Source organism: Balaenoptera physalus, assembly GCF_965194825.1.
Source record: "Balaenoptera physalus genome assembly, chromosome: 7".
Taxonomy (NCBI): Eukaryota; Metazoa; Chordata; class Mammalia; order Artiodactyla; family Balaenopteridae; genus Balaenoptera; species Balaenoptera physalus.
In genome coordinates, this window is record NC_138886.1 from 6,277,559 (window position 1) to 6,540,444 (window position 262,886).

Sequence of the window (262,886 nt, forward strand, 5' to 3'; positions counted from 1 at the left end):
ACTTCTTTCTCCAACCTCATATCCTTAGCCATCTATTGTGAATATGCAACCTTACTTCTTTGAACAGAATTCTCATCTGATCTTACTACCCCATCTTACAGGAAACTGAGAAGAAGAAACTTTATTGTTTTGGAAATCCACAAAGGAGATAATAGTTAATCTATTTATTGAGCAATTAAGTTTGCCATATATTCTGCTAAGTACTTTATATGTACATTTTCTAATTTAAGACCAAAATCTTTATAAGATCTATATTTCTGTTCCTTTTTTAAAGATAAGACTTGGTTAGATAAATTAATTTATTCAGGGTGGTCTGATCATTTATAAATGACTCTCATCCAGGCCTCTCCCATAAAGCCCGGCACTTAATCCCTGTCCTGCTATTGTTGTAAAAAATTCATTTCATGTGAGGCTGGAAGGGTCCTTTGATAATCAACAGATCCTTCCACCTTATTTAACAGATGTGAAAACAAATCCAAGGAACTCAAGTGACTTGCTCAAGATCACACAATGAGTTGGGTAATTTTGGGCAAGCATCTTTAGAACCAAGACTGGAACTGCATCTGCTTCAGAACAGAATCTGCGCTTCTTGCGCTATACCGTACATGGCTTTCTAATTCTTATAATTTTATTATTATTTTCTTTTAATTCTTATAATTTTAAATTTTCAAAAAATAAAATCCCAGAATCTGAGTAACCAGCGTGTTATCAAGTGAAATGCAAGAGAAATTTTCAGAAAGTATTTTAACAATCAGCAGTATGAAAGAACATAAAAGAAATGTAAAATAGTTGATAACTTTCTTTTAGGTATCTAGAGGAAATACCAAAGGCAGTTAGCTGATTCTCACTTCAGTATGAAACTAATTGTTAAAAGAAATGGGGATTTTCAAGTGCAGTTTCATTTTTAAAGGCAATTTACAGTGTTTTGGAGTATTATTATAGTTTACTTTTTAAAGTGAGGTACCATTTTTGAGAATCTCTGGTTTTAAATTTGAATATAATAGGCTTCTAAAAATGGATTGATCAGGAAGAATATTAATTTTATTTAATATTGTAATAACTAGTTTATAAAGTAGAAGACGTTTGTCTTTTAGTCTCTGGGAAACAGTTTTACAAGGGCTCAAAGCTGGGTTCTTATTCCTTGCTTCTTTTCACTTGGGAATTATTATGTGACCTTCACAGGGTCACATACCAATGGCATCTGTCCAGACGTTTATGAGGAATAGCTTCTTCAGGTATTTGAGGACTATATTGTGCCAGTCATTAGCTTGGAATTGAGAGAAGTAAGAAAGGGAACACAAATTACAAAGACTTAAAGTGAAGTATTGATTAGACAGTTGCTTCTCAAATTCTGTGAAAACTGCTATCTTGGCAATTTTATATTTATTTATATATTTTTATATTTAAGCACATGATTTCAGAGTTTCAAGAACAGATTATTTGCATAATCATGGTACTGTAACCGGAAACAGACCTGTTGAGTAACAGAACAAGTTAGGCCTGCCTCTCCCTGGCAGCATTTTCAAAGGGGCATTAAACTTTGAGGTACTGACTGAAAAGGCCTGGAGGGGCGGGAAATACTATCTCCTAAACCTGACTTTCGGCCTTATCCTCTTAGTCAAGTGGATTTTATTTTTCTATTTCCTCTAACTTTGCAAGATCCGCTGAAGTTTGCCACTAGTAGCAGAATTGGTAGTTTGAACCTAGTGTGATTCATAATGTTTAGCATCAATTTAGAAATTTCCAGAGATGATTAATGTAATTATTGGGTTAATATTCTCCACTTATGATTGCCATTTGTCTTTCTTATCAAAAGGGATGACATTTCAGACCAAAACCCTCTATAAACACAGTATAGGGAAGCAAAAGTCAAATTGGGGTCTGGCAACACACTCAGAAGTCAAATGTCGCTTTCGTTCTTTGACTTGAAATGTCATTTCTTGGGGCATGGGGGAAGCCCACGGCCTCTCCTTGCAGAGGGTGATCTTCTTGGAGAAGCTAGGCCCTGACACATCTTGAGTCCTGCAGGCTGGAGAAAAATTTCCAGTTCATTACTCCTCAGTTTGGTGGCACAGTGTGTAACTGGCTCAGCCATATACAGCTGGTTTTTCCTGATTTTAGGCACATCTTTTTTTTTTTTTTTTTTTTTTTTAAATATTTATTTATTTATTTTATTTTTGGCTGTGTTGGGTTTTCTGTGCGAGTTGGGTTTCTGTGCGAGGGCTTTCTCTAGTTGTGGCAAGCGGGGGCCACTCTTCATCGCGGTGCGCGGGCCTCTCACTATCGCGGCCTCTCGTTGCGGAGGACAGGCTCCAGACGCGCAGGCTCAGCAGTCGTGGCTCACGGACCCAGTTGCTCCGCGGCATGTGGGATCTTCCCAGACCAGGGCTCGAACCCGTGTCCTCCGCATTGGCAGGCGGACTCTCAACCACTGCGCCACCAGGGAAGCCCTAGGCACATCTTTATAGAACTTCAGGGGAATTCCACTGTCAGGTACAAAAATTGGTTGCAGTTTTAAGATTCTACTCACCACAGAATTCCTACTTTTATCCCACTTCAGTTTTTTCCCCTAGAGTTTGAATGATAAGCAAATGGAGAATTAAAAGCTAGAAACTGATGGAAGCTATTTTAAAGGAAAAAAAAAAAAAATCTTGAGAATTTCATTAGGAAGAGTACTTCACCAATAGACAACCACCAATCAATTGCAGTTCAGGCAATCTGTCTTGCTGCATCAGAAGTGCTTTAAAGGATTGCTTTACTTGATAGAGGAAGTAAAAATCCTCCAGAAAACAAGAGGAAAGGAAAGGGAACCAATACTTGTGCCCTCACGTGCTAAGCATTTTACATGTATTCTTTCTTTTAATCTTTGCAGTAACCTTTGGAGCAAAGTAGCATTATTTCCATTTTATGGAGGAGGAGACTGAGGCTTAGAGAAGGAAAATAATTCAACCAACGCTCTAGAGCTTTCTGTGCAGGGCTATCCACTCTGGCTAACACCAAAGCCTGTGCTCACCGCCAGCGCCCTCCTTCCAGCCTCACAACAACCTGTGAGGTCCCTGTTTTAAGTGAAATTCTGAGAGTTTAAGTAACTTGCAGAAGGCCACGTACCTAATAAGTAGTGGAACACTAGGATCCCAATTGAACAATTACAAAACCTAGCTTCTTTAAAATAGATTAGATAGAGATATCTGTACATCTAAGCCCCTGAATTAGATGTTTATTACTTGTAAGCAGCATTAGAGTTGCCAAACGACCCTGTTAGAATTGTTTACCTCTAACTACATGGCAACTACACAGGGTCTCTGTCTAGATACATTATTTCAGTGCTAATAATGTCCATGTGATCAGATTATTCAGTGGAAATTTATATAGTCACCTGCCAAGATCATAACTTTGTAAATCAGTGTTCTCTAGATGTTCCTGAAAGGGAAAACAGGTGTATATAACCCAGACTGACCACCTAGGTAATTCCAGCATTTACATAGACAGGGTTTACAATACCTCTTGTGAAAATTGATTCCTAAGTAGGTCAGTCACAGTAATGTTAATAGAATTTTTAAAACTCACTCCCTTTTATTATAAGGGAAACTGAAGTGGATTTAGTTCACCCTAAAAAATACTGTGCTGTATTTATGTTTTTCTCTGCTGGCTTATTTCTCTTTATCCTGAATCCTGTTGGCTTCCATTGTTTTAAAATCAGTGGTGTTTTTTTCTTTTATTTCTTGGAGATTCTGATACTTTCAAACCTTTTTCAGTTACCAGCAGTCTTTTTTTTTTTTAATATAAATTTATTTATTTATTTGTTTTTGGCTGTGTTGGGTCTTTGTTGCTGCGCGCAGGCTTTCTCTAGTTGTGGCGAGCGGGGGCTACTCTTCATTGCGATGCACGGGCTTCTCATTGTGGTGGCTTCTCTTGTTGTGGAGCATGGGCTCTAGGCGCGCAGGTGTCAGTAGTGGCACACGGGCTCAGTAGTTGTAGCTCGTGGGCTCTAGAGCACAGGCTCAGTAGTTGTAGCGCACGGGCTCAGTTGCTCCGCGGCATGTGGGATCTTCCCGGACCAGGGCTCGAACCCGTGTTCCCTGCATTGGCAGGCAGATCCTTAACCACTGCGCGACCAGGGAAGCCCACCACCAGTCTTAATGAAGTTAAAGATATTTGCAGTGTGGTCTAATTAACCCAGTTCCATATAGTTCTGCTGCTGTGGCTTTTTATGGGCTCCTATAACTATTTCCTGCTTACTCATCTTAAAAGGTTTCCTTTTAATGTGGTCTCTCTCTCTTTTTTTTTTTCTGCTGCCCCTTCCTCTTTGTCCCCTCTTCTTTCTCTTCTTTAGAGCAGCAGGTTGTTTTTCCTCCTGAGTAGCATCTTTTCACACGTGGTCACTGTTTTTGAGAAGTCTCCTAGAAGGCAGTCAAGTGTACTTGAAAAAATATTAAACCTTGGTAGGAAGGGAAATTGAGGTGAATACTGAGGCAGGGTCTTGTTAGATGATCTGCATTTCACTTACCATTTCCAAATAGCCAACTAAACTGTGCAGTATTGTTTGAATTTCTAACCCCTCCAACTCACTCTGGCTATTAATCTACCTTGGGAGATAAGTGGATGGCAGTTCTGATTGTTACACATCTAGCAGGCTTGGGTAAAGAGTTCCCAGACCTGGTAACCGAGAACAAAATATTTAAACACACACACTAAAAACAAGGGGATGGAGGGAACTTGTAACTGAAGAAAGACCAAAACAGTTTTGACTGTTTAAATTTATTGTAATTCTGTCCAACAAAGGAAGTAGAACTTGGTTTATCTGCAAGAGTAAAACACCACCCTTGCTCCGCCCTCTCGTGGAGAATGATAAGCTGGTTGAGGCTGGGTGTAGTGGGATTGGAGAGATGCATCACTGTGAAATATTTCTAAAATGGGGCCCATTTTAGGAGTCCACAGTTATTCAGAAAAGTCAGTAGCATTAGCTGAGGAAGAAAGAAAAGTTGGGGAGAAAAGGCCTAGCGATTCAGAGGAAGGAGTTGGAACTCAAGCAATTCTCCATTCCTGGAATGTTATTTGTGTAGACCCTCCAAATACAGAGAAAAAGGAGTCCGTATCTACTGAAAAATGAGCTCTCAGTTTACCACCAACAGGCCAGGTAACAGGTGCTCATTTCCTTGATCCTCGCCAGCACACGGCAAGATGGCTACATTATTAAATAACTCCATTTGTCAGGCGAGGGCTCTGAGCTTCTAGAGGTGGAGGCATTGTCGGAGGCCACCCAGCTAGTAAGTGCGGGAGGCTGGATTGGAACCAAACGCGTTATCTGTGGACCCAGCGCCTTTGCTTTTACCCACTAAGCGGCAACGTGATTTCACGTCTGAGAGTTTCTTGGCCGAACAAGTTGGAAATCACTGTTGGAAAGCTGTTTGGCCGCTCTTCGCCTCGACGTCCCTCTGTGTGCAGTACACACACAGCACCGTACCAGGCCCCACTCCCACCGCGCAAGGCTGCAAGGCTCCTCGGGCCTCCACGGTTCCCGGGCGGTGGGGAAAGACCATCCGAGCGAACTCCGGTCGGTGTGAATGGCTGCCAGGGAAAAGTATGGTCCTGAAATTCAAAGCGGCGCTCGGCGCAGGGGAGCAACCTCAGGCCTCTGCAGAGCACCCGTAATAACCGGGGCCGGCTATGTTCAAAGGCGAGTGGTTGTCCTAAGAGCAGAGAGTGTGGTTGCTAATAAGTAATAAAAAAAAATCGGTAGTGGGGTGCGGGGGAAAGGTCCGGGCCTCCAAGTCCCGGCGGTGCCCCCTCCTCCCTCCGGGTCCTTCCGGACCCCCGGACCACGCGGGCGGGGCGGAGGGCGCCTAGGGGGAGGTGGGGCCGGGGCCGGGGGCGGGGCGCGCGCGTGCGCGAGCTGTCAGGCCGACCCCGCCCCCGGCGTGCAGTCCCGCCCCCTCCCGCCCCTCCCCCTCCCCTCGCTCTCCGGCTGTGGGGCGGGCTGGCGGGCGCTGCGGCGACCGCGGCTGCTGCTTCCTCGGGCCATTTTGCTGAGGAGCGAAGGGGAGGAGGAGCCGCCGAGGAGACTCAAGGCGAGGAGCGGCGAGCCGGAGGAGGCGGCGACCGCGCGGGCACGGGCTTTCCTCGGTCGCGGGGATCTCGAGGGGCGAAGGGATCGCCTGGGAGGGGGACCGGAGAGCCGCGCCTGCCGCGCGGCGCGCCCCTTCCCGCCCCCTGCACCATGAGCTGGGGCACCGAGCTCTGGGTGAGTGAGGGGCTGGGCCCGCCGGGATGCGGGGGAAGGTGCCTGGCGCGCCTGGGCTGGGGGCGCGGGCCGGGCTGCCCGGGTGGAGGCGACCGCGCGCTGGTCGGGGTCCCGGCGGCCTGGGGGTAGGCGCAGGTCCGGGAGCCTCTCGTCGGCCTTGGTTTGAGTAGGAGGTGCGAGCCTGATTCGCCCTTCGGAGGTGAGGGGCGCTGGGGTGGGTCCCCGGCGGCCCGAGCAGGGGGCGCGGATCTGGGTCCCCCCGCGGCCTGAGCCGGAGGCGCGGGCGGGACTCCCTCTCCTCGGCGCCCCGAGGCCAGCGGTGTGTGTTGGGAAGAGCCTTAATCCCCCGGAGCGAGTAACCGATGCGCCGCGGGCCGACCCATGGGGGCGTGGAGGCCCGGGGATTTTCAGGGCTGCGTTCGGTGTTCGGCGCCCAGACCCGAGGTCCTAGGCTGCTTTCTCTTCGTGGAGGTGCGGGCGGGTCAGGCGCTCCTCCGGGGGGCGGGGCGGCCCTGGAGGGGCCGGCCCCGGGTCTTGGGTTTTGGGGCGCAGGGGCGAGAACTGGTGTCTTCCTCCTAGTGGCGAGGACGTTTGCCCTGTGGTGGTTTAGGGGTGCACTTGTGATTCTTTGAGGGGCAGCTCAGATCCTCGATTTGATGTGGGGACTGCGGCGTTTGGCCTGGAGGGGAAAGTAGTCGGAGTTAGAGGGAGATCTGGTGTTATCACCTTCAGGAAGAGGCATTCGCGGGGTAGATTTTATATTTTTTAACTGCTCAGAGGAAAGAGGCTAAACTGAGGTAGGGAGCGCCCCGCCGGGATTCTTAACCTGGGGCGCGGATGGATAAACAAGTAGCGTGCTGTCTGGAAGCTCCTCTCCCCGGACCAGGGCGAAAGGAGGATGCCAAGGCGGTGCACAGGCCGTCCTCGGGGAGGAGAGGCTGTGGCTTGTGGACCGGAGCTCGTTTCCCTGCCTTCCTCTGGATTCCTGAGGCAATCACCGGGCAAGGGATGTGCAGAGCAGTGTCCAGAGGGAGGAGTAGATGAAATCTCAACTATCGCCCTGAAATGTTCTCAAGATGAGACATTTCCCATGGTGAACTCGAAAGTGCCTCCCTTCGGAATTCCATTTGTAAAGGGTGTGGAGGAGAAAGTGTGGGGTGGTGGTGGCTCTCTGAGCTGAGGCGAAGAAATCTCACGTCAAAATAAAACAAGGTTAGAGCAGCTATAGAAACAGCGCGCATCCTCCCTTGATTTTTTTTTTTTTTTTTGCTTTAATTGTTTTTACATAACCACTTCTTAGGCTCAGAAGCAGCCACTGGTATTAATACCGAAATCCTGAAGGCAAATAGCTCCCTTACATTAAGATAACTCATTTTATAAACATCCTCTATCAAAAGGGACTCCAATTTTCGACCGATGTTTACAAATATTCATTTAAAAAATAAAGTAACAGATGGTTTTAAGTATTTACACACGGCCAGTTAGGCAGAATCTACCATTTTAAGTGTTGAATTTCTTTCTTCTTCTATTCCTTCTCCACTCCCTTTGGCTCTTTTTACCTTTTCTGGGATGAGGGGAACAAATCAGAAGTAATTTTTAATCAAGAGAATAGAAAATTTGGCACGATTTTGTTTCACTTGTTCAAACTAGAGAAGGCGATTATTGGGGTGGGGGGAATGCAATATATTTCTAAGTGAAATAGGCTGTAGTTAAAGGGACTGAACACAATGGTCGGCACTTCACGGTGATGTTGGTGAACGTCATAGAAGGTGATCCAGAAGAGGGGGGGTAGCTAAGAGAAGAAAACCGGTAAAATAGCTACAATCACCTGCATTATTCTGTACACTTATTTTTGGAGGTAGAGGGTGGGAAGGAAGGCAAAGACAGGGAGTTGTTGAAAATCAGTGGGAACTGGAATATATATGAATGAAAGGAAATCTTGGATTTGCTTCAAAAGAATTTGGGGTGGTAGTGGATGGGGATGTCAATGAAGGGAACGTGCTTGGGAGTTGGTCATTGTTGAAGCTGGTTGATGGGTACAGGAGGACTTGTGATACTATGCTTTCCACTGTCTATGCTTGAAATTTTCTACAGTGAAAATAATTGGAAAAGATTCTTAAGGGAGAAGGTGTGTAAACTAATTGAGAATTTTTTTCACTTGTTTTTAAGTTTATGAGGAAGAATGAGTCATCCGTTGTCTCTATACAAGTATATGTCAGTGAAGAGTTAAAAAAAAGAAAAAGGCATTCCAGTAGAGTATTGCCCTTTGCCCTTGAGTGGCTTAGAGGTTAATAGAGGGAAAAGAATGATCACGTAATTTGTGCTAAGAGGAGTGCAAAATCTGAGTTTAAATTCCAAGAAGTAGAAGGGGAACGAAATGTCTGTTTCCAGTTGCCTTGTTTTATTAATGTTTGAGATTTTTTAAAAATTAGAATAATGAAGGATTCTGAAAAATAAACCTCCAGTTCTCTGGTGGTGAGAGACTCAGTGTTGTGCGGTGCATTGGGCAGCCCTGGGCAGCCTGGCAGGGCCGTGATTGAGGGTTTTCCTTGAATGGTGGCTGTGGGGATCATGCACATAGGTAATGAGATAATGATGGGGCGCTCAAGCCTAACATGGCAGAATGATGCTTCTGTATGGAGAGAGATGGAGCTCTGGTTCGGGTAGCCACGAGCTCTTTGTAATAGGTGTTCGCAGCTTTCATAGGCCTCCACAAATGCCATCCAGTTTCACACACATTTTAGGATGCCAGTCAACATCCAGGCAGGCTTTTCAAAACGACAGGTTTCTAACATGCACTTTACATTCAAGGCCTGTTCTTAGCCACATCCTGCTTTGTAGACAGAGTAAAACCGTTCTCTTTTCTCCTTTTTTTTTTTTAACCTCTCCATAGGCGTAAACTTTGATATTCTAGGACATTTTTGAGAAATCATGAAATGTCAGGAAGTTATCAGGCAATCATAAAAATGGATTCAAAACCCATAATTTGTAATAACTTTATTGGATTAAATTGTATTAAAATAGGGGCCTTCTATTTTATATCAGGAGCTATAACAAAGTATAAACGGCTGATTTAAAGTGACTAGGGTAAAATTGTTTCTGTACCAAAATTAACCAAAATGCATTTACTCACGACTTTGTTTAAAAAGTCATGTTAATAGGCTAAATAGTTTTCACTGACTTGTTGAAATTGTGACTGGTCATTGGAGAAATGGCAAAGCAAGAATTTCTTACATTTGAATTTTTTTTTTGGTTTTGTACCTACGTGTTAGAAAGAAGTGAGAAGTTATTGAAGTGTCAGCTCAACTTTTTGTAAGCTTGATCATTAATGTGAAGTAAGAAAAAGTCCATTGGAAATTTTAGCTTTCCTTATAACTGTTCTACTCTTTGTGGCTAAAAATTTACTCAGTGACAGAATCTACCTTTATCTCCTAGTGTCCTCTCTGCCATCTTTCTTTTGGTGCTAATAAGAAATGGAGTAGCCCAAAATAATAACAGCAAGAAAGCAAACAGAGAGACCCGAATAATACATATTGGTTAACATATTACTATGTTAAGCCACCTGTGTTGATTGTACTTAATTTTTTTTCTTAAACCTATGTTTTTAGGACAGTGCCAGGCATATAATGTGCATTCCACAATTTGTTGAATATAGTGACATTGATTGTGGTGTGCACCTTTAAGAGGCAGCAGTGAAAGAGTTGTCTACCAACTGGACCAGGAACAATGCCTGCCTCACAGTTGGGAGTTAAAGAAATATTTATTGAGGGACTTCCCTGGTGGGGCAGTGGTTAAGAATCTGCCTGCCAATGCAGGGGACACGGGTTCCAGCCCTGGTCCGGGAAGATCCCACATGCCGTGGAGCAACTAAGCCCGTGCGCCACAACTACTGAGCCTGCAAGCCACAACTACTGAGCCCGCGTGCCACAACTACTGAAGCCCGCCTGCCACAACTACTGAAGCCTGTGTGCCTAGAGCCCGTGCTCCGCAATAAGAGAAGCCACCGCAATGAGAAGCCCGCGCACCACAACAAAGAGTAGCCCCCGCTCACTGCAACTAGAGAAAGCCCGCGCACAGCAACGAAGACCCAGCACAGCCAAAAATAAATAAATATATTAAAAAGAAAGAAAGAAATATTTATTGAATAAATGAATGAATCCTTTTTTTCCTTTTGTTTTAACATTTGCTGTTTTAAAGTAATGGGAGGGTAGTTTTAATGCCTTTCTGCACTTTGGCAGTTGTAAACATTTAAAAAAAAATAATTCTAGGCACCATTTTTTTTTAAATAGACATATTTTTTAGAGCAGTTATAGTTTCACAGCAAAATTGAGCAGAAGGTCCAGAGATTTATACTGCTTCCTCACAAATACACAGTCTAGATCTCCGTTTTGTGCGGGGGACACACTGCACGGCCTGTGGGATTTTTTTTTTTTTTTTTAAGAATTTCACTTTTATTTATTTTTTTATTTTTGGCTGTGTTGGGTCTTTGTTTCTGTGCGAGGGCTTTCTCTAGTCGCGGCAAGCGGGGGCCACTCTTCATCGCGGTGCGCGGGCCTCTCACTATCGCGGCCTCTCTTGTTACAGAGCACAGGCTCCAGACGCGCAGGCTCAGTAGTTGTGGCGCACGGGCCTAGTTGCTCCGCGGCATGTGGGATCTTCCCAGACCAGGGCTCGAACCCGTGTCCCCTGCATTGGCAGGCAGATTCTCAACCACTGCGCCACCAGGGAAGCCCGGCCTGTGGGATTTTAGTTCAGAAGTGAGGAGTCGTAACCACTGGACCGCCAGGGAAGTCCCTCTAGACATTTTTGTTAAATAATTTTTTAAATTAATTAATTAATCTATTTATTTTTGGCTGCGTTGGGTCTTCGTTGCCCAGTTGCGGCGAGCAGGGGCTACTCTTCGTTGCGGTGCGCGGGCTTCTCATTGTGGTGGCTTCTCTCATTGCGGAGCACAGGCTCTAGGCGCACAGGCTTCAGTAGTTGTGGCAGGCGGGCTTCAGTAGTTGTGGCACACGGGCTCAGTAGTTGTGGCTTGCAGGCTCAGTAGTTGTGGCGCACGGGCTTAGTTGCTCCACGGCATGTGGGATCGTCCTGGACCAGGGCTCGAACCCATGTCCCCTGCATTGGCAGGCGGATTCCCGCCATTAGGGAAGCCCTAATGGACTGTTAATAGTTGCAGGATTTGGAGAATTAGTACCTATTCTTACTTGCCAGTACTAAATGGAGTAGAGTACTAACAACAGTTCATAGCTCTTCTCCTGCTCTTTCTTCTTTAATCCTTCAGAGATTTCTGTTTGGGATAAACATGGCAAGACCAACAGGGGAGACATCACTCTTGGAACTTCGGTGAGCAGAGCAGAACTGCCTCGAAAGATAGACCAAATCAAGTTTAATTCTGTCATCCCTACCTCTCTATTAAAACAGGGTTTACACAGTCTTTTCTGGTTAGTAGATTTTTTAAAAAATTAGTTTACTTTTTATCTTTATTTTTTGTAATCAAAGTGTAGTTGATTTATAATGTTTCAGGTGTACAGCAAAGTGATTCAGTCATATATATATATATTCTTTTTCACATTTTTTCATTATAAGTTATTACAAGATATTGAATATAGTTCCCTGTGCTATACAGTAGGTCCTTCTTGTTTATCTTTTTTACTGATATATAGTAGTTTGTATCTGCTAATCCCAAACTCCTAATTTATCCCTCCCCTCCCCCCCTTTCCCTTTTGGTAACCAGAAGTTTGTCTTCTATGTCTGTGAGTCTGTTTTTGTTTGTCTTTATTTATTTATTGTGCCGTGCAGCTCGGGACATGTGTGATCTTAGTTCCCCGACCAGGGATTGAACCCGGGCCCACAGTATTGAAAGCACCAAGTCCTAACCACTGGACCACCAGGGAATCCCCAGTCTATTTCTGTTTTGTAAATAAGTTCATTTGTATCATTTTTTTAGATTCCACATGTAAGCGATATGATATTTGTCTCTCTGGTTAGTAGATATTAAACAAAACAGGGGAGGTCAGGTGATTCTGTGGTTGGAAATTTACCCATCAGCTTGTTGCCTTCACTTTATACATTAGATATCATCCTGAACATTGCATTTTTGGTAAGTAAAACTGTGTTTCAAGCACCGTAAGGGGTTTTGTCTGTGCTTACTGTGTGATCACATTAGAACTCTTGCTTTACATTGGTGCGACATGGAAAGTGCCTCTTTGAAGGACTATTCAAGTATCACCCACTTCCTTGCTAAAGCTAATATTGTGTTTCCTGCAAGTATTACTCATACTTGTTTCATCAACACCACCCACATTTAAAAATAAGGCTTTATTTTGACACTTAAAAATTGCAAGCTACCAAGAATACACGTATGCCCTGGGAAATTAATCTAATTAGATTTTGGAATGTGGGTGTGAAGTCTTCTGGAATTAGTGTTTGTAATGCAATATTTGTTTCCTGATTTAATAATATATAGTCATACTAGCTTGAGTCTAGTGATGTGTCTAGGTAAAAAAAATTTAAAAAGTCATAAAGGGCCAAATATGTATATTATCTTAAAGAGTTAGTTGGGAATATACAAGTTTTTAATATTGATTCTTTTAACTCATAAGCCTCATCTGTAAAATTCTATGCTAAATTTATGTAACTCGGGACTTCCTTGGTGGCGCAGTGGTTAAGAATCTGCCTGTCAATGCAGGAGACACAGATTTGAGCCCTGGTCCGGGAAGATCCCACATGCCATGGAGCAGGTAAGCCCATGTGCCACAACTACTGAGCCTGCGCTCTAGAGCCTGTATGCCACAACTACTGAAACCCTTGTGCCTAGAGCCCATGCTCCACAACAAGAGAAGCCACTGCAATGGGAAGCCCACGCGCAGCAACGAAGACCCAACACAGCCAAAAAAAAAAAGAAAAAAAAATTTATGTAATTCTTTTTAAATTTGTATTTTATTTATTTATTTATTTTTATACAGCAGGTTCTTATTAGTTATCTATTTTATACATATTAGTGTATATATGTCAATCCCAATCTCCCAATTCATCCCACCACCAGCCCCCCGCCTTCCCCCCTTGGTGTCTATACGTTTGTTCTCTACATTTGTGTCTCTATTTCTGCCTTGCAAACCGGTTCGTCTGTACCATTTTTCTAGATTCCACATATATGCGTTAATATACGATATTTGTTTTCCTCTTTCTGACTTACTTCATTCTCTATGACAGTCTCTAGGTCCATCCACGTCTCTACCAATGACCCAATTTCATTCCTTTTTATGGCTGAGTAATATTCCATTGTATACATGTACCACATCTTCTTTATCCATTCGTCTGTCGATGGGCTGTGTAAATCTTAACAACCTCAGTTGTTTAATACTAGCACTGTATTCATACCACCACTGCCAACAGCAAAATAGATGAAACTTCCAATCTCTTGCTGCAAAAGTTATTAAAACCTGTTCACATTTAAACTATAATATCACATTAACTATATCGTGGTTTCTTTTTAAAACTTTGAACACACCATTCTAATCATTGGCATGAAGTTTTTAATAAGAATTATTTCTTAGGACTTCCCTGGTGGCACAGTGGTTAAGAATCTGCCTGCCAGTGCAGGGGACTGCACTGGGTTCGATCCCCAGTCTGGGAAGATCCCACATGCCGTGGAGCAACTGAGCCCGTGCACCACAACTACTGAGTCTGCATGCCACAACTATGAAACCCGTGCACCCTAGAACCCGTGCTCCACAACAGGAGAAGCCACTGCAATGAGAAGCCCGCACACCACAATGAAGAGTAGCCCCTGCTTGCCGCAACTAGAGAAAGCCTGTGCACAGCAATGAAAACCCAATGCAGCCAAAAATAAATAAATAAAATAAATAGCAGACCGTACCCTAAAGGAGGCTGTCCGCTAACCAGCTGGGCAGGGAGGTCTTTCTGGAAGAAGGATCTGAGCGACACATCTCTGCACTGGCCACATCCTCATTATCCCCTTTTACAAGAAAGGAAATCGAAGCACAGAACGGTAAACTAACTTATCAGGTTCACAGAGTAGAAAGCAGAGATTCAATCCCAGGTCTGGGACTCTAGAGCTCTCCTTCTCGTCCTTTTTTTTTTAATTTTTATTTATTTATTTATTTATTTATGGCTGTGTTGGGTCTTCGTTTCTGTGCGAGGGCTTTCTCCAGTTGCGGCAAGTGGGGGCCACTCTTCATCGCGGTGCGCGGGCCTCTCACTATCGCGGCCTCTCTTGTTGCGGAGCACAGGCTCCAGACGCGCAGGCTCAGTAATTGTGGCTCACGGGCCTAGTTGCTCCACGCATGTGGGATCTTCCCAGACCAGGGTTCGAACCCGTGTCCCCTGCATTGGCAGGCAGATTCTGAACCACTGCGCCACCAGGGAAGCCCTCGTCCTTTTTTTTTTAAGTTAATACCATCAAAATGTATTTTTATTGCTTGTACTTTTTATTATAGGAATTTTCAAACATACTTAGAATATGATGACCCCCATGTACTCATCACCCAACTTGAAGATTATCAATATCTTTGGCATTCTTGTTTCATCTTTTTGCCGCCACATGGTTTTTTAGAGCCCTCAGTCTTCCCCGCCACACACTGTAATAAATACTACTCTGCTCCCTCCCTTTCTGAGGAATCATGCATAGAACCCAAATTCTCCCTCCATCTTTTAAAGTATGAAAACGGAAGAGAACCAACTTGTTAAGTGCTTGACACACCTTGATTAGGGTATTTAAATGCATCCTTTCATAACCTAACAAGGACCCTGTGAGTTTATTTCCATTTTATAGACCAGACCCACCCAAACAATGAATGCTAGTGCTAGAATTTAAATATTTGTTTCCGAACTCTAAACAAATATAGTTTTAAAAAAATTCATCTTCTGTATTAGTAACTCACAATCCCTCTTTTCCCCATTACTCATATTTCCCCTATCACTGATGGAGGTTTTGCTTTCTAAAACGTTTCATGTTACTCAACGTTGAGAATCATTAAGAACCAATGACTCACAGTACCGTGTTGTAAACGCAACAGAAACTATTATGAATGAAGCTTCTGTTCTAGCAGGTGTTTCATATATGTCTAGTGATTCCCTCCCATTCCTTTAAGTCCGAAGTTTTTTTTTCTTTTTAATTTAAAGAAATTAATTTGTAAAGGTATTAAATAGTAAGAGTAATATCAATTTTCTGATTTGGGGGGGTCTAACAAAATTATGTCTTGTTGAAAAGTATTTTTAATGCAATTGAGACGAAACAAAGAGAATTCAATATTGACCACTTTGGGGGTGCTCTGGCTGTCCCATGCAGGGCTTCAAAGTTTTGGTTCTTGAGGAACAGGAAACTAAATATTTCCTTTCATATCAATAGCAAAAGAAAACTTGGCACCTTCACAGGAAGCTATTCCCCTTGTACTTCTATTTGCACAACCAAAACTGAGAGTGGGTTCCTGAAATGCATTAAAATACCCGACGGGTGCTTGGGAGAAATGGCGTGGGCCCACCCAGGTGGATGAGACAGCCTGGAAGGGCTAAGCCAGGGCCGTATGGCTTGCCTCTTCCAGCATTTATTCGTGTCCAGCAAGTCTTCATCTCTGCTCCTCGTTTTCCCCATCTATAAAGTGGTGTGGCGATGCTTGCCTTCGGCTCCACAGAAAGCATAAAGATCAGTGCTTGTTTGTGAAGTGCTTTGAGACTGTTGGATGAGAGGTGATGGGAAAGTACTTAGGAGAGTCTAGGGGAGGGTTAAAGGAAAAAAAAATCCTGTTCCTTGAGAACAAGTTGCAGAGCTCTCCTGCTGGAACTGGGACTTGTGAAAAATGAGCAATTCTAGTTTGCACAGTGCAGTCTGTCCTTTGATTTAAAATTCTGTTTTCATGTTAACCATAAAATAAAATAACCTAATAGTAGGAAAGTGCCTGGAAATCAGTGCTTTGGAAAGGAAATCTGGATTATAGGAGACTATGCATGTTTATCTCTTTTCTTTTTCCTTTTTTTAAAAATATAAAATGCACTGCAAAACTCTAACCATGCTAATTTTTTAGCAATATACTTGGGTCTACTTAAGGGATAATTTAAATGTTATCCCTCAGAGGGAGATAGTTCTCTTTGGCTATTAATACCACTTAAAAAAAAAAAACTACCGAAGTCACATTATTTCCCCCCAAAAGCTGGATATTTGCTGCTTGAGACAGCTAATGAATTATTCTACATATCAGCTTAGTTTGAGATTGTTTTCTTCTTAGCAAAGAGAACTAAGAAGTTTTAAAATATTTGTGTTAGGACAGATATATATGGAAATGCCTGGCAATGTTTGGGCAAAGAAATTTGTATTTCATGAGTGTGTATATGTATGTAAACTGTATTTTTCAGCATGACTGAATTTTTTTTTTTAATTTTTATTTTATTTATTTTATTTTTGGCTGCGTTGGGTCTTCACTGCTGCACGTGGGCTTCCTCTAGTTGCGGTGAGCGGAGGCTACTCTTCATTGTGGTGCGTGGGCTTCTCATTGCGGTGGCTTCTCGTGTTGTGGAGCACGGCCTCTAAGCACGTGGGCTTCAGTAGTTGTGGCACACGGGCTCAGTAGTTGTGGCTCGTGGACTCTAGAGCACAGGCTCAGTAGTTGTGGCGCACGAGCCTATTTGCTCTGCAGCATGTGGGATCCTCCCGGACCAGGGATCGAACCATTGCGCCACCAGGGAAGCCCAGCATGACTGAATTTTTAAATTTAAAATTTACTTATCTTTGGTGGTGCAGTGGTTAAGAATCCGCCTGCCAATACAGGAGACACAGGTTCGAGCCCTGGTCCGGGAAGATCCCACAAGCCGCAGAGCAACTAAGCCCGTGCGCCACAACTACTGTGCCTGCGCTCCAGAGCCTGCGAGCCACAACTACTGAGCCCTCGTGCCTAGAGCCCGTGCTCCACAACAAAGAGAAGCCACCGCAATGAGAAGCCCACACACCGCAATGAAGAGTAGCCCTAGCTCACCACAACTAGAGAAAAGCCCAGGCACAGCAGCAAAGACCCAGTGCAGCAATAAATAAATAAATAAATAAATAAATAAATAAATAAATAAATAAATAAATAAATTTACTTATCTTTAAAACTAGCAAAGCAATCTGTTTGCATTGTTCAATTTTCAAACAATACTAAAATGTACCTGAAGAGTCTCCCTATCATCTTAGGATAGATGTAATTCTTTTTGTTTTGTTTTGTTTTTTTGCCTGCTCTGCTCAGCTTGTGGGATCTTAGTTCCCCGACCAGGAACTGAACCCCAGCCATGGCAGTGAAAGCGTAGAGTCCTAACCACTGGACTGCAGGGAATTCCCAGGATACATGTAATTCTTAATTGCCATTACCGTTTTTGGCAGAGAGATAGGTGATGGTTGGTGGCAAGTAATGTGACTTTAGTATGTAAAAGAAGAGACCAAAATTATAAAAATTATATCAGACAAGAGAGATGAGGATGATTGAGACGTCCATATTTTGTCCAAAGTATCTATTTATTCTTTGAGCATCTACTAAGTGCCCAGACATGGTTCTTGCCTACAAGTAGCTTAGTCTAGTTGGGGAGGGGCAGAAACATAGATAGGAAACTGCAGTACAGTGTGACAAGGACTCAGGTAGGGTAACCACATGGAAACTTGTACACAGGAGTATAACTCAGTTGGGGAGGAAATGACATCTGTATGGTGTCCTGAAGGACTGGTAAGTTACACAGGTGAAGGGAGGTGGTCAGGTTGGGAGGGTGATCTAGACAGTCTTTCTGGAGGAGGGAGTAGATGCCATGTCCAAAGACTCATAAGTATAACAGGACGCAGAGCTCCAGAATGAGCCAAGCATGTGAAGAGGAGCCTGGAAACGTAGACTGTAGCTGAAACCAGGTGACTATGGCTTTACCTTGAGGACATACAAGGCACCCACGCTTGAACTGCTGAAAGCAGTTGCTATGGAGCTAATTGTCAGTCTCCTTACTGCAGTGTGGAGAGGACTGGAAAGGAGGGAGATAGCTTTGGGCTAGACTAGGCTAATTGGCTGATTGGATTAATCCTGTGAGTTGGAGCAGAGAGTACCCCTCCACATTTTTATAAGGGTAGAATTGATGAAAATGAATTGCTAAGGAGTCTTGGATGCCGAGAGAAGACCTGGCAGTGTACATCGGGAGTGGTGAGCCAGGGCATCAGGAGGATGAGGTCAATTCACTGCTTTGGCTAGTGGGTTAAGTAGTAAGTATATCAGCCTCGGGTTTTTTTGGGTTTTTTTCTCCAGTTGGATACAAAACCAAAACCTACAGTCACTTCTTTCTTTCTTGCCCTCTCTTTGTTTCTGCTCAGTTAGTACAACCTTGATAGGGCTACCAGGGTCTGTTCCTCAGCTCTTTTAAGCTAACAGAGTTGGTATTTTCAGTATGCCTTGGAGGTGACTCACATTAACCGAACTCCCAAGACTGATGCACAAACCAGAATGCAAATTTCAAATTTATAATGAGAAGTATATCCATAAGGAGAATAGCTATTCATATTTGCTGAAGTGTACATTTTCTCCCTGAAGGCTAATCTATGTGGAAGGCTAAATTCTATACACAGTTTCTTGGAGAGCATAAAATCAAAATCGAGTTGGAGGAATTTAATGGATTGTGACACCAAGCTGTGGAAGCTTGAGGCATCTATCTCTTCTAGAGGGATAGATCTACATTAAGGGTAGAATAGAGTCTGTTTTTACAGATGCTATGTGGGTGATTCCCTTTCCTTTTAACCTGTCCTTTCTTTAGACAGACTACAGGGTATTCGGTTATACAGATAGATAGATAGACAGACAGACAGACAGACAGATAGATAGTTTGGCTGCACTGGGTCTTCGTTGCTGCGCACAGGCTTTCTCTAGTTGAGGCGAGTGGGGGCTACTCCCCTTGCGGTGTGGAGCTTCTCATTGTGGTGGCTTCTCTTGTTGTGGAGCATGGGCTCTAGGTGCACAGGCTTCAGTAGTTGCGGCACACGGGCTCGGTAGTTGTGGCTCGCAGGCTCTAGAGTGCAGGCTCAGTAGTTGTGGTGCACGGACTTCGTTGCTCTGCAGCATGTGGGATCTTCCCAGACCAGGGATCAAACCTGTGTCCCCTGCAGGCGGATTCTTAACCACTGCACCACCAGGGAGGTCCCTTTGGTTATGTTTAGACCTTCTAAATTCTAATCTCTATTCCATCTTTCGTCCCTGAGATTCCATCCAACATTTCCCAAACTGGCAAGAATGAGCATCTATAAATTTAAAAGCTCTCCTTGGTAATTCTGATGTGGCTTAGGTAGCATGATTTAATAGTAAGATTCCTACGCATACAGTCTCAGTTTTTGCTCATTTTTATTCTTTACAAAAAATTTTAAATCTAGCAATATTTTGGAGCTACTTTCTTACCCTGTCAGCCACTTACAAGCATAATCGTTCTAAGGTACCCTTTATTCCTTTATCCCTTTATTCCTTGGTTCTCTCCTTGTGATTTACTCAGGGACCCAGATAAGTCATAATTCATTCAACAATATTATTGACCACCTGCTATATGCCAGGCATATTTCCCTTTGTTCTAGACGAAGGGAAAATGGCAGTAAACCACAGAATAAAAAATTTTGCCTTAATATATGTGACCTAAAGGCAAGTATAAGGGTATAGCTAATGTATCCAATAATGATAAATGCTATGGAGAAAAATAAGGCTTTGAGAGACTGAAAACAGTAGGATTAAGGTTGATGGGGAAAAGAACAGAATTTTAGTGCTGGACATTTTGCAAGATGCCTATTAGATATCTAAGTATCTTGTATCTAGTAGCTAGTTAAATGTACGCATCTGGAGCTCCGGGAACAGATCCAAGCTGTTTGGGTCTGTTTGGATCTGATTACCCAATGTAAGTAGGAAAAGCTAGAATTATAATGGTAAAATTCTAAGCTCTTGACATAGTTATATTCCTGCAAGCACTCTTATTTAACTTTAGAACTCTGTCACTTGGAAAAACTGTCATAATATGTTGCCCTTTTGGACAGTGGCTGTGCTCCCTGTTTGCTGGACTGTTTGCCTTACTGAGAATCATTATGTGAAACTTGGTTTAGGTTAGGAAGGGCATAGACTATTAAGAGTTGATTGGTTTTATAAATTGTTATATGAGCATAATAAACAGATCTTGAAGCTTCGATAGGTGTAGAAATAAAACTAATGTACCAACTTGTAAATGAAAAAATAAAAATAAATGGCCACTGATGGGTAGTGAGTTTTTGGTAATAATTAGAAATTAATGTCACACATGCATCATTTTAATAGGTTCTTGCAGACAGTCTAAGATTTTCAATTTTACTTCTTTGAAAGCTGCCTATTTGCTTTGGAGATGATTAGCAAATGTTTAGAATTATTCAGTTTACACTGTGCTGACTTAGATCTCTGTCATACCTGATATATTGCTTACTTTTCCTCTTTACATTTCTCGGAGATAGTTTAAAATCGGCAATACTAGATCACCAAATTGATCAGATTTTGGGGGGAGCTCTACTTCATATGTGTGACAGATTCTGTTTTGTAAGGATGGACACAGCAGTATCTCCAATTCCATGTGCTCTTCTAGTGTGACGTTGAGACTCCTCCCACTGAGGGGAAGAGGGGGGCTTACATCCCTTCCCCTTGAACCTAGGCAGATCTTTGTGACTTCCTTGATGGGTAGAATATGGTGAAATGGTGCCATATGATGCCATATGATCCTTTCTGAAGCAGGATCATAAATATGCCATGCACTTTTGCCTTGCTCTTTTGGGATGCTTACGCTTAGAACTCAAGCACCATATTGTTAGGAAGCCCAAGCAGCCCACATAGAGAATCCATATGGAGAAGTCAACTGTAGGGGTTCTAGCTGACAACCCAATTGAGGTTTCGGGGAACAGATGTAATCAGCGGCCAGCCTGAGTGAAGGGTGTCCAGATGATTGTACCGCCTCGTAATCAAGTCCCCGCAGCCTTCAAGCCTTCCCAGCTGGGGCCCCAGCCACGGAGGAGCAGAGACAAATTGTCCCTGTCAAATTGCTGACCTATAATTAAATGGTTCTCTCCAACTAAGTTTTGGGGCTGATTTCTTATACAATAACAACTAGAACAATATCCTTGAATGTCAGGCTAGATAATAATACTACTATCCTTGTTTATTTATTTAAGAATAGGGCTACCATGTGTCCTTTTCTTAAAAATAAAATAAAATCACTTTCTCTCTGAAGAAATCCCTTCAAATAAGAAATTGAAAAGTTGGGGAACATTCAAGAAGTATTTATATTTACTTTCTCTGAAGATGATGGAATAGGAAAGTGAGAACCTCTGACATGAAGACTTACAGGAGAAAGTAAACTCCTCAAACTAAGTTTGTCCTAAGGTTCTTGTCACCAGATTGTACACTTTGACTATGATGATGCTGTGTCATTCTTTACAAAATCTCAAGAATTTTTACATTATTGTCATAGCCATTGACCCACAGAAGAGGACATTTCATTGCCCATCCTTTTTGTAAGAAATGGTTTTTCTAGTTTTCTCCCCCTAAAATTCATCTTCTCTCCTTTGAAATGTAAGCCATGCTGATCCACTAAAGAAGTGTTTTTTAAGAAATATCAAATAAAACGCAATAATTTCTGTAGCTTTAGTTGTGAAATAGAATCAATATTCTGGAGGCAGTGAATCTGTCAGACTAAAGCTAAGCATATGGATCGCGTTGTCTCTCTGCTACTCACTCTGTCTTCACTCTGTGAGTGGAACACTTGGGCTTCTAGTCTCTAATGGCTGCTTATTTTTAAATTCTTTTGTTCTATTCTTAGAAGATTTCTACAGTTTAGTCAGTGCCGTATTGTTCAAGAGCATGGGTTTGGATGGCAACTGCGTGGTTCATAGTCTGATGAACCTAGCTGAGTAATTTGGGACAAGTCATCTAACCTCAGTTCCTTCATCTGTAAAATGGGGATAATAATAGTGCCTGCTTTATGGGATTATTGAGAACATTAAATGAGTTAATGAATACTTAGAGCACTAAATGTCCGACACAATAAGCTTTATGAGCATTGGCTATTGTTATTCACCTTCGTATGTTGCTGGTTGTGGTGATATTTGGGTTCACGTCTTGGGTTCCATGTTGAGAAGAAACTGAATGAATACTTCTTTGTTGGGGGTTTTGTAGACGTGACCAGTGAATTGGGTGTAGATTAGACTGCATGACCTCAAGTCTCTTCAACTCAAGTGTTCTAGGGTAATCCCAGTTCCAGGATCAACTGACACTGGAAGTGGTTGTCCCAGGAGTACTGATTCATAATACACGGAGAATACATCAAGGTCAGTTATGGTAGAGTAACTACTTCCAAGGCTAGAAACTCTTTAGAAATTTTATGTATAGTTCCCACAGTGTAGCCCAAAGAAATGCCAGTAATGTTAATAGGAGGTTTGTAAAAGTTTCAGCAATTCAAAAAGTGACACAGAAATAGAATCATTAGGCACATTCCTTAAGTTGTCAGGCACTCTGTACATGGATTGAATGTCTTGGGTATGACACTATAAGCAGAAATATCAGGGACTGTTTTGCTGAACAAAAGCTTTTTGGCTGAGAAACCTGAAAGGCTTGGTGTTTAATTTATTTTGTCACTTTGGTAGATCAGTAGGTAAATAAGGTAGATAAATAAGACCATTCCAGAAAAACTTTAGGCAAGTGCTTCATTTCTAGATAAAAATATTCAAGCACCTGATGGAAATGAAATGCAGGTTAATGACTTCTTTCTTCTTTACTTTCTGGATTATTTTTGGATTATGAAGTGCTGGTAATTGAGAAAGTGGAAGGAAAAGCTAATTAGATGAGAAGGAAACCCTCAGTTAGATGAAAGACATTGGAAACAGTTGGCTGGGATAAAGAATGTTTCTGTTAATTTCAAGCAGATCTATACATTCTTTGATTATTACCAAAGAAGAAGAAGAAGAAGAAGGAGAGAAGAAGATGATTAAAAACTTTAATCAATTGCAGAGTCAGTTGCAGAATTGGGCAAAGGATTATCTCTATCAGCAGTGCTCAGTTAGGTGTTACCCATGTCTGGTAGTCTGTAAAAAGATCTGTTTGTTTAAAAATAAATTGTGTTTCTTTGAGGTATAGACCACACCCAGGTCACATGCTTGGAGTGTGGGGCTGGCTGTTAAATGATTGCAAATGTAGGCCAAGCTGAAGATTATACTTAACTTGGTTTTTCAATGTGGCAGAGACTAGGGTATCTCAAAGGGAGATTAAAGGATTTTCTACACTATTTGCTTGGTCATCTTTGAATTGTGGGCCCGTCCTAGGGACCAGGCAATGTCATATGGGATGAAAGTAAAGAAAGAAAGGGAGAAAAGAGAGACTAGCTAGAGGGAATGTAAGGTTTGCTGATGTCAATAGAAGGTTGAGCTCAGAGAAACTGAGTAAATGCTAAATGCCCAGATTTAAAAAGATGACCCATCCTTTGGATCCTGTAGGCAGCTCCAAGGGGTACTGTGGGGAGAACATGTCCTGGGTAACCTGGGTTACCTCCTATGCAGTGGGTGAGGGGCGGACCTGAGCCCAAACCTAAGGAGGCCTTTACCATCTCAGAGTAAAAGCTGAATTTAGACAGTCCTTTACCTTGTCTGCCTACCCAGTGCCCCCAGACACTCTCTTCCAGCCACATCTGCCTTTTCAATCCATCCTGCGCACCAGCCTGCTTCTCCCCCAGGGCTCTGTACTGCTTTGTCCCAGCTTTGCCCTCCACCAGGAATACCCTTGCCCGGGGTAGCTTCGTGCCCCTTCACCTCCCCCCGCCAACCCTACTTGTGTGTTATTTTGTCCCCATAATATACTTCATGCATTTCCACACTTAAATGAACTCTGAGAGCTCAGCCATGATAGAAGACTCTATTAAAGCAGCCAAATTGGGGAAAAGTCATGATTTCAAAAGAATGATTTATTTCTTATTTACGTCTTGAATTTATTTATGTATTTGAATAGACGATATACCTCTTTTCCTCCCTGGGGGCAACCACTGTTACTAGGTTTTTGTGAATTCTTCCAGAGAGCTATCAAGCATTTATAAACAGATGCCCCTCCCCCCATACAAATGTTAGTATACTGTTTGCACTTTTTTTTAACCTTACTTTTATCGCTTATACTATCTTGGTGTTTTGTTTTGTTTTGTTTTCCTTAGCTGCCTCATTCTTCTTCTTTTTTTACCCTTTTTTCCTTTTTTTTTTTTTTAAATTCAAGTATAGTTAATTTTCAATGTTGTGTTAGTTTCAGGTGTATAGCAAAGTGATGTAGTTATACATATATGTATATAATATATATTTTTTCAGATTCTTTTCCCTTATAGGTTATTACAAAATATTGAGTATAATTTCCTGTGCTATACATGCCTTATTCTTCTTAATGTAACTTAATTCTTATTTAATAAATAAAATTCTATCCTATGGATATATTGAAATTTGCTGTGGTCACTAAGTTGTCTTCAATATATTTTCCTATTAAACATAGTACAGATTAATAGTCTTATATGTGTTATTTTACATCCGTGTAAGTATATTTGGAGGATAAATACCAAGAACTTAGATAAGTATCACCAAACCACCCTCCAAAGAGGGTCTAACAATTGTGCTGTCACCAGCCATGTGTTAGAGTTTTCCCCAACTGTGTGTAATCAAACGTTTTGATATCCACTCAACAATCGAGTGCTGTTAATTTTATGTTATGTGAATTTCACCTCAATTTAAAAGAAAAAAAGATAAAAAATCAGACTGGTACTGGGCATATTTGTTATCTCTAAGATGGCAAACTGATCATCTGGGAAGCTCCTTGGTCTTTGGAAATTTAAAAGCCATTGTAAACACTGTATAAAACAATTGAGTTTAAGCTTCTCAGAAGGGTTCTAGAAATGTTTTCCCAAATAATTAAAGGATTGCTGTGTCGTGTTTGAAGTCTCCTTAGTGACTGTCTAAGAACTCTTGTTGCAAAAAAGGTTCTAAGGGTATATTAGGCGCTATTTAAAAATACACCCACAACGTTAGACTGAACTCAAAAAATTAATTGGTAACTGTTCTCTCTGCAAAATTAATTTTTCACCAAATCAGTTGTTAAGCTATCTACCCAAACCAGTATTTAGTGGCTTTCAGTTAAGTTGGCTAATGGTAGTGTTCTGAAGTAGAAGAGAATGGAACTGAGAGTGAGCGGTCAAGGTTGACTTTTTTACACCTTACTGTAATTGCAGCGTGGGACCGAAAATAACTCTTTGGTTCTTTCTTTTTCTAAAGCCACTATAGCTAGATTGACTATAAACATCATTCAGTTTACCTGTGTTATAACTCACTTCCACAAACATGCATTGTGCAAGGCACCGAGCGAGGTGCCAAGGGGGTGGGTATGAAAAGACCTGACAGCCGTCCTTAAGTTGAATAGGTATGAGATTTCTAGAAATTGCTATCATAATTTTTCAACACCTAAAAACCCATCTGTTCTGAATGACCAGTTTTATGTTAGGTCAGAAGCACTTTGGAAAAGTAGCCAGCAATTTGAGATTATTTTGGAGAAGTCTTTTTTTTTTTTTTTTTTTAAACAGAGGTGGGAATCTATGGGTATCTACTTAACAGTGATTTTAATTCATCTCAGTAATAGAGGATGTTAGAACTAACTCTGGCTGTATGCTGACGCCCACGATCTACAGGGCCCAGTGGGTTTTATACTCTCTGTTGTTCCTGCAGTGGGAATGAAGGGCTGAAGGCTGCCTGCCACTTGAGAAGATGGCAGCTTTTCAAAGTTCTGGAGTGCTAACCTCCCTTGAATCTGTTAAGGCATTCAGAGCAGAGTACAAGAAACTTAAGGTTTGAATTGGACTCTATCTCTGCTGAGTTGGCATAGCATAGTAATGCTCTCTTCCTATTGGTAATTTTTGGTGTTGTTACTAAATTCTTAGTACCCTTTGGTTTTATGTTGACATGAGGTAGTTTGTGTTACAGAAACAGTCTTTTTAAAGTTATTATTGCACTAATAGTCTCAAATAGACAACACTTAGTAAACCAAAAAGAGGGAAAAAATGCCTAACACAAGAAAAGTTAGAGGGCATTTCTAAAGTACCCCCGATTAAATGAGAAAATCTATGTTCATGTATATTGCTGATGTGAAAATAAGCACATATGACATTGTCTCCTAGGCAGAATCACTGCTGTTCGTGGCATGTGTGTCATGCTAGGGTTTTGACAGCCAACGGGGATTTCCCCTTTAGTATCCACATGGAGAAATATGATTAAAACATAGTTCTGTTGCCTAAAAGGCAAATCATCAGAACAGCTTTATAAGGGACTTGTAGTGGTTACTTTCAAGTTCTGTAGTCTTTTTTGTTTTGTTTTTAATCTAGTGGGGTCCTGTTAAAAGAGTGCAGTGTTTATAGAGATAAAATCAGCATTATGCATTTGACCACTTGAAAAATTTGAGGTTCCTTCCTGGCCAGCCATCATTCAGAAAACCAAAACAAACAACAAAACAAGCAGGGGTGGTATTGTTTATTTCTTTCCAGTTAATTACTGTCAGATTTGAATTTGTGTGGCAGTTTGGGCTCCAGATGGCGCAGTCATAATGATCTCTTTTGGAGCTTTACTCATTGATTTTAGTAAACATCAGAGCAAATTACAAAATTGGTATTCCAAAATGTTTTCTTAAATCACTCCATGGGTGTATCTTTCATCCAAAATCACTATTAAACCCATAAAGACTTTTTATGAAACCAATGCAATCTGATTGTCAGTTCAATCCAAAAAATCAGCTTGGCTGGTGTATGTTGGCTTTTGTCTGGGGAAAAATATAATGATTTGATTGTCTTTTTAATGTATTATTTTACTATTTCTAGCTAGCAAAAGATGATTCTTACTTGCTTGAAATAAAGTTCGTACTTCAGATTTTCAGGGGGCAGAATTTTCAGAGTTAGTAGAAATTCTTCTGGTACAATTCAGCTACATTATATTCTTCTTTACCTGAGCTATATTGAAATATAATTGACGTATAACATTGTATATGTTTAAGATGTACAACTTGTTGATTTGATACACATATATTACAGAGTGATTACCACCTTAGTGTTACCTAACACCTCCATCATGTCACATAATTACCATCTCTTATTTTGTGGTGAGAACATTTAAGATCTACTCTCTTAGCGACTTTTAAGTATATAATATAGCATTATTAACTATAATCACCATGCTGTACATTAGAACTTGTTCATCTTCTAACTGGAAGGTTGTACCCTTTCACCATCATCTTCCCATTTCCATATTCTCCGCTGGTCCTTTTTAACCACCATTCTACTCTGTTTCTCTGAGTTTGGCTTTTTTAGATTCCACATATAAGTGATACCATACAGTATCTGTCTTTCTCTGTCTGACTTCTTTCACTTAGCATAATACCCTCCAGGTCTATCCATGTGTCACAAATGGTGGTATTTCCTTCTTTCTCTTGATGAATAATATTCCATTGTTTATATAGACCACATTTCTTTATTCATATATTCTTATTTTACTAAGTGGTAACTGTATATAAAAGTGGACTCTTTTGACTACACTTAAAATAATCCGGGTATTCTCTATATGCTATATGGCAGGTCTAAAAACAAAATTTTGAGATAGTGAAAATTGCAGTGAACCTTAGTAATTCTTTTGTCTTTTCTTTCTACAATAATTTTTAATTAGCCATGAATGTGATGCCATTTAAATCTTCTCAAAACCAGAAATACGTTTTTAAGTTTAAGAAACTTCTCACTAACACTGGCTCTTTTGATATTATTAAAATAGTACTTTTGCCAAGATATTCATTCTGTTATGTCCTGCGGGAATACAGGGGTGAGCACGCAGAGGGTGTCTGCCCTCATAGAGCTTACTAATTAAATAACTTCCCAGGTAGATGCGGATTTATACTCTGATCAATGTCGCAAGAGAAAGGTACATAATATTATGAGACTATGATTGGGGAGCCAGCTAAGTCCAGGTAATTTCAAGAGGCTTCTCTGGAGAAGTAAATATTGTCTTGCTAGTTTATGCTATCTTTACAAATACTGCCTGAAAATAAAAATTGCACAACATTCTTACAATTTGCCCCACCTTAAATTATTCATAGTTCTTAAAGGCGCCATGTCCTTTTTTGTTCATTAGAATTTCTTATAAATGCCTAATAGTGCTGAGAGAACCATCCAAGAGAAAGTTTTCTTAATTTGAGGAAATTCTGACTTTTCTGTGCAGTGTGATTTTTAAATAATACTGTCATTCTTTTGTTATCCATGTCGCTTTTTAAAATAAAGAAATAAAGAGAACAACTCCAGAACAAAAAAGAATTTTTTTTGGAAGGGAAAATATCAGTCAGATCGGCACACTGATGTTTATAGCTTTATTCATAATTGCCAAAACTCAGAAAGAACTGTGATGTCTTTCAGTAGGTGAATGGTGTAAAGCAAACTGGTACATCCAGACAATGGAATATTATTCAGCAATAAAGAGAAATGAACTATCAAGTCACAGAAAGACATGGAGGAACTTTTTTAAAAAAATCTTTTAATTGAAGTATAGTTGATTTCCAAATTGTGTAAGTTTCAGGTGTACAGCACAGGGATTCAGTTATACATATCCCATATATATATACATATATATATATGTATATATATCCTTTTTCAGATTCTTTTCTCTTATAGGTTATTATATAATATTGAGTATAGTTCCCTGTGCTATACAGTAGGTCCTTGTAAGACATGGAGAAACTTTAAATGCACATTGCTAAGTGAAAGAGCCGGTCTGAAAAAGCTACCCACTGTCTGATTCTAACTGTATTACATTCTGGAAAAGGCAAAACTATGCAGATAGTAAAAAAATCACAGGTTGCCAGGGTTTAGGATGGAGGGAGGGATGAATAGGTAGAGCATAGGGGATTCTTAGGGCAGTGAAACGACTCTGTATGATACTGTAATGGTGGATACATGCCATTATTCATTTGGTGAAACCCATAAAATGTACAACACCAAGAGTGAACCATGATGTAAACTATGGACTTTAGTTAATAATAATGCATCAATATTGGCTAATGATTTATAGCAAGTGTACCACACTGATGCAAGATGTTAATAATAGCAGAAACTGGGATGGGGAGAGCAGTATATGGGAACTTTGTACATTCTGCTCAATTTTCCTGTAAACCTGAAACTGCTGGGGAAAAAAAAGTCTGTTAATTAAAAATTAAAAAAATAAATCATTGCAGTAAACCAAGATCATTAAGTAACCTGTTAACCTATTAGTTCTTGTGAAGGAAAAAAATTGTCTATCGATTTTTATTTTAAACTTAAAAGAATCTGCATTGGTTCTTTCCTTTCCTTTTTTTTTTAATTAATTTTTATTGGAGTATGGTTGCTTTACAATGGTGTTCCTTTCTTTTAAAAAGACATTTTCCACCCCCAGAGGCTAATGTTTTACTTTTTTTTTAAAGTAAATTTATTTATTTATGTATTTATTTTTGGCTGTGTTGGGTCTTTGTTGCTGCACGCGGGCTTTCTCTCTAGTTGCAGCGAGAGGGGGCTACTCTTCGTTGCGGTGCGCGGGCTTCTCATTGTGGAGGCTTCTCTTGTTGGGGAGCACAGGCTCTAGGAGCACGGGCTTCAGTAGTTGTGGCACACGGGCTTAGTTGTTGTGGCTCATGGGCTTAGTTGCTCCACGGCATGTGGGATCTTCCTGGACCAGGGATCGAACCTGTGTCCCCTGCATTGTCAGGCGGATTCTTAACCACTGCGCCACCAGGGAAGTCCCCTAAGGTTTTATTGATGTATGATTTCATAAAATGTTTCTGAAGATTCCATTTTTTAAAAAATTTATTTTATTGAAGTATAGTTGATTTACAGTGTTGTGTTAATTTCTGCTGTACAGAAAAGTGATTCAGTTTTATATTTGTATGTACATATATATACATATATATGTACATATATATGTACATGTATATGTACATATATATACATATATATATTCTTTTTCATACTCTTTTCCATTATGGTTTATCACAGGATATTGAGTATAGTTCCCTGTGCTATGCAGTAGGATCTTGTTGTTTATCCATCTTGCATATAATAGTTTGCATCTGCTAGTCCCAAACTCCCAACCCATCCCTCCCCCATCTTCCTCCCCCTTGGCAACCACAAGTCTGTTCTCTATGTCTGTGAGTCTGTTTCTATTTCGTAGATAAGTTCAGTTGTGTCATATTTTAGATTCCACACATAAGTGATATTATATGGTATTTGTCTTTCTCTTTCTGACTTACTTCAATTAGTATGATAATCTCTAGGTCCATCCACGTTGCTGCAAATGGCATTATTTCATTCTTTTTTATGGCTGAATGGTATTCCACTGTATGTATGTATCGTATCTTCTTTATGCATTCATCGGTCGATGGATGACCATGCAGATTATCTTGAGTTGTTAACATCTTCTGCACCCTTGTGTTTGCATAATTCTTTGAAGAATTCCTGAAATATGGGCACTTCCCACTGAATTAGAGGTTGCCTACAGTCCTACCCCAAATCCCTGGAACACTGGGATTTCTGCTCTTAGACTCAGGATTATGGTCATAACCACTAGCAATGTTGGATTCCTTACTAGCTCACACTGTGAGTAACCCATGTGCAGAAAGTGGGAATGGAATCTAGTGTTAAAGATGGTTTTACCTAGTCTTTCAATTTTTTATTTTAATTTTTTAGTTTTTGGCCACAACACTTGGCATGCGGTATCTTAGTTCCCTGACCGGGGATCGAACCCGTGCCCCCTGCAGTGGAAGCATGGATTCTTAAACACTGGATGGCCAGGGAAGTCCCTTACCTGTCTTTTAGGGTACAGAATTTAACCATTTGACCTGTGTTATGATATCGCTATGATATGATGTTTAATTTGTCAGTAAGCTATTATTTAGCTACTTAATTACTTGGTGCCAATTCTCAGCACTTTACTCCATATTCACTCATTTTATGTCCCAACCACTTTACCAGGTTGGTACTTTTTTTCCCCCACTGCCTCATTTTCGCTTTTCAGATCTCATGAGCATTATCTCGCTTGTGAAACCTAAACACAGATCCCTACGTACAAGAGAGTCTGAGAAATGTAGTTTTTTTTTTTTAATTATTATTATTATTTTTTTTAAGTAATCTTTTATTTATTTATTTATTTTTATATTTTATTCTTGACTATGTTGGGTCTTCGTTTCTGTGCAAGGGCCTTCTCCAGTTGCGGCAGGCGGGGGCCACTCTTCATCGCGGTGCGCGGGCCTCTCACCATCGCGGCCTCACTTGTTGCGGAGCACAGGCTCCAGACGCGCAGGCTCAGTAATTGTGGCTCACGGGCCCAGTTGCTCTGCGGCATGTGGGATCTTCCCAGACCAGGGCCCGAACCCGTGTCCCCTGCATTAGCAGGCAGATTCTCAACCACTGCGCCACCAAGGAAGCCCAGAAATGTAGTTTTTAGCCTTCTAGTCTTCATGGTAAAGTAGAAACTTTGAAGGGGTGAAAAATGAATACTGAAAGTCAGTAAGCGATATCAGAACAATTCGCTATTCTCAAAGTATTTCAGTGACTCCCCAACCTACTCTAAAATTCCTTCCAATGGCCAGCGTGGCCCTATATTGTCTAGTCTAATGTGATCTTTCTGACTTCTCTTAATAGTCTTTTTCATAAACTTTTTTTATTGTAAAATATACATAATATAAAATTTGCCATTTTAGCCACTTTTAAGTATACAGTTCAATGGCTTTAAGTGTGGTATTATTATTTTCACTTACAGATGAGGAAACTGTAACACAGAAGTTATGCAACTTCACACTGCTAGTGCAGTGAGGCACTGAGACTGGAGTCTCATGCCACAGAGTCCACAAACCTCCCCCTGCCCTGCAATAAAACACTTAGCCTGACCAACAGCGCTGTATGTTTTTAGTTTACTCATTTTAGTTTGTTTTTAAAGCATTAGTATAGTGTATTGGTTATATTAGCATTTGCCCAAAATAAATCTGTAACACAGAAATAGCTCAAAAGAATGAAATAAGATGCAGCTAGAAATAATTTACAACCACTCAAAAATAGAGCCAAACATGCGGGTTTTCTTTGAACTATCTATTCATGTTTATTTTTAAAACCTGAATAGCTTTTACTTATTAAGAAAACTGACTATCCGTGTATAATTAATGAACAGAAAACACTTGTGCCAGGATTATAGGTATCTAAACATTTAGCTGTCTCACATTCTTTGGCAACAGCTTAGGGAAAGCAGTCATGTACTAGAATTCTTTTTTTAAGCTTTTTTTTGCACCCGAGCTGAGGGCCTTAAGTGCTCCTAATGGTATGATTGGAGGTTTAAGAAACAAGGCAAAAAAAACAAAGCAACCCTATATATGTAAAATCTCATGTTACTGCAGGCTCTTCGAAAGTAACATTTTTAATAGCTTCATGAGAACAGGGTACTTTTCTGTTCACAGTTGCATCCCTAGCTCTTGGCAGAGAGGCTGGCACATGTTATCCTGAAATCCAGGAAAATAAACGACGTATGTGAACTAAACTGACTCTGATAATGGGCTTGAAGAAATTAAATAGCAGAAGAATTACAGTAATGGCTGAAGGAGTTTCCATTGACTCATTCATTCATTCCACAAATATTTAACAAGGGCCCCCAGGTGGTATGTGCCATGTAGTCTTGACTGATGGTGCAAGATGTAGTGAGTCAGGCTCAGATGAGGTCGTGCTCAGTGAAAGAGGTAACTAGCGTTGGGATTACAGGTAAGAGTACCTGGTGCACCTTCGGTAAACTGATTAGTATGAAGGTGGCAGCACTTGGCAGTAGATTTAGAAATTTAGAGGAAAAGACATTTGAAAGTGAACCCTGGATTTCTGTTTAATGTTACATGATATGTCAGTAGAGATGTTTTTCCTTTTAGTAAAAGCATCAAACTTGAGTAAAATGGCAACATTTATGTTATTTTATCATGAATTACTACCTGGAAGGAAGTGGTAATACAATAAAGTGAAGGTAAAAGTTACTTCCAGAATAGATATTTCCTTATGTTATTTCCTTGGGTGTCTTTAAAATAATAACTTGTTAATTAAATTAGCATTGTACTATATTGATAATCAGGAAAAATGCTCATTGAAGAAAATTTGGAACACACAGAGAAGTGGAAAATAGTCACAGTTCTAACCCCCTAGGTAAACGTACATTTATATTTCTCTGTGTCAAAAATACATATCAAATTTTAAATCCAACGTTTATACCAAATATGACACTCTAAGATATGATGAGCTTATGCAGAACAATAAGATAATTTCAAAATTTCTAACAGAGAAGTGAATAAGGATTAAGAAGAGAACCATTATAAGAGGAAATTCCAAATGCTAATGAACATGTCTAAAAAAGGTTAATTCCACGAATAATCAAAGAAATTCATAATAAAGCACTTTCCTTACCCAGTAAGCAAAATGGGTTTTTTGGTTTTGTTTTTGTTCATTTGTTCTTTGTTTTACAAATGGTAATATTCAGTTCTGGTCAGGGTTCAGTAAGATAGGGACCCTTGTTCTCTGTTGGTGGGGTGTAATTGGTTCACCTTTTTTGGAAGAGACTTGGGCAGCAGACAAGGCTGGTTTTCAGTCAGGATGCTACAACACAGCTGGCCTCTGTTCTGATTGGATGGGGAGTCAGTTGATAAGTGGTTGTTAAATATTTTGACTGTCACTTCTGCTAATAGGTATCAGTGGGTGTTAAGATGTTCCTATCTGGAGACCCAGTAGTTCTTCTCATGGGAATGTAAACTAATTTTGAATTAATATTTCTGAGATTTCTTTATAGCATTGTACAGTAAAGATCTAGTAGTATGTAAGCTCCATGAGAACAGAAAATTTATGTTTCTCTTTGCTGCCGTGCCCTCAGTTCCTAGTATAGTGTTTAACACATAGTAGGTGCTCAATAAAATATCGCTGGATGAATGAATGGATGAATGTGATTTTGGCATAGGGAAGAAACAGCATATGTTGTTGACTGTAATATTTTGTGTTCTCTTAACCTTCATCAACATTTTATTTGAGAGAAATGATTATATTCCTGTGATAGTATGTGAAAAATATTTTTGGCTTTTAGACAATAATAGTCTTGGATTTTTAAAAAGTTTTTTCTTTCTAAGTCTGAAGTCTTTTTTTGCAATCAATAATCAATCCATACTTGGGTATTAAATGATGCCCATCTTCTGAAGAATGTTTTATATTTTTTATGGGGACAAAATAAGCACATCAATCAAGGAAAAAGTAATAGTTCAATACTTTATGTAAGATGTTTCTGTTGACTTCATTTTTTTTCTTTCATAAATGTATCTTCATTTTTGATCTCCAGTTGGCAGAGGTTCAAGTGATCTTAAGTCCCTCTTATACTGAAGATTTCCCTATCAATCCAACTGTAAACTAGCAATTAAATATTAATTATGGTATATTACAAATGAATGTATGAAACTGTACGGATAGAATGATGTGTACAGAAATAGCAGTGAGATGAACATCCATGTGCATTTCACCCAGGGAAAGAAATAGAACTTCACTCTAGAAGCCCCCTATGAGCCTGACCACATCTCCACCTTCATACTCTCCTGCCCTAATTGAGTATTATTCAAAATTTTGTGTTAAAAATATTATTTTGTTTTTCTTTGTAGTTTTTCATCACTTGTGAATATATCGGTAAACAATACATTGTTTAGTTTTGTCTCTTTTTGGACTTTATATAAATGGAATCAGATGGACAGTTGGGTTGTTTGTATTTTGCTGCTGTGAATTATGCTGCTATAAACATTCCTGTGCATGTCCCTTGGTACACATGAGCAAGAGTTTATTGTTTTGGTCCTAGACCTTAAGATACATCTCCAGCAGAAGAATTGCTGGGTTATACAGGGGCAAATGCTCACCTTTACGAGGTAAACCAATCTGTGTTCCAAGGTCCCCAGCGGTATATTAGCATTCACCTAGCAACACATCCTTGTTAACACTTGGTGTTTTCTGAGTTAAAATTTTGCCAGGTGGGTGGGTATAATTTTAATATGCATGTTCTTGATTACTAATAAAGGTTAAGTGTCATTTCATTCTTAAAATTATTATGATTTTTGCCCCGTTTCCTATTGGGTTATTTCCTCTTTTTTTTTTTTTAAATTATTTATTTATTTTTGGCTGTGTTGGGTCTTCGTTTCTGTGCGAGGGCTTTCTCCAGTTGCGGCAAGTGGGAGCCACTCTTCATCGCGGTGCGCGGGCCTCTCACTATCGCGGCCTCTCTTGTTGCGGAGCACAGGCTCCAGACGTGCAGGCTCAGTAGTTGTGGCTCACGGGCCCAGTTGCTCCGCGGCATGTGGGATTTTCCCAGACCAGGGCTCGAACCCGTGTCCCCTGCATTGGCAGGCAGATTCCCAACCACTGCGCCACCAGGGAAGCCCGTTATTTCCTCTTTTTGAGAAATGATTTAGTTCTCATCACAAGAAAAACATTTTTTTGTAACTGTGTATGGTGACTGATGTTAACTAGACTTACTGTGGCAATCATTTCACAATATAAATATCAAATAATTATTTTGTACACCTGAAACTAATATAATGTTATATGTCAGTTATACCTCAATTAAAAAAAGAAAATTGGGGGCTTCCCTGGTGGCGCAGTGGTTGAGAATCTGCCTGCCAATGCAGGGGACACGGGTTCGAGCCCTGGTCTGGGAGGATCCCACATGCCACGGAGCAGCTGGGCCCGTGAGCCACAATTGCTGAGCCTGCGTGTCTGGAGCCTGTGCTCCGCAACAAGAGAGGCCACGATAGTGAGAGGCCCGCGCACCGCGATGAAGAGTGGCCCCCACTTGCCGCAACTGGAGAAAGCCCTTGCACAGAAACGAAGACCCAACACAGCCATAAATAAATAAAACATAAATAAATAAATAAAAATTTAAAAAAAAAAAAAAGAAAATTGATTTGAAGGAGTTCCTTCTATATTCTAGATACTTACTAGCCCTTTGTTGATCATGTGTTACAAATATCTTCTCCCAGTTTGTCCTGTATCGTTTCACTTTCCTCCTGGTATCTTTTCATGAACAGAAGTTTTTAGTTTTTATACAGTCAGGTTTATCAATCTATTTTTCATTACAGTGAATGCTTTTTTGTATCTTGTTTAAAAATCCTTTCCTACCTCAAGGTCAGAAAAGCATTCTCCTATATTGTCTCCTGAAAATGTTATAGTCTTGCCCTTTCCATTTAGGTCCTTAATCTACCTGGAATTAGTTTGTGTATGTATTGTAAGAGAGTTTTGATTTCATTTTTTTCAATAGATATATGATTATCCCAGCACCTTTTATTTTATTTTATCTTTTTTGAATTTTTGAATTTTATTTTATTTTTTTATACAGCAGGTTCTTATTCGTTATCCATTTTTTTTTTATTTATTTATTTTTGGCTGTGTTGGGTCTTCATTTCTGTGCGAGGGCTTTCTCTAGTTGCGGCGAGTGGGGGCCACTCTTCATCGCGGTGCGCGGGCCTCTCACTTTTGCGGCCTCTCTTGTTGCGGAGCACAAGCTCCAGATGCGCAGGCTCAGTAGTTGTGGCTCACGGACCTAGTTGCTCCGTGGCATGTGGGATCTTCCCAGACCAGGGCTCGAACCAGTGTCCCCTGCATTGGCAGGCAGATTCTCAACCACTGCGCCTCCAGGGAAGCCCCGTTATCCATTTTATACATATTAGTGTATATATGTCAATCCCAATCTCCCAATTCATCACACCACCACCACCCACCCCCCCGCCGCTTCCAGCACCTTTTATTGAACAGCTTGTTTTTTCCCCATTGGCCTTTGATGATGATGATGATGGTGATGGTGGTGGTGGTGGTGGTGATGCTAGTATTCACACTTACTGAGGGCTTACCATGTACCAAGCAGTGCTCTAAGCATGAGATAAGTTATTTAAACCTTACAGTAACCCTACAAATAGATCCTGCTATCATGCCTATTTTTTAGACAAGAAGCAGAAACACAGAGAAGTTAAGTAACTTGCTCCATGTGACATAGCTGGTATGTCAAAGAGCCAGAGTTCAAACCAATTCATTCTAGCTCCAGACCCCAGGTCCTGCCATCAGGTTCTCTATACAAAGTCTTTTTTGACATGGGTCTGTTCCTGGCCTTTCTGTTCTTTGCATTCACCTATTTTTCTGTCCCTGGCCAATACCACACAGCCTCTTAATTAACTTCATAATAAGTCAGTATCCGGTGTGGCTAGTACCCACCCCTGTCTTGTTCTTCAAGCGTGTTTTTGGCTATTGATTTACCTTTTCAACTCCTTTTTTTTTCAATTTATTTATTTTTTATCTTTGGCTGCATTGGGTCTTCGTTGCTGCACGTGGGCTTTCTCTAGTTGCGGGCGAGCGGGGTCTACTCTTTGTTGCGGCGCGCGGGCTTCTCACTGCAGTAGCTTCTCTTTATTGTGGAACACAGGCTCTAGGCGCGTGGACTTCAGTAGTTGTGGCACTCGGGCTCCATAGTTGTGGCTCACGGGCTCTAGAGCACAGGCTCAGTAGTTGTGGCACGCGGGCTTAGTTGCTCCGTGGCATGTGGGATCCTCCAGGACCAGGGCTCAAACGTGTGTCCCCTGCGTTGGCAGGCGGATTCTTAACTGTGCCACCAGGGAAGTCCCTCAACTCCTTTTAATCTTTGAGTTATATTCTCCAAAAACTTGTTGAGATTTTAATTGAAACTGCATTGGATCTATAGATAATTTGGGGGAGATTTGATACATTTACAGTATAGAGCCTTCCAATCCATGAACATGGCTTGTATCTCTCCACTTATTCTGGTTTTCTTTAATGTCTCTTAAGAAAATTTTATCATTTTCTCCATGACGATCTCACACATTTTTTATTAAGTTCATTTCTATCTACTTGCAACTTTTCATGCTATTGTAAATGAAATTGTTTCTAAAATTTCATGTTCTGTTTGTTGCTGGTTTATAGAAAAGCAATTGTGTCCTGTACGTTGATTTTATATCCAGCAATCATGTTAAACTCTTAATTCTAAAAAATTATCACTGGATTCTTTTGTCTATGCTACATAGTTAATCATATAATCTGTGAGTGACATATTTCTTCTGTGAGTGACATATTTCTTCCTTTCCAATCCTTGTACCTTTTATTTTTCCTATCTTGTCTTATTGAGCAACTGATTTCCCCAAATTACGTTCAACATCTATTGATATTATCCAAAACCTTTGGAGCCAGATGTGTTTGGAATTTCAGATTTTTTAGAATTTAGAAAGGGGACTTCCTGTAACCAGGAGGAGGAAACATCACTGATGTGCTGGGAATGGCAGAAACAAGAGATGAAAAACATCTGGCTCTTTAATGAAATTACTGACCATCAACACCAATCCTGGAACATCCCTGCCTGTGTCCTTATCATCTAAGCCTCTTTTCTTTGTGTCTTTTGTTACTTTCAATCTAACCCACACCCCCTTGTTTCTTTTCCAAAATTGCAAGCATTCAACCATTTCTTACTGAGTGCTGACCATAGGCACTGGAATTATAGTGGAAACACTGGAGTTGTAGTGGGGGTTAAAATAAAAAGGCAGTGGGAGCCTGGAAGTATGGGACTCAATCTAGATGTGGGATTAGAGAAAGCCTTTCAGAGGAAGTGATGTTTAAACTGAAACAAGAAGGAGCAGTAAAAGGCAGCTGGGCAAATCGGGGAGAGAGGGTGCAGTTCCAAGCACCACAGGCAGCTATGACCAAGTCAAGTTAAGAAGAGGAGGAGTTTAATAAACTTTTGTTTGTTTGTTTGTTTTTAAAGCTTTGGGTTTGTTTATTTATTTATTTATTTATTTATTTATGGCTGTGTTGGGTCTTCGTTTCTGTGCGAGGGCTTTCTCTAGTTGTGGCAAGCGGGGGCCACTCTTCATCGCGGTGCGCGGGCCTCTCACTATCGCGGCCTCTCTTGTTGCGGAGCACAGGCTCCAGACGCGCAGGCTCAGTAGTTGTGGCTCACGGGCCCAGCTGCTCCGCGGCATGTGGGATCCCCCCAGACCAGGGCTCGAACCCGTGTCCCCTGCATCGGCAGGCAGAATCTCAACCACTGCGCCACCAGGGAAGCCCAGAGGAGGAGTTTAATAGGGAGGATAATCTTTCTCAGGAGCCACCTGTAGAAATCCCATACACCTGACTAGCCAGGGTGATGTCACATGTTCATGTCCTAGTTGCAAGGGAGATGGGAAAAGAGACCTTGTATCAGGAGAGGTGCTCGACCCACAGAATGGGGGGCAGGCAACTGCTTCGTTGCCAGCCAAGAGGGTCTGTTCCAAGGGATATCTTACAGAACCAGGGGCTGGAAGAACAGGCCAGTCTCCCAAAGGACTTGAGTCAGCCAGTGGAAAGCTCGCCATACACCCATTTTGAATGCCCAGAGTAATGTTGTCTGGCATCTCTGCTTTATTCTCCATCTCTGCAGGCTCACGTTTTTTTTTCTCTAACTTAGCATGCACAGGGACAATTTTCACCTCTTACCTCCAGCACCTGTGTTCAGAGACTTTCTGATGGGTCCAATCTTGCCTGTCATGTGGGTTCTTTGGGTCAGACACTGGGTTGTGGCAGTGGGATTGAGACTCGGTATCCCCTGTTTTGGAAAGGGACAGCCTGTTTTTGCTTAACCTTCTTTACTTAAAATTGGAAGTGAGTAAATTGCTAAATGTTTAGATAATCTTTTTCATTGACGTTAACTAAGTTTCAGGTGCCAGGGCTTAACAAAATTTTTCCCTGTGATATTTCTATAATATTTTGCCCAACGCCCCACACACACCTGGAAATATTTTTATAGAGTTTAGAAATAAGTCAGACTTTTAAAATCTGGCTTTTCCTTTTCACTAAAAATTTAGCTTATATACTTTGCTCTTCATTAGTCTTTGGACTGCCTTCAAAGTTCTTCCTGGTATTTAGAGTGTGGTTTCCTCCTCTTTCCCTCCCTCTTTTCTTCTGCCCTTGTGTTGGTCTTGAACATGCTTCCTGGAGGAAAGAATCACCCGTGGAGGACAGTGTGGGATGTTTGAGAGGTACAGTGAGTTCTCCAGGGCACAGAGGAATGCTGGACAGCTGGAGGAGGGGAAGGGCACTGAACTCTTGCACCTGCTGATGGAGTGGGCTCGGGAAAGGAACCAGTTCATATTTAGACAACCTTCAATGTTCCAAGCTGATGCACAGAAACCAGGAAATGAATGAGGAGATTCCGTGCCAGGTCGAAGCCAGACAGTAACGATTCTGGGTGTTTGTGTTACAGATGTTCATCTTACAGTCATGAGTTGACTAAGCAAAGCCCCTCTTGTGTGCTGTCACAATGAGACAGAGCGTTTTTTCTTATAAAGAACAAGATTTTGTTCTCTGACTAGTTTCTATCTTCAATTAGCATTGATTCAGCCCACTACTTACAAGCTAGACCCAGCTTTCTGAACCTAGTTTTTATAGCTTCATCGTCCTTTTTCTTTCTTCCTTCCTTCCTTCCTTTCTTTCTTTCTTTGAAGTATAGTTGATTTACAGTGTTGTGTTTCAGGTGTACAGCAAAGTGAATCAGTTGTACATGTACATATATCCACTCTTTCTTATATTCTTTTCCCATATACATCATTATGGAGTATTGAGTAGAGTTCCCTGTGCTATACAGTAGGTCCTTGTTGTTTATCTGCTTTATATACATTAGTGTGTATCTGTTAATCCAAAACTCCCTAATTTATCCCTCCCCCCTGCACCCATCATCCTTAATTCTTTGCCTCCTCTGCTTAAGATATTTGATAATGCCTATCTGGAAAAATACTGTTAAAAATATCATTTACAAAGTTAGTCGGTTGGCTTGTTTTTTTTTTTAATGAAAGAAAGTAAGCGCTATTTGAAATGTGTTTTCCTTAAAATCTTATCCTTTGCAGTCTCTTTCACTCAGTCTGTTTGGGGGAGTTACAGATGTTTGTTTGTTGCTTTTACTGTATCCAAAGGAACAGAGATGGGGGTGGAAAGTGACTAAGGTGTTCTAAGAACATTGAAATAGGCCAGAAGCTCATTGTGGCTTCTTTTTTTTTTTTTTTTAAATAAATTTATTTATTTATTTATTTTTGGATGTGTTGGGTCTTAGTTTCTGTGCAAGGGCTTTCTCCAGTTGCGGCGAGCGGGGGCCACTCTTCATTGCGGTGCGCGGGCCTCTCACTGTCGCGGCCTCTCCCGTTGCGGAGCACAGGCTACAGACGCGGAGGCTCAGTAGTTGTGGCTCACGGGCCTAGCTGCTCCGCGGCATGTGGGATCTTCCCGGACCGGGGCACGAACCCGTGTCCCCCGCATTGGCAGGCGGATTCCTAACCACTGCGCCACCAGGGAAGCCCCTCATTGTGGCTTCTTAAAGGAATACGTTCCATAGCAATTTCCCCTCCAAATCTCATCTGCTTGGACTCTGGTAGAGTCAAAATTCTGGTGCTTTTTCTCCATGTTATAGTTGTCACCGTCTCTTTTCACTTCAGGATGCAACGTGAAATCGCATCACATTTGGCTGAGGGCACCCCACATTCATTAGCCCCAAGTCTTCTGCTTTCTGGGGCCTCTCATTTATTGTACATCCAACATTAGCCTCTTTATTGCCCTTTTTACACAATATAATTATCGTTAGAAAAATTCCAAAATGCAGCTTTTCATGTTCTGTGCGCCTTTCCACATTCTTCATGTCGCTAACTTCATCCATATGCTGTTGCCTCAAACTTCAGCTAAAGTTTTTTTTTTTTTGACTCATACATGTATTTTCATCTTGTGTTTGTTTATGTTCTTACCTCTCATGTTTCCAATGCAATGGCTGGAAAGAACCGTGAACATGGACTAATTCTTTAGTCTTTTCATTTTCACAGCAGAAAGAGTGTTCAATGGTGACTCGTTACAGCAAATATACCTAAATTTGTATACCTATTTTTATGACATGTTGTAGACTTGCTTTTTAAAGAGATTCTGAGTTCAGGAAAACCTTTCATTTTGCGTGCATTCCCTTCCTAATTAAAATCCATTGTACTAACTTGACTGTCCAGCCATGACCCTATGATATCAGAGCCCCTATTTTGTCAATTATGTCACAGGCTCTTGCTTGAGTAGGCATTTTCAACCCATGGAGCATACCACACTAATTCACAGGACCCGTTTCAGAATCAGCAGATGTATTGTGTATATGGTTTGACAGAATCTGCCTCTACTTGTATTGCCAAAACACAAGGGTTTCTGGCTGCTTGAAAGAAACACTCTAATGCTGCCTTTCACATTTTATCTACTGTGGTCAAACATTGAAGTCACTTTGGGTAATGGTTTTTCATCACTTTTAAGGTTTGACAACTTTTATGTTGAACCTATATTTGGGGGTATTTCTGCTTTTAATTTAATGTACGAGAACAAGTCTTCTTTTGTTCATGAAAATGAATTGAAATCTTTGTTAAACATTCAAGAAATAGAATTGCAGGTGGTATTTTGGATGACACATTTTTGTTATTAAGTTTTTAAAAATTAATTAATTAATTAATTTGGCTGCGTCAGGTCTTAGTTGCAGCACATGGGATCTTCACTGCGACGCACGGACTTCTTGCTAGTTGTGGTGTGCGGGCTCCAGAGTGTGCAGGCTCAGTAGTTGCGGCGTGAGGGCTTAGTTGCCCCACGGCATGTGGGATCTTCGTTCCCCTACCAGGGATGGGACCATGTCCCTTGCATTGGAAGGTGGATTCTTAACCACTGGACCACCAGGGAGGTCCCTTGTTTATAAAGTTTTATAAAACTTTTTTTGTTCCTGTAGATGCAGCCACTTGACTATTCAGACTCAAATGGATTTTTTTAAAACATTTTTTTAAATTGATTTATTTGGTTGCACCAGGTCTTAGTTGCAGCACGTGGGCTCCTTAGTTGTGGCATGCGAACTCTTAGTTGCGGCATGCATATGGGATCTCGTTCCCTGACCAGGGATTGAACCTGAGGCCCCTGCATTGGGAGTGTGGAGTCTTATCCACTGACTGCACCACCACGGAAGTCCCTAAAAACACTTTAAATGGAGGTTTTGTTACATTTACTGAGGATAAATCTATACCTTCTGACACTCTTATTTTTTAATTTTTATTTTATATTGAAGTATAGTTGATTAACAATGTTGTGTTAGTTTCAGGTGTACAGCAAAGTGATTCAGTTATACATATACCTGTATCTATTCTTTTTCAAATTCCTTCCGACACTCTTCCCTCAAAGAGAAGAGGAAGCCAACACCAGTAATGGCATTCCAAGCGATTCTGTTGAAATGGAGCCATTTAAGGTCTGCCGCTTTATAAAGTGCCCACGTCCTTAGGAAAGTGGATTTTTACAGAATTAGAGTATCCTAACATGGTGGTTTGATAGCACAGATGGAACTGCCCCAGTGATATGGTGGGGATAATTCCCTTCCCTGAGTAAGTAACTTGCTGCAGAGGGACGGATTTAAGTGGAGGAGAGCTACCCTCAGTATACCCTTCCTCTGAGTCTGAGCCATTTACACAGAGGCAACTTTAGCAACTTAGTTTCTTACTAGATTGGCTTTTTCCAGGGATTTTGAATGTATCTGTTTAGCATACTTTATTTATTTGGTTGTGCTGGGTCTTAGTTGCAGCAGGCGGGCTCCTTAGTTGTGGCAGGCGGGCTCCTTAGTTGTGGCATGCATGTGGGATCCAGTTCCCTGACCAGGGATCGAACCCGGGCCCCCTGCATTGGGAGCGCAGAGTCTTAACCACTGCGCCACCAGGGAAGTCCCTAGAATACTTTTTGATTACAGGAAGTATCATGTTAAAAATTGACCTACACTTTGGAGAAAACTTCCTTGTGGCTGATTTGGGTCTCCTCATCTTAAAGTAAATAGCTTTTGTGCATGTAGTTCCTGTGTTAATTCTTTTGCATCATTTGAAAAAGAAAAAATCAGATTTCAGAAGTCTTCCTAAATAACCAAGAATAATCATTGTATGCTGACCTAGAGAGACCAGTCTCAACCCTGACTGATGGGTTTATATTGTAGGTATATGGGAAGGCAAAATTTGTTTGTATTCAGCTTCATGATTTTTTAAAAAAATAAATTTATTTATTTTTTTATTTTGGCTGCATTGGGTCTTCATTGCTGCACGTGGGCTTTCTCTAGTTGCGGTGAGCGGGAGCTACTCTTCATTGCAGTGCAAGGGCTTCTCTTTGTGGTGGTTCCCTTGTTGCTGAGCACGGGCTCTAGGCGCGTGGGCTTCAGTAGTTGTGGCACGCGGGCTCAGTAGTTGTGGTGCATGGGCTTAGTTGCTCTGTGGCATGTGGGATCTTCCTGGACCAGGGATCTAACCGGTGTTCCCTGCACTGGCAGGCGGATTCTTAACCACTGCGCCACCAGGGAAGTCCCAGCTTCATGATTTTTTAGAAACTGATGAAGATACAATGAGCCAAACAAATGCCAGAGTTCATGCTTTTTTCGGTTCAATCTTCAGTGTATAAAGGAGCTTAATCACAGTCTAGGACAGAAAACCACACCTGAAAAATAATTGTAAAATACAGCAATTGTATATTGATTAATACAATTGCAACTTTCCTCATTTGTCTCTTCAGCTTACTCAGTCCCTTATAGCTGAAAGCTCCTGGCAGGAGCCTTTGGCTGGTTGGAATTCAGGGAGCAATGAGAATTCAAGAGGAGGCTCTGGGGGAGCGGGAAGATTCTGGAAAGGTACCTGTCAGGTTGTAACCAGCTACTTGGACGCATCCATTTGCAGTCTTTTTGGCAATTTTGGAGTTATTTGTTGAGTGTATATATAGTATGCTCTTATAAATTAAACATTTTCCATTAGGTCATACATTATCTGACTTTCTTCATCTTTGGCAATATGAAGCTTTCAAGTAGAAATTTTAAAGTATGTGTCATATGACAGTGGTTCCTAAAGTGTGGTCCCTGGACCTCTGGAGGTTCCAGAAACCCTCTCATGGAGTCCATGCAGTCAAAACTATTTTCATAATGATACTAAGACATTGTCTTTTTCACTGTGTTGGCATTTGTACTGATGGTGCAAAAGCAGTGTTGGTAAGATGGCTGGTGCCTTAGCAGGAATCAGGGTGGCTCCAAACTGTAGTAGAAGTTAACTGAATTCTTCACCATTAGTTGTTAAAAAAAAAATCGGTTTTATTTTTAAATGTCTTTGATGAAACAGTAAAGATTATTAATTTTATTAAATCTCAACCTTTGAATATACATCATACATCTTTTTAATAGTGTGTGTGACAAGACAGACAGGAAGTATGCTTAAACCAAAATACTTAAGTGATTGTTTTGAGCTGGTCTAGCTGCTTTTATCATAGGACACCGTTTTTACTTCAAAGAACGATCGACAGACAAACTCTTGGGCATTTGGCAGACATTTTCTCAAAAATGAATGAAGTGAGCCTGTCACCTCAAGGAAACAACTGACAACATTTGTTGCCAATGATAAAATTCCAGCTTTTAAGTGGAAATTAGAATTTTGGAAAATGTGTACATGGCACTGTGAGCTTGACAGTTTCCAAATATTTAAAGACTCATCAGATAAGATAGGTAGTGAAATAAACATGGAATTTTAAAATATTTTATACTGAAATGTGTCAACACTTGGAAGATCTGCATATATCAGTGAAATAATATTTTCCAAATGACCAATGCATAATGCAGTCATGCGTAGGTAAAAGATCCATTCAAAGTGCAAGATAGACTAGTGCATTTTATTGTAACCAGTATGAAAAACTCATTGCCATGGTTTCAGATTTCACATTGCAGCTAGCCTTTAAGAAACTACTATTTGTTGAGTTTGGGTGTGGTGTCAAATAAGAACATCTGCAATTACCTAGGAAAGGCATTGAAATACTCCTCCATTTTCTAACTACATATCTGTGTGAAGTTGTATATATTTTTTTAATTATTTATTTATTTATTTTATTTATGGCTGTGTTGGGTCTTCGTTTCTGTGCGAGGGCTTTCTCTAGTTGTGGCAAGCGGGGGCCACTCTTCATCGCGATGTGCGGGCCTCTCACTATCGCGGAGCACAGGCTCCAGACGCGCAGGCTCAGTGATTGTGGCTCACGGGCCCAGTTGCTCCGCGGCATGTGGGATCTTCCCAGACCAGGGCTCGAACCCGTGTCCCCTGCATTGGCAGGCAGATTCTCAACCACTGCGCCACCAGGGAAGCCCCGAAGTTGTATTTTTTGATGTACTTCCACCAAAGTAAAGACTCATAACAGACTAAATGTAAAAGAATATGAGAATCCAGCTGTCTTCTATTAAACCAGACATTAAAGAGATTTACAGAAATGTAAAACAGTGCCATTCTTCTCATTTTGTTTTGTTTTGTTTTGGAAAGTAAAGTTCCTAAAAATAAAAAAAAAATTAAAAAAAAATATATGCTAGTTACATTAATATGTAATGGATTTATTATTGTCTTTTTAAGTGAATTGATAGGTATTTTAAAAATCTTTTAGTTTTTAATTTCTGATAGAGTAAATATTGATAGCTATAAACCATGTAAACAAAAGCTCTTTGGGGTCCTCAACGATTTTTTAAAAAATTTATTTATTTATTTATTTATGTCTGTGTTGGGTCTTCGTTGCTGTGCGCGGTCTCTAGTTGCGGCGAGTGAGGGCTACTCTTTGTTGTGTTGCGCGGGCTTCTCATTGTGGTGGCCTCTCTTGTTGCGGAGCACAGGCTCTAGACACACGGGCTTCAGTAGTTGTGGCTTGTGGGCTCAGTAGTTGTGGTATATGGGCTCTAGAGCACAGGCTCACTAGTTGTGGCGCACGGGCTTAGTTGCCCTGCGGCATGTGGGATCTTCCTGGACCAGGGCTCGAACCCGTGTCCCCTGCATTGGCAGGCGAATTCTTAACCACTGCGCCACCAGGGAAGCCCTCCTCAACGATTTTTAAGAGGGCAAAGGGGTCTTCAAAACTGTCATCATGTGACATTAAACAGGAAGGGATGCATTTCTCTCTATCTCTTTCTCTCCCTCTCCATCCCTCCCTCCCTCCCTGTCTTTAATTGAGGTATAATTCACAGATAATGGAAAGGACTCATTTTTGATAATGGTACCATCCCCAAAGTAGCAAAGGCTATTTTTAAAAACACCACCTAAAATATTTGCTTACAAAAGAGTCTTTTTAAGATTTGGAGTTTTTTTTCCATTAAGTTTTCCACATTTTAGTCAAGAATGTAAGTGGGTTGATTAGTTTTTCATCTGTTTTGAATTTTCTCGTAGCTGCTGTCAAGAAAGTCCATGTTGTGGCCATCCATGTGACAGCAGCAGTAGAGCCTGGCGTCACTGGAGATGTTTTAATGTAGCATAAAAAAGAACTATGCTATATTCACAAGCAAGTACTAGTTTATTTGTTACTGAGTCAGGTTTTTTATTATTAAGATCTTCTATCTCACTTGGACCCTGTTATTTTAGTAAGTGCTTTATTATAGCTTGCAGAATGTTCTTGAATACAGATAACTTTATTGAAAACATATTGTTGGTTTGAGGCCCGTAATTTTTAAGGTGGACTCAATTCAAATGTAGATTTTTTAAAAAAGTGTTTTGATCTCAAAAGCTGTTGCTTTATATTATACATATTAGGGCTAAAAAGAATTGCAAAGTAATATAATAAGGAAAAATATGAACTTAGGTTGTTAGCAGGACAAGGGTGAAATCTAAGAGCAGACTATCTTAGTAAGTCTTCAAGGAAACATCTATAAACATCTATAGATGTTTATAACATCTATAAACATCTATAACTGCTAAAAACAGTAAGGCTCTGGAGATAGGAAATTATACAGAGAGAGGGCTCTCAAATGGAGGGAGGTGTGTGAAAAGGACTTTTAAATAAATAAGGTCAATATGAAACTATATTAACAAAGGGTTACCGATTAGCAGAGAGCTTTAAAGAAGCCTTCTCTAAATAACTAGGAATGATTGTAATCATTACTTGAACTGTTTGTATATTTGCCCTCTCAAGTAGTTTAAAGAGATCTACAGTCTTGTTTACACTATAAATTTGCCTGACAACCCTTGACCTTATAGGTAACATAAATAAATAACATTCTTGAGCAGTGTTTCTTGAAATGAAATCTCAGAGTTTGTGGAATATGTTATTGAGGACCAAGAATCAATGAAAATCTTAAATATTGGTCTCTGATTTTTTATGATAATATTAGAAATTATTAGGTATAAAGGTAAACATTGTACAGTGATTACTTTCAATTAGAAAATGTTCTTGTAAAAGAAAGCCTGAACTTCTTAAGCTGAGGTTTCTCAAACTGTTCTGTGGGCCTGGGTGGGAGTAAGGTTGAGGAAATTATTTTTCTTCAGAAGAGGGTTTCTCTTGTGGATCTTGCTTGCAGAATCTTGGTTCCCCGACCAGGGATGGAACCCATGCCCCCTGCAGTGGAAGCGCAGAGTCCTAAGCAGTGGACCGCCAGGGAATTCCCAGGGTTTCTCAAGTTTGAGAAAAAAGTGTCTTGACTCTGCCACCCTCCTGCTCCAGGTCAAGTATATGGAACGTTTTCTCATGTTACAGTTTGCACTGCTTTGAATGGAAAATAGAATCAAAGCACAATGATAGATTTAAAATTGAAGATGCTGGATCTAAAAAATAAGCTGAAGGACAAGGCTGAGTGTATATTGTAAGATTGTACACGCCTGGGATAGGGTTACATGGTGGCTTTATGTGTTTGTATTTGACTTGGCACTTTTCCATTTTACATGATCCTCACGACCGATTTCTCAAATTAGGCGGGGATTCTATCTTCATCTTGTAGGCGGATGACTAAAACCTTGAGATGTTCCGTGGCCTTTCTCTGCGAAGTCCCAGAGCTGGGGCTAGAACCTCATCCGCTATTGCTGTTACCTCTTATGAGCAGACTTTCACCTTTGCAAATTCCTCTTGTGTTGTGCTAACACCCTCTTCACCTTCGTAGGTCTTTCCGGGCTCTCCTCCCTGGGCTTGGCCCTCTTTATGAATTCAGTGCAGAGCTGCAGCCGACTCTGGGGTTCTGATCCTTGGCTATTGTTTCAGATCTACCAGCTCCCTGGCCTCCGTCCTTGAGCCCTGAATACATCTGTGTTTCCAACTCTCTTCTGGACATGTCAGTCCCTGACTCCACATGTCACTTCACCCCAAACTGCTGCCCCTCCGCCTGTGTACTCACAGGAAGCAGAACCAAGGAGTCGCCCTAGAATCCTCCCCTCTCCTGCACATCCCTTCCAGCCTCCCCATCCGATCAGTCACGAAGACTAGCTGATTCTTTGTTCATGGTCTATAAAATCCTCCCCTCTGCTCCCAGTTTCTCTGCTTTGGACTACTGAACAGTCCCCTGACATCCAGCTCCTGGTGATGCTAAACATATCTCTGGTTGTGCCACTCCGTTTGCGAGCCCTTCAGTGGCTCACTTGTGCCCACCAGGGAGTCTAGACACCTTAACTCAGCATTCAAGGCCCTGGGTGATCAGGCCGGGACCCTGTAGTTCCGTCACCCACCACTGCTCATTCCCTTGCGCCCTACCCCCACCTTGAGCTCCAGCAGGACCGGTCCCCCTGATTCCTGGGCCTCTCCCTGCCTTTGCATTACGGGTGGCTGGAATACCTACCCGCTCTCTTCCGGACTAGGAATCTTGAGGCAGCCTGTACATCGTGGCTATAATTCTCTTCTTTCTTGTTCCCCAGCCCCAAGCACCATTCCTGGCAAATAGAGTAGGCTTGATGCATGGTTGAATGTTGGAATGAAGTCCGCATGAGTCATTTGTTTGAAGAAAGCAGTATTTTGTAACTCTTCTCCCTGCCATTTCCTTGTCCCAAATTTCAGTGAGCTTATCCTGAATGCTAACTCAGAGATAACAGTTAAGGTGCTAATAGTGTGACTGAGTTGACACGGGAGTGTGTTTCATCTCTCAGTTTTTGGTATCTGCAGAAGACACTTTGCTTTGCACTAGGACATTAAATACATCCAAACACCATGTTTCTAACAGGAATAGGGGACGTGAACAGAGAGGTCAGAGTTCAATATCTCAGGCAGTTTTCAAACCAAATTTGGTAATGTTGATTTAAAATTGCTCAGCGAAAAAGCACCCGAGTACAATCATGGAAAATGTTAGAACTGCTTTCTACGTACTGATTTATTGTTGAGAGAATTGTTCACTGAAGTTACGTTAATCACAGAGAAAGATTACAAGCTCTCCCTTTCTTTTTTATTAACAGGATCAATTTGACAACTTAGAAAAACACACACAGTGGGGAATTGATATTCTTGAGAAATACATCAAATTTGTAAAGGAAAGGACAGAGATTGAACTCAGCTATGCAAAGCAACTCAGGTAAGTTGATATTGAGAAAGTTTGTTAACTGCAGAATGGATGTAAAGATAATTTATATCCTCATTTTATACTGTAAATGTATAATCCTTTAAATATTTATTTTCCCCTTTCATGTAAGCTTATATTTCAGTAGAAACAATTTTTTTTTAATATTGAAAATTATTTTTTAGAGGACAGTAAACATAAAAACCAAGTTATTGCTTTTAGGCTCTGTTTCTTTTTTTTTTTAATGTTTAAATTTAATTTTATTTATTTTTTTATACAGCAGGTTCTTATTAGTCATCAATTTTATACACAGCAGTGTATACATGTCAATCCCAATCGCCCAATTCAGCACACCACCATCCCCACCCCCCCCGTGGCTTTCCCCCCTTGGTGTCCATACATTTGTTCTCTACATCTGTGTCTCAGTTTCTGTGCTGCAAACCGGTTCATCTGTACCATTTTTCTAGGTTCCACATACATGCGTTAATATATGATATTTGTTTTTCGCTTTCTGACTTCACTCTGTATGACAGTCTCTAGATCCACCCACATTTCAACAAATGACTCAATTTCGTTCCTTTTTATGGCTGAGTAATATTCCATTGTATATATGTACCACATCTTCTTTATCCATTCATCTGTCGATGGGCATTTAGGTTGCTTCCATGACCTGGCTATTGTAAATAGTGCTGCAGTGAACATTGGGGTGCATGTGTCTCTTTGAATTACAGTTTTCTCTGGGTATATGCCCAGTAGTGGGATTGCTGGATCATATGGTAATTCTATTTTTAGTTTTTTAAGGAACCTCCATACTTTTCTCCATAGGGGCTGTATCAATTTATATTCCCACCAACAGTGCAAGAGGGTTCCCTTTTCTCCACACCCTCTCCAGCGTTTGTTGTTTGTAGATTTTCTGATGATGCCCATTCTAACTGGTATGAGGTGATACCTCATTGTAGTTTTGATTTGCATTTCTCTAATAATTAGTGATGTTGAGCAGCTTTTCATGTGCTTCTTGGCCATCTGTATGTCTTCTTTGGAGAAATGTCCATTTAGGTTTTCTGCCCATTTTTGGATTGGGTTGTTTGTTTCTTTAATATTGAGCTGCATGAGCTGTTTATATATTTTGGAGATTAATCCGTTGTCCGTTGATTCGTTTGCAAATACTTTCTCCCATTCTGAGGGTTGTCTTTTCATCTTGTTTATGGTTTCCTTTGCTGTGCAAAAGCTTTGAAGTTTCATTAGGTCTCATTTGTTTATTTTTGTTTTTATTTCCATTACTCTAGGAGGTGGATCAAAAAAGATCTTGTTGTGATTTATGTCAAGAGTGTTCTTCCTATGTTTTCCTCTAAGAGTTTTATAGTGTCTGGTCTTACATTTAGGTCTCAAATCCATTTTGAGTTTATTTTTGTGTATGGTGTTAGGGAGTGTTCTAATTTCATTCTTTTACATGTAGCTGTCCAGTTTTCCCAGCACCACTTATTGAAGAGACTGTCTTGTCTCCATTGTATATCCTTGCCTCCTTTGTCATAGATTAGTTGACCGTAGGTGTGTGGGTTTATCTCTGGGCTTTCTATCTTGTTCCATTGATCTATGTTTCTGTTTTTGTGCCAGTACCATATTGTCTTGATTACTGTAGCTTTGTAGTATAATCTGAAGTCAGGGAGTCTGATTCTTCCAGCTCCGTTTTTTTCCCTCAAGACTGCTTTCGCTATTCGGGGTCTTTTGTGTCTCCATACACATTTTAAGATTTTTTGTTCTAGTTCTGTAAAAAATGCCATTGGTAATTTGATAGGGGTTGCCTTGAATCTGTAGATTGCTTTGGGTAGTATAGTCATTTTCACAGTATTGATTCTTCCAATCCATCCAATCCAAGAACATGGTATATCTCTCCATCTGTTGGTATCATCTTTAATTTCTTTCATCAGTATATTATAGTTTTCTGCATACAGGTCTTTTGTCTCCCTAGGTAGGTTTATTCCTAGGTATTTTATTCTTTTTGTTGCAATAGTAAATGGGAGTGTTTCCTTAATTTCTCTTTCAGATTTTTCATCATTAGTGGATAGGAATGCAAAAGATTTCTGTGCATTAATTTTGTACCCTACAACTTTACCAAATTCATTGATTAGCTCTAGTAGTTTTCTGGTGGCATTTTTAGGATTCTCTATGTATAGTATCATGTCATCTGCAAACAGTGACAGTTTTACTTCTTCTTTTCCAATTTGTATTCCTTTTATTTCTTTTTCTTCTCTGATTGCCGTGGCTAGGAGTTCCAAAACTATGTTGAATAATAGTGGTGAGAGTGGACAGACATCCTTGTCTCGTTCCTGATCTTAGAGGAAATGCTTTCAGTTTTTCACCATTGAGAATGTTGTTTGCTGTGGGTTTGTCGTCTATGGCCTTTATTATGTTGAGGTAGGTTCCCTCTATGCTCACTTTCTGGAGAGTTTTTATCAGAAATGGGTGTTGAATTTTGTCAAAAGCTTTTTCTGCATCTATTGAGATGATCATATGGTTTTTATTCTTCAATTTGTTAATATGGTGTATCACATTGATTGATTTGCCTATATTGAAGAATCCTTGCATCCCTGGGATAAATCCCACTTGATCATGGTATATGATCCTTTTAATGTGTTGTTGGATTCTGTTTGCTAGTATTTTGTTGAGGATTTTTGCATCTATATTCATGAGTGATATTGGTCTGTAATTTTCTTTTTTTGTAGTATCTTTGTCTGGTTTTGGTATCAGGGTGATGGTGACCTCATAGAATGAGTTTGGGAGTGTTCCTTCCTCTGCAATTTTTTGGAAGAGTTTGAGAAGGATCGATGTTAGCTCTTCTCTAAATGTTTGATAGAATTCACCTGTGAAGCCATCTGGTCCTGGACTTTTGTTTGTTGGAAGATGTTTAATCACAGGTTCAATTTCATTCCTTGTGATTGGTCTGTTCATATTTTCTATTTCTTCCTGGTTTAGTCTTGGAAGGTTATACCTTTCTAAGAATTTGTCCATTTCTTCCAGGTTGTCCATTTTATTGGCATAGAGTTGCTTGTAGTAGTCTCTTAGGATGCTTTGTATTTCTGCGGTGTCTGCTGTAACTTCTCCTTTTTCATTTCTAATTTTATTGATTTGAGTCCTCTTCCTCTTTTTCTTTTTTTTTTTTGATACTTACACTGTCATTTTAAATCTTTAATCAGATTCCATCCATGATTATCAGTCATATTACATGCCATGATTAGCTTTCTATAAACAATTTTGCTTTCTGTGTACAAATCAGTATCAATGAAATAAAATATAAAACCGTATACTAAGCAAAGAACTTTATTAATCTTTGTTTCAAACTTTATTCCCAGGCTTCCTCAGCTTAATTAGCTGCAAAGAATGAATTGTATATAAGCAAAAACTGAAAAGAGCTGCAGTGTCCAGGGGCTTGGGCTTAAAAATATTAGAGATCTAGATTTTATCAGATCCATAAACAAAATTTTAAAAAGCAGTCATAATATAAAATAGCAGCTCCCAGTAACTTCTTCAAGATTTATCTTCTTCAGAAGTTGACTCAAAAAAAAAAAAAAAAAAAGAAGTTGACTCAATTCAGTTTGCTTCATTCTTGGAAGCCTCATCAAAATTCTCCACAAGATCTGGAACTTCATCATCATCATCCTCTCCAGTAGCAAGTGGTGCTTTTCCATCCACAGATTGTTTGGGCAGAGCTTCAGCCAGTCTCCTTAAACTGGTCAGACTGTCTGCGCCAAGCTGGTTTAAGATGCTGGGCAGCATTTCTGTCAGCTGCTTTGTCTCAGCATGGCCTGTAATGGTGAAAGTGTTTGCTGCCAGAAATGCCTGAACTTTAGGGTTGTTAAAGTGGATCACTGTTCCTTGGTTTGTGAACATATTCACCTCTTCAATACCAGAGATATTGTTTACCCCTAACTTCTTTAAAGAGAACTGAAGTTTTTTGTCGTCTGCTGTGGCTGTTCTATGAACCACCTTCTTCTTTCTGCGAGCAGTTCCTTTCCCACCAATGCGCACTTGTGCCTGCAGTTTGGCGAGTTTCTCCTGGTTCATGATAGTTTCTTTCATCTTGTTGGAGCGGAAATGGGGCCGCGCGGGGGACTAGGGTTGGCGCTCGGGGGGGTCTCGGGCAGACCAGCTGAGATAAGGCGCACACACGCGGGGACGCAGGATGGCAGCTAGAGCTCCCTCTTTTTCTTGATGAGTCTGGCTAATGGTTTATCAATTTTGTTTATCTTCTCAAAGAATGAGCTTTTAGTTTTATTGATCTTTGCTGTTGTTTTCTTTGTTTCTATTTCATTTATTTCTGCTCTGATCTTTATGATTTCTTTCCTTCTGCTAACTTTGGGTTTTGTTTGTTCTTCTTTCTCCAGTTCCTTTAGGTGTAAGGTTAGATTGTTTATTTGAGATTTTTCTTGTTTCTTGAGGTAGGCTTGTATAGCTATACACTTCCCCCTTAGAACTGCTTTTGCTGCATCCCACAGGTTTTGGATCGTCGTGTTTTCATTGTCATTTGTCTCTAGGTATTTTTTGATTTCTTCAGTGATCTCTTGATTATTTAGTAACGTATTGTTTAGCCTCCATGTGTTTGTGTTTTTTACGTTTTTTCCCCTGCAATTCATTTCTAATCTCATAGAGTTGTGGTCAGAAAAGATGCTTGATATGATTTCAATTTTCTTAAATTTACTGAGGCTTGATTTGTGACCCAAGATGTGATCTATCCTGGAGAATATTCCGTGCGCACTTGAGAAGAAAGTGTAATCTGCTGTTTTTGGATGGAATGTCCTATAAATATCCATTAAATCTATCTGGTCTATTGTGTCATTTAAAGCTTCTGTTTCCTTATTTATTTTCATTTTGGATGATCTGTCCATTGGTGTAAGTGAGGTGTTAAAGTCCCCCACTATTATTGTGTTACTGTCGATTTCCTCTTTTATAGCTGTTAGCAGTTGCCTTATGTATTGAGGTGCTCCTATGTTGGGTGCATATATATTTATAATTGTTATATCTTCTTCTTGGATTGATCCCTTGATCATTATGTAGTGTCCTTCCTTGTCTCTTGTAACATTCTTTATTTTAAAGTCTATTTTATCTGATATGAGTATAGCTACTCCAGCTTTCTTTTGATTTCCATTTGCATGGAATATCTTTTTCTATCCCCTCACTTTCAGTCTGTATGTGTCCCTAGGTCTGAAGTGGGTCTCTTGTAGACAGCATATATATGGGTCTTGTTTTTGTATCCATTCAGCAAGCCTGTGTCTTTTGGTTGGAGCATTTAATCCATTCACATTTAAGGTAATTATCGATATGTATGTTCCTATGACCATTTTCTTAACTGTTTTGGGTTTGTTTTTGTAGGTCCTTTTCTTCTCTTGTGTTTCCCACTTAGAGAAGTTCCTTTAGCATTTGTTTTAGAGCTGGTTTGGTGGTGCTGAATTCTCTTAGCTTTTGCTTGTCTGTAAAGCTTTTGATTTCTCCATCGAATCTGAATGAGATCCTTGCTGGATAGAGTAATCTTGGTTGTAGTTTCTTCCCTTTCATCACTTTAAGTATGTCGTGCCATTCCCTTCTGGCTTGTAGAGTTTCTGCTGAGAAATCAGTTGTTAACCTTATGGGAGTTCCCTTGTATGTTATTTGTCGTTTTTCCCTTGCTGCTTTCAATAATTTTTCTTTGTCTTTAATTTTTGCCATTTTGATTACTGTGTGTCTTGGCGTGTTTCTCCTTGGGTTTATCCTGCCTGGGACTCTCTGCGCTTCCTGGACTTGGGTGGCTATTTCCTTTCCCATGTTAGGGAAGTTTTCGACTATAATCTCCTCAAATATTTTGTCGGGTCCTTTCTCTCTCTCTTCTCCTTCTGGGACCACTATAATGCGAATATTGGTGCATTTAATGTTGTCCCAGAGGTCTCTTAGGCTGTCTTCATTTCTTTTCATTCTTTTTTCTTTATTCTGTTCCGCAGCAGTGAATTCCACCATTCTGTCTTCCAGGTCACTTATCCGTTCTTCTGCCTCAGTTATTCTGCTATTAATCCCTTCTAGTGTATTTTCATTTCAGTTATTGTATAGTTCATCTCTGTGTGTTTGTTCTTTAATTCTTCTAGGTCTTTGTTAAACATTTCTTGCATCTTCTCGATCTTTGCCTCCATTCTTTTTCCAAGGTCCTGGATCATCTTCACTATCATTATTCTGAATTCTTTTTCTGGAAGGTTGCCTATGTCCACTTCATTTAGTTGTTTTTCTGGGATTTTATCTTGTTCCTTCATCTGGTACATAGCCCTCTGCCTTTTCATCTTGTCTGTCTTTCTGTGAATGTGGTTTTTGTTTCACAGGCTGCAGGATTGTAGTTCTTCTTGCTTCTGCTGTCTGCCCTCTAGGCTCTGTTTCTTAAAAGGATTCTGCTGAATTTTGGAGCACCTTTTTTTTTTTTCCCAGAATACTTTTTTGAGATATAATATATATACAGAAAAGTGCACAGATCATAAATGTAAAGCCCCAGAAATTTTCATAGTGAATACCACTATGTGACCAGCACCCAGGCCAAGAAACAGGAAATTACCAGCCTCAGAGGCCCTCCATCGCCCCAGCCCTTTCCAGTTCATCCCCCTCCCCTCATGGTTGACCACTTTCCTGATCTCTGACAGCTTGGATTAGTCTTGCTTACTTTTGAACCTTATGCAAATGTAATCATTTATTATGCACTGTTTGTTTTTGGCTTCCTTTGTTCCTCATTATGTCTATGAGATTCATTTGTGTTGTTGCATGTGGTGGTGATTTTCTTTTGATTGCTGTTTAGTATTTTGGTATATGGATGTATCACAGTTTGTCCAGTCTACTGTCACTAGGCTATTGCTTGTTTCCAATTTGGGGATATAAAGTATATACCCAGGAGTGGAATTCCTGGGTCATAGGCTTTGTGTATGTTTAGCTTTCGTAGATGGAGTCAAACAATTTTCCAGACAGTTTGTCTGATTCACGATCCCTCCAGCAGTGTGTGAGAGGTCCTGTGGAGGCCTTTCTTATAACAATTCAACAATGATGAAATTATCCAAGAAAGTTGTGTTTTCATATAAAATGTTTAAAAGTGGCTGGTAGAACTAAGCTTGAACTTGAAGTGGCAAAATCTTTAATGATTTCTTTTGTTAAAAAATTTAATTATTTAATTATTTATTTATTTTTGGCTGCGTTGGGTCTTTGTTGCGGTGTGCGGGCTTCTCATTGCAGTGTCTTCTCTTGTTGAGGAGCACAGGCTATAGGCACACGGGCTCTAGAGCACAGTTGCTCTGTGGCATGTGGGATCTTCCCAGACCAGGGCTCGAACCTGTGTCCCCTGCATTGGCAGGTGGATTCTTAACCACTGTGCTACCAGGGAAGTCCCTTTAATGATTTCTTGTTTGGCTGGTTTGCACAGACTGTGAAATGTCTAGATGACTTTTGGTTTAGAAATATTTCATTTTAATCCAAAGAGCATCTGGATGAGGTGTATGTCATGTATCTTTGAAAGAATGTGGCTTCACAGAGGGCTGTTGTTGTGGTTTGTAAATAAGCACCTAAGTGGTAGTACATATGGTATACTTTTATGGATGATAAGTTTTGTTTCCGTTGAGTAAATAAAATGTAAAACAGATTGCTCAATGAAATAATTTGTATAAATAATTTTATTTAATGTATTTAATAATAAATTTATTTAAGAATAATTTAATAATAAATAAATTATTCTTAAATTTGCTTAATAAGAATTTAATAAGTAAATTTGTTTTTATAAATAACTTTTATTCCAGATGAATTTCTGGTGCCCTGTATGTGTATCAGCCTCATTAGCACTTCAAGGCTTTTAAAACTGAAAGTGTGAATGGAGAATGAGCTGCTTTGCTGATTATTTAAACATTGCGCTGTCATAAAATGTTGTCTTTCATGTGGAAATGGGTTACCTAACAGCTTTAGGCAAAGTAAGGTCTCACCTAATGGATTTCCCTATATTTGTTGTATTCTTTTAATCTTAGCCTAGTCTCTTCTTTCCTGGTGCCTTATCCACTGTCTTGTTTTGCTTTGGAGGTTTGTCATGGGATGTCATTAAGTCGGTTCTCAGCAAATTTCTCCATCAGTTCTATGTCATGAAGGGAAGGTGCTTTCTTTGTTTCCCTCTGGGAAGTACCTGGCTCCCTGCCCTTTCTCATCCCCCTCTATGAGGGAAGTGATGATTTAGGTAACAAAATTGGAGGCTATTGGAAAAGACTCCAAATCCCAATAATAGGTTTGGGATAATATTTAATAGCTCTCCATCGACCATTTTACCCTGTTCTGGATCATGTTTCATGACTTGAAATAGAGTAGCAGTATTACTGCTCTGATGGTAATCTCTTAGGAAGTCCTTTTCCTGAGATTTAAATGTTAACATCTGTTTCATCACATCCCTGCAAAGTATCTAAATTTGTGCTTATTGGGAGAAGTTGATAAAAAAAGATTATGAGTAATTGAAGACAATTCAAGACAATTACTAATCCTTTGGAGGTGTCTTCTAATTCTTTGGACTGAGATCTGGGCAGGGCCCTTGGTGCTGATGAGTAATCATACTATCTGCCCTTTGTTGATTTGCTTTCCCACTTGCCTGCGTCTTTCATAGCTTCTCTTTCCACAAACCCCCACACCTCCCTTCCCATCCTCACCACTTGCTTCCTACTTCACTGAGAAAATTGAAGCAGATAGAGGAAAACACCCTCAGCCTCTCAGGCCCTGTGACCCATCTGTCAGCATCTGTTCCCACACCTCGATGCCCCCTCCTCTGATGCTCCTGGCTGAATCCAAGCCCTCCTCTTGCACACTACATCTTCCCCCATCTCTCCGACTCCGGAGCTCTGTTCCCATTAGTTTTCCTCTGTCTCCTATGTTATCAAGGCTTTACTTTCTACTGGATTATTCCCATGGTCACAAGAATGTACCACTGTCTCCCATCATTAAAAAACAAACAAGAAGACAAAACTTTTCTTGAGCTCACTTCCCCCACCAGCTGCCACCATTTCTTTGCCTTCCTTTGCAGCAAACCTTCCCAACAATGTCTCTCCAGTTCCCCTCCTCTCTCTGTTAAGCTCACCTGCACCTCTGCACCAGAATGGCTTCTCGGGGCACCAGTGACCTTCATCCTGTCCCACCCAGTCGCCCGTCTTCAGTCCTCACCACCCTTGACCCCTCAGCATCTTTGAAGGGGTGGATGCTCCCTCCTCGAAACACTTTCCTCTCTTGGCGTCTGAAACCCCAGTCTCTTGGCTTCCTTCCTGTCTCACCAGAAGCTCTTCGGAAGCTCTGCTCAACCCCCTTTGCGGTTCCTCCTCTCCTTCTGCCACTTCACTCCGATGTGCCCCGGCACCCAGTTCTCTGTCACCTTCCCTTCTCTATTTATACTCTCCTGGTGATGGCTTGAAGTACGATCTTTACGGCAACAGATATGTCTCCAAGCTTGACCTCTGTCCTGAACTCCAGAAACAGGTTACTCAGAATCTCCATGTGGATGTCTGAAACAGAATATCCACTCAAAATCTGCATTTCCGGGGCTTCCCTGGTGGTGCAGTGGTTGGGAGCCCGCCTGCCAATGCAGGGGACATGGGTTCGAGCCCTGGTCCAGGAAGATCCCACATGCCGTGGAGCAGTTGGGCCCGTGCGCCACAGCTACTGAGCCTGCGTGCCACAATTACTGAAGCCCACGCGCCTAGAGCCTGTGATCCACAACAAGAGAAGCCACCGCAATGAGAAGCCCGCGCACCGCAACGAAGAGTAGCCCCCACTCACCGCAACTAGAGAAAGCCCACACGCAGCAACAAAGACCCAACGCAGCCAAAAACAAACAAAAAAACCCCAGCAAAATCTGCATCTCCGCAGCCCGGCTCCCCCCAACTCCCCGGCTCGGCTGGAGGGCAGCTGCATCCTTCCTTGCTTGGGTCAAAAACTCCAGAGTCATCTTTGGCTTTTGTCTTTCTCCCACACTCCCCCGCCCCCATCGGGAAGTCCTGGTACCTCTGCTTTCCAGATTGATCCAGGATCCCTGCCCTTCTCAGCACCTCCACTGCTGGCATTGTGGTCCAAGTCCCCATCACCTCTTACCTGGCTTATTATGAGTCTTGTAGCTGGTTTCTTATTCCTCCCTTGTTTCCTACTGTCCGTCTTTTCCACAAGACAGCCAGATCACAGTACTCCTCATTCAAAACACCAGCGTCTCCCCATTTCCCTCGAAGTAAATCGAAAATCCTTACGGTGGATGTCCTACAAAGCCCTACATGAACGGGTCTCTCTACCTCTCAGACATTATCTCTTTCTCTCTCTCCCTTCGTATCTCTGCTCTAACAGAATTGGCCTCCTTGCTGTATCTTGTACGTGCCAGGCATGCTCTCACCCCGGGATGCTGCATTAGCCTTTCATATAGATGTCACCTAGAGGTTCATCCCCCAGGATCCACGTGGCCAACTCCCTCACCTCCTTCAAGTCTTTGCTCAAATGTCACCTGCTCAGTAAGGGCCTCCCTGCCTCCCTGCTGGACTTTTTGGTTTTTCCAAAGCGCTGATAACTTTCTAACATTATGTAATTTTCTTACATATTGTGTTGTTCATTGTCTTCTGCTCCCTCCCTGCTAGAATTTAAGCCTCTCAAGGGCAGGGCTCTTTGCGTTGTGTTCACTAATGAATCCCTGTAGTATGGAACAGTGCATAAAATAGGTGCTTAGTAAATAGTTGTAGAAAGAGTGAATCAACAGGGAACAGGTCTACAATATTTGGTCAGCACTGCTTCAAGGAGAATTATGTGTTTGCACAGGCCTATGGGAGCTGATGAGGGTTTAAAAACAAACAGAACAACTAATAATGTGTCAACAGAGTTAGGGGGTGGGGGGTCTCTAGTGAACGAGACACAGGAAGTGCCTGAGCCTGAGGGACTCACCTTCTCACTATGGAAAAAAGACTGCATGCAAATAAGCAAGGCAGTAAATCACTTAAAGATAGCATTTATCACCCCGAATAAGTAAAACCAGTGATGCATTAGAGCATGATGGCGGGCAAGGCTTACTTAGCCTGACTGGCCAGGGAAATCCATTGCTTGAGAACTGACAGACAAGGAGAAAGCAGGCCTGCAAAGATCTAAGAGCAGTTCTTCCAGGCCAAGGAATCAGCGAGTGCAAAGCTCCTGAGGTGGGGACATGTTCAAGGAATGGAAAGACCAGTGTGACTGGAGCATATTCAACAAAGACTTGCTTAAAACATCAATATGATGTTGAAAAACCATCATGATCTCTTTGGGGCGTTGTCTGTCGTTAAATAATTTCTTGTCTGCATTAGAGGAAAAAAAACTCTTAACAACTTATTTTAGACATGGAAGATGATAATTAGGGCTTTGATTTCTGTAGGTCAGTGGTTAACAAACTACTGGCCATGGCCATGGCCAAACCCATCACTGCCTGGTTTTATAAATAAAGTTTTATTGGAATACAGGTGCATCCATTCATTTATGTATTGTCCATGGCTGCTTTTGCAGCCCCATGACCATGAGGCTGCAAGTCTAAAATATTTACAAGTCTAAAATATTTACTCTCTGGCCCTTTATAAATTTGCTTTTATATATAAGCATATACACATATATGTACTTATATATAAGTTTGCTGACCCCTGCTATAGTTAATATCCATTCAAGGCAGCGTAGGGTCAAATTCTTAATATAATCTTTTTTTTAAAAAAAAGATTTATTTATTATATTTATTTTTGGCTGCGTCGGGTCTTAGTTGCAGCATGCAGGATCTTCGTTGAGACATGTGGGATCTTTCATTGTGGTGCGTGGGCTTCTCTCTAGCTGTGACGTGTGGGTTTTCTCTTCTCTAGTTGTGGCGCTCAGGCTCCAGGGCACGTGTAATCTGTAGTTGTGGTGCGCAGGTTCTAGAGCACGTGGGCTCTGTAGTTTGGGCTCACGGGCTCTAGTTGAGGTGCATGAGCTCAGTAGTTGTGGCACAGGAGCTTAGTTGCCCCGTGGCCTGTGGGATCTTAGTTCCCTGACCAGGGATTGAACCCACGTCCCCTGCATTGGAAGGCGGATTCTTTACCACTGGACCACCAGGAAAGTCCCAAATTCTTAATATAATCTTTTTCAAAATTCTTATTTTTTATTTATGGCTGCATTGGGTCTTCGTTGCTGCACGCAGGCTTTCTCTAGTGCGGTGAGTGGGGGCTACTCTTCATTGCAGTGCAAGGACTTCTCATTGCAGTGGCTTCTCTTGCTGCTGAGCAAGGGCTCTAGGCGCACGGGCTTCAGTAGTTGTGGCGCACAGGCTTTGTTGCTCCACACGGCATGTGGGATCTTCTCGGACCAGGGATTGAACCTGTGTCCCCTGCATTGACAGGCGGATTCCTAAGCACTGCGCCACCAGGGAAGTCCCTTCCTTTTCTTTTGTATTACATACTGCATCTTTTCACCTTGCTTATATTTAATACAGGCAGTTTAGTGAAGTGGTTACAAGTAACAGACTCTAGAGTCCCAATGCCTGGGATGTTCTTCCAGTTAATAGTAATATGATTTGGGACAAATTACCCTCTGTGCCTTGTCTTTTTCATCTGTAATATGTGAATAATAATAATGACGATAATTCCCACCTTATAAGGGTCTTGAGGGGATTTAATGAGATAAAACATGTAAACGTCTTAGGTTGATGCCTAAGCATGTTTTTGTTATTAACACAAGCAACACCAGTGCCCCTGTTTGATCTGATAGAATGTGAATGATCACTGCTGTGCTTCCGGTGCCATTGGTCTTTCCCTCTGAGCTCCCTTATAGGATAAGGTGGGCGAAAGTGTTGCCAAACCAGGTTCATTTGCCAACATGCAGCAAGCCAAACACTGAGTCGCCGAGGTTTGCAGCAGGGAAAGGGTTTATTCACAAGGCAGCCAAGCAAGGAGATAGGAGAACAAGTCTCAGATCCACCTCCCTGAAGGCGAGGGACTTGGGATATTTATGGCATAAAGAAGCAGGGTGGTCTTAGGCGTGGGGAAAGGTGATTGCAGGTAGGGAAAAGGTGAGGTAATTAGTGTTCCGTGCAGGCATATCTGAGTTACTTGCTTCTTCATGGGATGCATGTTCAAAAATGGAGGCGCTTAGCATGATCTGAAGGTGGGGTTTTTGGCCCTCTGGTGTCAAAATGTCATTTACCAGACACCTGTGCAGGCCCTGTTTTAGGTAGTCCCAACCAGTCTTAGCTGGCTTGAGCTTGAGCTAGACACAGCTAGCTCTAAGTTCCTGGAGAACAACCCAGGCAAACATCTTATTGTTTCGGCTGTGTGATGCTTGGAGGACAACTAAGCCTTTTGTAGCAACAATTAAAGCATCGGCTTGATCGGTGAAGGCAGGTTACACGTGAAGGGTTTTTAATAAACTGGAAGGCAAGCTCAAGAATTTATGTTAGTCACCAGTTTCTATTAACCCCATGGGGCATGGTCTCAAAAGCACTTGTTTTTGTACATCTTGTCTTTGAGACTCTGAGTTTTGTTGTCTGTTCTGAAACTTTGTTAGAGGTTCTGTTTTAGCATTCACTCCATTAGGTCAAAGGCGTTCACCCCTATTCCTTGGGAATCCCTAGGTTTTGTGGTCATCTTCCCCAGGCATTCAGCCTGCAGCCCTGGGAAGGAGAGGCCCAGGTGGCCAGCCCCAGCTCCTGCCAAGTCCTGGAATCTGGGCGGTCGGCCTGCATGTCTTCCTCTCAGATCTCTTCTGTCACTGTTCCCTGAGTGCTTACTCACCCCTCAGTTTACTTCTGTCTGAATCGGTTTTCAGGGTTTTGTGGACTCAAGCATCTGTTCTACACTGTTCCAGAATCTTCTGTCCCTCACGCTGGTCACCGCTTCTCAAAGTGTGTAGATTGAGGTTATGTGCCTTTCTTCATTGGTTTATTTTCTGCTGTTGAAAATTTCCCGGCTTTTATTTCACCTCTTGTTGGAAAAGCACAATTCTCTGATCAGATTTTATTGTGCCATCTTTATCTGGCAATCTGTGGTGAGCTTTTAAAATATAAAAGACAGATTAAAAAAAACAACAACAACACAAAACATTCCTGTGTCCAGCCTTGGACCTTCCATTTCAGAGGGTCTGGAATGAGGCCCAAGTGTTTCCTTTTTAAAAGCCTAACTGCAGTTCTTAGGACCAACCAAATTTAAATCCAGTATCTTTATTAAAAGATATCTGTTTTCCTCTTACCTTTTACTTAGCCTATCTGAAGAGCGAGTATATAAAACAATTTAAATTTCTCAGAAGGACCCCATAAGTTTAAAGGTGCTTTTGGTGTTTATTTGCTTGCTTATTTTTAAAATAACCTCATACAAATGGGGCGAGAAAGCCCACCTCCAGAGAATGGAAATGCAAGTTGCTCTTTTTTTTTGTAGTGGTCCCTGAGAGAAATATCCTTAGATCTGAAGTTCCCTTATAGACCTCTTAAGCTTTTAGTTTTCTGCTGGTGTTTATAGAGTGAAATATTCATTGATGCTTTTAAGAAGCATTTTGAATGCTATATATGCTAACATCGTCAAAGTGATACTCATTCTTCAGTACTGGACCGTCTTTACTGGAGAGTACCCACAACTGGTCTTTAATCGTGTTTAGGATTTGCCTGGTAAAACGGAACTATAAAAAGTACTGGTTTCACCCGGATCTCTTCAAGCTGTGTTTCCTTCAACTAGATATAAAGTTTAAGTTATTTTTACGGCTGCTAATGACTGAAAGCTAAAAAGAAAATGTAGATTTAAATCAACCTCTAAAATAACAGTTTTGAATGAGTTTTTATATAAGATGTGAATTTAGAAGTGACATTTTCCATTTGTAATTTACAGTTAGCGGAAGAAATGGTCAATATTTAAAACCATGCACTAAAAATATCTCACATGCAACCTCTAGGCTTTTCAATACTGCAGGTCCCATATATGCTGCTTTAAATATATTTGGAAAATAACCTATTGATTAGTCATCTGCTTTCCATGGCTCCCCTTTTATTCCTGGTACATGTAAGTCGGAGCTATTGTTTTTTATTAAATCTACCTTTTTAAGGACTAAATGTGGTAGGCAACTCAAAGAATTCTACCGTGCTTTCAATATATAAGATTTCTCTCTTTTAACAAAGTGAATCAGCTATGTATAGCTGATTCACTTTGTTATAAAGCAGAAACTAACACACCATTGTAAAGCAATTATACTCCAATAAAGATGTTAAAAAAATTAAATTAAATTAAAAACAAAAATTTCTCTCTTTTGCATTAATTTTTCTCTAAGGCACATGCTTAGAGGAAATACTGCTTTTTCACATTCTTTCAAATCTATATCTATTAGATAATCTTTGCTGTGTATCCAGAGTATCAGTAGAGAGAACACAATGTAGTTTGTTTAAGCATAGCTCACGTGATAGCAACCTCCAAGTCAGTACATTTTTCTTTCATCAGTTTGTCTAATTATAATTTTTAAATTGTTATATACCCATGCCTTCTTTTTAAAGTAATTGCAACAATCACTATTCTATTGGGTGATATATATTCCCTGGGAATTTACAAACTTTAAGGGACAATAGAGGTCATTTCACCCACCTGCCTCGGGCTTACAGATGAGAAACTGGAAGCACAGGCTTGCCCATTGCTCTGTCTGAGGTTACACCATCTAGTCACATGGCCTCTGGATTCCCAGAGCAATGTCCTTTTTACTAAAGTCCTCTGCCTCTCATGTCACCTAGTAACACCTGTTAGAGGTGAACTCACATTTTGCTTTGTCTGTAAAACGTACCATGATCAAAATTGTAAATCCACAGTAACTTTTAAAAATTATTTATTTATTTATTTATTTATTTATGGCTGTGTTGGGTCTTCGTTTCTGTGCGAGGGCTTTCTCTAGTTGCGGCAAGTGGGGACCACTCTTCATCGCGATGCACGGGCCTCTCATTATCGCGGCCTCTCTTGTTGCGGAGCACAGGCTCCAGACGCGCAGGCTCAGTAGTTGTGGCTCACGGGCTTAGTTGCTCCGCGGCATGTGGGATCTTCCCAGACCAGGGCTCGAACCCGTGTCCCCTGCCTTGGCAGGCAGATTCTCAACCACTGCGCCACCAGGGAAGCCCTGTAAATTTATTATTGCACACTTTTCTAGGCACATCTGTAGATTCAGGGGAAATGAAAGAAATAGAATGTGAAATAATGAAAGTAGCTACTATGAAAGAGGAATAGCAACATGGAATAAACAGGGAAGTGAATACTGAGATGCTGTCATATGAAGAGTCCCACTGTGGACCACTAGTCCGCTCCTAGGGCTGTTCTTCTTTTTTTTTTTAATTGAAATATAGTTGATGTTAGTTGCTGTACAGCAAAGTGACTCAGCTATATATATATACACACACACACACACACATTCTTTTTCATATTCTCTTCCGTTACGGTTTATCCCAGGGCACTGAATATAGTTCCCTGTGCTATATAGTAGGACCTTGTTGTCCATCCATTCTATATGTAATAGTTTGCATCTACTAACCCCAAACTCTCAGTCCAGCCCTCTCCCCCTTGGCAACCACAAGTCTGTTCTCTATGTCTGTGAGTCTGTTTCTGTTTCATAGATAGGTTTATTTGTGCCATATTTTAGATTCCACATATAAGTGATATCATATGGTATTTATCTTTCTCTTTCTGACTTACTTCACTTAGTAAGGTCCATCCTTACTCTAGGTCCATCCATGTTGCTGCAAATGGCATTATTTCATTCTTTTTAATGACTGAGTAGTATTCCATTGTATATATGTACCACATCTTCTTTATCTATGGCTGTTCTTCTTCCTTTTTTTTTTTTTTCAATATTTATTTATTTATTTATTGGCTGCATCAGGTCTTAGTTGTGGCACGTGGGATCTTTCGTTGCATCGTTCGGGCTTCTCTCTAGTTGTGGCGCATGGGCTTAGTTGCCCTGCGGCATGTGGGATCTTAGTTCCCTGACCAGGGTTCGAACTGGTGTCCCCTGCATTGCAAGATGGATTCTTAACCACTGGACCACCAGGGAAGTCCCTCTATGGCTGTTCTTCTAACTACACAAGCCAAAATCAGGACCCAAAAGAAATCAATCAGTGGAACAAATGTTAGTGAGTTTTCTTTTTTCAAGATTACCTCTTAGTTTTTGTGTAACTTGAAGCATGCAGAATGTAGAGGGGAGTATCTGGATTCTTGACCTGGAGATGGGATTAGGAAGAGAGATTAGAGCAATTTTGACTAATCTGAGTGTGTTCAGTGCAAGCCTGCTAAGCAGGTTAAAAGTTCTCCTTGCTAAATGTCTTAGCATAACCATCCCCCCAATATTGTCTCTACTTCCTTCAAGAAGACTTATTCACAAGTAGTTTTCATTAGGTTTTGGGAGAGCAGCACACAGCCTTGAAAACCTGCCCTTGACACTTTGATTTTTCATTTAAACATTTGGACTCAGTCCATATGCTTGCCTTGGATTTAGAGCAATAATGGTTGCATAGAAACACATGGTCTGCCCTCTCCAGTTAAATAATGTCAGGTCTTAACATCCAGGTAAATGACCAGTTGGCGACCATTTCTGTTCTTATTTGCTCTACCTTTAGGTAAAGGAGTCAAAGCTATGCAAGTCTTTCACGCTGAAAGATGGAAGGAAATAAATGGATTTCAGCTGTGGACATTTTGTGACTTCTTTTTTTAACTTGTAAACAAAAGCACTGACTTCGTTCATTCCTCATTTCTCAATTATCCTTCTGTATAAGGTGACATGTCTGTCTTTTTGTTTTAGGAATCTTTCGAAGAAATACCAACCTAAAAAGAACTCGAAGGAGGAAGAAGAATACAGGTGTGTTTATCACTGATCGTTATGTGGTAATATCTGTATGACATTGTTGATGATTATAAAGGAAATCTACATATATTTTGTAGATATATCTACAAAAACAAGTTGCCTTCCTCTTTCATATCTGTGTCAGTTTTTAAATTGGGGGAACGACAATAAAAACCTACTGAAATAACTTATACTGAGTCACTAGACCTATTCCAGATTGTTTCAATTAAGGTAATTAGGATAAGTTTAGAATATAATCTAAGCAAATACAGGAAGTGTGGACTGTGCATTCTACATCTTGATTTGGTTTTGTAATATCAGGTGTCTCATTCATCCAAGAAATATGTCTGTTCAGACAGCAATTAAGACATCTTAACATGAAAAGCCCAAAAGTATTGTCTATAATTTAGATCTAAATATCCATGACATTAGTACCTATAGTACGTATATGTATTTTGGGTTATATGTGGGCTATTAACAAAGCCAAATATTGCCTTATGTAGGGCAATTTGGCTTCACAAAATGAAAAATATTTCAGTTGTAATTTATTCTGCGCCATTTTGATGAGAACCCTCTTGTGTGTAATGAATTGTCAAAACCCTATGGGAACTGGATGCAAATTAACCTGATTTTAATTACTGTTTCGCTGGTGGGAAGCAACATGAGAGAGGATGTGCCTTGTTTGAAAAGGAGTGGTGTGCATTCTGTTCTGTAGGTATACAGCATGTAAAGCCTTCCTTTCCACCCTGAATGAGATGAACGATTATGCTGGACAGCATGAAGTCATCTCCGAGAATATGACCTCCCAGATCACCGTGGAGTTAGCACGCTACGTCCAGGAATTGAAGCAGGAGAGGAAATCGGTAACTAAAATTTGTTTTTTCTTCCTAAGAGATGGACCAAAGATGATGGGAGTATCCCTACAAGTTTTAAAATTATCAATAAATGGAATCATATGAGATGGTGGGTCTTAAATTGCCACCTTTGAGACGCGTATAAACATTCCTGACCCTGTTCGTAGAAAGTGTTTCTAGGTCTTTACATCCAATTTCAAGCGTCCCTCGGACATTCTGAAACTCATTTGTGGATCCCAGAATACTAACCCCTTTGAGGAATTTAAATATATTTGCGGCTATCGGATATACAAGAGTAAGCAATACAATATGATGTACGCTGTGTGGAATAAACTGTGTTAAAATAAATGTTATAAGGAGTTCAAAAGAGCTAGAAAGATGACCTCAGTTACAGCCACTTCGTTCCGTGGCTCATTCATTGTCATCTAATGAAGAGGGCCTTTTTGTTCCTTTTGTCATCATTACAATCTTTTCATAGCTTTTGTTGTTAACAAAAGGGAAAAATGTACCCTCAAGTAAAGTATATTCATAGTCAAGATTTTGCCCTAAGAGATTTATCATTAAGCCATGGTGGTCTGTATCATTGTACTTTGATCGCCTGTGAGGTGCATAATAATTTGTTAGTAATAAAGTACCAAAGTTGACCAGTGATATGCTTTTCTATATAAATTTGAGTCCACAGTAATTCTTTTAATGCTCTGGAGATACATGAGACAACAAGATTAATAGGGTTCTTGCTGAAATGGTGGAGATATTAAATAATAATGACCAAAATAATTATTTAATTGCAGTTGTGATAGTTTTGACAAAGTACGAGTACATATGTGAGAACATATAATGAATGGGAACACCTAACATGCTTATGCTCTGGATCATGGGAAAGCTTCCTGGGGGGCTTGACAGTTAAGGCTTTAACAGGACTTGAGGGACAAGTAGAAGTTGCATGGGACAAACATTCAATAGAGGGAGCAACCGTGCAAAGGCCCTGAGACAGGAAGGTGTTTGGAACATCTGAGGAGTTTAGTTCTTTCTGAACTATAAATATGTAGCAAATAGCTTTGGGTATGTTTAGAAGTTAGGAAGAGATATATGCCTTAGGATCAACCCATTGGATTAAAAAAAGAGCTAATACACTGAGCTGATGTTTTTATCTATTCACATTAAAGCAGTGATTACCAAGCAGGCACAATTTTGCTCCCCACCCCAGCAAACATTTGTCAATGTCTGGAGACATTTTTGGTTATTAGGGGCATTATAGCTGGGGGGTTGCTGCTGGCATCTAGTGGGTAGAGCCCAAAGGTGCTGTCAAACACCCTATAACACTCAGAACAGCCTCCACGACAAAGAATTACCTGGTCCAAAATGTCCATAGGGGCTGAGAAACCCTGCACCAGAGCTCCAATTAGGTGACAGTCTCTATAGACCATGCACTAAAGGAGAGCTTTTCTTTTATATGATGGAAAGGAAGAAGTGAAACAGAATATTAAGGTTTGGAATTAAGCTAAATACCTAATATAATCATAAAGTAAACACAATAAATCTGAACACAATGCTGGACTACTTCCCTCGTTCCTGACTAGCCCTTGACCTTGCAAAGTTTATACCTTCTTCTTATTTGTTACTTTGGTCAGTGGCTTGTATCTCTTGCTGACCTTCCTTCACTCATACAGTTTAGCATTTTAGCCAACACTCTAAACAAAAACTGTGCATTTACCTTAGTAGGAATCATTAATTGTATTTCTGGAGTGAATCATGAAATGTGAAGCCCACATAACTTGGCCTCCTCCTACTTATTTGAATTCTCCCCCTCCCACCATGTGGCCTTCTTACCCTGTGCGATCAATGCCCTGTGCGATCCTGCCCCATGGCCTTTGCACTGGCTTTTCTCGCCTTGGTAAGCTTTTCCCCCAGGTATCTGCAGAACTCACTTCCCGACTTCTTTCTCAGGAGTATCATCTCATTGAAGTCTATCTTGTTTACCTTATTTAAAAGTACAAAGTCCCCCCACCTTCTCCACCCCATTTCTACCACCTCCCCCTGCTTTATTTTTCTTTAGTACTTAACCAGCATCTAACATTTTATGTATTTACTTGTTTGTTTTTCTTTCACCCCACGCTGTAAGCTCCACTAGGGCAAGAATTTTCTTGTCCACTGTTGTATTCTCAGTCCCTGGAACGGTGCCCAGTGTGACACAAAGCAGGCTCTTGATCAATACTCTTGGAGTGAAAGAAAGAATTGAGAAGTAGAAGCAGCCTTCTTCGGCATAGCTTAGTTCTCAGTTAGACTTCGTTTCACTAGTTGCAGATCCTTGTATTTCTTTGCTGTGTTATGATTGTGTCCTTTTGTTTTATTTACTCACTGGTAATCATGTCTTTTTTACAGTCTGTCATGTCTGTACTTTGAATTCTTTTCCTTTTTTAATAAAAAATTATAGTAATTTAATGAGTAAATTATAGGTGGTGCAGACACACGTTAAATAATATCTTGCGATGCATAGCGTTCCTTTTATTTTAAGGAGAATTGCATGTATGCTTCTCTCAGTCAGATGTTCTGTTGAGAGGATCTGTAAACAGTATGCTTTCTTAAAGCCTTTTGTAATTCTATTGAGATGAAAATTTTGGAAATTGTGAAACCTTTTAAAATTCTAGAAAGAGTATCAGTAAGTACATGTACATTTGTGGTGTTTTGATATCATGCATCATGAACATTTCTGCTTTGCTTATTATATGGGTAATAGCTACCGTTATTTTGAATGACTGCATGATGTGGCATTGTGTTGATGTTCTCTGATTTCTAAAATTACTCTCATAATATTGGATATTTAACTGTTTGGCCTCAAGGGATCGTTTTTACAGGTTATAATAACTGACTTCTATCCTCACAGCATCCCTGGGGGAGGGGGAGGGCTGTTATCTTATACATTGTGCTCATTATCTTACATTTTGTTACCAGGCAGCCCACCTCTCAGGGCAGCGCGCATTCACACACATGCTCTGGTTCCCACTGAGTTATTTTCTTGAACTGACCCCCAAGGATGCTGGGCTAACTGGTGTGAAGGTCTCCATCAGCAGTCAGCTGTAGAAAGGGCTCCTTGAGATCATCTCACACTATGCAGTATTTCTCCTTGCAGCCTTTCACTTTTGGCTACCCTGACTTTTCTTAGTAAGTGATCTAATTTTCATAAGGATGACTGTCAAAACCATAGGAGAATGTGATGGTTTCCACTTTCTGGCGACGGTAATTATCAGCAGAAGTGCCACAACAGAGCGAGAGCCCAAATCCAGCTCTTCTAGGGTCAAATCCAGTTGCTGCTTTGATGCGGGACCATGAAGGGCTGACAGTGAACTTCAGATCTTCTTTAGAGGAGAGGAGAGCCTCAATCAGCAGTATGTCCAGAGAGCCGCAGCTCCTGGCAGGCAGGGAGGAGAGGAAAGGACCCACGCTCTGCAGTCAACAAACCCACTCAGGACTCGGGCAGCCCCACCAGCTAGGAAACCTTAGGCAGGTTATATAACTCTCTAAGCAGCCAGTTCTGCATCTGTAACTGAGGCTGATTATAATAAACCACCTTCCCGAGTTCAGGGGAGGATCGCAAGAAAACAGGTACAAACCGCCTAGCACCACGTTCTGTGTATTGATATATAGGCACTGCATATCTGGTACCTTCCATCAGGTCATTCTGTTTCTCAATACAGAATCTCCTTTCTACTCCAGAAAGGGTTTGATCAGGGTTTATTACAGAAAACAGGAGCATATACAGGTCTCCTTGTGACCAAATGTCATAACATATTGTCCATAACAGGACCAGTCTAAAAAATGTTGAATTGGCTGATGGCATTGAAAACAAGCCGCTTTTAAAATTTTAGGTGGAGTTACTGTTTCTCATGGCTGACTACAAATAGTGTCTTGCTAAAGTACCATTCTTAACCATCAGCCTAATACATTTTGGGCCATTTGATACAGTGGCGAAATCCTCCCTGCCCAAAGGGATGATTTAGAATTTACAGGATTACTGCTGGATCTCGTTACTGCATATAGAGAGGATTTCCAAGTTCAGTTCAGAATACTAGTAGAAAATTATTTTTCATATAGATTTTGCAATGTTTGAATAGATGAATCTCTAACAAGAGTGCCTGGTGAGAAATAGCTCACCATGCAAACAGATGAGGTTTCCTTCCTTTTTTGAATGGATTTGAAAGGAAGTAGAAGACAGTAAGGTAGTGGGAGAGATGGATATTCTCCTTGCCCCTGAGGCCATATCGTGCTCATGAGCCAGCTGTTTGATCTTAAACAAAAGCTTAAAGTCTTAAAGGTATAACTGATTCATTTTGCTGTACAGCAGAAGCTAACACAACATTGTACATCAACTATACTCCAATAAAAATTAATTTTAAAAACTCTTGAAGTCTTAAAAGTAAAATAGGATAGTACTTGCTGTTCATGTTTTTGGGAGAAAGGATGATTTTTTTAAATTTATTTTATTTTTTATTGAAGTATAGTTGATTTACAATGTTATGCCAGTCTCTGCTGTACAACAGAGTGACAGTTACACACACATATATATACATTTCTTTTGGGACTTCCCTGGTGGTCCAGCGGTTAAGAAAGACTCTGCGCTTCTGCAGCAGGGGGCACAGGTTTGACCCCTGGTCTGGGAACTAAGATCCCACATGCCGCGTGGTGTGGCCAAAAAAAGAAAAAAAAAAAAGTGTGAAAAGACTTTGTCAACATAAAAAAAAAATTCTTTTCCATTATGGTTTACCCCAGGAGATTGGATATAGTTCCCTGTGCTATACAGTAGGACCTTGTTGTTTATCCATTCTAAATGTAATAGTTTGCACCTACTAAACCCCAAACTCCCAGTCTGTCCCTCTCCCTCCCCACCACACCACCCCCGCCCCCCTGCCCCTGGCTTCGTTCTCTATGTCTGTGAGTCTGTTTCTGTTTCATAGGTAAGTTCATTTGTGCCATATTTTAGATTCCACATGTAAGTGATATCGTATGGTATTTGTCTTTCTCTTTCTGACTTACTTCACTTAGTACGATAATCTCTAGGTCCATCCATGCTGCTGCAAATGGCATTATTTCGTTCTTTTTTATGGCTGAGTAGTATTCCATTGTATATATGTACCACATCTTCTTTTTCCATTCATCTGTTGATAGACATTTAGGTTGTTTCCATGTTTTGGCTATTGTGAATAGTGTTGCTATGAACATAGGGGTGCGTGTATCTTTTTGAATTATAGTTTTGTCTCAGTATATGCCCAGGAGTGGAATTGCTGGATCATATGGTAGTTCTATTTTTAGTTTTCTGAGGAACCTCCATACTGTTTTCCGTACTGGCTGCACCAACTTACATTCCCACCAGCAGAGTTGGAGGGTTCCCTTTTCTCCACACCCTCTCCAGCGTTTGTTATTTGTAGACTTGAGAAAATGTGATTTTTATGCAGCAGTTTCCACATATGCTATGTTCTCCTATTACAATGCAGCTCACTCACCTAATATTATGAATAACCAGTGTTGGTCCTGACACACAAAAATCCGTTTGCTCATTTTGATGAGAATATGTTGATTTTGTAAAAGGAAATTCTTTAAAAGAGAGCTTTGACTTGCCATTTGCAAGAGCACAGCTGTTGAGGTTCTTTCCTAAGCCTGGTGTTCAAGCCAGCAGCAGTTCTCATTAAGAAACACCAACACTCCTGGAAGCCTGAGAGGAGGGGGGCTCTTAATTTCTTCACCTCATGGGCTCCACTTAAAGCAATTGTATTTTTGTCAAGATGCTCACCTTCTCTTTAGAGGTGATGGACTCAATGGCCAGTCCTTGGGGTGAATATAAGTCAAAGCACACAGTGACCGTTCCTTTGTTTTGCCTTCAGTCTTTTATTCTCAAACATAAATTATCAATGCATCTGATCCTGTGACAATGTCTGGGATTAACTGGTGTTCAATGATAATGGATAGAAATAAGTGGAAAATCAACAGTTCTTTCTAAGACAACATGATTAGTTTTAATGTGTAAAGTTTAGACATTTTATACTTGCCTGATTTTCCTTGATTTTTATAAACTTACAGGAAGTACAAGATTCATCATCTCTTTAAGCTGACCACATACAATAAGAACATCTGTTTCTTTTATTTACTTTCCCTTTTTAAGGGGAGTTGCTGTGATTCATTGATTAGTTACCAAAGTTTTTAAAGAATGTTACTAAAACTCTGAATTAAAGAACAAAAACTCACAATTTTTATCAATCAAAATCATTTTTCCAAGTTTCCTTCTGGATGTCATTTATAGATATATAGATAGTTATTTATATAGAGAAGTATTGATATCCTCTATATATGGATATAATATACATATAATATTTAAGGGTATTAGTCCTAGTATAGGTATAATTTGTTTTTCTTTATTCCCCATTCAATATCATAAACACTTTATATGTTTCTACATGAAACTATATAGTTTTCATAATTAGAATTTTAGTGGCTATGTATTATTCTAACACATAATTCACTTAACTAATTACTGTTTGATCATAGGTTATTAGTGGTTTCTGATTATTTATTTATTTATTTATTTAGTTAGTTATATAAATAATACTGCCGTGAATTCTTTACTTTTGTAGCTGTTTTCTTTGTGCGGGGGGTGGGGATTATTTCTCCAAGCTAAATTCCCAGAAATGAGAATATGAGGTCAAAGCAGACCAGATTCATGGTTCTTGGTTCAACTTTGGCCATTTGTGAGATTGATGGTCTTTAAAAGAAGAAAAGATGAGATGCCCAAGTTGCTGAAAGACCAACTTGGGTGTGAATTGGCTTATCTGAGATGTGGGTAATTCAGAGTTGCTATCAGATAGATTCCTCTGAAAGAACTATCATAAATATGCTCTTACTAGCAATTTTTGCACTCTGAATCAAGTTATTAAAGAATTTTAGAGAGAGAGATTCAGCTCCAACCTTTGAGTCTGGGTAGGGTTATCTGCAGTGGTCACCACTAACCACATATGAGGGATTTATGGAGATTTAAGGCTCCAGGAGGGGAATGAGGAAGTTCCAGCCAACATTTACTGGAACCTCCAACTACGTTTCTCCTGGCAGGTGGAAAGAACGCTTGATTACGAAATGTTGGCCAGGAGCAGAATCACTTTTTTGGCAATGGTTATCTGAAGAGTTCTGGAGGAAATAATTATACCTTCAGTGACTCACTAAAATTTTTATAAATCTCAGATAATGCTTGCAAGACCCCACATTACTGAGAATTGACAATATGAAATTTTCCCCCAAGGTTTTGGAAATGTTTGAAAATGGATACTAAAAGCCACACATTTACACAGCGGTTAAGAATCTGCCTGCCAGTGCAGGGGACACGAGTTCGAGCCCTGGTCCGGGAAGATCCCACGTGCCGCGGAGCAACTAAGCCCATGTGCCACAGCTACTGAGCCCGAGTGCCACAACTACTGAGCCCACGCTCTAGAGCCCGCTCACTGTAACGAAGAGTAGCCCCAGCTCGCCGCAACTAGAGAAAGCCCGCGCACGGCAACAAAGACCCAACTCAGCCATAAATAAATAAATAAATTATTAAAATAAATAAATAAAATAAAAGCCACACATTAAAAAGTTTAGGTATTGGCTATGTCGTATTTATGAAACTTATGAAGAGGCTTAATTTCCTATAAGGCAGTTCTGCAGCCCAGACTGACTCTAGTATGTTTAGAACATGTTTTGGTTTTTTGGTTGGTCTTTGTTGGTTGGTTTGTTTTTCGGCTGCTCTATGCCATGCAGCTTGTGGGATCTCAGTTCCCTGACCTGGGCCACAGCAGTGAAAGTGCTGAATCCTAACCACTGGACCACCAGGGCACTCCCTAGAACATGTTTTTATAAGAGATGACAGCAAAGAGACAAAACTTAGCATGAAGGAAAGCAAAAAGTAAAAGGAGCTTATCTATATGACCAAGGTAATTACAAATCTGTTTTTGATTTATTCAGTTCTATTGAGATTCAACTGTGGATAATCTGCTATAAAGCCAGAACCTGTAGGAAGAAAACACAGAAAAGCAAGACAGATTTTAGATTTCATGATCTGGAAAAGGAGCAGTGGGTCTAAAGAGCTGTTCTTCCTTACTGGTGTTACTGCATTTATTTAAATAAATCAAAATGCGGGAAACCCTATAAAAGTTGTTGGTCTTCTGCGTGTCACGCTTATACAGCACCCACTAATAGCCCCTGGTTTAATGTATGTCTAGAAAGTGTATTTTGTTTTGTTCTGTTCTCTTTGTTTTCAAAGAACATGTGATAGCGGCATTCAATTAAATAACACCCTGTCCCCACTGTGGTTCTGTCACTGCAACACCACTGGCCTGGTGAACCAAAAAAATTTTATTTTCTCATTTATGGGGTAACATACTTAATTATCAGGATCCTTAAATTCTGTCCTTGATTTCTTGGATTTGAAATGCGACTTTGGGTTTTGTATTTCCCCCTTGTAAGTTAGAACGAGACCTTCTTTTTCTTCCAAGAAGTGTGAGAATTTCTTGACTACTGTGGTGTGTCTCACCTGACTCTCCTGTATCCAGTCATCTCCCCTTAGATGTCTGATATAGCATCACCCATCACCCATGTCCACACCGCTGTCAGCAGAGGCCCTGGAGCCCGGCAACAGTGTGAAGGATGCCCCGGAGTTGTGCAATGCGGTGGCCCTGTCAGCCTGTCCGAAACAAACTCTGGATTCCCCAAAGTTTATCCTTTATCATGCCCCATTCCAATCTGCAATTCCTGCCATCTGTGAATGGCAGTCCTTTTTAACCCAGTTGTTCTGGCCAAAAACGTGGGGCACCCAGGACTTACTTTTCCCTTATGCCCCATCTTCTGTCTAGTGTCAAGTCCTGTCGGCTCCCCCTTCAGTAATTGTTCTGAATCCAAACACTTCTCACCACATCCAGTCTCTCATCATCTCTCATCTGGAGGACTGTCCTCAGCCTTTTATTTTTAATTCAGCTCTGCTTCCAGGCTTGCCCCGTAGTCCGTGGTCCAGCTCCCCATCTCCGTCTCCACCACCAGCTCATCCTTAGGCAGGTGGTCCCCATCCTCCTGCCTGGTCCCCTTGCACCTCCTGCCCCCATTCAGTCCATTCTCCACGCAGCAGCCAGCGCAACCTTGTGATAGTGCAAATCAGACAATGTCCCTTCCCTTCTTAAAATTTCCAGTAGCTTTCCATTGTGCTCATGTGGCTTGGGAGGCTGTCCACGGTCTAGCCCTTGCCGCCTTCTTCTGCCTTATCCTTCCTCTCAGTCTAATTGCACTGGCTTCTAGCTGTTCCTTGGACACGCCAAGCCCTTTCCCACTTCAAAGCATCTGCATTAACTGTTCCTGCTGCTTGGAAGGGTGTTTCCGAGAACTTTGCAATTTCACTCCTACACTTTATTCAAGTCTCTGCTTACCCTCTTTCTCTTCCTTACCCTCTTTCTCTTACTGCTGTGTCCACTATTTCTCTAGGAAAGGGGCTTTGTTTTATTCGCAAGTAAAGCAACACCCTGCACGTGTGGGTGTGGAATTAACACCTGTCGAGTGAACGATTTGAGTTAGATTTTAAGATCTTTCAGCCCAAGGAAGGATTACTGTCCCAAACGTTTCACCCATCAACCTCGCACTCTATCTAAAGTCCTTATTAAGGGCGATTTTCCTTGTTTTGGTTTGGAAGAACAGTTTCATACCCTTCGAAGAGATCAAGTGAGGAATCTGAGTCATTTGCTGCTTAATACTGATCATTTGAAGATCCTTTCATCCTGAGTTAATTGGGATTCTTCAGAGGAATTAGAACTTTAAGGGATGTGAAAGAAGGGATTGTTTTGAAGAACAGTTTAAAAAAGACTACGAGAGTCTAGGTAAAAAGTGTGGATGTGGGGAATTCCCTGGCGGTCCAGTGGTTAGGACTCAGTGCTCGCACTGCCGAGGCCTGGGGTTGGGTCCCTGGTCGGGGAACTAAGATCCCACAAGCTGCACGGCAAAGCCAAGGGGAAAAAAAAGTGTGGTTGTGGGGAGAGTTCTGGGGAGTAAAAGCCAGCCTGAGAATAAGAGGGTCGGTGGCGTAGGGGAGCAGCTGGAGAGGGGATGAAGGAAACTTGGCCGGGGCTGCTGGACCTGGACCTGGACTGGGGAGGGTAGGGGTGGGGGTTGCTGCCCAGTGCCTGGATGGTCAGTGTTACGGGGGAAGTTAAATAACTGAAAACATGGCACGGGGAGGCAGGCATTTTTAGGAACTTTAAACAAGTTCATTGAGAAGATATTTTTATTATAAATGAATTTGGGGGAAACAGGCCTTACTGAAGAAAAGCAGAATGCAACTCCTGTCAGGAACGTTTCTGGGTTTATGGTTTGGGACTTCAGTGAAGTGACGGTATGCTCCCTTGAGCAGGTCTGAAGATGCTTCACAGTTTTCCTACACGGTCCACATAAAGATCTACACACACAGATTTATCGCTCCGTTAATTAATCCTGAGTCAGGCTTAGAAGCTGCTAGCATTCAAACCCACCACACTGTAGGTTTTGAGGAAATTCTAATATTTGTCACAGACATATTTTCTGGAAGCTCCTTTTCTCTTGGCCTTTTCAAGTTTTTGTGTTCCTTTGTTTTCATCTGTGGAATCTGAGTTTTATTTAAAATTCCAGATGGCTGACTGTCCTTAGTTGAGTGTTTATTCTTTTTATTTTTTTTTCCACTTTTTTCTTTTTTTGAAGTGGCTGTTCTCACATCAATGCCATATTTTGCTTTTTTAAATGTAGTTTTAAAAATTAATGATATATTATATATATATAGTAAAAGGAGCGGTTGTTGTACCTAACTGTAACGTGTGAATAATAAACATTCTCACTGTTTGTCTATCCAGCCTAAGTATGATTTCTTGCAGTGCAGTAAAATCTCCTTGGAAGCTTTGTCATTGTCTTTTTTTTTTTTTTTTTTTTTAATTTTATTTATTTATTTATTTTTGGCTGCGTTGGATCTTCGTTTCTGTGCGAGGGCTTTCTCTAGTTGCGGTGAGTGGGGGCCACTCTTCATCGCGGTGCGTGGGCCTCTCACTATCGCGGCCTCTCTTGTTGCGGAGCACAGGCTCCAGACGCGCAGGCTCAGTAGTTGTGGCTCAGGGGCCCAGTTGCTCCGCGGCATGTGGGATCTTCCCAGACCAGGGCTCGAACCCGTGTCCCCTGCATTGGCAGGCAGATTCTCAACCACTGCGCCACCAGGGAAGCCCTTTTTTTTTTTTTTAATTTATTTATTTTATTTATTTATTTTTGGCTGCACTTGGGCTCAGTAGTTGGGCTCTAGAGTGCAGGCTTCAGTAGTTGTGGCGCACGGGCTTAGTTGCTCCGAGGCATGTGGGATCTTCCTGGACCAGGGATCAAACCCGTGTCCCCTGTATTGGCAGGAGGATTCTTAACCACTGCGCCACCGGGGAAGTCCCTGTCATTGTCATTTTGCTTTAAGTTAATGTTTGCCTATTTTAGGTTCCCTGTGATTTTTTATCTCAGCTACCTCTGGCCCCCAGGAAATTTCTAAAAAATTTTTCAAGGCTGATTTTATTTGTATAGATTTTACCTGTATATTTTTAAGGTTCAACCAAAAAATTGAAATGAAAGTAAGTTTAGCTGTCACCCCAGATACCATCAGGCATTTTTAAAAGGTCTATTATTATGTTTGAAGAGAAACTAAAGCATCTTATTACAGGAGAAAGCAAAGAGCATTTTTCTGGGTCTCTAGAGATGGCATTTCCTGTCTCTCCTCTGACAGGAGAAAAGAGCTGTGATGACTTCACTCCGTGGCTCCAAAAGAAGTGCTTATTATCTTTTTCCAGAGAACAATTCCTCTTTATTTAGGGCTTGGAGACACACTTTTTAGATCCACACTTGCTATCTGCCCAGAGAAGAAATGTTTGACCATTGTTTGTTAGTAAACAACAAACACATCTGGCAAGCTGGTTGGTTTGTTTAACTTTGTAACTGTTAAGATAGCTTTTCCGATTAAAGGAGGGAAGATGGAGCTGGCTACAAAGGACCGCTGCTATTTAGGTCATGGGATACTCAGGACTGTCAGGAGGGCTTTTGTTCCATCCGTTAGTTTCCTAAGGGGTCAGGCAGCACAAGGTTGTTTTTGTGTGTTGCAGGCAAATCCATTTTGGAGGAACACATACTAGGCAAGAAAGACTGGAAGGAAAATCAGTGACACCTCGATTTTTTTTCTTAAGCTACATGGAATGCAATCGCAGGTGTAGTTCTCAGATCATTGTTTCGGTCCCACCGAATTGTGGTGTCATGGGGTGTGTCGTGACAGGAGTCCTTCCTGGCAAAAAGCTCACCAGTAACGTCAAGCAAGGTCCACACCGTGCTTGAAAAATAAATTCATATTTATTTTTGAACCTTGGAATGAAGAAGTGACAAGAGAGTTTACTATGTAGTAGATTTTCAATAAAAATCATCCCTCGTGCTTCCAAAAACATGACCTTTTTTGGAACACTATTGTCTTCAGAGAAGATTCCTTTGCTAGTAAAGCCCATTCCACCTTTCCTGTGCCGTGTCCGTCACTTCTCCATGTTCTTTGTGTGCGTTTCCTCTCCATCAGGACGGCCCTGGCTGTGAGGGAGCTTTCGTTTTGTGAAAACATTCATTTCAGAGTTGCTGTCGAGTTGGAGCGGAAGCTTAGAGCCCAGCTCTGAATTGGGTGCCTAGGTTTTCTTTTTCTTTTTGTGTCTGTCTTTGAATCTCGAAGTAAGATTTGAGGGAATGGAAGTATCTTTTCTGCAAACTGCAGAAAAGCTGCAGGGGACCAGCTTAGGAAATGGGGCCGGTCCTCTGGACTGTTTGGGACAATGACGAGGGACTCTCAGGGCCGAGGGGCACAGCTGAGCCTTGATCTCCCTCCTGAGCCGTCTTTAAAACGATATATGTGGCATTCAGAAAACCTGTACTTCCTCCAAAGCTCCCTAACTCTGCTCTCAGCTTACCTTACTCCTCCCGAAGCCCGATCCTCTCTTGCTTGTTTATTCCTACCTTCAGCTCCATCTCTTTTCAGTCCTATCCCTGTATCTATTATGAGACTTGAAAAATGAAGCCCCACGGGGCTCCTCTAGACCAAAAAATTGCTAGATGGATAAACCTTGCTGTCAAGAGGCGCTTAAAATGGTGAAACTTGACCTCAGAAGAGAGACAAGAAAACATTCCCTTATAAAGGAACACTGTTCTTAAAAAAAAAAAAAAATCTGATTTTGTCTCCTTCTCTCTGGCCTCCCAGGAGTCAGCTACCTTTTGTGACTCGGCTAAGCCATAGGCGCTGACGACTGAGAGAAAAGGCTTTGAGGCTGTACCAAGGGGACCTCTCCGTGCCTGTCCCCCTTTCACCGTGCCTTCTCTACAGCACACCCCTCCCAGCCGTGCTTACCTCGGCGGCCAGAAAACAGACAGCACATTCAAGCCTAGTCATTGAGGGAAGGCCATTTATTAAAAGGAGCATTTACCACTTGTGGAAAGGGCTCAGGAAAAGCAGTAAGGGATGGAGCGGTACCCCCAGGCTAATCACGGTGGGGAACTGCCGTGGCCCTGGGTCTCAAAGGGCAAGGCAGCCTTGTAGGAACTTCAGAGATCAGCTGCAGGGGCGCTGCCTGACCGGAGCTGTGGCCTTTGGTCAAAGGACCTGGCCAGCCCCTGGCATCCTAGCGAGGGAAAGCTGCAGATGGAAATTCACGCCCTCTGATATGCCAGAACCCTCTCCGTGGCAAATCTAACGGAACCAGAGGGCAAGGGCTTCTGTTCACGTAGTCCATGCAAGTCTGAACAACCTTGGAATCACCCGGACCCCTCCGTATCTCACAGCCCACATCTGATCTGATTTGCCAGCAAATCCTAGTGGTTTTCCTGATCAAAGGACACCCAGAATCTGAGCCTCTGTCACCACCTGCACTGCTATCCCATGGTCCAAGTCTCCATCATTTCCAGGGTTGGAGAGAGACTCCCACCTGGAACCTTCCTTTACGGCATCTACAGATCCCCTGCTCATTCATACAAAAAGCCTACGAGACCCTGCACAGGCTGCCCCTTTCTTCTCTGACCCCATCTCCTCATATTCTTGAGGCTCACCTTGGTCTGGCCCTCTGGTGTCCTTGATGGTCAACACCAAGCACATACCTGCCTCAGGGCCTTTGCAGATGGCAGGGAGGTGAATTTTAAGTTTTAAGAAAATCTAAGTAATGGAAACATCTATCCACACAAAACTTATACAAATGTTTGCCAGCTGCATTATTCATAATAGCCCCAAACTGGGAACAACCAAATGCCCATTAGCTGGTGAATGACCAACAAAATGTGGTATAGTCACCCAAAGAAATATCACGCCGCAATAAAAAGGAATAAAGTACTGATACATGTGATCACGTGGATAAACCTTGAAAACATTAGGCTAAGTGAACATTATGAAATAATGAAGGCATGATGTGAGTCACAAAAGACATCATATTGTACGATTCCATTCATATGAAACTTCCAGAATAAGCAAATCTATACAGACAGGAAGTGGTGTGGTGGTTGCCTAGGGCTGGGGAGGATGGCGGGTGACAGCTAAGAGGTACGGCGTTTCTTTTTGGGGTGATAAAAATGTTCTAAAATTGACTGGTGAGGGTTGCCTATTTTGTGGCTATACTAAAATCCATTGAATTGAACAATGTCAATGGGTGAATCTTTTGGTATAAGAATTACATCTCAAAGCAATTAAAAATAAAGATCAAAGTGATTGCCGTCTTAATAAAGCATTCCTGTCATTTTTACAAGTGGTGTATGTAAGTCTTAGCATTCAGTATTATTATAGCTAAAGTTTGAAAGTGAACTCTTGACTATTACTGTTTTCATTTCCCGTTTATTTTTTAACTCTTAAATTTCTCTGGCATGCACATGTTAGATATTCAATATTTAAATATCATTGAAGTAGATGAATTTTTCTTTTCTCAAGTGTTAATATGAGAAAGAGGGGTTACTAATTATGGGTGTGTTCCCCCCTCCAGCACTTTCACGACGGACGGAAGGCACAGCAGCACATAGAGACTTGCTGGAAGCAACTAGAATCAGTAAGTGAAAACCCAACCACTCAAGAAATGTCTTTATAGATTTTCTCGTTTGAATTTAACTTAAGCTTGAATCAACCAGTAAGTACAAAACAAACAGAGACACTATTTATTGTCTTTAGAGATTTTTATAATTTGAATTTAACTGGTTTCTAGAAATCATTACTGAAAGTAAAATGTTAAGCCCAAAAGAGTTCAAGCAGAGTCTTTTTCTAAAAATCATATGGAAAGAACAAAGATTAGACAGTTTGGATGGAAATAAATGTGGATTTTAAAATAACTTCCTGAAATGATGACACGGAACAAATCAGTTTGGAGAAGAAAGCTTTCGGGGTGGGGGGGGGGTGGGGCGGATGTCGATAAAATTACATCTTCTCATAAGAATCTCATGGTTTCATTAAAAATTACTTTCCCCGCCACCATCTTCCTCTGCTTTTAGAGTAAAAGACGTTTTGAGCGGGATTGCAAAGAGGCTGACCGAGCCCAGCAGTACTTTGAGAAAATGGATGCTGACATAAATGTTACAAAAGCAGATGTTGAAAAGGTAAGGTGAAAGTGAGGGTCTTTCTTTCATTTCCCTTTTTAATGTTCATCACGTATCCTCCCAGACTGCTGGTCCCCAAGTTCTCCTTTCTGCTGCAACCACAAAAGGCCACTTTACTTGGGATCATTTTCATGTTGTGTCAACGGAGGGATGTTGGCGGTGGGGTGTCAGGGAGAGAATCTAAAATTTGGGGAATCTTCGGTGTTATGATTTGAGCAGTTTGTTGATCTATTTAGTCATCAGGACGATAACACAGAGACTTAGACCATGAACATACCTTAGGGGGTGGTTTCCGCAGGCTGTGGTTCTCTCTTAATGGCTTTTCAAGGAAAAAGTCAGCCTCTTAAAAGCTGGAGCAGACTGTCCAGTGCCATGTGGAAGAGCTCGCCGCTTACGGTGCTTCTGTTAAAAAGATAAAGAGATTCACACGAGTGGCCTGTGTTCTAATGGATTCATTCAGGTTGCTAACAGGTTGCACTTGAAGGCTTGCATTGGAGAGTCCTCCCGAAAGCTTTTCCCGAAATGGACTTGTATTGGCAATTAGGAATATTATTATAAAGCTTGTACTGTGTCTTCCTGTGGTTCCCTCTGTGTTTTTTCCCTGGAAGTTAAAGTTTCTTTTTATAAAAGTCATCAATATTAGTGTAAACAAAACTAGGCTGTTAAATAACAGTATTCATTCGTGACTGCCCAGGGCTATTTTGGCATTCACAGACTCATGCTTTACATGGGGGAAAACCCTGCATTTTTGTAGATTTCTTTCACTTTTGCCAGATTATTTGGAGTTGAATTTGCTCAGAAAATAGTGTGAATTAGTTATTTATTGCCCAATTCTGCCAAATTCCTTGCTTAAAGCCCAGGTATATATTAGTATGCCTTCCTCTAAAATTATCTAATATATTAGAAAACACATTCTTAATGTCTATATTTGATCTTGAGTGGAGATATTTACTTTACCAAAAGATATATTAATTTGCTGGTAAAGTTACCATAAATTTGTTATAAGTTCTCATAAAATATTAATTCCCCAAAGTATTTAATATGTTATTCCATTAAAATAGATTGACCCAAAGTTTATCAAAAAAACATTTGGGGTTAAAGGAGGTAAAATCAGTATGTGTGTCCCAGAAACATGCCTGGCACAAAGGTATGCATTCTGTAGCAAATATTTTATTACCCTAAATGTAAAATTGGAGTGATTTTTATTTATTGAAAGACTTTTTAAAAGGCATTACTATTATGGCCTTTTCTTAGAAAAAAAGCTATCTATCCTTGCTCATTGTAGAAATACCTGAAAATACAACCAAATGAAGTGGGAGAAAAAAATTAAAACATCCAACTACGGTTAATAAAATACCTTTCAGAGCCTCCAGCATTCCTTCCTGGTCTCTAAACAAAGCTTTTTTTTTTTTTTTTTTTTTTTTGGCCGCGCTGCGTGGCTTGCGAGATCTTAGTTCCCTGACCAGGGATCGAACCCGTGCCCCCTGAAGTGGATGCACGGAGTCCTAACCACTAGGACTGCCAGGGAACTCCCTCAGAGCCTTTTCTTTAAAAAAGATTATGTATACTACACATGTACAGTGTAAAGAATAGTAACAAAGGGAACAGCTGCTAATCCACAACCTGTCTTAAGAAATAAAAATCTTATTGTTGCCTTTCAAGTCTCCCTTCCTAACTTCATCCTTCTCTTCACCCTAGAGGTAAACTTTATCCTTAATTTGGTGTTAATCACCTCCTCGCTTCTTCATAGCTGTACCGTAGGTGTCTGTACCTCCAAAGAGTTTATTTCATAATTTTGTGCCCTTTTCACCTTTATAGAAACAAAATCATACTTTCATTTCTTTTCTTGTGACTTGACTGTTTTTCATTTGATATTATGTTTTTTACTTAATCATGTGGACTGTAGAGCACATAACTTTTATATATTAATTTTAGAGCCAGATGCTTGCTAAACTCTCTTTTTATTTCTATTTTGGGGTTTTCCGTAGAGACAGTCATAACACCAGCAAATAATACAGTCTTATTTCTTCTTTTTCAATCTTTATGTCTTTAATTTATTTCTCTTATCTTGCTCTGCTGGTTATGACCTCTATTATGCTGACAGTAGCAGTTATTGTGGACTTCCTTATCTCGTTCTAGGTTATAAAGAGAGTGCTTCAAATGTTTCCCCATTAAGCATGATTATAATATACACTTTATTGGGCTAAGGGACTTCCCTTCTTTTTCTATTTTGCCAAGAAGTTTTTTGTTTTTTGTTTTTTAAAAATTTTATTTATTTATTTTTGGCTGTGTTGGGTCTTCGCTTCTGTGCGAGGGCTTTCTCTAGTTGCGGCAAGCAGGGGCCACTCTTCGTCGCGGTGCGCGGGCCTCTCACTATCGTGGCCTCTCTTGTTGTGGAGCACAGGCTCCAGACGCGCAGGCTCAGTAGTTGCGGCTCACGGACCTAGTTGCTCCGGGGCATGTGGGATCCTCCCAGACCAGGGCTCGAACCCGTGTCCCCTGCATTGGCAGGCAGATTCTCAACCACTGCGCCACCAGGGAAACCCCAAGAAGTTTTTTTTTAAAGCTTGACTTAATATTGAACATCATCAAATACCTTTTCTGCTTCCTTTAATCCATTAACAGGTAGATTACATTATTAAATTTTCTTGTATTGAACCAAATTAGCGTTCCTGGGACTAATATAACTAGGTTATGATGTATTTTTTTTTAGACAGAGCTGACTTTATTTTGTTAACATTTTAAGATTTTGCATCTATAGTCACTGAAATCGACCTGTAATTTTTCTTTCTTGGCTGTTCTAGCTTTTGCTTTACTTCTTTTTAGTTTTGGAGTGTTGCCCTTTATTTTCTGGATAATATATGTAAGATGAAATTAACTGTTCCTTAAATATTTTGTAATACTTTATTGTGGGAGAGTTTCTAACTACTGATCCAATTCCTTTATTATCTTTTCTTTGGTTGATCCTGGTATGTTATATTTTTCTAGAAATATATCCATCTCATCCCAAGTTTTCAAGTTAAGTGGCCAAAAGTTGCCCATCATATTCTCTCACCTTAATTTTTTGCTGCATGTATTGTGTGTCCCCCTTATTTATTCCTAATATTATTTATTTATACTTTTGGGGGAGGGCCTTTTTTTTTTAATCAATTCTTATTTATTTATTTATTTATTTGGCTGCATTTGGTCTTAAATGTGGCATCCGGGATCATCGTTGTGGCATGAGGGATCTTTCGATGCGGCACGGGCTTCTCTCTAGTTGTGGCACGTGGGCTCCAGAGTGCACAGTCTCAGTAGTTGTGGTGTGCAGGATTAGTTGCCCCACGGCATGTGGGATCTTAGTTCCCCGACCAGGGATCGAACCCATGTCCCCTGGATTGGAAGGTGATTCTTAACCACTGAACCACCAACGAAGTCCCGGGAAGGGTCTGTTTTGTTTTGTTTTGTTTTAATAATGTATACATTTTAAAATTTTTATTTATTTATTTATTTTTGGCTGTGTTGGGTCTTTGCTGCTGCGTGCGGTCCTTCTCTAGCTGCGGTGAGTGAGGGATACTCCTCTTTGCGGTGCACTGGCTTCTCATTGCGGTGGCTTCTCTTTGTTGCAGAGCACAGGCTCTAGGCGCACGGGCTTCAGTAGTTGCGGCACATGGGCTCAGCAGCTGTGGCTCATGGGCTCCAGAGCACAGGCTTAGTAGCTGTGGCGCATGGGCCTAGTTGCTCCATGGCATGTGGGGTCTTCCCCAACCAGGGCTTGAACCCGTGTCCCCTGCACCAGCAGGCAGACTCCCAACCACTGCACCACCAGGGAAGTCCGAGGGTCTGTTTTTTTTTTTAAAAAGGACGTTAATGGTCTTCATCTTTTATTTGTTTGTTTGTTTGTTTGTTTTTGGCCACACCGTGCAGCATGTGGGATCTTAGTTCCCCAACCAGGTATCGAACCATGCTCCCTTCAGTGGAAGCGCAGAGTCTTAACCATTGGACTGCCGGGGAAGTCCCGAGGGTCTGTTTTTTAAATCATTTTTTATTAGTATTTTACAAGAACCAGAAGTTATCTTTATGGAACTTCTTTTTACTTTCGATTTTATTTATTTTCTTTTTCTTCTTCTTCCTCCTCTTCCTCTTCTGTCAATATCTTTGGATTTATTTTATTGCCCTTTTAAAAATTTCTTTCTGCAGATGCTTTCCTCATTTCAACTTTTCTTCTTTTCTAATATAAGCATTTAAGGAACAAAGTTCCCATTTAAGTACTGTTTTATTTGCAACCCATGAATTTTGGTATGCAGTAGTATTATTATTATTCATTTTCAGATATTTTTCATTTCTTTTACTATTTAGTCTCTCCACTAATTTATTTGGAAGCATATTTTTAAATTTCCAATTGTATGATGTATTTAAACTTATCTTTTTGTTAATGATTTCTAACTTAATTGCATTGTGGTTATAGAAAGTCTGAGTTTGAGACTTTTACGTTTGTCGAGACTTGTCTTATAGCCTAGTACAGGGTCAGTTTTTATAAATGTTCTCTAAGTAATTGAAAAGAATGTGTATTTTCCATTTCTTGGTTGCAGAGTTCTACATTTTTTCATTAGAGCAAACTTGCTGATTACCCACATCTTCCCATCATTAAGGATTTTTTGTCTGCTTGTTGTAATGTATTTTGATAGAGATATGTCACTTCTTTGTGCCTCACTTCCCTTGTCTGTAAAATGGGAACACAGAAGGAAACGATTGATGCAAGTGTTGGTTGAGATAATATGTACAAGATACTCAAAGCCATTTATGGCAGTGGCCAGTGATCATTACATTAACTATTGCGATGATAATGATGAAAGATTTGTTATTTTCTGTCCATTTTGCTTTTCCATTGTAAAGCTGTTTTATTAAAAAATAAAGTTTAGAATTGTAATGTCTTCAATGTGATTTAATTTTTCACTGATATGTGGTGACCTTCTTTCCACAGTCATGCTTTATGCCTTGAAGTCTATTTTACCCAACATAAACCAGCCTTTTCTTTGGGTCAGCATTTGCCTGGCAAGTCTTTCCCATAGTTTTAGTCTATATGTTTCTTTGTTCCCATATTTAGATGTGTCTTTTGTAAATGGCATATAGTTGGATTTCTTTTTAATCCAGTCTGATGGTCTTTACCTTTCACCTGGAGAGTTTGGATGGATGTATACCATCTCATTTTATTTCTATTTGTTTCACTTTTTCTATGTTTCCTTCCCCCTTTCCCTGATACTCTCTGTTTCTTGCCTTCTTGGATTTTTGAAAATTGTGTTTTGTTTTCCTCATTCCATTTTCTCCTCTACTGCTTTGGAGATTATGTATTCTATTTCTGTGCTTTATTTGGTAAACCTAGACTTTTTTTTTTTTTTTTTTTTGGCTGCATTGGGTCTTTGTTGCTGTGTGTGGGCTTTCTCTAGTTGTGGCAAGCGGGGGCTACTCTTCGTTGCGGTGCGTGGGCTTCTCATTGTGGTGGCTTCTCTTGTTGCGGAGCACGGGCTCTAGGCACGGAGGCTTCAGTAGCTGTGGCACGTGGGCTCAGTAGTTGTGTCTCATGGGCTCTAGATGGCAGGCTCAGTAGTTGTGGCACACGGGCTTAGTTGCTCCGCAGCACGTGGGATCTTCCTGGAGCAGGGCTCGAACCCATGTCTCCTGCATTGGCAGGCAAATTCTTAACCACTGCGCCACCAGGGAAGTCCTAGACATTTTAACATATATGTTCAGCCTAACTATAAAGAAAATTAAGGTCTTTACTAGTGTCCACCCAAACAACTTTAACTAAAACCAGCTCCCTCTTAACATTGCAATGTATTTGTGAATATTTTTGGTTCAACTGCATTAATTTTTTTTTTATAGTTCTGGAAGTATACTTTCTATTTTCTTTATTCACCATTTCTTTTTGTACCTGGGGTCTTATTCCTTCTTCCCAAAGGACACCTTTAGAAGTTCCCTTAGCAGAGATTTATTCCAGTAAAATCTCAGTTTTTGTTTGATTGGAACTGTCTTTTTTTCACTTTCATTCTTGAAACATGATTTCTCCATGTGTACAGCCCTAGGGTGATTGTATTACACCTGGAGGGTCTTATGCTACCATCTTTTTTTGTTTGTTTGTTTTTGTTTTTTTTTTTTACCATCTTTTGACTCCCATTTGTAGTTGACAAGTCCCAGTGTGTGAGAAGCCAGTATAATTGTTAATCCTTTGAAGATAATCTGTCTCTTCTTTTTAGTAACTATTAAAATCTATTTTCTTGTCTTTTTGTCTTTAAAATAGGGGTGACTTTCTTTACCTTCCTTTTGATTCATCGGGCTTATTACCTCCAGATTGGAATTTTCTGATGCTTGCCTATTCCTCATTCTATTGTTTCCATTGGAACTCTGATTATAAGGCATTAGTTAAAATATCTACTCTATGTCCTCCATGCCTATTAAGCTATATTTGTATTTTCCATCTCTTTGTCTCTCTCTTTCTCTGCTGTGTTCCATGTAATTCCTTTAGATATAACTTTCATTTCAGTAATTCTCTCTTAAGCTTTGTCTAATCTGTGGTTTAACATGTCCATTGAGTTTCTAATTTCAGTTGTTACATTTTCATTTCTAGAAGTTCTTTATAGTTCTCTTTAAAATCTATCTAGTCATTTGTTATTTTCTTGTTGCTTTCTCACACCCTTGTACCATATTTTACTTCTTTAAACATACTAAACACACTGACTTTATATTCTCTATTTGATTAATTTCAGTATCTACAATTTATATGGGCCTGTTTCTTCAGTTTGTTGTGTCTGCTGACTTGTTTATGGTGACTTGTTTCCTCCTATATTTTTGTCCTTTTGTCCTTTCTTCTATAATGCCATAAATGCGTTGCTGAAAAACTTTATGTTCTGCAAAAAAAGCTGCTAAAAATAATGAACAGGACTTAGGGGAAAATAGGCTTAGAAATAGATCACTCAATACTTACAGAACTTTGTAACCAGAGAACCAACAAAACAACAATCCTAGTAAAACAACTAGTATTTGAATTGAGTATCACAGTCCTTGTCCTTTAAGATGTAGGTCCTTCTGAGTCTGAGGGCCTTAAGACATGTAGGTCCTTGGAAGCATTCACTTTCAGCAAAATGAAAAATCTGATCCTGGCTAAATACTTCCTGCACTTATCTGTCGTTCTGCCACAGGTGGAAATATCTTTCCAGATTTTGCATTCGTAGCTTTACCAGGTAGTTCAACAGAATGAGTATTGTAGCAGTTCTTGAAGCCACTGAAGCAGCCACTAGTTGCAATTCTGTAGATTTTTAGCCTTTTTCTTTCTTTCTTTTTTTAAATTGAAGTATAATTGACGTACAATATTATATTAGTTTCAGGCATACTTAGCCTTTTTCTTAAAATCTGCATGACGTTGCTAAGGCTTACCTGTGATTGCTTCGAAACATTAACTTACTGTGAAAAATTGCATATAGACTGACAAGCCTTCTGTGTTATACCAACATCATTGCCTTATATTTCAGTCACATAAGAAAGTATGTCACAGCAGAAAAACATGTGAGATTCAAAACAGAGTGTGTGTGATTATAAATGTGCGTTTCTTGGAATTTCATCTCTGGCCTACATTTAAAGTGGGTTCTCCAGGGAGTTGGCATTACCTGGGGTCACTACCAGGCCAGGACTGCATCAATCTGAATTTCCAGCTTGGGGTTGGGGATCCACACATGCTGTGTGAGTTCTAGTCCTTTGTGATTGAAAAATTTCCGGGATGACTTTTTAATTTTCCTCCCTCAGGTCAGATCCAAGGTAGTTAACTTAACGAACGTGCAATTGCTGGGTCCAGTTGCAGCTTTAGGACTTTTGGAAGGTACTACCAAACTGAATTGCTCTCCTCAACTATTTTAATATTTCCAAGGATGTATTATTATTTCTTATACGTAGAGAGTCATTTTGTTATTTTTATGGAAGTACTATTTACCTCCTCCCTAAGGATGTGATAAATTACTGGATTTTAGCATCACAAATGTTGAAGCTCATAGAGCAATGTCTAAACATTGGAATTCTTAAGTTATTCTTAAGTTATTTTGCTTATGGGTATCACTTGAAGCACTATAATTTCCCCAAAACCAACTGTGATTTGATTGTTATATCAGTTTTTGCATTATCAGCAGTGAAGCCTCTTGTCAGTATCAAGCTGAAAGGATGCAGTGTTTCAGTTCTTATGGATACTTAATGTAATTTCCCATTTTGACTTCTAATAGCCTTCAGATCTAATATAAATGTCTTTTCCTCCAGTTTCTGCCCATGATTAAATTATCCAATTGTATTCAAGATCACTCCCCCTCCTTTTTCCAGCAGTCAGCCCCACGACACTTGGAATGCCATGCCTGTGTTTACAAAGACATTGTAGCTGCTCCCACCATGAGTAGGATGGACTTTCCTAAACTACGCTTGTGTTTGATGACACAGCTCATGGGAACTATATGTGCATGCATCTTCTAAGCTGCGTAGGATCTGGGTAGGAGCCTGATTTTCTTCTTCTCCTTTTGGGAAGTTAAATGTTCCGCAGAGGGATTGGCTCTGTGTTCAAATTGCCTAAATCTGCTCGAGTCCACGCTTTTGCTTTGTGTTCAGCATCAGTGTGTGGCCAGATGTTTAGTCATTTGCTTACAAGAGGGTATTTGTTAGCCTTGAGGCACCCAGTTTAACTAAATGTAAATTTATACATAGAAAGTAGACATAAGAAAAAAAACTGACAGTTTTACCTCTGGGCCAGTGAACATATTTGGATGTTGTGAGGATGCCATGTGCCTTAGAAGAACGATGGGGAAAGAAAATAAGTTCAATGGAATGGTTTTTATGCCACTGTCAGAAAGCTTTGGATTTGAAGACTTGGAATGAGTTGTGGTGATTTGAAATTAGTGAAGCTGGCTATGTCAAAGAACCAATAGAGGTTGGAATAGGTCATCTCATGGCTCGTGACCCATACGCTCAAGTTGAAGGTAAAACCAGACTTTTTTCCTCCTTTTTAAGGAGATGGAAAAGATAGTCCTTACTATTGTAATATTGAGCAGTCAAAGGACTGCAAGGGAACATGGAAAAATCAAACCATATTATGTCTTACTCAAATATAGGAGTCTCCTGTAAAAAAATTAAAGCACTGAGGATAAGGTGGAAGTATTCTCTGCTGTCCAGCCGTCCACCTTCCAGACCCTCCTCAGAGGTGGTCACTCTCGCCATTGGTATGTGTCCTTATAGACCTTTTAAAATAGGTTTTTATTGAGGTGTAATTTACATACCATAACGTGGCCACATGTTACGTGGACAGCTCAATGAGTTTTTACATATATATGAAATCGTGTGCCACCACCCCAGATAAGGAACATTTCTAGGACCCCAGCAGGCTCCCTGGAACCCTCCCCCCACCCCAGAGTTATTGTAATAATAATAATAACTGTTATTCTTACCTCTGACATATATTCGTTTAGCCTATTTCTGTACTTCATACAAATTATATAATACATATTCTTCTGTTTGACTTCTCTAACTCATTATGATGTCTGTGAGATTCATATTTTTGTCATGCGGGTGTGGTCCGTGTTGCCATGTGGTGCCCACTGTGTGGATGTACCACAATTTATCCATTCTCAGGTTGGTAGATGTTTGGACTGTTTCCATATTGAGACTAAATTAAGAATAAAGCTCCTAAGGAAAAAAAAAAGAAGAAAAGCTCCTGTGAACATTTTTATACATGTCAGTTGGTGGCCATGGTCTCTCCGCCTTGGGTGTGTACCTGAGGTGCAGTGGAACCCTGGGTCACAGGTGCGTATTTGGCGTGATGCGCTGTCAGAGCTTTGACAAAGTGGCTGTATCAACCGACACACCTTCCGCAGCTGCTCCTCACCCTCATGGAGGGTCGGTATTTTATTTTAGCCTTTTTGATGAGCATGGAGTGGACTCTGGTAGTGGTTTTAATTTGCATTTGTATTTCCTTGATGACAAATGATGTTGAGCATCTTTTCGTATGCCATTATCCACCATCTGAGTAACCTCTTTTTTGAAGTGCCCAAATCTTTAGCTCATTTTATTAAAGAAAAAAAATTTTATTTAGGGGCTTCCGTGCTGGCGCAGTCATTGAGAATCCGCCTGCCAATGCAGGGGACACAGGTTTGAGCCCTGGTCCGGGAAGATCCCACATGCCGCGGAGCAACTAAGCCCGTGTGCCACAACTACTGAGCCTGTGCTCTAGAGCCCGTGCGCCACAACTACTGAAGCCCGTGCGCCTAGAGCCCATGCTCCACAAAAAGAGAAGCCACCACAATGAGAAGCCCATGCATCACAACGAATTGCAGCTCCCGCTCGTGGCAACTAGAAGAAAGCCCGTGCACAGCAACGCAGCCAAAAATAAATAAAAATAAAATAATAAAACATTTTTAAAAAAAGGAAAGAAAAAATAAAGTGCAGTGATTTAACTGCATTCAAGGTCAACATTAAAATATATATATATATATATTTATTTATTTATTTGGCTGTGCCAGGTCTTAGTTGCAGCATGTGTGATTTTTAGTTGCGGCATGGGGTATCTTTAGTTGTGGCATGCGGGATCTAGTTCCCTTACCAGGTATCGAACCCGGGCCCCCTGCATTGGGAACGTGGAGTCTTAACTGCTGGACTGCCAGAAAAGTCCCTTTAGCTCATTTTAAAAATAGATTTTCTTCTTTCTGGCATACAGGTGCTCTTTATACACTTCGTATATGAGTGTGTATGTATATATGTGTGTGTGTGTGTGAGTGTGTACATATATACATATGTATGTATGTATATGCTAATACAGTTATCTTTACTTACCCCCAATAAAGCCTTTTCTATGCCTTTAATCGATATGTGGGTCATCTTTTATTTTAAAATTTTCATCATTGCTATTAAAATATTGTTGTGTGATGGAAAAAGCCTAGACAACCAGAATATTATCATTTCCAAGTTACACATCTTTAAGGATCAGGCTTAGAAATACAGAGAGCCCAGCTCTCCGTGGCCCCATCTCTCAGAAGCCCAGTGCCATCAGATTGGACATGATGCCAAAGGACCATTTAAACTCTTGATGTATTCTCGATTTGGGGGGCCGGGGGTAGAGTATAGTGTGTAAAGAGGTGGGCAAGAGACTACTTTTTAACGGAGTCAGTATTTCAAGCTTTATAGAGTTTGGAGGTTACTTGTGAAGAATCAGAATGCTAAGTAGCCATTAATTTATTTTATTAAAATGTTTCTAGTAATTTTTTTCTTGCAGTTTGCTTCCGCTTGGTATAGCTTTTCATCCAACTAAATTCCGAAGTTGTCTATTTCTTTTTTTTTTTTTTAACATCTTTATTGGAGTATACTTGCTTTACAATGGTGTGTTAGTTTCTGCTTTATAACAAAGTGAATCAGTTATACATATACCTATGTTCCCTGTCTATTTCTATTTAAACATGGGCCCCCAAATGTGTTACCGTATATACGTATTTTTTAATTTAAGGGAATTCTAATGGAATCACGATTTCATGACCTTATTGTCATTTTCAAAAAGCATCTAACTTGTTGACAGCATTCCTGAGTTGTGAAGTGTTCCCATCCATTCATTCCCTCACCCATTATTTGTTGCCTATGCGCTGGTGAGGTGTGGTGGTGGCATAGATACCGTCGAATCACACAATCCTTGACTTGAAGGAATTTGACTTTCGTTTTCTTCCTAATACTTAGTGACTGTATGGTGAATTTTCCCATGTGCTCCCTACATACTTCTTGAATGCCATTTTGGTGACAAACACTTTAAAGTCGGGTTTTATCTGTCGCTGTGCTTTGGAATAATAACATGCTAGACAAATGTGGCTGAGAGGCAGTGCCTAATCTCTGCTTTCTGATAATGCTGCAGCTGGCTAGTGTGGTGCTGGGATGAAAAAGGAAAAGGTTATCAAAATGAATGGAATGTGAACTAATATTTCCGAACAGAGAGAACAGTATTTTCTAAATGCATGCATTAAACTGAGTTCATCCATGTCAGGCAATGAATAATTCCTTTTCTCTAATTCGCCCTTGCCTTGTGACTGTTGGCTCTTACATAATTTCTAAATGCAAAATAGGATATTGTTTAACAGAAACTGCAGTTCGTGGTTACAAGTAGCTGCAGAAATTGTTAGTGAGCTCAAGTTATGGTTTTTAAACTCTGGCATCAATTTCTCCTTTTCTTACAGGTCTAGTTTCATTTAAATTGTGTGATTCTTTGACTGCTAACGTCTTCATTTTCTGGGCAGTTGTTTGCCGTCAAACAGTTAACTTGGCTTCTTAATTCAAATTCATTGCAGTTCTGAGTGTTGACTAACCAGAAGAATTCTCTATACAATGTGATAAGTTGCCCTGCTTGGCCTAATCATGAGTTTTGCTGTATAACCCGATTTAAGGAACTGTTTTAAAAGTTAAATTAAATTAAAATGCTGACCATGAGCCCTTAGAACAGTGTATCCATTTCTTAGGGAGTTTGCATTCCATTTTTGTGTGATATTATGGCTTCCAAACATAGTTGGCTTTGAACATTATTAGCTTTTAAATTCTACATAGATGCCCCTATCATGAAGTAGAACAGGACATTCTGAGTCATTTATGAATTAAGGTAGAATTCCAAGAAGTATGTGATAAAACTTCACGTTTCTAATGACAATAAACTATGCATGCACTCTTTTTATGTCATATATTACATAATAGAATATTTTAAAGAGAAAAATACAATTTTAGTAAAGAACCTATGTCAGTGTTAAGCAAGAATGAAGGAATTTACTTTGAATGATTGTCAGTTTGATAATTATCTTGATAAAACAAATGAAATTTACTAGTTTAAGAGGTTGTCCTCAGTTGGAATCAGGGAATGCTTGCTCTGTGAAGCACAGGCAGGACAAAGTTGGTTCTGTTCTAACTGAAGCCAGCTGAGTAGCAGAGTGTTAAATTTTTTTACCATTTGGGGAAACGTTCTCTAGCAAGATGACTACTTTAGTTATTGTACGTATAAGGAACTGTACTATTAAATTTTTTCTCTGCCCTTGCTGTAACCATGAGGTTGACATCTTTATTAAACATGTTAATATCTTTGGGGCTTTCCCCAAATTTGCTTCATATCAAATGTCTGACTGGTTATCTGAAGGAATTGTTCACTGTAACAATTTAGAAAACAATTTTTTTTTTTCAAAAGAGGAAGTGGTTTGTATGAATGCAGGAAATAAATTTCGCAACGGCAGCTTGATCTTTTAGTTTAAAATTGTTTTCGTTTGCAACAAGAGAAAAATGTATAGAATTAAAAATGGATATCGTTGCTGTGACTATTCTTTAAAAGTGGATCAGTGTTCAAATCAAAGATTCTAGAAAAGTCATCTTTGTTATCCTCTTGTTTATATCTGTCCTGTAAGCAGTCATATCTGTAGAGTTTATGTTTTGTTTATTTTGCTTCTCAGTGTGCCTGTATTAAGTGAACATCCTGGATGGTTTCGGTTGTTTTGATGCTTAATGTTTGTCCTGAGTTAATACGGATATGTTTTCTTCTTTTTTTTTTAAATTTTATTTATTTATTTATTTATTTATGGCTGTGTTGGGTCTTCGTTTCCGTGCGAGGACTTCTCTCTCGTTGCGGCAAGCGGGGGCCACTCTTCATCGCGGCGCGCGGGCCTCTCACCATCGCGGCCTCTCCCGTTGCGGAGCACAGGCTCCAGACGCGCAGGCTCAGCAATTGTGGCTCACGGGCCCAGCCGCTCCGCGGCACGCGGGATCCTCCCAGACCAGGGCTCGAACCCGTGTCCCCTGCATTGGCAGGCAGATTGTCAACCACTGCGCCACCAGGGAAAGCCCTGTTTTCTTCTTTTTTGATGCTTCACATGGGAAATGGAATTTAATGGAAATTTTCCCCAATTATCAAATGTGGAATAAATGAATTTATATTTGGAAACAGGACACAACTTTGAATATTAGTAGGATGCGTTGTTTTTCTTTTTAAGGCTGTGACACTCAATATTTAAAAAATGAATTTGTGATAGGAATGTTGAAACATAAAATTATTTACTGTGGTTAAATGTTTCACATACAGGTATTCTTAACGTTGCATTCAGCTCCCAGTTTTAGTTCATTTGCTAGAAATTACTACAGCCTCTATGTTGTTGACCTTAATTTTCGCTTCTTTGCTTTGGAAATAAGTGGTTTTTACACAGCAAGTGGAGTTTGGGTAAACAAACATTTAAAAAGAAACAGGAAAGTCAAATGTCAAAATCTCAGAGCATCAGAAATGTTGGAGGGTGGGGTGCTCCCCAAAGTGCATGTATATAAAGACCAAATACTTTTTCTTTTTTTAATTTATTTATTTTTGGCTGTGTTGGGTCTTCGTTTCTGTGCGAGGGCTTTCTCTAGTTGCGGCGAGCGGGGGCCACTCTTCATCGCGGTGCGCGGGCCTCTCACTATCGCGGCCTCTCTTGTTGCGGAGCACAGGCTCCAGACGCGCAGGCTCAGTAGTTGTGGCTCACGGGCCTAGTTGCTCCGCGGCATGTGGGATCTTCCCAGACCAGGGCTCGAACCCGTGTCCCCTGCATTGACAGGCAGATTCTCAACCACTGCGCCACCAGGGAAGTCCAGACCAAATACTTTTAAAAGCCTCTTCAGTGAACTTTTTCCAGTATGCATTATGTTACTTACATGAAAATGCTAACACGAGAATCCATCTTAGCTTTGCTTTAGTACTCCTAACAACTAAGCCTTTAAGTGAATGTTCAAAATAGCAATAGAATGAAGTAAGATGTTAGGTCATTCCCATACCCTAGATCTGAAAATAAAAGTGAATTGAATAAAACATGAATACAAATATTCATATTATATGAATATATGAACATGAATATAAAATAAAATAAATAAATGATATTTACTTATTTGAGTGTGTGTGTTTGTGTGTGTGTGTGGCTTCAATACTTGGCATTTCCTTTGTGCCCCTCATCGTTCTAAAGGCTTTTGTACGGCAACTCATTTAATAAAATATTTTAATTTTTACTGATAGTAAATGGTCTATCTTGGCCAGGAGCTGGTTGATAATATTTTTTTAAATTAATTCATTAATTCATTTTATTTTTGGCTGTGGTGGGTCTTCGTTGCTGCACGCGGGCTTTCTCTAGTTGCGGCGAGCGGGGGCTACTCTTCGTTGCGGTGCGGTGGCTTCTCTTGTTGCAGAGCACGGGCTCTAGGTGCGCGGGCTAGAATCGCGTGCCCCCTGCAGTGGAAGCCCAGAGTCTTAACCACTGGACCGCCAGGGAAGTCCCCGATTAAGTATATTTTAAACATCCTAGACATTCTATTAGAGTATTTATTGAACAAATAGTTCAGAGCATCAGTAAGATTATAATGAATACCTTTCTTGAGGGCCTTGCTTAGCAGATAACGAAGAGATAGAGAGACAAGGAAAACTCGAGTCAGTTGCAGAATCAGATAATGTGTATAACATGCCAAGCTGCGGGGTGAAGATATTCAGAGCAGCAGTAGATAAAAAATGATTAATGAGGTACATCATATGTGAAATCACCTGGTCTTATGACCAGCAAATACTAGGAGCTTAAAAGTTGCTCATAGATTCTGCATCTGAAAAAGCTCCATGTGGATTACAGGTTGTTGGGATAGGGCTGAAGGAAGAATCAGGACTTGAGTATGATGGATGGGTAGAAATTGAATGGATAGAGCAGAGAGGGAGCATCTGAGATGGAGAGAACTTCATCTCAGGCATTGCGGGAAGCATGCTGCTGATGTTGACAGACAGGGAGTTGAGTAGGATCTTGCAGAGAGGTGACATGAGAACGGACTGTGAAGGATATTAAGAGTGAAATGGGAGAATGAATGTGATCCGCATGAAATGGTACTGAACCTACTTCTCAAAAAACTTACACTGGGAACGTGTTTTATTTTTTTCGAAGAGGGTTTCAGTCCTTGCCATAATTCTTTTATCCCTTTATAGATAAAAAAGGTAAGGCTATACAGTGTTAAATTTCCATTAACCTGGGACTTCCCTGGTGGGCCAGTGGTAAAGAATCCACTTTCCGCTGCAGGGGATGCGGGTTCTATCCCTGGTCCGGGAACTAAGATCCCACATGCCGCGGGGCAACTAAGCCCGCACACCACAACTACTGAGCTCGCGCACCTCAACTAGAGAGCCTGCGTGCCACAAACTACGGAGCCCACGCGCTCTGGAGCCTGTGTGCCACAACTAGAGAAGAGAAAACCCGCACACCACAACTAGAGAAAAGCCTGCACTTCACAACTAGAGAGAAGCCTGCATGCCACAACAAAGAGCCTGCACACCTGAGAGAAGATCCCGCGTGCCACAACTAAGACTTGACACAGCCATAAAAATAAAATTTAAAAAATTTTTAAAAATTACCAGTAACCTAAAATGGCCATGCTGGATGTGGGAGAGCTAAGACTGAAGCACATTTCAATGAATTCTTTGTGAACTCAGTGTCCTTACCAGTGTACCGTATGATTTCACTCCTGGTTTATATTAAACGAGCTCTTTATTGTTAACCACTGCTCTTGCCTACAGAACCAGGCTGGTGATAATGGGCTGGGATAAGGTGATAAATAGCAATTGACGTGAAGCCTCAGTATATACTAGGGGCCCAATAAGGAGAGGTGGGTCCAGGGACCATCTAAAGGGGGCAGCCATGTCTTCACTCACCATCTATCCACACAACCAGAGACATGTACTAAGGCAGGCCAAGTGTTGTTACTTCTTGCATATTCCTCCTTTCTGGGTTAAATTCCCTCCTTTCTGAATGATAGGTGGTTTTTATTTTTTTCCATAAGGGTTTGTGAGTAGTAAGTTCTTTATTTGTCTGAAATGTTTTTATTTTGTCCTCACTCTAATGTGATGGTTTAGTTAGGTATAGAATTCTAAGCTGACAATGATTTTCTCTAAACATTTTGAAAACCTCATTCCATTGTCTTTTGTCATTCATTGTTCCTTTTGGGAAGTTGGCTAACTACTTAATAACTATGTTCCTTTTGTGGATATTTGACTGTCCTCCCTAGCTCTTAAGACCTTATCATTGCCTTTGGTGTTCCGTGGCGTCACTGTGATATTTCAAAGTACAGACTTTTTGTTTCTTATTTACTCTGCTTAGGGTTCATTGGGGATTTGTTCCTTTCATAAATGTAGGAAAAATCTCAGGTGTTAACTCTGCAAATATGCCTTTCTTTCATTCTCTTGAATTGTTGGTTCTGGGGCTCAGATATGTATGAAACTTCTCATTCTATTCCCCATGCTTCTTAACTTCTTTTTCCTTCATTTCATTTCTTTATCTCTATATATCACACTTTGTGTAACTTTCTCAGCTACTTCATGAGTTCTCTTCAATTATTCTATTATTTAACTGATCTATTAAGTTTTTAAATTTCAATGAGTGCATTTTTTATTTCTGGAAGTTCCATTTGGTTCTTTCTCAGATATACTTCATCTTTATAATGTCTTTCATTTTCTTGTGATTTCTATTGCTTCTTTTATTTCTTTAATCCTTTTAAATGTTCTTGTTTTGTATGTTCTTTAAATTTTTCTTTTAGCTCAGGTTTTTATAAAATTAATTAATTAATTTATTTATTTGTTTATGGCTGCGTTGGGTCTTCGTTGTTGCGCACGGGCTTTCTCTAGTTGTGGCGAGGGGGGCTACTCCTCATTGCGGTGCACGTGCTTCTCATTGCAGTGGTTTCTCTTGTTGCAGAGCATGGGCTCTAGGCACGCGGGCTTCAGTAGTTGTGGTGCACGGGCTTAGTTGCTCTGCGGCATGTGGGATCTTCCTGGACCAGGGCCCGAACCCATGTCCCCTGCATTGGCAGGCAGATTCTTAACCACTGCACTACCAGGGAAGTCCCTAGCTCAAGTTTTTATGGTGATAGTTTTTCTCTCTACTGTGTCAGCTCTCACGGTGGTTTATTTCCTTGTGCATTTATGATTGTTAATATTATTATTTTTTGTATGAGCATACCTTCAACAGGGATGGTTTTTTTCCTCTGGGAATCCCTTAAAAGCAGGATTGTGGGTGTATCCCCACTCCCATTAGGGTTTTATATTTATTTTGGCCAGACAACCTGGGGCCGATTTTTATGTTAATTTCTTGTGGTGGAGATTCTTGCAACACCTTTATGGTATACACAGGCTTAAGGTTTTGTTTCTCAGAGGACACTCTTACCCCACTTCATCCCATAGCCTGATACCTAATCAAACTTCTTTGTTGTCTTCTTTGACCACTAGAAGTTTTGCTAGGTGTTGCCCAGCTTAAAGAACACAGAGAAAAGTAGTACTGTGGTCAAAATTCAGGAAGGGCCTGTAATCTTTTATCTTGACCTATTAATAATATATTACTGAAAATAACATCTGTAAGATTTTTAGTATTAAACATTCCTGATTAAACATCTATTGTGACTTGGGTACTAAGGATGGACAGCTGCTCACCAAACACCTCAGATTTCTCTTTTTTTTTTTTTTTAAACTGAAGTATAGTTTTTTTAATAATGTTTCATGTGTACAGCAAAGTGATTCAGCCATAAATATATATATATATATATATATATATATATATAGATAGATAGATAGATAGACCTTTTCAGATTCTTTTCCATTATAGGTTATTACAAGATATTGAATATAGTTCCCTGTGCTATCTAGTAGGTCCTTGTTGTTTATTTTATATATAGTAGTGTGTATCTGTTAATCCCAAATTCCTAATTTATCCCCCTCCCCTTTCCCCTTTTGTAACCATAAGTTTGTTTTGTGAGTCTATTTCTGTTTTGTAGATAAGTTCACATGTCTCATTTTTTTTTTAGATTCCACATATAAGTGACATCATATGGTATTTGTCTTTCTCTGACTTACTTCATTTAATGTGATAATATCTAGGTCATCCATGTTGCTGCAAATGGCATTATTTCATTATTTTTAACGGCTGAGTAATATTCCATTGTGTGTGTGTGTGTGTGTGTGTGTGTGTGTGTGTGTGTGTACATATATATACCTCAGATTTCATGGTATTTCATTTCTTTCTCTAGGGTATATAACATGATTAATTTTTTTTACTCTTCTAAGGAATATATATGTTTTGTAGAACTGCATTCCAGAGTGCTTTCAGTAGTTTTGCTCTTGACAATAATGCCACAGCCATAGAGAATGGTGATCATATAGGCATCAACTTTCCAGAATCCAGGCTGTTCTCTTCAGCTGTGCATATATGGAACCTTGTGAGTGTCATATTTTGGGGTGACGTTACTTATTAAGGGGAGAAAGGGAAGAGAAAGAAATCATCAATCTCAACCTACTATAACTGAAAACTCAAGACCCTTACCAATAATAATGTGTTAGAAGCCAGGGAGGAGGAGGGGGCAAGTCTTGGAGACCATGATTTATATTTTACCAAGATCTCTGAGCTCATACCAAGTTTGTTTTCACCAGCTTAACTTGGAGGTATGCCAGCATCAAGAGCAACCATATCAGCAGTGGCTTCTGTTTCAGCAGAAATTGTCACTCACCTTCTAATTCTACTTTTTAAATAAGGCAACTGGGGTATAGGGAAACAGAAGGCCTTTTCTAAACTATTTAGCAAGTGAATGGCCCCTGAGGGATTGAGATGCTGGTCTCATTTTGCTATCTTTCCATATTCTCTCCTATTTCAGCACCAAAGTAACCTACAATGCTGGGACTAGAAGTTGTAAGCCTGTTTAAAAAAAAAAAGAAATCAGGAAATTGCTGGAATATTTCAAGCATATTTCTTTGGTTAACTTATTTTGAAGTTTTTCTGTGTTCTGTATTTTAGCTGCCCTTACAATTTATCAAAGACAGACTCATTGTTTTGGCAAGTCCCCGGCCTGGAAGTCTCCAACAAAAACTCACGGTGCTCTGTCTGAATAGGAATTTTTAGATGCATTTTAGTCTTGAACTTGAAAATGTATTCTAGATGCAACAGTTTGCTGGGAAATTGAAACAGTGCCATTTATCATACAACAACATTACTCCAGACAGAGAACTTTTCCGTCTCTTCCTTTGTTAATATCCCTCCTACTATATCTTTCAGAGCAGTGTGTGTGTGTGTGTGTGTGTGTGTGTGTGTGTGTGTGTGTGTGTACCTCAAAGGCAAGCCATACCTCTTCAATCTTTCACTGTTTCTGGAATTCTGCATTAGAATTTGCCTCTTTCGCTAAGCTTTTTGGCAAAATAAACTAACTTCATCACTCTTTTCAGAAGTGATCATTATTAATGTTTTATTTTTATAATAATGAGATTATACTGTAAATACTGTTTTAGAAACTTGAAAAAAATTAAATTATATATAGCTTTCACTTTCCCTTATTAAATACTCTTTCACATTATTTTTCTTCCAGGCTACACAATAGTCCATCAAGGGTATGACATATAATTAACCAATCACATTACTGCACATGGTCTCAAATTTTTAGCTATTATAAACAATACAGTGTGGATATCTTTTGTGAACACTGAAAATTATTTCATTAGGATAAATTCCCAGAAGTAGAATTGCTGGGTCAAAGACTAGGGTGAAATCAGTTTTACTCCTAATCATTGACAAATCATAGAGAAATTCAGTTTACCAGTTAGAAGTTTCAGGGAGTCTCAATAGATTGCTGTTTTTCTGGTCTCAAAAATACCTGGAGGAGGACTTCCCTGGTGGCGCAGTGGTTAAGAATCCGCCTGCCAATGCAGGGACACGGGTTTGATCCCTGGTCCGGGAAGATCCCACATGCCGTGGAGCAACTAAACCCGTGCACCACAACTACTGAGCCCGCGCATCTAGAGCCCATGTTCCGCAGCAAGAGAAGCCACCACAATGAGAAGCCTGCGCACAGCAACAAAGAGTAGCCCCCGCTCACTGCAACTGGAGAAAGACGGCACGCAGCAATGAAGACCCAACGCAACCAAAAATAAATAAATAAATAAATCACTTTAAAAAAAAAAAAAAAAAGTACATCCTTTATTTAAAAAAAAAAAACAACCTAGAGGGACTTCCCTGGTGGTCAGTGGTTAAGATTTCATGCTTCCACTGCAAGGGGTGTGGGTTTGATCCCTGGTCGGGGAACTAAGATCCCACATGCTGTGCGGTGCTGCATGGGGCGGGGGGGGGGGCGGGGAACGACACACCTAGAGAATAGGTCACAATATCCAGTGGCCCCTACCTCTCTTGTATGCTGTGAAAATGTGTGCATTTCTTCTCTTTAACCTGGCCACGTCCAAAAGAAAAGGTGCTCCAATCATTGGAGCTACTGGTGACTCTGAGACTCACCATCTTTGCCAGCTGTTGCTTGGGGATCATTGTAATGTGGTGGTGTCATTTAATGATGTCCTTGCAGCTGTGTTCTTGGAACTTTCCAGTGAATTTCCCAAGGCTGCTCTACCTCCTCTCAGTGTTATCTCAGATCCCGCTCCACCAGGGAAGGACACTAGGTTGTCACTATTACCAATGTTTACCAGAGGGTGGAATGTGCAGGGACTTTTAGTTTCTAAACCTTACAATTCTGTAAATTTGAATTATTTACAGCAAGCATATTTTTGAAATTGGGTGAAAAAAGAACTAAAGATGGAGAGAGGCCAGATAACCCAGGTTATTAAATTCGTAGGTTTGATTTTATCCACAATATTAAGTCAGCGGCTCAGGTAGTTGCAGAGGGGTGAATCGAGAGCCAGGTGCCCTGCTGGATTCTTGCAGTGTCTCCAGCCCAGGCTCTGTGCCGTTTTGGCTGGATTTCGGGGCTGGTGGTCAGGCCATCTGCCCCCTAAGTGGAGCTGTTGCAGGTCACTGGCTATTGGATAATAAATATGGACAGCCTAGCTGTGGTTCAGAATAGTAAATTCAGAATAAAATCTCAATTTAGCCCTCCTTTCCCCTCTGGCCTAAAATACAATTGATCTCTTCTTATGATAATGATGAAATAAAATATTGAAAGTCAAGCTGCTCCAGAGAACATTTACTGCTGTTGGAACTACCAGTGATGAAACATTTTTCATTGTGCTCCCCCAATTTTTGGTAATCAAGTGGGGCCTTTCTAAGTTGTTATATTTACATACTTCTTTTTTTTTTTTTTAATTTTATTTATTTATTTATGGCTGTGTTGGGTCTTCGTTTCTGTGCGAGGGCTTTCTCTAGTTGTGGCGAGTGGGGGCCACTCTTCATCGCGGTGCACGGGCCTCTCACTATCGCGGCCTCTCTTGTTGCGGAGCACAGGCTCCAGACGCGCAGGCTCAGCAATTGTGGCTCACGGGCCCAGTTGCTCTGCGGCATGTGGGATCTTCCCAGACCAGGGCTCGAACCCGTGTCCCCTGCATTGGCAGGCAGATTCTCAACCACTGCGCCACCAGGGAAGCCGCAATTTACATACTTCTAACCAAGGAAAAGTATGACTTTCCAAAAGCTAGGAATGCTGCTGCAATAAATAGTTTATCATTTAAGGAACAACAGTGTCTACAATCCTGAGAAGTCTGAGGTCATGTTCAAAAATTAATACATCTCATTATGTATTTAACAATAAATATATAAATAGAACCAGTCCATATTTGCTCATTTTGTTAAAAGGTCAAAAGCTATAAGCAGGCCTGATAAAAGATGTGAGGGTATAACCTAGTAAGTATAACTGCGTTCCCTGTGTGAAAGTAAACACATTCCTTAGTATAGCTCATTTTCTCTGTTTATGACAATTGAGACTCCGCCAGCAGTGTTCCTTTCTTCTTAATATTTGAAATATTAAGGAAAATGTAATAGCGAATTGAACAGGAAATAGCTACACATTTTGGCCATGCTAATCATCTAAATTTAACTAACTGAATGGATTTTAGTATTTTTGTCTTTAAACCTGTGAGGATTTAGAAGCATTGGGCTGCAGCTCAGTTTCTAAAATATTGTTTTCTTTATTTAGAAACTGTAACTCTGACCTTTTAGGCAGCACAGCTTTATTTCCATAGGATGTTGAGTTAGACGGTGTTAAGAATTACTAAGCAGTGAAGTAGCGCTTAAGCAATACATACTTAGGCCTATTTGGATTTATTTGGGGAGATTCCCAAGGATTTGTCAAAGAAATTCTGAAATTTAAATTCAGTCTTTCTGATTGACAGTGAAACTGGTGTAGTTCTTATTTAAAGATGTCTGTGAATTACAGCCTCAGGCAGTTGTGGTCATTCTGGACTTTTTTAGAATGTTATCTCTCAATTCTGTAACTCTGAGTCATTAAAAAAAAAAAAAATCCTCTGACCTTCTCTCTGCCCTACAGTAATATTGCTATAAGATGCAGTATCTTTTTTTCTTAGAATGAGAACATGAATGAAAAGAAATAGCTAATGGTCTGGCTGAGAATAGAAATACTGTACCTCTTTAAGATAATAGTTGCTATTTTCAGATGGACTTAAAAAGGGAGGAGAAGTTGTGATGCTTCTAATCTTCATGTAGCCTTAGACATTAGGAGATACACTCTCGAAAATATCTAGTTACTTAGCAGTTACTCCAAATAAGTTTTTGAAAATACTTTTAAAGATATTTTTAAAAACATATTTGTAGTAATGAGTAACTGACTCAGCACTAGTTTTAGAGAGAGACTCTTGAAGTTCCATCGCAAAATAAACATAGCAGCTTACGAAACAAAAATAGATTTCCATAGTAAATCTTGGTCAGAACAATGGCACATTCCTGGGCCTGGGATTCAACAGTGAGTATTAATTCAAAGCAGCTGGATGCTGGGATTGAGAGTAAGACAGTCCTGTCTTCCTGCTGTGGCCTTGCAGAATCTGATGTGTGACAATATTTTGCTGCTTTTAAATGTTGCTTTATCCTTTTAGTGAGTCAGAGAGAATCTGCAGAGGTACAGAGGCTTTTGCAACCTCAGGTCCAAACTTTTCCTTTCAGGAAAACTCCCAGAGAGATCATGCTTCTTTAACAAAAGGTAGACCCATTCCCTCTGGAGTCTGTTTGTTTTCTTCTACTCAGCTCACTTTCCAGGCTGGATTTTATCCATGTTCTTCCTTATCTCAGTTTCTTCCATAGTTTACATCTACTGGTCACCTAGTTACATTTCAGGAATGCATTGTGCAGGGCACTGTGAAACTATTATGAATTAATATGCTTATAAAAGCAATTATATAGCCAAAGCAAAAACATGATTAGAGATTCTGGGGAGTTCGGAGGTTAGAGGATGACAACCACTTCCAATCAGATGGTGCTGGGGTACCTCTGGCAGGCTCACCTCCAGTTCTCATGAGTAAAATATTCCATGGTCGTTATGATGGCTTGATTGTCAGGAAGCATTAATCTGCTTATGTGGGCTGTGTGTGTGTGTGTGTATACACACATAAGTGCATTTAATGATGACATTCTGATCTCTGTTTCAGAACTAAGCTATTTTAAGTTTTCACCAAATTAGAATCATTTCTCCAAAATAAATAAGGAGACTGTCCATCTTACTACTCTCCTTACAAAAGAGATGACGCAACTTCCCTCCCCTGGGATTTTTTTGAGACTTTTTTTCTGAGGAAGTTTTGTAAATGAAAGAGAGAATTTTTTAGAAATGGGAGGTCTACCTGGGAATTTCCTTGTTTGTTTGTTTTTTCCCCCATAATCATAATAGAGTGAGAAATGATAAAATTCTAGGCAATTGAAAGAGTTAAAAGGGTTTTTGAGTTGGTTGCATCAGGGGAACAGATGGAGTGCACGTAGGTGGGGAGGCTACTATTTAAATGGAGGAGGGTTACTGTGTATTGGAAAGGCATGGATTTTGCAGGGTAGCTGGGGACTCAGCATGCTGGGAACTAGCTTAATGTATTTGCTAGTGAACACAGTAAAGCAGAAGCCAAAGCGTATGGTCAGGAAGGGAGTTAACAGTCCGCTGACAAAGAGGAAGAATGTGGCAGCTGAACTAACTGAGGGGAGGTGAGAAGTTGGTAAATTGGTTTTGAGGTACCTAAAGGTCTTAAGAAACTAAGAAACCTCAGGTAGTAAGGAAATCAGTTTGGAAATATTAATATTGTTCCCTGCATTTGGGAAGTGTTTACCTATGAACAGGGAAGAAAATAAAGGAAGCACCTCTGAATGACCACCTTGGGCTTTCACGGATACACAGATGAGCAAAGCATATCAAGGAAGTGAAATCAGGTTAAGCCTTCAAGTCACAGAGGCAGGAAACCAATGAAGGACATGGAGGTGCGAAGAAACCGATCTGGTACCAGTGATCAGACAGAGAGTGGGACAAACGACTCCAGCCTTTCTTCTTCGTGTTGGCATTTGAACGGTTCTTTGTTTTTTCTTTTTCTTTTTTTAAGCAGTTAGGTTCAGTAAAACAAGACAAAACAACAAACAAAAGTTGCCTTGGGTATGTTGGAACAAGGCCCTTTTCCTGTTGTGTTGTTGGTTCAGTGTGGTAAGTTTGCCCCGTATACAGGCCAAGCCATCTCTTCATCTGGCAGGGGGTAGTTTTTTCCCTGCACGGACCTCAGATTGTCTTAGAGATTCATGAGATTGTATTTATCAAGGCACCTCCAAGGTGCTAGAGGAATCTGAGGAGCTCTTACCAGCATAACAATCTCTGCTATTTGTGGAGGACTTGTGACTTTACAGACATTCTTGTTTGAACTTTCAAATCGATTCTGCAGCTTGTCACTAAGAGCCCCTTTCTTGCCTGTGTGTAATTAGCCAAAAAATGAATGAGAAGAGAGAAACAAATTTATGAATTCTGTTATTATTTAGGAGAAAAGCAATGCAGTAAAACACAAAATAGCACGCACGCACACACACACACATAAAAAGCACAAAGAGAGCACCATACTTACTGCTTCTTTGAAGTATATTCTGAAAATAAACATAGTGGAGAGTTTTAGAAAGGTCGCTTTAGATCAGTGGTTCATATACCTTTTTTTTAAAATTAATTAATTAATTAATTAATTTTTAGCTGTGTTGGGTCTTCACTGCTGTGCACAGGCTTTCTCTAGTTACGGCGAGCGGGGCCTACTCTTCGTTGCGGTGCGCGGGCTTCTCATTGCAGCGGCTTCTCTTGTGGAGCACAGGCTCTAGGCACGCGGGCTTCAGTAGTTGTGGCGCACGGGCTTCAGTAGTTGTGGCACACAGGCATAGTTGCTCCGCGGTATGTGGGATCTTTCTGGACCAGGGATCACAGTCGTGTCCCCTCCATTGGCAGGCAGATTCTCAACCACTGCACCACCAGGGAAGCCCCGATATGCCTTTTTAATTCATGAACTCCGTTGAGAATTGGATTAAAAAATTTATGGATCGCCCGTCCCCTCCTCAGGAAATAAAAAATATGATCAGCGGTTCCCACAAGGGAACCTAAATCTAGGTAACATCAATGTGCGAATTGGGCCAAGTGCAGACAATAAAGAATGTTGGCGCATGTGTCAAACTAGCAAGTAATGCCAAGTTAAGACAATAGAGAATGGTGGGGTTTGTGAAAAATTAGGGTGCACATCCTTGCCTAAAGTAAATTCAAATTCTAAATAATTTCTTTTTCCTTTTTTCTTTTTAATTGAAGTGCAGTTGATTTATAATATTATGTTAGTTTCGGGTGTACAGCATAGTGATTCAGTATTTTTGTAGAGTATACTCCACTCTAGGTTATTACAAGATAATGGCCATAATTCCCTGTGCTATACAATATATCCTTGTTGCTTATCTATTATAAATATAGTAGCTTGTATCGTTAATCCCATACCCCTAATTTGTCCCTTTCCCCTTTGGTAACCACAAGTTTGTTTTCTATCTGTGAGTCTGATATTCATTTGTACTAGTTTTTTAGATTCCACATGTAAGTGATCTCATACACTATTTGTCTTTCTCTGTCTGACTTATTTCACTAAGCATAATATTCCCTAGGGCCATCCATGTTGCTGCAAATGTTAGTGTTTCATTCTTTTTTATATCTGAGTAATATTCCATTGTGTGTGTATATATATGTGTGTGTGTGTGTGTGTGTGTGTGTATCACATCTTCCTAATCCAGTCATCTGTTGACACACACTTGGGTTGCTTCGATGTCTTGGCTATTGTAAATAGTGCTGCTATGAATATTGGGGTGCATGTATCTTTTCGAATTAATGTTTTCATTTTTTTTCCTGGATATATACCCGAGTGGAATTGCTGGATCATATGGTAGTTTTATTTTTAGTTTTTTGAGGAACCTCTATGTTGTTTTCCATAGGGGCTGCACCAGTTTCCACCAATAGTGTACAAGGGTTCACTTTTCTCTACATCCTCACCAACATTTGTTATTTGTAGACTTTTTCCTGATAGCCATTTTGACAGGTGCGAGGTGATATTTCACTGTTGTTTTGACTTGCATTTCTGTAATAATTAGTGATGTCGAGCATCTTTTCATGTGCCTGTTGGCCATCTATGTGTCTTCTTTGGAGAAATGTCTTTTCAGGTCTTCTGCCCATTTTTGGATTGGATTGTTTAAACAATTTTTTTAAAAAACAGCACCTGCTAAATACAACAAATGGAAGGTAAATTTGATCCTCCAGTTCCTCCAGTTTGCAATCCTAGGCTTTTATTTATTATGTGTAAACATGGGGGTATTCTCATTTTTTGCCCTAAGGCACGACAACAAGCTCAAATGCGTCACCAAATGGCAGAGGACAGCAAAGCAGATTACTCATCAATTCTTCAGAAATTCAACCACGAGCAGCATGAATATTACCATACTCACATTCCCAATATCTTTCAGGTAAGGAGTTCAGATCTCTCAGATTTGCTTTGCTTAGAAAAACGTTGCCTTGGAATCATGATTTCTGGGCTTATATTCTAAGTATTTATATAATTCTAAGTTTCCTCTAATTCAAATCATTTTTTTTTTTAAAGAAATTCACGTTCTTTTATTTATTATTTATTTATTTATGACTGTGTTGAGTCTTCGTTTCTGTGCGAGGGCTTTCTCTAGCTGCGGCAAGTGGGAACCACTCTTCATCGCGGTGCGCGGGCCTCTCACCATCGCGGCCTCTCTTGTTGCGGAGCACAGGCTCCAGACGCGCAGGCTCAGTAATTGTGGCTCACGGGCCCAGTTGCTCCGTGGCATGTGGGATCCTCCCAGACCAGGGCTCGAACCCGTGTCCCCTGCATTGGCAGGCAGATTCTCAACCACTGCGCCACCAGGGAAGCCCCCAAATCATTTTTTAAAACATTCAGATCAAGCACTGACTGACATTAAGATGAAATCTAACATGAATCTCAGGATTAATCAATAGCCTTTGCAAACTTCCTTGGTTTGCCCCTGCAGCCATTCTTGGTCAGTCTTAGAACTGTGATTCTCAGATTAACACTCTTTTTGGTAAAAGGACCGTTCTGGTTACAAAACTTCCAACTTACCTTTAGGAATCTAAGTGGCATTGAGACAGTTGTAGGATTTGAACAGATGACAGTTCTTTCCTTTGGATTGTTTTTCTTTTGGCTACTTTAGGTTGTCAAAAATAGTATGAGAAAAGATACATACATTCCCACTCTGGGAATTTTTTACAACTTAAAGTCCAACTGTAGAAAAAATAATAAATATTTGTGTCATAGTGTCTACACAGCAAACAAGAACCTCCAGCTTGTAGAAGCCAGGTATACTAGTTAATGTAAGCCTGTGTTGGGTCAAGGCAGTTAACCAAATACCATACTTTTGGTAAAGGATAAAGCAGTGCCTCAAAGATGGAGGAGATGTTTAAAATCTAATACCAAATGGTGTTAATAGTAAAACTACTTGAGTTTCGGGTTCTTAATGAAATTGGAATGGAATTGTGTAAAGTGTACATTTAGGCAGCCCAGCAATTCATAAAATAGGTGTCCAGCTGGCTAAGGTAGAGGCACAAGAAATTTACGGTTGCTGTAACTCTAACCTTTTTATAGGCCTATTTCCCGCCTAGAGAATTTTTTAGAGGTAACAGTGCTGTCAAGAAACAACTTCCTTAAGTAACAGTGGACCAAACTGGGGCTTCCTTGGTGGCATAGTAGTTAAGAATCTGCCTGCCAATGCAGGGGACACGGGTTCGAGCCCTGGTCTGGGAAGATCCCACATGTTGCAGAGCAACTAAGCCCGAGTGCCACAACTACTGATCCTGTACTCTAGAGCCCACGAGCCACAACTACTGAAGCCCGTGTGCCTAGAGCCTGTGCTTCGCAACAAGAGAAGCCACCGCAATGAGAAGCCCACGGACTACAACAAAGAGTAGCCCCTGCTCGCCGCAACTAGAGAAAGCCCGTGCACAGCAATGAAGACCCAAAGCAACCAAAATTAAATTAATTAATTAATTGATTTTTTTAAAACCCAGAAAACAGTGGACCAAATTAATTTTATGCAAATTCTAATGTTTCAGAAAATACAAGAGATGGAGGAGAGGAGGATAGTGAGAATTGGAGAATCAGTGAAGACGTACGCAGAGCTGGATCGGCAGGTGATTCCAATCATCGGGAAGTGCTTGGATGGAATAGTAAAGGCAGCCGAGTCAATTGATCCGAAAAATGTAAGTACTGTAGTTCGGACTTAATTTATAACTAAGAGTTTGCGGTCCCATTATTTCCCTGCCCCTTTGCACAGTGACCATATTTAATCACCTGAAAGTAGTTGCTTTCAGTGGTCACAAATACTTTTCAACAGTAACAGCACCATTTTAGAGTTTTTTAGTTCAGCCCTCTGTGTTTTGGATTAGTATAGTCACTGGCACACTTAGGATTGTAGAGCTGAATCTGCTAGTATGGGTTTAGGTTCATATAACAATGGCAGTGCTGTCTTAAGGTGGTTTATTTTTCCTCCCATGTAAAGATGTCTGGAGGCAAGAGGGTCCAACCATGGTATGGGCAGATGGTCCACAAGTTCTCAGGGACCCAGGCTTCTCCTAGTTCACAGCTTTTGATGATATGACTTTCAAACTCAATATGGCTTCTGTAGCTCCAACCATCACATCCAAATTCCAGAAAACGTTATACAGAGAAGGGCCCATGCCATCTCTTTAAAGAGGCTTCCTAAAATTGCTCCCTGTACTTCTGCCTACATCTCAAGAGATCTCAGAGGTCAAAACTTAGGGGCCACCTCCTGCTGTACAAAAGACTGGGGAGTGAAGCCTTTTTGCTGGGTGGCCATGTGCCTGACTTAAAATCAGGGTTCTTGTTACTAAGAAGGAAGGGTGATTGGCTATTGCAAGACAGTTCATCCCTTTGGCACACCTACAAAATCAGTGTCAACTGAAATAGCTATGGCAAATTAAAATGTGGGCTCACTGTAGGAAGTTGAGATTTTTCCAAATTGTCTTCTCTAGTAGTTTTTTTTTTTAAAGATTTATTTATTTATTTATTTATTTTATATTTATTTTTGGCTGCAATGGGTCTTTGTTGCTGCATGTGGGCTTTCTCTAGTTGTGGCGAGCGGGGGCTACTCTTCGTTGCAGTGCGCGGGCTTCTCATTACGGCGGCTTCTCTTGTTGCGGAGCACGGGCTCTAGGCGAGTGGGCTTCAGCAGTTGTGGCACTTGGGCTCAGTAGTTGTGGCTCACGGGCTCTAGGCACATGGGCTCAGTAGTTGTGGCTCGCAGGCTCTAGAGCACAGGCTCAGTAGTTGTGGTGCATGGGCTTAGTTGTTCCATGGCATGTGGGATCTTCCCGGACCAAGGCTCGAACCCATGTCCCCTGCATTGGCAGGCGGATTCTTAACCACTGCGCCACCAGGGAAGTCCCATCTAGTAGATTTTTTATATCAGATGATCATTGAGTTAGAAAGTTATTACAAATCACATGTGCTTTTGTAACAGTTTAACTATACATCTATCTATCTTATCTTTGACACGATGGTTGTCATTTCCTTACGTGTTGGTCTTCACCACCTGACCCCAAGAAGATTCTGAACTCAAAGTTCCTAGCAGGGTGCACACACCACAGAGTAGGCAATCAGTTCACTGATTTATTCAGCAAACATTTATCGCACCATTATCACTGGACATCATCTAGGTACTAGGGACACAGTGGAGGAAAAACAGAAAGGAGCTTACATTCTAGTAGAGGAGAGACTGTGAACAAATATATACATAAAGAAAAATTATTCAATAAAGTCATATCTTTGAACCACAATTAACCGAAGAAATCAGAGAGATTATCTACTCTTTGTTTTGACTTTGTGTATGCCAAATTGCTTTAAGACCTTCTGATGAGAACCAGTTTTTGTACTACTGTATTTTTCAAGGGAATTGCATAATAAATGGCCCAATTTTTCTGCTTTTAGCAAAGTCATTCTTAATTAATATTCGTTTCTGTAAATGTAGAAAAATGGTTAGTTATTAAAAGTATCTTCAAATCTCAGCTAGACATGTAGCTTTACAAATTATTCTTTCTAATGATAAAAATATTCCTAGAAAATCTATTATTAATCAATATAACTTATTTAGAATATCATCTGTATGAGGTCATCATAGTTCATTGTGTAAAAGGTATTTGCATGCATTTGAATGTATTTGTGTGTGATGGGTGTAATTTCAGGATTCACAGCTGGCCATAGAAGCTTATAAGTCTGGTTTTGAGCCGCCTGGAGACATTGAATTTGAGGATTACACTCAGCCGATGAAGCGCACTGTGTCAGATAACAGCCTTTCAAATTCCAGAGGAGAAGGCAAATCAGAGCTCAAATTTGGTGGCAAATCCAAAGGAAAGTTATGGCCGTTCATCAAAAAAAATAAGGTACTGATGGCTGGACCCAGTGTGAAATGAGTGTTATAAAGTGTGGAGATGTTCACTTTATCTTTTAGTCTTAAAGGAACGAAGATTTTAAGCTTGTTTCAGAATGCAAAAAAAAAAAGCTAGTGTGCTATTTTATTTTAAGACAGTATCTCTCTTTGGTGATGGTACCTTGGCTATGGCCATTTGTCTTATTTCAGACACATTATCACCTGCACCGTGTCACCCACACTAACAGATTACTGACCTCTGGCTGTTTTGCATCATGCCTTTCACTCCTAAGTCTCCTAGATTGCTGGTTACCTGGGCTGGGAGTAGGAAAATTGTACAACATTTCTATAACCATGTATCAGCATATCTAATTGAAATTGTTTCCATGGGTTAATAACTTGGTTTCCAACTCATGTTAACATATGTATCCATGAACATTTTTCATTTTCTTTTTATAGTGTGATACGTAAGTGCATGACAGCATTAACCTGGGCATAAAGTATGATCAAGGCGACATGACTGCTTTAACCTTAGAATAATTTAATATTTCAAGACTGTCTTTGCTGTTTTCACAACCTTAGCATTTAAGGACTTTCATTTTCTCCCATCAAGCTGTGTTAGTTTAGGTGGTTTAGAAATATTTACCCTTCTGGCTTACACTGGTTTAGAGTAACTAATTAGAATGGTAGTTTGCATGTGAAAGTCTGCATGAGCTTCTTGTCAGATATTTTTTGCTATTCTTCTGTTGCGTTACTTACTAAAGCTCCCACTTTCATCATATTCTCATTTAACATATCCTTACATATTTTCTTTTGGACCATGGCCGAAATATTTAATTGTTTGTGTTTGACTTGCTTTGGGTTTCAAATATTATTTGATGCTTATTTTTGTTTTGTGTCTTATCTTCTTGTTTCTGATTTTTTACTCTGTCACTGCTCCGTCTCTTACACGTAGCTTATGTCCCTTTTAACATCCCCCCATCAGCCTCCCCCACCTCCCCCTGCCTCTGCCTCACCCTCTGCTGTTCCCAACGGCCCCCAGTCTCCCAAGCAGCAAAAGGAACCCCTCTCCCATCGCTTCAACGAGTTCATGACCTCCAAACCCAAAATCCACTGCTTCAGGAGTCTAAAGCGTGGGGTAAGTTCTGCTCTGGAATCCTGTCTCTCTTGTGCGCTTTGGTTGCATGTTTTGTTCTGCATAACTTATTTTGTTTGTGAATGACTCCATTGTGTTTTCCCATAACATAAAACAATAAGAACCTATGATTCATTATAGCCGGAAAGAAGAAGAGCCACAGAGAGAGGAAAGAAGGAAGGAAGCAGGATGGGTGGGGGAGGGGTGTGGAGCCAGCCACCCCAGAGTTTTTTGTCTGTAGTACATTTTGGATGGACCTTTCTCCGTTTCCCTTTTGAAACATCTAAGTCATTAATATTTTACCGTGATTTTACCAAAAAAGGAAACTTAGATTTCGTTTCTAAAGCTAGCAACATTTGAGGCGTTGGAAATCACTGTATAGTCAGAAAATATTTGCTTAATAATTACTGAAACAATATGTAATGAGGGTACTTTTCTCTGAGCTATGCCTCAGGGTTTGAGGCGAAATGGTATGGGTTACAGCGGTTTCTTTAGCTATTTTGGTGATTGTACAAGATGTTGATTAAATATCTGATAACAGACTGACTGCAAAAAGGCATAATGCAGTATTTATCTTAAAGGGGGAAATAATAGCGGCTCACATTTACTGAGTGATTGTCATTTGCCAGACTCTGTTCTATGCGCTCATTTACTTTTTCCAACCACCCTATGAACCTAGGTACTAAGAGTTCTTTATTTTACTGATAAGAAAACTGGTGCATACAAAGATGAAGTTAGGAAGATATTGAGCCAGGATTTAAAGCCAGGGAGCCTGCTTATGATCTGAGATTCTGTAAGTCCATACTCAGGGAGAATCTATTATACTATGATTGACTCATAAGTGGATGTTATTTAGACTCAGGTTTGCCATCCTAATTAAGATCTCATGTGCTTAAGTCACAGGGTTTTATGGAATTGATCAGCAGTCCAAAGTAGATACCAGTTCGGTTTTTTAGAAAAAGATTGGAACAAGGTCATTCCTAGCCTCCTGAATAAACCTAAATGGTCAGTCTAGTCTAAGCCATCCCCAGATATTCTTTATAATGAATAATGAGTAAACAAACATTCAGTGCATTAACATATCCAGTAAGGTTTTCTTTTGTCCTGTCCTGTGGGAGTTGAAATATAGTTGTAGTGGGATGTGTTCTTGTACAAATACAATTTTTACTTTTCCCTTCCTCTGTGTAAAAAAGTTGTAAATATAGTAGATAGCTACATTGTTACCTTTTAAAATAAGGGACAAAAACCTCATTTCTTTATATGCAGAGTTCCTTTAGTAATGGAATCTCAAAGTTTTATGCAAAGAATGCAGTTGGTGGAATTATCCTGTTTTAAGGTTACCCAGCATATCCAGGTTAAGAATTAGAATTTAATTTCCTAAAGATTTCAAGGGAGGCCTTGTTGGAAGGCAGAATATAGCTTCAGAAGTGGGTGATGAATCGTGTTGAGTTCTATAATTAGATCTCCATTATGCTGGCTTTTAGAATTCTCCATCCATCTCTGCTCCTTGTTCATCGAAGAATTTTCAACATATGACTGTGTGTCGCTATACTAGACTATAGACTATAAAATTTTCCATTAACTGTAAATCAGTTACCCCCATCTCTGCTGCTTCCAAAACCTTCACAGAGCACTCATTTATTATATTTATAAATATATCTCTGCATTGTCTTTTGCAATCTCATAATGAAGGATGTTGAATATTCATGACTGTTTACCATTTGTGTATGTATCTATTCCATTCTTCTCTCAACATCACAGTCTCTTGGTTGCACATGGTTTCTGAATCATGTTTCATGGTGTTCTCTAAATGTTTAGGAAGAGACCAAGAATGTCAGTAATCAATAAGTGTAAGAAAAGATGGCTAGGAAAAAAATTAACACTTGAAAACAAAAACAGTGAAATGAGAAACAGGTTATTTTGATTAATTAAAGGAACCCTATCCCATTTTTTAAAAAAAAAATAATTAGCAAAAATAAATTTTATTTCTTACACCTCAAATCTGTGCTCAGCAAACTTCTATTTTTTTAAAAAAATTTCCTAAACTTTGAGTGTGTTTTCAAGGATAAACACACACACACACACACACACACACACACACACTAGAAGCATCAGTAAATAAATAGAAACATATTTTTGCTTCCCTCATTTTTAGTTGATCTGTTTTTAGGATCAGATTTGATGTACTTTTCTTCAGGAAGTAGCAGTGCAGAAAAAAAAAAAAGGAAAGGAAATACATCATACAAGTAAGATGAGGAAGTTTAAAAAAATCTGAAGTTTGGAGAAATAAATTTGATTTTAAAGCAATTTCAAAACGGAAGGTACATGGTTTAACGGGATCCATGACTAAAATGTTGCAGTCCTTGCTATTTCGTTTATTCTACTTTTTAAGACTGTTGCGCCAAAGATAGGAAAAGGATTCTAGGAGAATAACAAACCTGTTATTTTAATATGTCTTTTAATTTATCATGTTTTTCAGCTTTCAGATCCAGATTTTAATCATTTGTTTCTATTATCAGAATGTATAAATCCTATGCAAACGTTTCTTCGCTAAGTAATTTCGTTTCTGAAGAGCTAAGTAGGATAAAATATTTTTTGTTGTAAATCATTCACATTTGTAAGCAAATGTCTCATTGAACATCTTTAAAGGTTGGCATGCCACCATTATTAACCATTATTTCATCTTTACTGAAGTCAAAGAAGAATGAAGCTAGATTGTGTGTTCTCAATTTGCAGTCTACAAAGTGTAACTTTATCGTCTTAACATTTCTTTTTCTGGTGTGAGCAAGGGGCTTCTAAATCTAAAATATGGACATATTTTCCCCACGTTTTAGAGTTAATTGTACAGAAAAATACCATCATCGTTGATCAAAAGATTTTGAAAATCCCGACCAATTGTTTGTCAGATGTAACAATCTTCTGGTTACTTTCATTTTATTTATTTTACCTTGTTCTCTTGCTGATTATTGGCAGACTCAGTCTCTCTGTTTTCACAAAGAACTCATGAAGAGGACGATAGGGAAACCCACGTATGCTTTTGAAGCTAGGGATTATGTTGTAAGTTTACCTGTGACGGCTAGGTCATACGGTCACGGCACAGGCACTAACCCCTGTGACAGCACCAAGACTGGGGACCCAGATGCTCTCTGACCCGGACGCTGGGAAAAGCCTCACTGTATCGATCCAACCACACAGGCTTCTTCTTCCGGAAAAGTTGCATGGAAAAAGGAACCAAACTATCAAACTTCCTAAAAATGTCAGTGAGCTGAGCTTGTGTTTTTTCCCTTTTCACTGATTGGGATTGCCGTCTGAGCTGATGTCACTAGGTATGATTTTACGGCAGAATTTCCCCCCTAAAAGGCAGCTGGTCACGGGAGAATGACACTCTCGCAGACGGCAGCGTGTAGCACGCTTACCCACACCCACGTCTGAAACAGATGGATCCGTGGATCCGTAAGGGACAACCAAAAAAATCAGCGAAGCCTGAGCAAGGTCATAGAGCAGTGAAATGACTTTCCGTGGACCTTAAACCAGATACTTATATATTCATGTTCACCGTCCCCTTTCTTTGTACTTGAGGTTAGTACCTGTGACGGCCCAATAACACATGGATCCGCCAGCTCTGTGTGCCCTCATGTGTTATTGACACTCGTGGCTCCCCAGGCTCCGTAATTGTTGCCTGAAACTGACAGCTTTTTAGCTCTTCAGGTGTCTTGCAATGCACTTAATGCAACCTTTAAAAGTATTCTCTTGGCAGACGATTCAGTTTCTAATTTGAAATGATCTAACTGGCTGGCTTACAGCTTAAGACCAAAAACCAGTTTATAATTGTTAAAAAGGATACCATATACTGTGATGGCACTTCTTGTAGATTATCCATCACTGTTCACTTCAGAAAATTGAATTTGTCTGAGAATTCGATATTGCCTATCTCTGTTGAGATTTGTTCTCAATCCTAATGACTTGTTTTTTATTATGAAGTGGTTATATTCCTATGCTCTTAGTTTTGATGTTAGAATTCTGTTTTTGGAATGCTTAAGAAAGAATATATTACTTTAAGCAATGGAAGTAGCCAAATAGCAAGCAGATAGAGTGCTGAGTTCAAATTAGGACATTTATACAGTAATGTCTGAGAAGCATTTGTATATGGTCGTATGCTTTGCAGGGAAGATATTTGCAAAGTTTTCTGCTGTGCACCATAAGTGTTGTCTGTAAAGAACTCAAATTGTGATGAACAGATCTGTGCTAAAGTTTACAGGAGGGGCTCAAGGCATTCATGTAGGTTGCCTATGTGAGAGCGGTCATGAATATGACTGTACCTGTTTCCCCCAAAGTTTTGTCTTGCTACATCTTTCCTTAAAATTCTTTTTCCCCATAGGGACAATTTCTTTAAAAGCTTAATGCTTGTTCACAAAGAAGTATCAACTTTGAGTTAATCTGAAGAATAAGATTTTTAAAATCTAGTTAAGGAATTTTTAACACCCTCTCCCCTCCCAATTTAAAATCAAAGGACACTTTCTTTGGTACTTTGTCTCCAACATATTTTTGGATCCTACTACCAATTGCCTAAACTTTAGGGTTGATAACAGCTAAGTAAGTGTGCACCGAGCTCTCAAAATACTGCTTTATAGCCAAAAAGCATGTCTCACCTGTTTCTGAAGAACCAATGTTTCTTTTCCTAAGTTTGAGATGCCTTTTAATCTGGTTTTGGATCCAGTAATTAGTATAGTTTTGCCAGTCTCCGGGCCTAGCAGAATTGCAGCTGCTGTGTCCTGGTAATTAACAGGAAATCCATAACAAGGAGTTAAGTACACCTCAGTAGTTGAGACGGTTGGCTATCTATTTCCTAAAGGAAACTTGTAAGAGCAGCAGCTTCTGTTAACTCCCCAGATGCTATAGAACCCCTGTGGGTAGGGCTCTGAGTTCGATAGAAAGCCCCAGAAGACACCTTCTGCAGAGCAAGAGGTGCATGAAGTCCGCAGGTGGAAGAGAGCATCATGCTTCCACCTCCAGCCGGGCGCTGAAAGGCTCCCTGGAGGTTGGTTCTTAGAGCATCTTCCAGTCCTTGGTTCCCATTTACCAGTTTGAGACTTTGCCTTAATACCTTTAGGAAATGCCACTGTTCGTATTTATTAGATCTCCTTAAGATAAAAATATTACTGGGATGTTCTGGAACTAATTGCTTTCCCAATGCTTTTAGTCTGTGTGAAACTTTCCATGGGGAATTCGGTGAACAAAAGGCTATGTGATTATTTCCATCTTTTGTAATCATGCTGTTTCACCGACTGCAAACTTATATTAGTTTATACTCAGGCTGATGTGACCAATCCAGAGCAGTAAACGGAAACTTTCCTTTTCTATCTGTATTCTTTGCTCTGGCAACGTGGCAGCTAAAGAAAGGTTTTGGTCGATCAGCCCCTCTTGGGAACTTTGGCACAGAACCGCTACAAATCATTTTCACAAAGTGCCAGGTGAATTGATGTGTTATGTTAATTCAGTGGAATGGACCAAGTTCCTCTTCTTCTCATGTGTTGTTGTTTCTCTCTCTCTCTCTCTTTTTTTCCCTATCACCCCTTCAATTTTTACACGAAGCTTTCTCTCAAGCTGGTAAGCACAATTCCTCCATGCATGTCCTGAATCTAATCAGGTTTTTTGGTGTATGTTTTGTGGGTGCTGTGCCACTGTGCAACATATCTTCAGAGTTAACTGTTGATTTGTGTTTCTCTTGTGTGTGCTTTTGTTGGTGTTTCTTTATTAGACCTCTGGAATACAGAGGTCCAGAGTCTAACAGAGGTGATCGTAATCTTTTCAAGTTGCTAAGAAAATTAACGCTTAACTCATGATTTGGTTTTCTTTACCACTGGAGTCTTAAGAGGATGACAGATGTTGATAAACTTTATTTAAATATGAACATAAATATGAACATTAAATATGAGGGAGTTTATGTATTGGATCATTTGGAATAAAAGCAAATATAATCATTGAAAATTGCTCCTCCCCGGGAGCCATAGAAGCAGATGAAAAATGCTGGGGACCTGAGGGAGACATGCAGGAATGATGCCGGGCTCCAACTCAGGTCTAAGGCACCTTCGAGAATTGGAGGTCATGAAATCTTTAAGTTGCTACATAAATACATTGGTGCCTTGCGCATAGCTGATTTAAGAAATCAAAGACGATTTTATGGACAATGAAAAGAGCCTCCTAAGCCTTTCTAAAATGATTTCCTTAGTGTTCGGTGTTGTTTCTACTTTTAATTCCATAGCCCTAGTAAATAGTCAAACTAATCATTAAATCTATTAAAAGAAACTCTTAACCACATAACCCATTACTGTACTTCAAATATGTGTAAGTTACGTAATAGTCTCAAACACCAGAGCTGAGAATATCCTAAAATTATGGACAATGGCGAACTGTGACACTTCTTCAACCAGGAACAAGATCAGCATTTTATGCGCTGCTGTTGAGAAAGTAGGACAATATTTTATGGTTATCCTTATACATACTTTTATATGTGTTTCAGTATATACATAAACATATATATACATAATTTTTTGACCTGACTCAGTATTTGGCAACTGTTCCAGCCCTAAGGAAAAGGAATATTTTATTAAATTAAACATTTCTTAGACGGCAAAATAAAATCCCGAGAAGAATTCTACAAGAAGGAAAGATCTTAAATGAACATCAGTCATTAGCAGCAGTATGAATTTGGGAGAAATTGGATCCATTAACTGGGAGTCTGTCAGATGCCAGGGTTTCTTTCTTGCCCTTTATTTGTTCTTTTGCTCACGTGCTAGCAGCTAAAGATAATATTATCAGGCAGTCTTTCTGTTTGAGATAAATCATTTTACCAACCTTGTATTGAATTGTTGCTTGATGCCCTTACTTTGAAGCTAACAAAGAAGTTACACACAGACGGCTTGGGTGTAAAAATAATAAAACTCAAGAAGCAGCTCATTTCATTGCCCAGGAGCAAGTGTTTGATTCCAGTAGCACGTAAAACAAGATCCTCTTAGAGCCACAGCCATTGAAAATATGCGTATTTTGGCCCTTTTCCCAAACCCTGGTACTGCCAGTCTCTTAGGTGCCCCTCCAAAGAGTTCAGAAAATCTATTCTGACTCGAAGGTAGAACTAAAAATTCTTTTGTGGCAAAATGAATCATAGGTGAGAGTATTGTTTGAAAGAATTCAATCTTCAAAAGGCGAATAGGACAAAATGAACCTTTGAAGGTACTTTCCAGAAACCTCAAGTTTCTTTGGATCTAGAAGAAGCTGTTGACCTGAATCTCCAATGGTAACATGAAGTTTGTTTGAGGCATAGTTACTGGGATTAGTTTTTAAATAACAACACAGAAATATAGAATATCTATTGAAAGGGACCTAATTGGTCAGTTAGACTAACTCCTGATCAAGTGAAGGGGATTCATTTATTATTTAATTGCTTTCGTTTTTGTAGATAATCAGGGTTGCATTTGTTGTTATTGTTGTTTGGGCTATCTATTTATAAGTCATAAGTTAGAGTGTTTTTTACTACAGATTTCTATGCACCTGTTTATCCAGTGCAAATCTTACACCTGTTCACTGTCTAGACCTATGTGGTACAATATGGTATCCACTCACCCCAGGTAACTTAATTAAATTTAACTTAATTTAAATGAAAAGTAACTAAAATTTTAAAATTCAGTTCCACAGTTGTACTGGGCACGCTTCAAGGGCTCAACAGCTACGTATGGCTACTATATTGGACGGTGCAGATGTGAGAACATTTCCATCACTGAGAAAGCTCTTTTGGGTCTCATAGCACATAGCGAGGCTCAATAAATCTGTATGAATTAACACTGACTGCTTACTAGGTTTGCTGACTTCTGCAGCAGTGTATCTCACGCTGTGTTTTGTCGCATTCTAGCATTAAAACAAAAATGAAACAAAAACAAAATCTCTGTTCTAGAAAACATGCTGATCTGTTTTAAGTCAATTCAGCATGAGAACAAAGTACTGAGCTTTCAGGCTCAGTGACTGAGTTGAGAAAATTGAAAAGCACTTAATTAAGGTTTCAAGTGTTATAGCCCAATAGTATATGGAAAAGGAAAAATAAGTCTGCTTTATTTTTATATTGAAGATTAGTTGGCTTCATCTTAGTTTTAGAAGCAAGTTGAACTTCCTTGGTTTGGCATTAGGGAATAATCACTTCTATTTTGCTTTTCACTCAAACACACACACACACACACACACAAGTCTTTGAGACTATTAGCTGAAAGGTCTTTGGTGGCCTTAGTGGTGAACTATTTGCTGAATCACAAACTTCCAACCCAGCAGCCTGGCATTTTCTCATAAGCAGCCTAGGAACTTCAGTCACAAGCCCCCATGTAAGCTGCTTGGCAAACTCAAGCTAATTTTGCAATTATATTATCCGGTCCCTTCTTTTCCACCCACTCCCAGGCAAGCCCGTCTTGCCTTTGTTTAATTGGTTCTAAAGCAAAATCTCTTTTATAAATTCCCTGGCTTATCCCTGGCTATTGATAAATTTCTCTTTCTTTATGAAAATAGCCTCATTTAAGGAAAAGCACCTGATGGCCACAGCTTAGCTACAGCTTCTGACGTGTAAGCGTAGGTAGGAGTCTAGAAACTCACGGTTGATATTTTCTACTTAAATCACGTGCACAGAGGAAAGAGAGCAATTTTTTTGAAAGGGAATCAAGATATCAAAGTACACTTCTTCTGATGAATTAGAAACAGCTGAGGCCGATTTCATACACTGTGGGAAGTTGGTTTTGAATTTGGGGCTGGGGGCGGTGTTCTCTATGAATTCTCTGAGATGATCCTAAAGATGACGAAAAAGAACCGACCAGATTTTTTAGAGGCAGCAGAGGCAAGAAGAGTGCATGGGAGGGAGGTGGGGGGGGGATTTTTTTTTTAGTGTCCCTTTTACCCACATTCTCTGAGGAACTAGACGTCCCATCTGTCACTTCACGGGGATGGAAACTTTTGGCCTCAGTCTGTGTGAAGAGACGGGAAGGAATACTCAGACTGGGTGGGGTGGGGAGAAGCAGTGCCATGGAAATGAAACAGTTGGCGGGGACACATATCACTGTTTTATGTGAAGAAACATAAACCTAAAGCTTCAGTGTTGCCACCGACACTGACAGTAAAGTGCAGAATCAGTCTCCAAATTTGTTTTTCATTGATCCTCTCTGGAGTCAGAGGTATATCTTCCTGTCTCGGTGCTCCCTGCCTTGTCAGAGGTGGCGGGGCCGGCATGAAACGGTTTGCGGGCCTTTTGCGGTTTGCATGCACTGATTTTTGCATCTCAGCTGGGTGTCGTGGGAAAGAGCTTAATTTAGTTCATGAAAACACATGCAGACGTCTGCATTGCCCTGGTGTCTGGGGACTCTTTCCCGCAGGCTTCCCTCGGTGTCTTTTTGTCAAGGAGCACCGTGAGGTTTTCTGGCTTATTTCTATTTGCATCTGCAGGGTGCGACTCCAGAAGATTTCAGCAACCTCCCACCTGAACAGAGAAGGAAAAAGCTACAACAGAAAGTCGATGAATTAAATAAAGAAATTCAAAAGGAGATGGATCAAAGGTAGAGTGGATCAATATGACTTATTAAGAAATTTGAGTTCAGTTTGGAAAGATGGGAGGCCCTAAATTAGATTTTAATCCAAGTGATTATTTTAGCTGTGTGTTTGGTTGTAGTCTACTGGATTGCTTTATTAAAGACAGGGAGGGGGCTTCCCTGGTGGTGCAGTGGTTGAGAATCTGCCTGCCAGTGCAGGGGACACGGGTTCGAGCCCTGGTCTGGGAAGATCCCACATGCCGTGGAGCAACTGGGCCCATGAGCCACAACTACTGAGCCTGCGCATCTGGAGCCTGTGCTCCGCAACAAGAGAGACCCGCGCACCGCGATGAAGAGTGGCCCCCACTCGCTGCAACTAGAGAAAGCCCACGCACAGAAACGAAGACCCAACACAGCCAAAAATAAATAAATAAAGTGTAAAATTAAAAAAAAAAAAAGAGGGAAGATTCTTTTAACAAATAGGTATTATTCTGAGTTTGGGCAACAAAATACATATGGTTATCTTCTTTATTCTTGTATCTGTTCACTTACTTTAATAATGCTACATTTACCATGTTATCACCATGGAATGTAAATTCAGGTTAGACAAGAAAATTTCACAAGTACAACAAAGCATTCTGTAGCATACCAAAGTTTGTATAATGTCTGACCAAACCAGTTTGCTCATAAATCTCTTCCATTATAGGTAATCTATTTAGTTTAATATTTATGATTCTTATAGAGAAAATAAACATACTGCACACATTAAAAAAAGTGTTTTTCATTTACCTTTGCATTAGCACTTAAAAAACACATTTCTATTTCAAGATGTATATTAGCCATAAAAAGGAACAAAATTGGAACAACATTGGAACAAAAGGAACAACATCTCATTTGTAGAGATGTGGATGGACCTAGAGACTGTCATACAGAGTGAAGTAAGCCAGAAAGAGAAAAACAAATATCGTATATTAACGCATATATGTGGAATCTAGAAAAATGGTACAGATGAACCTATTTGTAGGGCAGCAATAGAGACATAGATGTAGAGAACAGACATGTGGACACGGGGGGGAAGGGGAGGATGGGACGAATTGGGAGATTAGGTTTGACATAAATACACTACCATGTGTAAAACAGATAGCTAGTGGGAACCTCCCTGTATAGCACAGGGATCTCAGCGTGGTGCTCTGTGATGACCTAGATGCAGGGGCAGGGGGGAGGTCCACGAGGGAGGGGATATATGTACATATATAGCTGATTCACTTCATTGTACGGTAGAAACTAACACAACACTGTAAAGCAATTTTACTCCAATAAAAAAAAAATTCTAATATAACAGCAGCAAAATAAAACCCTGCAATTACAAAAGTGCTAAACGGGAATCTACAATTATTTTCTTTTTTTAAATTAATTAATTAATTAATTTCTTTATGGCTGCGTTGGGTCTTGATTGCTGGGCGCGGGTTTTCTCTAGTTGCGGGGAGCGGGGGCTACTCATTGTTGCCGTGCGCGGGCTTCAGTAGTTGCGGCTCGCGGGCTTCAGTAGTTGTGGCTCACGGGCTTAGTTGCTCTGCGGCATGTGGGATCTTCCTGGACCAGGGCTCGAACCCATGTCCCCTGCATTGGCAGCCAGATTCTTAACCGCTGCACCACCAGGGAAGTCCCTTAAGTTATTTTCATGTTTACAACTATGATTCTGAAATAAATACTACTTCTAAGCAGCTCTGTTATCAGCTTTTTAGGTTTGGTTTAAAAACATACACATAATTGCTAGGAGGTTTATAATGTTGTATTCCGTTCCTGAAAGCGTTCCTCAAAAGCCAACCAGCCCTCAAAACAGTACTCAGTCCACAAGGCAGTCAGAAAGAGTTAAATTAACTGAGGTAAATAAGAGTCCTACATTACATCAAAAGCATATGATATTCTGCAGCAACTAACTGGGAGCATTTCAGGATTGGTTGGCGTGTTGTCCTCTTTAGAAGTAATTTCATCAGAAGAGTTTAAGAAGGTGGACATTGGGGACTTCCCTGTGGTCCAGTGGTAAAGAATCCACCTTACAATGCAGGGGACCGCAGGTTCGATCCCTGGTCGGGGAACTAAGATCCCACATGCCGCGGGGCAACTAAGCCTACGCGCCACAACTACTGAGCTTGTGCGCCTCAGCAAGAGAGCCTGCGTGCCACAAACTACAGAGCCCACGCGCCCTGGAGCCTGCGTGCCACAACTAGAGAAGAGAAAACCCACGCACCACAACTAGACAAGAGAAAACCCACGCACCACAACTAGACAAGAGAAAACCCACGCACCACAACTAGAGAGAAGCCCGCGCACCCCAGTGAAGATACCCCATGCCGCAACTAAGACCTGACGCAGTCAAAAAGAAATTAAATAAATAAATTAATAATACATAAATCTTAAAAAAAAAATAAGGTGGACATTGTACCACTACCAAGTGCATTTAAAAGTGACATGTTTCTTCTGTGCTAATTTGACTTCCCTGAATGACCTAGCTAGTGAACTAGTCACGGTAACTTGGTCACCAGGCAAACCAAGCCTGCAAGAAAGGACGCCAGTGTTCAAATTACCATGTTATTGTCTGACCCAGTTTATTTTCAACATAAACATAAATCTCAATATGAGATGTCTAACTAAAGCAAGCACCGCCAAGAAGACCAAGACAGCATCTCCTGTTCCAAGGTTTAGGTTTTGCCCAGAATTCTCGGTAGGTGGAATAGCCCACACCAAGAGTCATTGCTCCCATAACAAAGCCTTGGGCTGCCACACGCATGTGGATCAAATAAACAGACATTTTAGTATTTCCCCTGCTCTTCAATCTATGTAATCCATATGCAACGATAGCTGCAAAAACCTGCCATTCCAATGGGGACAAATGGTGCCTCTCTAGCTTTCTGGATAAGTTTAGATACTTGATCTTCATCATATGAAGAAAGAGAAACATCTGTGTCGCTTGGCATAGTGATTGAAGAATCTTCAGACAACGACAAGACATCTCAGGCTCCAAATGGCTTCAAAAAGGTTTTCTGGTGGTTTTTAAAATTATTTATTTATTTATTTATTTATTTTTGGCTGTGTTGGGTCTTCGTTTCTGTGCGAGGGCTTTCTCCAGTTGCAGCAAGCGGGGGCCACTCTTCATCGCAGTGCGCAGGCCTCTCACTATCGTGGCCTCTCTTGTTGCGGAGCACAGGTTCCAGATGCGCAGCCTCAGTAGTTGTGGCTCACGGGCCTAGTTGCTCCACGCCATGTGGGATCTTCCCAGATCGGGGCACGAACCCATGTCCCCTGCATCGGCAGGCAGATTCTCAACCACTGCGCCACCAGGGAAGCCCCGGTGGGGTTTTTTATGTTTGTTTTTGTTTTGTTTTGTTTTGTTTGGCCACACCACGTGGCTTGTAGGATCTTAGTTCCCTGACCAGGGATTGAACCCGGGCTGTGGCAGTGAAAGCCTGGAATCCTAACCACTAGGCCACCAGGGAACTCCTGTTATCTCTCTATCCTGAGTGTAGAGGTGAGGTTTTGTACAAATGAGGAAGAGCAAAGTGGCATGACCCCCACCCTCTCGCTTGCCCCACGTCCGAGCTTTGGATACAAAATGACTTGTCTTTCTGTTTGAGGGTAAGTAAAAATCAGCCTTCCTATAGATTCTCATGTCTTCTTGTCTTTTTATAGAGTGTGTTGATGGTATCTAGAAAACAAGTCACAGTACGTCTTATACACATCACCAGCCATTAGAGGTGTAAATATTTGCTTGTTCTTGACAAGCATCTGCCCATCTGCCCAGGCTCCCACGGTGAGAGTCCCCTGGTTTCTGACCTGTTCTGTAAGTTTGATCCTAGGGATGGTAGGTTGGTGCATATGCAAAAAATAAAATAAAAGAAAAAAGGAGGAAAAGATTCAATATCTCTTCCCATTTGCACTTCCTTCCCACATTTATAACGAATAATACCTTCACATCATTTAGGGGATACTTGCTAATAATCCTGATTGAAAAGCCACTTTAGGGAACTATACTCAATATTTTGTAATAACCTATAAGGGAAAAGAATCTGGAAAAAAAAGTTAGATATGTATATGTATAACTGAATCACTTTGCTGTACACCTGAAACTAACACAACATTGTAAATCAACTGTACTCCAGTTAAAAAAAAGAAAAGAACAGCTACTTTTTATTCTCTCACCTATATTCTCACTGAGGGAATTAAGTGAATCATCATTAATAGCGATTTGAACTTAAAAGATAACTTGAGATTTTGTGCTCTATAAGTAGGCCAAATTGTAGTCCTACATAAATTTAGTTATATTGAAGCTGGGGTTAAAACTTGGTTGTGCAAAAAATAAACAAACAAACTTGGTAAGGCAGTCAGTTTAAGTACATGCAAAAGAAAAGTGGGTTTTGATTTTTTTTTTAATCTCTGGGAGAGCAACTCCTGAAAAATAGATCATTTTATAAACATTGTTGCAGTATGTTGAAAAGAGGAACACATATGATGAACTTTGTTCTAGTTTTATATTAAAAATATACTTTATGAAATAAAACTTTTTGTACTTTTTATAAATAAAAGTCTTTGTACATTTTATAACATCTGGGACCAAATATAAAAGGGTTTATAAATGTATTATAAACCTCCTGCTGTTTACTAAGTGAGCACTTATATTTTGCACAGGAGTAACAAGTTATGACTCAAATATCTGAAATGACATTTTATAGGTTGTTGACAGACTCTCTCTAATTGTTTGATATCATGCAGAAAAGTTTCTCTGTCACTTGGGTTGTGGCCATGGAACTTGGTTAACGTTTGAAACCCCAGAGCAGCGCTTGCTGGTAATAAGGCAAATCACATTCAACCGCTCACTTCACCTCTGTTTATTGAGCATTTACTGTGTACAAGGAAATATTCTAGGTATAGCAATGAGGATAAAGTGATGAACAACACATCAAAAACATCTGTTCTCATGCAACTTACATTTTGTGCAGGAGGAACAGAAAATAAAAGGTTTTGAGCAGAGGTGGCATGATCTGGAAAAGGTTGGATTTTTGTTTGTTTTCGGTTTTGTTTTTTTTTAAATAATCAATCCAAAAAGGCAAGAAAGGAGAGAAAAAAATATTAATATATAGAATAGGCAGGACAAATCAAAAGCACAAAATAGAGTGGAAGATTTAAACTTCCAAGCACACTAGACACCCCGGATTCCAATCTGGTTCCACCTGTTTCTTTTGCACACTTTGGACAAGATTCTTAACCTCTTAGTACCTCGGTTTCCTCACCTTGAAAAGGGAGTTAATATGCCTGTCTATGACGATTAAGTGTGTCAGGGTATGTCAGGTGCTGAGGACAGTACCTGGCTTATTGTGTTTGTAAAATAAAATGAATCAGTATGTTAAATGTGAACAGACTACATGTTCCAACTAAAAGAGATTTTCAGATTGGACAAAAAACTAAAACCCACATGTATGCTAGTTACAAAAGACACGTCCAGCTCCTAAAGTGCAGAAAGGTTGAAAGTAAAGACTGGAAAAAGATGGGGCTTCCCTGGTGGCGCAGTGGTTAAGAATCTGCCTGCCAATGCAGGGGTCAGGGGTTCGAATCCTGGTCTGGGAAGGTCCCACGTGGCGTGGAGCAACTAAGCGCATGTGCCACAACTACTGAGCCTGTGCTCTAGAGCCTGCGAGACACAGCTACTGAAGCCCACATGCCTAGAGCCCGTGCTCCGCAACAAGAGAAGCCACTGTAATGAGAAGCCTGCGCGCAGCAACGAAGACCCAATGCAGCCAAAAAATAATTAATTAATTAATTAATTTTTTAAAAAAAAGAATGGAAAAAGACAGACCGTGCAGGTACCGACCAGAAGGAAAACTGGTGTGAGAAGACTGACTTTCAGGCCAAAAAACACCCCAAACTATTCAGCTCAAAAGGATCAACTTCATAAAATAAATGATTCAAATAACAAATAGCTCAATTCACCAAGAAGACATACAATTTTAAATCTGTAGAACCATAATAGCATCACCTCAAAATATAGAAAAGGTTATGCTATCAACCTTCTGACATAAGTACAAGAAATACAAATACATCATTATAGTGGGAGATTTTTAATGCACTTTTCTCGGTAATTGATAGAATAGATTAGCAGAGAGTCAGGATAGAGGATTTGAACAATATAATTAACAAAACTGACCTAATACACAGATATCCAATAACTGCATGCTACACATTCTTTTCAAGCACACATAGAACATTTCCAAAAATTGGGCATATCCTGGTTGTATAAAATGAATCTCAACAAACATCAAAGGATAGACATCATTCCAGGTATGTTCTCTGAAGGCTGCAATTAAGCTGGATATCAATAACAAAAATTTAGGAATTAAGAAATGTGGCTCTCAACTAACACAGCATTGTAAAACAACTATACCCCATTAAAAAATAAAATAAAATAAAATGTGGCTCTCCGCATTGGCTCAGTTATAGCAAGAAGCCTGCTCAGTCAAGTTAGAAAGGCTCCCCACCCTTGTTATCTATCACTCTGGCATGACATCAGGAAGAATCCTGTTAAGTTGGTTTAGCAGGAATCACTCCATTCACCTTTCATTTTCCATCCACTGAGTCCCTCATTCCGCTCATTGGCTAAAAATCCCCAGCTATCTTTACTGTATTAGGAATTGAACCCAGCTCTAAACTGAGGTGTCTTTTCCCCGACTGCAATTGTTTTTTGTTTGTTGTGTTTTTTAAATAAAATCTGTTTTTACTGCTTAAAAAAAAAAAGAGAAAGAAATGTGGCTCTAAGTAACACATAGATTAAGGAAGAAGTCATCATAGATACTAGAAAATATATGGAACAGAACTGAGCCTTAACCTTAATGTACATTCTCCATCTCCGTTTTTGGGATGTCACTAAAGCCATGCTTATAAAAGGAAATTTAAAGCTTCCAATACATATTAGAAACAAAGAAGGCTGCAAATCAATGAGCTAAGCATCCATCTCAAGAAGTTAGAAAAAGAGTAGCAAATTGAACCAAAGAAAATAGAAGAAAGGAAACGATAAAGGAAAGAGTATCAATTAATGAAATAGAAAGAATCACACATTCAACAGAGAGGATGAACAGAGCCAAAAGTTGGTTCCTTGAAATGATTAACAAAATTGAAAAACCTGCAGAGATTGATTAGGAGAGACCTGGGCAAGAGGAATGGGAGATAGTGATTTTAAACAACTCTTTTGAGAAGTTTTGCAGAGAAATAAGGTACTGGAGGTACAGGCCATGAAGTCAAGAGAAGACTTGTGTACATGTGGATGGCCTTGCAGTTTGTTGTAGGGACACTTATTCATGTAACAAACACTTAGTGAGCATCTATAGTGCGCCAGGCGTCGTCCGGTCACTGGGGGTTTATCATGTTCATAAAGGGCTTGAGCCCAGAGAGCTCCTCGGAGAGCTGCTGTTCTAGGTGGGAGAGGCAGACAATAAACAATAAGCATAATAACAAGTCATATAATGTTGGGAAGAGACACATGCAGTGGAAATAAAAGAAAGTAGAGCGAGGTAAGTGGGCTGGGAGGGCAAGTGGGTGGAGGGCTCCCGTGGAGACGTGGTCTTAGGGAAGAACAGAGGGTTCCTTGTGCCCGCCAAGGGGCAACATGGGCTCAGAGGCAAGGGGGCAGGTGGAGGGGTAGTGAGGACTTGTGGAAATTCTCTTCCACTTATTTCTGTTTTTTTTTTTTTTTTTTTGGCTGTGTTGGGTCTTCGTTTCTGTGCGAGGGCTTTCTCTAGTTGCGGCAAGCAGGGGCCACTCTTCATCGCGGTGCGCGGGCCTCTCACTGTCGCGGCCTCTCGTTGTGGAGCACAGGCTCCAGATGCGCAGGCTCAGTAGTTGTGGTGCACGGGCTTAGTTGCCCCGCGGCATGTGGGATCCTCCCAGACCAGGGCTTGAACCCGTGTCCCCTGCATCGGCAGGCAGACTCCCAACCACTGCGCCACCAGGGAAGCCCCTATTTCTGTATTTTTGATTAAACTATTTCCCATGACTCAAAATACAGTTTGTGTTGTTGGTCTTATGCTGGGTGATTGGTGTAGAGTTTCTTTTGCTGAAGCTCATTAAAGTTAGCCCCTCACCCTCGGCAGGGAGTCATTTGCTCTAAATTTAACTCGAATGCTTCTGAAGTCCCTTGAAGCCAGGGTTCCAGTTAGCAGAGCTCTCTGGTCCTAGAAACAACCTTCAGAGAGCTGCTACGGGCGGCCTTCCAGACAGGATTGCAGGAGGGGTGTGGGATCTTGCAGTGTGTAGCTTTAAGGCTCTGTTGCCCACCTGTCACGGATCCCGACTGTGGGCTCCGTTTCTTAATAGTTGAAATCGTTGAAATCGAACTGTTTAACTTAATCTTTAAAATTCCCAAAGCAATGACCTGCGCTTCTTCATGAGGTAAACATTGCAGCCCACGAGACCCATGGTTTACATGCAAAACATGTACATGGAAATATTGGGGTTTTGTCTCTTGTTATGTAGGGCAAAGCGATGTGCAGGATTAATTTATGTTTCTTACTCGCTAAAGACAAGAGGGAGATTTCGTTCCGAAAAGGCAACTGGAATTTAAATACGGGTCTCTGGATCATACCGACCTTGGTAGCAGAATCCTTACAGAGACGTTTTGGAAGGGAGGCTGACCCAGTATCCCCCTCCAATCCACACCGCGGTGCAGTCTCGCCACGCCCTCATTCCCGTAGTTTTCATGGTGGTGGGAGAATATGACTGGCTGACGACAGCATTAACCTTTACCACGTTCTGCCCCTTCTCCTTTTCAGAGATGCCATCACAAAAATGAAAGATGTCTACCTAAAGAATCCGCAAATGGGAGACCCCGCCAGTTTGGATCACAAATTAGCAGAAGTCAGCCAAAATATAGAAAAACTGAGACTGGAGGCCCAGAAATTTGAGGTAGGAAAAAGCTGTTGTGGAAAAGCTTTGTTGGAAAAAAAAAAGAAATAGAAGTGGGTGGAGGGGTCACGAGACGCATATGGTTGTAAATCGCCAGCGTTTCTTTCCCTGCGAGAGATGCAGCTGGAAAAATCAGGTGTCTCATGAGTTATGATAAAAGGAAAAAGACACTGTCACCCACTGGGTGTTCAGCTTTTCAGCATATCCTATTTTAATGGTGTCCCTTAAAAGGGACACTATTTAAGGTTATATTTGTATACAGTGTTCGTTTTGTTTTTTTTTTCATCTAAGTGTTTCACTTAAGTTGTTCTGCTTCATCTCCTGTTGACAGTGGGTATAACTGGGAATATACAGTCGTCCATCATCTCAGTGAATCAAAAAGATAATTTTTAAAAGACCATTGATATTTGTAATTTTCATGTAGTGTCTTTGCCTGGCTTTGGTATCAGTGTAAAAATTTTCAAAATATATTCTGGGTGCAAATTCCTTTTCAGATCTATGATTTACAAATATTTTCTCCCATTCTGTGGATTGTTTTTTTACTCTCTTCAAGGTGTCCTTTGAAACACAAAAGTTTTATTTATGTTTTTATTTTTTTGGCCACGCCACACGGCTTGCAGGATCTTGGTTCCCCGACCAGGGATTGAACCCGGGCCACGGCAGTTAAAGCACCGAGTCCTAAGCACTGGACCGCCAGGGAAGTCCCCAAAAGTCTTAATTTTGATGGAATCAATTTTTTTTTCTTCTATCACTTGTGCTTTTGGTGTCATAGCTAAGTTACCAGTGCCTAATCCAAGATCACAAACATTTATGCTTATGTTTTCTTCTAAGTTTTATAGTTTTAGCTTTTACATTTAGGTCTATGGTTCATTTTGAGTTAATTTTTGTATATGGTTAAAGGTAGAGGTCCACCTTCATTCTTTTTTATGTTGTCCCGGTACCATTTGTTGAAAAGACCTTTTCCTCCTTGAATTGTCTTGGCCCCTTTGTCGCAAATCAATTGATCATAAGTACAAGGGTTTACTTCTGGGGGGGAAAAACCATTGAAATATGTTACTGTTCTTTCAAAGGATCCATTATCAAAAGATGATATATGTGAAAACCAGTAGGAAACACAGATAAGAAATGAAAAAGAAACACAAATAATAAATCTTTTAAGGAGGGAGTGGGGCACTCAAAAGCTGTGGACAGAAGGCTTCTTTTTCCCCTCGAAATGTAAAGACTACAGAGCCTGGAAAAATAAATTAGTAACTGAGCATTCCAACCAGAATAGATTATTTCTAGCCATAAAAGGTCAAATATGGTTTTTTTCATTCTTTCTAGAATCTGTCAATAAGGTATTAGCATTTGAGATTTTAGAACCTAGAAATGTCCTTTGCTGATCATTTTGATTCTTTTGCCTCTTTTACACTATTTCAAATGTTGCTGAAGATACTTTGATCTACTTTGATTTCCTATGTATGAGTTTTATTCACTATTTAAAAAAAGAAAAATGTTACACTCCTTAACAAAAATGGGAAGTGTGGCTTTCAAACTGAGTCATGGCTTAAGTGTGGCAGGACCCTCATGTTTCCCAGTGTGACCTCATGGTCACAGAATTTTGGGAACCAGAAGGAACTAGAAGTGACTTAACCAAAATCACACAGCTGCTTAAAAAGCCCAGGAGTGTAACAGAGGCCAGTGTCTTTCTGCCACATTATGAGCAGTGGCTAAATATAAGTTTGCCTGTACTTCTCCAACTTTGCCTTCGAGTACATTTATACAGTCAAGGCACACAAACTGGAGACTCTGCCCCCAGGGGGTCCTTCTCCAGTCTGCTTCAATGACCAACGAGCAGCCCAGATTTGGGGCCTGAAGCCTGCATGGTCAGGCCCTCAGCTGAGCTCAGACCAGAGTCTTTCATGGCTTCTGTTCGCAGGCCTGGCTGGCCGAGGTTGAAGGCAGACTCCCAGCACGCAGCGAACAGGCCCGTCGGCAGAGTGGCATGTACGATGTGCAGAACCCCCCGGCCGTCAACAGCTGTGCACAGGATCGGGAGAGGTACAGTATCTGTACGGCGCCTGCTTTTTTTTGGCTTCGTATTTATTTCTCAATTCTGGAATCAGAGACGAGCACAAGGTACTTGTTAGATCCCAAGCGTCTGTGATGATTGGCCTGTGATGTTTCCCATGGTGCAGGTGTCTAGTTCCCCGTGGATGGTGCCCGAGCCTGCGGGGTGATTGAAGATGGTCCTAGTTACAACCGTCGGGAGATGGGGACGGGGGCGGGTTGCAAGCACTTTGCTCTCGCGGGGGCTGAATTCGAGTCCTCGCTGGGGTCAGTGGCTATAGTTGCTGTGTGTTTTGCTTTCTTGAGCAGCCCGGATGGCAGTTACACGGAGGAGCAGAGTCAGGAGAGTGAGGTCAAGGTGCTGGCCACGGATTTCGACGATGAGTTTGATGATGAGGAGTCCCTCCCTGCCATAGGGACGTGTAAAGCTCTCTACACGTTCGAAGGTAACACTGCGTGTCACCTGATTTCCCCACTTTTTGGGAACTGTCTGAGTCACTCTTCTCTTTCTGTGATCAGGCTTTCTTTTGAAGTCGTCCAGAACTTTCCCTCATTGCTCTTTTGCTCTGCTCGTGGTATTTGTGATTATGATTATGATCTGGTCGATGGCTGTATATTTTACCTTTGGGTCTGTACTTTTGAACAACTTTGAGTGAGCTTAATTGCAGCAGATAGTATGGAATAATGATTATTTCATCCACTCATTCAATACTTATAGAACTTCTGTCTTGTAAAGACCCCTGAAAGGGTGGGAGGCAGATGGTATGTTCTGGCATCCACCTTTGGAGGAAATAAAGCAGACACACGTAGAGAGAGGGCTGCCTGCAATATTCACCAGAGGAGGGCTACAGAGTGATGGGGGATTCACGCGAGGATGAGGTCACTTCCTTAAGGGAATTTGGAGAACTCTCCGTGCTGAAGTGTTTCAGAGGCACGGGCACTGCCAAGCATGGAGCGAGGAAGGCATGGGGATCGTATGGCTGGCGCTCAGATGTCTTAGGTGGTAAGATGAGGGTGTAGGCGGTGCCAGTGGGGGGTATGGGTAACAGAAACGTCTGGATTTTATTTGGCAAATGTCGAGAAGCTACTGAAAGTATTTGAGCAGGTTGTTGACACAAGCAGAGCTGTACCTTGAGACATTTATTGTCGTATGTGTAGGATCAGTTAGAAGACAGGGAAATTGGTTAGAAAGACTAGCCTAGTGTTTCCTAAACTGATGAACCTTGAAACGGCATCTTGCAGGATGCTGATAAGGATGATGTGAAAGAAGCAATCAGAGCTCAGATCATTTTCAGAAGCCCTGGGATAAATGAATTTCTTTACTGTAGGACTTTTTTTTTTTCTCTTGGCCACACCTCACAGCTTGCAGGATCTTAGTTCTCTGACCAGGGATTGAACCTGGGCCCCCTGCAGTGGAAGTACGGAATCCTAACCACTGGACCACCAGGGAATTCCCTTTACTCTAGGACTTTTAGAGCCTTTAATAAACTAAATATTCATTGTGACAAAATAAGAAAGAGAAGTGCCAGGTTCAATGTTCCCGGTTTTACTTCACGTCCACACCATCCCTCTCCCCGCCCCGCGCCCACAGTACCGCTATTAACAGCCCCCTAGACAGTCTGCCTTTCAGGACACTGCTTGGGCGACGGTGGCTAGTCTTTTGAAATTATCTTAGCAAATGGTGTTCGGGGCCTTGATTAGGGAATGGACGCAGAGATGCTGCAGCCAATAAACTGCTCAGACGCGTGTCTGATTGGAAGTTGGAAACAAAGAGGGGAGGAAGTCACAGATGATCCCTGAAGTTGCATTCCTGGGACGATGGAGATGTCCACTGAAATGGGAAAGTGGGAGGAGGATCTAGTTTGGGAGGAAAAACAGTGAGTCCGGGTTCACCCCTATCGCGTTCCAGGTGCCCGGGTACCATCAAGGTGAAAATGGGCTTCAGGCAGAAGGCGAAGTGGAACCTTACCTCAGACGAGAACCAGAACAGGAGAAAGAAAAGCCGGGGTGCTGTGTAAAGAGATGTAATTGACGCCATAGGAGTACCTTCAGGGAAGAGTAGAGAAGCGGACCCAAGATTTCCTCTGCGGAAAATTCCTCCTGTTCTGGGAGGGAGGAACGACAGGGCTCCCAGGAGGAGTTAGAAGAGGGTCCTAGAGAGACGCAAGGTGAGCACCTGGAAGCTTCTGTGTGGGAGGAGAGCAGAAGGGTCAGTGCATCCATCTTTTCCTACACTTGTTTCGTCGTTGCAAAGCTGTGCTCTCAACCCGGATTTGACAAGAAGCCTAAAATACTCTGATATTGCTTTTTCAGGTCAGAACGAAGGAACCATTTCAGTAGTTGAAGGAGAAACAGTGTACGTTATAGAGGAAGACAAAGGCGACGGGTGGACCCGCATCCGGAGAAATGAAGATGAAGAGGGTTATGTCCCCACTTCGTACGTCGAAGTCTATTTGGACAAAAATGCCAAAGGTGCTAAGACTTATATTTAATACAACTTAAAAAAAACCAAAAACACAAAAAACTTTAAAACATTGGAGTTGTTTCTCCCACAACTATGACTGTTACAGGCAGTTCTTCAAAAGACTGAATGGGGAGCGTCGCAGTTTCCTTTAGGGACGAGGTGGACTTTCAGGCATCTTACACCTGAATTTCCTGGGCTGGTTTTGATGATAATCAAGTTTCACTTGCTAATGACATTTCACTTGGAAAGCTGCCAGCTGCCAATTTACAACTGTGTCCTTTGAAATCCGATAAACATTTCTTCTTGGGCAGCATCTGTAGATAACCAAAAAGTTGCCTTCTAGCTTCTAATCCGTATTTCTGAATCTAAAAGTCCATGCACATCCTAGGGGTGCAGAAGACTTCAGTTCTCTTATTTATATGTAGTATCTGCCAGAAATTGAACTACCTTAGAATGTTACATTTTGTAACTTCATAAACTGAACTACGCTAGTTTGTTAAATTTTACAGTCATTCACTTCGAAGGAAGTCATCAATGAAGTACAGAATAAGTAAAGAATAAGATTGGTACCAAAAGTGTGTATATTTCCTTAAACATGTTTAAGATAATTGTTAGATCACCGTGTTTTCAGGTTATGTCTATATGATCCTAAACAACCAATTGAAATATGGAAAACTTTGGTCGACCAACCAGTTGATTTTTACATATGACTACTGATCTTCCTTCCTTCTGCCAACTGACAGAGTTGATCAGATGTGCTAGTGTTGTTTAGATAAACTTACGTAAAAACAGCGCACTTCATTCTGTTCTGTCGGAGGTTTTGTGGGAAGTGGAGCTGTATTCCGCTCATACTTGCCCAGGTGGGGCTGTGAATAGACCCTTGTAAGCAACTGCTTCTACACACAGACCCCAGCTCATCACTTTTCAAGGGTTTTTTGGTTTGTTTTTTAATCATTGGCATCTTTAAGTCCCAAAGTGTGAATTTACTGAAAACTGTTTTAGAATTTCTAGCTCGTTTTATGTTTCACCATCTTAAAAGAATCTGGGTCACATGGGGATCTGCATTTTTAAATTGGCAGGATAGGTAGTGAAATGGGTGACATGCCCAATGGCTGTGCTCATTTCTAGAATCTTCCCTGAGATCACAGAAAACCAGCTAAAAGTGAGTCAGAATAAAGGTATGGGGTTGAGATTCTCTTTTTATTTGGCTTTGAAAATTATTTATTCATGTCCTTCCTACTCTTAAATAGGAAATTAGCTCCTTGCTTCTACACTGTGGGCTCCTTTTAGAATGTCAGATCAATTTAAAGCTGATTTTAAAACTGACAGCAGCACATCAAGGGTCTACGAGCTGGCAGGAGGCATGGGTGACTGGTGCAGAATGTAGCAGAAAGCTCTCTTACATTTCCCAAGGGCCGCCAAGATGGAATTTAGTAACCTTACTTAATGACTGTCTGATTTTTAAAACACTTTTTATTTTTAAATGATTATAGAGTCTCAGGAAGTTGCAAAGATAGTACAGAAAGATCCTCTACATCCAGCTTCCCCCAGTGGTTACATCTGACACAATTGTGGTCTAATATCAAAAGCGGGAAACCGACCCTGGCCAGCCTGATTTTTTAAAAAATATAATTTTGTAATTCAGATTTCTTTTGCTTTATTATACCTTTGCTGCCGTAATATCAATAAAGCCACTCACCCTGACCCCAGACCTCTCAGGAGAATCATTTCAGTTCTTCCTTTTAACTACTGCAGCGAGAAAATCAGCTGACCATGGGGATTTAACGAGCAGTAGGGGGGTCACAGCTTTGGGCAGGTAACCAAGTGACTCCCTAAGATATTAAAACCTAACCTTTCTATCCTGTGATGAACTCATTTCCAGACTGTGAATTATTGGAGACAGCAAACTAAGCACTGAAAATGTCTTAAAATGAGGCAAGATAACATTAGTCTTTTAAAAGCCTGACTTGAAAAGTATGGCATTCCACGGAGTTGGTTGGTGTTGTTTCTTTTGTTTTTCCCCTCCTCTTTAGAGTTGTGCAAATCTGATTCAGGAAATAGCTCAGCTGGCTTTTGGGGATGGGAGGGGCGATTTGGGCACATAAATTATGATCATTATTTTAGGTTGTATGCCTCAGTACCTTTACCAGATGAATCTATGTACTAGTGACTCAACAGTGAAAGATATTTTGTAGTTTCAGGTCCATCTAGTCAATGCGCAGAGGATTAGCAAAAGTCTTGATTCCCGGAGAATCACAAATTTCCATTTCCACCCAAAGTATAATTTGTGTTCTTCCAACAGTTATCTGTTAAAATAAAAGTAGCAAAGTCTCAGCTTGTGTATAAAGTTTTCTCCTTTTGTTTAGAGATACACTTAGAGGTTAATAATGTAATGTAGAAGCCTTCCTTCCCTGCCTTGTTTATAAATCTGTTCAGCCTGCTCCATAAACACTGCCCTCCCCTTAAGCCCATCCCAGGTGGGCGGGGCTGCTGCTTTCCGATGCCCATAACTCAAAAGGAGTTGTTTTATTGTCAGTAATGCCAGTGCACTTTTGTGTGTGAGTGTGGTGTCTACCATGTGACTATTTAATAATTGCCAAAATAGTTAGACTAGAGTAAGTTCCAACTGGTCAACTGAATTGTGACTGTCCTCTTTCATGGTTTTGTTTTTGTTTTTTTTAATTGCTCTCTGTGAAACATGTCCATAACCGCCCCCCGCCCCAATAGATTTGTATATACTGCAATAGAAAAACTAAAAAGATTACTTGAATTCGTTGTTTTAATGTTTTACTCTTTTATCTGTTTGTTTTATTGGTGATTCTGATGCCTAATGACCTTTTTGTTTTTGTAACCGCTGGGGGAGCCGGAAGGACGGTTACACTGGTAGCTAGGCCCCCTGCCGGCTGATCCACACTTGAGTTTATTGTAGACACTTGGGTTCTGAGTAAGTTTTGTTTGAATATGGCCAACATGACTGTTTCTCTCTCTCCTTATCCTACAAGAAAAGAATCTGTCTGGCACCTTTTAGTTGTACCCTCGTATCTGCCTCTCTAATAAACGTTATATTTTTCTCAGTGTTGTGTATTTTAAATGATTTTTCACCTTTCCGAGAAAATTATTCTGTGTAATCCGAGTATTTAACTCTTTCGTCTTTAATAATGGGGAATATTCTAGCCAAATGCTTTTCAAAAAATCCTGCCCTTTCCCCCTTTTATATGATGACACCTTCTCTGTTTCTCACCCTGTGTTCACCTCCGGGCTTGTGGAGTCTGCCTCCTGTTTCTCTTCTGTCCCCTCAAGATGAAGAACTTTCACTGTTTATTGCTGAGTAAACGCTGAGCGACAGGTTTTCCTTTTCACCAAAGATGTTGCCTTTTACTGCCAAGGAACTGAGAGTGTCAGTCGGAGAGGGAACCAGGCCTTTGGGCTTCCGGCATCATTCTGGGAAGCTGGTTTCTTTCTCTGTCTCAGAACTCAATTTATGAGAAAGATGAGTTCGGGTGCCTGGGTGCATCATCTCCTGGGCGGCTCCTCTTACCCCTGAAGGAAAGACTAGCTGCTCTGATTGCAGATGAAACCGTGAAAGTTCCTTATCTCAGACTCGCCCTGTGGTAACCCATTGCTCTAAAAATGCTCCCTCCCCCACCCCTTCCCAGGGCAGTGCACTTTGCACTGAGGAGCGGAGTGCCCGCCCCTGACCTGCTGCCAGACACTCTAACAGCCTTTTCCTCTCTCTGTCTTTTGTGTTGTAGATTCCTAAAGATGGTTCCGGGAGCCAGAGCCTCGGGAGAGCCTTCCCAGGAGAAACCCTTCGGTCTGCTTGTCCCCACAGGCCTGGGTGCCCGCCAGCGCCTTGGGGCTCTGCTGGTGTGTGGCCCTCGGAACCTAAGCCTGAAGCAACATCCATCCCCACGTGCAGCTGCTTGCCTTTTTCTTTCTTTTCTTTTTACAGCATGTTCCTCGTAGCCTGGTTCCTCCCCTGGCCCAGCCTGGCTGCCTCTCGCGGGGAGGTCTGTCCCTGTCTCGGTCCCCGTCCAACTCGGGGCCACAGAAGGCGGCTTGATGCGTGGTCCCTCCTTCCCGGGCCTCGGCCCTCAGCCCACCTGGCGCATCCCGGCCCGTCCACAATTCACACTGTGCCTTTCGTGAAAACTTTGCCACTGGTCTCCTGGGGAGACGAACCGAATCTGAACAAGGAGGGTCAGGCCTGCACCAGCTGGACTGAGCGCCCAAATGTCATTCACGTGTCCCCGTGTCCTTTACGTTAGAAAATACTCATCTTCTCCCAAGTCCATTGGGTATTTGGTGGTCCTTTCCTGACTGTGCGTCCTCACCTCATACTAAACAACTGGCCCTTGAAACGTTTCACAGCCTGAGAGTGTCCGTGGTGGGCACTGGGGCATGTACACGCACACTCACATACACACACGTACACACATTTTTGTTTGGGGCCCTGTCTTCAGTGGCCTGGAAAAGTCCACAGCGAAAGTCAAATTCCAGCTCTTGGGCCAGCCCAGCTGTCCTGCCTGGGTCCACCTTTCATGGGGTCAAGGAAGGCCCCAGCCCCCCCTTCTCCCCGTTGGCCACCTGTTAACGAGAACTGCAGATCGTGAACGAGGGTCTCACCTCGGCATTAGCTCATTGCCAAGCGAAGACTCTCCCCTTTCCATGAAGTCCAAGATCCGCATCTTAGGATTCTAGTGCTTTCATCACCAAAGACCCTGTGCTTCTTGTGGTCCATCAAGTGATCCTGTGGCTACAGCTTCCACGTTTTCCCACCTGCTCTCCAGGCCAAGCGGAATTAATCAAGTTTGTTTTTTGAGCTAAATTTCCTTCCTCTTATGGATCTTTGAGGAAGACATGAGGTCATGTACCCTGTGGTCACTCATGCCTTAGAGCAGCAGAGCTTCTCTACTTATTCGGTGCAGAAACAGCCCAGAGAAATCACTGGCTGTGAGTTTCTGCGAGCGAGGATGCCGTCAGAAGCCCAAGGGTGCCACCAGCATCTTTCCTCTCTGGTTTGGCTTTTGGTAACTAGGAGGTCACCCTGAGCGTCTTCATTGCTTCTCAACACTTATGAATCAAGACAAGGAAATCTTACAGGAGCCGAAGGGACAAGGACAGAAAGGACAGGTCCTGAGGGTTGGGCCTTTGTTCAGTGGTAGGAAAACGGTTCCTCTCGGCAAACCAGGGTTGACCACACACCAGCCTCTGAGAGTGGCTCAGTCAACCCTTGGTGACAAGAAACCCTGAGGGAGCAAATACCAAGGGCAAGCAGGGGAAGAGGAAGTGGCTTCAGGTTTGAGCAAGCGTGAGACACCCCCTCACTCTTTCTTCCCCGGAGCGAGCCTCTGCAGCTGTGGGCGTCTGGGGGCCGCTCCGTTAACACCCAAGGGGCGGCCCCATTGTCACATGCTCCTGAGTCTCATGAGAGGACCGTCTTGGCAGATGACGGTGAAGCCAGGATGCCAAAGGGCGAGAAGAGTCAGGGCCTCACCCGTGTCCCTGCAGACCAGCAGGTGCGTGGTTCCTACGGACAGTCCCAGTGGCAGGGTGACCGGGTGTCTCCAGCAACTTCTGAATCTCACCCAAGTCAAGCTGCCCACTCTTCACTCTACAAGGCTGCTAAACATATTTTTAAAATCTGATTTTAGAGCCTTGGGAATGCATGTGCATTGCATCTTTCGTATTAGGGGGTCAGGATAGATTAATTTCTTACAACCTAGGGGAAAAGGCATAAACTGCAGTAATTTGTTCTTTTAATGTCTGTTAAACCCAATATAGAATATGCTGGTATCCTCTTGTATCCCCTGTGCCTTTTTTTTTCTCTGCACCACCTGTGTCCAAAAAAGAATGGATAATGAGTGCTTTTCAATGTTAACCTTGGTGTTTGCTTCTCTGACAGTCTGTGTGGCTATGGGGAAAGCGCAATGCTGTACCAGCTGGGCTTAGTAAAGGAAATAAGTTATTATAGGATAGTTGAGGTATATCATTTACTCTGGGAATCCGACTGTGAAATCATCTATATATTATTATAGAGCAGTTCGCATAGAGTAGAAACGTGGAATTTCCCATGTGCTTCTTTCTCAGCCTTCCCTCGTATCCACTGCCCGTCATTTCTCCACCAATGCTAGAATATTGTTGTGCCGTAAGAATAACTCATTTTTAAAGAAGCTACCCTGAAAATAACTTAAACAAAATGAAAGAGAGGAACTTGTTGTTTACCCAATTTTTCCTTTGCAGGATAGGAAAAAAGAAACAGGCATGGAAAGCTGTAATGGGATTTTCCTTCGGGTTTGTATCACGATCATCTGGAAGCTTTTGGGTGCAAGCAGGGTGCCTGTCCAGCAGTAGCATAGAGGCCTCTAATGCCTTTTGGTAACGTCTGTAATTACTGGGGGAAAGTTTACTGAACATGAAAAAGTTATGTTGATGCTAAGTATTTTTCCAGAAATGTCGACTTCATACTTCCTAATGGCTCTGCCTCCTGTGCTTAGATCAAAAAACTTTAAAAAGTGATCCAAGATTTTATTTTAACCTGGTGTCGAGCACCTTTAAACTTCTTGGTTTATCTGTGTGTGTTGCACTAATTCTAAACTTTGGAGGCATTTCAGTGTTGTAAACGGCCCATTGCCATTGTAAAGGTTATGGAATTGCCCATTTGTCTCTGGAGATGGAATTAAACCAAATAAAGTGCTTCCATTGGAAGGCTTATATTGACCTTGTAACTATATGTTAATCCTCTAAATGTTAAATAAAAGTGTAACTTCTGGCACGGTATCGCGGGACTGTTCTGTTGCACAAAGAGGCGACCCGGGTCACAGAAGCAGTCAGAGTCCCCTGGGCTGGGGGCTGGGCTCCCACCTGCATGTCACTGATTTACTGTGTCAACCCGGTGCCATCTGCTTGGGGAGGGGCCAGGGAGCTCCAAATTCCAGCCCCGCCCACTGGGGGAAGCTGTCGGAGACCTCAGTGCTGTAGGATTCCGTTGATTCAGTGCAGGGATTTGGGGAGGCTCCTTAGGTCCAGGCCATTTTTCGTGCATGCAAATTCAGCTGGCAGCTACTCTGGGGTTTCGGGGACCCTACTGTGGGGACTGAGGGGCCAGGAAATCGCAGCGGGTTTGCGTTTCATTGGCGGTCTGGTGTCACGAGTGCTCAAGCCCACCCTCTCCTTGGCAGCTTGGCTGGAATAATCACTGGTTTCTGTGACGCCGCGGACAGTGTGCAGCGTTTAAGGGTGAGGGCCTCGTGCCTGCACCAAGCGGCTGCATGCAGCAGGAGGGAGGCCCTTTCCACACCCAGCGTTGAAACTCTCACCCCAGGCTTTGGGGGGAAGACTGGTTCGTGCCCACACCTCTTTGTTTCCTAAGGCTCTTCAGAGCCGATTTAGGAAAACAGTTGTTGAGGGAGTGAAATATTAAGTGAGCAGGGCGGCCTGCCTAATGCCGAGTGCCACTCACTCGCTGAGGGGTGGGAGGTGAGGCCACCCCTAAGAGGTCAGGCCTCACTGCAGCCGCGGCCTCCTCCCACAGATGCGTGTGACTGGCCTTTCATGCAAGAGCTTCGCCATGTTCTCAGCAACGTCTGCTGCCGTCGGTGCTGGGGAGGATGGCGTCGGGGAGCCAAGGCCTCCAAACAATCAAGTCGGGGTTCTCAGGAAGAGAGGGGATGGTCAAGGGAACTAGGTGGCTCTATCACTGTCCTACTGAGGTCCTCTTGTCCAGGTTGTCAGCAAAAGGTCAATCTGGGAAGAACGTCTCCAGCATGTTCTTTCTGGGCTTTTATCATATTTGGGGACTAGTCTCTAACGGTCGGTAAGAGACAGAATGGCTCCCTCTGTCTCACGTAGAACCTTCCCCCCTGCAGGACCCCGCCATCGTGAGGGGCTGGGAGCTGGGTCTGAATGGGGCGCGTGTCCCCACCTCCCTGGGCCTCAGCTTCCCCGGTAGTGGGGTGAGGACAGGAGACCTCTGGGAAAACACTTGGTGGACGCCACCTCCACAGCCGTTCTTAGCTGTCAGCTCGGATTCCGAGCTCCCTCCCGGCTCCGTGATGGAGCCTGTGTTATTCTGATTCGGGGACAGAGTTCACGGCTGGCAGCTCTGTGACCTTACGCTGCGCTCGCGGGTCTGAAACACTGAACCGCCTCCCAGCTTGGCCCGTCTTTACTCACCTACCTGGTTCAAGCGTTCGGGGAGGTGACGCCTCACCCCATCGCACACGGAAACCAGCGGCGGCAACGCAGTACGTGCTGCGGGCAGTTAGCTGGTTTCCCGGTGTGCTCCCGAAGGCAGCCTCTGTAAGCGCACAAACCCCTGACTCAGACCCGTCGGTCAGGCTCCTCCGGTGGGGCTGGGGATCTCAGCATCCGCCCTGCTTGGCCCCGCCTCTCCCCGCTCCCCACCTGCCGGCCACGCCCAGGCCACGCCCCCCGCCGCCGCCGCCGCGCAGAGGCGCTGGCGACCCCTAGTGGGAGAGAAGCCGGCGGGCGAGGAGGGAAGGACGAGGGTCCCCAGCAGGGTGACCAGGAAGGAAATGGAAGTGGGCAGAGGCAGGGGGATTCGAGTATGCCGTCACTTTTTTAACTGAAGCAAAAGAGATCTCTGGAATTGTGCGATCCACGGGACAGCAAGAGATGGCTGGTGCGGGTCTGAGTGAGGGCCCACCTGGCCTGGACGGGGCCTCTCTTCCTCTTCCCTGGCCTCTGCTGGCCTTTTCTGAGAACGGGAGGCATAAGCCTTGTTGCCAGCGCCCTCTGAGACCAGGGATTAAAGTGCAAACGCTGCAAACGGCACTTCGCAGCCTCTGAGAGTGTCAGGAGCCGTTTCTCCGGAGCTGCGTGCGTTCGGCCCTGACTTAAACGCTGTCTCTGTCCAGACGGTACAGTGAGTGCCATTTACTTAAATGACCTCCCATTAGCTGGAGACGTCGCTGGGCCACAGAAGGTACAGCAGAAACTGAGAACGGCCCCCAACGTGGCTTTGTCCTCAGAGCGAAGGGACCAAAAGCCGCGGGAGGAAACGGGGATTTCCTCATTTTCCTCTGTTGGGCCCCGGAAGCAGCGGGGGCGGGAGGGTCCCCTGGGTGCTGCGGCATTCTGCCCCGGGGGCCTCGTGCCCCTCACGGGGTGCACATCCTCCCACACGCCGGGCCAAGAGCCCTGCCCGCAGTTCGGGCTCTCCAGACAGCCCTCATCTGGGCTGCTCGCTGGTGGCAGGTCCAAGGAAGGCCTGGAGGCTGCGTCCCAACACGTCCCTGGGGCAGCCTTCCAGGACACACTTTGTCCAAAATGTGGACGGCTCTTTTTCACAGCTTTTCCCAAGGGCATCAATTTCCTCTGCACCCTGTGCCTTTGCTACGATCAACGGGGCCTCTCTCTGCTGTAGGTAAAGGTGTCGTAGGGAAGAGAGCCAGAGGGAGGTATTCTAAAACACCTTTTGCTTCCCCAGGGGCTCTCTGGGGCTCAAAATGAAGTCGTGAAAGACTCGCAGGATAATTTACGTTTGCACATAATTCCAACTCGAACGAAGGTAGGAAGCTATACTTCTGGGGTGGCTGCACCTTGCAAATGTTTTTTGTTTTGTTTTTTTCCCCGCCACACCGCGCAGCATGTGGGATCCTAGTTCCCCCACCAGGGATTGAACCCGTGCCCCCTGCCTTGGAAGCGCGGAGTCTTATCTACTGGACCACCAGGGAATGTACTTTCTGATGCAGCTTTGTCAGCAGAAGCACAGACAGGTGGAAAGGCCTGCAGACACAGGTGGCAGTTGGCCTACAAACTCCCCAGTCTGCCGGCTGGCTTGTGACTCTAAAAGGTGTCGCTGGAGCGAGGCCCGGGCCAGCCTGGAGGAGGAGCCCGACCACGGGATGGCACGTGGGAGAGAGAACACAGAGGCGGCCTCCCCTGCCGCCCAGCACTGCCTGTCTCCGCTCGTCTGTGAATGGAGGTGAACAATCACACGCTCCTGTCCTGTCTTCACATGCCAGCATCTCAGTGTGGCTGAGCCACTGAAAAGCCTGGTATTTCAAGGGAAAGTATAGAGGAAACATCTTAAGGCCAACTGGTACCTACCTCTCTCTCTCACCTTCCTGTAGTACATACAACAAATGAATGTCTCCAAACCTCCGGATCAAGCAACCCTCCAGACAAAACTTTCCCATTCCCATCTTCCATGTTCAACAGGAAAAGCCAATCACAAAATCTGTACCATGGGATCCAACATTCGAATGTGAGCAAAGCTAAAATGACGCTCAGACACACACGTATGTGGTGAAACTATAAAGAAAAGTGAGGGCTGAAGGAAACGCAGGGAAGGAGCGTCCTCGGGGGTGGGCAGGGGGGCGGTGATCCGGAGGCCCCGAAGGGGCTTCAGTGGAGCTGGTTAACAGTCCTACCTAGGGGCGGTACCTGTCACCTGTTTTATCACTCTGTGTTGAACGTGTCTCTGCACATGCACGTCTGATGGGATTTCACAAGTAAATGTTTAAAGTCATACATAAAATCTCAAGTTCTTCTCTCCCCTCCAAACCCCCAAAGCATAAACAGAACCAACCAAAACCACAGAGACTATAAACGACTAGCATCACTAAATGTGAGGGAGCTCCCGATGCCAGACACCAGCAACCACGATGCTGTGACGGAGGTGCCAACGTCAGCCGTCAGGGGAGGAAAGGGAAAGGGTACCCCCAGTGCAGCCCTCGCAGGGTCCAGGGAGGGGGACCCCTGCTCCGAGGCTGCTCTGAGCAGCCGGCAGGCACCGAGTCCGTGGTGTGACGCCAGTAGGCGAGCGGCCTGTGGGCCGTGCTGGCCTCATCCCCCGACCACATCTGGCCCCCCTCCTCTGGGGCCGGGGCTGGTTCCAGGAAAGGAGAGACACAGGCCGAAGGGTTTTTAAAGCAGCTCGGCCTCCACTTCCTCCTGAAGCCTCCGGATGCGCTGGCTCTCGGGGAGCCATGCAAAGCCCCCCGTGGTGTCTGGTCATTTGTCACATTAATTTTTTTGTTTTGTTTTGATGGTCCATTGTATTTATTTTGCTTCTGAACAATGACAATCTGAAAGTTCCTCTGAGATCATGATTTATCTCAGCGTCCTTTTTACGATTTATATTTTTCTTAAGTAACTGAGACTAAACAAATGCCTTCATTTTAGAAATGTTAGTAATATTGTCATCTAGAAACAGGTAAAAATATTGCTCCTGCATTGACATTAGTTAGCACAGCCATCTTCAAGCAGTACTTTAAAATTTAATTCCTGTTCATAGGACAATAAAAACGCTAGGCAAGAGACAATTTTTCAATATCACTACTGCAATGTAATATGTATAAACCAGATGGTTTAAGCCATGAAACAAATGCAGACTTTCTTTTCCCTGGAATATAAACAGGATTCTAGGCTTACTCTATTCAGTAATAAGAGTTTAAGTGATTTTTTTTCAAAGCCCTGAAAAGAAAAAATACTCTTTATCTTCATCGTCTGTAACATTGTTTTGTGTATCTGGTTTTCAGTACCAGAAGGCTGTAAACTTTGCATTCGCAATCTAACACAATAAAAGCTTTCTAAGCATTTGAAATAGAGTGAAATATTAATTCTTGTCTGATATCACTGGGTTGTACTATACATAGTTCCATATAAGTTAAACAAGAAATCTGACCCTTCTAAAAATGCTTACATGTAAAGAGGAGGGTTTAAATAAGAAATAAACATCAAGGTCTGTCATGATTAAGCTCCATTCTAAAAAAGCACCAACAGATTACAATAAGGGTGACATGATTTTCATTTTTAAGTTCAGTGAAAACTGCATATACTGTTTTTACTCTTAAACACAAGTGGTTTATACCGTTTCAGGGCTGCTAGCCCCAAGAAAGACATGAACATAGAAAGGTCTTGTCCAACTTCAGTATTATTTCTGTAGTATATGTGAATAAAATCCAACCACTGCTTGGGCAACCTTAGGAGAAAGCAAGCCTAAGAGATGAAGACATCTACACCTTTTAATTATACTGTTACCTTATAAAAATGTGAAGTTCAACATTTGTTTCCCTAAAAGCAAAGCACTAAACAGTCTCCAGTACAGTAACCTAGCTAATAGTTAAGATGTGTTTAAAATGTATGCAGGACCTTTAAGGCTAGAACACATCAAGGAGTTTTTCTGAATTACGTATATTCAAATGATGGTGTTATAATTCAAGCTGAACAACAACAACAAAATCTTGATAAAACAGGAAATGGGAGAAATAAAAACTGGTTTCTGAACCAAATGTGTACCATCTCACAGTAGAGTGAATCACTGGGAAACGTAGGCATGGAGTAGATAAGCTCCATGTGAAGAAAGCTGCATACAGGAATTCAAAAGAGTTACAGTACACACTCCTTGTTTTTTTGTTTTTTAAATATATAGGCTCAAAAAACTGTTTTCTCAGGTTTTTTTAATAGCACATCTTTTGGGGCTTCCCTGGTGGCACAGTGGTTAAGAATCTGCCTGCCAATGCAGGGGACACGGGTTTGAGCCCGGGTCCAGGAAGATCCCACATGCCGCGGAACAACCGAGCCCGTGCGCCACAACTACTGAGCCTGCGCTCTAGAGCCCACGAGCCACAACTCCTGAGCCCTCGCTCCTAGAGCCCGTGCTCCGCAACAAGAGAAGCCATTGCAGTGAGAAGCCCGTGCACTGCAACGAAGAGTAGCCCCCGCTCGCCACAACTAGAGAAAGCCCGTGCGCAGCAACGAAGACCCAACGCAGCCAAAAATAAATAAATAAATAAATTTATATATTTTTTTAAAAAAAGCACATCTTTTTAAAATAAATTCTCACTTTTCATTCCAGAAAATGTAAGAAGCAGTTAGCAAGAATTCATGCAAACAGGTTTCTCTAAGGCCATGAAATGGTTTGCTAAGTTGCACTGTTTTATTCAAGTAAAAAGCCCTTCTAGAATAAGGGGTCTGTAAAGGAAGCCAATCACCCTCAACTCCAGGGCCTGCACACTTGTAAAGATCTCTATCACTCTGAAAGCCAAAAGGGAGCGTGCTCGTTTGAGCGTTAGCAATATGGTTTCTATCTACGTTTTAAAAAATCTAATGCATGTTAAGTTTTTCTGGCAGATTCTTTTTGTATGTTACAAAACGACAAAGCAAAAGCTTAGAATAAGAATCCTTTTTTCTTAGAAAGGTCAAACATTAATCACCGTGGCTCCACCGCCCTCCCCCATGACGCTCCCCCACGGCAGCCAGCTTCCCTCTCCCTCCAGTAACAGAATTAACTGCGGCGGGTGCAGAGACGAGAGCATGGGCTGTGGGGAACGTTACATATTTATTATGACATTCTGAGCACAAACGAGACGGCGCAGACGTGGGGCGAGATTACAACCTGCACAGCGGAGTCTACGTCACAAACAGTGCAACATGCAACCGCCGGGCTCTGCAGGGGGGTCGCCACTGGCGGCAGCAGCAACTTCCAAAGGACTGTGGCAAATGTCCAGAAATTCCAACAGTGGCTTGTTCTTTGATCTTATGCTGCCTCGGTGGAGAAGGAAACAGATCGGGGTGAAACGAGATCACACAAGTGAGTGACACGTGAGAGCTTCAGGGGCTCCGCCAGAACCGCCTGCTGGAAGTTCCACTGACATCTGCTTCTATGGAGGCTGAAGGCCACGGTATCTGGGGGGTTTGGTCCCGGGACCCCTCTCCCACCCCCCATTCGCTTTGGTCCTGACGAGGTGAGCACGGGCCACGGCTGTTTCGTCCAGGGGCTTCAGTGCCACCTCGCTGTGCTCGGAGGTCCCAGCCCCCCAGCAGTGGCCTCGCTCAGCATCCAGAAGGCGCACTTCCGGGACCCACGCGTACGAGCCGGTCCAGGGCCGCCCCTCCCTGGGCCAGGGGCCCTGTGCAGCTCAGTGCTGGGGAGAAATGTCAGCCCCCCGGGGAAGCTGCAGCAGCAGCAAACATAGCAACGCGAGGTATTTCTGTTTCATCATCTGGGTCCCTGACAGGGGCAAATGACATCCAATCCACAGGGCCAGCTCAGCAGCACAGGATGCAAGGGGACCAGCTGCCTCCAGAAATGATCCCCACTGACAGAAAGCCAACCCCGCCCTCGGGTCCCAATCGCAAACGTGTCCAGAGTCATTAGTCTGCAGGAAAAACATCGAGAGCCGCCCAGGATTCAGGAGACTTGCGTGACGACCGGGAGGGGCGGGGGCGAAGCGGGGCCTCGGGAGGACCTGGCCCAGGGACCAGCGGCAGCACCCTGCTCGCGGCTCTGACCGTCGACCCGTGACTCTGACCCGTGACTCAGGTGCTGGACCCGGCGCCAGTGGGAAACGCCTGGGGAGCGGCAGCCGCTCCCCGACCCTCTGTCCCCAGGCCATGGCCCCTGACTGAGGGTCCAGGGACAAAAGCTGGGCCCGAGCTAGCGAGAGGGCAGGTTTGGGGACACAACGACGGCAGTGACACAAGGGCACTGCCGAGACAAAGACCCGAGTTAACGTTGCAGAGCCTTGGTCGTTTAACAAGCCTGAAGTGGATATATTTCCTAGTTGCAGCATTACTCACTGTGAACCAAAACAACTTTTCTGCCTCTTTACACATCTGGGCTTCCAGAGCGGCCAGCCTCTCTTCCGGGTACAGACGCCCCCTCCGCAGGGAGGAGGGCAAAGGCGGGGGCCTGTGGGGACACCCGGGTCATCAGCCGGCGGGGGCCTCGTGAAGGTCCTTCCAAGCAGCCTCAGGGCAGGTGTGTGCAGGGCACCCTTCCAACACGTGAGGGACACGAGAGGGTCTCCGCGGAGGGAGGAGAGGACTTACAGACTGGCACACTGAGTCACACGGCCCGGGTCTCGGCTTCGATTTTCTGCTCCCCGTGCAAGCTCTCCGGGTCCTGGAGCTGGGCCACACTCTGGCGGAGGGCGATCTCGGGGCCACCGCCATAGAGGTTATTCAGGTACACCCAGGTCTCCTCTGAGATCTGCCCGTAGTCAGCTCCTGCAGGGCCCAAGAGGCTACCGGTCAGGCTGGGCTCACCCTCGCCCCCTCGCTGAAGCCACCGTCTTGGCAGTGGGGGGTCTGGGAGGGCAACCACGGGCTTCTGTGCAAAGCTGTAAATGGGAATCTTGGGATTTTCCAGGGGAACGTCCATTCTCTGAGGACCCTAGAGGGCACTACGATGGCTGCAGCCCCTCATTTCCCAGGGGGTGGGGTTCACGCAAAAGGGCAGGCAGGTGAGGTGGTGGAGTGGGGAGAGGGCGTGGGTAGGGGCAGAGGGGCTGTGGGAGAGGGGCTTGGCCCATCTGCTCGAGTCTTGGACCTGGACACGGACAGATGTCACAGCCTGACTCAGACAGGTGGCAAGGGGGCGCCTGGTGGGACCTGCAAGCCAGGAGGGGCAGAGGGGAGCCTGGCTGGCTTGGGAGGCCAGGGCTGGGGCTGGTGAGACTCTCACCCTGCTTCAGTTGGATGTGGCCGCTTCCTTTGACTTGTGCGATCCTGCTGTTGTCAATGGGCCCGGGGGGCTCTGGAACAGACAGGGCTCAGGCTCAGTGCCTCTGGGCCTCCGCAGCGACGGCACGAAAGCCCAGTCCCCTCCTCCGCCACAGCCTTCCACCCCTCAACAGATACGAGCCATTCTCAAGGTGTGCCACCGACACCCGTGATCCCGGAGAGGCTGTCCTGGGTCCAAGGGGTCAGTGTGAAGCTCTTACGGGCTGAGGTGCTCAGGGCACCAAATGCTCATCTCCACGAGTCTGAGAGCCAGAAGGGACTGTGGCATCCCTGGACCCAGCAGAGGGAGCTTTGAGGACTCGCACCCTAGTTTCAGACCTCAGCATGGGGCGGGGGCGGGGGGGGTAGGGTGGATGCCCAGTGCCAGGTGGACACTGCCCTAGTCTGATGGCAGCTGTGCTTGCTGAGCATCCTTCCCGCGCGCCCCACTAGCTCAACCCTCAACAACTGGGTGAGGTGAGGCAGGCAACGGGACTGCCCAGCTCAGCGCTGGCAGAAGGCAGAGCCAGGGCCCGAGGTGGGGCTGCGACTCCGGAGCCGGGTTCTGGATCGACCACAGCCACTCAGGAGGCCCCTCCCCCTTCCCGCGTCCCAGCGCTTATGCTCCAAAGGGCAGGTGTCCAGTGCGCAGAACCTCCTGGCTCTGCTGACCCCGCCAGGCTCCGAAGCCTGGCCTGGGAGCCGAGTGTGGGACTCGGGGGCGGTGAGGGTGGCCGCATGCTGGCCGTGGCTCGGGCTCAGCTGTTCCCTGCCGGGGACCGTGAGGGACTCTGGGAGCGGCCCTCTGCTGGGGCCTGTTTCCACCTCTGTAAATCGAGCGATCAGAGGACATGGTGTCCAAGTCCTTTCCTAAGAGTCTGAAGCCATCTGTCAACTAAAATCTATTATTTAGGGCAACAGAGTCCCCAAGGGAAAGGGCCTGGCAGGAGGGAAGAGCAGCCGCCCCTGGGCACCCGCAGACACAGGGTAAAGGGAGGGAAGGGGCAGAGCGAGATGGCTTCTGTCCCGCTGCAGTGAGAAGGCCTGGCCAGGGTGAGGACAGCGATCCCGGCACTCGGGGAGGCGTGGCGGCAGGGGAGCATCCACGCTCCGTGCTCCTGCCCAGAGGGCGCGCGCCTGAAGGGGTGACACCAAACACCTGCCGGGCAGCCACAGATCCTGGGCGCCCCACCTCCGCCTGCTGGGACACTCCCAGCAGGTCGGCAGCCCCAGGTCCCGCCTGGTGTGGGGAGTGGCGGGCACGTGGCGCCTGACTCACCGTTGTCCTTGCCCTTGACGAAGGCCTCCCACTCCCGGAACCACTGCATGCTGATGCAGTAGATGACGCTGGGCGACTCCTCGGCCTGGAACGCCTTGTTCAGCTGGGCAGGGCGGGGCCGAGGGGAGGGTCGGCGTGACTACCCAACACCCCACCGGTCAGTCCCCACCCCGGGCTCTTACCAAACACTAGATTCTCAGAGAAAGTTTCGAATGCCCAGACAAGTTCAAAGAAAAGAAACATCTCCCACGACCCCACCACTCAGATGACTGCTGCTAGCATTTGGGTGACTCTCTTGTTAATAACTTTTTAAAAAGCCACTTGAGATCACACGGTAGATGCTGTTCCCCCACCACTTCATAGAACGTGTCCCCCGCTCACTCCTTGACTGGTCTGACGTCTCATATTGAATGACCACAAAGCAGGGTATCTAACAGTCCAATCCTGGGCTGTTGAACGATGGCGGGTCCCCGAGTCCCCCTGCTCTGAGCAGCAGAGGGGCCTCGGTCCTCACACACCCCCGTGTCCCCTGCACACGTCCCTTTCCTTAAAATGGGATCATGCTGGGTCCTATCTTGCAACTTGCTTTTTTCACTTAATGCACCTTTCCGTGTCAGTTTGTAGAGCCCAGTGGTTCCCAAAGGGGGGCAGCGGGGGGGGGGGGAACTCTGCCCCCAGGGGTCACCCGCCCACGTCTGGAGGTCATTTTTGTTGTCACTGGCATCGAGTGGGTAGAGGTCAGGGATGCTGCGGAACCTCCTACAACCCGCACGATAAAGAAGCATCCGGCCCCGAACGGCCGCACTTGTTCCTTCACCAGATGCTCAACAGCCTCCCAGCAGAGGGACCTGAACTCGCTAAGCCCAACCCCTTCCGCCGGTGAAAGTCTTCAGTGTCAGGCCAGGCCTCTGGCCACTCTGGTCCCCCACAGAACAGGTCTTCCAAACAGAGCCTGACTGCACGCGGCTCTTCCGGCTCAGGTGCCCGGCTCTCCGGCGCCCCACCCCCTTCCCCAGGCACCTTGATGAAGGTGTCGATCTCAATCCGCCTGCGCTTGGCCAGCGCCTCGATCTCCACCTGGCAGATGGAGCACACGTACAGATGGTTCACGGCAGGGCCGCCCCCAAACCTACACCAGGGCGGGAGGTGCAGAGAGAGAGGGAGTCATGAACCCTGAGGGGAGGGGCCCCGTGGGGAGGGCAGCAGAGAACCTGCTGGGGAGCGAGGCTTCCTGACGCTGCCCTGGCCCAGCCACTGGGCCCCTGGGCACCCTATGCACGGCCTGTTTACTTGTCTCGTCTTCCTCACCTGACTGGCACGGCTACCTGCGCATCTGAGAGCCCACAGCACCCAGGAGAGCGCCCGCCGCAGGGCAGGTGCCTCACAAATATGTGCTTAATGGCCGAAGGACAGTTTAACGCTCTCACTTCCTCTCCTGGCCACTGGGCAGGAGCCATGGCGGCCAAAGCCCGCCTGGCCTGACTCTAAGGACGACATCAAAGGGAGGCTGCACATCCTTCTGCGGGTGGGGGGGGGTCCCCACAGGACCTGGGGATGCCGCTCCCTGCGGGGTTCTGACCCATCCACCAACCACAGGGCGCGGGCCGGGCCTGAGCTGTGAGTGGGTGGGGAGAAACCCGTCCATCGAGTCTCCCTGGCCTCTCCTTCCCCGCCCATCTGACCACCCCCTCGGCCGCGGCACAGCCGGCCTCCTGGATCCAGAGTGACCCGAGCCCAGCCAGGGGCTCTCCCCTCAACGAGAGAGTCACATGCTCTGGGTCTTGACGGACTTGAACCTGGAAGGCCCCAGGCAGCACACGCCCCCGGCCCCCTGAGCCAAGCACGGGGCTGGGGAGAGACACTGGTCAGGATGCCCTGCGGCCAGCAGCCCCACAACTGTCTGCGAGAGGGACCAATACCCCCGCTTGGGCTTGAGCCAGTTTTCTGGCCCTTGTAACTGGGAGGATCCGGCTGGATGCCCCCAAAGACGGGCATCTTCTTCGATGCAGACACGGCTGCCAGGGGCGTGCCACAACTGCTGGCGTGCTGCTGTCCTGTTGCCTGAGGGCGGCGTGGGGTCACGGAGGCATCCCCCCGCCTGCCCCAGCCTCCCACCCAGCTGAGTGCCCGGCCTGGACGGCAGAGGCCGGCCGCGGCCGCCGGTACCTGTTGTAGAGGTGCTCCCAGACGTTCTGGGGCAGGATCACCACCAGGTCGTCGATGTAGTGGTATTTGTAGGGCGGGATGCCTGCGGAGGAAGGCACAGGATGGAGAGCTGGGGCTCGGCCCAGCCGCCCCGCGGCCCGTCGCAGAGAAGGCGACCTCACCTCCGTGGGAGCAGAGGAAGGTATGGTTGGTGATGGGCCCCGGCTCGGCGAAGGTGTTGAACTTGTTGAGCCATTCCCGGGACACGTAGAACCGCAGCAGGCTGGGCTCCCGCATGGCGGCCAGGGACACCACCTGCTGCCGCTCCCGCACGGCCTCCTCGCTGCTCTTCCTGGGGCAGCGGCGGGGTGGGGGCAGATCAGGAGCCGCAGCCACGCCCCATGCAGGGAAGCCCCGCCTCCCGGGCCCCGCAGCATCCCTCCGCCTCCCAGCAGCCCCACCGCCCCTGCCAGAGTTCCGGCTGCCGTCACCTCCCACCGGGACAACCGGAGAAAACCCAGCTCGACTACTTGGGTTTCCAGCTTTCCCACCAGCAGCCAGCGGGCTCTGTCCTAAAAACCCAAATCCTTACTCCTCCCTGGCCTAAAGCCCTCGCAGGCGCCGCCACCCCGACCTGCACCGGCTGAAGCCCTGGGGCGCAGGCGCTGTCCCTCAGCACCCCCGCCACGCGCTGCCCGGGCCCCACCTGTAGAAGAGCACGTAGGCCTCGGCGTTCTGCACCACTGTCTCGTGAACCTCGGTGACGTACTGGTCGTCGAACTCATACCACTGCCCGTTGATCACGTTCTGGCAGTAGGCGATGTAGTGGCCACCTGCGGCGGGACAGGCAGATGGTGACAAACACCCTAGGGACGGGGCGGGGCCGGGGTGGGGCCGGGTGGCTGGACTCACTGCCTGCCGTCCCGTGGTGGCAGATGACCGAGAGGAGGTCGTAGGTGGTGATCTGGGACGTGCACTCCTTGGCGAGGAAGGGGCGCAGGTCAAGTCCCTCCAGGGGGAAGGAGACGTGGCTGCTGATTTTGAATGAGTACATCACCTCGTGTCGAAAGCGCTTCAGGTGAATGCACAGGATCTGGGGGGAGAGAGGGGAGGTGCCAGTCACTCCGGGGCTGGCCAGGGCCCTGGGACCCCTGGTGACCTGACGGGGGCCTCGGGGCAGGGCTCTGGGACACCCACTAGCCTGCTGTTTGACCCACTCAGGCCCTGTCACCCAGGGGAAAACAAGAAACGTAGTGGCTAGAGCCTTCCAGAGACCCAGGCGAACTGATGGTCCACCCTTGACTCTGCATACACTTAAGAAGCATGCCTGGGAGCCGGGCCAGGCCAGCTTTCAGGGATAAAGGCAGATGTGACAGCAGAGCTGAGCCGCACTAACAGGACTGGCGGTCAGGACGGGCTGTCCCCGAGCGCTGGGCTGGTCTGCGCAGGAAGCTGTCACTGGCCCGTCGAGTTGACCATCCAAAGAACTCTGGCCACCAGTCCTGTGGGCGCCGACTTGTAGAAGGCTTCTCCACCAATCTCCCCAGACCTGCTCAGCCCAGCCCGGCACCCGCGTCGGGCCATGCTCCTCTCGTTGCAGCCACAAGCCTCGGCCAAGCCCGTTTCTGCTTTGGGGTTTTGCCCACCTGCTCTTTCCCCACTCTCCTTCCACCAGGCCGACCCCTGTCTATGTCCTCAGGCCCCACTCAGATGCCACTTCCTCGGAAAGGCATTCCCAACAGCCCCGCCTATGCCTTACTCCAGACGGTGCCCTCGGCGCCCCACACCTGCCTCCTGCCCGCACGAGACGTGCTGAGGGACGATGGAGCCGGGCTCCAAGCTACACACCGAGCTACGAGCCTCCCCACCGGCCAGACCCTCCCGGGGGGTCGCCCAGCCAGAGCAGCAGTCTCCACGGGCCTCCTGAGCCCGGGAGGGGGTCGGCCTCTGCCCTGCGCGGCACCGCTCGGGGTGCAGGAGGCCCGGCAGGCAGCGGTGGCGGAAGGCTGCCCACTCACCTCCGGCAACCGCAGGACCTTACAGTACTTCACGCCGTTGCGCAGCCTGGGAGCAGAGAGCGGGGGACGTGAGCATCCCAGGGAGGCGGCCGGCAGGCAGGGGAGCCCCCCCCCAACCCCGCTCACTCTGTGAGGTCAAGCTAGCTGGGGGAGCCCGGGGGAAGTACGTGGAACACGGATGGACCACAGATGGAAACGGGAAGTCGGGGAGAAGCCTCTAGAACGCACACACTTACTTTTTACACCGTTCACAGCTATACATGTTGTCACCTAGGGCAGTAAAATACAGAGACAAAGGTTAGCAGGGATGGAAAATGGGGGAGAAGGGCACGTAATGACTTATGCTTTAGAAATAAAACCACAACATGCTGACTACAAGAGACTCACTTTAGCTTCAAGGACACACAGAGGCTGAAAGTGAAGGGATGGAAAAATATATTCCATGCAGTGGTAACCAAAAGAGAGCAGGAGTGGCTGTACTTATATCAGATAAAATACACTTTCAGCCAAAATCAGTTACAAGAGACAAAGAGGGTCACCATACAGTGATAAAGGGGTCAATTCATCAAGAGGATGTAACCATTGTGAATATATAGGCAGCCAACATTGGAGCACCTGAATAATTAAAGCATAACTGAAGGGAGAAATAAATAGCAATACAATAATAGCAGGAAACTTCAATAGTCCACCCTCAATATTGGATAGATCATCCAGACAGAAAATTAACAAGGGAACAGCAGACCTGAATAACACTATAGCCCAAATGAACCTAACCAGAACATTCTATCCAACAGCACCAAAATACACGTTCTTCAGAAGTGCACACAGACATTCTCCGGAATAGATCGTATATTGGCCCACCAAGCAAGCCTTAACAAATTTAAGAAGACTGAAATCATATCTAATATCTTTTCCAAACACAATGGTATGAAACTAGAAACCAATAACAGGAGGAAACCTAAAAAATTCACAAATATGTGGAAATTAAACAACACATTCCTGAACAACTGATGGGTCAAAGAAGGAATCAAAAGGAAATCAGAAAGTATCCTGAGACAAATAAAACTGAAAATACAACACACTAGCACTTATGGGATACAGCAAAAGCAGTTCTAAGAGGGAATTTTATAGCAATAAATGCCTACATTTAGAAAAAAGAAAGCTCTCAAACAATCTGATTTTATACCTCGAGGAATCAGAAGAAGAACAAACTAAATCCAAAGTTAACAGAAGGAAGGAGATAATAAAGATTAGAGCAGAAATAAAACAGAGACTAGAAAGACCATAGGAAAAAAAAAAATCAATGAAACTAAGAGTTTCATTGAGAAACTTTGTTAATTTTGTTTCAAAGAGAAACAAAATTAACAAATCTTTAGCTAGATTAACCAAGAAAAAAAGAGGACTCAAAGTTATAAATGAAAGAAGAGACATACAACAGACACCATAGAAGTATAAAGGATCAAAAGAGACTCCCATGACCAACTATACACCAACACAACAAATTTACCCAGACTGAATTATGAAGAAATGGAAAATCTGAAAACACCAATGACTAAGGAGATTGAAGCAGTAATAAGAAACCTCCCAACAAAGAAAAGCCCAGCAGAAGTTGAGATACAGATGTAGAGAACGGACGTATGGACACCAAGGGGGGAAAACCGCAGTGGGGTGGGAATGGTGGTGTGCTGAATTGGGCGATTGGGATTGACATGTATACACTGAAGTGTATAAAATTGATGACTAATAACCTGCAGTATAAACAAACAAACAAACAAAACAACTAATACTAAACTTTCTTTGGGTTATTTGTATGGAAATATGTTAATATAAATGTTTCAGACATTACACGAAATTTCTAAAAATCTTAAAAAAAAAAAAAAGAAAAAGAAAAGCTCAGGACCAGATGGTTTCACCAGTGAATTCTCCCAAACATTTAAAGAAGAACTAACAATTCTTCTCAAACTCTTCCAAGAAATTGAAGAGGAGGGAGCACTCCCAAACTCATTTTATACTGATAGCAAAGCCAGATAAGGACACTACAAGAAAAGGAAACGACAGGCCAATATCCCTGATGAATACAGACGGGAAAATTCTCAACAAAATACTAGCAAACTGACTTCAACAGCATATTAAAAGGATCATACACCATGATCAAGTGGAATTTATCTCTGGGTTGTAAGGATGGTTTATCATACGCAAATCAATGAACATGATACACTACATTAACAGAATGAAGGATAAAAATCATATGATCCTCTCAATAGATACAGAAAAAGCATCTGACAAATTTCAATACCCTTTCATGATAAAAGGTCTCAACAAATTGCGTGTAGAAGGAATGCACTCAACATAATCAAAGCCATATATGATAAACCCATAGCTAATATCATACTCAACAGTGAAAAGATAAAAGCTTTTCCTCTAAAATCAGGTACAAGGCAAAGATGCCCAATCTCACCACTCCTATTCAACATAGTACTGGAAGTCAGAGAAAGGCAAGAAAAAGAAGTAAAAGGCATCCAAATAGGAAAAGAGGAAGTAAAACTGTCTCTGTTTGTAGATGACATGATCTTTTATATAAAAAACCTTAAGACTCCACAAAAAACTGTTAGAACTGACAAACTAATTTGGTAAAGCTGCAAGACACAAAATCAACATACGAAAATCAGTTGCATTTCTATACACTAATAATAAAATATCTGAATGAGAAATAAACAATACCATTTACAAAAGCATCAGAAACAATAAAACGTATAGGAATAAACTTAACCAAGGAAGTGAAAGATTTGTACACTGAAAACTACAAGGCGTTGATGAAAGAAATTGAAGGTGGATGTGAGATAACAGAAAATATGCATAGTGGGCTCTCCCCGAGGTTCCTGGCACAGAGCTCTTAAAGTCCTTGTAATTTCCCAAGTGATAAGAGCACTGGGAGCATCTTCTGTTCTAATATTTGCTCTTTGACCAGGGTTTCGAATACAGAGCTCCTAAATCCCTTGCGATTTCCTGAGTGATGGCAGGGTCTTTTGTCCTGATGAGGTGACTCTGGGTGGGCTTCTGGATTGGGGCTGGCCACCAGGAAGACCAAATCATAACTGGAAGTTTGGAATTTTCAGCACCACCTGGCATTCTTCAGAGAGGGGAGAGGGGCTAGAGATGGAGCTAATAATTGATCATACCTACGTAAAGAAGCCTCCATTAAATACCAACAGTATAGGGTTTGGAGAGCTTCTGGGCTGGTGCACACAGGGAAGTTTGGGGAGAGGGTCACGCTCAGAGCAAATGAAAGCTCCAGGCCCCTTCCCACATGCCTTGCCCGATGCGCCTCTTCCATCTGGCTCTTCCTGAGTTATATCCTTTTATCATAAACCAGTCACCTAGTAGCAAAATGTTTCTCTGAGTTCTGCGAGCCGAGCCGCTCTAGCTGCTCTAATTGAAGCCAAGGAGGGGGCCGCTGGAACCTCCCATCTATAGCCAGCCAGTCAGAAGCCCAGGTGACAACCTGCACTTGTGACTGGCGTCTGACGTTGGGGAGGGGGAGGTCTTGTAGGACTGAGTCCTTAACCTGTGGGGTCTGACGCTATCTCCAGGTAGAGAGTGTCGGAATCAAGTGAAACTGTAGGATACCTGGCTGGTGCTGCATAATTGCTTGGTGTGGGAAAACCACCACACACCTGGTGTCCACAGTGCTGTGTGGTAGTAGTGTGAGAGGAGAGGAGAGACACACAGGAGGAAGACTGAGTTGTTCCCACACAATGACACAAATAAAGAGATAGCCTGTGGTCATGGAGCAGAAGAAGAACTATTGTTAAAATGTCCATCTTACCCAAAGTCATCTATAGATTCAAAGCAATCCAACGATGTTTTCATAGATATAGAAAAAAAAATCCTGAAATTCATATGTAACTACAAAAGATCCCAAATAACCAAAACAATCTTGAGAAAGAAGAATAAAGCTGGAGGCATCATATTTCCTGATTTCAAACTCTCCTACAAAACTACAGTTATCAGAAGAGTATGGTACTGGGACTCCCCTGGCGGTCCAGTGGTTAAGACTCTGCCCTCCCACTGCAGGGGACACAGGTTTGATTCCTGGTCAGGGAACTAAGATCCTGCATGCGGCATGGCCAAATTAAAAACAGAACAAAACAGTATGGTACTGGCATAAAAACAGACACATAGAACAATGAACAGAATTGAGAGGCCAGAGATAAACCCATGCATATATGGTCCACTAATATTTGACAAGGGAGCCAAGAATACTCAATGGGGAAAAGACAATAAACAGTGTTGGGAAAACTGGATGTTCACATGCAAAAGAATGAAATTTTACCCCTATCTCACATCACTCACAAATATCAACTTGAAATCAGTTAAAGACTTAAACGTAAGACCTGACACCATAACACTCCTAGAAGAAAACAGAGGGAAAAACTCCTTGACATTGGTCTTGGCAATGATTTTTTGGATATGACACCAAAAGCACAGGCAACAAAAGCAAAAATAAACAAGTGGGACTACATCAAACTAAAAAGCTTCTGCACAGCAAAAGAAACAATCAACAAAATGAGGAGGCAACCTACAGCACGGTAGAAAATATTTAGAAACCATACATGAGATTAAGGGTTAACATCCAAAATATATAAAGAATTCATACAAGTCAATAGCAAAACACAAATAATACAATTTAAAAATGGACAGAGACCTAAATAGGCATTTTTCCAAAGAAGATATACAGATGGCCAACAGGTACATGAAAAGATGCTCAACATGACTAATCATCTGGGAAATGCAAATAAAAACCACAATGAGATATCACCTCACACCTGTTAGAATAGCTATTGTCAAAAAGAAAGAGATTTTTTTAAAAATTATTTATTTGTTTGTTTGTTTATTTATTTTTGGCTGTGCCACGTGGCTTGTGGGATCTTAGTTCCCCTACCAGGCACTGAACCCGGGCCCTTGGCAGTGAACGCACGGAGTCCTAACACTGGACCGCCAGGGAATTCCCAGAAAGAGATTTTTTAAAAAGACAAGAGAGTACAAGTGTTGGCAAGGATGTAGAGAAAAGGGAACCCTTGTGCACTATTAGTGGGAATGTAAATTGGTACAGCTATCAAGGAAAACAGTATGGCGGTTCCTCAAAAAATTAAAAATAGATCGATCATATAATCCAGCAATCCCACTTCTGGGTATATAACCAAAGGAAATGAAATCACTATCTTGAAGAGATATCTGTGCATCCATGGTCATTGCAGCATTATTCACAAGAGCCAAAAGGTGGGAGCAACCCAAGTGTCCATCGACAGATGATGAATAAACAAAATGTGGTCCATTTACACAATGGAATATTATTCAGCCTTAAAAAAGGAAGGAGGGACTTCCCCTGGTGGTGCAGTGGTTGGGAATCTGCCTGCCAATGCAGGGGACACAGGTTCGATCTCTGGTCTGGGAAGATCCCACATGCCACGGAGCAACTAAGCCCGTGTGCCACAGCTACTGAGCCTGCACGCCACAATTACTGAAGCCCGCGTGCCTAGAGCCCGTGCTCCACCACAAGAGAAGCCACCGCAATGAGAAGCCCACGCACTGCAATGAAGAGTAGCCCCCACCCGCGGCAACTAGAGAAAGGCCGTGCGTAGCAACCAAGACCCAACGCAGCCATAAATAAATAAATAAATAAATTTATTTATTTTTTAACAAAACGTAAGGAAATTCTACACTTGCTACAACATGGATGAGCCTTGAGGACATTACACTAATAGACGTAGACTAGTCACAAAAGGAAAATCACCGTATTTGACTTAGATGAGGAACCTAGAATAGTCAAATTCATACAGACAGAAAGGAGGATGGTGGGTGCCCAGGGCTGGGTGGAAGGGGGAACAGGGAGTTGCTCTTTAAGGGATAGTTTCAGTTCTGCAAGATGAGAACGTTCTGGAGATTGGTTGCACAACAATATGAATATAGTTAATGCTACTGAACTGAACACTTAAAAATGGTTATGATGGTACATTTTATGTTATGTATATCTTACCACAATTAAAAATTAAACAAAAAGAGTTTTCCCAAAGGTTAGTGAGATGCCAATCACTGAACAGAAAAACAGGAAAAGGACAGGAATGGGAAATTTTAAAATAAGAAATACAGCCAATACACTTTAAAAACAAAAGTTCAAGCTCATCAATAATCAAGGAAATGCAAAATTAAAGACTGTTATCCTTTTTGTCCACCAAATAGGTAAAGGAAGGAAAACAGGTGAACCGCCAAGAGCTACAGGCGGTGGGGCTGCGAGAGCGTGCAGTCCCAGGCCCAGCCTGGCAGGCAGGGCTGGGACTCTGACGGTGAGTCCCAGGAACCCTGAACTGTGTGCTGACCCAGCCGGCCGGGTCCACTCACCCTTCAGCTCATCGGCGGCGAAGAAGGCAGCGAGGCAGTCTTCCAGGGTGACGACCGGCCCCCAAAACCAGCTGGGGGTACAGGATACCACGAACCTACAGAGACAGAAAGGGGGTGGCGGGGGTGCTGCCGGGGCCTCGGTGAGACTAAGACGTGGGGGCCTTTGGGCTGGGGTCTGTTTGGGCCCAGACGGGCAGCTTGGCCCGGTGGGTGGAATGGGCCGAAGTCTGGAGCCAGAAGGCTGGGACCACCAGCCAGCAGCTCCGTGTCCTTGGGAGGGCGACATCACTTCCCCCCGAGTCTCGCCTTCCTTATCTGCGAAGGGGCCCCAATCTTCTGGCCCCAGAAGGGGCCAGACACGCTGGCCTGTCTTCTGGGCAGAGTACAGGTCCCTGACATCAGGCAGGTAAAGCCGGCCTCGGGGCACACAGTGGGGACTCGCGAAGGCCACCACGGCGCTCCCCACAGGGCCAGGCCTGCACTCCAGCCGCCGCCCTCCTTTCCAGCTGCCACTTGGTCACACCCTCCATCGTCACCTGCCTTCCGATCCAGAGGCCCACCCGAACCAGGCCATCCCAGGACGGCCGAGGAGCACTCCCACCCCACTTGGCTAACCCCCGAGCCCCCTTCAGCCTCAAGCTCCCTTCCGAACTACACCCTCAGCCCTGCAAACGCTTGCACTTTGCTGTTAAAGGTCTGTCGCCTGTCAGCCTGCGAGTTCCAGAAAGGCCAGGCCCGGCTGGCCTTGTGTCTCCAGCAGGCGGGAAGGTGGCGTACCGTCGGATATACTCCACGATAAAGGCCAGCCAGCCCTGGGCGGCGGAGCTGTCCCCACAGGCACCCGGCTTGGCCGGCACGTTCTGGTAGATGGCCGAGTGGAGCTTGGCCAGGTCTTCCTTGCCAGGAATGGGCAGCGACAGGTCCTGGAATGTCTCCACCGTGGTGGACACCTGTGGGGTTGAAGGTCAGCCTGGGTCTCCACCTCCCAGGGTTCCGCCCTGCCCAGACCAACCAGAGTTTGCACCCCAAACCCCAGCCACCAGAGGGCAGGCGTGGGGCAGAGAGCCTGCTCCCCAAGCCCAGGACACGGGAGGCCCACAACCGGGGCCCACCCCTAGAGAAAGGCAGGGGGCACCAGGCAGAGAGCCAGCGCCCCACCCCCAAGCTGTGTGAGGACCCCGGTGCGTCCCTCCCCTCCCCCAGGGCGCCCACCCGGTCACAGGTGAGACACTGCACGAGGCTGAGGATGGAGCCGTCGAAGATGTCTGAGATGACGCTGCGGTAGCGCTGCTCCTTCCGCCGCCGGCTGCCGGCGCCTGGTACCTGGGCTGGGGGCACAGCACAGGACTAGGCCCAGCCCCCACTGGCCTGTCTGGGGCAAGGGGAGGGTGCTGGGACTTGGGGTCAGATCTGCATGAGTCATGTGACGGGCCGGTGCCTCACTCATCGTCTGTGGGATGGGGGCCCCGCTCGTGTCCCAGCCGTGTGAGGAGGGTTCAGAGACACTGCGTGAGGAGTACGGCAGCCCAGCCCCTGGTAAAGAGCGCTCCAAAACCAAAAACGGCAGCCAGAGGTGCGACTGCCACCCCAGCCCCGAGCTCCACGCGGGGAGGCCCTGCCCACCTTCCCTCCCCGCCCGCTCGTCCGAACCTTTCTTGAGCACGTAGGACGGCCCCATCCTCACGGGGCTCGCACGAGGAGGGCTGCCGGCCAGCTTGGCGTGGCCCTCGTGGTGGTGGACAGGGCTGCAGGGGCGAGAGGCGCTGCGCATGTGGGCCTCGTTGTCCGGCTCTGGGGGCAAAGGGGGGACCGTGCTGGGGCAGGGCAGCCGAGCCAGCCCCGGGCCTGGTCAGGAAGACCTGCCAGCACCCCCTAAGGGGACTGAGGCCTGAACCCACCACATCTCCTCCGTCCTGGGCCCACCCCAGCCCCCCAGCCCCACACAGAACACGCTGTCCACACCCTTCCCGTTCCCAGCGGAGGGCTCAGGCGGGCTCTGAGTCCAAGTGAGTCTGGACACATCATCTACCCGATTTCTCACCGGTAAGTCGGGTCTCGTGGGAGAGCCCCCAAGGGTGGGGGGGAGCTGAGCAGGCTGTGGGTGCTCTGCCCCCCAGCAGGAGCTGGACGAATGGGGCTGCGACGCCCCGAGTGGCTTTGCTGGTACCTGGCGTCCGGCAGGGGCTGGTGGACCGTGGTGACGGCGGCTGCGTGTCCGTGGGCTGCTGGTCCAGGGCGGCCATGGCGGTGTCCACGTCGGCGTCCTCGTCCACCTGCTCCGAGTTGGTGCGCTGCTGGCCCCACGAGAACTTGCGGTCCTTCATGCGCTCCTTCTCGGAGATGGCGCGGCCCGCCTCGTCCGCGATCAGCAGCTCCGTCTCAGCCTGGGAGCCGCCCCTGCCGCGCCCCTGCCCGTCGCCCTCACCGCGGTCGCTGCTGGAGTCACAGGACAGGAACTCGTCCTCTGATGGGCTCCGGTCGCCCTCCCGCTTCTCATCCGTGTCGCTCGAGTCCGAGTCCCGAGCCTCGGTCAGCGCTGCCGCCGCGGCCACCACGGGCTCCTTGAGCTCCTCGTGCAGCTGGTCCATCAGGCAGCGCAGGAACTCTTGGGTGTCCTGGAACCAGGGGCGGCATTGACACGGATGCCGGGGGGCCCACACAGGCACCCCTCACAGTGGCCTGCTCAACACTGCTGTCCTAACCCCCCTTCCACTGAGGACGACGCTGAGGCTCGAGAGGCTGGCCGAGCCCTCCCAGGTCTTGCGCTGTGAAGTGGCAGAGCAGAGACGGTGACCCAGGTCCACCCGACTCCCAGCTCCTGCTCTCCATCACCTGCGGCCCTGCTTCCAACTCAGCATGGGAGAGAGTGGACGTATCGCGTTCAGCCATTAAAGTCGCCTTGCTCCCTAAAGGAGGGGACGGTGAGGGTGGGCAGGGAGCCCGAGTAGGACAAAGGTGACACTGTGAGTGCGTCCGCAGGTGAGCGCTCAGCTGAGTTCCACAGGGAGCAATGCCACCCGGCAGGCCAGGCTGCCTGCATCCTTGACCTACCTCTGGTTCTCTCTGCCCTTCCAGTCCTTCGCCAGCCCCCGTGCCCACGCCTTCCCCTGCCATTGTGACTGGTGCAGGAGAACACGCTTCCCGCAGGCCTGGGCATGACTCGGACTAAGGTGCCACTTCAGGTTGGCCGGGTCTCCAATCCCAGTAGTGACGCTGTTATTCTGACTACGCTGTGACTACGTCATAACCCAGAGGAAGCCAGGGCAGCGAGGCCTCTGGCACAGCCTGCCCACTGGCCCAGCCATGAGCAGCACACACAGGAGGCGCTTTAAAAGGTCAGAAGATGATGGTGGCCGGCCTCTGACAGCTGGGGGCACTAGGTGCTGTGCGGGGCCACTGGGTTCAAAGTCCTGTCCTGTCCCTCACAGTCCCTGCCCCGGACGTCAGAAGCAGCTCCCGAGGCCAACTCCTGCCCAACGAGGCGGGGATCACGCAGTGGCCAGACCCAGCCAAGCACCCAAAGACTCAGGTCACCGATATGGAGAGAAGGGCCTCGTTTTCTCAGTTCTAGCGGAGGGAGGAGCGGGCTCTGGTTGGATTACATCGAGCATTAGGGAGGGGGTAGGAGACGTGCGTCCTGTGTGTCAGGGACACTGAAAGGTTCTTTTAAGAAACAGGCCCTCAATACATCATCTACTTTTCTTTCTGGTTCTTCCTTTTAACAAAAGTACCCTGTGTTCATTGCTAAAATCTCAAGCCATGTGGAAGCATGACAGCATCCTCTGGCCATTAAGAGAGCTCTACAGCTACCTGTATGTTTCAGACTCAGAAACGTCCCCTGTGCTACGCCCAAGACCCAGAGAAAGGGATGCTTTGGCGTCGAGTGGATGTTCGGCAGCAGCGAGTAGCCCTGCTCCCGGTGCCCTCACCGAGAGCCTGAGGGCCAGCAGGGGTCCTCGTACAGGGAGGGCCGCACTGCGGTGAGGGACGGCTCAGGTAAGCCTAAATCCCGGCCCTGCCGCTGTGCACTGTGTGACCTGAGCCACTTGTAGAACCTCTCTGAGCCTCAGCTCCTTACCTATAATGTGAAGGTGATGACGGGGCCCACTTCATGAGAGTTCTGTGAGTAGAAACAGGGCTGAACTTATGTGGCAGGTACTGACCACCTAATAAATGGTACACGGTGGATTCTGATTACCGTGGGTATTACCACTCCACAGAAAGGGCGGTGCGGAGGCAACGCTGGGCTTCTCAGGCAGAGGCCAAGTGTTCATCCATCTGAGGGTGTGGGCAGAGAAAGGCCCAGCAGCCCTCACCCTGGGGAGAGTGGGGGCCGAAGGAGGGGGCCAAGGGCATCCCTCGGTGACCGCTGCTCTGTTCCTGGGCCCCCCACACAGGCAGCAGCGTCGGCAGTGCAAACAGGTTCAGGCCAGCAGCGAAACCCCAGTCTGGGGCAGGACTTGGACCACTTGAACGGTCCGCCTGGGGCAGGGGGAGGTGTGTGGCTGCATTCTGCTTCATCTTGGGCCCACGATTTTACGCCATAGAAAGATATCACTGGTTTCAGAGGGATTCTCTAGATTTACAAAAACTTGTCATCAAAATGTTTACTTTAATAAAAGTGAAATTCTGCCTGCGACTCGGGGAACAAGAAACCATGTGCCGATTTCAGTGAGTGCTGAGGTGCACACACCTGGAGATAAGGCTGCCTGAGGTCAACTTTCCCCTCTGCCATGTACCAGCTGTGTAACTGGTACGTGGTAAGTGGGTGAGGACTTGGCCGCTGAGCCTCAGTCTCCCCATCTGTTGAGTGGGGAGAACACCAGGTTGCCGGGAGGCCCCGACGTCCCCACACAGGTGAAGGGCTCAGGCAGCAGGTCTGATCCAGGAGCGCTGCCTGGCAAAGCAGAGCTGCTGCTGCCGATTTCCACAATGGTCTTGGCTTCAAAGCCAGGCCTGGTACGTTACATCCCTGGGTGTTCCCTGGGCAGCTCGGACGGCCTACCTGCTGGGCATAGCCTCGGAACATCGGGTTGACCAACTTGATCCCATGGGACAGGCTGGTGGGAACCACGTAGCTGGGGCTGTAGGAAGACCAGACCCGTTAGTACAGGTGGCCTGCTCTGAGCTGCTCAAGCCCATGAGGGCGGCCAGGCAGCCAGTACAGCCAGATCAGACTCAGTGATGCGTTTACTACAACTCTGGGAGGTGCTAACCTGGCCAGGAGCCCCAGCAGGTTTGCACATCTCTAAGGTCAAGATGGAAAACGTCAAGTCACGGTTCAGTGAGGCAAAGGGCTCCTGATTGGGATGGCATCATGTCCCACCAGCCCATGACAAGCTACTCTAAAACTGTTCTCATTATAAAATATTTCTTGTGGTTTTCTAATTTCAAAAGTAATACATGGGGGCTTCCCTGGCGGTCCAGTGGTTAAGACTCCGCGCTTCCACTGCAGGGCACACGGGTCTAAACCCTGGTCGGGGAACTAAGATCCCGCACGCGGCGTGGCGCGGCTAAATAAATAAATAAAAATAAATAAAAATGACAGCTGCTTTAAAAAAAAAACACATGTTCATGACTGAAAAACAGAAAATTTCAGAAAAGCACAGCAAAGAATCATCAACACTAACAGCACCACCCAGAGATAACTACCATTAAGATTTCCAGATTTTTCCAAGAAAATAGAGACGCATATACAAAATTACACGCAGGTAAACAAATGTGGCTTCTTAAAATTGGAATTATATTGCATCATACTGTTTAATAATCTGCTTTTACACTTAATATGTTTCTATGCACTCACAGTTTTTTTTGTTGTTGTTGTTTTGTTTTGTTTTGGGTTTTATGGCCGCACTGCGCAGCTTGCAGGATCTTAGTTCCCCGACCAGGGATTGAACCCGGATCACAGCATTGAAAGTCCTAACCACTGGACTGCCAGGGAATTCCCAGCACTCACTTTAAATTAGTCCCAATTTTAACTTTTCCTGGAGAAACAGATTTAACCCAGGCTTCTGGTCTTTAAAGTCCTTTTCACTGAGCTAAAGCCCCTGAACGTCAGTGCAAGCCACTTCTGAAATTCTTTCCTGTGTGCACAAATGTGGCTGAGACCTAGGAGTGGTCACCACACAACTCTGGACCTCAGCACACACGCTGCAAAATGCTGCCATCTTCAATCAATACCAGGCTCAAATTCTAGCTCCACCTTTCACAAGACGTGCTATCTTGAGCGAGATCCTTAAATCTTCTGAACCTCAGTTCCCCAATTTGTGAAACAGAGTTGGCTATGACCTACAGCTCGAAGGGCTGATGTTAAGCATTGCACAGGGTAAAACACAGCAAGTGATGGTGAGAGGCTGAAGGCACAGGAAGGGCTCTATCAAGGGGCCGACAGAAAACCCATCCCCCCACCCCTGCCCCAGGTCAGGGACTCGGTCAACTCACCGTTTCCTGTGCCAGACCTCAGAGACCAGCTTCTGGTAACTTTTGCACAGGGCTGGCTTCTTGTCTGTGCGCACCAGGCCTCCACACTCCAAGAAGAACTGGGTCAGTGGGGGGCTGGGGGACGGGGCAGGGAGCCAGGTCAGAAGAGAAAAGAAGGGGGGCGTGGCATTGTTTACAAAGAGCCGGGTGGAGAAGCAAAAGTGTCTTGTGTGGGGTGTACTGTGGCCCGCCGGAGCCAGAAATGCCTGCAGAAGGCATTGAAGGACACCACCTGTTATGGGCTGAATTGTATCCCCCCAAATACATACACTGAGGGCTTCCCTGGTGGCGCAGTGGTTGAGAATCTGCCTGCCGATGCAGGGGACACGGTTTCGAGCCCTGGTCTGGGAAGATCCCGCATGCCACGGAGCAACTAAGCCCGCGCGCCACAACTACTGAGCCTGCGCTCTAGAGCCCATGTGCCACAACTACTGAAGCCCGCGCGCCTAGAGCCCGTGCTCCGCAACAAGAGAGGCCACCGCAATGAGAAGCCCGCACACCGCAATGAAGAGTAGCCCCCGCTCACTGCAAGTAGAGAAAGCCCGCATGCAGCAACGAAGACCCAAAAGCAGCCAAAAATAAATAAATAAATAAATAAAAATTAAAAAAAAAATAAATTCATACACTGAAGTCCTAACCCCCGTACCTTAGAATGTGATTGTGCTTGGAAATAGGGTCTTTCTTTAAAGACTGTTGTGTGAACGAGAGGAACCACTGCCTTTCCTCCCATCAGCCCCTTCTTGGAAACCTTCCTGAGCCCAAAAGCATCTCCCCCACTCCCCTTTTCTTTGTTTTTGTTATCTTATTACATAAGAAATACTCATTTACTGTAGAAAAACTTAAAAATACTAAGCAAACAATAATAATTGACCTTAATCCTACTACGTGAGGATAGCTACTCTGTAGATCTGGGGGCATATCCTTCTAGACTTTTCTATGCATGCATATCCCCCATCCCTCCTTCCTTCTCTCTCACACGCTCACACACACACACACACACACACACACATACTGAACCCCTACTAGGTGGGAGACCCTGATGCCAGGAATAGGAGATGTCCCAGCCTCAGGGAGTGGACACCCTATCCTAGATGGAAAATAATATTTTCCCTCCAAAATGGGATTGCACCAAACAAAGGTTTATAACCTCCTTTTTCCTACTTATCATATTCTGAACTCCTCCCCCTTTTAATAAATATTGTCCTGCACCATTTTTTCCTGAACTCACTGTAAGGCTGCCCTACAATAAATTTATGATTTTATCGACTTTTAAGTTGTTTCCAGTAAACAGCAGAATGATGAACCTCATTGCACAGACAGCTTTCTCAACATCTCAGGGTACCTCCTTAGGATAAATTCCAACAGGAGGGATTGCTGGGTGGGAGGGCATGTGTGGTTTGGGGCATTTTGATGTGTATCCATATACAGGCTTCTGTGGGCAATGTACAGAACCTGGCTTGGGGGCCCCAACTCCCAGATGAGGTGCAACCTACCAATTGGACAGGGCCTGCAGGGCCGCGTTCATGTAGCAGGAGTTGCCAAGGTTCTTCATGCCCGTGAGGCCTGGGAGACCAGCGCACACAGAGGAAGGGGAAGGTGAGCATCTCGACCCGGCAGGAACCCGTAGAGGATGGTTCTGAGCCCCCAGGACCCACCCCGGAAACCTGCCGAGTCCGCTGACGTGGTTCCACTCCCAGCAGCTCTGGTTACCGCAGTGTACGGAACCCACGGACCCCTCCGCCCTCCACCCTCTGCCCAGCCCAGCCCACCGTCAGCACCGAGCAGGGGCAGCGGCCTGGGTGCAGAGGGGCCGGCCCGCCCAGGGGCACACGGCTGTACGGGGCTGACGGCAGCGGCTGACGCCCCAGGGAAGCCCTCGTGCCCCACAGGCCACCCCGCCCTGCCCAGGCAGCGCAGCGCATGGGGCCGTTACCTCGCGGTTTGAGGTCATCGTCCTCCGACTCGGACTCTCCTTCGTCAGCCACAGCAATGGGAACAGCTTTCAGAGGGTGGGAGGGCAGCGCAGAGTCCTGAGTTCGAGAACCAGAGTGAGGAAAACTAGGGGGGTGAGGAGGGAGAGGGGTTGGGGTGAGAGGCCCATGTGCCTCCCCCGCTGGGGTTCAGGGTCGGGGGAGAAGCCCAGCCCCCCAACCTGCACTGAGCCAGCCCATCTGAGCTGAGGACACCGTGCAAAGAGAGGGCATTGGTGGCCTTGCCCTGGGAACTCCGTGACTTGTATTTTACTTACAATAATGAGTACTAATAATTTAATTTATTTATAATAAATTTGGGAAAAAACAGAAACACAGAAAAAACAGGCAATCCAACTTTCCTGAGACAACCACTGTTGATAGCCTATCTTATCTATGTAGCGTTTTAACTGTTAATACACATACACCCTCAAAACAGGATTTGTATATACTTCTTCAGAGCCTTTTGTGTAAAAAATCATAAATATCTACCATGTCCACAAACGTATTCCATATACACTTATCAAGCACCCATTACGTGATGGCCACTGTCCAACGTGGAGAAGACAGCACTGCACACACACAGACACACGCACGCAGACACGCCTGGCCTCCACACACACACACACACACACACACACATATGCAGACATGCCTAGCCTCCACACACACACACACACACACGCACACGCACACACGCCTGGCCTCCCGGGGCCCCAGGGCCGGCTCTCTGACTGCTCCCCGAGGCCGGCTCCGGGCTGGGCTCACCCGCCTGCCTCCTTTAAGGGCTGCTCAGCGCCCTGAATGTGCCTTGCCTGGTGGGGGGCGGGAGGTTTCCGGGTGTTTCCCCCAGAGAGGTGGCTGCAGGACCATCACCAGGGGCTCTCCATAGGCCAGGGAGGGTGTGCCCCGCCCCACGGCGCTGGGCTCACCCGAGGCCTACAAACTCCCTGAGGGAGGGCCGCCCTCCTTCCACTCACCTCTGTGTCACCAGGCCCTGACACAGGGCTGGGGCTCAGCGAGCATTAGCTGACACGAGCTCCTCAAAGCCAGCTGGGAACGCTGGGCAGGAACGGACGCCGTCGGGGACCCACCGCCCTGCCCTCCTGGGCGTCTCCTCGGCTGGCACCCGCACCCGCTCACCTGCTCTGAGAACTTGGGCGAGGGGCCTGGCGGCTGGGCCGCCAGCCGAGGCTCCAGGAACACCTCCTTCTCACAGGCGTAGCACCACACCCGGAACGTGGTCAGGTTCACTGTCAGGTTGTGCTTTTTGGCCTAGAGGGCAAGATGCAACATCAGAAGGATACAGTGGCCTAACGGGTGCCCCAGGCCTGCCTCAGGGCTGCGTGAGCTCTCCGGCCTCAGGAAAAAGCCCCATCGGGTCAGAGGCCTCGAAGCTCGGGACACGCCCCCCCCCACAGGCCAGGGGCGCCAGGGGCTGCAGCAGCATTCTCTCTTGCTGCTTCACCGTGATTCTTCCCATTTTACACACATAACCACTGAAGCCCAGAGCGGTAGATGGCGCTGGGGGCGGCCGAAGCTGGGGTTTGAACTCTGGGCTGTCGGACCGCAGCGCCCGTGCTCCCGGCCACCACGCTCACCTGCGCATGGATGGTGCTGTGGTCAGCGAAGGATTCTCCGCAGCCAACGTAGGAGCAGGAGACCTGGGGAGGGGGTTGGAGAGGAAGGGAGAGCGGACGGATGGGGCGGCCAAGAGGACGCTGCCAGCACAGCGAGCCAGTGCCCGTCTCCACCCAACAGGACCCACAGGCACCGAGGCCCTACCGCCCTGCAGGAACACAGGTTTGCCCAGCCAAGGTCCGCGCTGGGCAGGGATGGCCACCACACAGCTGCCCCCGCCTCTGAGCGAGACGGGCAGTGTGCCCCGAGCTGCTGCTCTCCTGCAAGAAGCCAGGCAGGGTCGCAGCCAGATCCGGGCAAAGCTGAGGCCCAGCTGCTTGGCGCCCAGACCCTCTCCCCCTCCACTTGTCCCTTTTTCACCAAAACCCCACTTCCTGAGGGGCCAGTTATCGGGAACCACACTTTGGGTGGGGAGACTGGGCCTCACAGCCATTTTCTAACGGGGAACACTGAATCGGGCAGAGGCGGCTGGGGCCCGCTGCGGACCCCATGCCCCTCAGCGTCCCTGGTGACCTGCCTCTGGCCTTGCACTCTCCTCTCCCAAATCCACCCAGCTCCCAAGGCCCAGCTCAAGGTCTCTCCTCTGCGGGCCTCCGCCCCAGCGATCAGCCCGCTTCTCCGCAGGAGTGCTCTGGTGTCATTTGCGGCTGTGGTCAGCACTGCACAGGCTGCTGAGGACCTTGCAAGGAAACGACCTTTGGGCTGCGGCATAAAGGACGTGCCACTTTCTGCGTCAGGTCCGTCTCTGTCTCTCTGGGGGGCCTGTGGGCTCCCGGGAGGTAAGACCACGCCTCGCACTTCTTGCTGTCCCCTGGGGGCCCAGACGGTGTCTTGCAGTGTATTTTACACTGAGCAACAGGCCCAAAAGGAGGAGGCCAGAGCCCCGTGGGGGGTCCTATGTCTTCTGCAAAGACAGACTTGAACTATGGTATTTTCACCCCTGTGGGCTTTTTTGTTTCTCCTTGTATTGGTTTTCAAAGAAATTTTAAGTAACAGCCATTTTTAGTATGACTATAAAATGCAATACATACTTGTAGAAAAGTTGGAAAACACTACAAAGTTACAAAGAAAAATGAATTACCCATAATTCTACCCCCCAGAGAAAACTGTCACGTGTTGATACATCTACAGTTACTCTTTTTGGTAAGCAGTAATAATCACGACCAGATTTTCCTGGACACTGTCTACCGGCCACACACCCTGTTAAGACCATCACAGGCATCATCTCGTCAAATTCTACCCTAAGGTGGGTCTGCAAGGCGGGGGTAGTTATCAGTGCTGTGGACTCTACTTTATAGACAGGGAAACAAAGGCCCGGGACACACACACACACACACACACACACACACACACCCCTTTGCTTTTAATGCCAATGGGATCATTCAGTCCAGAGTCTTCTCCAACTTGCTTTCTCCTCTTGGCATCTTTAATGGCTGCCAGGGCAGCCAGGCCGGGGGCTCGCGGACTCTGGGGCCCTCTTGGCTTGGTCTTGGGAACCACACCCGAGACACCCACGCCCTGTGTCCCCGCCCAAGGTTCCCGGCTGTGCCCATGGGGGACGGATGTTCCCACCCCAGAGTCTGGACCCAGCTCCCCACCCCAGACAGCTGCAAGGATATTTTACCTGGAGACAGGCCCACAGGTTGGGTCCGGAAACACCGCATGACTGACAGGTGCCCTGTGTGAGATGCGGAGAGAGAGGAAGAGAAGGGTGTGAGCGGCCTGTTGGATGTGCACTGACGGACGCACCTGAAGGTCTCAGCTTAGAGGCTTTGCCTCAGAAGCCCTCGCTGGCCCACAGGGGCACTTTAAATTTTATTGTTTGAATTTTGTTTTATCACGTGCCTGTAAAAACATTTTCAATACAATCATTTAAAGCCTAAATAAACAGACGCCATAATATGCTCCCTCAACACACCTTCTACTCTTCTTTCGTTGCATTTATTTATTTAAGCCTTTCTCCCCACCTAGACTATGGGCTCCATGAAAGAAGGATGGTCTGTTTTGCCTACCCCTGCGACTTCACAGAGAGCCTGGTACAAATCAGTAGATCAATGTATTTGTTGACCACAGAAAACACCCAGGTTTCTGGTGGTCTGGATGACAGAGCCTGCTTCTTGTCTACCAATATCTCTCCTCCCTGCTTTAATAAAAGAATCCATGAATTTAGGCTGAGCACATGGCCAGCCAGCTGCAGACTATGTGTCCCAGCCCCCGCTGTGATCATGGGGCTCAGTTCTAGTCAACAGCATGACAGCGAAAAGCGACATGTGCCACTTCTGAGTTTTGCATAACCCTTGCTCTTTCTCCTCTTTCCATTGGTTGGAATGCAGATGTGATGACAGAAAGTGAAGCAACCACTTTGGACCTGGAGATGAAAGCCATGTGTTGAGAATGGCAGAGCCACTCTATCAGTGCTACCTACGTCTGGACTGTTCAGTGAGAGAAAAGTAAACTTCTATCTCATTTAAGCCACTGTATCTCAGGGTCTCTTTGTTATAATTTAAACTGTCCTAAGTAATTTTGTCTGTGCCTGTCTAGAACAGCAATTCCCAACTGAGCCTCCACAATACCCAACGTGTCTCTGTCAGTTGTGAGATGAATTCTAAGCGCTGGTAGCAGTTACAGAGTACTTAATCAGAGTGAGAGCTGACCTCTGGTGAGGGATCACAACGGTCCAAGCAACCAGCTAAGTTTTTTACACCTTGCTCATGTAATCCCCACCACAGTCTGTGCAGCAGGTCCCATCAACATCCCCTTCGTAAGATGAGAAACTGCGGCTCAGAGAGGTCATGACCCTACAGAGCAGAGTCAGAAGGGGAAGCTGAGGAGCCGGGGTCATCAAACTTCCCAGTTTCCTCCCAAGGGTGACCACGTCGACCCCCAGGCCTCCATGGGAACTTCTTCGTCTCACTAAGCCCAGGTTTTGGCTGTTTGTAAAGAGCCTGAATGTGGGACTCTCACTAGGGTGGAGGTGACACAGCCCATCCCACACAACAGGGCAGAGATTTGCAATCTGTGATTTAGGGTCTCTTGCTAAGGATGCTACGGCTGGCTGGAGATCAGTCTGCTTAGTGGACTCAAAGTCACAGCTCTTGACCTTTCCAAATCTGTCATCTCTTTTGTGATTTTCTGATTTCACAGTTCACTCCCATCTTCCCAAGTTTTTTTTTTTCATTTCAGTCATTTGAATGATAAAAGTATTGTATGTTTAACAATTTAAATGATACACATACACTGTATATAATGTGTAGTATATTACATATAATACATATATTCTGTATATAATGTGTAGTATATTATATGCAATACATACATGTTGTAATAATTTGAAGTATAGCCCTCCATATCTTCTTCTTATATAAACATATATGCATAGATGGGGGGGTGTGATTTCTAGTAAAAATAAGATCATACTATACAAATTTTTCGGTAACAGGCTTTTCTCACCTATTTGTGGTCATCCTTCTAGTCTGTACACAGAGACCACATCTCATGCTTTGCAGTAAGTGCATGGTGGCACACACTATGGGCACAGACACCACAATCTGTTCACTCATTCCCTTCTTGATGAATATGCAGACTGCCACCAGTATTTTCCTTTTACAAATAATGCTCAATAAATACTGCTGTATTTGTAACTGGTACTACATTTCTACTAGATAAACTCCCAGAGGTGGAATTGCATCCCTGAAGTCACAGTAATGCCTAACCCCACTACCATGCCTGGTCTACTTCCCTCCCTTGGTCAGCTCTGAGTGAGAGCAACTTCTGCTGTGCCCATCTGAAAATGGGGTCATGTTGTTTTCTCTGGCAAAATCCTTAACCATCAGGGAAGTCAGGCATCTTTTTTCAAGAGTTTCACGGCCATTTGCATTTCCTCCATTTTGAGCTACCTGTTCAATCCTTGCCCCTTCTGGGTATTTTATTTTATTTTATAAATTTTATTTATTTGTTTGTTTATTATTTATTATTTACTTATTTATTTATGGCTGCATTGGGCACGCAGGCTTCAGTAGTTGTGGCACGTGGGCTCAGTAGCTGTGGCTCATGGGCTCTAGAGCGCAGGCTCAGTAGTTGTGGTGCACGGGCTTAGTTGCTCCACGGCATGTGGGATCTTCCTGGACCAGGGCTCGAACCCGTGTCCCCTGCATTGGCAGGCGGATTCTTAACCACTGCGCCACCAGGGAAGCCCCTTCTGGGTATTTTAAAACAACATTGGTTTCATTTTGTAGATTTCCAAAAGGCTGCCACGTCCCAGCCCAGTGTTTCCATGTTTTGCCTCCCTCTTCCCACCTCGTTGATCTCCTCCCTGCTCTCAGATTCCCTGAGAAATCCTCTCAGTTTGTCTCACTTATTCCTTTGTGCAGACTCAGGAAGAGACCCAGCATTAGACAGTGCAAATGCACCAGAGCCTTGCTCTGCCCCTCCTCGTGACCACACCGAAACCGTGGCCCTTAGGGTTAACAGAAATTGAACTTGTCTTACAGAATAGCAGCTAAGGAAACAGCTCCTTAAAAACCCCTCTGCTCCAGAGCCTCCCATCAAGCCTCTTAGATAGCCTCAACCACCAGAGGGCAGACAGCAGAAGCAAGAAAAACTACAATCCTGCAGCCTGTGGACCAAAAACCACAGTTACAGAAAGATAGACAAGATGAAAAGGCAGAGGGCTATGTACCAGATGAAGGAACAAGAAAAAACCCCAGAAAAACAACTAAATGAAGTGGAGATAGGCAACCTTCCAGAAAAAGAATTCAGAATAATGATAGTGAAGATGATCCAGGACCTCGGAATAAGAATGGAGGCAAAGATCGAGAAGATGCAAGAAATGTTTAACAAAGACCTAGAAGAATTAATGAACAAACAAACAGAGATGAACAATACAATAACTGAAATGAAAAATACGCTAGAAGGAATCAATAGCACAATAACTGAGGCAGAAGAACGGATAAGTGACCTGGAAGACAGAATGGTGGAATTCACTGCCGCGGAACAGAATAAAGAAAAAAGAATGAAAAGAAATGAAGACAGCCTAAGAGACCTCTGGGACAACATTAAATGCAACAACATTCACATTATAGGGGTCCCAGAAGGAGAAGAGAGAGAGAAAGGACCAGAGAAAATATTTGAAGAGATTATAGTCGAAAACTTCCCTAACATGGGAAAGGAAATAGCCACCCAAGTCCAGGAAACGCAGAGAGTCCCATACAGAATAAACCCAAGGAGAAACACGCCGAGACACATAGTAATCAAAGTGGCAAAAATTAAAGACAAAGAAAAATTATTGAAAGCAGCAAGGGAAAAACGACAAATAACATACAAGGGAACTCCCATAAGGTTAACAGCTGATTTCTCAGCAGAAACTCTGCAAGCCAGAAGGGAGTGGCATGATATACTTAAAGTGATGAAAGGGAAGAACCTACAACCAAGATTACTCTACCCGGCAAGGATCTCATTTACATTTGATGGAGAAATCAAAAGCTTTAGAGACAAGCAAAAGCTAAGAGAATTCAGCACCACCAAACCAGCTCTACAACAAATGCTAAAGGAACTTCTCTAAGTGGGAAATACAAGAGAAGAAAAGGACCTACAAAAACAAACCCAAAACAATTAAGAAAATGGTCATAGGAACATACATATCGATAATTACCTTAAACGTGAATGGATTAAATGCCCCAACCAAAAGACACAGACTGGCTGAATGGATACAAAAACAAGACCCATATATATGCTGTCTACAAGAGACCCATTTTAGACCTAGGGACACATACAGACTGAAAGTGAGGGGATGGAAAAAGATATTCCATGCAAATGGAAATCAAAAGAAAGCTGGAGTAGCTATACTCGTATCAGATAAAATAGACTTTAAAATAAAGAATGTTACAAGAGACAAGGAAGGACACTACATAATGATCCAGGGATCAATCCAAGAAGAAGATATAACAATTATAAATATATATGCACCCAACATAGGAGCACCTCAATACATAAGGCAACTGCTAACAGCTATAAAAGAGGAAATCGACAGTAACACAATAATAGTGGGGGACTTTAACACTTCACTTACACCAATGGACAGATCATCCAAAATGAAAATAAATAAGGAAACAGAAGCTTTAAATGACACAATAGACCAGATAGATTTAATTGATATATATATAGGACATTCCATCCAAAAACAGCAGATTACACGTTCTTCTCAAGTGCGCACGGAACATTCTCCAGGATAGATCACATCTTGGGTCACAAATCAAGCCTCAGTAAATTTAAGAAAATTGAAATCATATCAAGCATCTTTTCCGACCACAACGCTATGAGATTAGAAATGAATTACAGGGAAAAAAAACGTAGAAAAGACAAACACATGGAGGCTGAACAATACGTTACTAAATAACCAAGAGATCACTGAAGAAATCAAAGAGGAAATAAAAAAATACCTAGAGACAAATGACAATGAAAACACGACGACCCAAAACCTATGGGATGCAGCAAAAGCAGTTCTAAGAGGGAAGTTTATAGCTATACAAGCCTACCTAAAGAAACAAGAAAAATCTCAAGTAAACAATCTAACCTTACACCTAAAGAAACTAGAGAAAGAAGAACAAACAAAACCCAAAGTTAGCAGAAGGAAAGAAATCATAAAGATCAGAGCAGAAATAAATGAAATAGAAACAAAGAAAACAATAGCAAAGATCAATAAAACTAAAAGTTGGTTCTTTGAGAAGATAAACAAAATTGATAAGCCATTAGCCAGACTCATCAAGAAAAAGAGGGAGAGGACTCAAATCAATAAAATCAGAAATGAAAAAGGAGAAGTTACAACAGACACCGTAGAAATACAAAACATCCTAGGAGACTACTATAAGCAACTTTATGCCAATAAAATGGACAACCTGGAAGAAATGGACAAATTCTTAGAAAGGTATAACCTTCCAAGACTGAACCAGGAAGAAACAGAAAGTATGAACAGACCAATCACAAGGAATGAAATTGAAACTGTGATTAAACATCTTCCAACAAACAAAAGTCCAGGACCAGATGGCTTCACAGGTGAATTCTATCAAACATTTAGAGAAGAGCTAACACCCATCCTTCTCAAACTCTTCCAAAAAATTGCAGAGGAAGGAACACTCCCAAACTCATTCTATGAGGCCACCATCACCCTGATACCAAAACCAGACAAAGACACTACAAAAAAAGAAAATTACAGACCAATATCACTGATGAATATAGATGCAAAAATCCTCAACAAAATACTAGCAAACAGAATCCAACAACACATTAAAAGGATCATACACCACGATCAAGTGGGATTTACCCCAGGGATGCAAGGATTCTTCAATATACGCAAATCAATCAATGTGATACACCATATTAACAAATTGAAGAATAAAAACCATATGATCATCTCAATAGATGCAGAAAAAGCTTTTGACAAAATTCAACACCCATTTCTGATAAAAACTCTCCAGAAAGTGGGCATAGAGGGAACCTACCTCAACATAATAAAGGCCATAGACGACAAACCCACAGCAAACAACATTCTCAATGGTGAAAAACTGAAAGCATTTCCTCTAAGATCAGGAACGAGACAAGGATGTCCACTCTCACCACTATTATTCAACATAGTTCTGGAAGTCCTAGCCACGGCAATCAGAGAAGAAAAAGAAATAAAAGGAATACAAATTGGAAAAGAAGAAGTAAAACTGTCACTGTTTGCGGATGACATGATACTATACATAGAGAATCCTAAAACTGCCACCAGAAAACTGCTAGAGCTAATTAATGAATATGGTAAAGTTGCAGGATACAAAATTAATGCACAGAAATCTCTTGCATTCCTATACACTAATGATGAAAAATCTGAAAGAGAAATTATGGAAACACTCCCATTTACCATTGTAACAAAAAGAATAAAATACCTAGGAATAAACCTACCTAGGGAGACAAAAGACCTGTATGCAGAAAACTATAAGACACTGATGAAAGAAATTAAAGATGATACCAACAGATGGAGAGATATACCATGTTCTTGGACTGGAAGAATCAACATTGTGAAAATGAGTATACTACCCAAAGCAATCTACAGATTCAATGCAATCCCTATCAAATTACCAATGGCATTTTTTACGGAGCTAGAACAAATCATCTTAAAATTTGTATGGAGACACAAAAGACCCCGAATAGCCAAAGCAGTCTTGAGGGAAAAAAATGGAGCTGGAGGAATCAGACTCCCTGACTTCAGACTATACTACAAAGGTACAGTAATCAAGACAATATGGTACTGGCACAAAAACAGAAACATAGATCAATGGAACAAGATAGAAAGCCCAGAGATTAACCCATGCACCTATGGTCAACTAATCTATGACAAAGGAGGCAAAGATATACAATGGAGAAAAGACAGTGTCTTCAATAAGTGGTGCTGGGAAAAATGGACAGCTACATGTAAAAGAATGAAATTAGAATACTCCCTAACACCATACACAAAAATAAACTCAAAATGGATTAGAGACCTAAATATAAGACTGGACACTATAAAACTCTTAGGGGAAAACATAGGGGAAAAAAAAAAAAAAAAAAAAAAAAAAGCCCCTCTGCTTTGAGCCTGCCTTCACTGAGCAAGCTTGTCTTAATTAGTTTTCTCAAATTGCATTGCATACCCTCCGAGCTTTGCGTAGCCTATATATCACAAGACTCCTTAACAACCCCTACAGATAACAGCTCTAACAGCTCTGATGTATGGGTCACTATAGGAATAGGGGCTTAAGCTGTTTTTCAGAAACTTGGAGTCAGCTCTTGTCCAGTTTGAGCTGGCTTAGACTGGTTGGGACCACTGACCCTAAAACTGGGCCTACGTAGGTGTCCGATGAATGACCTTTTGTCGTCAGAGGGCCAAAAACTCCACCCTCAGATCATGCTAGTTTTGAACACACATCCCAGGAAGAAGGATGTAACTCAGATAACACCTGTGCAGAACACTGATTACCTCACCTTTCCCCATGCCTAAGACCACCCTGTTTCTTTATGCCATAAATACCCCAAGCCCCTCGCCTTCAGGGAGGTGGACCTGAGACTTGTTCTCTTGTCTCCTCGCTTGGCTGCCTTGTGAATAAATCCTTTCTCTGCTGCAAACCTCGGTGTCTTGGCGTTTGGCTTGATGCATGCTGGACAAACAAACTTGGTTCAGTAACAGCCAGTGAAACTACTTCAAAAGAAGCCAAGGGTACTTTGAAGAATCGCGCCCTCATGCGGGCCCAGACTAAACCAGCTCAGGCCAAAAGCCACCCAGAACCTGCTGGTGCAGGGAGGCTGAACGACCAGCATTAGGTGCCTGGAAAGAAGACAAGGAAATATGTCTAGGAATCTGACCCACCCCCACTTCTGGGAATGGCCCCTACACATGGCTCTGCCCCTGAACACAATGACACTGTATCGGCAGAAGGCTGCAAAGGGCCCAGATGTCCACCCACAGAGGATCAGCTATGGAGTCCACACAACGAATATGATGCAACTTCAAGATAAACCATGAGATCTATGTGCCGAGGCCAGAGAGCTCCAAGATATACTGCCCTGTGAATAAAGTACGTTACAAAAATAGCTGCGGGGGCTTCCCTGGTGGCGCAGTTGTTGAGAATCTGCCTGCTAATGCAGGGGACACGGGTTTGAGCCCTAGTCTGGGAAGATCCCACATGCTGCAGAGCAACTAAGCCCATGAGCCACGACTACTGAGCCTGCGTGTCTGGAGCCTGTGTTCCGCAACAAGAGAGGCCACGATAGTGAGAGGTCCGCGCACCGTGATGAAGAGTGGCCCCCGCTTGCCGCAACTAGAGAAAGCCCTAGCACAGAAATGAAGACCCAACATAGCAATCAATCAATCAATCAATCAATCAATAAATCTTTTAAAAAAAAAATAGCTGTGGTACACTACCTTTTATGTAATAAAGGGGAAAATGAAAAATAAGTATTCCCATAAAGAAACTCTGAAAAGATACAAAAGAAACTAATGTCCCTGGCTACATGAAGGTGGAATGGAGAAGGTGGGCACAGGGCAGGTGGGGGCGGGGGTACTTCTTGACATTTTTCTTCTTACATTGTTTTTGAACCACATGTTACCTATTTAAAAAAATTTAACTTAACAGACAGACAACAACACATCTTCCCTATTCAAAGTGGCCCACCTTCTCTCTTTGAGGCTCCCTGAGCCCTTCCCAGGTCACGTGTGCAAAAATGCCCGTGGACTCTCAGAGTCTGACTCATTCCCTGCCTTGCACCTGCTCCAACCACTAATGGGCAGAGCATCAGTGTTCCCAAATGGACTGGTCTACATGGTAGTTAATGGCTGTTAGGACACAGCCCCCGGAAGGCCTCCTAAACAGACACCAGCTTCTCCATTTACAGCAAAGGCCAAGCAGAGACCGTCAGGAGCCAGCTCTTCCACTGCTTCAGAAATGTTCGCACCCCAGGAATGTGGTGGCCCTGGGTGTGGGCCTCAGCCCTGTAAGGTCTGACCCTTTACCTTGGATTTGAGCAGCAAGTCCTCTTTGGTCACCTCCCCTACAGAGTCAAGATGAGGGCAAAGGTCCCTGGAGTCCCCCATGCTGGCCTGGGCTTACCTATGAGAAAACACAAGGAATCCTGGGTTAATGGCAGCCACTGCTGGCCAGAGGCAGGGGAGGCAGGTGGTGAAGTGCACACTTTGGTCTCGAGTCCCAGCTCTGCCACATACCAGCTGGTGACCCAGGGAAGCTGCTTAACTTCTCTGAGCCTCACCCTCCTCGCCTGAGAACGGGGGAGGGAGATAACACCCACCCTGATGGGTTGCTCAGAGGACTCATGAAGATAATATACGTCAAACGCCTGGCGCAGGGCTGGCACAGGGCTGGCACAGGGAGAGCAGGTGCTGGGACGATGATTAGGATTCAGGCGCTGGGTGTGATGACTAAAAGTGTCGACAGGGGAGATGCAAGGGTCCTGCCTACATTGGGGAAGCTGCATGTCAAGGAATCTAAAACCGTGGCACTTTTATTAAAAGACACCAGACCTATGACCCGGAGACTACTCTACCCAAGGGGGCAGCAGAGGGCTGGGTGGAGAGGCTGGATCTCAAAACCAAGTAGAAAGGCAAGAAGCAGATGTTGACCTCAGTCTTCTCTAAGCAAGCAAGACCCCTCTTCTCAAGAGCTTCTGAGAGGCCAGGTGCCCCAGAGGCCACTTATCTCACTTCCTGTGAGAAACCCCACTTAGAGAAGAATCCTTAAACACCACGATACTAGAGGAGGCCATCAGAGCAGAAGCTCCTCCAGAAAGTGTTTCCTGAGAAGGAGCAAGTCAGAGAGAAGGGCGGGCAAGCCAACCTAGGAAGAGGTCTGAAAGATGTTCACTAAAGCACCAAATGGTGGTGTTATCTGGGTGATAGATTTCACAATAGCTTTGTTGTTTCTTGACAATGATACATGCTTATTATAAAAACAAAACTCAGATGATGTTAAAAAAAAAAGTACAAAGTAGAAAGTAAAATTGCTGATGATACTGCGGCAAACTTCCTTCCTGACACTCTTCTGTGTATAATTTCTCTCTTTTTTTAAATCAGAAGGAAAAAAAGCTATTTCTGTTTTGAAAAACAAATGCTTCCTTTGAGGGAACTCCTTGGTGGTGATAGGTAGTTCTGTATTTTGACTGTGGTGGTAGTTACGTGGCTCTACATGTGTGTAAAACTGCTCAGAACTGAACACACACACACACACACACACCTCATACACACAAATGAGTGCAGGTAAAACTGGTGAAATCTGAATAAGCTCCGTGGGTTGTACCAGTCACTTTGTTGGTCATGACACTGTGTTACAGATACACCAGAGATGTGTTACCACTGGGGGACACTGGGTGAAAGGTACATGGGACCTCCCAGCACATTTTTGGCAACTTACTGTGGATCTATAATTATTTCAAAAGAAAATGTTTAAAAAGAAATAACTAAGTAAATGCTTCCACAACCCAATATTTTAGCAGAAATTGTACCCAGGAACCTGGCTTTTGATTCTAGCTCCAAACTATTACCAAGAAAGGTCCAACCAATCAAAGATGTGGGTGGAGCCAAAAGTGCTTTAATCAAAGGCAGAGGCTGTGCATCCACCAGAGGGAGGCGGACACCCCCACACACGCTCCTGTAAGCCCCCTCCTCACTCCAAATGGTCAGCCGCGGGTGAAGTGGCCCGGACTCCCAGCCAGAGCAGGAGGGATTGGGACTGACTAGGGGCCAGGTCCCAGACTAAGTGCTTTCCGTGTATTCTTTCACTGGAAACTTCCCCTGGCAATCTTGGAGGCAGCTGTGTTTTGCCCCATTTTGTAGATGAGGAAACAGGACACTTCTGGTCTCAGGTCTTGCAAACAGGAGCACCAGGGCTAAGGCCGAAACCCAAGCTGGTCAGACACCTAAGGCTCTCTCTTTGGAACTTATGGAAAATGTAAATATGCAGATGCAGACAGAAGTGTGTAAGACACCCCCATGTACCCATCACCTGGCTTCACAATTAATCCACGGCCAACCTTGCTTCATCTCAACCTCCCACTTCCTCTTTTTTTGCAGCAAATCCCAGATATCACGTCATTTCATCTGTGTATGTTTTTCTATGAGACTTGAAAAAAGAAAAAGTAAAAACAAACAAACATAACCACAATTCCATTATTTCACCTAAAAATAAAAATCCAAACTTCCTCCTTGGTCTGTGCAGAAGGGCTACACCAGAGTGGAGCAGGCTGTGGGCCTACCTTTGTGCAAAGCGACAGCCCCAGGAAGCGGCCAGCATCCGCATTCTCCGGTGACGGTGACAGTGCCCGGCTGCAGTGGGCCGGGGTGAGTGCAGGCCTCTGGCAGGGAACCTAGAGGGACAAACCAGCACATCTCATGTAGCTCCACTACCTTAAAATCACTCTTAGCACCAACCAGGGGCTAAAAACAGCCCAGAATTCCTCCTGGGAGAGGAAAGTGAATTTTTGGACATTTGGGGTATCCACAGGCTGGACACACTCCCCAGTCCAGCCACAGGGACAATAAAAACACACCACTGAAGGGACAGTTGAAGAAGGCTTGGGTGGAGCTGGCAAACAGGGCCAGCCCCTCCTGGGGGGTGTTGGACCCTTCACTAGTCACTGCTGGGCGTTACCTTCGTGATCCCCGAGAGAGGGATCTGCAGGAGAGGGCCACGGGGCCTCTCCAACTATTGCTCCCCATGGACAGAAGGATCCGCCCCTTCCAGGAGTGCCACTGAGACCCTCAGATCATCCTTTGAGCCTCCCAAGAACTTTGTACTGCTCAGAACCCCCGACCCTAGGCAATAGACACAATCAGGTTCCTCCGCATGTCACCAATGCTCCCCCTTCCTTGGTGGGCCACAGTTTCTCAGGTGTGGGCAGTTCATAGGGACAGTTAGAAGCTATCAGTTAAAATGGTCACATGACAATGACGGGGTTCAACGTTCTAAATTCCAGTCCTCCTCCTTTGAACCCAGATTTTTAGTTTTTCGTTTCCACTGAGGCCAAGTGCGCTGGGTTGGTGGCAGCTCCACACTATTTTAAGCTGCAGTATGTGGGTTTTTTGAGTATCTTTGGTATGTGCCCCATCTCTCCAGCTAGATGGCTGAGCCAGGTTATGAGCTTGATGCCCAGTGCCATGAACACTGCCCCAGACAAGGATGACAGTGACAGGCCCACTCTTGACTCACATGTGCAATCAGACTACTTACGTTCCTGCAACTACAGATAGAAAAAAAAAAAAAAAAAAAGCCCTGTGGCCGACAACCCTCTGTGTACTCTCACTGCCCGTTTTACAGATGAAGAAACAGAACTGGAGCTTAAGGAGCTAGGAACTTGGCCACGGTCAATCCTGGGCTAGTACGTGGTGGGCGGGGACCTGATCAGGTCTGTCCAGTGCAGAGTCTTTCTCTAAGTCAGGGGTCAGCAAAATTTTTCTATAAGGGCCCAGGTAGTAAGTATTTAGGCTTTGCTGCCCACAGTGATCTTCATCACATATTCTTCTTTGTTTCTGTTTTGTTTTATAATCCATTAAAAATATATTTTAAAAAAATTCTTAGCTTGAGGGCCTGACAAAACAATCCCGGCCTGCTGTCACAGTTAGCCGACCCCTGTTCTAAGTCACCGTGCCCTGGGCCTCACCAAAAGCAAGTCCCATCACTGGCATTCCACATTCCACCGCACACAAATGCCCACCAGTTTAAGTAAGGCAGAGAGTAAAGAACAGTCAAGAGGGTTGACTTGGCTCCAGATTTTCTCTCAGTAAGTCATCAAGGGTGTGTGCAAAGACAGAATGACAAAGACATCCACTGTAGCACTGTTTATAATGGGGGGAAACTGCACATAATCTAAGTGAACAACAATAGGCAATTGGATAAATAATAACACAACTGTACACTGTTGTACTACGTTGCCATTGAAAATGATGATGAATGTTGAATCTTCCTATCCAAGAAATTAAATTAGATCTAAATAAATGGAGAGATATACCATGTTCACGGACTAGCACACTTAATATTGTTAAGATGTCCGTTCTCCCCAAATTGATCTACAGATTCAATGTAATCTCAATCAAAATCCCAGCAGGCTTGTTTGTAGAAATTGCCGAGCTGATTCTAAAATTTATAAGGGGACTTCCCTGGTGGTGCAGTGGTTAAGAATCCTCCTGCCAATGCGGGGGACACGGGTTCAATCCCTGGTCCAGGAAGATCCCACATGCCGTGAAGCAACTAAGCCCATGCGCCACAACTACTGAGCCTGCGCTCTAGAGCCCGCAAGCCACAGCTACTGAGCCCGTGCGCCACAACTACTGAAGCCCGTGTGCCCTAGAGCCCGTGTGCCACCACTCCTGAAGCCCCCGCACCCTAGGGTCCCCGTGCCGCAACTACTGAAGCCCACATGCCTAGAGCCTGTGCTCCACAAGAGAAGCCACTGCAATGAGAAGCCCACGTGCTGCAATGAAGAGTAGCCCCTGCTCGCCACAACTAGAGAAAGCCCATGCACAGCAATGAAGACCCAACACAGTCTAAATAAATAAATAAATAAATTTTTTTCATTAAAAAAAAATAAAATAAAATTTATAGGGAAAAGCAAAAGACCTAGAATAGCCAAAACAATTTTTGAAAAGAACAAAGTTGGAAGACTTATACCACTTGACTTAAGACTTTCTATAAAGCTACAGTAATCAAGTCAGTGTGGCATGGGCTCAAACACAGACATACAGCTCAAGGGAACAGAGTAGAGAGTCTAGACCCACACGTTTGTTGTCAATTGATTTCCAACAAAGGTACTTATATAATTCATTATTATTATTATTATTATTTTTTAATTTTGGCTGTGCCAAGTCTTAGTTGTGGCGCGCAGACTTCCTAACCACGGCGTGCGGACTCTTAGTTGTGGTGTGCGGACTTCTCAGCCGCGGCATGCGGACTCTTAGTTGTGGCATGCGGGATGTAGTTCCCTGACCAGGGATAGAACCTGCGCCCCCTGCATTGGGAGCGTGGAGTCTTACCCACTGAACCACCAGGGAAATCCCAAGGTACTGATATAATTCAATGGGCAAAAGATGGTCTTTTCAACAAATGGTACTGGAACAATGATATCCATATGGTTAAAAAAATGAACTTTAACCCCTACCCTACATATTGTATACAAAAATTATTTAGAAATGAATCACAGACTTTATGTAATTGGTGATCAGTAGAGGGTTTAAAAGATCTTCCCTTTCTTCTCATTCTTTTCCATGGTTCTCAAAGAGTTCGGTTGTTCGAAAGTACATTGTTGAGCTTTCCAGTTTGCTTTCTCATCTTCAAATTGATGACATTTTTCCTCTAATTCTTTGTGCAGCGCTTCCAAATTCTTTTTCATTTGCTCATGGCGCCGCTGGAGCTCAGCTTCAGAGTCCCTCAGCTTTTGAACTTTTTCTTTGGCCTTCATCTCCAACACCTGCTCCATCTCCAACTTCATCTTAGCTACATGCTCCCTTCTTTCTTCTTCCATTTGTGCCAGGGGGCTCTTAGGAAGCTGCCTTTTGTTCTTGTTGTTATCAACTCCATTGTAAGTCACAGTTGCAGGTTTTCTGCTTCTGGAGTTCTCATAGCGCACGTTACCAATAACATTTTTCAATTCCTGCATGTGTGTTCTTAGCAACATATTTCTTAGAATTGTCAAATCCCAATGTTCACCACTTTTAACTTCAGCAATACCCCAAGGATACCGCCTTCCTCTGACCCTTTTGCCATTAACCTTGATGACAGTATTGCCACCTTCTACAGCAAGAGGTAAACGGTCCTCCATGTTTTTAACAAGTTTTTCTTCTTCATCATCATCTGTTTCTGGAAATTCACGTATTTTAATCTTATAGTCTTGGGTTTCTTTCATCATCTGTTTTCTAAACTGTTGGCACTTCTCTGGTGCGAGCTTTGGCAATAAGTGGGATAATACTCACTTTTTCATGCAAACACTTCAGAAACTCGATATCCAATCGTTGAAGTCCATGTCTTGAAGGAGCAACGAAGTGTAAACAACACTGCATCTTGTTGTCCAGCATCTAACGTCTGTTCACTCGAGATTCTGCATTTAGGTGGTCCTCGCATGTACTATCAATGCAGTCAGTAACAGGCTGTCAGCAGTTACTATGACCGACTGCATCTCCAAACCCCAGGGCATCAACTGTTGTGAGCAGCAACTGAACACCACCTTCTGTGAAGAAAACTTTGGATTGTTCCACCTATACGGTCTTTTTTATTCTATGGAAGGACCTGGATGCTCTGGAGAATACAAATCCGTGAGGAATAACGAGTTGGTTAATGTAGAACCCTAAGTGTGAATTCAACCGCTCTCTTCACTGATTGCTGTATACTTGATGTGGGAGATCTGCAAACCCCACGGAGCCCTCAAGGTCCGTCTGCTGAGCCACCACGGTGCTGCGGCTGACCTCCCCTCCACCACAGCCCCGGACCTCACCCTGACCCTCCCGTCGACCAACAGCCCCTCCAGGACCAGCCTGGGCACGGAACAGCCCGCCAAGTCTCCAGATCACAGACTTTAAACAAACGAATTAAAACTCTGAAACTTCTAGAGGAAAAAACAGGAGAAAATCTTGGTGACTTTGAAGCTGGCGAAGGTCTCAGGACACAAAAGGCATTAGTCATAAAAGGAAACATTGATGAACTGGACTTTTTCAAAATTAAAACTTTTTCTTTTCAAAAGATGCTGTTAAGAAAACGAAAAGGCAAGCTACAGGCTGGGAGAAAATGTTCACGAAACCTGTATCTGACAAATATCCAAAATATATAAAGAACTCTTACAACTCCCAAAAGGATAAATGGTCCAATTTTGTTAAACGGACAAATGATTGAACAGATACTTCACCAAGTAAGAACGGCCAACGAGCCCATGAAAGCACGCTCAACGTCATCTGCCATCAGAGACATGCAAGTTAAAACCATGAGATAACATCTCACACACCCAAGAATATCTAAAACTAATAACCTACATTACCAGCTGTTGCTGAATTTGTAAAGGAATTCTCATATATTCTGATAGGAGTGTTAAGTGGTATAAAAAGCTTTGGAAAATAGTTTAGCAGTTTCCTACAAAGTTAAGCTTGTACTTATCATAGGATCCTGCAATTCCTCTCTTAGATATTTTCCCAGGAGAAATGAAATCATGCATCTACACAAAGACTTGTACACAGACGCTCATAATAGCTTTATACATAATAGCCAAAAATTGGAAAGACCCTAAACGTCCAACAAACAGGGGACTGAAGCAAACTATTGGTATTTTCATATCATAGAATAATACACGGCATTAGAAAGACCTACTGATATACACAGCAACATGAATCAATTCCAGAAACATTAAACTGAGCAAAAGAAGTCAAAGAAACAAAAAAGTACACATTATATGATTCTACTTTTATGAAATTTCAAAACAGACGCAACTAACCTGCAGTGATAGAAACTGGATCAGTAGTTGCCTGGGGCAGAAGGTAAGGCTACACTGCAAAGAGGCAAGAGAGAACTTTCTATGGTCTTGGAATGTTTTAGATGACGTTATGCGAAATGAAATAAGCCGGACACAAAAGGACAAATACTGTACGACTCTACCTATATGAGGTCCCTAGAGGAGTCAAATCCATAGAGACAGACAGTAGAATGATGGGTGTCAGGGGTAGGGGGAATGGGGAGTTGATTTGTGGGTGCAGAGTTTCAGCTTGGGGAGATGGAAAAGTTCTGGAGATGGATGGTGGTGATGGTTGCATAACATTGTGAATATACTTAACGCCAGCGAACCGTACACTAGAAAATGATTAAGATGGTACATTTTATGTTATATGTATTCTACTGACATTTTAAAATTAAAATAAAATACAATAACTTTTAAATAAGTTGCAGAAGAATACATATGACACCATTAAAAAAATTTTGAAAAAGCTGGGACGGGGTATAATGAAGTAAAATACTCAATGACCAAGAAAGACACTGGTCCCCACTGGTGCCCTGCCATGCTGCTCACTGTATCTCTCCCTCTCTCATCCTTCAGGTCTCAGCTTCACTGTCCCCTGACCAGGTCCCCTGGCCACCCTGCTAAAGGCAGTCCCACCCTACCCCGCTACTCTCTTTCGAGAAAGGCCCTCTGTCCATCCTGGCCCGTACTTGGCATGCTCTATAATCATTTTGGTCATTTATCTTTTTTTTTTTTTTTTTTGGCTACGCTGTACAGCAGGCAGGATCTTAGTTCCCAACCAGGGATCGAACCCGGGTCCCCTGCAGTGGAAGCGCAGAGTCCTAACCACTAGACTGCCGGGTTTTTTTGTTTGTTTTTTTGTCTAATTCCTATCTTTCCTCAAGAATGTGAGTCCCCTAAGGGCAGGGATCTGTTTTATGCACTGTTGTATCCCAAATACCTAAAACAGCACCTGGAACACAGTAACTTCTCAGTAAATATTTGCTGAATGAATCGGAAGTCAAAAAGCTATACAGGGCTTCCCTAGTGGCGCGGTGGTTAAGAATCCGCCTGCCAATACAGGGGACACGGGTTCGAGCCCTGGTCCGGGAAGATCCCACATGCCACGGAGCAACTAAGCCTGTGTGCCACAACTACTGAGCCTGCAGTTCTAGAGCCCGCGAGCCACAACTACTGAAGCCCTCGTGCCACAACTACTGAAGCCCGTGCGCCTAGAGACCGTGCTCCGCAACAAGAGAAGCCACCGCAATGAGAAGCCCGCGCACCGCAACGAAGAGTAGCCCCCGCTCACCGCAACTAGAGAAAGCCCGCGCGCAGCAACGAAGACCCAACGCAGCCAAAAAATAAACAGATAAATAAATAAAATAAATTTATTTTTTAAAAAAAAAAGCTATACACAGGCAAACTACTATACATAGAATGGATAAATAAGGTCCTACTGTATAGCACAGAAACGATATTCAATGTCCTGTAATAAACCATAATGGAAAAGGAAAAAAAAGTCAAAAAGCTATAAAACACTGTTATAGTAAAATTCCACTTTGGTAAAATAATTTTGTTTTGGCACCTACAGAAAGGGTACTCTCCTCACCTCTGGGAGGACGGAGTCAAGTGATTGTTTTTCCTCCTTTTTTGCTCGTCTGCATTTTCTGCAACGAATTTGTGTTGCTTTTGTAACGCAGACCCTAATAGGTTACTTTTAAGTATAATTTTTAAAGTTTCGAAAATAAGAGGCGCATGTGTCCGGCCTCTTCAGTACGTGGGGCTGCCCCTCTCGCGTCTGCCCGTGCTTCTCTGCAGACTCCTGAGAGCGCCCTGGGGGAGGAGAACCTCATCCCTTGGAGCTCTCCAGGCCCACAGAGTGTGAACAGGACACTTGAGAGCCATTTCAGAGAGGGGCAGCAGCACCTGAGGGGTCCCGGAAGCCCCAGCAGAGGAAGTGCCTCAGCCGCCACCTGGATGGCTTGAAAGTATAACTCTTCACCTTGTGACTCATTCGGAAGAAGATTTGCTCTTAACACCTTTGTTTCTGTCTCATGAACTTCTGCTCTGGATTAAAAATTTTCATCTTCTCCTACCTATCCTGCAAAGAGAAATCGGCGTTTTTGTTTGGTTTTAATGAAATTAATATTCACCTCCATAGAAGCTGGAAAACACAGACAAACATAAAATGAAATAAAAATCACCTGTAATCCTTCTATACAGAAAAAAATTTGGTTACTGTTTTGGTAATTCTTATTCATATGTATAAATATATAAATTTTAAAACTAAACCAGACTATAACAGATATAGTTTGTATACAGATTTTTTTGGTTTATATTATATATGTTTCCCACGTCACTAGATTTCTTTTCAACAACTTCATTTCTAATGGCTGAATAACATTACACCACATACAATTTAAGCTCTACAATACCTTACTTAACCATTCTCCTACTGTTGGACACTTAAGATATTAGTGTGTGTGTGTGTGTGTATGTGTTTTGTCCTTAGATATATGGCAGTGAGGAATATTTTAGAATATAAATCTTTGACTACATCTTTGACCACAGGAAAAATTACTGGGTCAAAATGTTTCTTTTGAAGGCACTAGATATATATTGACAAATTTTCCTCCAGAAAGATTATATAAATTTACCTGCCTCCCATCAGTGTATGAGCAACATAGAAAGTTTAAGGTTTACTAACATTAGTTAAAAAGTTAATGGTTAGGGGCTTCCCTGGTGGCGCAGTGGTTGAGAATCTGCCTGCCGATGCAGGGGACACGGGTTCGAGCCCTGGTCTGGGAAGATCCCACATGCCACGGAGCAACTAGGCCCGTGAGCCACAACTACTGAGCCTGAGCGTCTGGAGCCTATGCTCCGCAACAAGAGAGGCCACGATAGTGAGAGGCCCGCGCACCGCGATGAAGAGTGGCCCCCGCTTGCCGCAACTGGAGAAAGCCCTCGCAGAGAAATGAAGACCCAACACAGCCAAAAATAAATAAATAAATAAATAATAATTAAAAAAAAAAAAAAGTTAATGGTTAAAAATCATTTTATACAAATAGACCCACAAACATAGAAAACAAACTTATGGTTACCAAAGGGGAAATTAGGAGGTTGGGATTAACATACACACCCTACTATATAAAATAGATAACCAACAAGGACCTACTGTATAGCACAGGGAACTATACTCAATATTTTGTAGTAACCTATAAAGGAAAAGAATCTGAAAAAGAATACATATATATATATATATATATAAACACACCTATATATACCTACATACACACATATATATACCTATGTACACTTACATATATATGTATGTATAACTGAATCACTGTGCTATACACCTGAAACTAACAAGACATTGTAAATCAACTATACTTCAAGTTTTAAAAAATCAGTTTACGTACAGGAAAACGTCAAGTGGTAGTACCAAAAACTCTGGGTGCTTAATATTCCACGCAGGATCTGAAACATCTGAAGTACATGAGTCTGCAAGGACCATACTTTACTGATCCCAGCCGTCTAAAAATTTTCATTTTGTTTCATCTTGGTCCCCAACCAACACTGACCTCCTTAGGGTGATGGGAAAGAAGCCAGGCCCGGGCCCTGCCCTCATGGGGCACAGAGTTCCCTGTTTCAACACCAGGGCACCTGTGTGCAGCCACAAGGGATGCTGTAATTACTAACGGGAGCCACCTTCCACTGCGCTCTTACTACACGTCAGTTGCTCCACACCCATCATCCCCGGAGTTGTCTGTAATCACACAAGGCGATTCTGGAGACAGCTAGCCCTGCGTTCGGCTCCTTGCTCTTGTCACTTGCAAGCTGTGTATCTTTAGCTAAATCACCCAACCCTCAGTTTCCTCATCCAGGAAAATGGGGACAAAGACAGCAACGAGGGTAACTGAGAGGATGAAGTGGGACAATGCATGGGAAGGATTTAATGACTTCTGATCACTTGGGCTTGCAGGGCGGCTCAGAGTTTGTATTTATCTGCACAGCAACAAAGTTCAAAAAATGCTTAGTACTATAAATTGTGTTACTGGCCATGTTTTATAGATCTGGAAACTGAGATTGGTAGGAACGTACATTGCATGCCCTGCATCGGCTTTTCACTCAGGGCTCCATTGCCCAGGACAGTGCAGGTCGACCAGCCCAGCCGAGAAATGTATAATGTCCACCAAGTATGACACACAGCAGGTGACTAACGCAGTTCTGGCTCTCGGTGACGCTTTTAAAGATCCAAGCTCACCTCCTGGTGCTTTTGACATCAAAGTAAAGCCCTGAAAAGAGACCCAAGGGAATGGAGCAAATCCTTAAATAGGGTTCCTGTCCCAAGGCAGCCAGCACCTCTGCTCCTGGGCAAATCAATTCCCTTTCTCAACACAGGCTGAGAAACTGTTCCAGAGAAAAGGCACTAAAAAGACTTGACAAAATTGGATCCTGGATCAATGGGGAAAAGGACATTAGTGGAACAACTGACACATTTGAACATGGACTGCATATTAGATAACAGTATTTGTTATGGACCCAGTTGTGTCCCCCCACCAATTCATATGTTGAAGTCCTAACCTCCAGTACCTCAGAATGTAATCTTATTGGGAGATAAGGTCTTTAAAGAGGTAATTAAGTTCAATGAGGTCTTTAGGGTGGGCCTTAATCCAACCTGACTGGTGTCCTTATAAGAGGAGGAAATTTGGATACACAAGGAGGCACCAAGGATGCACCCAGAGAAAAGACCATGTGAGGACACAGCAAGAAGGTCACCGTCTACAAGTCAAGGAGAGGCCTCAGAAGAAACCAAATCTGCTGACATCTTTATTTTGGACCTCCAGCCTCCAGAACTGTGAGAAAATAAATTGCTGTTGTTTAAGCCACCCAGTCTGTGGACTTTACGGCAGCCCTGGGAAACTGATAGAGTATTATATCAATGTTAAAGTTTCTGAAGATGAAAACCATTTTCTGGTTACGTATTAGTGTCCTTGTTCTTAGATAATTCCTCCTGAAATATTTAGGGGCAAAGGATTATATCTGCAACTTACTCTTAAATAGATCGGCAATAACGAGTCTGGTGATAATGAGTGTATAAATGTATAGACAGTAAACAGGGCAAACATATTAATAATCGGTGAATACAGGTGAAGGGTATAAATGGGATTTCATTTTATTATTCTTTTTACTTTTCTATAAGTTTGATGTTTTTCAAAATAGACACTTCTGAAAGAGTCCCTTTAATTCACTTAAGGTGGGAGCAGGGAGGGGTCTTTCGGAAAAGGTAATCCTAACTCAACAGCAGAAGCTCGAGTGCCTGCTCCAAGCTAGGCACGATGCCCGCTCTGAGCTAGGCACGATGCCCGGCACTTCACTACACACTCTTGGGTAAGGACTGCTGTTTCTCATCTTATGGACGAAGAACGGAGGCTCCAAGATGGGAAGCCATTTGCCTGAGACCACAGAGCAAGGAAGCAGTGCAGTGGGAAGTGAGCCAGGTGGGGTCCGCCTTCACAGCCCTTCCCACCCTTCCCTCTGTGCAAATAAATGGAGTGCACACAGCAGGCGTTTAATAAAGACTGAAAGGGAAAGATACCTGCGCTGCTGAGAGGCCCGGATGTGGAAATGGGCCCTCTTGAGAGCCGCGGCTCCGCTGTGCTGTTGGGAATCACCACCCCACAGCCAGCGCCCGAGATGCCAGCCAGAGGGGTTGCGCCCACTACAGCGACCCCAGGGCACCTCTCCCTCCTGACCCACCAGACCCACCTCCTCTCTCGGGGACGACAAAGCAGGAAGAAAGGAGGCAGGCCGGTAGGTGTGGCACTGAGCCCACCCGTTGCAGGCCCCGGATGAGACTTCCAAGATGCTTCATCCTGAATAAGGGCAGGCACGTTCCCCCTCCCCGGGGCCTGCACGGAGTGACGGGGAAAGTAGCCCACCTCAACCCCGCGCAGGAGCGCAGGCAGTGAGGCAGCACATCTGGGCCTGGCAGAGCTGCTGCGACCAGGCCTCAGGTGCCCATTACTCATCACTTTCCTAGGGGTTCCGGCTACATCCTCCTGCCACCTAAGAGCCCAGTTCCTCAGGACGGGAAGGTGATGCTACCAAGCCCGCCCCCAGCACAAGGACCCCAGCTGCCCTGATCCTCACCACACTGGCCACTCCACACCCCACACACCTGTGCCCACACCCCTCCATGCTGCCCTCCGCCCCACAGAACACGTAACTCTTCCCTCCCTCGTGCCTTCTCTCCATTCTACTTCCAAGCAACCCCATCTTCCCCAAACCCCAGATACACCCCTTCCTTTAACCAGTCTTAATTCACTGAGCCCACCATCTTTCCGACTCTCAAAGCAGGACCCTCAAACCTCCTTCCCTGCCAAGCCCTGCCTGCCGCCGCCCGGAGCGGCCCTGTGTACTGGAACGGGTACTACCAGACCTCACTAAATCCTCACAACCACTCTGGAGGTCGGGCAACATTGAGAACTAAATCCATCTCCACCTCCATCACTAAAGGAGGAAAGACGGAGGCTCAGAGAGGCGAAGTGACTGGCAGGGGGCCACACAGCTACTGAGCAGCGGAGCCAGGATTCAAACCCAGGACTGCCTGCCCCAAAGTCAGTGCTCTGAACTGTCGGCTCTATCAGCTCCCAAACAGCCTTGGACAGACTGGAGTGGGGTGACCTTCACATCCTTGAACCCACACACCCACACCCCCAGAGCAGCTTCCCCTGGCCTCCCTCACGAGTACCACACAGCGATTTCTGCTCAACTTAAATTCCTTAAGTTTAGGAAAACATCTCTGCATGGCCCGAAACCTGGTACTGCACTTTGTTCCGGGGTCCACAAGAGTCTGTTAATGGGGTTTGTGGCTGCCCCACGCTGGCAGTCCCTGGGGCTTAACAGGCGGGAGGCAGTGACCGGCCACGGTCACTGAGAAGCTGCAAACCCTGGAGTAGGTCTAAGCAGAAACTCAGACTAGGACCCCTAAAACCACCAAGCAGGAAAGGATCAGAGAGGTTCATGCCAAGGTCACACAGCCAGTAAACGGCACAGCAGGGACTCTGGTGGGGAAACTGGCTCAGAGAAGGGAAGGTTCCTGGCCAGACTCACACAGCAAGCTGGCAGAACTGGGACTTGAACCCAGGGCCTATAATTCAGTCCACTGCTTTGTCATGTTACCGACCAAACCGCAAACCAGAACACCAACTTAAATTAGCAAGTCAATCCTCCCTCCCACCCCTGATTCCCTTGCCTTGCTCTATTTTTTTCTATTTCCATGGCATCACCTTCTAACATACTTTACATACTTATCATGTTATCAGAACATAAAGTCCACTAGTTCAGGGGTCTTTAGTCTCTTTTGCTCCCTGATGTTTTTCAAGCACCTAAAACAGTGCCTGCTCCGTATACTGAAAGCTCAGTAAATAGCTGATGAATAAGTAAACCAGTCTAACAAACATTCACTGAATACTTACTATGGCCAGGCTGTGAACTGCAATCGTTTTGCTGGATCCCAAGGACATTAATGCTCCCTGACACAAGCCCACATTTCACCTGGCTCCAGAAAGGAGCCAGCACACTAACCCAAACCCAAGCCAAACCTGGACATTTCCTTCAGGAACCAAGCTCTCAAACCAGACTAAGACATGGTCTATCTCTGAACTGAAGAGAACCCAGATTTCCCACAGGCTCCCTCTGAGAAGCAGTTTCATCCCATCCCCAAAAAGGCCCAGCAGAACTCAGAGCATCTGCAGCCCCTCAGCCCAGCCACACGCTGCCAGATTCACAGCTGCCACTTTTCAGCAGGACTTTTGCTAAACAAGTCTCAATTAGACCTGCTACAGCCCAGGAGGTTATCAGTGGGCACTCTGGTCTTGGCCAGCAGGGACAGTGCATCTGTACCAGATGGTCCTCCCTGGGATGTCAGATGAGGAGGATCCAGAAATGTCCTTGACCTTGTGGCCCTCCCCTTAGTGCTGCCCAGTACCCCCGGTGGGAGCGCTGCTGGGAGGGCAAAATTGGAGCCAACTCTGAGGGTGTGAGAGCTGCAGACGTCGACTCCCTGGGTTCCTGCAGCAATTCCCAAGGAGCCTCTCCTTCAGCCGCCACGGACAAGGTGCCCAGTGATTCCATGTGCATCTGGGTTTGGCTGAACCAGGCTGCAGAGGGCAGGACTTGGAGGCTTTTAAACTACGGCTTTTCATCAAAGCCAAAAGGCTGTTCCAACAAGTCCGGAGTCTACTATTTGCCTCAGTCCAAGGAAGAGGACAACCACCTCCAAGGAGACTGTTCCAGAGAAAAGTAAGGCATTCCAGAAATGCTGCCCTGCTTCAGAATGGCCTTCCGGAACAAGGAACCCGCAGTAAACATTTACTGAACTCTTATGTGTACAAGGTGCAGCAGAGGTAGGCTTGTAACTGATTCCTGCTCCACCTTCCAGCTGTGTTACCTGAGGCACATACTGCCTCTCTGAGCCTTGGTGTCTTCATTTGCAAAGTGAAAAACAGTAACTGAATCTACTTCCTAGGATTGTTGGATGAGTTCAATGAAATAATGCTGAGTCCAGTGCCTGCCACATAAGAAGTGTTTAATAAGAGGTAGTTCTTGCAAAGGAAAGGACAGACAGTATATTGAGAAAGGAAAAACTAATAAGGGCTTTCTAGACGTCCTGTAAGCCATTATTTATGCATTTAGGTATATCCTAAGCGTTTGTTGCTGCCTGTTTTTTCAAATAAACTTAATCCTCACAGCATCCTCGGGTAGAAGGGGCGGAGGCCGGAGAGACAGTCCTCGTGACAAAGGACGAAAACAAGGTCCCCGAAGGTCCCGGGAAGCGGCCAGCAAGCACCCTCTACCCTCAAACCCTCCCGGGTGGGTTCAAAACACCAGACGCGACTCTCCTCGGGGAGAAGTGGCTGGAAGCCATCATTAGCGGGGGCAGTCGGGGCTGGGACTTTAATTCATCATCGCTAAGAAGTGGTCATCTTTTGTCCCTAAAGAAAAAAGTGCCCGTCAGGGCCCAGACCCCGGGGAAATACAAGTCAGCGCTCCGAGACGCCACACGTGTGCTTTAAACGCTGGGTCAGGCCCAGGCAGAAATAAAAGAGACAGCAGCCCTTGTTCCGGAGAAGCAACGAGCCCCTGGGGGCTCGAAGTGGGCTGCTGGGGCCCGAGAGGATCCCCTGGGCGCTGGCCGGAGGAGGGGACAGGGCGGTGGCGGCCGGGGGGAGGGGTCCCAGGCTCAGCTCACCTGGCCGCGGCGTTCTGCGTACCAGGCAGGGCCAGGCCCCCGCCGGCCCGTGGCTGGACTGTGCTCGCCCCTGCTCCGTGAGACCCGGCCCCCTGAAGCAACTGGCTGCGGCCCGGAACTCACCTGCCGTAGCAACCGCGCCACCTCCGCCTGTCAGCCAAGCGCGCCTTCCGCGGCTCGGCGCAGCGCAGGGTCGTGAGGCCCGGCCGGCCGCGCCCCGCCTCCTCCCCCTTGGCCGCCCAATCGGAAGAGGCCGACGCCAGGGGTAGGGGCGTGGTCAGATGAACGGTGTGGGCCGGGGGCGGGGCCGGAGGGCTTGTGGCGGGGCCGGGCCGGGCAGGGGCCGGCGCTCTGATCTCACTGCTGAGCGCCGGAAGTATCCTAGATCTCAGCGCAGGGGCTCGGCGGTTAGACCGTGGGGCTGGCGCGACTATGCCGGTCACCGGGAAGACTTTCCGCCGGCGCCGGGCCGACTCGGAGTCGGAGGACGATGAGCAGGACTCAGAGGAGGTTCGGTGCGTTTGGGGCGGGCTTCCACAGGGCAGGAAGAGAGAGGCAGCCTAGGGGGACTCGCCACCGGCCAGGCACCTCTTTGACAACATTGCTAATTATGAGCCGGGTTGTTATCCCCTTCTGCGAAGAAATTGAGGCCCCTAGGGATGAGACCGCCGCCCCAAGGTCTCATGGTTGGGAGAGGTGCCCCTGGCATGCGCAGCGGTTCTGACTCCCGTTGGTGGGTCCAGACGCAGAGTCACCCTCTGGACCACTGCGGGCAGGCAGCGGGGCAGGGGTGTCCGTCGAAGCTGCCTTTTGACTCTGAGTTCCGTGGAGGGTCTCTCAGCCTGTGCATTGCCTTTTGTTTTTTGTTTTTTTTTAGATTAAAACTGGAAGAGACCCGAGAGGTGCAGAACCTGAGGAAGAGGCCCAACGGGGTGAGGTGGGTACTGCGTGGGGGAGAGGACCCGGAGGAGGAGGAGGAGGGGATGACCGAGACACCACCTACCCCGACTCCCCCATCCCCACCCGGTCGCTGTCACAAATATCTCTTCAGACATAGCCCCTTCTCTTGACACACTTTACACCTAGTACTGCCTGGGGAGGGGTCCAAGCGTTTTTTGCAGATGTTTAACCAGGACATGCCCCGAGCCTTGTGATCTTGAAGTTTGCTCCAGAGGTCAGAAACAGGTTCCATTGATCAGTGTTTTTATTGTCAAATGCACACTGTGATTAATTGTGAAATGCACACTGATTGTTAAGAGTTTGGGAAAATTTAGAAAAGTATAATCATAAAAATAAACAGCACCCATAATTCTCCCATACAGAGGTGATCAGTGTTAACATTTAATGTTCGTTTCTTGTCTGTTTTGTCTCTTTTTGTAAAGACGATGAGCAGCTTTACTTTTATTCTATTCTTCTTCGGTAGTCCCCTCTTATCCACGGGGGCTATGTTCTGAGACCCCCAGTGGATACCTGAAGCCTGGGTAGTACTGAACCTTATGTAGATTATTTTTTCCTATACTGATGGTTGAGTAATGTATAGTATGGACACTCAGGACAAAGGGATGATTCACCTCCTCTGTGGGACGGGGCAGGATGGCAGAGATTCATCACACCATTCATAACAGCTGGTAATTTAAAACTTATGAATTTTTTATTTCTGGAATTTTCCATTTAATATTTTTGGACTGCAGATGACTGACACTGTGGAAAGTGAAACCACAGATAAAGGGGGACTACTGTATTTTCAACTCATGATATTGTGAGCATTCAACCACATTGTGGGTAATTTTTCCGAAAACCTTTTTAATATCTGCGTAATATTCTATCAGATGTACATATCATAATTTAACTTACCCCTTATTTTGGGACCTGTACATCATTTTTTTAAATTTCACCATCAAATAAGGCTGCAATAGTATTTTTCTGCATTTGTCTTTAGCTTCATTTTCCCTGAAGGCATAATCTTAGAAATGAGATTTCTAAGCCAAGATAATGCTAAATGACTTTACAGGAAAATGTACCACTGACGTCACCACTACCCCCACCTCCAGCGTCTAGAGTGTTTCTTGGACCCTGTTATTCTTGTAGGCTTTTCCAGCCGGCTTCAGTGTTCACCCCGCAAATCTCACCATTGCCCTAATGTTGCAACCTACAGACTTCCTAAATGTTTCTCCTCATCTCTGAATTGTGCCCTTTCTCTCTCTCTCTCCCCGACTTTTTGGCTTTTCTCAGTGCTGTAGCCCTGCTGGTGGGAGAGAAGGTACAAGAAGAGACCACTCTAGTGGTGAGTTGTGGGGTCCTCCTTGGGCAGTGGGAAGATGTGGCTGCTCTTCAGTGGATGATTGTGTTTTCTTAAAAGAAAAAAAATATTCCACTGCAAGTTGTATAGATGCTTCTTCTTGGCTGTGTTTGCTGTCTGCAGGATGATCCCTTTCAGATGAAGACAGGTGGGATGGTGGACATGAAGAAACTAAAGGAAAGGGGCAAAGATAAGTAAGTGCAAAACTGGCAGAGAGGCAAATTCACCTGCAGCCCCTGCCTGGGTCTGTGTTCCCCCAGGGAGCTGGGTCCTGCCGCAGCTTTAATGGGACATCTGGGAGTACCCTTTGTGCTTTGTAAAGGGTATGTTGTTTAATAACAAAGAAAACAAAAACTTCAAAAGTTAACTTAGAGTGATGCAGGTAGGCACCTCTTGCAAAGGTGCATTGTATATTGTCTTTTTTTTTTTTTTAATTTATTTATTTATCCTTGGTTGCGTTGGGTCTTCGCTGCTGCGCGTGGGCTTTCTCTAGTTGTGGCAAGCAGGGGCCACTCCTCGTTGCGGTGCGCGGGCTTCTCATTGCAGTGGCCTCTCCCGTTGCGGAGCACAGGCTCCAGGTGCACGGGCTTCAGTAGTTGTGGCGCACGGGCTTCAGTAGTTGTGGCTCGCAGGCTCCAGAGCTGTGGTGCAGGGGCTTAGTTGCTCTGCGGCATGTGGGATCCTCCCGGACCAGGTCTCGAACCCGTATCCCCCTGCACTGGCAGGTGGACTCCCAACCACTGCGCCACCTGGGAAGCCCCTATATATTGTCTTTCAAACCCATGTGGAAGTTGTTTTTCTTTTTTGAGGAAAACGTATAAACACAATTACAAAAATAATACAAACAGTACAAAAGTGAAATATAAACGAATCTACTCATTCCCCCGAGGTATGTCCAGAGGCCGTCAGTGTGCTTGCATATGTTCCCAGAGTTCCTTCTATTTACATATCATATATATGTATATATTTTTTGACCATAAACAGGATGTTGTACGTTTCGTTGCATACTTGTTTTATTCAGGTAACATCACACTCAGCCTCATTTAGCGGTGACTCTAAGGCTCTGCTTCACTGTTCTCTTTTTTTAGGATCAGTGAAGAGGAAGACCTCCATCTGGGGACGTCATTTTCTGCAGAAACCAACCGAAGGGACGAGGACGCGGACATGTAGGTGTCAGTCTGTTCATCAATAAGAGATTGGGGGAGGGCTCCAGCCAGACAGAGTCCAAGATATTTTGTCACAGATGACATTTCTAGACTTATCCAAAGACAGCAGATTGGCCCCTCTCGCCCCCCTGCCTCCCCTTTCGCCACCCCCTGAGGCTTGAGGACTTTGAAAAACTCAAAAATTCTTTAAAAGTGTGGTTCTTGGAATTTTAGATTCCTTGACTAGTAATGTTCCACCCCCCCCCAAAATTGCAGGGATAAACAATGGACTTGCCTATTTTTCATTTTGCCAACAAGGCTGTTAAACAAACTACCATCTACCATTATCTTTTTGTTTTCAAAGAACCTTACACATGGTGTGGTAGGACAGAATCTCATAATATAGGTTGGTGCTTTAAGTTGAAAAATTTTAGCTTGATTTAAAAACTCAAGTTATTTTTATTTTTCTCCTTCTCCATGGAACGATGGCAACTTCATCGTCAACCATCACGGCTCCGTGAGCCAGTGTTGGGGACCACTCATTTAAACGACACCAGTTGTGAGCTCTCCTGCCCCTCTTTGAGGCCTTTGGGTATCTCATTTCAGGATGAAGTACATTGAGACGGAGCTGAAGAAGCGGAAAGGGATCGTGGAACACGAGGAACAGAAAGTCAAGCCGAAGAACGCAGAGGACTGCCTTTACGAACTGCCGGAAAACATCCGGGTCTCCTCAGCAAAGAAGACCGAGGAGATGCTGTCCAACCAGATGCTGAGCGGCATCCCGGAGGTGGACCTCGGCATCGAGTGCGCTTCCGACCCGCGGCCGCGCCTCCCCCGCCCCTAGGCAGAAAGGACGAGCTCTCTGCTTTCCAGTTCAGAGTTAAGGGACTGTTTCTTAACCTGTCTCCTTGGAAACCCACAGACATAAACTGTCTTCTGTGGCAGGCTGACATGGTTGTTGCCAGGAGTTTCTCTGAAGGGTTGGTCAGAAGTAGTTAAAGAGACAAGGGACTCCCCAAGAATGTTCTTATTTAGCCTTTGTTCACAGCTCTTCAGCTCTTCTATTCAGGTCCTTGTATTCTTCTGCCTTATTCTAGCAGGAGCAATGATAAAGGCTCACCCACCCCGTGATCCTTCTTTCATTTTTACTACAAAGCATCTGCTCCAAAAGGGGATTTTTGTGGAGGAAATACAGTGGTCATTATCATCTTCAGGTGTGGTAGAAAGTTGGGCGACTTCTGGGTTCTCGCTTCCTTTTTGGGCTTACTAGCTTTGAGCCTTAGTCAGTTCACCTGACCTCCAGCTCAATTTCCTCTTGATCAGAAGAGAGTAGTAACTCCTGCACCTCCGATGCTGGGAGAGCTCCATGACAATCTGACCACAGGGCAGTTGGTAAATTGTAGAGAGCTGTGCCCCGAGAAAGATGACGTCCTTATGCAGTGGGGGGGCTGCCAGGCCCTTTAGTCAGTTCCATCTGAGGGCCAAAGGTGTGATGATCTCACTGTGGTGTGGCTCCTTTCTCCCCATAGTGCTAAAATAAAAAATATCATTTCCACGGAGGATGCCAAGGCCCGTCTGCTGGCAGAGCAGCAGAACAAGAAGAAAGACAGTGAGACATCCTTTGTGCCCACCAACATGGCTGTGAATTACGTGCAGCACAACCGATGTAAGTGTCGCGTCTCTGGGGAAGCAGCTCCAGCCCACACCATTGGGTTGAGGTCCCTGGGTTCCCAAAGTCTGTCTGACCCGTCCCCTGGTCTCTTTTGGTCCAGTTTATCACGAGGAGCTCAATGCTCCCATACGGAGAAACAAAGAAGAGCCCAAAGCCCGACCGTTGAGAGTGGGTGACACAGAGAAGCCGGAGCCTGAGCGTGAGTACAGCAGAGGCCTCGGGCCGCCTGGCGTGACCGCTTCCCAGGGCCCGTGGGGGTGGGGAGGGACTCGGCAGGGGCAGCGCTTGGGCTTTGGGGTCAGGGCATCTGGGTTCTAGTCCGTTCTCTGGACCATGGTCACGTGCCTTCCCCTGTCCAAGCCTCAGTTTCTTTACCTCTAAGATGGGGATAGTAATAAAACTTACCACTTGGGGTTGCTCTAAGGATTCACTGGGCTGTCAAATATAATAGAGACTCAAAAAATTAGAAAATTTCAATAAGCAAAAGTAAATTAAAAGTTAATCATAATTTCACCACCCAAAGACGGCCCCTGTTAACATTTTTATATATTGTTATCCCTCAGTATCCGTTGGGGACTGGTTCCAGGACCCGCTGCAGACACCAAAATCTGTGGATGCTCAGGTCCCACAGTCAGCCCTCCGTATCCATGGATGCGGAACCCAGAGATACCAAGGGCTGACTGTGTATAACCTTGCCCACTTTTAAAAAATATACATATGCTGTATACATACTTAATAGGATCTCACAGCTTTTTAGTGTGCTCTGCCTGTCTCTCCATGACAGTAAATACATTTTCCCTTTCAATGGCCACATCACGTTCTGCTGTACAGATAGAGGTCCTATAGCCTAACCATTTCCCTCTGGCAGGACACTTAGGTTGTTTCCCATTTTTCCCTATTTAACGATGATCATTCTTGCCTATGTCGTGTCCTAAAGCTGCCTTCTGAGAACTCTCCAAGTGATCCTGATTTGTTCTCCCGCCAGCAACATCCAGCAGTGCCCCTTTCCCACGTGCTCACCAGCACCAGGCGGTGTCATCTTTCTCATCAACAATGGGATGATCCTAAGGAAATGCTAAATTTGCTGAGGTTTCTGAAAATCCAGCCTGTTGCTCTGTTTCTTCCTTCCTACTTGAGAAATTATTTTCTGTTACACCTTAGCCGTGTAGTCTTTGATTCCCAAAGAGCTTCCTATTATTAATGCCTAGGAAGCAGGGACTTTGGAGGCACCAGACTTGGGTTCAACTCAGCCTACCTTCACTTCCTGAGTGACCTTGAGCAAATCAGCTAACCTCTCTGAGCAGAGATGGTAACATGCCCCTGCTAGGATTGCTGGGTGGGTGAAAGGAAGTCTTGTCTAAAAAGATTTAGTGCCATGCCTGGTATGTTGTCAAGCTCTCAATGAAGCGTAGCTACTGCTGTTCACCTGGTCTAACGTTGAAGTCAGCATATTTTGGCTGACACCTGACTCCACCATGTTTATTGCTATTCACCCAAAAACAGGTACTTACTGAGGCCCCACTATGTTCCTGTTCACTAGAGTAGGCACTGGGGCTCCTGTAGGGAGTGAGACAGGCATGGTCGTCCTTGCCTACGTGGAGCTAAGCCTGTTGTTGGCTTCCAGCATGGCAAACAGCTTTTCCTCTTTTCCTTCTCAGGGTCCCCTCCCAACCGCAAGCGTCCTGCTAACGAGAAGGCCACGGATGACTATCACTACGAGAAGTTCAAGAAGATGAACAGGCGGTACTGAGGGAGGCTAAAGGGGAGAGGTGCAAAGTGGGATGTAAATCGTGTCGTTCACTCCCTTTATCCCCCTGATCAAAGGCTTCCTGGACAGAAGCCTGCTCATTGGCTAGCAGACAGTTCCCAAAACAGACTCTATCAGTCCTGCTGCTTACCTGCTGGATTTTTCAGGCACTGAATTTGTAACCTTTTGAAACAATATGTAGTTTTCCTATTTGGGGACAAACTCTATTCTTGAGAGCATTATTAAATCTCGTTTGTAAATATGTTGACTTTCTCCTAATATTTGCCCTGGGTCAGGAGGAAACAGTTGTGTGTTTCAGGGTGAGATAACACCCTTTAGATTGTGGTTTTATTATTATTATATATGCAATCATGTCTCCTATTTTCAAGTGTCTGGAGTGGGGTTCAGAAATGCATCCTTCACAGTTTACAGTGGATCCAGCTGACAGCAGAAAAACCTAGGTTGAGATCAAAGGGACACTAGTATTTTCTGACTTTTACAAAATTATCTGTTTCTTTTCATTATGAAAGAAAAAACAATTTCTATCACTTTTAGCACTTAAGTATTAAATATGAAATGGACCCAGCCTTATTGTTTGTATTGCGTCTTCTTATACCAACGCTAGGTAATGTGTTCAGAGTCTGGGGGTTGGGCAGCTCAAAAGCAAAATTCAGTCACGGAGAGGGGTTTTCTCATTTAGTTTAAGAGAGGTGGACAGGCTCCAGTCTCTGAGCTGTCAAGTATGGCCCACCTGTGCCATTTTTCCTGAGGTAGTTACACAGGTTGTGAGGAGGAAAGAACAGGTCGGTTGACTCCTGGGCTGATTTAAAGCAGGTATTGTGTGGTTAGAGAAGTGTGGCTTTGGAGTCAGATCTGAGCCCTGCTCACAGCTTCCTTAAATCGTTGGACAAATCCGTTCGCCTCGGAGCCTCAGTTTTCTCATCTGTAAACCAGATTTTCTTCTAGCTTTTTTTCCCCTTCACTCGAATGAATGCAAGGTCACTGAAGGCAGGAATCACGTGTGCCTCACTTTTTCTTGAATCGCCAGGATCGAGTCCATAGGCGATCCTCAAAATGATGAATGAATGAGTGGAAGTATCGTTACCTGGGAGAGACCTGACCAACACTACCTTATCCAGGTGATGAAGGTCAACATCAACAGTCATAAATCATGTTGACTGTGTACCTTTGATATGATGTTATAAAAATAGCACTTTATCTCTGTAAAGTATATTCCTCCCCAAAACCCGTAACTCCAGTCTAATCATAAGGAAAGCATCAGACAAATTCCAGTAGTTGGGGATCCTACAAAAGATTTGACCAGTACTCCCCCCAAACTCTCAAGGTCATCAAAACCAAGGAAAGTTTGAGAAACAGTCACAGCCAAGGGGAGCTAAGGAGACATGACAACTAAATATAATGTGGTATCTTGGATGGGATCCCGGATCGCAAATAGGACGTTAGGTAAAACCTAAGGAAATATGAAGAAACTTTAGTTACAATCTAGCAATATAAGTTCATTAATTTTAACAAATGTAACATACTAATGTAAGATGTTAATAATAGGGGAAACTGTGCGGGCGAGGGTGTGGTAATATGGAACCTCTCTGTACTGTCCTGTCCACTTTTCTATAAATGTAAAACTGTTCCCAAAAATATTTTATTAAAAAAAAAAATTGGCCCCTCCAGCGGCCCCAGCGCCCAAAGCAGGCACGGGCCTGCCCCTCACAAAGATGGCGGCCGCCGGCGTCGGAGGAGGTCCGCCCGCTACAAAGATGGCGGCCCCGGCGGGAGGGACCGGAAGTGCAGTCTGGCGGCAGCGCCGGTCTGCGGTAGGCGCGAGAACGCGCGGGGCGGCGCGGGTCCGGGCATGAAGCTGAGCCGGGCCGCACTGGGCCTGGTGCTGCTGGCGCCGTTGGCGGTGCGGGCGGTGGAGCCCATCAGCCTGGGACTGGCCCTGGCTGGCGTCCTCACCGGCTACATCTCCTACCCGCGCCTCTACTGCCTGTTCGCCGAGTGCTGCAGCCAGAAGCAGAGCCTCAGCCGAGACGGTAGGATGGGGCGGGGGCTGGGGGCTGGTGCTAGGGCTGGGGCGGGGGTCAGAGGCTGGGGTCCAGGAGGCCCGGAAGCCCGGGCAGCGCTGAGGCCGGCGGGGGCCGGACCCGGAACCGGAGTGCGGGATGGGGCCTGGCTCCTGGGCCACGACCACAGGCGGACCGGACTTTGGTCGGAGACCTGCGGAAGCCAGCTGCTGTTTGGGCACCTTCGCTCAGAAGCTGGGAGTGTGGACGATTGGAAACTTCCTGCAGAGAGTTTTTACTCCTTCCTCGCCGGAGACGGGAAGGCTGGTGGGGACTCTTCCGAGGCGGAGCAATGGGGCCCGAACCGCCGCCCTTTTCCAGCCGGGCGTGGGGTGGGAGGGACCGAGCGGGGGTGAGGGGCTCACGCTGGTGGCGGAGGCACTGGAGCCAAGGGTCTCTTCAGGAAGGAGGGCTCGGGAACGGGCAGGACTAGCAGAGGGAGGGCCTGCTGGACCCGCCGGTCACCTGGGCCAAGTGCTTACCTACTTCCGCGTGTCACTAGACGCTTGAAGAGCTTAGCGGGCTTTGCTGGCTTTCACATGAGCCTGTCAACTGGGCTGCGTTTTGCCACGTGTGTCCCCCTACTCCCCGCCTGACTGGCTTTGTTTTTCCCAGCGCTGCAGAAGGATCTGGACAGCAAGCTCTTTGGACAGCATCTTGCAAAGAAAGTCATCTTAAATGCTGTGTCTGGCTTCATAAGCAACCCGAAGCCCAAGAAACCTCTCACCCTCTCCCTACACGGGTGGACGGGCACCGGCAAAAATTTTGTCAGCAAGATCATCGCAGAGAATATTTACGAGGGTGGTCTGAACAGTGACTACGTCCACCTGTTTGTGGCCACACTGCACTTCCCTCACGTCTCCAACATCACCCTGTATAAGGCAAGGGCCAAATTTCGGGATCCTTCCTGGATGATGCTGGGTTTGGGGTTTCTTTGTTGGGGAACGGGATTTGGAAATTCCGTGTTGAAATGAGAGAGCCCTGAAAATGCATCAGTTCCTCTTTGAAAAGTGTGGAACTTACAGAGGGTTGGAGATGCAGGGAGCAATTATACCATCAGAGCTCGTGGTGGTTTCTGAAAACAGGCTCAGTGTGATAGTAAGTGGGGTCATAGGATTTGAGAGATGGACATAATCAAATCCAGTTCAAAGATCTTCAAATCTATCACGTTTTATAAAAGAGGAAACGTTTCTAGGGAGGCCTAAGTTTGCTTTTACGGTTTAACTCCCTATTTAACAGTCTGGCTTTGTCGGCAGGCACACCTGGATTTGAGCCCTAAGGCTCCTTACAGCTGTGTAATTGTGGGAAAGTCACCTGACCTCCCTGAGACTCAGGTTCTTCACCTGTCAAATGGCAGTTGTGAGGATTTCTTGAGCTCTGTGCGTCAAGTATGTAACATGATGCCTGGCACATAAGCGTTCAAATCAATGTTAACTATTGCCTTTTTTAATCCTCACTTGTGCGAACACATTTTTCCCTTTGGCTTGGGAGAGCCTCAGGGTCACCAACTGTCCAGGAGTCTCTGGGATGTGGGACTTTCAGTGCTACAACTGAGAAAGTTCCAGGCAAATAGAGATGAGTTAGTCACCCTAGTTAGCATTCTGTCTTCACTGTATAATAGCTATGTGACTTTGAGCAAGTTACTTAACCTCTCTACACCTCAGTTTCCTCATCTGTGAAATAGGGAACACAGTAGTAACTACTTTGATGGGTTTTGGAAGATCACAATAAAACATTGTATGAACAGTGCTTAGAACAGCATCTTACCTGTAGTGAGTGCTCGATACATGTTCTCTGTTGTTGTCTGTAAGTGGGAGAAGCAGAATGGGAAGACCTTGGCTGCTGGAGCCTGCCAGACATGAAGGAATCCTTGTTTAAAAGGTAGTTGGCTTTGTGGACTCGGGCAAGTCACTTCAGCTCCCCTAAGGTTCTCGTTCTGTAAATAGAGGTTAGTCCATACCTACAGAGCAGAGTTACTGCTTAAGTTAAATATGTACCCATGGAACATTGTAACCATGGTCCGAGTAGCCAAGCAAAACCCCAAATCATAAGAAGTCAAGAAGTCAAGTCATTGTAACTTACAGAATTTTCCTCAGAAACAGGTAGCTAATTCTTTCTCCTTACCGTAGGGGGAAACATCCAGGAAAGAACTGTATAGAACCATAGTTCAAATTTCTGATGTAAAGGGTCCTTTCTCCTTCTTATCTTGATTGTTTAATATAAGAAGTGCCTAAATATGTTCTTAGGGAATGTTCCACTTAAGCAAATTTATTTCAGCAACCTCCAGGCATTGTTCAGGAAACTCAAGAGTGTTGCCTCACCACACTCATCCCCAAGTGTGTGTGCACTTGAGTTCTCCTCACTTCCCCCATCGGAAAGTTAGAGCCCCTTCTCCAGGCTGATCTAAGGACTGAATGAGAGAAGAGGTCACTTGGTCTCTGCCTTCTTCCAGGAAGGCTGGTGTACACAGGATATGTATTAACATTGCCATTTTGATGACAGAGGCCCCGCAACTCAGTGACACAGCGTCGACGTGACATGTCGCAGGGCAAGAATTACAATCAGAGTGTGGGGCCTTGGAATCAGGCAGGGTGGGATTCAGATCTTAGCTCTGTCACATACTAATTTTGTAATCTTGGGCAAAGTTTGTAATCTCAGTTGACTATGCTCTCTGTGCTTCAGTTTCCTCATCTGTACAATGGGTATGATAATGCCCACTACGTGGCGTTGTGGTGAGAAACAAAAGAGCTTGTATAAAGTTCTTAGCACAGCGGGGAGCACACAGTAAGCAGTCCGTAAATGCAGCCTTTGTAGAGGCGGTTGTAGCGTTAATAGTGCTCACTCTGGTGGTGTCACTCGCACTCTGAGCATCTGTATTGGCTCTTCCCTCTTGTCGTTCAGGATCAGTTACAGTCGTGGATTCGCGGCAACGTGAGTGCCTGTGCGAGGTCCATCTTCATATTTGATGAGATGGACAAGATGCATGCTGGCCTCATAGATGCCATCAAGCCTTACCTAGACTATTATGACAACTTGGATGGGGTCTCCTATCAGAAAGCCATCTTCGTATTTCTCAGGTAAAGTCGGGGCTGGGACATGGTTTGAAGAGCTCTGAGCCCCAGCCTGGGGGCTTTGGGGAAAAAACCCCAGTCCTTATTCACTAGAGTTCTTTTGCAGCAATGCTGGAGCAGAAAGGATCACAGACGTGGCTTTAGATTTCTGGAGAAGTGGAAAGCAGAGGGAAGAAATCAAGCTCAGAGACATGGAGCATGCCTTGTCTGTGTCGGCCTTCAATAACAAGAACAGTAAGTGGGGGGACTTCCCTGGCGGTCCAGTGGTTAAGACTCCGTACTTCCAATGCAGAGGCCGTGGGTTCGAACCCTGGTTGGGGAACTAAGACCCCAAATGCAGTGCAGTGCGGCCAAAAAAAAAAAACAACAGTAAGCGAGGCCATCCGTTCCCAGCACAACGTCCCCCTACTTCATGATCCCACGCCTTTAAGTTTTAAATTGATGACCTCACCATCACCTGGGGGCTGGTTAGAAATACCAATTCTCGGGCTTCCCTGGTGGCGCAGTGGTTGAGAGTCTGCCTGCTAATGCAGGGGACACGGGTTCGAGCCCTGGTCTGGGAAGATCCCACATGCCGCAGAGCAGCTAGGCCCGTGAGCCACAATTACTGAGCCTGCGCGTCTGGAGCCTGTGCTCCGCAACAAGAGAGGTCGCGATAGTGAGAGGCCCGCGCACCGCGATGAAGAGTGGCCCCCGCTTGCCACAACTAGAAGAAAGCCCTCGCACAGAAACGAAGACCCAACACAGCCATAAATAAATTAAATAAATAAATAAATAATTAATTAAAAAAATATATATATATATATAAAAAAAAAAAAAAAAAAAAAAGAAATACCAATTCTCAGTCCCTTCCCCAGGCCTACTGAGTCCAAATTCCTGAGGGAATCTGTGTTAACAAACTCCAGGTGACTTTTACACATACGCAAGTTTGGGAGATGCTGTTTTAAAGAAATAGGGACATTGTTGATCATCAAGATCTTGAAAATTCGTTTCCTGGTTTTTTCAGCCAAATCATTTTCCTTTGTAAAAGCCAGTGGTGGAACAAGGAAGGCTGCTGGGGAGCCTCTGATGGAGGAGATGGGCCCGTTAGGTCCCTTTCTTTCTGCACATTGACCTAGAACCCTGAGGGTCTGTGCCCGGGAGTAACAGCCAAGCAGTGGCTGGGCCCCTGTTCTGTACTGGGCACTGTGTGAAACTCTCTACCTGCATGTTTCCTTTAATCTCCACAATAACCTCCTGGGGTAGAAACTATTACTGTCCTCATTTTATAGATGAGGAAACTGAGGCTCAGAGAGAGAGCCCCTTGCCCAAGGACACACAGCCTATTAGGTATCTCTATTCCAGAGTGTGAGCTTTTACTACCAAGCTCATTGCTTTGCCAGTGACCTGACACATTCACTTTTGACCTTGAACCCTTGGATATGGAAAGACACCATGTTGGAGACTGACTCACTGGGTAAAATCCGTGAGCCATGTGGGTTGAACGCTACCATTTGCTCAGTTTTGTTCTTGAAATTGTAAAACAGAAGGTCTCCTCTGAAACAGACTTGTCAAGAAATTCATAGCACTTCAGAGTTACATGAACAGTAATGGGCTATTTTATGTCAGTTCGTGCAAGTGGAATGTTAACGGTGAAACGCAAAATATTTTGTAATATGTTGAGTAGATTCTTGGCATGCCAGAAGTATGAACACATGCAGTAGAAGTCTCAGCCCCTGAATACCACAGCAAGTGGTTCTGGCCTAGAACCCACTCTGCAGGTTCCAGAGGGTTCCAGAGGATGAGCTTCGGATCTGGGCAGGCCTGGCTCAGCCACGTCCTGACTCCGGCCTTAGGCAGATGGCTGAACTCTTTCATTCGTTCACTCAACGTATTTGTTGAGCACCTACTAGGTGTCAGGCACTGGTCCAAGAACTGGGGACACAGCAGTGAGCCAAAACAGAAATCCTTACTCTCGTGGAGTCTCTATCCTAATGATAACAAGTAAGGAAACGTGTCAGATGCCGGGACCCATATCTACGTAGAGGTAGAGATTTATCTTCCCGTTTCCCCACAATAGGGAAAAAAGTAAACCAATAAATAGGGGTTGGGGGGTGTGGGATGAGGGTGAGCTGCAGTTTTATTTGTTTTTTAATTTTTAAAATTAATTAATTTATCTTTGGCTGTGTTGGGTCTTCGTTGCTGCGTGCGGGCTTTCTCTGGTTGCGGCGAGCGGGGTCTACTCTTCGTTGCAGTGCACGGGCTTCTCATCGCGGTGGCTTCTCTTGTTGCAGAGCACGGGCTCTAGGCGCGTGGGCTTCAGTAAGTTATGGCACGTGGGCTTCAGTAGTTGTGGCTTGCGGGCTCAAGAGCGCAGGCTCAGTAGTTGTAGCGCATGGGCTTAGTTGCTCCGCGTCATGTGGGATCTTCCCAGACCAGGGCTCGAACCTGTGTCCCCTGCACTGGCAGGCGGATTCTTAACCACTGCGCCACCACGCAAGTCCCTGCAGTTTTATACAGTGGTCAGGGAAGGCTTACTGTGAGGGTGACATCTGGGCTGACCTGAGGAGTGAGAGAGCCATGTGGACACGGGAGGGAAAAGCATTCCGTGGGAGGGAACAGCACACGCGAGAGCCCTGAGGCAGGAGTGTGCCTGGGCCAGGATGAAGGCAGGGGACAGGAGGTCAGATGAGAGATGGAGCTTGGGGTGGGGTGCAGATCGTGGAAGGCCTGGGGAACCACAGGAGGGCCTTGGGCTTGGCTCCAAGTGCAAGAGGGAGCCCCTGGAGGGTTTTGAGCAGACAGTTCCCTGATCGGACCTAGTTTTAACAGGACCACCTGGCTGCCGGGTGGAGAACAGACTGAAGGCAGCAGGGACGGGGAGGCCAGAGAGGAGCGGCTGCAACAACCTGGGGGGAGATGCTGGCGGCTTGGCCCAGCGTGGCAGCCGTGGGGGAGGTGGGACACGGTCTGACTGGGATGTATTTTGAAGGTGGAAACAATAAGATTTCCTAAAGGACTGTGTGTGGGAATGAGAGAGACAAATCGAGAATCTGGCCTGAGCACTTGGCAGGGTGGCACTGCCGTTTAGGGGCCGGCCTGCAGGAGGAGGAGGTTTGCAGACAGGGTGGGAGATGAAGAGGGGCGTGTCCGGCAAGGGATGACTCGTCTGAAGGCAGAGATGTGGGGCAGGCGGCTGAAGTTCCAGTGCAGTTCCGGGGTGGGGCGGGGGGGGGGGGTGTCAGGCTGAGGATGTGGACTGCGGGGTGGTCGGTCAGTGGTTTGTAAAGTCACTTGCTCCACCTGAGCACTCTTCGGGGCCCCTGTGTGGCGGGTCCTTGTCGTCCTGACTACCTGGCTGATTAGCTTTCTGCTCTCCTTGCCTGAGGGCCCCAGCTCAGTGCTCACAGGCCCCGGCGCTACCTGGAATCGTCTGTTTACTGGGTGGCCGGTCCACGTCCGCCTGGCCCTGCTCCATCCCCTGCCTCGGGCCTCAGGCGCGCCTGGCACAGGGCAGGCCTGCTGGAGACGAGCTGCCCAGGGCTGTCCGGCTTGCTGCTGCTCAGCGCTCGGTGTGCTTCTTTCCCACGGCCACAGACTCCACCGCATCCGGGCTGTCAGATGTTTATTGAGCACCAGCTGTGTGCAAAGCACTGTTGGGCAAGAAAAGAATAAACCCCAGATGTGATTGATAGTAAGAAAAGTATATTTGGTCTTCATCCGCATTTTCTGGCACAGAGCTCCTAAAACCCTTGGAGTTTCAGAGTGATAGAGCCATAATGGTGTCTTTGATATTCCTAACAAACCCCTTTCAACCACATCAGAGTTTGTGTTAATGAGGTGACTTTTGGAAAATACCAGGGTGGGGGGTGGCTTCCAGGGGAACCAACCCTTGATTGGAGGGTTGGAACTTTCAGTCTCCAGCCCTTGTAGACCTCCCAGGAGGGAAGAGGGGCTGAAGGCTGAATCAGTCGCCAATGGCCAGTGATTTAATCAACCGTGGCTATGTAAAGAATTTTCCATAAAACCCCTAAAGGACAGGGTGTGGAGAGCTTCCAGGTTGGTGAGCACGTGGAGATCTGGGGCGAGTGATGCGCTCAGAGGTCATGGAAGGGTCACGCCCCTTCCCACATACTTTGCCCTCTGCATCTCTTCCAGCTGGCTGTTTCTGAGTTATATCCTTGTATAATCAACCAGTAATCTAGTAAGAAAATGTTTCTCTGAGTTTCTGTGAGCTGCTCTAGCAAATTAATTGAACCCAAGGAGGGGGTCATTGGAACCTCAGAAGCACGGGTGACAACCCGAACTTTCGGTTGGTGGCTGAAGGAGGGGACGGTCTTGTGGGGCTGAGTCCTTAACCTGTGGGATCTGACGGAGTCTCCAGGTAGAGAGTGTCAGAATTGAGCTGAACGCAGGTGGGCTCAGAGAACCGCTTGGTGGTGTGGGGGAAAAATACAGGATGGAGTTGGTGTCAGAGGCAGACCGGGATTAAGGCACAGGGGTGAAGCGGCAAGGCGGAAGGGGAACCGTCCTCATGAAGAAACGCTGAGTGTGAGCCAATGGGTGCTGCGTCGTCTCAGAAGGGGAAGTGGGAGGGTCAAGAGGCCGAGAATCTCGGAGGACCCGAGACTGGGCAGAGGCAGGCCTCATCCAGGGAAAGTGCGAGCCCTGTGGCCGTAACAGAGCGCTGTCTTCACACATTACTGAGGATTCTAGCTTTTGGTCCCCCAAACGCTCTGGAGGGTTGGGACCTGTCGGTAGCGGCAGTGGGTCTCTACCCTGTTGCTAATCCCAGCCGCTGGAACCCCAGCCAATCTCAAATTTCCAAGATGCGGGAGTGCTGGTCCTTCCCTGGGAACTCTTCTTCTCACCTTTCACTTTCTGTGAACCTGCTCCGTTTCCTACTCGGCCTGCCTGCTTGTCCCAGGGTGGGTGGTGAGCCCCTTTCCCACTTCAGATCCTTTTTTTTTTTTTCATATCTAAAAATTTTAATAAATGCATAGGAAGGGTACTCGCCTGAGATCTTAGAGGTCACGTCTTGAGAGGCCTTCCTGCCCACTGCGGCATCACCCTGCCCTTGGCTCTCACAGGAGCGTCGCCCCTCGCGGTTGCCCTGGGTGAGCTCACTGGCTAGTCTGACTGCTCGTTAGGCTGTGAGCCCCATGAGGGCAGGTGCGGGGCTCCACCTCATGGCTGACACCCAGCAGAGGTGTGTGGATAGGTGGACGGGTGGGTGGACAGTGGATGAACAGCACCTTTTTCTTTTCCCCAGGTGGCTTCTGGCACAGCAGCTTAATTGACCGAAATCTCATTGATTATTTTGTTCCCTTCCTCCCCCTGGAATATAAACACCTAAAAATGTGCATCCGAGTCGAAATGCAGTCCCGAGGCTACGAAGTTAACGAGGACATTGTAAGCAGAGTGGCCGAGGAGATGACATTTTTCCCCAAAGAGGAGAGAGTTTTCTCTGACAAAGGCTGCAAAACTGTGTTCACCAAGTTAGATTATTACTACGATGACTGATGGCACCAGAGATGTCGCTTCCCGCATCCCCGCTCTGGTCCCGGAAGAGGAGTAAAATGAATTATTCCGGTGTGACAGGACAGGCATTTTCCTGGGCGTTATTTTCATCCAGCAGGGCCTGCGGGCCGTCGGTGACGCATCACAGATGGAAACAGCCCCAGAGCCTACAGAAGCAGGAGGAGCCAGCCCCCAGCTCACCTGTGCCAGGCCTCATGATTTTTTAAAAATCATGTTTTAATTTCAAGTGTTTCTGTTTCAAGGAAGGATGAATCAGTTTTACTGAAAATGTGATAATTTTATTTAAAATGGTTTTTAACATTATGAAGAAACTTTTCAGACTCTTAAGTTGTCGGCTTTGTGTGTTTTTTTAAGTTCCTGTCATTACAACATACACTGTGATGTCTTTACTGCTAAAAAGCCTGAGTCCTCGGCCTGTCTTCTGTAGGATGGTGTCACTGTACTGGGGATGGAGGCTCTAGCAGCGAGCCGATCTGTCCCAGGATGACCATGGCAAGGGCAGTAAGTGTTTATAGAAGGACAAGTGTGTAAGGGGACACACTCAGGCCCGTCACAGACAAGACCTAAATGTCCTCCCCAAGAGTTTTCATCACAGTAGCATTGTGAACCGTGGGAATGATCTTAGTAACGTCGTGAACAATTTGTTAGAAACAGAATTTCCTCGAAAGAAAAGCATCTGCAGCTTGTCACTGGCCGGTCAGTCAGCTTTGCAAAGGCCCTTCTCTGCTTTCCATTCCTAAATGAGCCACATGCTCTGTACCAGGTTTTGCCATATTTTCTTAAAACCTTCCTCACTGATTACTAATTTTCATTATGTTTAATCAGAACTCCCCAAACCTCTGGGAAAGCTCAGCTGCCCCCCAGGATGCTGAGAACAGTGTCTTTATTTATTAATGCAAACAGCTACCATTTTACAGTAAAATTGTATACGATTTGTGAATACATTTTTTTTTTTAATTTATTTTTTTATTTTTGGCCACATTGGGTCTTCATTGCTGTGTGCAGGCTTTCTCTAGTTGCAGCGAGCGGGGGCTACTCTTCGTTGCGGTGCGCGGGCTTCTCATTGCGGTGGCTTCTCTTTGTTGTGGAGCACGGCCTCTAGGCACATGGGCTTCAGTAGTTGTGGCACTTGGGCTCAGTAGTTGTGGCTCGCAGGCTCTAGAGCACAGGCTCAGTAGTTGTGGCTCACGGGCTCAGTTGCTTTGCAACATGTGGGATCTTCCCAGACCAGGGCTCGAACCTGCGTCCCCTGCGTTGGTAGGTGGATTCTTTTTTTTTTTTAATAAATATTATTTATTTATATATTCATTCATTCATTCATTCATTCATTTTTTTTTTTTTTTTATAAATTTATTTATTTATTTATTTATTTTTGGCTGTGTTGGGTCTTCGTTTCTGTGCGAGGGCTTTCTCTAGTTGCGGCAAGCGGGGGGCCACTCTTCATCGCGGTGCGTGGGCCTCTCACTATGGCGGCCTCTCCCGTTGAGGAGCACAGGCTCCAGACGCGCAGGCTCAGTAATTGTGGCTCACGGGCCCAGCTGCTCCGCGGAATGTGGGATCCTCCCAGACCAGGGCTCGAACCCGTGTCCCCTGCATTGGCAGGCAGATTCTTAACCGCTGTGCCACCAGGGAAGCCCCCATTCATTCATTTTTAAACATTCATGTCACTTGCTTTTGTTTTTAATTAAAAAAATTTTTTTTATTTTATACTTTTGGCTGCATTGGGTCTTTGTTGCAGTGCGTGGGCTTCTCATTGCGGTGGCTTCTCTTGTTGTGGAACACAGACTCTAGGCATGCGGGCTTCAGTAGTTGTGGCGTGCAGGCTCAGTAGTTGTGGCTCGCGGGCTCTAGAGTGCAGGCTCAGTAGCCATGGCGCATGGGCTTAGTTGCTCCACGGCATGTGGGATCTTCCCGGACCAGGGCTCAAACCCGTGTCCCGTGCGCTGGCAGGCGGATTCTTAACCACTGCACCACCAGGGAAGTCCCTAAGCTGTGAATTTAGACCTAACAGTGCAGCCCAGGCTGGAATGGAGGGGAGTGTGACACGGACTCTGAGGATCTTGGCAGCTCCGGCTCTTTGCTCAGCTGCCCGGGGTGTCACACTCCGTCAAGGGGGGCCATGGAGCTCCCGACACTCAGCTGTAGAGTTCATTCAAGTCTACAGACATACCTCCCGCTGAGAAGCCAGGCAGTAGTACAGAGCAGTGTCGGAACCTAAACATGCCTTGTTTTGTGCAACACACCTATGTGCCTACGAGGGCTGCTGTGGGGTATGAGCGTCTGCACAGTGCTCGCAGGGGCAGTTTTTAGCAGGCTCAGAAGACGGGTTGGACCCCTCTGCCTCATGGCTACCCACCCGCCCAGGCCCCCTAAGGCAGCACTGGACGTAGGAAAGTGCTTGATGTTGACCTGAAGCTGGCCTGTCGTCACGGCCCCAGGAGTAACGGATTAGGGCCTACCATTCATCTGAAAACGGCAGCCCCAGCACCTGGGAGTCCCTAATTAGGGACCACAGGGGTCCCCTGACTCCCCTTGGAAAGTTCAGTCTTTGAGATGGGGCAGCGTGGGGTGAAGTAGAAGCGACATTAGCCTGAGACCCAGACGGAGAAGGGCAGCCTCATGGGATGAACACCTCCAACCGGGAAATTACAGGAGTGGGTGACGTGATGGCGAAGAGGGTCTCAGCTTTCTAGAAAGGGCTCCATCCTCAGTCCTGGGAAAAGTTGGTGTTAACAAATCACTGTCAAAGATAAGAGCCCAGGTTAATGGATTAAACTGAAATCTGGTTAACATAACAAGGATTTCATTATTTACCACTTCAGGGCAGGCAAGACCAGGCAAGTAGGTGTCCTGGTCTGAGCTCGGCCTTGCTCAGGTTCAGAATGGCAGCCGTGAGTCACGTTTTAGCGCCTCAGTTTCCTTCCTACGTTAATTTTAGGAGAATATATTTGTTAGGAAGATGACCAGCTCTTTCTGATGATACTTTCATCCATGAAAATTCGATGGAGTAGAACCCATCATCTAATCCAATTTAACTTTGTGTTTGTTTGGGGATAACAGCCTTTAAGGTAAATTTTTTTTTTAAGGTCTAATACTTTTTTTTTTTTTTTTAATTTTTGGCTGCGTCGGGTCTTTAGTTCCAGCGTGCGGGCTTCTCTCTGATTGCGGCATGCGGGCTTAGTTGTCCCACGGCATGTGGGACCTTAGTTCCCCAACTAAGGATCGAACCCACGTCCCCTGCACTAGAAGGTAGATTCTCCACCAATGGACCACCAGGGAAGTCCCTAAGAAAAATACTGATTCTTTATGAGGTAAAGAATGCCAACCAGCGTGTCCAGGGTACGGTGAGCCTAAAGCCACCTCAGTTATCGAAGAGCCTTTATTCTAAGCTCAAACTTTTCAGAGCTACCAAATAAACAAACCAGAAAAAAAATCTGCAAGTGGCATCTCACATGATAAAATTTAGGCTTTATTATTTGACATTCAGTAGGTCAATTTAAGTTTGTCTACATCTTACATGGGGTGGGGAGACTGGGCCATGAGCAACTGTGGCCTTTTCAAGTTACAAATCAGTAACAGCAGTCCAAAGGTAGCCAACACGTGTTGAGTTTATTGCATCATAACAAAAAATCTTATCTCCTCCCGACCAGACACCCAAAAGGTGACAAAAGAAACATAACTTAGCTCCAACTTGAGAACATGTGCTAAAAATTTTAAGCCTCACCTTGGCATTTTTTAAAGACTAAGTGTGATCCTCTATAAGGCATTGCCACGTGGGAGGAACATTCATTCTGCCACGTCTTATATAGAAAAAAGCTGCATGTTCTCGTTACATGTCTGCAGTTGCATTGCAACTACAAGATAGAACGATTCACACTGGCTGGAATGGAAGTCGTATTTCCCAGTGGCCAGGGCAGCCCAGCCTGACGCTGCCATACAGGGTGTCATTCTCAGATGACACCCAGGATCAGCCACAACCTTAAGAGTATCTGATAAAGGAATAAAGGAATTTATTCCTTCCCATGTTTTAAAATGAGCAATGTCCCATATTTCTACTATCTAAGATTCAGAAGTAAGAACATTATAAAAAATATACATATCCTTGAAAACTCGAGCACTTCTAGCGTCCAGTACTTCCACTTCGGCAACGAGAACCTGCAAGCTGACCGTTCAGTCGGCACGCGTCATCCGTGGAGAATGACTCTGTCCTACGGATTTCAAATGGTTCTGTGCAGTCAAGTGAGAGACTGACCCACGTGTAAACTGTAACAGACAAACATTTCACCGTGGGAACCAAGGACTCAAACTCAAAGCCAACAGTCGCGTTCTGATCCGACTCTAGGGATGATATGGCTGGGGGGACATCTAGCCGTGGCTGAAGTTAAGTAGTAGAAGTGATACAAGGAAGGCTGCGATCAGTACCAAGTGAGAATCGGGAGAAGGAATTCCATGACCAGGGCTGTCAGCAGCAGCAAAGCCACGGACAGACGGAGAGGTCCTGCCCGTCCTGCCTGGCTGCAGGGCCCCGGCGTGGAGCCCCCATGCCACACACAGGCGGTTCCCCCAGCTGCGTGCTCAGCCTGTGGGCCCAGGTCCTCCCACACGACACTGTGCCTGAAGGTGCCACCGATTTTACCTGAAAATACTTCAAGTCAGTGAACGCGCTCTGTAAAGAAAAAGAACTAGAGCGGAAGAATGTTTCTGGCAGGTGAAAATCCAGTGCTCCCCGGATTGCAGCGGGGTCCTCGGACTCCTTCAGTTCAGCTTCTGAGGCGTGGGTACCGTTGGGTCAGAAAGAGTCCTTGGTCTCACTCACACAGCTGTTTTCAAGGCACTTCTGTCAAGGTCAGTTAAGTGGTAGTGGCAGGGGAGGGGAGGGACTTCACAAGTTCATCTTCAACCACAGTGAACAGCTGGCTTGCTGTCCTGTTGCAAAACGACAAGCAGCCTTAACAGATGAGCATCATTTCAAAAATCAACCCTTAGAACCTTCCATATCCCGCAAGTCCACGGGTGCAAATGTGCAAACCCTGAAGAGGTCTTCAAAAGTGCTTGGAAAGGCCAGGCCCCGAGTTCCCTGGGCTCCCAGCCGCGTCTCACCCCACCTGGGTAAGAGTTCAGTGAAAATCCAGCCGTGACTGCACAGTCTTGCAGCCCTTGTCTGAGTAGATTTTCTCGTCTTTAGGGAAAAACGTCATTTCCTCTGCCACTCTGGTGACGACATCTTCGTCGATGGCAGAACCGCGGGCCTTCATCTCTGCCCGCACGCACATCTTCACGTGGCTGTACTCCAGGGGCAGGAAGGGGATGAAGTAGTCGATGAGGTTTCTGTCTATCAGTCCGCTGTGCCACAGGCCACCTGGGAAACAAGGCACAGCTGGGTTTCTCGCCTGTAACTGTCCCTGTCACCCGGCCAAGCTCGCTGCTCTGACAGGGCCCAGCACATTCTTCACGTCTGTAGCCCTCAAGATTCTCTTTTTGTCAAGCCTGATGTAAGGATCGGTTGGCTACCCCTGCTAACTAGCTTCTAGAATAGAATGCCCTCCGAAAAAGTCCCTACTTCAACCAAGGTACGGAGGCGAGCAGATTCTGTGGTTTCGTGAAAGGCTTAGAGACAGGGTGACTGCGGGCAGGGTGAAGGGCTCCTCACCAGGGGCACTCACTGTGTTTGTTATTGAAGACTCCAACAGACAGCACCGGCTCCAGGTCCTTCAGTTGGATGTCTTCCCTCTTTCTCCCTGCCCGCCAAAAGTCAAGGGCCGTCTTAGTTATGAGGTCCCCGCCTGCATTGCTGAGTTTGCCAAAGAAACGAAGATTAAAATCACACATTAAGACTTCTCTGTCTATGACATATACACACTACTATACATAAAATAGATAACTAATAAGAACCTACTGTATAGCACAGGAACTATACTCAATACTCTGTAATGACCTATATGGGAAAAGAATCTAAAAAAGAGTGGATATACGTATACGTAAAACTGGTTCACTTTGCTGTACAGCAGAAACTAACACAACATTGTAAATCAACTATACTCCAATAAAAATTAATTAAAAATAAAGACTTCTCTCTCTAATCAGGAAACGTACCTGCTCTAAGTTTATTCTTTTTTTTGAGTTTCTATGCAGCTTTTTTTTTTTTTTTTTTTGATGTGGACCATTTTTAAAGTCTTTATTGAATTTGTTACAATACTGCTTCTGTTTTCTTATGTTTTGGTTTTTTGGCCGTGAGACATGTGGGATCTTAGCTCTGCGACCAGGGATCGAACCCACACACCCCTGCATTGGAAGGTGAAGTCTTAACCACTGGACCACCAGGGAGGTCCTTATACAGCTTGTTTCAAAGTCAAATATATAAGCCAGCCTATATGTATTAAAGGGTTTTAATGACTTCTTACAAATGTCACATATTATCAGGAAACACTATGAGTTTTCTAATATGGAATCAGATTGTGATATTTCTCTAAGGTTTATTCTTAACCAAGGAATATTTACTAAGTTTTTTTTTTTGCTACTAGACAAGAAAAAATAGCACCTGCCCTCAGGAACTGAAAATCTTTTTCAGAACTTGGTGTGTAATGCTACAACTTTTTTTTTTTTTTTTAATATATATTTATTTTTGGCTGTGTTGGGTCTTCGTTGCTGTGCGTGGGCTTCTCATTGCCATGGCTTCTCTTGTGGAGCACGGGCTCTAGGCGTGTGGGCTTCAGTAGTTGTGGCTCGCGGGCTTCAGTAGTTGTGGCTCGCGGGCTCTAGGGCACAGGCTCAGTAGTTGTGGCGCATGGGCTTAGTTGCTCCGCGGCATGTGGGGTCTTCCCGGACCAGGGCTCGAACCCGTGTCTCCTGCATTGGCAGGCGGATTCTTAACCACTGTGCCACCAGGGAAGCCCGCTACAACTTTTTATAACCCTCAGAGACAACATGTGCAAGTAATGAAATTACCTGTTATCAGCAACTATTTCCTTCATTCGTTTCCTCCTGCCCCTGCTCTGTGCCATGCTGACACTAGCAACCCCAAAGTAAAAGAAGTCCGCAAGTCACTTTTGCCAGGCTGGCACTTTTGTCCCTGGGACCTGCTGAGGTTGCCAGTGCCTTCTTCTAGCCCTGGCAGAATAAAGGGCTGTGTGCCCTCAGAGAAACACCTCCCACTGACCTGAGAAAGATGAAAATGGCCTTCCGGTAAGACACGCCATCAATCTGCTCGTAGTAATCTAGGAACGGCTTGATTGCATCAATGACCCCCGGGTGCAATTTATCCATCTCGTCAAATATGAACACGGAGCTCGCACATGCACTCACGTTACCCCGAATCCACCTCTGTAACTGGTCCTAGACCAACCATAAAAGAAGAAATAGGATGCAGGGACTCAGAAGATATGCCCAGGGGAGCAGAAGCGCTCCACTGTTCCTCATGCTGGGGAAGGTGAAAAATCAGAGCTCTCTGGGGTTTAACAAAGAAAAATCGCACCCTAACCTCCACTCACTGGCTGAGAGCTTTTCCAAAACTTCATCTATAAGTGGAAACTGGCAGAGAGATAGGTGCTAAAATGCAAATAAGTGTTTTCCTAACTCAAATGACGGCCAAATGTGACTTTTTAAAGGTATCAGGGTCCAAGATACATGAATATTGATCATTTCACTGTTAACCAACCCGTAATTTTCATCTCCCCGTGGCTGGGCATCTCACGTTAATTTTACCAGGCATACTGAGGAATAAGAAACTAGACTAAGACCGGCACAGCATCCCAAGACCAGTGCCTTTTACTGGTGCAGTGAACAAAGGTGCTGACCTAGATGGACATTTCACGAAAAGCGTTTGTTCCTGTATTTCTAGGGATTTATGACAGAATTTGGTAAATAAGAAAATCATTCTTTTTGGTAGTCTTCCCTGTCTTACAGTTTATGGGGCAAATATCCACTTTCACTTCCTTGTTCAGTTTCTATTCCTCATTTCAGTCCCCACCTAACAGCAGGAACACTAACTTTCACAAGCACGTCCATTTAAATGCGAGCCCTACAGGACGACTTAACATAGCAATAGCGAGAAAAAAAAGTTGCAGGAGAGCTCTGCAAATGGCAAAGGGTTACCAGGGTGGGGGAAGTGTGCAGGGGCCTGGGGCTACTGGAGTGCAAAGGAAAGAAGCAGAGGCCGGAGTCAGGGAGCGGGTCGCCCGGACGGGTCCGAGGGGCCAGGGGACAGGATAACAGAATTCCTTGCCTGGTACAGTTTTATGTGCTGCTCGTGAGGGAAGTGCAGGGTCGACACAAACAGGTGGACAAAGCCGCTCTTGAGACCTTTTGGGTGAAGATTTTCAGCCGCAATTTGGCTGACAAAATTCTTGCCCGTGCCAGCCCAGCCGTGTAAGGAAAGAGTCAGTGGTTTCTTGGGATTTTTGTTGTTCCTGAAGCCGGTCAGCGCCTTGAGAATCACCTGTGTGGCCAGATGCTGCCCAAAGAGCTTCTCCTCCAAATTCAGCTTGAGGGCTGCAGAAGCCAGCCCGGGAACAGAGAGAAAAATACACATTAAACGTGCACCAGAAAAGCAGCACTCTCCCCAGCTGGCCAAAGTGAGAGGCACAGGTTAGCAAGTGGTCCAGCAGGGTCTCTGCCAAACCCCAGGGTTAGCGCTGAGGCAGAACCACACGGGCTGCAGTCACACGACGCCACTTCCAAGGAAATGGACTAGAGAAGGAAGCTAAACGTGTTCGTTCATCCAAGGATTGGCCCTCTCTTGACTGAGCTGCTTGCTATTTCCCCAGCCCACCCTTCCGGCTTGTAAGAAAACCGAGGGCCAAATGTGGGCTTTCTGGGCAGCCGCTGCACATCTGAAAACTACTTAACAGGGGTGACATGGCGCCGAAGGGCTGCTGCTTTCAGTTTCTTCTTACTGTCATCCCAAAGAATCCAAACTTTTAGAAAGGAACTTGGGCAGAGCCCCACGATCCGGAGAATCTGTCTCCGAAGACACGGCTTCCGAGGGTGGAGTCCGGGCCGAGGCCCCACCCCTCCTCCTTCCCACCCCACCTCAGGGTAAGCGCGGGGTGCCGGGCGCTGACGCCCGCGGGGGGCTGTCCCCCGCGCCCCTCGAGCCCCTCCGGGGCAGACCCGCCGTACCCGACGCGTTGAGCGGCTGCTCTTCTCGGCAGCACTCGGCGAAGCGACAGTACAGGTCCGTGTACGACAGGTAGCCGGTGAGGGCCGACGCGGCCCCGATGGCGATGCCCAAGCTGATAGGCTCGAACGCCGCCGCCACGTGGGCCGCCAGCAGCAGCCGCAGCGCCGCCGCGACCCAGAGCAGCCCAGACGGATGCATCGCCCAGCTCGCAGGCAGCCACAGCCGCTGCTAGGGCCGCCCGGGCGGCCGAGCGTGGGGAAGGACTTCCGGTCCGTGCGTCACCTCCGCCCCGCAGGCCCCCCGCCCCGTGGGAAGGCCTTGTTGGCGAGGGGCGTGGCTCTGCGCCACCGTCTTTGTGAGAGCCACGGAAAGGGGTAGTGACTCTCTCAGCTGCAGGTGAAACGCACGGCTAGATTTTACGGTTTCTTTTTCTTAAGAGCTTCTCAGATCCTTCACACTTTGCTTTGTCATCCCTCCCTTCCCTTCCCCTGGAGCTATCGTGAGCGTTTCTCAAGTCTCCCCACCCTGCCCGCCTTCCTGAAACAGTTGCGGAGTGCTCTGGCTTCCTGGCCCCAGGCTGAGCACTGGGGCTACAGCAAGGCAGACGTGCCCTGGTGTGCGCAGTCAAACCCAGAAGCGCATTCTTTCATTGAGCGTGCTACAAGGCAGGCCCCTTGCTGGATGCTGGGAGACAGCAGGGAAGGAGATGGGGTTGCCCGCCCCCGCCTCGAGCTTCTAGGCTCTGGGGGAGGCAGTCAGTGGGCAAGGGCCAATAGTGAGCGATCAGAGAAGCACCGAGGCCATGGAGCAGGGAACGCTCTCAGTCTGAACTGAGAATTAAAGGGGTTAGCCAAGCAAACATTGAGGAGTAGGATGTCCTAGGCAGAGAACAGAATACGCAGGCTGTGCAGTTTGGGGAGCTGCAAGTATTTCACATGGTGGAGGCTGGTGAGAATGAGGATGGAGAGCTAGGCAGAGACTGGAAGGGGAAGGCCTCTGTTTGGGGGGCAATAGGGAGCCACAGAAGGTTTCACACAGGGAACGACATGGTCAGATCAAAGATCACGATGGCTGCTGGGTTTGTTCAGGGAACGCTGGCCCAGGCTTTGCCACAGTGGGTTGAGTTCACTCATCAGCCAGTGCATCAACAAATATTTAACAAACGCTGGCTGTGTCAGATCCAGTGCCGTATGCTGGGGATAAAGCAGGGCACAGGGGACTTCCCTGTCGGTCCAGTGGTTAGGACTCCTCGCTTGCACTGCAGAGAGCATGCCGTCCCTGGTCAGGGAACTAAGATCCTGCATGCCACAGCACAGCCAAAAACATTTTTTTAATAAATAAATAAAGCAGGGCATAGGACAAGCACAGTCTCTGCCCTCACAGAGCTGTCAGTCTAGTGAGGGAGACAAATGGGCAAACGGACAGTTTACGACCAGCACGGTCAGTGCTGTGATGTGAGATGCACGGAGGAGGCACCTCACCCAATGGGCAGGTCGGGGAAGGCTCTCCTCCTCCATGTCTCAGTTTTGACCTGAAGAATGGGTAAAAATTACCCAAGGGTAATTTTTACCCAAGGGGACTGGGGCAAGTGAAGAGGGGAGAGGTGAAGGTGGTGTGCGTGAACGCTCCAGGCGGGGGGTAGTACGCCCTGTGGCTGGTGGTAAGTGGGAGCTGGGCACACAGGGAGCCCCAGGTGCTCAGGCAGCTGGACTGTGAAGACAGGAGAGACTGGAATGGCAGCCAGGGGCCAAATCATCAAGGCCTTTTGCGCCATGCTTTATCTGGGGCCAGAAGGGAGCCCCAGGAGGGCTTTGGGCACGTGATTGTTCAGACCACTCTGGCCCTGTATTGGGGTTGGAGAGGCCAACACTATGGCAGGGAGACTGGGTCCAAGGCTGGGGCAGTATTCCAGGAGAGGAGACCGTGGCCTGAACTGGAGCAGGGGCAGCAGGAGGGAGGGAAAGGAATCTGAGAATCGCGGGGGTGGGGGGTGGGGGGGGTAGGGAGGAGCCGCTGCGGCTGGGGAGGTGAGGGGCCCGACGGGGAAGGAACAGGAGGAGGGCGGGCGTGGGGGTGTGATGAGGACTCTGATGAACTTTCATTGTTCAGTGCCAGCCTTCTCGTTTCTTGCAGGACATTGTATTTTGTGCTATCTTTAGAGTCATAAATACCAGTTACTGAGCTTTTGTAATTCCAGATCCAAACGCCATTAATTCCTTCCAGCACCATATACAATCCTTAAAGACACAAACGTTTCCTTTCAAACACTAGTGGTCTAAACAGTCTCTCCTGGTACTTCCCTTTTTCTTTCTTTCTTTCTTTCTTTTTTTTTTTAATTAAAGTATAGTTGACTTACAAGGTTGTGTTAGTTTCAGGTGTACAGCAAAGTGATTCAGTTTTTCAGATTTGTTTCATTATAGGTCATTACCAGATATTGAATATGGTTCCCTGTGCTATACAGTGGAAACGCAGCTTCTTTCCTCTTTCCTCCCTGAGCAAGACCCCAGTGGCCCAGCTTCCTGCAGGTTCCTTTCTCACCTCCCCTTTCTTACCTCTGGCCCCCTGGAAAGAAGAAAAATCACTCAGTAATTTTCCCCAGTGGATACACGAAGTAAATGGAAAAAGAAAAGAGAGAGAACCCCATGCATCTCATTAATAGATAGATTTTCCATAAAATCTTAATTCTTGGTTTAATAATTATTTATGAAAAAAATTGTAACCCATTTATGTTGGTTTGATTGACCGTGTACTAATACACAGCAATCCAAAAGAAATATTTTAACACTTAGAGCGTTGTGGTCGCCAGAAAAACTTTTATATGAAGTTTTAATTTGTAGTATATACATATCTTTGTTGCAGAGAAATAAGGTAGAATGATTGATAAACGACTTCTAGGCAGAAGGTACACTTCATTAGGATGACATTTGATGGGGGAAGTGTGAGTTCAAGTACCGAAAACTGATTGTAAACATCTGACTTGTTCATGCATTTTATAAATGGGTGATGGCAGGTAAGGCTGCTATGGCGTTCAGATTCCATTGAGCAGACCTAGAAGAACAAAGTAACAATGTTACCCTAAAATGTCCATGCTTACAATAGACAGGAAATTGCGTCTTTTGCAACCACTTAAACGTATAAGGAAAAGTTTCTATGTTAATCTAAAAACGTGCAAAGGGATGTGTGAGCAAAAAAAAAAAAAGTGTGAGCCCCCTCACCCCAAAGCAGCGCCTGGCCAGTAAGCATTTATTCTTCAGCCTTCACGTCCACACTCTGAATTTACTGTAAGTAGTTGACACCTCCCTTCTGGATTCTCAGCTGCCGGGGAAGGACTTGTGTATTGACCTGGAGCTCAGTCCCCTGGCTAGATGGCCTCCTTCCTCTCCAGTGTTAGCCTCTTTGGTTGCCACGTCTTCCCTGTCACCCCCTCCACAATCCTGAACGACCCCAAGTCTCCGTTCTAGACCGCCTCTCTCTCTGTCCTCTCTCCCTGAGTGAGAGGGCCCCTGATGACTTTCTCTCTCCAGCCCCTGCATCTGGCTGCACATTGGACATCTCCACTTGGCTGTTGACCAGACGTCTCAGCACCTACACGGTCAAAGCAGAAGTCTGGATTGTTTTCTCCAAATGTGTTCCTCCCCCAAGATCCCTATCTCAGGAAGTGGAGCCATCCTCCACCAGCTGCTTAGCCCCAAACCTAGGGCTTGTCCTGTATTCTTTTTTCCCTCAGCCTCCACTTCTGACCCATCAACAGGTTGCCGGCCCCATCTCCAAAACACACTCAAGAACTCTTCAGCTGTCTCCATCTCCTTGGCCACCCCCTAATCCAAGCCACCATCACCTGTCACATGGATGACCACAGCAGTCCCCAGGGAGTCCCCTGCATCCACCCTGGTCCTCCCTGATCCGTTCTCCCCACAACAGAGACAGGTGGTCTTTTCACAGCAGACTGGATCATGTTGGTCTTGCTTTGAACCTGTCAATGGCTCCTAAAGCCCTTAGGAAAATATCTACCCTTTTCACTCTGACCACAAAGCCCTATGTGCTCTGCTCCTGCCTTCCTCTTAGACCTTTTCCCATTCTATTCTCCTGCCTCGACTCTTTTTTTTTTTACTTGAAGTATAGTTGATTTACAATGTTGCATTAGTTTTTAGGTGTACAGCAAAGTGATTCAGATATAGATATAGATATAATTTTTCATATTCTTTTCCATTATAGGGTATTACAAGATATTGAATACAGTTTCCTGTGCTATACAGTAGGTCCTTGTTGTTTATTTTATATATAGTAGTGTGTATGTGTCAATCCCAAACTCCTAATGTACCCCTGCCTCCCCCTTCTTTCCCCTTTGGTAACCATAAGTTTGTTTTCTATGTCTGTGAGTCTATTTCTGTTTTGTAAATAAGTTCATTTTGTAACATTATTTTTAGATTCCACACATACGTGATATCATATGGCATTTGTCTTTCTCTGTTTGACTTACTTCACTTAGTATGATCATCTCTAGGTCCAACCACGTTGCTGCAAATGGCATTATTCCATTCTTTTTTATGGTGAGTAGTATTCCATTGTATATATATACCACATCTTCTTTATCCATTCATCTGTCAATGGACATTTAGATTGCTTCCATCTCTGCCTGAACTCTTGCTAAGAATGTTCAGACCTCAGCTTGAAGCCCACCCAACCTATCTAAAGTAGCCCTTCTTCCTCCCACCCGGTCACCTACTCTGTTGTCACCCTGTTTGTTTCCCTGTCTATTGTCCATCTCTCCTGCCGGCCTGAGAGCTTCAGGAGGACTGGGGCCTTGTCTGCTGTGTTCAGTATCTCTAATTCCTAGAACTGTGCCACATACACAGCAGGCACTCCATAAATATGCATTTAATGTTCAAGTATAGAACATCTCCAGGAGGGTGGGCTTTGATCTGGGGGCCAGGGATGCCGCTATGGACTGTATGTTCTCACCCCCCAAATTCATATGCTGAAGCCTAACTCCTGATGTGATGGTATTAGGAGGTGGGGCCTTTGGGAGGTGATTAGGTGTGAGGGTGGAGCCCTTTACACTAAGACGTTAATAACATGAAAAATTGGGTGTGGGCTATATGGAAACTGTCTGTACTATCTTTGCAGATTTTCTATAAATCTAAAACCATTCTCAAATAAAAGGTTTCTTTTGTTAAAAAAAGGCGGTTTTGTATGTGCTACTATCTGACCTTCGGTGATACTGTAAAAACCATAATCACGTAAACTTTACTTCCTCTAAACTGAAATTGGTTTGTGAAAGTGTATAAACTGCACTTGATGGGCAGAAATGCTCAAATGGTTGAACGCAGTGGATGTGAAATGGGCAAATTATTCTATATCTATGAAAATAAATATTAAGCGTTAAAACACTCTTTTACTGATTACCTCTCATATGTGTCTGCAACAAAAGTAGAAATACACACTGAAATTTTAAAGCGTATGAGGGTTTCTCTGAACATTATGCTAAGTGACATAAGCCAGTCACAAAAGACAAATACTGTATGACTCACTCATATGAGGTCCCTAGAGTAGACGAATTCACAGAGACGGGCAGCAGAATGCTGGTTGCCAGGGGCTGGGGGAGGGGCCATGGGGAGTTAATGTTTTTTGGGTGTAGAGTTTCAATTTTGCAAGCTGAAAAGAGTATTGGATGTTGGAGGTACAACGATGTGAATGTACTTAACACTACTGAACTATACACTTAAAAATGGTTAAGATGGCAAGTTTTATGTGTACTTTACCACAACTAAAACCTTTTTAAAAATTTTAAGTTCTGGGACTTCGCTGGTGGCGCAGTGGTTAAGAATCTGCCTGCCAATGCAGGGGACACGGGTTCGACCCCTAGTCCGGGAAGATCCCACATGCTGCAGAGCAACTAAGCCCGCGAGCCACAACTACTGAAGCCCGGGCGCCCTAGAGCCCGCGCGCTGCAAATACTGAAGCCCGTGCGCTCTAGGGCCCGCATGCCACAACTACTGAGCCTGCGTGCTGCAACTACTGAAACCTGCTCACCTAGAGCCCGTGCTCCGCAACAAGAGAAGCCACCGCAATGAGAAGCCCGCGCACCGCAGTGAAGAGTAGCCCCCGCTCGCCACAACTAGAGAAAGCCTGCACGCAGCAACAAAGACTCAACGCAACTAAAAATTTAAAAAAAAAAAAAATTTAAGTTCTTCTGATTCTAACCCTCTGAATATTGAAATTTTTCTTCTTGCTTGAGTCATCCTTGTAATAATCATTAAGCCACAATTGCCAATATAGCATGAAGATGAATGTTTTAAATTTTTTGATAAGTAATCAGTACGTCAGTGGCGGGGTCCTTGGTTGAAGGAGGCTTCGTTGATACCTGCAGCTTCAGTTTCTTGTCTGGTATCAGAGATGGGGTGGCCGAAAGCTGGCTCTTCCTTCTGTACAGTGAGAGAAGGGCAGGTTGAGAAACGGAGGCAGATCAATTTTAGGAGAGAGTGCAGTGGAAGTTGAGGACCTAGAAATTGATTCCCTTTCCATGATTCATGCTTAGCACTCCTTGCAAAGTCTGTGGTACCCAGGGTATGCATCCTGCAGTCTGGGGCTCCTACCCTACTTATGCCCTTTGATGTCATGTGACAGGGCCTGTGTTCGGTCCAGGTTTGCATTAATCAGCCCACAAAGCTTCCTGACCCCCAGCCGCCAGGTCTCCCGAGCTGGCCCCCCAATGCAGAGTCTCCAGTGTGTCCCCACCGTCCTCAGTTCTGCCTGCCCTCCTTGGTCAGATAACCTTCAAAATCTATAGCTCTCACATCCCCCTAGATTGCCTGATTATCTAAAATAGCGGATTCCCACAGTTCCTTCTGGAGGTGGCTCCTCTTTCCTACTGAGATCCAGCAGGGCTGTGCTGAGGCTGAAGGGAGGATGGGGAGGAGCCTCAGGCGGGGGGTTGGGGGGGCGGGGATGCAGAACTTTGCTCTGTGGGGCAGGCACAGCTGTGGAGCCATTTCTGAGGGGCTGGAGTTCCAGCGCTGCCAAGTCCTCCGGATGCCCCCAGTGCCCTCTGTGCAACTGTCCTCATCCCACTTTTTCTCTAGCAAAGACCGGGAAAAATGGAATCAAACCACGATGGGGTTTAGCGTCCATAGAATCCGTGTCTGAACTTAACTCTCCAGAGGTCCTGGCCCTTTGGATGCTGTAGGAGATTTTTCCAGACGATTCTTCACAGAAAGGCCTGGGAGTCTCTGAGGCAAGATGTTGACATTTGCAACTGCTTTCGACTTTCCAGTTTTGTTAGGACTCAGCCCTGTCCTGGTGCTGGTGGCGGAGGGGGTCTTGGCCTCAGCTTCTCAGAGTCCTGGAGCTCTTCCCCTCGGTGGGCATGTGGTCCCGAGGGGAGTCTGGGTGACACTTGCTTCTCTGTGTTGTCACTGCGGGCTCTGGGGCTCCCCTCTCCTGGAAGATGGAGATCGGGGAAGGAGGTGCCCCCTGCAGCGTCCTCCATGTGGGTTCAGTAATCAAGTCCAAATCCCTGCACTTCCCTGAGCTTCTGCGGCCTGTCTCCCCCTCTCTGTTACCAACTGTTTTATCAGTTGAGGTTCTTTGCTTCCAAACAATAGACCAACACTGACTGGCTTGGGCTTCTCCAGGGCTTCTTAGAAGAACCCAGGGTGGCCCGTGGAAATGTAAAAAGCGCTGAGCGACCTCGACTTGGGAGAGAGGATCCCAGAGGTGGGGTGTGGAGGCCTCAGTGGCAGGAGCTCTGGGGCCCTGTTGCTCCGGCACTGCCCTCATGGAGAGAGAAGCTGATGGGCCCAACCTGGCTCGGGTATCTTGACCTTGTATCAACCAGCCATGGGCAAGGGTGTTGTGCCTGGGTAGCCCCCCCAGTTTGCGCTATTGTACATACTCAAATGACATTTTGTTTCCTTGAAAATGTGACTATTTCCTGATTTGTCATTTGGTCACTTATCTTGAAGTTGGCCACTGGAATTTATGGAGGGTGGGAAGATGACCACAAGAGTTGAGGGCCTCAAAACCCCTCACAAAGAGCTCTCTGGACAACCCAAACATATCTGAGCCCCAGGAATGGATATAAATGGGCCCCCGCAAGTGCCGCCCAATGACATAATGATCCTGACACTGTATTGTGCCCCATTTCCCCTCTTTTAAGAAAGTTTTAAAGACTGTAAAACAACTTATATATTTCCAGTATCAGTGAGTATCTTAAGATAAAAACTAGTTCATTTAGAATATCTTAAGAGAAATTGCCTTTGAATGGGAACTTCCAGTACTCTGAGGTCTGCAAGACGTACCTAGAAAATTCGCTGCTGTGGAAAATGAAGGAATCGGATTGGGAGGCAGGTGGTGGAGAGCCTGTGGTTTATCTTTTTTATTAAGTGCTGAAATACTGTCCTTCAGGCGGCTGAGGGAGTTTCATATTTTCTGTAGACAACATCAGGAGCTGAAGCTCTCTTTGGACAAGTTTGATGCTACATGAATTCTGCCATTTTGCTAACACTGATTTGGCTCCGGGGTGACCACTCCATTAGAACTATTAACTCCATTCATATTAATTTTTGTTATAAATCTTACAAAAGGGAGTGCTTCTGGGTATTTATATCCACATTTTGTTTTCAAAAATTGTCCAAGCCCATGGTAGCTGCCATCTTGCATCACTGCCCCTGGAAGGCTGGTCACCTCACCTCCCACCCATCCTCTTGTCCCTACATTATCCCCTTCCCCTTTACTCTTTCAATCATTTCTCTCTTGGAACATCACCTACAGTGTTTAAATTGTTAATAAAAAACATTCAAAACCACCAACTTGACTCCTTAAGGCCGTCATAACTTGAAAGAGCCACCAGGAAAGTCTTGGAAGGGAGCTGCAGATAGGGCTCTGCCCTTTGGTTCGAGGTGGGCAGAGATTTTCAGGACCAGAGACAGCGCCCCCTGGTCCACACCTGTTTCCAGGGAAGTTTTGGAGTTGACTGTAAGGAGAGGTGTGACCACGCTGGTAGAGTGGGAAACTGCTCAAGGCTGGAGAGACCTACTCGCACCGAGGGAAGCACTAGAGGGTACTGGTGAGCTGCTGGTCTGAGGACTCAGAGACATGGGTTCAAATCCTGCTCTCATACCTCTGTGACCTCCAGAAAAAAACGACAACAGAAGTTCAAACCCCTAGATTATATAAAAAACCAACTGTCGGACTTCCCTGGTGGCACAGTGGTTAAGAATCCACCTGCCAATGCAGGGGACACGGGTTCAGTCCCTGGTCTGGGGAAGATCCCACATGCCGTGGAGCAACTAAGCCTGTGCACCACAACTGCTGAGCCCATGTGCTGCAACTACTGAAGCCCGTGTGCCTAGAGCCTGTGCTCCACAACAAGAGAAGCCACTGCAATGACAAACCCGCACACCACAACAAAGAGTAGCCCCCGCTCGCTGCAACTAGAGAAAGCCCGTGCACAGCAACGAAGACCCAACACAGCCAAAAATAAATAAATAAATAAATAAATAGAAATAAAAAGCCAACTGTCAGCCTGAAGACCTGTTCTCATCTAAGTCTTATCAGTGTCTATTTTATACAGAGGGGCTCTGCTGGGGCACATGGTATTTGGTGTTCTTCTTGTTATCGTTTATACAGGGATACACACTTTATTTCTATGAAATCCTAATGGCTATAGAATATTACATATGCCTTCAAACAGCTTTATTGAGGTAAGTTTGACATACAGCAGAATGCACACATTTAAAGTGTACAGGGCTTCCCTGGTGGCGCAGTGGTTAAGAATCTGCCTGCCAATGCAGGGGACACGGGTTCGAGCCCTGGTCTGGGAAGATCCCACATGCCGCGGAGCAACTAAGCCCGTGCGCCACAACTACTGAGCCCATGTGCCACAACTACTGAGCCCGCATGCCACAACTACTGAAGCCTGCAAGCCTAGAACCTGTACTCTGCAACAAGAAAAGCCACCACAATGAGAAGCCCGCGTGCCGCAACAAAGAGTAGCCCCGCTCACTGCAACTAGAGAAAGTCCGCGTGCAGCAACGAAGACCCAACACAGCCAAAAAAACCACAAAAAACCAAAAACACTGCTGTGATCACCAGATGGTAATGAATGCTATTAAGAAAAAAAAAACAGGGTGTGTTGCGAAGTTCCTTTCTTAACTGTGAGCCCCTTGTAGTACTCAGGGTTCTCCGGAGAAATGGACCAATAGGATGTATAATAAATGTATGGATATATATATAGAGAGAGAGAGAGAGAGAAAGAGAGAGAGATTTATTGTAAGGAATTGGCTCACATGATTATGGAGGCTGAGACATCTAAAGCCAGAAGAACTAAAGGTATAGCTCCAGTCTGAGTCTGAGTTCTAGGGCAGGAGAAGTCCAATGTCACACCTTGAAATCAGTGAGGCAGAGAGAGATTTCTTTCCTACTCAGCCTTTTGTTCTATTCAGACCTTCAGTGGATTGCATGAGACCCACCCATATTGGGAAGGGCAATCTGCTTTACTCAGTTTACCAATTTAAATGTTGATCTTGGGAATTCCCTGGCGGTCCAGTGGTTAGGACTCAGCGCTTTCACTGCCGGGGCCCAAGTTTGATCCCTGGTCATGGGACTAAGACCCCTCAAGCTTCACGGTGTGGCTAAATTTTAAAAAGTAAAAAAAAAAAATGTTGATCTCATCCAGAAACACCCTCGCAGACACACCCAGATATAACATTTAATCAAATATATGGGCACCCCATGACCCAGTCAAGCTGGTGGATAAAATTAACCATCATACCCTTCAAAACAGGCCAAGGGGACCCTTCTCTTTGAGCCCTTCAGGCTTGTGATAGTGCTTTGTGCATGGTGGGAAAGGGGATTGTCTCGGGAAGAATGGTGAAGTGTCTCAGGTTTTGCCCTGCTTGCAAGCTCACAAGTTAGCCTGCCAGTTTCACAGAGGCTATCAAAGACATGAGCTTCCTGGGTCAGAGACAGGGATGTTATTACTCATGGCACAGCAGATGTCAATAAATATCTGTGACGTAAACAGATGGTTGCACGTGCTCCAGTCCTAAGCTACATACCCAGGAAATGGCAGTCACCCAGATCTTTTGGGGGAACAAGAGCCCCCTGATGTCACTTAAAGTGACATTGAAGACAAGACCAATTTGGCAATACCTGGCAAAGTTGAAGATGTACATGCCCTGTGACCCAGAAATTCCATCTTCAAGCCTTTATCACATTATGATGCATGAAGAAAATGAAAGTATGGGTACAGTGAACTGGTGTTAGTGGACGGGCTACTGGACAAGGTGACTGAGCCCAGGGCCCTGGCTGCCTCTGGCTCTTTCCGTCTGCCCACCTGTAACCCTTTCATGGCAAAGCCCACTCCTAGAGGGACCCATGTACACAAGGAGACACGTTCAAGGATGTTTGTTGAGGTGCTATTTGTAGTATTAAAAATTGGAATCAAAGCTAATTTTCCATCACCAGAGGAATGGATAAACAAACCATTGTTTAGTTCTAGAATGGAATGTTATGCAGAAGATAAAAATGGATACACTAGAACTATGTGTATCAATGTCAATAAGTCTCACGAACCAGAGTTGAGTGAAAAAGAAAAAGTAGCCAAAGGAGATGTACAGTATACCATTTATGTGTTTACATATTTTTTATTTTGTTTTGTTTTTTGGCCATGCCACACGGCTTGCAGGATCTTGGTTCCCTGAACCTGAGCCCTGGCAATGGAAGCACAGAGTCCTAACCACTGAACTGCCAGGGAATTCCTTCTGTTCACATATTTAAAATGCACATTGTGGGACTTCCCTAGTGGTCCAGTGGGTAAGACTCGTCGCTCCCAATGCAGGGGGCCCAGGTTCGATCCCTGGTCGGGGAACTAGATCCCACATGCATGCCACAACAAAGATCCCGTGTGCCACAACTAAGACCTGGAGCAGCCTAAATAAATAAATACATATATTTTTAAAATGCACATTGTATGCGGATACATAACATGTGTAGTTAAAATAAAAACAAAACATAACAAGGAATTGATACACTTCAGTTTTGGCATGGAGATGACTTTTGGGGAGGAAGGCCAAAGGGATGGGATTAGAGCTCTACTTTTATTAAAGAGAGCTGAAGGAAATACAGCAAAATGTAACATCTATTAAATCTGGGGTGTTATACTGTTTCTTTTGATTAAATATTTATAATTAAATAAAAGAGTTAAGGTGGCCTCCAGAGAGGTAGCTAGAACGCATCTGGAGAACCTGGCTTCTGGTAACCTGAAGACTGTTGCTATTTTTGTCCTGGACAGAAGGGCTCAAGGCATTCATTCCTCCAAACCTTGCCTCGCCCTGCGGCTTCTCCGAGGGAGGATAGTGTAATTCCCAAGTCTTACCACTAGATGGGGCGAGCACGCAGGATTAGAAATGGAGAAACAGGCTCACCCGAACAACTTGAAACAAGGAAGAAATTTTGCGAGAGAAGCAGAGGCAGAGAATTTATTTGAGGACATGAGAGACAGGTAGAGGTAAAAAAAACAGCGTCCAGGTAACAAAAGGACCCCAATTTGAAGTAGCAAACCATTCACTGGGGTTGATAAAGTATCTATTTTCTAGTCCTTAAAGTTACCCAAGATGCAGTTCTTAGGCCTTAAAACAGATGTCAACAAGGGGTTCAGGGAAACTCCAGTTCCCACCCCCGCGTCTGACTGATACCATTCCATTGAACGACCCAGAGGTATGTTTAGTTTCAAGTGCCTGGACTTTGAAGGCCCTGAGTTCACTTCCTGACACTGCTTCTGACCAGCTGTGTAACCTTGGGTGACTGCCTTAACCTTTCTGGGCCTCAGTTTTCTGATCTGCAAACTAGGGGAAATAATAACACCTGGCCCACAGGACTGTTGCAAGGGTTGGATGCGATTACACACGTGAAGCCCCCGGCACATAGTAAGCCTTTGGTAAATGGTAGAAGCATTAGACCCTAATGCCCAAATCACTCTAAAGTAAGCAATTCCAGGGAACAAAGACAAGGTTTCAAACCGCAACATGATGAACAGAATTTAATGCTCTCCTGAGGGGTAAAGATACTCCCACGTACACAGCCATGGGAAAGGATAGTGGTGAGATATTTGATGACCATATAAAAGGAGCAGCTAGAGGGACTTCCCTGGAGGTCCAGTGGTTAAGACTCCTTGCTTCCAATGCAGGGGGCGCGGGTTTGATCCCTGGTCAGGGAACTAAGATCCCACATGTTGCATGGCGTGGCCAAAAACTGAAAATTAAAAAAAAAAAAAAAAAAAGAAGAAGAAGAAACAAGACTGAATTGTTTAAAAAAGAAACTAAAAATTAAAAAAAAAAAAAAAGGAGCTTCTAGGAACCCTGCCACTTTCCCAAGGAGAGGATGACACCATCCCTTCCTTCTTTCACTCATTAGACAAATATTTAGAGAGCAGCTTCCTAGAGCAGGCCCTGGGATGCAGTGTGAGCAAGACACACACTGCCCCTCCCTCCCCTGAGGATGTACAGCCCAGTTGGGGCAGAAAAATATGTGGTGAGGACTAGAGGGCAAAGGAGATGAAGGCAGGGATAAGATCACGCAAGTAAGAATGATGGGGCCCTGTGTGTCTGAAACCCCAAAACCATTGGTCAGTATGTTCCAGCCCAGTGACATTCAAAAACAACATTATTGAGGCATATTTGCATACCAGATTGTTCACACTTTTCATGTGTGCAATTGAGTGTTTTTTAGTAAATTTACCAAGTTATGCAACCATCACCATAAATCAGTTTTCAAACATTTCATCATCCCAATATGAACCCTTGTGCACATTGAATGTTAGTTCCTATCCTTGCCCAGGAAACCACTAATCTTCTTTCTGTCTGTAGCTTTGCCTTTTCTGGACATTTCATATAAATAGACCATACAATATGTGGTCTCTTGTGTCCGGGTTCTTTTCCTGAGCATATTTTTGAGGTTCATCCATGTCATAGCATGTATCTGTAGCTACCTCATTTTTATTGCTGAATAGTATTCCATTATAAGGATATGTCACATTTTGTCTCTCCATTTGCCGGTTGATGGACGTTTAGGTTGTTTCCTGTTTCTGTCTAGCCCATTCACATTTTAATTCTAGGGCCAGTGGATGGACATCAGAGCTTGGTGGCCATCACAGCTTGTCAGCTCCTTGACATGACATCTAAAATGTGTGTGTGTTTTAGGGGAATTTTGTCGTTTTCAGAGTCTCAAAGTGAAACCATGCGCCTCAGATAGGGACTTGAAGCCAAGTGCCTAAACCCAGATTGGGACTTGAACCCACAGTCTTTAAATTGAGATCACACACCTGGTTTCAGGACTTGATGAAGCTCAGGTTCTTGATGTCTCCTCACAGAAAGAATTCAGTGAGACAAAGTGATAGGTAAGAAGTGGACTTATTAAGAGAGAAACACTCTCCACAGACAGAGCGTGGGCCATCTCAGAAGGCGAGAGGCTCTGAAATATGGCGTGGTTAGTTTTTATGGGCTGGGTAATTTCATAGGCTAATGAGTGGGAGGATTATTCCAATTATTTTGGGGAAAGGGTAGAGATTTCCAGGATGGGCCATTGCCCACTTTTGATCTTTGATGGTTGGCCTTGGAACTGTCATGGTGCTAGTGGGTGTGTCACTTAGCAGATGCTAACACATTACAATGAGTATATAACGAGGCTCAAGGTCCACTGGAAGTCAAATCTTCCGCCATCTTGGATCTAGCTGGTTCTAACCGGTTTTGTTTTGTTTTGGTTGCATTGGGTCTTCGTTGCTGCGCACGGGCTTTCTCTAAGTTGCGTTGAATGGGGGCTACTCTTCGTTGCGATGGCTTCTCTTGTTGCGGAGCACAGGCTCTTAGGCGCACGGGCTTCAGTAATTGTGGCACGTGGGCTCAGTAGTTGTGGCTCGTGGGCTCTAGAGCTCAGGCTCAGAAGTTGTGGCTCACGGGCTTAATTGCTCCACGGCATGTGGGATCTAACCAGTTTTTGTCATGTCCTATGGCTATGCCATTCTTTTAAAGGCTGTGTGTGACCGTTGTCCCATATATTGAGAAGCATGACTCTAGACTAAACGAAGTTGGTTTGGTGAAGTCCAAATTAGGTGGAGTTATTTATTGTTCTGGTCAAAGGGCCTCTGCTTGGGGGTGTGGCTGCAATGGCCAAACTGACATGATTCGGGACTAATGTCCAGGATGTACCAGCCCAGCAAGGATGGGGACAGGGGTTCTGAAAGTGTGCTAGTAGCACTTCTCCCTAGGAACAGCATTAAGAAGACTGGTGAGGCTCCCTGGCTGGCCCAAAACATCTGTTTGACACACAACAGCACGCCTTAGCCGGGGACCCTTGGAGCGATAGGGAGGAAGAGAGAGAAGAGGGAGAAAGTTCCCAACACTTCTCCTAATGCAACAAGAAAGCAAGACCCTCTTTCTTAGAAAGTTGATAGCATTTCAGTTTGGAAAAAAAAAACTGTTTTAAACTTTCAGATAAGTAGAAGGAATACTATGATGAATGCCCACATTTGCTCACCTGGATCCAGCCAAGTGTGAATGCTCTCCCATTGGCCTCCTCTTTCTTTTTTTACTGACCCATCTGAAAGCACTTTGCAGCCATCATTAAACTCCAGCCCTAAACTCTTCATCAAGAGTCTCCTAAGGTTAAGGACAATGCCTGTAAAACCACAATACCATCATCTTACTCAATTTAATTTCAACATGGTGTCATCTGTCATTTGGTCCACATTCAAATTTCCCCAATTATCTCAATAATGTCCTTCAGGGTTTTTTGTTTGTTTGTTCATTTGTTGTTTTTAATTCAAGAGCTAATGAAGGATTAAGCCGTGGATTTGGTTGTCGTTGGAAGCCAGACTTTGAATTGAACCAAAATGAATGGAAATTGCTAATCCACGTGAGAAGGTGAACGGGCCAGGCTCCTGAGGGAAGCACCCGCCAACAGCAATCATGCGGTCCTCAGAACAGCCGGGCAGGGGCTACTGCCCACATTCCCAGAGGAGAGATGGCACGTGATGTCACTGTCAGAGGGCTGAGCTGCCCTCGCCGCGGTTCGGTAGATGAGAAAAGCGAGGTCTGGGACCTGGAACACCTCGCCCGCGTCCACCTACTTGAGCCCGGAGGAGTCAGAATTGGAACCCACGTCTGACCGACTCTGAGCGCCTATTCGCTGAAGCACCTGCTCTCCGGCTGGCTTTGCTGACCCCGCGCCTCCCTCCCGTCCCATCCCGGGCCCTGTCCTGGCGCCCACCTTGCTCCAAATCGCGCTCCGAGTTCCCGCTGAGCCGGCTCGGCTGCAGCGGGAGGCCCCCGGGTTGGGGAACTCACCCCAGCCGCCAGAGGCTCCGCGTGTGCGCGCACATCAACACCTATGCGATGAGCGGTATCCGGCCGCGCCAGGGGGTCCCAGTCGGGGAGATCGCAAGGGGAGCGCAGGTGGGACGCCAAAGCGGAGAGAAAAGGCCACGCACAACCGGCCAGACGGCGGCTCTGGGGCGAAACGCGAGCTCACGGCCGGGGTGGGGTGGGGTGGGGGAAGCACTCTCCCTGCGGGGTTTCTGATTTCTCTGGTGGGCACCTCTCCCCCACCTCAGACCTCGCACAGGCTTTGAAAGGCCCTGAGCAACCGAGTGAAGGGTCTAACCGAGGCGGGTGGGGAGCCTTGGGCCGCCACCCAGCACTTTTTGGACTGCAGAGTTTTTTTTTAAATAAAATAAAAAGCATCCGTAATATGTGCGTGTATATTTAAATACATATTTTAAAATATATAATATATATTATATAATGTATTATATATCTAAATATATATTATTTAGATATATTAATATATTTTTAAATTACAGAAACAGTACACGTGCATGAAGAAAATTAGAAAATACGAACAATCAAAAATAAACACAGGGACTTCCCTGGTGGTGCAGTGGTTAAGAATCCTCCTGTCGGGCTTCCCTGGTGGCGCAGTGGTTGAGAATCTGCCTGCCAATGCAGGGGACACGGATTCGAGCCCTGGTCTGGGAAGATCCCACATGCCGCGGAGCAACTAGGCCCGTGAGCCACAACTACTGAGCCTGCGCATCTGGAGCCTGTGCTCCGCAACAAGAGAGGCCGCGACAGTGAGAGGCCCGCGCACCGCGATGAAGAGTGGCTCCCGCTTGCCACAACTAGAGAAAGCCCTCGCACAGAAACGAAGACCCAACACAGCCATAAATAAATAAATAAATAAATAAAAATAAATTTAAAAAAAAGAATCCTCCTGTCAATGCAGGGGACACGGGTTCGATCCCTGGTCTGGGAAGATCCCACATGCCGCGGAGCAGCTAAGACCGTGTGCCACAACTACTGAGCCCGCGTGCCACAACTACTGAAGCCCACGTGCCTAGAGCCTGTGCTCTGCAACAGGAGAAGCCATGGCAATGAGAAGCCTGCGCACCGCAACGAAGAGTAGCTCCTGCTCGCCGCAACTAGAGAAAGCCCGCACGCAGCAACAAAGACCCAACGTAGCTAAAAGTAAATAAATAAAATAAATAAATTTATTAAAAAAAGCAATTCTCCTGTGGTTCCCATCGCTCTTGGGATGAAGCTCTAACCTCCTGCCTGGCCCTGCAGCCCTGCCCTGCACTCCTCAGCGCAGGACCTTCGCACATTCTGTGCCCTTTTCTGGAATGCTTTTCCCCCTCTGGAGTGCTTTTCCTCTAGAGCTCTGGTCACTCTGGCTGTCTAATATATCTTTCTCTGACTACAGAGGAAAAAAAATATCACTAAAAATAGCTGGTTTCAGGCCAGCATTCTGGGCAAGTGTTTCACCCCTTTGGGGTTGAATAGACCCCTCTGAACAAGAGGGTCCCTCTTCCTACATTGCCCCCCACCCCAGACTGGGCGCTCCAGGAAGCGGGTGGCAGCAATCTCCCTGTCTGGTTTGCCACTGTGTCCCTAGTACCCAGGACAGGGCCTGGCACAGAGATGGCGCTCAGCGAAGGAATGAATGAACAAATGAATGAATGTGGGAGGGAACGCAGATTGATAAAGCCTTACTGACAATGTGAGTCAAAAGTCTTAAAGACATGCTTGTACACTTGGATCCAGAAATCCCACTTGTAGGAATTTACCTGAATGGACAGCGACATTCATCTTGGCATTGTTTATACCAGGGAAAGCATTGAGAACAACTTAAATGTCCAGCAATCGGTTAAATACAAAACCGAATTCTTGATCTTTTCTCTCAAGTCAGCGTTTCTTCCAGGCTTCCCATGTCAGTAAATGACATCCCCATCTACTCAGCTATTCAAGTCAGAGACCTGGGCATTGGGATTTTATTCTGTTTTTTTATTTTTAAAAAAAAAAAATTTTTTTTTTTTTTTGGTCGCGCCACGCAGCTTGCGGGATCTTAGTTCCCCGACCAGGGATTGAACCCGGGCCCCAGCAGTGAAAGCGCTGAGTCCTAACCACTGGACCGCCAAGGGATTCCCTTTATTTTTTTTATTGAGGTACAATTTACCTAAGTAAAATACACAAATTTTAAGTGACAGCTCAAAAAGAAAAAAAATTTTAACCTATGTAGACATCCCTAAGTTAAAAAAATTTTTAACTACCACCCAGATGGAGACACGGAAATTTCTCAGCACCCAGGGAATTCCCTTATGTCCCATCACAGTCAATACACCCGCTGCACACAGAGGTAACCCCTCTTCTGACTTCTGCTGACATTCTGTCTCTAACACCTAACAGCCAGCCTATCGCTGAGGCGTACCAGTCCTTGTGCCATATCTTTCTCAGGCCCTGTCACCTCTCATCCGGGCAATAGCACCTGCCTTCTCACTTGTCCCCTCTCCTCTGGCACCCCCTCCTCCCCAGCAGCCAGGGACCTGAGCAGTCACCAACCTGCCTGAGACTTCCCAAAGGCTCCTAGTGCCCTCAGGGAAGTGCCAGCTCCCTCTGTGCTCAGCACCAAGACTAATCATCACCTTGCACCGGGCACCCTGCCTGCGCCACCTCCTGAGTCCTCACCGCCCCCCAGATAAGGGAGTGGAGGCACGATGGGGATGCCAGTGGTCCATGATTGCAAAGGCAGCAAGCAGTGGAGCTGGGCACACCTACAGGATGACTCCCAAACCCATGCTCTTAATAATCCTACTGCCACTCCATGAATGAATGGAGAATGAATGAGTGAATGATCTATTCATCTATTCAGGTTTTCTTTTTCAGAAATACAGCTACCCTTAGGAAAAATCCTACGTCCCACTGCTAATGGGTTGGATTCGAGATCACTTTGCTGGCTGCAGAAGAGGAAAAGGAGAAGGGAGGGGGAGAAGAGAGGGGGAGGAGGAGGAAGGAGGGAGGGAGGGAGGAAGTCCCCACAGAGCCGGGCAGAGCGCGTCTCTGGAGTGGAGGCTTTCCTCCACTGTGGCACTTTCCTGAGGACTGGCCTTGAGCCCCAGCAGAGGAGAGGCTCTTTATTTACCCAGTGTCTGAACCCTGACAGTCACTGGGTTGCGAGGCAGGGGAGGGGGCCTCCCCTACAAGGCCTGTGGTTTGAGTGAACAAAACAATTGCGTAAAAATGGAGAGCCTTACCACATTCCAGATCCTGTCCCCGCCTGAGTCATGCTGGAGAAGGGGGAGGATAGAGCCAGAAAGCCGGAGCCTGAAGCCCCCGGTATTGCAGGCCGGCCAGGGCCTCCGGTGTGACGTCACTGAAGTCATCGCCTGTGAGCTCAGGCAGAGGCGTCTGGGGCCAGGGTAAGAGGCAGGAGGAGGGGCCGACGCTGGCTCAGAGGAACTCCAGGCCTGGGTTGGAGAGAGGTCACCGGGTCGAACGTCTGCCTTGCAGAGAGCCCCAAACCCCTCCCAATGTTGGGGCGCCTCTGACATGACCCCTGTGTCCCCAGCACCTGGCACAGTGCCTGGCACACTCAAGCACTCAGGGTTCAGGGGTTGAATGGACGAATGAATGAATGAATGAATGAATGAGGGAGCAAGGCACCTCTGCTGGGCACACTGGTCTCCCACTTTAATTCTGCAACCTTCGGAAATGACTGTTCTTGGGGGGACTTCCCTGGCGGTCCAGTGGTTAAGACTCTGTGCTTCCAATTCAGGGGACATGGGTTCAATCCCTGTTCGGGGAACTAAGATCCCACAAGCCTTGCGGCACGGCCAAAAATATAAATTAAAAAAAAAAAAAAAAAAAAAGACTGTCCTTGGGAATTCACCGGTGGTCCAGTGGTTAGGACTCCACGCTCTCACTGCCGAGGGCCCAGGTTCAATCCCGGGTCAGGGAACTAAGATCTCACAAGCCACATGGCACAGCCAAAAAAAAAAAAAAAAAAAAAAAAGACTGTTCTTGGGCTTTACGTGTCCCTGGTTCCCATGAGGGCTGGTCTGACATTCTGGTCACGGGCCAGCATTTTCACCAGCTCCGTACACAGCTGGGGAATGACAGACAACTGGGTGCAGAATGGCCTCTGGCCAGGAGGAAGCTGCACTTTTTCCCTTAGCGCCAAAACTGTGTCGTTCCCAGGGCTGGAGGGGATCACTCATCATGAGACAAGAGGGGCAGGGCCTCCCAAGGTGGTTAAAATGGAGCTGCCTGGGTCCCTGGCTGCAGGTTGTGCAGGGACAATGGGAGTGGGGGCAGCAAAGGACATTGCTGGTCCTTTCCTGGCTCCAAACTCAGAAGCTTCTGGAACACCACCCCTCAGTGCTCTGGGCTGAGCAGTCGATAACAGCACACATGCTACCTGCCTGCAGTTCTGAGACACACAGTCCAGATTGGAAACTGGAGATTACGGGGAAGGTCAGAGCATCCAGCTGGGCCCGTGGAAGATCAGCTTCGTGTGGGTATCAGCCCCTTCTCAGCCAAGTCTTTTCCTCCCCCCTGGGCTCTCTGAAGAGTCTTTTTCACATACACCAGTGCAGTGATGTATATATATCACTGTGGTTTAGCGTGGAAATTGATCAAGTCACTTCACTCCTCTGAACTTCAACTTCCTCACCTCTAAAATGGGGACAAGGAAGACAGTGGACTAATATTGGGCACAGTATCTGGCAGCTAAAGTTAGCTCTTATTCGTGGATGGATCTAGAGACTGTCCTACAGAGTGAAGTAAGTCAGAAAGAGAAAAACAAATATCATACATTAACGCATGTATGTGGAACCTAGAAAAATGGTACAGATGAACCGGTTTGCAGGGCAGAAATTGAGACACAGATGTAGAGAACAAACGTATGGACACCAAGGGGGGAAAGCAGCGGGGGTGGGGATGGTGGTGTGATGAATTGGGCGATTGGGATTGACATGTATACATTGATGTGTATAAAATAGATAACTAATAAGAACCTGCTGTATAAAAAAATAAAATTCAAAAATTAAAAAAATAAAGTTAGCTCTTATTATTGTTAATCTTGTTCTATAATGATTATTATTTTATCACTTAGTTCACTGCCCTGCTTGTGTTCCCAGCCCAAGCTGAAGCTCTGCCTCTCAGCTGCCCTGTCCGGGAGGCAGGAGCCTGCTCTCTTTGCCAGATCTTACTCTTGTCTTGGAGCCAAATTTTGTCTGTTCATCCCCGGGGTCTCACCCCCTCCCACAGGGCTGGTCGGTCTCACCTCTCAGCTGATGCCGCCAACATGCTCAACAGTGACACACTGTTGAGCCCTAGCGGCCCTAGTGGCCTTTGATGGGTCCACATGGCCAGAATCTTGCCCAGAGAATAACCTGGCAGGAAAAGCGCAGTGAGGAGGGGGCTACTGGCTGCGAGAGGCTGGTCTGGGTCAGTTCTGTGCTCTTCCGTGTTAGGGAGGATCTGACTCTTGGGACGAGGTGAGAGCAGGGAGGCCTTCACGGTGGAGGAGTTAGGGTCGGGTGGGGGGCAGGGAAGCAGTGAGAGGCTTGCATAGAAAATGTCGTCTTACCCTACTATACCCAGAGGACAAGCGGGATCTGAAATGGCCTTCTGGGGGGCCTTGGCTTCCCGTGGACACCGGCGCCCAGTAAAGCAGGTGGCCGACCAGCGCTAACTAGCTCGGGTTGGTGGTAGGTTGTTTTCTTGTTGCTAGGGCAGAGCCGCACTGAGGATTCTGGGATAGAGGGACTTATGATGAGGGTGCTGCGGTACAAGGGGAACTTCTCAGGCGGGACACGGAAACACAGATGAGGATCCCAGGGCCGGACAGGACCCGAAGCAGATTCATGGAGGGGCCTGGTTGTCAACGTTCTTTGATCTGTTCCTGCTGCTTGCATCCCACTCCTCGGGCGCTGAGCTCAGACTCCTCTCAGTGGTCTGGGCTCCTGCACCATGCCCACCTTTCCATCTCTCTTGGTGTCTTCTGTTCACACCTGGGAAGCACCTGTTTGAGCGGAGCTACCCCAGCTGCGGATTTCATTGGCTGTTGGCTAGCTTCCCATTGGCTGCCTGTGGTCAGGTGCTCTCTGCCGTCCAATCAGCTATGGCCGTGGTGGCCCTACCTCAGGAATTGCCTGGGACTGCCTCCCTGGGGGAGGTGTCTCTACCTGTGTGTGTGTGTGTGGAGGGGAGGTGGGAAGGACCCCTTGCAGGGGCTCAGTGAAGGCCCGCATTCTGGGCTTGTCAAGTGCACCCCCTGGCTTCCAACCAGTCAATCAGGTTCCTGGGCAATCCAGCAAACCCACAAGGCTTCCCCACCCCGACCACCTGTTTTCTTCTTCACCTGGTACACACACATCATTATACATGGTTCTTATCCTGTTGTGAGGTAATTAGTTCAATACCGGTCTCGACCCCCACTGGACTGACAACTGGAGAGCCGGTGGCCCTTCACACACACATCCCCAGCCCCGGGCTCTGCCTCTGGAATTAGACTGGCTCAGTTGAATAAACCAATATGAACACCACCAGCAGCAGTGACAGTTTATATTTAATGCCAGTCACAATGCTACATGCTACCTGGATTACCTCAGTAATCCTCGGAGGAAGGTCTGTTCTCACGCCCATTTTAGAGATGGGGAAAGCGAGGCTTGGAGAGGGGAAGTATGGTGCTCAGAGAGGAAGCAGTGGTGCCCAACAGTGACCAGCACTGGCTCAGACCTGTGCTCCTTCCTGATACTCAGCCGCTGAGCCCTGGTGACAGGTTACTTGGCATCTCCAGGCCTCAGTTTTACTTTCTCCAAAAGTAGGATAAGAGGATTTAACATACGAAGTGGTCACAGAAAATCAGCGCTTTTCAAACTAAAACTCAACCCGTGGTTGGCATTATTATCACAGATGGGAAGTGGATTTTTGCTGTTCTCTTGGTAATAAATTGGGGTTTTCAGAGTTAAATTTTAAGTCCAGCTTGCTTGAAATAATCCCCAGATTTGGGCACATGCCTCACAGGCAGATTCGACAGCTTGATTCACAGGTCTTCGGGTCTGAACTGAAAGGCTCAAGTTTCACCCGAGATTCTAATCACATCTGTGACCTTTGTACCACATGCCTTAAAGAAATAAAAAACCAGAAAAACAAGTTCTAGAACACTTTATGTAGAGCTGCACTGTCCATATGGCAGTCTCAAGCCAGATATGGTCCTTGAGCTCCTGAAATGTGGAGCTCCAAATTGAGATGTGCCATGAGTGTAGAATTCATACCTAATTTTGCAGACCTAATATGAAAAAAAAGTTAAATATCTAATTAATAATTTTAGAATATTAATGACAGTAAAATGATGATATTTTGGATCTAGTGGGTTAAGTAAAATATATTATTATAGTAGACTGAACAATGTCCCCCAAAGATATCAAGTCCTAACCCCTGGAACCTGTAAATGTTACCGTAATGGAAAAGGTGTCTTTCTTTGCAATTGTGATTCAGTTAAAGATCTTGAGATGCGGAGATTATCCTGGATTATCCAGGTAAACCCTAAATGTAATCACATGTCTTAAACAACAGAATTTTATTCTCTCATAGTTCTGGAAGCCAGAGGTCTGAAATCCAGGTGTTGGCAGGGTTGGTTCCCTCTGGGAGAATCCCTTCCAGGCCTCTCTCCCAGCTTCTGGTGTCGCTGGCAGCCCTTGGCGTTCCTTGGCTTGTGGCCGCACCACTACAATCTCTGCGTCCACCAGAGACGCAGAGATTGGCCTTTCCCTCTGAGTCTGAATCTCCCTCTCTGTTCTCTTATAAGGACAGCCATTGGATTCAGAGTTCACCTCAAATCCGAGCTGATCTCATTTCAAGATCCTTGACTTAATTGCATCTGCAAAGACCCTGTATGTCTTAATTTTATGTGTCAACTTGGCTAGCCACTGGGTGCCCAGATTAAACATTATTTCTGAGTGGATCTGTGACACTGTTTCCGGATGAGATTAGCATTTGAATCAGTGGACTCAGTAAAGTAGGACACCCTCCCCAGCGTAGGTGGGCTTCATCCAATCCTCAGGGCCTGAATAGAATCAAAGACAGAGGAAGGAGGAATTCACCGCTTTTTTCCTACCTCACTGCCTCACTAATCTCCCCCAGCCCTTGGACTGAGATTTTCACCATTGACTCCCCTGGTTCTCAGGCCTTTGGGCTTGGACTGAATTACACCACCCGCTTTCCCGAGTCTCCAGCTTGCAGATGGCAGGTCGTGGGACTTCTCAGCCTCTATAATCACGTGAACTAATTTCTCATAAAAAAAAAATCCCTCTAGATGGATAGATAGACAATCTCTCTATATATAGATTGTATATAAATAGATTATATCTATATCTATATAGTCATATAATCTCTCTCTCAATCAAATCAATAGGATTTGATTGATTCTGTTTTTGATTTTGTTTTTCTCTGGAAAACCCTGACTAATACAGACCCTATTTCCAAGTAAGGTCACATTCACAGGTGCTGTGGGTTAGGACTCGGACACATCTTTTGTGGGGACGCTACTCAACACACTACAGACATGTTACCTCTGTCTTTGATAGAGGCTGGACTGCAAAGGGGCTTAGAGCAGGAGCTCTGCAACTGTGTGGTTCTGGATTTGAATCCTCCACTTATGTTCTCATTACTATGGTTGTTTTTTGGCTCCTGAACCTCAGGAATCCTCTATGATAATTGGAGGTCATGGTGTTATGAGTAATTACCCCAAAAGATTGTTGTGAGACCTCTCATTAGCTCTTTTTTAAAAATTATTTTATTTATTTATTTAATTAATTTTGGTTGTGCCGCATCTTAGTTGCCGCAGGAGGGCTCCTTAGTTGCGGCTCCAGGGCTCCTTAGTTGTGGCTTGTGAACTCTTAGCTATGGCATGCATGTGGGATCTAGTTCCCTGACCAGGGATCGAACCTGGGCCCCCTGTATTGGGAGCACAGAGTCTTATCCACTGTGCCCCCAGAGAAGTCCCTCTCATTAGCTCTTAGGGTAAGTTACTCAGATGCTCCATACCTCAATTTTCTCATCTGTAAAATGGGAATAACAGTACCTACCTCAACAGGTTGTTATGAATTTTTTGTTATGAATTTTAAATAAGTTTAATATTTCCCGGGCACATGGTAAATGTCATATAAGTGCTATTATTAAAAAGTAATCATGATGCCTGGCTCAGGGGAAGTGTTAAACAATGCTAGCTGCTATTATTGTTCACGTTATTTATCATGAGATGTTGGCACCCTGAAAGGCCCTATCAAGTTCTGATGTTATCCTTTCTCTGGTTTTTATGAGGACATGCCTTCTTGCCTCAGCCCACGCTAAGTCACCCTGAGCTCAGAATCAGGGCCAGCTTCATGCAGTCCCACAGGCTCAGTTTAATGCTCTTAAAGTCTGATGCATACAGGGTTTCCTTTGGGGAAGATGAAAAAGTTTTAGAGAGGGTTGGTGGTGACGGTTGCACGACAATATGAATGTACTTGATGCCACTGAATTGTACACTTTAAGATGGCTAGTTTTACGTTAAAAAGAAAAGCTGTCTCATTTATGTTAAAAAGGGTGGCCGTCTCATTCACGGCTGTATCGAAATTCGTAATAACTTCTGATCAAGGGGCTTTGCGTTGTCATTTTGCACTGGGCCCCGCAAACTGTGCAGCCAGACCTACTTGGAGTCACGGTGCTTCCTGTGTTTGTAGCAGTGAGGGGAGAATTTCCCACTCTGGTCTGAGCTGGCTCAGCGGCACACGGGGTGATGGTCCCTCTAAGAGGGACCTTTCCGAACTGGGTCACGGCGACTGGAAAACATGGGCTCCAAGGATGAGCTGACAGGGCAGCAGTTGTTTCACCTGGAAGAGGGGATTTGGCGTGGACACTGCGTGTCCTCCAATTTCTGAAAGGCAGTGGGGAAAACAAGGGAACGCGAGTATTCTCTGTGGCCCCAGAGGGTAGATCCAGCATAAGGTAGGAATTTTAAACAACGAGAGTTGTGCAAGAAGGGAATGGCTGGCTTCAGTTCAAACCTCAGCTCTGCCTGGGGGCGAAGGCATGGGCTCTGTCTTCGAGCAGCTCCACCTCTGCCCAGATCCGTGACCTTAGAGAAGGTCATTCGTAGCCCTGAGCCAATTTTCCCATCTAGGAAATGGGCCTGATAATGCTCCCTAATACAGGGTGAGATGCTAAAGATTAAACAAGGCAAGTTTACAGGTACAGCATGTAAAGGGAGCCTGGCTCCTAGGAGGTATCTAGTGCAGAACAGCTGCTGCCATTGCTGTTGTTGCTATTGTTATTATTATTGGAAGGTAGTGAGTTCCCCAGACTGGCAGGGTTCTAGTTGAGATGGACCAACAGGGAGTTGCAGAGCCGACCCTTGCATCAGAGCTAACGGAAGAAGTTCCCACTTTGCCCCCTTTCGGCATCTGGTGTATTTGGATGATTAGTTTAAAAACCTGCAGTCGTAAAATACTGTCTTGGTGACAAAGGCAGCGAGGGAAAGGGGGTGGTGTTTTTTGTGGAGTAGAGGCAGTTTTGGGTCCTGGAGGCTGCTGAAGAAGTGGGAGGGGTTCCCGTTGTTATTGCCTTTGAAAACCTCCGCCAGCTGTCCCCTGAGCCATCCCACGCTGAACACGATCCCAGGAATGCAAAAGCTCCCTTCCAAGGGCCTCCTAGGAAATGGGTTCCTGATGTGTCTGAGAGCAGGACACCGGAAAACAGCATCAGTGGGTGGCGTGCGTGTGAGAGCGAGGTTGCATGTGCCGCTTGATGCACGGACAGCCCGGGCAGGGGAGGGTCTTGGCCCTCGCTGATCCTGGAGCCTCTGCCTAGAGTCACACTTGGGGTGACTGCCGCTTCCCTGGAAATGCCTTGGCAGGGATTTGTGCTGAGACAAACATTTCTCCTCTCCCTCCTCCCCCATCTGCCTCTCCTGTTGTTTGTGTCATGTCCGCAAACTGCATCCAGGAAATATTCCTGCCTGACCGCAGCTCTGCTCATCAGTAACAGGATCTGAGACCGATCTGAGGCCGAGGAGCAGCAAGCAGATGGGCTCCATCAAGCGCCACGCTTAGTCAGAGCTTGGAATAGCTAGAAGGGTGTTTCTCTGCCCTGAGAAGGGAGGAGAGGATGGGCACCACAGCTAGCCCCAGAGTTCGCCAGCATCTCATGTGCACATTCAGGTGGTCCAACTTTTGACAAATATTTACCCAGCACAGCTTTATGCAGACACCACGTTAGGTGTGTAAATATAGCCGTGAACGAGACAGCTGCCCTGGCTTTTCTTTTTCTTTTTAACGTAAAACTAGCCATCTTAAAGTGTACAATTCAGTGGCATCAAGTACATTCATATTGTTGGGCAAACATCACCACCAATCCTCTCTAAAACTTTTTCATCTTCCCCAAAGGAAACCCTGTATGCCTCAAGCCATCACTCCCATTCCCCCCTCCACCTACACCCTGGCCACCATCAATCTGCTTTCTGTTTCTATGGATTTGCCTATTCTGGACATTTCATATAATAGAATCATACAATAGGTGGATTTTTGTGAATGGCTTCTTTCTCTTAGCTTGATGTTTTTCAGGTTCATCCACATGTAGCCGGTATCAGTATGTCATTCCTTCTTTTTTTTTTAAGTTTTTTTTTTTTTTTGGCCTTGCCACACGGCATGTGGAATCTTAGTTCCCCGACCAGGGATCGAACCCATACCCCTTGCAATGGAAGCGCGGAGACCTAACCACTCGACCGCCAGGGAATTCCCCCCAGGCTCCACATCTCTAAAATGGGTCTAATAGTCATCTCTCCTCAGGATTGAATACCATGGCATCTGTGATTAGGCCAGTGTTGGGTATAAGGGCAATGCCCCAATGACCCTGGGGCCATCATCCCACGTGACTGCTGTTCTTAGTGGGATGGCATCATCCCTGAAGGGAGTCTTGGCTGTCTCAGGAATGGGTTTCAGGGTCACGCTGGGCTTGGGAGCCCAGGCAGACAGCTTGGCAAGAAGCCCCAAATCAGCCTGGTTCACTGATGGGCAGCTTCCAGTCTTAACCATTTATCCTTGTCCATAAATGTCAGCTTCTGTGTTTCTACACTGCTGGGTGAGTGTTTGTGCTGTTAACATGCAAACTAACCAAATTTAAAATCATGCCTTCTTTTCCAGTCCTAACTGAATGGTTATCAAAGGCAGGTACCCTGGGGCAATGCCCCAGTTACCTTGTTCTGGTCCCAACCTGCCCGGCAGCCAGTGCCACTCAGAGACACATAGTCCTCTTCCCTGGCTCTCCGCTAGTCAGGCAGGAGAGACAGCGAGCCTGCCCCAGGGGAATTCCAAGAAGTAGGCAGGCAGCAGTCGGAATGCAGAACCAAACTCTGGAGCTTTTTACTTATCTTGGGCTAGACTCTTTGTGTTACGAAAAAAGAAATCCAAATCAAATAAGCTTAATTCAGTTCAATTCAATTCAATTCAACAAATTACAGTTGTGTCTATATGTCAGGCATGGGACCAATGCTTGCGGTTCATCAGTAAACCAAAGAGACCCCTGCCCCAGAAAGCCAGGTATTAGTAAGGATACTAAATAAATTATATGATGTGTCATTGTGTGATATGTGCTATGGAAAGAAAAGAGAAAGTGAAGGCAGGGAAGCCGCATCAGGAGTGCTGGGGGCGGGGACAGGATGCAGAACTGATTTAAGGTGATCAGGGTGGGCTGCATCAGGAAGCTGAGATTTGAGTAAAGACTTGAAGATGAGTTGTCAACCCAGTGGATGGCTGGGGGAAGAGAATTCCAGGCAGAAGGATCAGAGAAAGGACAGTGTCTGGCATGTTTGAGGACCAGCAAGGAGGGCAGTGTGACTGGGCTGAATGAATGAGGGGAGGAAGGAGAGGAGGACTTCAGAGAGAACCAGATGGGGACCAGATAGAATAGGGCCATGAGCCATGGTCCAAACTTTGGCTTTTGCTCTGAGTGAGATGGGAGCCACTGCAGAGTTTGGAGCAGAGGAGGGATGTGATTTGACTGATGTTTTGTTGACGCTAAAAAGGAAATGCCTAGACTCCTAGGCCTGGGTGAGTCAGAGATTGGGGCCTCTTTGTTTCCTTGAGAATACAACCTCCTCTATTCGGGGAGAGGGAATGGCTGCACACTGCTTCAGGCCAACACCAGGCCAGGGTCCCGTCTTGTAGCCTAGAGGGATTTCTCCATCAGTGTCAGAATATAAACTCCCAGGGAAGGTCTCTGATTGGCTCTGCTTGGACCAATCACAGTGCCCAGATGCCAGGAACATTGTGATTGGCTGGTCTGTGTCACATGGCTGCCCCACACTGAGAAGATGGAGTCGTCTGGCTGCCCCACCAGGGTTACAGGCAATCGGGGTGCAAGGAAAGGAAAGGAAGGTTGTGATTTCCCACAGGAAGGTAGAAAGGAGAGGTGAGGTGGCAGACAAAAACAACAGTCCTTCCTTGAATTGCTCATCCCAAGGGGAGCCCAGGGTTCCCACCTGGTGGACCTCTGACCCAGGAGGGGCTGCAGAGCCATCAGAAAGCACTCACTCATCTCCATTTGCCTCTCCCATAGACCACATACCACATTTCGCAAACATTGCTTCTCTGAGGAGGCTTGATGCCGTGGTGATGACTACCACACAAATCTGACCTAAAAGGTCACTTCAGTGACAGTGATTTTTATCACTGCGTTTCCTCATCCCTGGCTGGAGAAAGCCCCAGCAGTATTCACTGAGGTCAGGAACCAGTGGCCGAGGTGGAGCAACTTCCTCCTCTCTCTAAGCCTCCTCTGAAGTCACAGACAATTAAACAGCGTGCAGATCCTCAGGAAATGCCGAAGAGGGCGAGCTGGGAGAAGACTCAGACAGGGCAGCTGCTCTCTGCTCAGGGTTGTAGAATTGGGACGGGAGAACTTTTGTGGGTTTTTTTTTTAATACAGTATAGTAACACATTTTGATTATACAGCTCGGTGAATTTTTATGTATATATCCACCTGTGTAACTATCACCTGGGTCAAGACATAAAACATTTCCAACGTCCAGGAGGCCTCCTCCAGGGGTGGTCTCAGGGCCTTCTCTTGCCCTCTTTTTTTTTTTTTTTTTTATTTGGCCACACCTCTTGGCTTGAGGGATCTTAGTTCCCTAACCAGGGATTGAACCAGAGCCCTAAGCAGTGAAAGCTCGGAGTCCTAACCACTGGACCACCAGGGGATTCCCTCTCTTGCCGTCGTTTTTGTGCAGGCACCAGTGTATTTTCTGGGGGTCTTGGGGCCAGGCCCACGGTGAGCACTCCCATCCCCGACCCTGTCCCCCCATCCCCTGCAAGGCGGGGCAGGGATGGGGGCACCGATCCCATTTTACATGCAAAGAACGTAACCCCGGAGCTCAGAGAAAAGT

The 262,886-nt window shown here is 44.6% G+C and overlaps 5 protein-coding genes, 1 long non-coding RNA gene and 3 pseudogenes across 31 annotated transcripts; 3 read left to right on the forward strand and 6 right to left on the reverse strand.

Annotated features, from left to right (window-relative positions):
- The first annotated feature begins 5,940 nt into the window (after positions 1-5,940).
- Positions 5,941-147,599, forward strand: FNBP1 (formin binding protein 1). 12 transcript variants are annotated; one of them, XM_082468171.1, is made up of 17 exons: positions 5,943-6,241; positions 50,557-50,672; positions 68,442-68,498; positions 69,199-69,346; positions 84,373-84,435; positions 84,872-84,976; positions 112,588-112,716; positions 114,344-114,490; positions 116,492-116,689; positions 117,632-117,814; positions 123,404-123,418; positions 127,283-127,392; positions 136,182-136,314; positions 138,233-138,354; positions 138,670-138,809; positions 140,677-140,835; positions 144,580-147,599. In XM_082468171.1, the coding sequence occupies exons 1-17, from the start codon at positions 6,218-6,220 to the stop codon at positions 144,585-144,587; spliced, it is 1,857 nt and encodes a 618-aa protein (XP_082324297.1). In that variant the 5' UTR covers positions 5,943-6,217; the 3' UTR covers positions 144,588-147,599. The 12 variants fall into 12 exon arrangements, with proteins under 12 accessions (XP_082324295.1, XP_082324292.1, XP_082324300.1 ...); XM_082468166.1 differs by lacking the exon at positions 144,580-147,599 and having other exon boundaries at positions 5,942-6,241; positions 140,677-143,901; XM_082468174.1 differs by lacking the exon at positions 144,580-147,599 and having other exon boundaries at positions 5,942-6,241; positions 117,662-117,814; positions 140,677-143,901.
- Positions 53,960-54,864, reverse strand: LOC309663771 (transcription factor BTF3 pseudogene; annotated as a pseudogene). The gene is made up of 2 exons (XR_014268424.1): positions 54,211-54,864; positions 53,960-54,177 (listed from the first exon to the last, which is right to left on the reverse strand). The product of XR_014268424.1 is annotated as a transcription factor BTF3 pseudogene (transcript).
- LOC309663774 (HIG1 domain family member 1A, mitochondrial pseudogene) lies at positions 128,897-136,171 on the reverse strand (annotated as a pseudogene). Its single transcript has one exon. The product of its transcript is annotated as an HIG1 domain family member 1A, mitochondrial pseudogene (transcript).
- On the reverse strand, positions 142,283-155,068 carry LOC309663782. Of its 2 annotated transcripts, none has more exons than XR_014265460.1 (2): positions 149,007-155,068; positions 142,283-143,133 (listed from the first exon to the last, which is right to left on the reverse strand). It is a non-coding gene; the product is annotated as an uncharacterized lncRNA (long non-coding RNA). The 2 variants fall into 2 exon arrangements; XR_014265461.1 differs by lacking the exon at positions 149,007-155,068 and adding an exon at positions 144,069-144,573.
- Positions 155,069-155,088: 20 nt separating this feature from the next.
- Positions 155,089-205,717, reverse strand: USP20 (ubiquitin specific peptidase 20). 7 transcript variants are annotated; one of them, XM_082468128.1, is made up of 26 exons: positions 205,604-205,717; positions 191,005-191,115; positions 188,753-188,849; positions 179,858-179,911; positions 178,194-178,256; positions 177,736-177,867; positions 176,556-176,652; positions 176,116-176,185; positions 174,584-174,697; positions 173,148-173,226; positions 170,310-170,757; positions 169,793-169,933; positions 169,355-169,470; positions 168,920-169,092; positions 168,143-168,237; positions 161,980-162,013; positions 161,744-161,789; positions 160,638-160,818; positions 160,432-160,558; positions 159,908-160,077; positions 159,747-159,828; positions 158,601-158,709; positions 157,581-157,683; positions 156,264-156,335; positions 155,630-155,806; positions 155,089-155,489 (listed from the first exon to the last, which is right to left on the reverse strand). In XM_082468128.1, exons 3-25 carry the CDS (start codon positions 188,831-188,833, stop codon positions 155,646-155,648), a joined length of 2,748 nt encoding a protein of 915 aa, XP_082324254.1. In that variant the 5' UTR covers positions 188,834-188,849; positions 191,005-191,115; positions 205,604-205,717; the 3' UTR covers positions 155,089-155,489; positions 155,630-155,645. The 7 variants fall into 7 exon arrangements, with proteins under 7 accessions (XP_082324254.1, XP_082324253.1, XP_082324250.1 ...); XM_082468127.1 differs by adding an exon at positions 190,783-190,871 and having other exon boundaries at positions 155,089-155,806; XM_082468124.1 differs by adding an exon at positions 190,755-190,871 and having other exon boundaries at positions 155,089-155,806.
- On the reverse strand, positions 193,674-196,948 carry LOC309664334 (septin-7 pseudogene; annotated as a pseudogene). Its single transcript has 2 exons — positions 196,889-196,948; positions 193,674-195,310 (listed from the first exon to the last, which is right to left on the reverse strand). The product of its transcript is annotated as a septin-7 pseudogene (transcript).
- A 97-nt stretch (positions 205,718-205,814) lies between the features above and the next one.
- On the forward strand, positions 205,815-212,603 carry LOC309663763 (splicing factor C9orf78). Of its 3 annotated transcripts, none has more exons than XM_082468234.1 (9): positions 205,815-205,995; positions 206,358-206,417; positions 207,713-207,764; positions 207,903-207,973; positions 208,868-208,945; positions 209,531-209,728; positions 210,454-210,590; positions 210,697-210,795; positions 211,582-212,212. In XM_082468234.1, the coding sequence occupies exons 1-9, from the start codon at positions 205,913-205,915 to the stop codon at positions 211,656-211,658; spliced, it is 855 nt and encodes a 284-aa protein (XP_082324360.1). In that variant the 5' UTR covers positions 205,815-205,912; the 3' UTR covers positions 211,659-212,212. The 3 variants fall into 3 exon arrangements, with proteins under 3 accessions (XP_082324360.1, XP_082324362.1, XP_082324361.1); XM_082468236.1 differs by lacking the exon at positions 211,582-212,212 and adding an exon at positions 212,255-212,603 and having other exon boundaries at positions 205,819-205,995; XM_082468235.1 differs by lacking the exon at positions 211,582-212,212 and adding an exon at positions 212,255-212,603 and having other exon boundaries at positions 205,832-205,990.
- A 1,529-nt stretch (positions 212,604-214,132) lies between these two features.
- Positions 214,133-223,342, forward strand: TOR1A (torsin family 1 member A). 2 transcript variants are annotated; one of them, XM_082468219.1, is made up of 5 exons: positions 214,133-214,394; positions 215,040-215,305; positions 217,326-217,501; positions 217,602-217,729; positions 220,863-221,501. In XM_082468219.1, the coding sequence occupies exons 1-5, from the start codon at positions 214,214-214,216 to the stop codon at positions 221,147-221,149; spliced, it is 1,038 nt and encodes a 345-aa protein (XP_082324345.1). In that variant the 5' UTR covers positions 214,133-214,213; the 3' UTR covers positions 221,150-221,501. The 2 variants fall into 2 exon arrangements, with proteins under 2 accessions (XP_082324345.1, XP_082324344.1); XM_082468218.1 differs by lacking the exon at positions 220,863-221,501 and adding an exon at positions 222,747-223,342 and having other exon boundaries at positions 214,139-214,394.
- A 3,121-nt stretch (positions 223,343-226,463) lies between these two features.
- TOR1B (torsin family 1 member B) lies at positions 226,464-232,410 on the reverse strand. Of its 2 annotated transcripts, none has more exons than XM_082468224.1 (5): positions 232,133-232,410; positions 231,237-231,502; positions 230,172-230,347; positions 228,666-228,806; positions 226,464-228,374 (listed from the first exon to the last, which is right to left on the reverse strand). In XM_082468224.1, exons 1-5 carry the CDS (start codon positions 232,329-232,331, stop codon positions 228,197-228,199), a joined length of 960 nt encoding a protein of 319 aa, XP_082324350.1. In that variant the 5' UTR covers positions 232,332-232,410; the 3' UTR covers positions 226,464-228,196. The 2 variants fall into 2 exon arrangements, with proteins under 2 accessions (XP_082324350.1, XP_082324349.1); XM_082468223.1 differs by having other exon boundaries at positions 228,679-228,806; positions 232,133-232,407.
- Between the last annotated feature and the right edge of the window lie 30,476 nt (positions 232,411-262,886).

Bases quoted from the DNA above. Each gene is read 5' to 3' on its own strand.
- FNBP1 (XM_082468166.1), top strand. From the start codon at position 6,218: ATGAGCTGGGGCACCGAGCTCTGG. The intron at 84,977-112,587 runs GTAAGGTGAAAG...TTTTGCCCTAAG, and splicing joins CAAAAGCAGATGTTGAAAAG to GCACGACAACAAGCTCAAAT. The intron at 127,393-136,181 runs GTAGAGTGGATC...TCTCCTTTTCAG, and splicing joins CAAAAGGAGATGGATCAAAG to AGATGCCATCACAAAAATGA.
- USP20 (XM_082468128.1), bottom strand. From the start codon at position 188,833: ATGGGGGACTCCAGGGACCTTTGCCCTCATCTTGACTCTGTAGGGGAG. The intron at 179,912-188,752 runs GTAAAGGGTCAG...CATCTCACACAG, and splicing joins ACTTGCTGCTCAAATCCAAG to GGCACCTGTCAGTCATGCGG. The intron at 161,790-161,979 runs GTAAGTGTGTGC...CTCTGCTCCCAG, and splicing joins AGCTGTGAACGGTGTAAAAA to GCTGCGCAACGGCGTGAAGT.
- LOC309663763 (XM_082468236.1), top strand. From the start codon at position 205,913: ATGCCGGTCACCGGGAAGACTTTCCGCCGGCGCCGGGCCGACTCGGAG. The intron at 208,946-209,530 runs GTAGGTGTCAGT...ATCTCATTTCAG, and splicing joins AGGGACGAGGACGCGGACAT to GATGAAGTACATTGAGACGG. The intron at 210,796-212,254 runs GTGAGTACAGCA...TTTCCTTCTCAG, and splicing joins AGAGAAGCCGGAGCCTGAGC to GGTCCCCTCCCAACCGCAAG.
- TOR1A (XM_082468219.1), top strand. From the start codon at position 214,214: ATGAAGCTGAGCCGGGCCGCACTGGGCCTGGTGCTGCTGGCGCCGTTG. The intron at 215,306-217,325 runs GCAAGGGCCAAA...CTTGTCGTTCAG, and splicing joins CCAACATCACCCTGTATAAG to GATCAGTTACAGTCGTGGAT. The intron at 217,730-220,862 runs GTAAGTGGGGGG...TCCTTGCCTGAG, and splicing joins GGCCTTCAATAACAAGAACA to GGCCCCAGCTCAGTGCTCAC.
- TOR1B (XM_082468223.1), bottom strand. From the start codon at position 232,331: ATGCATCCGTCTGGGCTGCTCTGGGTCGCGGCGGCGCTGCGGCTGCTG. The intron at 231,503-232,132 runs GTACGGCGGGTC...TGGCTTCTGCAG, and splicing joins GCAGCCGCTCAACGCGTCGG to CCCTCAAGCTGAATTTGGAG. The intron at 230,348-231,236 runs GCAAGGAATTCT...TGGTTGGTCTAG, and splicing joins AGCACATAAAACTGTACCAG to GACCAGTTACAGAGGTGGAT.